Below are 286,949 nucleotides of genomic sequence, written 5' to 3' on the forward strand. Positions count from 1 at the left end.
CCTAGAATGACGTCAAAATCTGTCAACTCTAGAACCACAAGGTCGGCGGACATGCATCTCCCCTCAACAAAAACTGGACTACACTGACAGACTGACTCTGCCACTGATGGATCACACTTGGGTCCACTGACCCAGAGAGGACACTCTAACCCAGAGACCATTAATCCCAACCTCTCTACGGCCCTCGGAGCAATAAAAGAATGAGATGCACCAGGGTCCATCAATGCATACACATCAGAACACCCAATGACTAAGTTACCTGCCACCACGGTGTTAGATGCATCTGCCTCCTGCTGTGTCATGGTGAAGATCCTTGCTGGAGCTAACGGACCCTCACCTCTGAACCCTGCTGAAGAAGACGCTGACCCTCTCCCTCTACCTCTGCCACTGGCCTGTGTCATGGCTGGAGCTACTGGCTGTGCTACGCTGCCAGAAGCTGTCTGCTGAGACTGTGTCACAAAAGCGGCTCTAGGACACTCTTGTGCCATGTGTCCCTCCTGCCCACATCTGAAGCAGGCTGATGTCCCAACCAGACATACTCCTCTGTGCTGTCTCCCACATTTCTTACATATTGCATTCTCTGCACCTGAGCTCGAGCCACTTCCTAATCCCAGACCTGACTTGATCTTGTTCCAGAACTTGTTCTTCTTAAACTTCTTGGTGGTACTGCCCCACCTCTTACTGCCTGAGCTTAAGGAAGAAGGATCCACTTTTCCCTTACCTGGGGTTTTGGAACCAGAAGGCTGTGCTGCTGACTGTTTGACTTTTCCCTCGATGATAGCACTCGCCTCCATCCTCCTAGCCATATCCACTATGGCATGAAAACTCTCTCTATCTGCTGACTGTATCAAGGAGGAATACCTGGAATGAAGCTTCATGATATACCTCCTTGACTTCTTCTGATCTGTATCAAGGTTCTGCCCAGCAAATGGCAGCAACTCCATAAACCTGTCAGTATATTCATCTACACTCATGTCATCAGTTTGCCTCAACTGCTCGAATTCTATCATCTTCATTTCCCTTGAACTATCAGGGAAAGCCCATCCTGCAAATTCATTAGCAAACTCCTCCCATGATAGACTATCCACCCTCGGTTTCACATAGCTCTTGAACCACTCACGGGCCTTCTTACACTTTAGGGTAAACCCAGCCATCTGAATGGCTCTACTGTCATCAGCTCCAATTTCATCTGTTATCATCTTGACCCTCTCCAAATATACAAACGGGTCATCACCTGACTCAAACTGGGGAGCACCCAACTTCATATAATCAGTCATTCTGACCTTGCTCCCTCCAGATGAGCTAGGTTGAGGTATTTGGGTTTCTGGGACAGTAGGTGCTGCTGGTGGTGGAGGAGGTGCAACATTTTCTGTGGTAGGGTTTACTGGATTTGGATGGTAGGATGGTGGTGGATACATAGGATACTGTGGGTATGGTGGGTAATATGGTGGGTATGGCATCTGTGTGGGGTAAGGGCTAAAACTAGGGTAATCCGATGTACCTCCCATCGAATACCCGGGATTCTGTGAGAAAGGTGGGTAATGAGGTGGCTGAACATAACCCGAGGCCTGAGTGCCTCCTTGGGATTCTCCCATACCTTCCTCTGACATACTCATCCCCAAACTGCCATCCCTCCTCTGGTCCACATCCATGTCATCTCCCACATCTTCTGACATTCCTCCCTGAACTGTTCCTCGTACTGACCTGCTTCTACCCAGATCCAGAGACTTTCTAGGGTCTCTCACTGCTCTTTCTCTGTTAGACCTGCTAGACATTGCCCTAGGCAATGTTGGAGGACGGGCGCTCATGCCCTCATCCTCAGGTGGCACTCCAGTCAATCTTGCAGATCGACGGGTTCCTCTCATCCTGTTTTCTGTAAAACCACGCATAGCACAAACATCAGCATCATATGGTTCATGTGGGCACACATGAACCCTCATCACATACATCGCATACATAACATATCATTTATGCACATGCATATAATCATGGCATATCACATCATCATGTAAGACAGGACTCCGCATCCTATCCTAGTGGACATGACCTTTCCTATTGTGCTTGACCTGCTATAACATCTATGAGCCCGACACTCTAGGTCCGACCATATGAACCTAGGGCTCTGATACCACTCTGTAACGCCCCGGAAATCCGGACCCCTACCGGCGCTAGGATCCAGATCGGCATAAGGCCGCCGGGAACCGTAGCAAGCCTGACATAACCTGTAATCCTATTTAATCCCATACATGATCAACAATACTCATAAACCTGTAAACATTCTCGTATAACAACCAAGCTCAACCTGTACATAAACATAAACATAACATAAACCTCCACTGGAGCCCTCATCAAATGCTCCAATGGGGTATCTCATCATACATAAGCTTGGTTGAAACATAACCTCATATCTCATATCATAAAGACCATGTACATACAAGTGGGATTAACAATCTGTATTGGTCAAGCACAACTCTATCCTCAATATTCAAATTACATAACATAACTGTACTAGACTTTACATTACATCATAATCATTTGTCATGTCCACAATCTATCTATGACTTCATAACTCTGGCTGACCTCCTGGTCTACCCTGTACCTGCACATTTGATATTAGGGGAGGGGGTGAGCTAAAAAGCCCAGTGAGCAGAATAGAGAAAACATATATTAAAATATTTCATGCTTCCATGAAATGCAACACATCACAAACATATCACATAAGGATGGTATTGTCACCTATAGTCCTCAACATAGTCCAATCGTGCCAGGGGCGTAGAATGGGCCTCACTGGTCTTTCTCTTACATACATAGCATAACATAACATTCCAATATGCCAGGGGCGTAGAATGGGCCTCACTGGTCTTTCTCTTAACATAGTCCAGGGGCGTAGAATGGGCCTCACTGGCAATCCATACCGTATCCTCATCATATCATATCATAGGAGGACTAGAGGATCATCCAATAGCCAATCCGCATCCACATCATATTATGCAATGCAACATATTCGTGATTACTAATGCAAACACCCTATAATATCACATGGCATATATGATGCATGAACATGCTCAAAAAGTTATATTTCATTTATTTAAAAAAAAACTTAAGGTTTATTCCACTCACCTCTGGCTGAAGCTCTACAGACTCTGAAGCAGCTATCTCACTGCTGGGGTCCTCGGTTCCTCGGGTCCGAACCTACACAGGTGGACTCCAATGAGGGACCAAACATACATAAACATATCTCTAAAATATCCCCCAAAAACCCCCTAAAGCATCCTGAAAACATCATATAAAAATATGCATGAAATGGCTGAACAGGGCACTTTCGGCGGCACCTTCGGCGGCCGAAAGTCCTGGACAGATCCGAAAGTCAGGCACTTTCGGCGGCACCTTCGGCGGCCGAAAGTCCCAGACAGAGACGAAAGTCTCTTTTCGGGGGCAACTTCGGCAGCCGAATGCTGCCTCCACAAAGGGGGTTCGGCGGCCGAAAGTCACTTCGGCGGCCGAACCTGAGCTTCTCCCGAAGGGCAGAAACTCAGCTCCTCTATGCACATTTCACCTCCCAAGCTCAAATCATGCAAAAACTAGTTCTAAAACATGCATACTCATCATACATCACACCTAGGGGTCTCAAACTAGCATATACCCCAACTACAACACTTCAAACACACAAAAACCAACATACATTGTTCAAAATCATAACATAAACCCAAATATTCAAATAACCCTAATATGCATTTCTACCCCATAAATCTACTTAAAACTTGTTAAAAACATACATTGAGCTCAAGATCGGCTCTTACCTCTTGAAGATCGAGAGAGAGACGACCTAAACTCGGAGATCCAAGCAAATGGGCTCCTGAGTCTCCCAAGCTCCAAAACTTGTTTTAAAAACTCAAAACCTTCAATGCAAGCTCAAAACTTAAGAAAAATGGTGGGGATTTGGAGGAAGAACAAAAGATTTGGGAGAGGGAGGTTGGGAGCTAGCTGTGGCCGAAAATGGGAGAAAACTCACCCATTTCGGCTAAGTCCCCATTTTATAAGTGGCTGGCCAGGCCACGTTCGGGGGCCGAATGTGCCTCCGCATCCATGCAATGTTCGGCGGCCGAACTTGACTTTCGGCGGCCGAACCTGGACTTCCCTCACTCATGCTTTCGGGGGCCTAACGTGCCTCCAAAACGCATGCATGTTCGGCGGCCGAACTTGACTTTCGGCGGCCGAACCTGGGTTTTCCTCCAAAGATTATTCAAGCAAAAGCTCATTTAATTTCATGCTCAAAACATTAAAATACATGAAAACATTTTATAAAAACCTGGTTTTACCCTTCTAGAGGTTTCCGACAACCGAAATTCCACCGGACGGTTGAAATTCCGATATCGGAGTCTAGCCGGGTATTACATCTGTAACGACCCGAAAATCGGACCGCTACCGGCGCTAGGGTTCAGATCGACTTAAGGTCGCCGGAACCCGTAGCAAGACTACTATACATCTTGTGTATCTGATAAAATCTCATACATGATCAAACATTACAACAAAAACTTAAAAATTCCATGAAACTAAGCTCAACCTGTACATGCATCATACTGAAAACATAAAACCCATACTAGAGCTCTCATCAAATGCTCTAGTATGATAAACATTTCATGTCTCAAGTTTGGTTCAAATATAACTCATAATTAAAACTTTTACATAAGAATCATGTTAACAAGGATTACAATGACAAAAACTAGGGCAAAGTACACTTCTAATCCATTATACAATACATGTCCACAACTATTCTATTACATGAACTATACCAGCTACTATGCAGACTTCCCGATACTATCTTTGATCCTGCAAACCTGGGGTTAGAGGAAAGGGATAAGCTACAAAAGCCTAGTGAGCAGAACATAAAAATAATTTAATAAACATATGCTCATATGAGATGCGTCACAACACAAACAATTCACATCAAGATGGACTTGTCACCAGTAACCCTCTACATATTTCAATGTGTTCGGCCCTCGACGGAGCTCCTCAGAACTTTCGCTTAAACATAACATAACATATCCAAAATGCCAGCGGCGTAGAATGGGCCTCACCTGGATTTTTCCTTATATATTGCCAGGGGCGTAGAATGGGCCTCACCTGGACTTCCATACCGTATCATATCATATCATCTCGAGGGCTAGTGGATCATCCAATATCCATCCACATCAACAGTAAATTATGCAATGCCATCATATTCGTGAATTCTAATGCAAAACAACCTAATACATAAACATGACATTCGCGATGCATGAACATGCTTAAAAAGTTTGATTACTTTAAAACAATAAATTAGTTTAGTTCTACTCACCTTTGGCTGACGCTCGCCTAACAATGACGCAGCTAACTCACTAAAGGCCTCTACGGTCTTCCAGGTCCGATCCTACATAAATGGACTCAAATAAGGGACCAAACATAACTATTACATGACTCTAAACAACTCCCCCAAAACCCCCTAAAACATACTAGAACATGAATACAAAACAAGCTAAAAAAGGCTGGACAGGAGACTTTCGGCGGCAGGTTCGGCGGTCTAAACTCCATACAGATCCGAAAGTCAACAACCTTCGGGGGCAGGTTCGGCGGCCTAAACCTTTTCACAGATTCGAAAGTCTATGCTTTCGGGGGCAGGTTAGGCGGCCAAAAGGCTGCCTTCACCAGCAGGTTCAGCGGCCGAACCTTGCTTCGGCAGCTGAACCTGGATTCTCCAGCAAGGCAGAACCCGATTCTGCCCTATAAACTCAGCCACCAAAACTCTCAAATTCTCACACCCAACTCCTCAAAACATGCATAATCACTCATCAAGAATAAGGAGTATAAAAACTAGCCTAAACCCCAACAAACAACAAAAAAAAAATACATAAGAGTAAACATTCATTAAAAACCCAACTCAAACCCTAGAACTTTAGATCTAACCATTTCATGCATTTTTAACCCTTTACCCCTTCTTAAAACTTGATTAAAAACATAAGAAATACAAAGATCTAGACTTACCTCATGGAGATCTAAAGGGTGATAGCAACCCCAACGTGGAGATGAGGTAAAACAGTCTCCGGAGGTCTCCAAGGTTTAAAAACTTGGATTCAAGCTCAAATCTTCAAAAACAAGGCAAAACTCATGAATTTCTTAAGAGATTTGAAGGAAAAACAAAAAAAAAATCACAAAGGGAGGGCATGAACCTACCTCTGCCGGAAAATGGAGAGAAAGCTCTCTCATTTTCGGGCTGAAGGCCTTTTATAGGTGGCTGGACAAACCACTTTCAGGGGCCGAAAGAGGAGGTCCCGCGGCGGCACTACCTTCGGCGGCTGAACCTGGTTTTTCCCCTCCAAAACTATTTTCTTCAAAACTCTTTTCTTTCCTTCTTAAAACCTTAAAATCTTCAAATTCATTTTATAAAAAAACCTTATTTTACCCTTCCTAAGGAGATTCCAGCCTCGAGATTCTGGGTTCCAACGGAGATTCTGTCGAAAGATTGAAATTTCGATGTCGGAGTCTAGCCGGGTATTACATCAACCAGAGATCTGTGGCTAAAGATCTGTGAGAGATTTGGAGAGTGCAACAGACTAATGATATACAAGTTGCACAGAAAAATCTCTCTTATATCTCAAGAGAATGCTTCTGTCTTAGTCTACTTTACTAAGCTAAAGAGACTCAGGGATGAGCTTTGGCTCTATGGAGACACTCCCTGCCTGTACTTGTAGAGCTTCTAGGGCTATAGCAGAGATAACGAACAGAAACAGACTCATGCAGTTTCTGATGGGTCTGAATGAGGTTTTTGGATCTATGAGAGACCAGGTATTGGGAATGAATTCCTTGCCAACAGTAAATAAGGCCTACTCTATGGTTATGAAGTTTGAGTCTCAGAGGGAGATTCTGGGAGCCATGAGTGACAACTCAGAATCCCTTGTGATGTTGAATAAGTCCCATTCTCAAAATCAGAGCAGACCAAGAAGGTCTGACAACAAGAGGGGGCATTGTACCTTGGGCACACTCGAGAATGGTGTTTTAAACTAATTGGATACCTTGATTGGTTCAAAACCAAGAACAAAACTGGCACACAGCCAATTAAGGGATATAGAAGCACCAGAATTGTGGTTGCTGTAGAGGGAAATAAACCTGAAGAGGATAGTCCTCTGTATTATCTTGACACATCAAGTAGAATAAATGAATTGACATCCACGTTGAGCTCTTTGAAGCAAGAAGTTACTCAGCTTGTCAAGGGCAAAGGCACCCTTGCCCCAAGCACATCTCTTGAACCAGAATCACATTTCATGAATTTTGCTAGTAAGCCCAATCTCTATAAAACTTGTTATGCACAAATGAACACTGAGACTAGTGGAATCCTAGACACTGGAGCCACAAATTACATGTGCTCGGATAGCACTCTTTTCACCACCTTACAACCACTGCATAAGCTCATATCTGTATGTTTTCTAGATGGAAACACAATACAAGTTTCTCAATCTGGAAAGCAAAATCTTTTTGAAAAATTCATTCTGGATGATGTCTTATATGTCCTTCATTTTCAATACAATCTGATATCTATTAGTTAATTGTTAAGTAGCTATGGCTACTGTGTAGTAATATACAATCATTATTGCCTTATATAGGATCCACTAAATAAGAAGGTGGTGGTCATAGAAAAAAACAAAGAGGCCTTTTCAAGCTAAACTAAATGAGTTTTTTTCATATTGATATTAAACATTGCTTAGTTCAGATTATGAATTCTAATGCTGATCTTCACAGCCTTATAAATACCATACTTCCTATGATTGATTCAAATAAAGGAAACTCTATGCAATGTGAAAAGATATACAATTGTGTCGTGACCATGAATGACATGCATGATAGACTAGAGCATGCATCTGTTAGCAAATTCAAACACATGAAGGGCATAAACTTCAATAGTAATTTTATGACTTGTTGTCCTGTATGCCCACTGGCAAAACAAACCAGATTGCCCTTTCTCAGAAGCCATATCCTGGCCTCAAAACCTTTTGAATTAGTTCACATTGACATATGGGGACCCTATAAGACCAGCTCTATCACTGGAGCTAGATTCTTTCTTACCATTGTTGATGACTACAGTAGGGCTGTCTAGACTTTTATGATGTATTTGAAAGGTCAGTCCTTTGCTTTAACTAAACACTTCATTCATATGGTAGAGAATTAGTTCAATACTGCCATTAAAGTCATTAGGACTGATAATGGAAAAGAATTTCTAAGTCATGCTTATGATTCTTTGCTTACTAGCAAAAGTATCATACATCAAAGATCCTGCCCATACACTCCACAACAGAATAGAGTTGTGGAAAGAAAACACAAACACAACCTTGACACTGCAAGAGCCTTGAAAATGCAGTCACATATCCCTATTCAATTCTGGTTGGAATGCATTTTAACTGCTACTTACCTCATTAACAGAATGCCCATGGAACAATTTAATTGGGCCACCTCTTATGAAAGCCTCTATGGCACCTCACCTAACTATTCTCACCTCAGAAAATTTGGGTGCTTGTGCTTTGCTACTTGTAATACCCGGCTAGACTCTGGTATCGGAATTCCTACCGTCCGGTGGAATCTCGGATGTCGGAAACCTCTAGAAGGGTAAAACCATGTTTTTATAAAATGTTTTAATGTATTTTATGGTTTTAAGCAAGAAAGGAAATTGAGTTTTGAATAAAAATACCAAGGAGGCATTTCCAGGTTCGGCCGCCGAACATTGGATAGTTTAGGGGGGCAAGTTAGGCTTCCGAAAGTTTCAAAGGTTCGGCCGCCGAACCTCATGTTCGGCCGCCAAACTTGCACGAGTTTTGGAGGCACTTTAGGCTGCCGAAAGGTGGTCTGGCAGCCCCTATAAAAGGGCTCCATGGCCGAAACGGGTGAGTTTTCTCCCAATTTTCGGCCACGATGAGTTCCTGCTCTCCCATGGTTGATCTTTGATGTTTTTCCTCCGGTCTTTCACTTTTTAACAAGCTTTATGTTGATTTGAAGATATTTGAACAAAAGAGCAAGTTTTGAAGCTTGGAGACCAAAGAGTTGATTTCTCCCCCTCTCCGAGCTAGGATCGTCTCCCCTCTCGTTCTTCAAGAGGTAAGAGTAGATCCATAGTTCATTTCATGTTTTAAGCAAGTTTTATGAAGTTTCTTGGGGTATAAATGTATGTGTAGGTTTATGATGAGTTTTTGGTTAAATGTGTGTTTATGAACAATGTATGTTGAATATGCATGTTTGAGGTGTTGTAGTTGGGGTTTAGGATAGTTTGAAGCCCCTAGGAGCTTTTATGCTTGAGTATGCATGTTGTAGAATGGGAAAATACATGTGTGAATGAGTTGGGAGGCTTTTGTGCATGTCGGATGTAACGACCCGAAATCGGACCGCTACCGGCGCTAGGATCCAGATCGACTTAAGGTCGCCGGGACCCGTAGCAAGCCTGCTATACTCTCTGTGTACCTGTAAAACCCCATACAAGAGCAACATAACCTGTAAAACTGAAAACCTCCTGCTATCTCATACCATGGTTCAACCTGTGCATGCACTAACTCATTACACAGACTTCCCTTGCCAGAGCACTCATCAAAGCTCTAGCTGAGTCCACACAGCATATGTCAAACCTGGTTATCCATACTCATCAACTAGCCATAGACATAATAGACCATGTATACAAAGAGGGATTTCCATTATATATGGGTCAAGCACAATACTAGATACAAACTCTATACAAATCCATTACATCTCCTTACATCATTACATGTCCACACTATGCTATTACATATCTCTTACTCTTTCTCTTCCTGTACCCTGCTAGACTTCCCCTGTACACTGAACCTGCAAAACTAGGTTAGGGGAGAGGGGTGAGCTATAAAGCCCAGTGAGTAGAAACACTGAAAACAGTTCATTCATTACATGCTCTCATGAAATGTGTCACAGCACAAACATTTCACATCACGGATGGACATGACCACCAAAACTCCCTCCAGTGTCAGTATGCCTGGCCCGGCCAGGTCTTACAACATCAGTATGCCTGGCCCAGCCAGGTCTTACAACATCTCTAGGGTTATTGGGGTCGCCTTGGTCCATCCACATCCTTAACATATTATGCAATGCGTCATATTCATAATACTAGTACCCCCTTAAACCATTCTACAACAATCACATAAAACATGCAAAAGAAAGCTGGACAGGGCACTTTCGGCGGCAGGTTCGGCGGCCGAAAGTCCCTTCCAGAGACGAAACTCAAGCACCTTCGGCGGCCGAACTTTACTTTCGGCAGCCGAACCCTTTCGGGGGCAAGGTTCGGGGGCTAAAAGGCACTCCAGAGACGAAAGTCTCTAACCTTCGGCTGCCGAAACCCCGCTCTAGAGCCGAAAGTCCAAACCTTCGGGGGCAAGCTTAGGCAGTCGAAACCACCTCCTTAGCACGTTCGGCGGCCGAACCTTCCTTTGGCGGCCGAAACTGGATTTTCCAGTTAGGCAGAAACTTGTTCTGCTTCATGCAAAAATTCACCCAAACGTCACTCAAACATGCAACCGACATTCCACAACCTGCATATACTCAAGGATAGGCACAAAGGGGTCCAAAACTACCGAAAAACCCCAACAAACAACACAACACAACACCAATACATGCTTTGACCAAAAATCAACTAAAACCTCAACTTACCCTAAACATGCATCTCTACCCAAAAACTTCATCAAACCTTCATAAACCATGGAAAGAAGTTCGAAATCTTCACTTACCTCACACAAACAAGGAGATAAACGATCCCAACGTGGAGATATGGAGCAAAACACTCCTAAAGCCTCCAAACTTCAAAACTTTGGTTTAAAGCTCAAAACCTTCAAACAATCATAAAAACTCATCAAAACTTTGCAAGAGTTACAATAAATACAAAAATCACCCAAGGAAGCTCATGATCTCACCTAGGTCTGTGAAAATGGAAGAAACTTATCCATTTCACCGACCTAGGGCCTTTTATAGGTGGCTGGCCAGACCACCTTCGGCGGCCAAACGTGAAACCAAAACTCATGCATGTTCGGCGGCCGAACTTCACTTTCGGCGGCCGAACCTTGCATTTCTTCCTTGGTGCTTTTCTTTCAAAACCTCATTTCCTTTTGGGCTTAACACATGAAAACATACTAAAATCCTTTACAAAAACATAAAACGTACCCGTCTAGCGGATTCCGTCATCCGAGATTCCACCGGAAATTAGAATTCCGATGCCGGACTCTAGCCGAGTATTACATCGGAGCTGAGTTTCTGCCCTTTGGGAAGAACTCAGGTTCAGTAGCCGAAGGCTCTTTCGGCCGTCGAACCTGCCTGTGGTAGTATGTATCGGCTGCCGAACCCTGCCCCGAAAGAGGACTTTCGGCTCTGGAAGGGAGTTTCGGCCGCCGAAGGTGCCGCCGAACATGCATGAGTTTCATCTCTGGAGGAAACCTCCGGCCGCCGAAAGTGCTGCCGAAGGTGCATGACTTTCGGCTTCGAAGGCTCTTTCGGCCGCCGAACCTGCCGCCGAAAGTGCCCTGTTCAGCCCTCCTTTGCATGATTTCTATGATTATTTCAAGGTGTTTTAGGGGGTTTTTGGGGAGTATTTTAGAGTCATGTTCATGGATGTTTGGTTCCTCATTTGAGTCCACCTGTGTAGGTTCAGACCCGAGGAACCGAGGACCTCAGCAGTGAGATAGCTGCTTCAGAGTCATTAGAGCTTCAGCCAGAGGTGAGTGGAATAACTCTTCACGTTTCAAAGCAAATAAATAAATTTTGAGCATGATACATGCATCACGTATGCCATGAGATATACTAGGTTGTTTGCATTAGAATTCACGAATATGTTGCATTGCATTATTTGATGTTGATGTGGATAGATGTTGGATGATCCTTTAGTCCTCGTATGATATGATATGATGAGGATACGGTATGGAAGACCAGTGAGGCCCATTCTACGCCCCTGGCATGATTGGACTATGTAGAGGACTATTGGTGACAAGTCCATCCTTGATGTGATTTGTTTGTGATGTGTTGCATTTCATGAAAGCATGAAATATAAATTGAATGTTTTACTATTCTGCTCACTGGGCTTTATAGCTCACCCCTCTCCCTTAACCCCCAGGTTTGCAGGTACAGGGTAGACCAGGAGGTCAGCAGGAGTAGAGTTATGTTATTGTAATAGCTAGATGTGGACATGAATATGATGTAATGTAAAAGTATAGTATAGAAATGTAATGTAATGATGTGTATGGAAGTTTAGGGTTATGCTTGACCATAGTATGATTGTTAATCCCTTTCTAGTACATGATCTTAAATGTTAAATGATGATTATTGTAAACCAAGCTTAATGTATGTTATGTTACCCTATTGGAGTATTTGATGAGGACTCCAGTAAGGGGTTTTATGTTATGATTTATGCATGCACAGGTTAAGCTTGGTGAATGAAAGAATGAATGAAAGAATGAATAAAAGAATGAATGAAAGAATGAATGAATGAGTCAATGAATGACCAAATGAGAAAGTTTTAAAATTTTTATGTAATTGTTGATCATGTATGGGATTAAACAGGTTTACAGGTTGAATGTTTGGCTTGCTACGGGTCCCGGCGGCCTTAAGCCGATCTGGATCCTAGCGCCGGTAGCGGTCCGGTTTCTGGGTCGTTACACTACTTCTGTGGGTGCACAGAAAGATAAGTTTCAAGAGAGAGCTATTAAAGCTATAATGATGGGCTATGCTAACACTCACAAAGCCTATAAGTTGTATAATATCACAGATAAATCCTTTTTATAAGTAGGGATATCATTTTTCATGAAAATATTTTTCCTTTTCAAGGCACTAATGTTATTGAGAGTTCTGTGGTCCCTATACCTGTGGTTGAGAGTGATTACCTTGATTCTCTTCCCTGCCAATCTGTTCATGCCAGTAATGACCTTTAGAAATGTCCTTCACCTAAAAGGACTCAAAGGCACAAACAACCACCTCTTTGAATGCAGGACTATGTAAATCCTTTGCAAAAATCCTCTTTGTCCTTTTATCCCTCTCATAGCTCTTATGTTTGCAATGCTAATAAAATTTATGAACCTTGCACTTATTCTCAAGCATCTAAGGATGCTCACTAGGTTGAGGCAATGAAGCAAGAGCTTTAGACATTGGAAAACAATAATACCTAGGTGCTTACCACTTTGCCTAAGGATAAGAAAGCTATAGGCTGTAAGTGGATTTACAAAGTGAAATTTAAACCTAATGGGGATGTAGAAATATATAAAACCTAGTTGGTAGCCAAAGGCTACAACCAAATAGAGGGCTTGGATTATAAGGACGGGTTTTCACCTATGGCTAACCTTACAACAGTAAGAATTCTCATTGTCCTAACCACCTTTAAATAGTAGCTAATATTTTAGTTGGACATTAACAATACCTTTTTGCATGAGCATTTGAATAAAGAGGTGCACATGATATCTCCCCAGGGATATCACAAAACTCAACCTGAGCAAGTATGCTTGCTTAAAAGGTCATTAAATAGGCTTAAACAATTCTCTAGGCAATGAAACATTGAGTTTACTAGTTTCCTTAAGACTTTAGGGTTTGTGCAATCCCCTCATGATCACTGCCTTTTTACACAGCAAATTGGTACTTTGATACTGTTAGTGTATGTTGATGATTTTATTCTGATTGGAAATTCTATTGATGATATTACTAAATGTAAACTAGCTTTGCATTCAAAGTTTACTATTAAAGTGTAATACCCGGCTAGAATCCGGCATCGGGATTCCTGCCTTCCGGCGGAATCTAGGGTGTTGGATCTCTCTAGAAGGGGTAAAATGTGTTGTCTAAAATGTTTTTCACATAATTTCATGTTTTTAAAAGGAAATAAATTTAGTTTTGAAAGGAAAAAGACCAAGGAGGCAATTGCCAGGTTCGGCCGCCGAAAGTGAAGTTCGGCCGCCGAACATGGTAAGGCTTCGGGAGCGCCTTTGGCCTCCGAAAGTCTTGTTTGAACGAGCCAAGGTTCGGCCGCCGAACTTGCATGAGTTAGGGGGCACATTAGGCCGCCGAAGGTCTTCGACCAGGCCACCTATAAAGAGCCCTCAGATCGGAAATGGGAGAGTTTTCTCCCCATTCTCGAGCTCAGGTGAGTTTTTGTCCCCCTTTGGCCGTTTTCATCTTTTTCTTCATCTCCTTCATGTTTTCATGAGTTTTATTCTTGGTTTTAAAGAGTTTTAAGCTTGGATCAAGGATTTGGAGCTTGGAGACCCCGGAGCTAGTTTCCTCCACATCTCCAAGGTTCGGGTCACACCAACCCTCGATCTCCAAGAGGTTAGTGTAGATCCTTGCTTTCCCTTATGTCTACTGAAGTTTGAAGTAAGTTTTATAGAGTTTGATGGTTGAGTTTGGGTAGAAATGCATGTTTAAGGTTTATGTGGATTTTATACCCAATGTATGTTATGTAATGTTTTAGATGTTGAGTTGTGTGGAACTAATCTTGTGGCATGTGTTGTTTACCACGTTATGTTATGGATGAGGACCCTAGTGGAGGTCTTATGTTTGTGGTTTGATGCATGCACAGGTTAGGTTCTAGTTCTTTGGATGTATCCCAGCTTGATGTATGTTATGTTGACCCGGCTAGAGTTTTGAGGGCTCTAGAAAAGGGGGGGGTTTCTTTATGTTCCCAGTTATGTTGCATACAGGACAAGCTCGGTTTATACATCATATGTTTCAGTTTTTATGTTAAAGTTTTATTCATGTATGGGATTTGACCAGGTGATAGGAGGTATGTTTGGCTTGCTACGGGTCCCGGCGGCCTTAAGCCGATCTGGATCCTAGTGCCGAGCAGTTTGGGGCCGTTACAAGAGGCGTACCAGTTTCCGGGCTGTTACAGTTGGTATCAGAGCTTTGGGCCTCATAAGTACGGTGTGTTGAGCAAAGATGCTCAAGGATTAGAGATATCCCACATCGGAAAGAGGTTGGTTTAGATGTCATAGAAGGGCAAGCACAATAAGAAAGATTCAGAGTAAGATCATGTCCACTAGGATAGGATGTTGAGTCCTGTCTTGATGATAATGTGCAATGCCATGAGTTTATGCATGTGCATTAATGTTATGTATGATATGCTATGTATGTACGTATGACATGTATGTAGGTTCATGTGTTTTCGTATGAACCATATGATGCTAATGATTGATTGTATGCTTGTGTGTTGTTCTTCAGAGGAGCCAGAATGCGAGGTGCTCGTCGATCTGTGGAATCGACTGGAGTTCCATCTGAGAGGGAAGGTTTGGACACCTTTCCCCCTGCTCTGCCAAGAGCGCAGTCGTGGGGAGTCAGCAGATGGGGAACATCAAGGGACCCTGGAAGGTCTTTTGATGTAAGCAGAGAAGCAATGGCTCCAAGAAGGATGTCAGCTAGTATGAGAGAAGTAGAGTCGGATGTTCAGAGAAGGGATGTCAGTATGGGAGTCAGAGTACCTGAAGAAGGTATGGGAGATTCTCAGGAGGATGCTCAGACTCAGGATTCCAGGATCTCAGGTTCAGGAGGGATTGATCCCTCCACTCTGAGTACAGCCTCCACGAAAAGTAAGAAGTGGGGCAGAGGCCTCAGAAGGTCGAAGAAGAAGTTTTGGCAGAATCTGAAGGCTAGTTTGGGTTTTGGTGGTTCGAGCTCTGGCTCAGGCAGTTCAAGATGCTTGAGGTGCGGAAGGCCGCACAAGGGAGTCTGTCTCGCGGGGACGACAGCATGTTTCAGGTGCAGACAGGAGGGGCACATAGCACGTGAGTGTCCTACTGCGCCCTGGTTGGCTCAGCCCCAGCGGACCGATGCAGGTAGAGCAGCTCAGCCAGTAGCTCCAGCCGTGTGTCAGGTTAGTGGTCGAGGCAGAGGAAGAGGGTCAACCTTTTCTTCGGAAGGTTCCCGTGGAGAAGGTCCGTCAGCTTCAGCTCGGATCTTCACCCAAGCTCAGCAGGAGGCAGGCACAACAAACATGGTGGTGTCAGGTACGCTCACTTTTGAATGTTCTGTTGTGTGTGCTTTTGTGAACCCTGGAGTTTCTCTTTCTTTAGTTGCTCTAGGAGCCGTCGAGAGGTTGAGTTGATAGCTTCTGGGCTAGAGTGTTCTCTTTGGTCAGTAGACTCTCGTGTGATTCATCTGTGGCAGAGTCAGTCTGCCGGTCCAGTTCTATGACAGTTGAGGGTAGATGCCTTCCACCCGACATTGAGGTCCTAGACTCGACTGTCTGGACGTCAGTTTAGGGTTGGACTGGTTTTTCTACTCGCGGTGCTATCTTGGTCTGCAGAGACAAGGTAGTCAGGTTCAGAGGACAGAATGGGTCAAAGATTTTCTTCTGAGGGGACACAGTAGGGATGCCTAGAGGTTTGATGTCAGCCTGTAAGGTTCGTAGGGTGCGTAGGAGGGGTTGTCAGAGGATTCTAGCTCTTGTTTGAGAGTTCAGCAGTCAGGTCGGGGAACCAGCCTCAGTGCCAGTTGTTAGAGAAAATTCTTAGATGTCTTCCCAGGCGAGTTGTCAGGTTTACCATCTGTCAGGGAGTTAGAGTTTGGTATAGGAGTGGTGTCTGGACGCAGAACCATTTCTACCCTTCCCTATAGGATGGCGCCTGCATAGAGAGAGGTAGCAGTAGAGTAGAGGCGAGACTTGGTAGACAAGGGGTTTTGTCCGACCTAGTACCTCACTCTGGATTGCTCCAGTATGGTTGTGGGAAACGAAGGATAAATCCTTGAGACTTTGTAACGACTGTAAGCGGTTAAACAAGGTCACTACCAAGGGCAGGTATTCCCATGTAGGATGGATGATCTATTGGGACAGCTGTCAGAGGCTGTTTGTTTTCCAAGATAGGTCTGAAATCTGGGTACTACCTGTGAGAGTTAGAGTTAGTTTGGGTTAGCAGTGAGAAGAAGCCAGTTAGTAAAGATGAGAAGAGAAGAGTAAGAGCAGAGAAGGAGGAAGATAGAGAAGGATCAGAGTAGCGCAGCAGAAGCTTGTGGAGTTTAGGAACCTGGGAGTTCTTACTCCAGCGTTTGGTGTCTCTCTTTGGAGAGAAGCTTTAGGATTCGCTTGCTTGCTTGCATGCTTGTGTTGTTGTTTTAACATTCGGGGACGAATGTTTTTGTAAGGGGGGTAGAATGTAATACCCGGCTAGAATCCGGCATCGGGATTCCTGTCTTCCGGCGGAATCTAGGGTGTTGGATCTCTCTAGAAGGGGTAAAATGTGTTGTCTAAAATGTTTTTCACATGATTTCATGTTTTTAAAAGGAAATAAATTTAGTTTTGAAAGGAAAAAGACCAAGGAGGCAATTGCCAGGTTCGGCCGCCGAAAGTGAAGTTCGGCCGCCGAACATGGGAAGGCTTCGGGAGCGCCTTTGGCCTCCGAAAGTCTTATTTGAACGAGCCAAGGTTCGGCCGCCGAAAGTCAAGTTCGGCCGCCGAACTTGCATGAGTTAGGGGGCACGTTAGGCCGCCGAAGGTCTTCGACCAGGCCACCTATAAAGAGCCCTCAGATCGGAAATGGGAGAGTTTTCTCCCCATTCTCGAGCTCAGGTGAGTTTTTGTCCCCCTTTGGCCGTTTTCATCTTTTTCTTCATCTCCTTCATGTTTTCATGAGTTTTATTCTTGGTTTTAAAGAGTTTTAAGCTTGGATCAATGATTTGGAGCTTGGAGACCCCGGAGCTAGTTTCCTCCACATCTCCAAGGTTCGGGTCACACCAACCCTCGATCTCCAAGAGGTTAGTGTAGATCCTTGCTTTCCCTTATGTCTACTGAAGTTTGAAGTAAGTTTTATAGAGTTTGATGGTTGAGTTTGGGTAGAAATGCATGTTTAAGGTTTATGTGGATTTTATACCCAATGTATGTTATGTAATGTTTTAGATGTTGAGTTGTGTGGAACTAATCTTGTGGCATGTGTTGTTTACCACGTTATGTTATGGATGAGGACCCTAGTGGAGGTCTTATGTTTGTGGTTTGATGCATGCACAGGTTAGGTTCTAGTTCTTTGGATGTATCCCAGCTTGATGTATGTTATGTTGACCCGGCTAGAGTTTTGAGGGCTCTAGAAAAGGGGGGGGTTTCTTTATGTTCCCAGTTATGTTGCATACAGGACAAGCTCGGTTTATACATCATATGTTTCAGTTTTTATGTTAAAGTTTTATTCATGTATGGGATTTGACCAGGTGATAGGAGGTATGTTTGGCTTGCTACGGGTCCCGGCGGCCTTAAGCCGATCTGGATCCTAGTGCCGAGCAGTTTGGGGCCGTTACAAGAGGCGTACCGATTTCCGGGCTGTTACATAAAGATTTGGGATCTATGAAATATTTTTTGGGTCTGGAGGTTGCTAGATCTCCTTAAGCAACTATTTTTAGTCAGACAAAATACATTTCTGATGTGTTAAAAGATGTAGGCATGTTTTATTGTAAACCTGTCTATTCTCCTTTGCCTCAAGGATTGCATTTGACTCCTGATTCAGGAGAGACTCTTGATGAACATGATATGTACAGAAGACTGCTAGGCAGACTTCTTTACTTTAATCTCACAAGGCCTCATATATGTTATGTTGTTTAACATTTAAGTCAATTTATGAGTATGCCTCGAAGGCCTCATTGGGAGGCTGCTTTAAATGTGCTTCGTTACCTTAAAGGGTCCTTACACTAGGGTCTTTGCTTCCCTGTAAGCACTGATTTATCACTCAATGCATACTGTGATTCTAATTAGGCTGCTTGCACCTATTCGAGAAAGTCTCTCTCTAGGTATTGCATATACTTGGGCCCTTGCCTCATATCTTGGAAAACGAAAAAATAAACCACTATTTCTAAATCTTCAGTTGAGGCTGAGTATCGTGCAATGGCTAATATTGTATGTGGGCTTCTCTGGATTAGCTATATTCTACAGAACTTGCAGGTTATCACTTAGTTGCCTATTTCATTGCACTGTGACAGCAAAGCAGCCATGCATATTGTTGCTAACCCTGTGTTTCATGAGCGCAAGAAGCACATCTAGATAAACTGCCACCTCATCAGAGATCAACTTCAAAAGGGCTTTATACTGCCTAGTCACCTTTCTACTCAAGAGCAATTGGCGGGCATCTTCACAAAAATATTACTTGCATGTGGTCATAGCAATCTAACCTGTAACTTAAATCTTATGCCTTTACCGGCTTGAGGGGTGTTGAAACTATGTCGTATTGATTAAGAGTATAAATAAAACAGATATACTAAACCGTGTCGTTTCATTCATTATGGTTTCTGCTTCCAATGGGGCTGACATGTATTGCTGTAATTGATCGTTTCTAGTCAGTGAGTTGCACATGATGTGCATGTGGACTTGTGTATATAAGGAAGCGAAACTTCACTTTCATTTTTGAAATAAAATAGCTCTCAATGTTTTCTCTCTCCTTCCTCTCGCACAGGCAGAAGGTGATGGACGGTGAGACCATGTCCCTACTGCTTCAACCCTCGGATCCTGACAAAGGTGACATATCCTCACTTCTGGAGGCTCTCCAGAGGAACGAGGACTGGTTTGAGGATCTGATAATCAAAAACAGTGCTGTGCTTCTTCGAGGTTTCGACGTAAACAAAGCTGAAGGTTTCAACGATATAGTTGAAACTTGCGGCTGGGATGATATTCGTTACGTAGGACCTGCTCCAAGAACACACATTTATAAACGAGTTTGGACTGCCAATTTAATGAAGGACCTCTATCTGAGTTCATATACTACCATCATGAAATGGTTTTGATAAATTGATCAAGAGATTTAAGAACGGTTTCTGACAGATTATAAGTTTAATAAGCTAAAAATTAATACTTTTTGACAGATAAAATAATTTCCCAAGAAGGTGGTGCTTTTCTGCGAGATCCCACCACCAGAGGGAGGACAGACACCCTTTGTTTCTAGCTTTAAAGTATGCTAGAGGAGTTCCCTCAAGAAGTGGAAGGAATTGAGGCAAAAGGGCTTAAGTATACATTCACAGCTCTTAGCAACAGCGATACATCATCCATGAAAGGAAGAGGCTGGGAGGATGATTTTGGAACATCAGACCCTGCAGAGGCAGAGAGAAGGTATATTAATTCATATAGCTTAAGGATTAATTGAAGATGCATAAAGAACTAATAGTTCAGATGAAACAAAATGTGGCTGGTCAAAGAGAGCAATTTTTTAAATCAGGCATAAATTTAAAAAAAATTATCAATTTATACAGAATCTGAAAATATTTTTGGCAATAGCAACTAGTTCGCCACTCATAGTGTTTGGCAATTGCACTAGTTCGCCACCCATAATGTCGAACAAACATTGATTGAGCTTGTATTAGTGCCGAACAAGTTCATACGGGCACCCCTGAAAATTCTTCGACCCTCATAGTGCCGAAGAGTGCACATAGTGCCGAACAGTGCATGGTGCCGAAGAATCCATGCGCTTGCATGCACGGATGCATGCACCAATGCATGCATGGTTCACCAAAAGGAAATAAGTTATATTTTTAAATAAATATAATTAAGAACAAATTAAATTTGTTTAATATCTATTTAAAAAAATTACATTTATTAGATATTAAACATTATTTAAAATAACTTTAACATAAAATAAAATTAATACTAATCAATTTACATAATATTATAATATAAAAATAAAACTAAAATAAATTTAAAAAAAACTTAAAAAGAAAATAAATGAAGGATTTAATAATTTATTAATTTAATTTATTATATTTTTTAAAAATTATTAATGCTATTACAATTATATATTTTATTTTACAGATAAAATAATAAAAATTATAATTACATATTTTTTAAATTATATCATTATGAACGGATAAAACTTTTTATAAAAATTATCTTTTTAATCTCTTAAATTAAAATACTAATTAGTTTATTTTTAAAAATTTTCTACTTTATTTAATAAAATTTTTAAATTTACAAAAATTATATAAAAAATCATATTAACAATATTACTTAATTTAAAATATTTTTTTTTAAATTTAACATTTTAATTTATAATTTTATTTTTATATAAAATATAAAAAATATATATACATTTAAAAATAAATAAAAGTTTATCTAATGTTAGGCACTTATAGTGCCGAACATTGCCTTTGGTATGACCATGCCATCGCTTGCAGCATGCGCACTCTTTGGCACTCATAGTCCCGAAGAATTACCAGCATTCCAACTTGTTCGGCACTAAACTCGATCAAGATGAGTTCGCCATCCATAGTGTCGAACTTTAGTTTGTTCGCCACCCATTTAGTTTGTTCGACACTATGGGTGGACACTAGGGGTGGCGAACTAGCGTGTTCGGCAGTCATCCGTTGACACACAGAATCCGAAAATATTTTCGGATTCGGTATGAATTGATAATTTTTTTTAAATTTATGTATGATTTGAAAAATTGTTCGGTCAAAGACTCCTGAGATGGACGTGGAGTGGCTGCCAAATGGAGGCGTGAAGACAATTCTGGGTCTAAGACCTTTAACAAGGGTGTTTGAGGGAAGAAAAGGAAGGAGGATGTGGTTCAACACAGTAGTTGGAATGCATGGGAAGGAGCTGAGCTCAGCTTTGATGGCGGATGGAACTGAAATACCAGAAGAATTTGTGAAGAGATGTGGGGAAATCATTGAAGAGAGCATCCAATTCAAGTGGGAGGCAGGTGACGTTCTTTTTCTTGATAATTATGCTTTGCTTCATGGAAGAAGGCCTTCTTTGCCTCCCAGGAAAGTACTTGTTGCCACTTGCAAGTAGAGATTCAAGTTTGGCTGCAAGCCTGCAACTGCAGAGATAGTGCTAGCAATTCAGGAACTCTATTTGTTCACTTGTTCACGAAGAATAAAATGTGGAAATGGAGGAAAATGTATGACCAAAATAATTAAAAATAATCTACCCATTGGGTAGATGCACCTTTTAGTCAAAATTTGAATAAAACCCAAATTCTCTTCTCCGTTGCATTAAAATAAAAATTACCCAATAACAAAGAAAAAAGCTCTCAAAAACTCTTTTTTTACAAAATTTCTGAAAATAAAATGTGGATGACCCATCAATAGTTTTTGTATTGTAATATTAAAGTTATTTTTAACATTAATTATGATATTTTAATTTTTTATTTTCATCAAAATTTGAAAAGCGCTGAAAAAAAAAATTTTTTTCATCCTTCGCTATAGAGTTTTTTATGATTTTGAACAGTTCTGAATAGTTCTAAACTGATTAGAACATGTATATAAAACTTAAAAAGGATGCTGTTCAATTGCAGAGAGATTAAAAAAAGATTTAGAATTTCTTTTCAATTTCCTTCCGCGTACACAAGCAAATAAAACTCCAAAATGATATTTTCCTTCGTCCCGATTCAGAAAATAGGCATTAACATCAAAAAAATATGAATTTAATAAATAAAAAGGAAAAAGTAAGAATGTGTTACTCGTGCTCATAAAGCGATGATCACTCTCATTGGTTAAAAAAGCCATAAAATGCATGATAAAATTCAAATTTTTTAAGAGATTTTCAGTTGAAATTCTGCAAAATAAAAGAAATGAAAATGTGGAGTTTACATGTTAATTCTTATATTTTCTTGATTTGCAATAATTTAGTTATTAAAATTTAATTTCATCAGCGAAAACTAATCATTGCAACCAAATTGACTCTATTAGCTTCTTTTCAATGTAAACAATTTAATTCTTAAGCTTTATTTTATTACTGTAATAATATTTAATCAAATTTTTATATATAAATACTTGCATATTTAATAAAAATCAAATATTTTTATAATTATAACGAATATCCAGTCGCAATATTAAAAATAGTTAATAAGATTATAATTTACTTTTAGCATTATTTGTTAATAAAAAACAATATGTTTGTAACTCTTTAAAATAATTATAACAATATACCTTAATATAATATAAAATAAAATTTCAAGAATTTAGTGAAAAAAAATGTCACACCTTGCTCTTATTGATCCAAATCACGTAATTATGTAACTGGAAGGCAAAATGGGCCGATACTTCTTCATCGCGCCACCAAAACCCCATTTTCCAGCCCCTGAAATATAAAACTTCATGCTTTGTGTTAGGTTCATTACCTATTACGATTCCTGGATAAATGCCGACTTTTGCCCTAATCCTGGGTAACAAACAACTAATAGTTAAACAATCTAGAATACCAAGACAGATGAGACAAAAGATCTGACAGCTAAGTAATTCTTCAATTGAAATATAATTCTTCTCGATCAACTCCGCTAGGATTGTTACACGAAAGGGAACATGAATGCACTAAATGAAAAACACGCAAAACATCCTACCCCTTATTCTCTAGACAATCAGGAAAACACACTGCAAGCATAGCCCTGTATTAGTTTGTTGGTTCTTGGGCTATTGGGCTCTAAGTTTACCCCACTAACATCGCATATACTAACCACTGCCTAAGAACGATTAGGCATGGCCCGGCCACGGCCCCTCCCACCATAGCCGTAGCCATAGCCATAGCCATATCCCCTTCCATGATAAGATCCATAGGGACGGCCACCACGTGGAGGCCCACGGCCACCCCTACCTCCCCGATACCTTTGAAAGTCCCCAAAAGTCTGCAGAGATTAAACAAGCATCCACAATAAGTAGAGTCCACAAATTTTTCAAAGGTCAGAAACCTATGTATATAAATATGTATTACCTCTGTGTCTATTTTCAGTTGCTCAGAGAATCTGGTCCTTCCATTCTGAGAATCATGATCAAGCGCATTGCAGGAGAGTGTGTCGAAAAAGTCATCTTTGTTATAAAGAGGCTGTTTCAGCAAGATGAATATCAGAGCTCTATGAGGAAAAGCAAATAGAAAAAGTTTTCTGTTTGCAGAGATATATTTAGAATCAGAACAATGCAAAAAGAACGCCAATCACCTTAACTTCAATCTTAGTCAATTCATCATCATCTTCATATTGAGAATCATCTTCATCACTGTGTTTCCCATCTTCTCTGTCCTTTGAATGAGATTTGTTGCTCTTACCGAGATGACCCCATACTTCATCCTTCTTGAATTTCTCATTCATTGCCATAAAATCGAAATCCTCAGTAAATTTTGTCACAGGACGTGAACTCTGCACAACCAATTTCCATATTCCATCTTGTAATTAAAAGGCTCCATCTTGAAAATTCCCCGATATTTAAAAATGCAAATGACAAAATCATCATGCATATGAAAAATTTTTTTAAAAAAATAACCTACATATGCAAACCATCCATCCACTAAATGTCATACAACAAATTCAGGAACCACAAATTAGGAAAAACAGGATAGCTCTAATAACATTTGAGAGAATTAGCATGATAAGCTGCCGTAAGGGATCAGGCCAACTCGCATATTTTTTCACACAATGAAAACTAAAAATGTTATGTCCCGAAACAGAATGCATAAAAGAGTCATTAACTAGTACATGCACAATTTATCAGTACCAGTCACAAATTAGCTTAGCATAGTAAAGCTAATTAATACTCCAAATTTGGTAATATCATTGAGTAAATACCCCTTAACCAAACACTGAAACTCGTGAAACCCTCTGACAAATTAATTCAAATCTTCATGTGAGACATTCAAGTTCCTATACTATTTAAAATCACAAGTATTAGCATTGTCATGAAGAAAATGCATGAAAAACATTACCCCAGTTCCCCTTCCTCTTTCACGCCCCCTATAACCATGACGAGAATGAAAAGGAGCTCCATTTGGCTAGCAAAAATGAAGGAAAATCTGTTAGTCTTTAACGATACAGTTCAGCAAATGTATAAACAAAGGAAAGGTTGAATGCCGATCATGCAGTAAAGCAACTTAGGCCATACACTTACCAAGGAAGCACAATAGTACTGACACGCCATATACCTAGAACCCCCCCCCCCCCAACAACACACACACATGCACACAAAAAAATTATATGGATGGGGATAAAAGGATAAAAGTCTAAATCCACTAACCACATAGGTGTTGCTTAATAATCAGGTAAACATTACATAATCCAAACAGGAAAATCAAATTATCATACTATTGCATTGGGAAAAATGGTATAGAACTATGCCTTATCTTTGAAGGGTGCAGAGGAAGGATAGAGAAAAGGTAAGATGGAGCAGATAAGAAGCTATCTGCTGAAGAAATACCGAGAAAGAGTTTACAGGAGAGAGCATGACTCGTTAATTCCAGCAGTATAAAAACATGCCACCATGCATTCTTACTGAAAGCTGAACACAAACCAGAAAGACAAAAAGCAAACTCAAACAATCAAACTTATATATGGTCTAGGATTAGGAAACCAGTATGATAATGAACTAAAACTAGTTATTCTCTAATTCTCCACAAATAAACTTTCTCAAAACTTGTTAAAACAATTAAGTTAGAATACCACTTCCAATCATTACAGCTAATCCAATATTCCTCTGAAAAAGAATAATTATCTATCAAAATAATAACCGGTGCCTTCAAAGTAGAAAATCTTTAATATTACCCAAAACAAGCGTAAGTGTATATTTCCCAAAACACACATTATCAGCTGAGCCCACAAAATAGGTACAAGTCGCATGCACATGGAGAAGGCCAAACAGATAATTAACATTTACATGCCAACGCAACTTCTTGTGTTTAGAGCACACCTTGTGACTTGCCCGTACTGGAACAGGTAATGGGAGAATTGGTGGCTGAGCTTCCGTAACAGCTGGTACTGATGGTTCTGCTGATAATGTTGTTGATACTTGAACAACCTCCACATCTTTATGAGCTGTTTGGACAGGTTGTGATGAAGGGACCGTAGTCGATCCAGACTGCAACAGCTGACCAGGGGTTATCAATGAAGGTGTAGGTGTTTCTGTTCGAAGAGAACCAGAGACCACAACTGAAGATGTAGATTGAGTACCAGGTTTATAAGAGATTGGTGGTACAATGGTATTTAATTCTGGGCCTGAAGAAGTCAAAGGAGAGAGTGCCGGTAAGCTGGCACTTAAATTGGCTGCAGGAAGTGCAGAACTAGGAGACTTGTTAGGAATCAAACTAGGTAATGTTTCTGAAGCTAAACTAGCAGAAGGCCCTGGAGGTAAAGTTGAAGGCAAAGTTGATGGTGCTGAAGAAGTGGATGCTAAGTTAAGGGAACTAGTACCAACAGAAAGCAAAGGAGATTGAATATCCGATAAGGAAGTTGGCAAGTTTGAGGCTCCAGTGGGTAAAGCGGCATTAAAATTGGGATACTGCATTGGCTGCATAGGAGGCGGCATTGAAAGCCCAGGTGGCGCACGAAGCAAGGATTGCTGGTGTAAATGAGGAAGCCCGTTTGGAGGGCCATAGTAACCTTGCCAATACATTGGCATAGCAAGCCCACTCCCATTTGCATTTGGGGGAGGAGGTGAAGCTCCCCATGTTCCCAGGTTCCCTCCAGGTTGATATAAAGGCGGCCCACCTTGGAAATTAGGCCCGGGTAGTCCCATTTGAGCTGCGTGGGATCCAATCTCACTCAAAGACCCACTAACAGCAGGCGGCAAGCTTGCAGGTGTAGAAACTGGGCGAGGATAGTGAGACTGCATACGAGATTAGGATTTTTGAGGTTAACAAGTCGACTTAATTGTGCACAAAGTAATTAGGACTCTTCCTTCTAATACCTGTATAATAGCTGGATCATTGTTTATAGGTGGCGTAGGCTGAACAGGGGGAGAAGACTTAACCTGTAGGTCCTGCAAAAAGGAACAAAGAGGGAAATTCAGGGTTTAGTTGATTTAAGTATGAAAACTTCCAAGGATGGCCAATTATGCATAATGGAAGAAAAATGTTCATTAAACTGATAAGCTACAAAATTAAAATGGGCAGCAAATGTTGGATCTCTAACATGAGAAAACACTATATCTACCTTTAATTAACCCTCATAGACTTAAAAAAGGTAGTATTTGCCTCATTGCTACACATTGGACCACAACAAGTATTGGATATAGAAATATTTCGTCAATTACATTTTTCTACGGATATAAACTTCCAGTTCAGTATTCAAACTCTTGGAGTACCTACCTACTGTAAAAGTAATACAGAAACCTACATGTGGACCACACATTTGTGAGGAGTACAAAATCTCATGCCAATAAATTAATTATAATTTGTAAAAAATAAAAAATACTTGGAAAGTTTCATCCGATTAAGCTTCTAGGGAGATTAGATTAGTTCCCAACTACCTACCTTACACAACAAAACCACATCCAAAATCAGCTTATGCTCGGTTCACTAAAAGGATGGTCACATGTCACCATGTAGTAAGGTTTGTTGGGACTTAAGAAAAATAAGCATGGAGTTTTTCACTTATACACCATGGAGAAGAAAATAGGACTAAAGAACAATCAACTGAGAGATGGTTCAAATAAGTTTCCAAACTTTAATTCAATTGTTCTTGACTCATGAGCTCCTAATGATCATTGCTATTTGTCAGATGACAATTCCAGAATGGGCTATGTACAGATTTGTGTAAATGATACCTTGATGTCACTTCCACGGAACAATATGTACTCATAAACTTTGTCACTGGGAGGAATTTGCGGACCATCCTTTTTACGTCCTTCTGTTCCAAATGACCGCACTGCCAACATACAAACAACAAAATAACTAATGCATGCTACTCAGCTCAAGGCAACCATACACAACAATAATCGAATGCAAATCCAAAACATTCAACAAAAAACTATTTCCTGACGTGAAGTAGCATGGTTTCAAAAGTAAACTTTAATTAGAAATCATATAACATGAATTACTTCTTATACACACGCTTGCTTTCTAAAAGCTTATAAAATTGCAGAAAGACAATGCAATTGGCTGAAGCAGCACATTAATATATGATTGACTGAATTATCCTAATTGTACGGAAACAGCAAATTAGATTCGTGCAACAACGCAAAGCCACAAATTTCAAAACCAAGCCCTAAGTTATCTTGCACAAGAAAACTCAACCAAAAAGAAAAACTGGGCAAGAAGCTAGCGCAGTCAACGCAGGCAACAAAATTATTAGAACATCAAAAGCACACAACAAACTTTGGAGAAAAACAAATGAACTTAAGGAAATAAGAAAAATTCCCAAATTTTTTGTCAAAAACGAGTACCGTTTTTCAGTCCGATACTGGACTCTTCAGTGTTGATGTTGTAGAGAACGCCCTCGTATCTGATCTCACTCTTGGATGTCAAGCTTATCAAACTGCCAATGTAAGAATCGGCGGTCGAATTCGATCTCGAAGTCGACGCAGAATTGGTACTATTCTCCGTAGCCATAATAGATAAATCTCAAATCCAATACTGACCTAAAAATACACAGACATGCAGATATCTCTATCTATTAACAGAGATTCAGATGGAAACATCCAGAAACTGAACTCAAAGTACAGAGGGAGAAGATTAGGGTTTAGGTTATCTTTGCAATTACAGGTTCCTGTTTGTGGAAAAGCGAAGATCTAATAATATCTGCAATTTTTTTTTTCTGTTGCGGTTTTTGGTAATTTTACTGATGTATGATTATGTATCCAATGAGGGAGAGCCACGTGGGATACTTTTGGACCTGGTGGTCTTTTCGGTGGAATTTGAGGAGAAGTTGGGTCCAAAGAGTGGCGAGTTTTAATAAGCGAACGAACAGCAGAGGGGTTGCTATTATTGTAAGTAACCGGTATTCGGTTCAAATTGAAAAAATCGATCGAATCGAATTGGTTTAAAAATTTAATTTGATTTTTTATATATTTTGATTTGATTTTTAATTTTAAAAATTTCCGTTATTTCGGTTCGGCTATTAAATTATAAAAATTACATATTGAAAAAGTGATATTAATAATTAAAATTTGATATAAATTGGTTTCTAAGTTGCATACACTAAGTTATTTACTTTCAATTTTTTAATAAGCGTTCATTTTGCTAATTCCATTAAAATTAAAGTAATGATTAGAATTAATTAATAGAATTAATATTTTAACAGAATATCCTTTTTATAAAATGTTAAAAACCATACAACTAAAGTATACTTGATACTATCTTTATAAAAATATCTTAATTTCATAGATAAATACTTAAATTAAAAAATACTTAAGAATGGGCCGGAGTGAAAAATAAAAATTTATATAAAATTCAAGTCTGAATAGTTAAAATAAATTGAATAGTTTGATATGTGAGTAAGTTTAGTTTAAATGGTCTACGTATTTTTTATTTTTTTATTTATTTTTTAATAATGTATAATCCCTACCGTGCTACAGTGTCACATGTAGCTATCATAAAAAACTGTATGTTTGAATATATTGTTCAATTTCTCCATCATCAAACAGCTATTTAATTCTCTCCGATACACATGCGTGCTGACATGATTCAGGATGTAGATGGATCATTCTCGCACTGACCTATCAAGTCAGATAAGTTGAATCCCTCCTTATTGAGCCTGACCTACTTTAGCGTAGTCTGAAATCGCTTACCTAGTGGGTTCTAAGAAATTCTCCTACGAGAACTCGATTGCAGCAAAGATAATTAGACAAATTCTATGTTTAGACAAAAAATTAAATTTTTATTTTTCTTATTATACTGTAATTTGTAAGGATATTTTTATAGCGTATTTTTTATTTATAAAAAAATTATATTACAATTGTAGGAAAATCTTTTACTTATTAAAATGTATTTTTATATATTTCCATATGAACCAAAAAGAAAAAAGGAATGAGGATTTGGCTAAAATCTTTTTTTATTATTATTTATAGTTTTTTAGTAATGAAGTAAAACTGTAATTTATATAATATGAGTAAATTGATGTTTTTATTTATTTTATTTTCATTTTTTCTCATGGGAAATAATTATTTAACCATTAGAATGAAAAATAAAAAAAATAAAAATAAAATACTGTTTTTGCATAGGGTAAAAGGAAAACACTATTTCTAAAAAAATAAAATAAAAAACACATAATGGAAAAAACTTTGAGCTGAAATCACATATATATCTATAAAAAAAATTTTGGCTTGAAGTGCTGAATTTGGATATGCAGAAACATACGTTTAAGTGGGAGTAACACGGTAATACATATAAATTACTATAATTATTTAATTTATTTGAAAAAATAATAATTGTAATTTTACAAAATCCATTTAAACATAAGTGTTATTTTTTTATTTGTTTGTCATTTTACATAAATAATTTTATTTAGGGTACTGGTGTAACTAAAATAAAATTGTGTTGCGATTATCAATAGGTAAAAAAAAATGTTGAGTGATTGACATCTATAACAACTATTCCGACGCTCAAATCAGTAAATTAAAAAATAGGTAAGTATAAGAAATTATTTAGAATTAAAAAATAGTTGTATAACAATTATATACCTTTGTTTATGTGATCCTTAATTTTTATATTGTATGAAAACGGAGTTAATTATAACATTTTTTGAAAATCTGGCTAGTGCCAGCTAATTAATAGGAGATTCCATCAGTGATTGCAAACCTTGACAAAGAATCGAATGCTATGATGTTTGGGTTTTCCTTTCTATGGGTAGAACCGCGTATCGGCTTATTAAACTCTTGTCACATAACTCTGTCTTATGATGACAACTTATGACTTATTTTGGACGATTGTTGCATTATATCAGAGGTCACTCTGCTGGTCATCGATTCTTCATATTCAAATGTGACAGTTGTCTTCATGATCTGGGGCATGTGGCTAACTTAGATTGATATTTCCCTACTCATGTCGCTTCGCCTGCTCCTATCCATCAATGATGACTATCTTGTTTCTCGAGCTGCAATTAAAGCCTATTGTCGAAATCGATATATAAAAACCCTTCTTATTCTCCGAATATCACTTTTGCTCACAACTTACATTTTTGTTTTAGAAAAGACTCGATTTTTCGTTCATACTTCCTTGCTTTCAAGATAATTCAGGTTTGCTTTTTTTTTTTTAAATGAATAGGAATACTTCCTCTTCTTCTCTTTCTTCTGGTGAAGATTCTACCTCAAGCTCCTCATCCAGCGGCTCCATCCGCATTCCGGCTCCTATTATTCCACTGGGAGCGTGATATGGATCCAATAGGGCAAATTTCTAACAATGGTGTGGAGCAAACTTATGTCATTCAAATGGATCTAAAATGGGTTCAAAATCATATTTATATGATCCATATATATTTGGGGCGTGCTTCAACTCATATGAGACAGATTTGATGCAACACTTGCAATCATAGGCTTAGGGACCTAATCAAATCTATGAGCTAAAACTACACAAAGGGAAGCCTAAAGTGAAGATCAAGTAAGACTTTTGTGAAGATTCAGCTTTGTTATGATGGGATTGCTATATTTTTATTATTTAACACTTGTTTTATTTTAGCTTTGTTTGGCCTTGTATTCTGGCCATACTTTATCTTTTAAGTTTTAGAGTGTTGGGCCATATTTTGGGCTTATGTTTTAATACTTATGTGTTATTTTAGTGTGTGACTGGGTTTGGGCCTTATGTGTTTAAGTCAGGTCCAAGAAGGGTGTCTTAGGGTTTTATTTGTTTTTCTCCTTACTATATAAGGATAAGAAATAATTGTAAGAGGCAGCTTTTAATCAAAATTTCAGAATTTTTCTCATGCCTTTGGCGTGTATTGCTTTGAGTGAGAGTGAGGATTTGCTTTCATCAATTGCACCAGGAATCTTGGCTTACTTATCAACTATTTGTTGTGGCGTTTGTCAGATTCTCATCTAAATCCTTCGATCATTAGTGTTTCAGCTTCTCTAAGTTTGGGGTGCCATAGAAGGTGGGTTTATCAAATCTTTGGATTCCATATCTACTTGTGCGTGTGGGTTTGAGGCTTGTGCCATAGGGTTTCGCGTCAGTTGGTATCAGAGCCAAAGTGAGGTAAATTCTTATTTATCTTAGGATCTAGAGTTTTTTTTTTTAGTTTTTCCTTTTCTTCCTTGTTGATTTCAGTGAAAGCTTGCGTATTCATGGCTGCACATTCTTGATAAATTATCACATAATATCTTTTGGAAGAAAAATTTGAAATCCAAAAAAAAAAAAGAAAAACGAAAAAAAAATCGTCTTTGCCATATTTATCTTGATCTGGCCGAAATTGTGATATGCTTCATTTTTCATCTATATTTTCTTACCTATCTCAATTGATTGTTGTAGTTTATGGGAATCAAGTTTGAATTTTGAATTGGGTTGAATCCAGATTAGGAGATAAAAGAAATTTGTCTATTCCTTAAGGTGCACATTTAAGGCAATTGCATCTAAATCAATTTGATGTCAAATCCTTCTTTTAAAACCAGAATTTTCGTCCATGTTTCTGATCTAAGTGAAATTACATTTTTCTTTCTGATTCTATTTGTGGGGTTTTGATACTTTCCTTTTTGGGTAGATTTATATAGATCCATATTTAATTTGCTTTGAAGTGAATTAAATTCAAACTTTTATTCAGGTTCATTTTTTTTTTTTGAATTCTAAGTTTCTTTTTTGGTTTAAGCTTGCTTTTGCTTCCTTGACATTGCTGGAGTATTGTTTGCTTGGGTCTATACTCTAGGTGATATTTTTCAAGTAGCACAAAGCCTAGTTCGTGTCTTACTTTCCAAATTGTCAGTGTCTTCTTTTTAGTTTTTTGCGCGCTTCCTTCTTTCTTTAGGTTTTCTTCTTTGTTTCATTAAACGCACCTTGTGGTTGGTTGGTTGACCTTAGTTTCTGAAGTGCAATTGAAGAATCAGCAAAAGAATGGTAAGAGTGCAAACACTTGAGTACTTTTTTTTTAACACAATATTTGCTAGTTCTTTTTGTTCTTTGTTGATTTAAGGTAGGATGAATAAAGACTAGAATGTGGTGGATCGTACTGATGGAAGTGGATCGAATATGGGTAACGATTATAAGCTCTTTAAGAAGTCAGTCAATGGGGAGTTACAAAGGCTTAATAAGACTCTTGAGAGGTTGACTGAAATTATGGAGAGTTTGAATGTTTCACAAGCTTCCACTTCTACAAGAATACCTCAAAAAACTCCTAATTGCAATAATGACTGTGATGATTCGGATGTGTTGGTTAATAATGTGTTGCTTGCTGCACATTGTGAGATGCTTGTTGCTAGGCGTGCTCTGAATATGCAGGTTAAGGAAGAAAGCCTAGAACAACGGGAAAACATATTTTACACTAGGTGTTTGGTTAATGGAAAAGTGTGTACTCTCATTATTGATGGAGGTAGTTGCACAAATGTGGCTAGTGTGTATATGGTGGAAAAATTGGGCTTGGCTTCTATTAAACACCCTAAGCCATATAGATTGCAATGGTTGAATGATTGTGGAGAGGTTAGGGTTACACGCCAGGTGGTTATACTATTTTCTATTGGTAGGTACAAGGATGAGATCTTATGTGATGTGGAACCTATGCAGGCAAGCCATATGTTGTTGGGTAGACCGTGGCAACATGATAGAAAGGTGCAACATGATGGGTTCAATAACAAGTACTCATTCACTCATGAAGGACAGAAGGTTATACTCGCTCCTTTATCACCTCAAGAGGTATATGTTGATCAAATAAAGATGCTGGAGAGGGAGAGAGAGGCTTCGGGCTTGGCCACAAAGGGGAGTGAGAGCTTGAATTCTGCGGAAAAAATGAGAGAAAAGAGTGAGTTTGAGGGTAAAGAGGCTGGAAAAGAATCAAGACTAGTTCAAGGAGGGAAGGTGGAGAAAGAAAAGGAGAAAGAAGAGGCTAAAGTTCCAATCTCAACTTCCATAGAGATTGAAATTGAAGAGGAAGTTGTAATGCATGAATCTAATGTAGTTGTTGTTGAGAATTCCATCAATGAACTTATAGAAGAGGTTGTAAATGATGAGGGACATGAGGAGCACGTAATTGATGAGGTGGAGGAGGCGAATGGGACTGTTTTGGAAGTTGTAGAGGAGAATGGGTCACATCCACAGGATCTTTCTATGACTAATATTTTTATGCCCAGTTCATTTGTTCTTGATGTGCAGGTTGTTGATGAAAACATTCATGACGAAAGTTTTATCCTATTTCCACCTATTCAAAAGGAGGTCTTTGAAGATACATGGGTTCCTAAAACTTCACTTTTTGACATAAATATCAGTAAGATTCTAGGACGAATCTTTTCTAAAGAAGGAGAGAATGATATGGATCCAATAGGGCAAATTTCTAACAATGGTGTGGAGCAAACTTATGTAATTCAAATGGATCTAAAAGGGGTTCAAAATCATATTCATATGATCCATATATATTTGGGGCGTGCTTCAACTCATATGGGACAGATTTGGTGCAACACTTGCAATCATAGGCTTAGGGAGCCTAATCAAACCTATGAGCTAAAACTACACAAAGGGAAGCCTAAAGTGAAGATCAAGTAAGACTTTTGTGAAGATTCAACTTTGTTATGATGGGATTGCTATATTTTTATTATTTAACACTTGTTTTATTTTAGCTTTGTTTGGGCTTGTATTCTGGCCATACTTTATCTTTTAAGTTTTAGAGTGTTGGGCCATGTTTTGGGCTTATGTTTTAATACTTATGTGTTATTTTAGTGTGTGACTGGGCTTGGACCTTATATGTTTAAGTCAGGTCCAAGAAGGGTATCTTAGGGTTTTATTTGTTTTTCTCCTTACTATATAAAGATAAGAAATAATTGTAAGAGGCAGCTTTTAATCAAAATTTTAGAATTCTTCTCATGCCTTTGGCGTGTATTGCTTTGAGTGAGAGTGAGGATTTGCTTTCATCAATTGCACCAAGAATCTTGGCTTACTTATCAACTATTCGTTGTGGCGTTTGTCAGATTCTCATCTAAATCCTTCGATCATTGGTGTTTTAGTTTCTCTAAGTTTGGGGTTGTAACGACCCAAAAATCGGACCGCTACCGACGCTAGGATCCAGATCGACTTAAGGCCGCCGGGACCCGTAGCAAGCCAAACATTTATCCTGTAAACCTGCTTAATACCATACATGATCAACACATACATAAAACTTTTGAACTGTTCTTTCCATTCAATCACCAAACTCAACCTGTGCATGCACTATTCATAAACATAACATTAACCCCACCTTGGAGTCCTCATCAATGCTCCAATGGGGTGACATAACATAAATTAAGTTTGGTTTACAATAATCATCATTAAACATTAAGATCATGTACTAGAAAGGGATTAACATAATACTATGGTCAAGCACAACTCTAAACTTTCATAAGCATCATTACATAACATTTCTATATCATACTTTTACATTACATCATATCCATGTCCACATCTAGCTATTACATAACACATGACTCTACTCCTGCTGACCTCCTGGTCTACCCTGTACCTGCAAACCTAGGGGTTAAGGGAGAGGGGTGAGCTATAAAGCCCAGTGAGCAGAATAATTAAACATTCAATTTAAATTCCATGCTTTCATGAAATGCAACATATCACAAACAATTCACATCAAGGATGAACTTGTCACCAATAGCCCACTACTCATTCCAATAGTGCCAGGGGCGTAGACTGGGCCTCACTGGTCTTTCTCTTACATTACATTCATAACATAACATTCCAATATGCCAAGGGCGTAGAATGGGCCTCACTGGTCTTTCTCTTACATAGTGCCAGGGGCGTAGAATGGGCCTCACTGGTCTTCCATACCGTATCACATCATATCATAACGTAGTGCGGCTAAAGGATCATCCAACATTCATCCACATCAACAGCATATTATGCAATGCAACATATTCGTGAATTCTAATGCAACCACCCTAGTATATCTTATGGCATTCATGATGCGTGTATCATGCTCAGAATTTATTTATTTACTTTGAAATGAAATAAGATATTCCACTCACCTCTAGCTGAAGCTCTAACAGACTCAGAAGCAGCTGAACTCACTGCTGGGGTCCTCGGTTCCTCGGGTCCGAACCTACACAGGTGGACTCAAATGAGGGACCTAACATACATAAACATGACTCTAAAATACTCCCCAAAAACCCCCCTAAAACACCTTAAAACAATCACATAAATCATGCAAAGGAGAGCTGAACAGGGCACTTTCGGCGGCAGGTTCGGCGGCCGAAAGGCCCTCCAAAGCCGAAAGTCATGCACCTTCGGCGGCACCTTCGGTGGCCGAAACTCCCTTCCAGAGCCGAAGGTCCACTTTCGGGGGCAGGGTTCGGCAGCCGATATATGCTACCAAAGGCAGGTTCGGCGGCCGAAAGAGCCTTCGGCTGCCGAACCTGAGTTCTTCCCAAAGGGCAGAAACTCAGCTCAACATGCATAAACGCCTCCCAACACATTCAATTATGCATTTTCCTATTCTACAATATGCATACCCAAGCATACAAGCTCCTAAGGGCTTCAAACTATCCTAAACCCCATCTACAACACATCAAACATGCATATCCAACATACATTGTTCATAAACGCACAGTAAACCCATAAACTCCACATAAACCTACACATGCATTTCTACCCCAAGAAACTTCATAAAACTTACTTAAAATATTAAAGGAACTATGGATCTACTCTTACCTCTTGAAGAACGAGAGGAGAGATGATCCAACTTGGAGATGGGAGAGATCTCAACTCTTTGGTCTCCAAGCTTCCAAAACTCGCTCTTTTGTTCAAATATCTTCAAATCAACATAAATCTTGTTAAAACGTGAAAGATCGAAGGAAAAACATCTAAAATGAACCATTGGAGAGCAAGAACTCACCGTGGCCGAAAATGGGGAGAAAACTCGCTTGTTTCGGCCATGGAGCTCTTATATAGGGGCTGGCAGACCACCTTTCGGCAGCCTAAAGTGCCTCCAAAACTCATGCAAGTTCGGCGGCCGAACATGAGGTTCGGCGGCCGAACCTTTGAAACTTTCGGAAGCCTAACTTGCCCCCCAAAACCATCCCACATTCGGCGGCACCTTCAGCGGCCGAACCTGGAAATGTCTCCTTGGTCTTTTTCTTTTAAAACTCAATTTCCTTTTTTGCTTAAAACCATAAGATACATTAAAATATTTTATAAAAACATGATTTTACCCTTCTAGAGGTTTCCGACATCCGAGATTCCACCGGACGGTAGGAATTCCGATACCGGAGTCTAGTCGGGTATTACAGGGGTGCCATAAGAGGTGGGTTTATCAAATCTTTGGATGCCATATCTACTTGTGCGTGTGGGTTTGAGGCTTGTGCCATAAGGTTCCGCGTCAGAGCGGCTCATGAAAGCAAAGGTAGCCTGATCAATGACATTCCTTCCATGCTAACAGAAAAAGATATAGATTGCCTTCACGACAGATACCAAATCTCTCGAAAAACCTTCCACATTTTTGCTCCATCCTCGAGCATTCGCATAGATGACTAGATCCCTACGCAGGACGCCATCATAGTATATGAAGAGCGGCTGAATGCCGGTCTTGGATTCCCCATGAACTCCTTTTTTACTGAAGTCCTTCGATTCTATAAGCTTTCAATCGCCCAGTTGCACCCCAACAGCTGGAGAATCTTGGTGGCCTTTCAGTTTGTTTGTTTCAATAATAACATTGAGCCAAATGTGGTCCTCTTCTCTCAATTGTACCAACTGGGCACTTGAAGGAATGAAGAATTATAGTTTTTCAATGGGAGAAAATGCCAGAGTGATGGAAGAACAAGTTTTTTATCCTACACCATCGGGTGTCTGGGGGTTTTGGTCCCCTTTGAAACGAGTTGTAACATAAAGGATGGGGTCTAGCCACAGAGAATTGAGAAAGAGACTTTGAACTTTCTCTTGACAATGGCAACATCCCATAAGATAGACATCCTCAAGGCGGTGAGGAACCTCATTCTGTCCTGGTAGAGCCAAGCTCGGGGTCCTTACATGCCCGACCTTCTTTGCCTTGGGGAAAATACCTCTATAGCCAGCGAGTAGGGTATTTCTCTTTTCCAGCCTTTTTTGTATTTCAAAATTCCTTGCTTACTCTCTTTTATTATATGCAGATATGGCCGAGTCAAGAAATAAATTTGCCAAGGCGGCACGTACTGTCCTGAAAGGCAAATCCATTACTAGAGTGTCCATGCCTCCACCTAAGCGTGCCCGTTGTGCTGAGAAGATCATCATGCTTCCTCCTCCACCCCCTCTTCCTGCTACAGAGGAAACAACTCCCTCTTAGCCCGAGTCTTCTACTCAAAATACTCTTGCAGTAGTCCCCATTCAAGAGGCTGGTGTTGAAGCAGCATGGCCCCGGGGCATCCAGCATCTAGCGTTGGCTCTAACTCAGACTACCTCCTTTCTTGAAGAGCCTCGCCTATCTGTCCTTATTGTTAATAACGCTCTGAGACCTAGGGACCATCATCGCTTGAATGCTATCGAACTTGATGATCTCTATGACAACATTATCCACTCTGCGATGGAGAGTGCTCTATGTGCATACATGGCCAAGGAGCGTAATAAGACTTTGAGACGTGATTTTGGTGCACAAGAAATAGATAAAAATCTCCTTCGAAAGGAGTGCTCGAGGTTAAAGGCTCGAGTTGATGAAATGGAGGGCACCATGAAAGAGACTCTGGAGTCGGTAGACAAGCTCCAAGCAGACTTGGACTAGGTAAACACTTCAAAGTCAGCCCTTGAGAATCGGGCAAAAGCAGCCGAGGATCAAGTAGCCATACTTTAGCGCCAAGTCCAGGAGCTATAGTCTCAAGTTGAGGAGAATCGAGCCGCCTTTCACAAAATTGCTGAATTAGAGGCCGAGCTTCAGGAGACAGTGGTCTGGGGAGAGGCGATGTTCATCGAGAGCTAAGACTCAATTAAGAAGAAACTGGTGAAACGGTTTCCTTCTGAAGATTTTGTCTGGATAGACGATATCTTCCTAGAGGAGGGGAAAGATGAGAGCGAGCAAGAGGAGGAGGGACAAGCTAAGGACAATCTCCTCGTCCAAGTCTCTATAGATAATATAATAGAAGATACTAATGTAACTGAGACTCAGGAGGAGGAACCTGAAGATCCTCCTCCTATGTAATCTTTCATGATTTTTATTAAAATATTTCTATTACTTTCACTAAGTGTTTGCATGCTTTACATTCGTTCATAACTTTCATCCAACTATCGTCAAATAAGACTTTAAAAAATCTCTTTAAAATATTGTTAAGGGGTTATTACTGAACCATAACACCAGTCACTAGCCTAACTAGTGGCCATAGAATAAATAACTTGAAAAATTTGCAAAATGAGACCAACACCCAGATATATGGCTTTGACATAAAATGTCCTAAAAAAGTATAAGTGGGGCCTACACCCGGTCATTGGGTTTGACAGATACTTGCCTTGTGACTTGGACATAAAATGCATTGAAAATTTTTATATAAGACTAACACCCGATCGTTGAGTTTGGTAGATACCCACCTTGTGGCTTGAGCATAAAATGCCTTTGAAAATTTTTATAAAACAGGACTATCATCCGGTCATATAGCTTAGCGGATACCCGCCTTATGATCGTGGAATACAATGCCTTAGTGGGACTAACACGCGATTTGTGAGCCTAATGGATACTCGCCTTGTGGTCTTGGCATAGAATGCCTTTTTAGCAGGACTAACACTCGGATTATAGTCTGGCGGAATTCGCCTTCTGGCCTGAGCATAAGATGCCTTGTTTAGCAAGACTAACACCCAGATTATGGTCTGACGGAATCCACCTTGTGGCCTTGACATAAAATGCCTTGTTTAGTTGGACTAACACTCGGATTATGGCGTAGCGGAATCTACTTTGTGGCCTGGGCATAAAATACCTTGTTTAACGGGACTAACACCTAGATTATGGTCTGCCGGAACTCGTCTTGTAGCCTGGGTGTAAGATGCCTTGTTTAACGAGACTAGTACCCAAATTATGGCCTGACAGAACATGTCTTGTGGCTTTGGTATAAGATACCTTATTTAACGGGACTAACACCAGGATTATAGTCTAGCAGAATCCGCCTTGTAACTTGGGTATAAGATGTCTTATTTAGCAGGACTAACACCCGGATTTTGGCCTGGCAGAATCTGTCTTGTAGTATAAGCATAAGATGTCTTATTTAGCGAGACTAATACTCGGATTATGGCCTGACGAAACCCACATTGTAGCCTGACATTAGATACCATATTTAGCGAGACTAACACATGAATTATGACATGGCAGAACTCAACTTGTGTCATTTAATAAATGCTCTTTAAACTTTTTAAATAAAGCAATCTTATAGTTTTTTATTGTTGAAGAACATAACACATAAAATAAAATAAATATATATATTATTAACTGTTATTCATAAAAAATTTTAAATTATAAAATATAAAAAATAAAAATAACTCAGCCATCTAACTTAATTAACTTATAAAAACTTTAAACGAATAATATTCGAGACTCTAAATGGTAGTTTCCGATTTTTGCTCATCATAGCAAACCCTACATTGCGTTGTTATATCCATTCTTTTAAGAATTAAGTCTCCCTGTGAAATGTTGTTATATCAGTCCTTTTAATCATTAAATCTCCCTTATTAAAAGCACGTGGCTAATTATATGTCCCTATTAATTTCCTTCCTCCGACTTCCTGAGTTTCTCTCCTACACATTGCACGCCACCGAATCCCCCCTTGGTCCCTTGCTTACCTCCCTTGTCATTCCTTCCAACCCATCCAAACAGACTTTCAAAATTCTGAGGATTCACTTGCCCTTCATAAAACTCCGTTAACTATCTTGTTTCCGGTGTACTTCCGTTGAACCGCCTCACTCGGAAGCGACGAAATTAGGGTTGAGGTTAAGTTCTTTGCATTTGCAATAGAAGTTTGAAGTGTATCGTCTTTCGGTTCTTTTTTCGGATTGCGTTATGTTCACGCCACAGAGGAGGCCGTCATCGGCGATCACATTAACTCCTCGAAGCGAGGTGCGCAAGAGCGGTGTCGCAAATGTTGCTTCGACTAGCCTTAAGATTGGAGGGAAAGGTAAAGAGGTAGCGTTTATGGATGGATCAATGCCGCCACCGCTTCCTCCGCCGGTGGGTTCGCTGAGTGGTAATGGTGCAGAGTTGGATACCGAAGACATGGAGGATTGGAGGCGGTTTAGGGAGGCGGGTCTATTAGATGAAGTGGTCATGGAGAGAAAAGACCGTCAGGCGCTTCTTGAGAAGGCCTCGAGGCTCGAAAAGGAGGTTAGCTTTAGTTGATGCATTTTGGTATGCGGTCGTTTGGAGAACGCATGTCCTTTAATTTTGTTTTTTTTGGTTTTGTTATTTGTTAGAACTTGTGAATTATATGTAGGTTCGAAATCCTTTGTGGACTCTATTTTTGTGTTGTCTGCATGTCATTTTACGAATAAAAGGAATATAGTTTAATTCTCTTAGAACGATATTGCTTTCTCCATCATTTGTGAAGTTGGTTTTTGTTAGTAATATTATTTAGAAGATTTTGGCTCCTTGGTCTTATTGCAAAAGAATAAGGGTATGATTTAGCGATTGAATTTTGGTTTATTAGTTAGGTTGTTGCTCTAATGCAATGTTGTTGAATTCTTAAGTTTGTTGTCTTTAGATAGAGTAACTTGTAATAGAGAATTCAATAAAATTCGAGTGGAGTAGAAGAATTTATGTAATAAGGGAGTGATGAAATCTGAATACAAGCAGAAGAAAAATACTGCTTAATAATCACACCAACAACTCAAAAGCGCTAATGCCCGGGGAATCCACTGGTCAAGAATGCAACTGCTGGATATTTCTCAATGCCCTTTGTAGCCCTTGTTCCCCTTTTTATAGATTTCCCTTTGAAGTCCTGCTTCTGCAGCTCAGTATTGATTCTAGAAGTTCATTCTTGGAAGTCGCTGGTGTTTCCTTTTCTTCTGATGCTCTTCCTTTCAGCTTTCATCTGGTATAGATCTTATGTACTCCTGGGCCTTGCTTAGTCTTCTATGGGGCCTTGTCAGAATCAGGATTTATAACATATTTTCTTCATCTAGTTCACAATTTCTCTGCTGCTTTTATGGTATTAGGTAAGTCTGGATGCATGTTGGGCACATTGGGCTCCCAACATTACTTGGCTGTTTATGTGTACATATCTTATAGTTTTTAATTCATTTTTGGCAGGAGAGAAGTGATTTTTTGCCCTCGTAATTCCCTTCTTTACAGATACTAAATGTATTATTATCTAAAGAAAACAGAGCCTAAAGTGAGCATTTCAAGTGAGAAATTAATTGAAAATCTTCTGATCTCTTATCTTTTATGTTTTATAATTTTCTTAAATGTCACAATATATGGTCTCGAATATTGGTCTAAAGCTTAGAATTTGAATTTGTGAAACTCAGTTGCATTATTTATGCTTCTTTTGTTTTCTGGTACAGCTTTTTGATTACCAATATAATATGGGGCTTCTCCTTATTGAGAAGAAAGAGTGGAATTTGAAATACGAAGAACTAAGGCAAGCATTAGCAGAAGCTCAGGAGATCCTCAGGCGTGAGCAGTCAGCAAACAGAATTGCATTCTCTGAAGCTGAGAAGAGGGAGGAAAATTTAAGAAAAGCCTTGAGCATTGAGAAGCAGTGTGTGGCTGATGTATGCTTCTTGCTATACTCCCTCTGTTTTTTAAGCCTCTTGTCATTTATTATATAATCTCTCATTGATGTCCTGTTTGGTTTGTGAAAATTGGGGAGTCAAAAAGAAAAGAATGTAACAAATCCTACTCTTTTAAATTGGTTGATGTGGTAACTCCGGAGAAGAAGAGTAAAAGAAAACAAATAGAAAATTGTACCATACTACCAGCTGGGAATTTCATCTCATGTTACTGTGTTCTACTTCTGTGGTTGCTCTTGAAATCTTCATCAGCTTACATTCTCTCAAGCTATATCTTAGACGTATTTGCTTTTTTTCTTTGCATCACATATGTTTGGTGGAAGCATACCTTACTTTGAAGTCAATGTTTTATGTTTTTAATGTATTGGTCATCTGTATTCGTGCAGAAAATATTTATATATTTACACTATTTAATAATTGCCTGGTTTTTCAGTGACTGGAAAAAAATCTGAACAGTTTGTCCTGTTATATATGGCCTTCTATTTAGTGAATGACTTAGTCCTTATTTGCCTAAAAGATGGGGATTTTATTTCTGAAATTCCATTCAATGGATTGGTTTTTACTTCACCAGTTTCTGGGATCAACCTTTGTCAAATGTTGTAATTTTCTGAAAAGTCCATCTAAAGTGCTTATGCGGCAGTTGGAAAATCTTAGCATAATTGCTGGTAATGCTTGTGTATTCCTCCCAGCCTTTTGTAGTTTGCACAAGCATGTGTTCCTCACTTCCTTGTAGTGTTTGTGAAATCTTCTTTCATGATTTTTGTAGACATTTCTTAAGGCATTTCATCTCATTCCTTGTTTTGAATTCAAATTAAAAACTTGAACCAATAAGAGGAAAGCAAGGAAAAAATGTTGAGATGTTGGGTTGGCGCCCATGATCTTGGATATGAGGTGTGGTTGCTTCCTGTTTTATTGCCGTGGGTCGGGCTAAATGCCAACTTTGAGTTTCTACGGAAACCTTTTTAGCCTCTTTCTCTATGATGAAAATGTAGGTAATTTGGGAAAAAAAAATTGAGTTTGTGAACTAGGTATTTCCCCCCTTTAATCCCTTCATTGTACACTTTCTGTTGGCCATGATTGTGTCTTCTTTTGATGTTAGAAACATATCACTAGTTAGAAAAACATAGGTCTTGTTCCTCTTTTGATGCTGCTTCTTGATGTTGGTGTCCCTATCAAAGTAGAGAGAATACATATTAGCTAAAGTTTCGTGTTCCCATTGAGTTTGGTAGTTATGCATTGCTGATTTTTTGTGGTACCTCAAATCAATTGACATGAAACATTGAGCATACTGATTTACAATTACAATTATGCATCATTTATTCTTTATTTTGTAGATATTTGAAAGACGAAGAAATAAAGAGAAAGAGGTGGATGAATTGAGAAGCTTAATTATTCGGTCAAGCTTGATGGTTTTATACTCTGTAAAATCTCCACGATAACAGAAATACATGATATGTGAATACACAAATTTCTGCACAATTCTAGCGCTTGCTATAGTACATAATCAGTCCATATTCCATAATCTTTGCATATATCTCAATAAGATGCATGTAGAGTTTAAGAGGTCTGAACAATCTAAAAAAGTTTGTTTTGCTGCTTAGTTATCTTGAGGAGAATGTTAGTATTTACTTTTAATTTCCTTTGCTTACTCTCTGCAGTGGAAGTTTTTTAATTTTTTTTTTCTTTTTCGATATTGTTATGCAACATCCAAATGTAGTTTGAAAAGGCTTTGCGTGACTTGCAAGAGGAGCGTAGACAGATCAAGCATGCTTCTGAGTCAAAGTTGGCTGATGCAAAAGCTTTAGCTGTTGGGATGGAAGAAAAATCTGCTGAGGTTGAAGAAAAGTTGCGTGTTGCTGAAGCCAAGCTTGCTGAAATCAACAGAAAGAATTTAGAGTTGGATGTGAAATTGCAAGAGTTGGAAGATCGTGAAAGTGTGTTTCAGAGGGAGTGTCTCTCCTTAAATACTGAGTATTCTCTATGCTTCAAGTGTTTAATTTCTGTGGAATGATTATATTTCCTTGCAAGAGCTTGGAGCATGTCACTCATAATGCAGATATATGTGATTGATTATTCTCAGGAGAGAAGCACATGAGGCATCTCGCTGCAAGCAAAGAGAAGATTTACTTGAGTGGGAGAGGAAACTACAGAAAGGTGAAGAGAGATTGTGTGAGCTTCGAAGAACTCTCAACCACAGAGAGGAAAAGGCTAATGAAAATGAGAAGATTCTTGAGCAGAAAGAGAGGGATTTAGAGGAGGCTGAAAAGCAGATTGATCTATCTTTTGCAAAGTTGAAAGAGAGGGAAGATGATGTAAACAATCGGCTCTCAGATTTGACTGCAAAAGAGAAGGTGGAATTCTTGTCTAGCTGATTATCTTATCTAAGCTGTTTTATCAATTTTTTTAAAGCTTATTTGTTATCTTTAATATCTTTGTCTAGAAAGCTGACTCTACGAGAAGAATCATGGAGAGGCAGGAGAATGACTTAATTGCCTTGGAAGTGAAGCTTAGTGCTAGAGAAAAAGTGAGTTTCAAAACCACTTCTTGAGTTAAGTACAATGTGATATATAATACATTTGATTAGCGGATGTGTATCCCTTTATATTGTTGATTGCACTATTGATTCATGAAATGCATGAGAATGGAGTATTTATATCAATTGTTCAATATCAATCTAAAGCATTATGCTTTCTTTTTTCTCTCTCCCAAAACATTTGTTAAGGCAACTTTGCAATAAAGATTCTTGACTCTTGAGATCCTTTTGCATCTATATATGTCTTTAAGGCACATTGAAGGACAATTATATGAAGTTGTTTTTTCAAAATATCATGCTTTTACTAATTGGAATGCCCTTCTGAGAGAGATACAAATAGAGAGAGAGAAAAGAAACATTCATTCATTTGATTTAGTTAACTTGTGGACAACTAAAATTTTGTGGTTAATTGCATGCTTACACACCTGTACTTTAACACTTTTGCTCATCAGCTTATCAGATAATCAAATCTATAGTTTTAAAGTTGTGTTGAAAAGTAATGTTTTATTTTTAAGTTTAGGTGTTTAAAATTATTGTTTTTTTTTAAGTTTAGGTGTTTATTAGGTCATAATTGAAGTTGAGGTTTCTGAAAGGTAAAAATGTTAAAGTACAGGTGTGCAAGTATGCATTTAGCTAAAATTTTACATTTTAATTATGCAATCAAGTCAGAGAGGTTGGATTCTTTTTTAAAAAAATTATTGGATCATTTATGTTTCAGTAGTCTTGTATATCCCCAGTTTATCTTTTTATCTCCCTTTCTGAATTTTGAGTCTCACTAGTGGTATATTTATGATACATTCCAAGTCTACTCACCTCAACTAATCCTTGTGATGCATTCTGGCTGGCTAATGGTTAGAAAAACTGTAACCACCCCCTCAATCAATGGCTATAAGTCCTTTACACAGATATTGTCACTGAAGTGGGATTCTAGGAGAAATGAATAGAGTCCTACACTTAAAGAGAAAAAAATGGGAGAGAGTCATATATTTATGTATTTTACATAAAGTGGCCACTCTAAAGTGTTACATTTGAATCCTTGCAGTTGGAAGATTAAGATTTTTTTCTGCCAAGATTTGAATGTGGCCAAACATTCTTGTCTTGCGAATCATAGGTACAATTTATTAAGGAGAAAAGCATAAAGAGAAATGTCCATTATGTGCTAGCTCCTCAAAATTAAATATCTCTATATTGGAATCTGCAACCCCCATTACTAAGTCAAAATGTAATAAACATAATTACTAAGTCAAAATGTAATAAACATACACAATTGTTGGGGACCTTAGGGTACATGGAATGTAGAGCTATAGGTAGAACAATATAGAAGTTGTACAGTGAAATGTGTAAACTTTGAATCCCATGACAGATTTATGTAAAATCAAATGGGACATAGATCTTGAAATGGTAAAAACTTAAACTTCATACCATTATAATGTTTCTATTATGAAAAATGGATTGAATAGTGTAGACACTTGAATTTATATGAGTTGCATCTTTTAGTGATCTGCTGTAAGTTGAGAATTTAGTATCTCCTTGTGTTAATTCTAAAGCACTGATGTTCATGTGATGTTGAGAAAGATTCCAGCTCGATGTCTGTTTAAAATGATGTCAAGTGAGTGTTCTATTATGATTAGTCTGTGAACATTGTTGAAATGGAGGGATGTCAGCATCAATCTTTTGAACTGGCCTTGAGTTGATTTTAGTTTATGACTATTTAGCTTAAAGTCCTATACATTTTGTATCTTCTACAGGTGGAAGTTCAGCAGCTCCTTGATGAGCATCAGACTGCTCTGGATGCTAAAATGCATGAGGTTGAGTTAGAACTAGAGGAGAAAAGGAAAGAGCTTGATCATGAATTGAGAAGTACAGCAGAGGTATTGGGGCAACGTGAAGGTGAAATTCTTCACAGGGAAGAAAAATTGAGGAAAAGAGAACAAGCTTTGGATAAGAAGTTGGAGAGAGTGAAGGAGAAAGAAAAGGACCTTGATGTAAAATTGAAAAGTTTCAAGGATAAAGAAAAGTCTATGAAGGTTGAGCAGAAAAAGTTGGACTTTGATCAGCAAAAATTGCTTGCTGATAAACAGAGCCTGCAGGTTCTCAAAGATGACTGTGAGAAGATAAGGTCTGAAATTGCTCAGCAGGAATTGCAGATTGGTGAAAAGAGTGAAAATCTTAAAATAACTAATTATGAGAGGTTAGAACACCTTCGTATGCAGGCAGAACTGAAACAGGAATTGGAGAAGTGCAGGCGTCATGGGGAGTTCCTCTTGAAAGAAGGTGAAGACTTGAAAGAGGAGAGAGATAAGTTTGAGAAGGAGTGGGAAGTGCTGGAAGGGAAAAGAGCTCAACTTAGTAAGGAGCTTAACAAAATTACCGAAGAGAAGGAGCAATTTGTGAAGTTCCAGCGTAATGAAGAGGAAAGACTGAAGAAGGAAGAAAATGCAACGAAAGAGTACATTCAGAGGGAGTTGGAGGCTGTTAGACTTGAAAAAGAATCATTTGAAGTGAGAAAGAGGGATGAGCAAGTTCTTTTATCAAAAAATACTGATATGGAGCATGATCAAATGATGCAAGACTTTGAATCACAGAGAATAACTTTTGAGGCTGATCTGATAAGGAGGAGGGAGGCAATGGAGAAAGTCCTGCAAGAAAGGCAGCGGTTGTTTGATGAGCAGAGGGAGAGAGAACATAAGGATATGGATTACTTAAAAGAAGTTGCTCAGAAGGAATTGAAAGAAATACGCTCTGAAAAGCTTAAGATAGAAAAAGAAAAGCAAGAAGTTGCAAAAAACAAGAAGCAGCTGGAGGGACAGCAATTTGGAATGCAAAAAGACATTGATGAGCTTGTGGTGCTCAGCAATAAGCTTCGGGACCAACGTGAGCAGGTTATCAGGGACAGAAATCACTTCCTTGCATTTGTTGGGAAGCATAAGAGCTGCAAGAACTGTGTAGACATTACTAGTGAGTTTATACTTTCTGATCTCTTGCCCCCTGACATGGAAGACAGGATGATCCTTCCCCTTCGGAGGCAATCTGATGAAATTTTGAGGAATGTCGAAGATGATGTGGATGTTCCCGTTGTTATGAATGTCAACCGATCTCCTGGTGAACTAGATTTGGGGTATTCCAATTCTCAAGAACGCATGTCTTGGTTCCGTAAATGCACCTCGAAGATTTTTAGCATATCCCCTACTAAAAAGGTAGAGCATTGTTCAGTACCAATTTTGCAAGAAGAGAAGACTGATGATTTTGGTGCATTTGCCAGTAAAGCAGCCAGACGTAGCCGTGTTTCTGGGGATGAATCTGGGCAGCTTGATTATGATGGCATCAAAGGAAAGGAAGATAGATATTCTGTGTCTGTTGATGATCACAGCATTATGGACAGTAAGGTAGAGGATTCTGAACAATCAGAGCTGAAGAGTAGTCGACGTAAACCTGGGAGGAGACGCAAGGCTGGTATAAGTAGAACACGTTCAGTTAAAGCAGTTGTTGAAGATGCAAAGCTATTTCTTGAGAAAAGCTCAGAAGAACCTGAATGTCATGCAAAAGATGTGCGGTCTAATGATATTTATCATATTGTTGATGAAAGTATAGAGAAGCCAGCTGGCAACATTGCAAGGAAGCGGGAACGAGCACCAACTGAAAGTGAGCAGGATGCTGGTGATAGTGAAGGAGGTTCTGAGAGTGTCACAACAGGTGCTCGCAGGAAGAGGCGACAAGTTGTGGCTTCAGCAATTACTCCAGGGCAAAAGCGCTACAATCTTAGGCGACACAGGACGTAAGTTTGGCTATGCTTGATAGGACATTGATAATTGACATAATTCAAGCAAGATTTGATTACAAGGTTCTTGTTTTACTTGGTTATGAAAGCATGCTATGTTATCTCATTACTATATATGATCAAGTCAGTTTTAGGTTGTGTAATATCTTGTACATGAAAAACTTGTATGATCTAATAGTTCCAATCATTATGCTTATTGACTCCACTAAAATCAAAGCTGAGACCCTTCACTATCACTAACATAAGTACTATTACTGCCTCTACCAGGTTCATCTTGACCCCTCCAATGTCACTATTCTTTCACCGCAAATGCAAACTGTTTTAACGCTGCTACTCACCATCATCGCCACTACTGTGGATACAGTCATCACTTTTTGTATGCTTTCTACAAAATAAACAAACATGGGAATAGAATGTCATTGTAGTAATCTTACGTTTATGCAACTGAATGCAGGATTCCGTTCCATCTCATTTCTTATTTGTTTACAATTGTAATTCCAAGTACATTTTATCTAATTTAACCTTTAGTTTTTTGAATGAGAATGACATATTACTACTGTGAAAGCTTTTTAAACCTTTGTTTAGCCTAAGATATTTATTGTAGTATACAATATTTGCACATTAGTTTGTAATCTTTTTTTTTTGTTTGAAAACGTTAGTTTGTAATCAATAATAGCCTGATAAATGTGATTCATGTGGGATGTTGTTGGTATCATGGGAGGAAGGCATTTCTTATTTATTTATTTATTTTTTTTCAACTGTGATCAGTACAGGAGCAACCTCTGTCAACCAAGCATCGTCTGGCTTGACCAAGATGAGGGAGAGAGAAACTGATGGCTGTGAATCTGTTGAAACAACAACGAAACCTGAAACTGCAAATGCATTGCCACTTGGAGTTGCTAGTAAGACTGGCAAGTCTACAGATGCACTGAATGTCACAACAGTAAAAAATGTTGAGTCCACAGGGGATAGGGCAGTCAGGGTGACTATTCTAGTTCTTTACTGGACTTGACAAGCTATTTGGTTACAGATTTTAGTTGAATTTCCTCTCTCTAATTTCTTTCTCCCATGATTCTTGTAACACAGGTCAACCAGGCTGATGTAGCAAAATCTATTGAGATTACGGAGTTGAGTGAGGAAGTAAATGTTACAACAGAATATGTGGATGAAGATGAGAATGGCAGCACAATTCATGAGGAGGACGAAGAGGAATATGATGATGATGAGTTGGAGCACCCTGGTGAAGTTTCCATAGGAAAAAAGATCTGGACCTTTTTTACTACATGATGGATGAATTCTATTTTGTGTTTCTGTCTAATTGGATTAGATCAACTGTGATGAGTACTTCGGCTTTCACATTTTAGTTAGCACAGGTGATGGTTGCATTTTCAGATCAACTCATTCATCTATTCCTGTATCCATTCATCATTTATTTTGTCTGTACCAAACGCCAAGATGGAATCAACATAATCTTTTCTCTGTTGTATGCAACTTGGAGGGGCGGGATCAGCAATATTATCAACATTGGAAGATAAAACAGTAGGAACAAGATTAGTTTCCCACTATTTTGTTCTTTTTCCAGCATAATTAACGAAGGAATCAATTGCGTTAAATGGTAAATTACAACTAGAGAGAAGCTGGTAGCGGAGTAGCTTTGTTCCTGTTATTCTTTCTCGCAAAGCTGGGTTGATCTAACATCCAACGAAGCATGTTCGTCCTTGATGGGGGAGCATAAGCTGTTTTTTTTTTTTTTTCCCTTTCTTTTATAAGTATCAAGCACAAGGCAAGGGAAGTTGCATGTCAAATCTCTATAGCACATCTACAGAGAACTAAAGCATCACGATGATACTTGAATAACTTAGCTTCCCTCAGCAATTGGTACCTTCTAGTTTCATCATGACCGAAAAGTGAAATTGCTGATTTCTTCTTCCGGAGAGTTTCAGTTGGAGTTTCAAGGGCTAGTTGCGGGTTTCATGGACATTTTTACGTAGCCTGACCTCTCTTGAACCGCTAAAGATGCAACCTGTTGCATCTGGTGATACGTATTTGTTCTTAGCCTATTAACGTATCGTTTGGCGCCTATTCCTCATTGAATAGGTTGGCAAGATATGTTTAGTAATCTCTTGATGTAATAAGTACTATTTCTTTTTCCTACATATTTACCAACAAAAAATATTCTTTATTGGCAAAAGAAACAAAGAACAAATATCTATGGAAAGACAGTGAAACAAGGAAAAAATTTCAGGCGTCAATGTCAAAATGAGAAGATAATATCTATAAAGTGAAAAGATTTGTGTAAAAAGCTGTGCTATGGTTTTGTTGCCTTGAATGAGCATTTGCAGATTCTATCCCCAGTTACCATTTACTCCATCAACCACCCTTCAATTGACTCTTCCTCTAAACCTATTTGCAGGTTTAGAACACAGCAAGTGTACTCACTTTTTACAACAACAATGCTTTTCTTGTCTTTTTACTCTCTGTGACATGTGCTGATACGTCCGCAGAAAGAAAGAACAAAAAATCGACACGGAAAACCAAAATTTGTCTTGCATGCATTTACATGCACTCTTTCTTTTGCATGGCCACTGGATAATGGTCTCCCCTTCTTCCTCTCAACACTCAAGCCCAAACCCTAAAGTTTCTAACTAACCTTTCCTCTTTAACCACCTTCCCAACCATAAATCTTTCAACTGCCACTTACTTTTTACCATTTCAAGAAAACGATTCAATGAATCTGACAATAACTCGTTTTTTTTTTCTATTATGGAAAAACAAAAGAAACAATTTTTATCATGGGTTCATAGTAAAAACCGTATAAAGGGTCAGTCTTCCTTCCTTTCTCTTTCTATACAATACAGCTCAATCTCCTCCTACTCTGTTCCTATATTTACTGCAATTACTATTATCATACTTCCACAGTATTGAGACGTGTGCTTGGGTCTTGTGTTCTCTGCCTCTATATTGCTTTCCTTAGTTTTCATAGCCACAAGGAAGCTAGTGCAAGTTCTTGAGTTTTGCTTCCTCACTTTGCTTCTCTTTTCTCTTCACTGCTGCTACTGCTCTGCTACTAATACTTCTCTATCAGTGGTTTTGAGATGAAGCCTAGGAGAACAACCAGAAGATCCGAAAAACCGTATGTTCCCCACCAAAATCTCACACTTCCAATGTAGGATCCAAGTCACATATCTTCCAATTTAGCACATAACAGGTTTTCTCCAGGGTCTCATCTAATATTTTTGCACCAATTTGGTGGTCTTTCCTTATGCTTTTCCCTCTGGTTTCTGTTTCTTTTGGCATATAGATCTTCTGTTATTTTACATGTAAGGTCTTTTATATTGATCAGGATGTTCGCCTGGGCTCAACCCAATCCAAGCGCATTCGCTCTGATTTCCTCTGTTATCGTTCTGTTTTCTTCTAATTAGTTCTAAAGAACTTTTGACATTTTTCTAACCATGAGGCGTGTTTTCCCCCCTAAGAAAGTCATCTTGGTGTTATTATGTTTGTTGGTTTGGTGCTCTGGGGAAACAGAAAATGCTGCAGCCCCAATGGAGGAAGGGGAGCAAGCATCACTGTACTCTGCCATACAGGGATTTGTTGGTAACTGGTGGAATGGCTCAGATCTCTATCCAGATCCCTGTGGTTGGACTCCTATACAGGTACTTCTTCATTATGTGTTCATCAAATCTTTACTCACATTGCAATTTGCAATACTGTCCTAAGCACAAAAAACCACCTCATCGTCCTCTGTTACTGTTCTTTCTCTCCATCTCAGTAGATTCTTTTGATATATACTAATAATTAAAAACTATTAAGGCAACATCTCTAGTTTGCACTGCATTTGGAGAGCTGTTGGATAGAGATATCTGACAGCTAATTAAGCACTTGATGACCCATTACCTCCCATTTAAAGTAACCACTGGCTGCCATTGTCTTCTGCAGGGAGTCTCTTGTGATATCTTTGATGGGCTTTGGTATGTGACTTCCTTGAGCATTGGACCTATTAACGACAACTCTCTTGATTGTGCCTCAAATGCCGAGTTTAGGCCACAACTGTTTGAGCTTAAGCACCTCAAGTCTCTATCGTTCTTCAATTGCTTTATGTCACCCTTCAAACATCCCACCACCATTAATGGCAAAAAATGGGAAAAACTTGCAGAGAACTTGGAAATATTAGAGTTTAGATCGAACCCTGGTCTTATTGGACAAGTTCCTGATAGTTTCAGTAGCCTAGTTAAGTTGCAGTCTCTAGTGCTACTTGAAAATGGTCTGACAGGCGAATTGCCACGAAATGTAAGTAAATTAGCCAGCTTGAAGAAGCTAGTTCTTGCTGGTAACTGCTTTAATGGTAAGATTCCAGATAGTTTTGGTGGATTAAGTGAGCTGTTAATCTTGGATTTAAGCAGGAACTCACTATCTGGGTCTTTGCCTTCGAGTTTTAGAGGCCTTGTCTCCCTGTTGAAACTTGATTTGAGCAACAATCTGCTAGAAGGGAACCTGCCATTAGAGATTAGTTATCTGAAGAATTTGACACTTTTGGACCTAAGAAACAACAAATTCTCTGGTGGGTTGACAAATTCACTTCAGAAGATGGATTCCTTGGAAGAGATGGCACTGTCAAACAACCCAATTGGCGGAGACCTCCAGGCCATAGAGTGGCACAACCTACAGAAGTTAGCTATTTTGGACCTCTCTAACATGGGCTTGACAGGTGGCATCCCTCTGTCTCTTGCTAAGTTAAGAAGATTGAGATTTTTGGGTCTTAGTGACAACAATCTCACAGGCAATCTCTCACCAAAGCTAGCAACTTTACCTTGTGTCAGTGCGCTCTACATAAATGGAAACAATCTGACAGGAAAGCTCCAATTTTCTGAGTGGTTTTACAGGAAAATGGGTAGGCGTTTCAGGGCTTGGAATAATCCAAATCTGTGTTTCCCTATTGGGTTACTCTCTAAAGGCTATGTTCCTTATGGGGTTAAATCATGCCAACAAGAGGTCACGTTGCTTGAACCCAATTCAGATTCCAAGTTGTACAGTGGCAAATTGAACCAGAGTTCCCATTACATGGTCTCTTTGGGATTCTCAAGCTGTGGCATTTATGGGTTCTGGTGGATTCTGGTTCAGATATTTATGATGGTCCTACTCTTGGGTAGCTTCCAATTGGCCCTTGTTGAGTAGATAGCATAGAGACAAGAGAGCAACTCATGCAACATTAGATGACCTTCCATTCTCTTTATCTGGTTGTCAACTAACAAGAAGCTAATTGCTTGTGTCTTTTATACAAATCTCTCGTATGCAATGTAGGTTGAGATCTGTTTAATGAATTACATTCCCTCTGATCTCTCCAACCATATTTCTTCATTCCTATTCTATCATATCATTTCATTTCAAATATATATATTTATATGATCAGGACGATTGCTCTATTCACTATTCGTGGCATTCTCGACCAGCAAATGCTCGTTTGGCTTCTGGCGAGTAAAGGAAGTGGTGATTGAATTTCTTTTGTTCTTTTTTGAGTAACTGGTATTAGAATTGCAAAGCGAAGTAGTTGACATTAATATATTGAGTGTCCAGGACATTTAAAGCTTTAACAATGGGCTTTTACCCTGAGAAAGTGCTTTTATGGACATTGTTTAAAGCTGATAATGACGATGAAGCTAGCCAGGGTGCATAAAAAATAAACGAAGATAAAATGCTGTGCTAGCTGACCTAGCTAGCTATGCTTGGAGTCTCTCTCTCCCCCCACCCCTCTCTCTAGTTTTGTTCTGGAGAGAGATTCTCTCTCTATTTCTTTAGGTTTTCCCCTTTGAGGTTGAGGCCTCTTCCCTAGCGAATTTCATCGGCCAAGGAAGCTTCCACTTCCCTGGCTCGGACAATGGATTTTCTTCCCACCTCTAGGTTGACGGTGTAGATACGTTTTTATTTTCTTTTTTGTGTTTTCTGGTTTTGTGTAAGCTGACTTTCAAGGAAAATTTTCAAATCCTACGTGGTCTTGGTGATGGCTATTAAGGATAATTTTCCATGAGGTTCTGGCCCGCTTTGGAAGGAAGGTGTTTTTATATAATAAAATTTTTATAATTTTTATTAATATTTTTTTAATAATAAAAGTAATTTTTATGTAATAAATTTTAATTTTATAATTTAAAAAATTATTTACTATTTCTATGTATTTTTTAATTTTTATATTAATTAAAATATTAAATTTTTAGTATTTAAAATTACAAAAATTAATATTTTATTATTAAAAAATATTTTATCATGTGAGGTTCTCAATAAAAGTATAAGAAATTAATTGGTAAAATTATTTAAATTAAATTTATTTAATCTTTCAGTAAAAGTTTAATTAAATTTTATTTTTATTTTTATTCTATATTTAGGATAGCCATGTAATCTTCCCAAACAATGAATTTAATATATCATTTGGCAAAAAAGAAAAAAAAAGCAGTGCTTCTATTTCTTTTATTTATTTATTTTTCCTTTTTTTCTAGGTCTGTTTCTTCTATTTTTCTGTAGTTGTGGGCATTAATAAGTTAAATTGAATGTTCTTCATTACTTTAAAACTTTTCTATGATTCCCGTAATTCCATCTAAATCGGGCAGGGATTTTGATTGAATAATATATTTATCTATAGCAAATTTTTCATAATATAGTCGCATTTTTTTTCTCTATAAAACTCCTTGCATGGATGATAATCATCAAATTCACACAATACTATTTGATATTGTAAAATCTAAAATAATAAGGTATCCGGAATGAAACTATATTTTGACCGGCTAATTTTATAAAATAGAGAAAGTGAGGTGGTATATATTCACTTTGATACTCAAATCAGTAAAGTGAAGAAAGACGAGTATAATATTCAGAACTCAAAAGTAGCCGTGTGAGAGAATAATGCACCTTTATTTATGTGATCGTTCTCTTTTCATACCGTAAGAAAATAGAAAGAAATATAATATTTTTTGATAATTCGGTGATGATGTGGCTGGCTCGTTAGTCGTGGATCTTCGCTGGCTAATTTGTCGGAAATCCCGTGAATACAACTTTTACATTTGGATTGTAATTGTGTAATGATAACTTCCTTACAGAGTCTTGCCCTGAAGTTGAGAGAGCAAGTCTGTTCGTGCTGGGTCCGACTTGTCCTGAGACATACCTGAAGTGCGTGGGTCTTCGTTTTTACAGGTAGGAATATATATAGGATTATCAAATCCTTGTCATATAACCCTGTCTTATGGTGACAGTTCACTATTTACTTTGGGCGAGTCTTATATAGCACTAGAGGTCCCCGTTGATTTTCGATTCTTTAAATTCAAATGTAAAAGTTGTATTCACGATTAGGGATGTAAACGGGTAGGGTACCCGTAAAATTGAGAGTATCCAAACCCGAACCCGATTATATATAAAATTTTCGAACCCGTCCCAAATCCGTTTAGTATTTTAATTTTACTATCCGTACCCGTTCCAAATCCGTTTAACAATACCCGTACAATATCTGAACCCGACCGAACCCGATTTTTTTAAATTCAATTCAATGAAAAAAATTTAAAAATTTAGATATTATAACCCAAATATCTGAATTAGAAAATTTGCACAACTTGAATTAGAAAATTTGCACAACCTGAATATCAACCTCAATTATCTATTCAACGTAAAACTATATTGGAGAAATGCCCAGCAGTAGAAACATTGGAGAACAATAATCAAATAGCAAATATCCAAATAATCAAATTAATAGTTCATAAATTCTAAAATTCTTTAATAGCAACTAAAAATTCTTTAACAACATGCACATAAAAGATCTTGATTATCAAAAAATTTGATTACAAACCTAAAGAGAATTCCAGCCAAAGGAGATGTCACTGACGCCGATTGTGGAGAGGCAAGGGTTGTCTCCAGCAGTTGTCAGTGAAATGGGGAGAGAAGCGTCAATCGGAAAGAGTAGATGTCATCGACTGAGGAGAGAGAAGGAGATGTCGCCGATGCTGACCGGGGAGAGGGAAGAGTTGTCTCTGACTGAGAAGTGGGAGATGTGGCCACTGGAGAGAGAGAAGGAGATATCGGGAGAGAAAAGATTTATCATCGACTGGGGCGAGAAAGGAGACATCGCCGGTGTCGATTGGGCTGCCGGCACTCGTCAGTGAAGTGGGGGAGAGAGGCGTTGACTGGAAAGTGGGACTGTGGGCCGACTGGAGAGAGAAGGAGATATTGATGATTGAGGGAGAAGAAGATTTATCGTCGCTAGGGAGAGAAAGGACACGTCGCCGGTGCCGACCGGCCTGCGCCGGCAGTCGTCAGTGAAGTGGAGGAGAGAGGCTGTAACGACCCAGAAACCGGACCGCTACCGGCGCTAGGATCCAGATCGGCTTAAGGCCGCTGGGACCCGTAGCAAGCCAAACATACCTCCTATCACCTGGTCTAATCCCATACATGATCAAAACTTTAACATAAAAACTTAAAGATCTGATGTATATCCCGAACCTGACCTGTATGTGACATAACTGAAAACATAAAGAACCCCCTACTAGAGCCCTCATCAAAACTCTAGTTGGGTCAACATAACATACATCAAGCCGGAGTCACATCTAATGAACCAAAATCTAACCTGTGCATGCATCCAAACTATGAGCATAAAACCTCCACTAGAGTCCTCATCAAATACCCTAGCGTGGTAAATATCACATGCCACAAGTTTGGTTCACACACAACTCAACATTAAAACATAACATACATCATGTACTAAAAAGGGACTAACCAAGTCTTAGGGCCAAGCACAGTACTAATACATAACACAACTCTACTATACTTGCATTACATTACATTTCATTATCTTACAATCCATTATATCAATTTACATTACATGTCCATACTAAAAGTACTAATCTATTACATTAACATAACATTAACCCTTGAGACTTCCCAGTCTTCCTCAAACCTGCAAACTTGGGGTTAAGGGAGAGGGGTGAGCTAAAAAGCCCAGTGAGTAGAAACAATAAAAACAGTTCATTAATTACATGCTTTTATGAAATGCGTCACAGCACAAACAATTCACATCACGGATTGGACATGACCTCCAAAGCTCCCTCTGTCGGTGCCCGGCCCCCAAAGGAGCTCACACAGGACTTTCATTACATAGCATGGTGCCCGGCCCCCGAAGGAGCTCACACAGGACTTTCTACATGGTGCCTGGCCCTCGAAGGAGCTCCATAGGACTTCTCTTATCATGATAGATCGTGGGCCATTGGGGTCGCCTTGGTCCATCCACATCAACAGTAAATAATGCAATGCATCATATTCGTGACACTAGTGCAATCAACCTATTACATATAAACATGATGCATGAACATGCTTTAGGCATTTGATTTAATTTAAAAACATAAGGTTCAGTTCTACTCACCTCTGGCAAACGCTGGACTGACTCTGCAACAGCTAATACTGATGGCCTCCTCGGTCCCTCGGGTCCGATCCTACACAGGTGGACTCGAATAAGGTGCCAAACACACTCTAAACAACTCATAAACAACTACCCAAAAACCCCCTAAAACAACCTCAAAGCATGCATAGAAAATGCCAATGAAAGGGCTGGACAGGGCACTTTCGGCGGCCGAAGGTCCCTTCCAGAGCCGAAAGCCATGCAAGTTCGGGGGCACTTTCGGCGGCCGAACCCTCTCTCCAGATCCGAAAGTCAGGCACTTTCGGCGGCCGAACATCACCTTCGGCGGCCGAAAGTCTGCTCCAGATCCGAAACACAACTTTCGGGGACAAGGTTAGGCGGCCAATCCATGCATCCATAGGCAGGTTCGGCGGCCGAAACTACCTTCAGCGGCCGAACCTGAGTTCATCAGAACTCAGCCTCTCGTGCATACCAGCCTCCAAAACCTTACCAAACACCCCAAACAAGCACCTAACCTTTTAAAAATACGCATAAACCCTTAACCATGCACAAAGGAGCTTAAACAAGCTTAAACTCCAACAAAGAACATCATAAAGCATACATAAATAGCTTATGACCCACATAAGCCAAAACCATCAAAACTACTCAAAACCTCACTTGCTCTCTCCCAATCATGCATACACTCTCCCACATGCATAAAGGAGCATAAACTAACATAAACTCCTCAACACAAACATCACATAACATATATCGGGCATAAAACCCACATAAACCTAAACATGCATATCTACCCATACTCAAACATTAAAACTTCATAAAACTTCATTAAAACGTAAAGGAAGCAAAGATCTACACTTACCTCTTGAAGATCGAGGGGTGGTGCGATCCCTAACTTGGAGGTGTGGAGGATCCAAGCTCCAAAAGCCTCCAAGCTCCCAAAACTCCTATTTAAGCTTCAAAACTTCAAAGCAAGGGTAGAACTCATGAAAACTTGAGGGATAGGTAGAGAAATCATGAAAACGACCAAAGGAGAGTATAAACTCACCTGAGCTCGAGAATGGGGAGAAAACTCGCCCATTTCCGATCTGAGGGCTCTTTATAGGTGGCCTGGTCAACGACCTTTGGTAGCCTAACGTGCCCCCTAAACTCATGCATGTTCGGCGGCCGAACTTGAGGTTCGACGGCCGAACTTGAGGTTCGACGGTTGAACCTTGGTTCATTCAAACAAAGCTTTCGGAGGCCAAAAGTGCTCCCAAAACCTTCCCATGTTCGGCGACCGAACTTCACTTTCAGCGGCCGAACCTGGCAAATGCCTCCTTGGTCTTTTCTTTTCAAAACTCAATTCTTTTCCATTTAAAACCATAAAATCATGTGAAAACATTTTAGAAACACATTTTACCCCTCTAGAAGACTCTGGCATCATCAAAATTCCAGATTCCAATGGAGATTCCGCCGGAAGGTAGGGATTCCGATGCCGGAATCTAGCCGGGTATTACAGAGGCCGATTGGGAATTATGGGAAGGGAAGCAGGGAGAGAGGCGCCGACGGAGAGAGGGAAGCAAAAATGAAAAAAAGGAATTAAGGATTAGGGTTAGGGTTAGTTTTGTTATATACTAATCGGGTTCGGGTAACGGGTATCCGATCGTTTAATTCCGAACCCTATCCGAATTCGAGATGGGTAAAATTTTTTAAACCCGAATCTGCCCAAATCCGTTTTGTAAAAACCCAAATCCGTCCTAATAGGGTTTGAACGGATTGGGTACCCGTAAAAACCCGCCCGCCTGACATCCCTATTCACGATCTGGGGCATGTGGTTTATTTATCCGGGTTGTGCGCACGATATCCTTACTTTTTTCTTACTTGCCCTGTCGATCAGTTAGGTCTAAAATCTTATCTGACAAAAATTTATCCAAGTGATATAGTAATACTTTGATGAGTTTTCGGGCTTTCTGTAGCTTTGGAGATCATCCAGGCATCTTCTAGTCTTTACGAGTCCTTTGGCCTTTTCCAGCCTTATCGAGTTTCCAGACATTTTTCAGACCTGGCATACTTTCGAGGATTTTCTTGCCTGGACCAGCCCTAATGAGATTTTGCGCGTTCTCTAATCTTTGCGAGCTCCCTAGCTTTTTAGAGCCATGACAGACTTCTCAGCCTTTTACAGCCCTAACAGTCTTACATGTATTTTTACAGTCCTGACAAGTTTTCGAGCATTTTCTCAGCGGTAATGTGCTCATTGACTTTTTATAGCCCTGACGGGCTTCCTGGCATTTTATAGCCCTGACGAGTTTCCGAACATTTTCTTGCCTTGATCCCCCTGACGAGCTTTTGATCATTTACCTCCTTGCAAAAAGTTTTAAATTTCCAGGAATGATTGTAAGAGCAGCGACACATACCTGTGATTCTCTAGGAGGTGAGATGAGACCAATGCTCTCAATCGCGTGGCCTGACTCATATCCCGCCTTATAGCCTAACATCAAATACCTTAAAAACCTTTCGTGAAAAAGGATTAATACCCGGTTAGTCGACTTGATGTATACACACCTTATAGCCTGGCATAAAATGCATTAGAAATTTTTTATGAAGCGAGACTAACACCCAGTCTTCTGGCCTGGCGTATACTCGTCCTGTGACTTGGCATGAAATGGCTTAGAATTTTTTTATGAAACGAGATTAACACCCGATCTTCTAGTCTAGCATATACCCGCCTTGTAACCTAACATAAAATATCTTAGAAACTTTTCGTGAAACAGAATTAACACTCGGTTGTCTAGTATGACGGATACTCGCCTTGTGGCTTGGCATGAAATGTCTTAGAATATTTTTGTGGAACAGGACTAACACTCGGTCTTCTGGTCTGGCGTATACCCGCATTGTGGTCTGACATGAAATGTCTTAGAATCTTTTTGTGAAATGGAACTAACATCCGATTGGTCGGCCTGATGTATACCCGGCATATAGCCTAGTATTAAATGTCTTAGAAATTTTTTGTGAAGTGAGACTAACATCCGATTGGCCGATCTGATATATACCCACACTGCGACCTAACATCAAATACCTTAAAATTCTTTTGTAAAATGGTACTAACACCCAGTTAACCGGATGTATACTTGCCCTGTGTACTGCCATGAAATGTCTTAAAATTTATTTTAAAACAATAGCTTGGTGTATATTTATTTTGTGGCCTAACGTATATCTCTTTTAAGTTATTTTTTATAAATAAATAGAGTTTTAATATTTAATAAAATTTAATATTTTTAAATTGTATATAATTAAAAAATTAATAAAAGGAATTTTATTATTTTTAATATATGTAAAAAATTAAAATAAATAAAAATTATAAGAAAAAATGATTGATAAAAAAGCTTTTCAACTGAAATCTTAATTCAAAATTGGAAGACGGTACAAAAGAATTAAAGTCAATTAATAAAAAAGCTTTTGAAAATGATAATTTAATCAGGATTGACGTTTCTTTGTTGTCGTGTAAGTGGAAACACAATACAAACAACTTTTAGTTGTAGAGGTTGAAGATGGAAAATTAATTTAGAGTAAATTAATTTGACTTCAACATCACCGCCTGAGAAAACAAAAGATTAGAAATAAAAAAATAATAATTAATGAAGGAGCATGTGCTCTTAGAAATTCCTTAAATGCGATTAAAATGGTAATTTAATTATTGATATGAAAAGTCCACCATGGAATAGTCGTGTCGACTCACACCCATACACGGAATTTCAGGGTTTCAAACAGTTACTTCTGTTCCAATACCGGTTTATTATTTGTGATTTTAAAAATAAAAATAAAAAAAAAACTTTTTTTTTTTTTTTTGAAATGAGAATTGGGAGAAGGTTAGCCAAGTAATAGAAAAGCAGATCAACAACCAGAGAAGGAAAAAATCCGTAAGTCACTGATGCTTTTCTTGGAAGATTGAAATCGTCTAAACAATGTGCAGTCTTCCAAGGAAATTGTTTAGAGAGAAAGAGTAGGTCAATTGGAAATTGTTAATTGGTAATTCAATCGTCTTTGAGTTGAGACAGTGACTCCATCACAGAGATAAGAACTCCAACATGGCACCCACACGTCAAGAAACGGCCCACTCAGCTGGACCTTTCCCCGGCTAATTAAACCAAGTCTACCTAGCGCTATCCCAAATCAACCCGCGTCTTCTCGCCATTAATGTGCCAAAATGGACGCCCCTAGTTTATGGAAAATTACATAATAATTAAGAGGTAAAAGATTAGTAAACTAATGTTTCCTAGTCCCCAGGTTTTGCGTGCCTGCTCTTAAATGTGGGTCTCAATCGGTCAAGGTTTTTTTTTTTTTTTTTAATTTGTCGACAGTTACTTCAGAAGAAAAAGGAGAAGCGAAACTAATTATCAAAAGATTTATATATATATTTTTATTAATTTATTTAGTGGACAGTAGGCAACCGATCGAATTAGTATATTCTAATTTCACGTAATTAATATTTCAGATTTTTTTAAGGAAAAAAATCTAAATATTTAAGCTAAAAAAAAAAAAAAAAACTCTGACGGTTTAGATAAGCAAGGTTGACAATTGACATCGGGTAGCTGCCAAGTTGCCCACAGCATGCCATTTGTTCAACACGTTATGTTCTGTTCAAAGTCACCACCACTATGTTTTATTAATTTTTTAATATTAGTAAAAATAAATTATTTAAAAAAATAAGATTTCATTTTTATTAATTAAATTTTAATATAATATTTAAAATTGTGTCATAAAATTAACAAATATGGAAGGAAAAATCGTAAGAAAAAAATTGAGATTTTCCTTTTTTTTCATTGATTTCCTTTCAATTCTGTCCCTGAAAAAAAAAAAGTCTAATGTTGTCTTCTTGTAAACAGAGAATTAATTAAATTACTTAGTGAAATTCATTAACTAATGATCATACATAATTGGAGAACAAACTATATAGTATAAGAAAAAAATTAATTAAAAATGAGATTAGCAGTGAGATTTAATTCCAAATGCAGGTGTATATCAATGTCAGATTGAATTTTATGATCGGGTCTGTGGACCCGTTAAGCTTTTTTCTTAGTAAAGCTTCGCACGCAAAAGATCCGTTTATTAAAAATTCAACTATATAATTTTTTTCCAATTATAAAATAAAATAATACATATTTGTTAATTAATGCCTATAGAAATATGGGAAGATTGTGATGACAAGGATGATTTTAGAGTGTCCAAGTGGGTCTTAGATCCCTAAATATATAGATATTTGACAAATGAGTTTTTAAATAATATAAAATATTTTTGTTGATGGGAGAAATTTTATTTAATTTTTATATGAATTTCATTATATAATTTGTGCTTTAATTTACTAACAACACTAAATATTATTTATAAAATTAATAGCCAATGAAGGTTTTTTTAAAATAAAAATTAAAAATTACGAGAGTAAAATTAAGATTTTTTATATTTATTTAGATATTGAGTATGTGTAAAAAATAATTAAAAAAATAAAATAAAATTGTAAGCTGAGGATATGAAGTCTACGCCGGCACCAAATATTTAGAGAATAATAATATTAAGGCGTTGACATCCCAACCCAAAGCGATCAATGCTATTTCCTTCCCTTTACATACCCACTTTCCTTAAAACTCCTCTACTCCTTCCCATGCATAATATAAAATCATCCATCTCCTTCATTTCTTCTGTAAATAAAATTCTCACCACCCAATTTCTCTCCCCTCTAAAACCCTCACCTTCTTCCAAGCCATGGCTTCTTCTTCTGCGTTTCCATCTAGATGTCTTTCTTGCAACATCATATATCTTCTCTTCCTGTTATCTCTTGTTGCCACTTCGTCTGCCAGACCTGGTATAACTCTCACAGTGGACAAAAGGGTCTTCATTCAACGGGAAAATATGAAGCCTGCTCACCGGAGATTGTACGAGACGAGCTTCTTATATCGGAGCCAGATGTTCAACTTCTTGCCCAAGGGGGTCCCCATACCACCTTCTGGTCCATCAAAGAGGCATAACTCAGTTGAAAATTGAGTAACCAATCACCTTTTTGTTGTATTTATTAATTCATTAATTATACACCTCTTAAATTCTAGTTATAAATTTTCCAGTTTTTGAGTCCTTGAAATTTTCTTGGTCAGTGAAGGATAATTAGGTCAACTTATAAGCAACTGGATATAATTTTTCTTCTTTCTTTTAGGTAAAATAGGAGAAGTCTTTTCTTTTCTTTTCTTTTCTTTTCTTTTCCTAATACATAGTAATTATTTCATTCAACATGAAGAAATTATTGTAATTTGTATACCACTTATCATTTTTTTTCCTCCAAGAGTAATTAGATTATCTGTAAACTATAATTATCAAAGTTGAAGCAATTTCATCCGTTTGATCTTCTCCTGTATTTACTTTCTATTTATATTCAATTTGATCATCCGTCTGAAATTAGTACAATTTGTGATGCAATATTCAATTTCTGCAACCTAATACTGTTGCAGTTTTTCTTACACATGAGGCATGTTTGTCACTTTGACCATATCTTAACATAAAATTAATGTTCTAACTAATTATTATTACAATAATAATAAGATATTAACATATAATAACAATAATAATTGTACGGAATGCCACATTTGCAAAGTTGATGGCATAAAGTTTTTATTAATTAAATAAAAATATATTTTATATTTTTTTTAAGAATTTTAATTTTTTTGACTGAGTTAACCCAAATTAAAGAAGGCTTTAGTTTTTTGAAATGTTGAACAAATTGTATTAGGTGGACTTAGACTTGTTCAAGTTGATTGATCTCTTGAACTTGGGATTTTGTGCACTTTATTATGGAGTGAAATGGGGAGTTTTTGATCCTCACGTGAGGCAATAAAAAAAGGAAAGTAGTTGACATTAACCTCTAAATCATGAGCTATATGAAAAACAAAAACCAGATTGTGCGCCTACTTTGTCTTAAGATTTGAATGCTAATTGCACTTTCTACGTACCTAAAAACAGCCCATGCTCCATGTTTCACATCTCAAGTTTCTTGCTTTCCCATTCATCCATGATTTGACCCCAAAAAAAAAAAACATACAAAAATTCATGATAAAAAATAGATCGAATCTAAATAAGAACTGTTTTTAAAATTATATCAGTATGATTAATCATATTAATTTTTATATTATTGATATTTAATATTTTATATTTATAAAATTATAACTATTTAGCTTTTAAATTTTATAGAATATAATTATTAAGTTTTAATTAAGAATTGCATGTTGTACACTTAGAGGTTTATTTCTTTTAAAAATTTCATCTAAATATTTAAAATTTAATTTAAAATTTGCATTTTATAATCATCTTCCCGCTCTTCATCCTTCAAGGGCTCTGCTCTTGTAGTCGGAGCTCGCCACCTGTTAAGCCTTGCCTCGCACAATTGTCCCGACCCATTTGTATGGGCTCCCAATTCCAAGCCCAATTAATTCGCTAAGCTTATAATTATAATAATAAATAATTATAAAGATATTTTGTATTTTTAATAATTAGATTATTTATTTATTTTTAAAAAATTCTGACATTAAAACATAGTCGGTAAAATTATTAAAAATATATATATAATTTTATTTTTGTTACATTTTTCTAAAATTGTAAACTTGTAAAATAAAAAATCCCTAAATTCAAAAATTTTTTAGTTAAACATAATGGGTATAATAATTTATAAATTAAGAGTTCAACATTGAATTAACTTGAGTCTTTTTAATTTAAATTAATAATATACTATATTTTTAATAATAATCAAATTAAATCAAGCCTGGCTTATCTTGTCCATAGTAAGAGATTTCCACAGCAAGTGATGGCTCCGTTATCGGAAGACGGCTTACAAGCCCCTCCTCGGCTCAATGAGAATATAAAAATTGGGGCCCTGTCCAAGAATATGAAAAGTGGGAAAAAGAGAGAATAAAGTCCTATACATAAATATATCCCACATTGCCCCCTTCCAAAATGCAGAAAAATACAGCAAAACCCACATGGAAAAGGGGCAAAAGAGTAAAATTATGGAAACTTGGCTAAGAACTTCAGAGCTGAAGAGACAAAAAATTAAAAACATCAAAAAGCACCAAAACAGCGCAAAGGTGAAATGGATGGATTTTAGATTCTAGCCCACTGGAACTTCACGGACCATAAGCCTAAACTCTAAGCAAGTAGACACTGAGCTCAGGACCTCCAGACAACCCATCAGGATTCATCATGTAAAATGCTTCCGAGTCTTTTGACCCAACAACTCTCTCAAACCTGGCTCTCATGTACATCAGTTCCCCTTCGGACCCTGCTCCATTCCCTGGCAGCACCCCAGCGCCCATAGATATTGGCTCCACGGCCTTCAAAACCTTCCACTCTTCAGGACCACATTCACGCCTCGTTGCATATCCACATTTCTTGCCATTGCAATAAGTTCTCCATAGAGGCTCCTCCAGCAATTTCCCTGCTTTTTTCTGCGGCTTCTTTTCGCACTCCAGAGCAATTCTAACTAACCCAGAAGCCATTTCCCGGACTAATACACTAGTTGGTGTTGCAAGCTCAATCAAGAAAGCTGGATTAAGTTTGGCATCCTCTTGAAATGCAAAATGGACATGACCTCGACGATACCCAAAAAGGGTACCTATCAATTTGGTTCCCAAGCCGGAGTGATAGGTTGGCCGCCGGCTCTTGCTGAAAACAGTAACAGCTGATAGAAACTTAGAAACAGCCACAATTGGAAGCTTTTTCCTGGGTGGTCGAACTGCAGAAGGCACGGGGAGTCCTTCAGAAGGCAGTGTGATTCTAAGTTGATCATCTTTCAACACTTCCCCATAGAAGAAATGTGAGGAGGAGTTGTAAGTTAATATTTCTTCTTCATCGTCTTCATCTTCAACAACTTTCTTTCTCCAGTTGAAATATCTCCTGGAGAAAGAGAAAGAAGAGTCATGAGGGGTCTTGGCCATTATTGTCTTCATCTGGGGATGGGTTCTTGAAAAACAGTAGATTTTGGTTTTGTTTCCTTGTATATGGTGGTTAACCGGGGGGTGATTTTATTTTTTTTGCTTCTATAGGCTTTTTGTCAGCAGAGGTGGGGGGGTAGCCAGAGAATCTCTGACAAAAGGAAGGTGAACAGCCCCACCTAACTGAACAGGAAACGAAGAATTCTGGAGCGTAAAGACAATAAACAAGGAGAAAAGAAGAAGATGGAAGTAAACAATAGAGGTGATTTTGAAACAGGGATGGCGCAACTGTGGAATTTGAGAGTTGAGAGGGGACAATGGCTGTGTTATTTCTCAATCAATGCGGGGGGGGGTCTGAAGCTTGAAACAAGGAGATGACTGAGGAGAGAGAGAGAGAGAGAGAGAGACTTTACTTGACTGATTGCTGTGACGTGCATTGGAAACAGTTAAGGGCAGGTAATCTACACCAACCGTACCGACCAGGACCACCCCAAAAACACCGATACCATTAGCCACCTTAGTGGGTTTTGGGGAATGATGAATCTGATGGCTGCAGCCAATGGGAAACAAGTAGTGAATTTATGGTTTGCTAGAAGCATCTCAATTCAGAGTTGTGTTTGTTCAGACAAATATCAAATGGAACTCCTGAGAGATCACTTGATAAAATGCCAACTATAATAAGAGGCCCAACGGGAATCCACCAAGTGCTCTCACATGATGATTAGAAGTTACACCAAAAGCATTAAGTGATCTTGTCATGATGGCCATAGCCGTTGAGCCGATAAACCTCCCCCTATAATAGAGATTTAGCTAGATTGGGTGGCCACTGCCTTCCATTATTATCATTAGATATGTTGACTTTCAGTGTCATTGTAGATCCGAAGGTCCACTGTGAAGACAATATGAGAATTTTGTCTCACTGCAGGCTTTGCATATGCTCCACATGTGCCGCCGAATGTCTCACAAAATCAATTCCTGTGGAATTTTCAGGAAGCCTGATTAGTTTATGGATCCACATGGAACTAAATATAAAACCAGATGTTATAGCTTTTAAAATATTTTTCAAAGCCACAGATCAACTAACTATTAACTAATGAACTCTACAATGGCAGGTTTATGAGTTTCCTTGGTGTGAACTTAAAACAGATCAAACAGCCTTGGACAATAAACAAATTAATTGAAAGTACAGTCTGGCTGTCCAAAGATGAAGTCAAAAGCCAACAACTAAAGATAAGTACATAGTTAAACAACCAAGATATTATGTGCAAAAAGATTTATCAGTGAGACAGATGAGAAAAACTAGGCAGGTTTTTAATATGTGCTCAAATCAAAATCTTCATGAGCTGAAGGACCATTGCATCAGTATCAGACCGTGACCCTTCAGGGCCATTATATTGGAATATTGCTTTCTTGATCTACAGTATTCGCTTGCAGAATAAATAATCAAACCACTGTAGCTCTGCTACTAATCAATCAGGGTGGGCCTGGCTCTGCTGCTGTTGCCTGCTAACCCAACATCTCCATCATGTTCCTGGTCTACCATTTCCCGTGTGAGTGACCTGAGTATGAGAACAAGCTCACCCGTGATTTTTTTTTTGGGTCAGAGTTCACCTGTGGATTACTGGTTATTGCAAGCAACAAATCTTTGGTCTTTGAAGATGCTTACCAATTTTTGGAGATGAACATTTATTTCATTTGGTATATCTTGGGTTGTTTCTGCAAAAATCACATTTGCATTTGACAGATAGAGATTAAATTCAATGCACAAAAGCAGATTTTTTTATGATACAACACAGAATAATAGAAACCCACAAAATATACAGCAGCATGAAGTTCTGCAGCATTGAAGATCATATAAAACCATATACTAACCATAATTTCCTTCGGGAGATTTGTTGAAGTCACTGCAGCAATTTCGTTTTTAAACCGTTTAAGTGAAGTGAAGAAGAATATAACAGTACCATTATTTACTCCTTGAACTTTGAAGTTCATGAACAATCAATGGTGACAGTAGCAACTGAAACGGAAATGGCTAACATGTTGACACCTTGGCTTCGATGATGAGAAACCTTAGCATGATATTCATAGTAGCCATTGCTTGGCAACAGTTTGGTAGCAATGAGAATTCTGGCTACGAAGCCAGGATAAGGTCTTAATTCCGGTGACCGAAGTGCTAGTCTTGTGGTTTTCAGGCAATGGAAGGAAGTTCCGAAATAAATTAGAGATTGAATTGACATCTGGATTATATTGCAGACCTCTTGATACTAAACAATTGTATAATCATACTGTTCCATCAGATCAATTCCATGACCTCAGTTTCAGCTAACTGTTGAAAACAACTAACAAGGATCCGCCACTAAGAACAATCAAAGAATGAATCAATTTGAGTGCAGAACAAGTATAAAAATTAAAGAACTGTGTTTGCTACAGCTACTTGAGATCAAACAAACGCAAATGCAAATGCTCATGGTTTGAGGAACAAGAGCGTGCCCTTCTACCTGTGAACATGAGAGCGTTTTAAACTAACTGAAGAGGGAACTGCTTACTCTGTCAGATGCTGAATAATTTAACTAGGACTTCGTTTGGCTTTCTTTCTCCTTGTTCTATTACTATTTTTCAAGTACCTCCTTTTCAAGTACCTCTCCTTTCACTTGCACCAGGTGCCAACTGCTAGGTTGATTGGTTTTTAAAATTGCATTAACATGCTCCAAAAATAAATGAATGAAAGTGCTACGCCTTTTTCGTGATTCTTTTTTCTTTTTTTTTTTCAATCTGAAAAATATGACCTTTTTTGTGATTCAGTTGTTAACGAGGTGAAAATGATATTCCAGTCATTATACATTTTTATTGGTCGGGTAATCTTGTGGAGCTCTTACGCTTGAAGTCCTCCACAGGTGTAGTGAAGAGGAGTTGTGCCCTTGTTAAGGCGTTTGATGGCAGAATAACCTCCTGACCCTTTTTCATTCTTTGGAAACAAACTAAATTTGTAAAATACATCAGTGGCACGTGTCCTGTTTCAATTTTAAAGGAGTTGTGGACAGCTCCTTGTACAATATTCTAAATTAGAATACCAGGCTATGGAGCTTAGAGAAATTCTAAGACCATTTTTGTAACGAAAACTTCGCAGCCCCTTTCATATAATTCAACAAAAAGGTTCAGCAATAGATTCAAGATAATCTTCAGCAGATCAGGGCATAACCCAGTAGTATCTGCATATATTGAATCTGAAGAGACCCAGATTTACTCCTACTTCCCCTACTCCTATAATAAAGAGCAAAACGAAAATCTTTCTAATAAAATACAGATACCCAAAAGTACTAAATTTTATCCTCTTGATATCTATCCCATCATCAAATATTATGGTCAGTAGGGAAAGGATTGAAGCCGCTCTGTGCCATTTTTTCCAATGGACTAAACAATGGTTTTGGGAGGTTGTCCCAGTCATACCAGTCCCAACCATAACACTTGTGAGGCTCAAGATTTTGGGGCAACTGGTTGGGGTCAGCCAAGATTGCACGAAGAAAGATGGTAACATAATGTGATGGCCTTGGTTCCTCCGGCCAGACGTTGTTGGTAACAGTTAGAAATTCTATTTTGGAAATATCCAAACCTGTTTCCTCCTTCATCTCTCTTGCTCCGCATTCCTCAAAGCTCTCCCCTGAAAGCAAACAAAAGCAGAGCTTGTAATCAATTAGCAGGATTAGGTATTGTAATTACTCATATTCCATAGACAATCACTGGAGGATAATTTTTGGAAGTAGGATGTCAGAAACTTCATCTAAAATTCTGTATCTTTAATTCAACGGAACCAAATTATATCAAGACTTCCATAGAATACAGATTGAACTCTAAAATCAGTTAAATCATGTTGTAAAATCTCGTAAGAACAAAATTCTAGTATGCGATAGAAGGAGACTGACCAAACTCAAGGTGACCGCCGGGAAGGGCAAACATGGAGTCACCGAAGGAGGAGCGGCGGCGCCCCAACAGCACCGATTTCCCATTCAAAAGGAAGACTACAACAGCTACTCTAGGCACAGGTTTCTCTACCTTCTGCTCCATTTCTCTTCTGATAGTATCTTTGCAAACTTTTCAGCTTCTCTCCGTCTCTCCGTAGACAGTTTGAGAGAAAATTGGAATCTGCCTTTTTAATTAACTTGGAGCGGCGGCTATCCAGCGCTTTTTTTAAGGTTTTTTTTTTTCCCGCCTCGTATGACGGGAAGGGAAATGCTGTTGCAGATATTAGTCAGATTTCTTATTCACTATGCAATCAAAGAGAGCCACGTCATTTAAATGAACGTGAAATGACGAATTTACCTCACATTTGGCGAATTGACTGGCGGAAAATCTCAGTTGCATGATAGGATGTATAGCTAATTCTTACTATAGCTCTTGCCACTTTTTGCCGTTGTGCTTGGGCTGCAAGAGACAATAAATAATATTCTACTTTACAAAAAGGAAGGAAATGATAATATAGTAACAAGAAAATAAATTATTTAGTGACAAAAGTAGATGAAAAAATAGTTATTTTTCTTGCTGAAAAAAAAATGTGATATGATCGGGTTTATGCAAATTCTCGATTCAATTATTTGTATTTGTATTTTGAATTTTAAAAATTTATCAATTAAATTTTAATTTTTTAAATTTTATTAACATTTTAAATAATACATTAATTTTATTATTTTTTAATAAAAAATTTAATATCAAAGTTCAATTAATATAAATATAAAAGTATAAAATTTACACTCATAAAATAAATTTAGTTCGGTGATAAATATATTTGAATAAATTTGAGAGATTTCATGTTTTATTTTTTTAATTTTTAATTTTATTTTAAAAAAAATATATAAAATTTAATTACTTAAATATAAAAGGATTGGGACTAATTACAAAACTAAAAAGTTAAGAGTTTTTTTTTTTATCATCGAGTCTAATAATAATAATTAACATAGGTATATAATTATTCATTAAACTTAATACATACAGAAACATGGCTTTTTTCTTAATAAAGGTTTTTTAAAAAATTAATTTTTAAATCTTGACATGAAAAAAATTATTTTTTAAATTATATAAATTTAAAGACTATTTTATTCAAAAAGAATAAAAAAAAATATCAAATGCAATATTTAAAGAAAATTGTAAAAAGTTAATACAAATGCAGTAAGGTATTATATATATATAATATTAAAGTTAATTTACATTATAATTCTTAAAAAATAATAGAACTTATAACTTAATTTAAACTTTGCTTTAAAAAAAACTTAATTTAAACTTGTTAAATAATAAATAATTTAATTTTTAAATTTTTATTCTCTTATATTTATTGTTATTTATAAAAAAATAAATAAAATCAAGATATTTTATAGTAATTTTATATTAAATATTTTTATATTATATAAATTTTAAGAGTTAAATTATTTCAATCCAAAATTCATGTCACAATACGCATGATTAGACAGTTTGTTTCTTTATTTTTTATTTAAAATAATATTTAAACTTCCACTAATTCAATTTAAATGAATTAATTATATAAAAATTTAAATTTTTTATTTTATAAATATAAAAATTCATTCATTAATTATATTAAAATTTAAAAATTAAAATATAATTTACTTTATTTAAATTAATAATTTATGTAAAAATATTCTTTAGTAGTAATTGACATTTTAACAATGTAATAATTCAATAATTTCCGGGGAAAATAAATTTCGGGGAAAATAATTTCCGGGGAAAATAAATGTTTTAGGAGTAATTGGCCACGCATATTCTCATAAACAGAAAAGCCATTTTCGGGGAAAATAATTTCCGGAAACTCCTGCCGATCACATGCTCAGAAATCTTTTTTTTTGACCAGAAACAAAACTAACTTCCCATCTTTGCCTCGCTGATCACCGCGTGTCAACATTTCCTTGCCTTCTCCTTTTCAAAGAGAAAAATTGGGCCCTGCATTTAACAGAAGTTTTCATACAAACAAAAGTAGTCCACCTCTCCACTGCTGGCTTCGCCTTGGCCATTTCACTCACCCTGGAAGAAAGAGCTATACTTTTTCTTCACTCGGATTGCCCCAGTGGGTTTTTGTTTTTGCGTGCCTAGGTGCTCTGTTTTAGTGATATCAGTGTTTCTTTATTTTCGGGTACAATGACGGATACAACAGATGATATAGCTGAGGAAATCTCATTTCAAAGCTTTGATGATGACTGTAAGCTGCTTGGGAATCTGCTAAACGATGTGTTGCAGAGAGAAGTTGGAGGCAAATTTATGGAGAAACTTGAAAGGAACCGGATCCTCGCTCAGGTTGGATTTTTTATTTTCGACTTTGGAGGGTGGGAGGTTGTTCTTTGATTATCTGCGAGAGGAGTGACTGTGCTATTCTCTTTACCCCTCCGATGAATGTAGTTCCAGTCGGTGATAATATGCATCATTTTTCGGCTTTTTATTTTTCATTTTTTTATGTTTTATTGTCTGTTTGGATACTGAGAAAAATGAGAAGAGAAAATAACAAAACTAAATTTTCTCTTGGTTGTTTGGCTTTTTAAAGTATATTCAGCACAATGGGTTCCCTTCCCTCCCTCTTTTAACTTTGTTGCTGAGTCCCATGAGAAGGACGGCTTCATATTAGTGGTTATTTTTATAAACTACAGGAACAGCGGTATGGTCAAAATATCTATAACAGACAATAATTTCAGAGTTAAATTTAGGATTTAGAGTATTGAGTGGTATCTTGATCACAAGATATGAAATTAGTTATTCACATTGAAGCTAAAACTCATTCTTGCATTTTGATGGGTATTCTCTTTCTGCATTTTCTTGGTAGGCAAAAAGAGATAGTAAAGTATACTGATATAGAGCTTTCCTTTTTGTTCAGAGTGCGTGCAATATGAGATTGGCGGGGATAGAGGATGCCGCTGAGCTGCTAGAGAAGCAGCTGGCATTGGATATGTCAAAGATGACACTAGAGGAAGCCTTGACTCTCGCTCGGGCATTTAGTCATTATCTTAATTTGATGGGAATTGCTGAGACCCATCACAGGTTATTTCTGTTGCTATTCTTATTTATCTCTTATCATGCCTGTTTAATGGTTTATTTATTTTACATTTCAATGTATGTTGATAATTTGGAATCAGTTAGTACATCACTTGCGATGCTTTGCCCTTTTAGTGTTTTTTGAGGAAGGTGTTGTTATTTTTATGGCCTTTGTATTTATTTTCTCTGATATTAAAACAAGATGAACTAATGCTCTTTTGGTTCCTGGACGTAGAAGCAGTGGTTTGGAACCAGAACAAAAACCAAACTGGTTCAAGCAACACTAGAAAAGACTAGTCAAGACTGGATTAACAAAAACCAACATTGAATCAGACCAAAATTGTCCAGTTTGATTCCTGGCAAAGCAAGATTTATTAAGAAAAAATTGAAAAAGAATTTTCATCCATTTTATCTTGTCAAAGTGGAACTAGAACAAAACTAGAATTGGGGGACCTTGGAGGGCCGGTTCTGATCTTGAACTGAACCATTGGTTCAGGTTTAGCCCGGAACTGGCCCTTGGTCAGGTCTACTTGGATGGTAGGAGGGAAAGAAAAGAAAATTTCTGTACACAATATGCAGTTAACACTATCCTTTTTTTCCTTTATATTATATCTCTCTTCTATAAACCACTAGAGAGTTGGTCATACTGAATAGCCTTCTTACTTACATTCATTTCCTATTTCTAGTGTTCTCATTTTGAATATTTCTTTGTTCCTGTTCAGTTTTAAATATGTGAAGGTAACCTTTCTAGATAAATTGTGGAAAATGTTGCATTATGCAGGGTTCGCAGGGCTCGAAGTATGACCCATCTATCAAAATCTTGCGATGACATTTTTAGTCAGCTGTTACAGGGTGAAGTTTCTCCTGAGAAACTCTATAACACAGTTTGCAAGCAGGTTTGATTGAACTGTTACTTTTTATTTGCGCCTCCCCCCTCTTAGGCACATGGTTTGGCTGGCTACTTATATTCAATGGGACAGCAAATTACATTTCCATATTCAATTTATGTGGTTCAGGTTTCTGAAACATACAGGAATACCTCAATTCTGCTAAAATAATTGCATTGTATTTTGTTTAGTGCAACTTGTGTAGCTGAGAATCTCAAAGAATGAATGCCTAAGCTCATAATAATGAATTCCTATTCTTTTTCCCAAATTTTCTTAGCAGTTAGATGAATCATACCAGGATAATGCAATTGCAAGTTTAAGTTGAGCTTTTTGTGGGATTGTTAACTACTCAATGTTTTGTTTTACTTGACAAGTTATTGCTTTTCAGGAGGTGGAAATTGTTCTTACTGCGCATCCTACTCAAATTAATCGTCGCACCTTGCAATATAAGCACCTTCGAATTGCTGTAAATTTTTCATATAATTGCTGTCAATTAACGTCATGATAAATCTTAGATGCTTTCTTGGTATCCTACATCTGAATATGACTTGGTCTTTCTTGCAGCATCTATTAGAATATAATGATCGACCTGATCTTACTCATGAAGATCGAGAAATGCTTATAGAAGATCTGGTATAGTCCCCATCTTTTAATAATTCTTTTTCTATCACAAAAGCCATTGAAAAGTGTGATGGTTGTATGATAGAACAGAGAAAAGTCATTTCTCTTTGATCTTCTTGTGGTTTAGCATTCACTGTTGTATTTTCAGGTACGGGAGATTACTTCAATATGGCAGACAGATGAGCTTAGACGTCATAAACCTACCCCAGTTGACGAAGCTAGGGCTGGTACTATTGGATTTTAAATAAGATATAACTTGCATCTTTGGTACTTTGCAAGAATTATTCTCTCTCAGGAGCTAACTGATGTTAATCCTTAATCCTTTCAGGCTTGAACATTGTTGAGCAGTCCCTGTGGAAAGCTGTGCCTCATTATTTGCGTCGTGTCAGCAATGCCCTGAAGAAGGTTCGTTACCACTTTATGTTCTGTTGCTGGTAGATTGGTTGGACGGCGTCTAAGGACTTTTGCTGGTTTTGCTCATTCTCATACATGATTCTGACTGCAGTTTTAAATTTCTGTTTTTTCTCAATTCTTTTTCCTACCTTAGCATACGGGGAAGCCACTTCCATTAACTTGCACGCCAATAAAGTTAGGGTCATGGATGGGGGGTGATAGAGATGGAAATCCCAATGTAACAGCAAAGGTAAGGCATTTAAAGTTCTTTTCTGTGGCTTGATAGCCAAATCACAAATCTTCTGTTGGTGAAAAATTTTTAATTTTGCTGTGGGAAGGGATCTCAATAGGACTGTAAAATCATTAGGAAGGACATCTTTTTTGGTCTTAGAACAGAAAAAAAAAACAAAAGGGAAGGGTAAAAATTGTTTCAATCCTTTTTATCTATTTATTCTTTTCTGGAGAAATGTTCCGACATAACTATTTCCGAATTGTCTCTTCAGGAAGAGATTGGATAAGCATGATTAAGTTATTACTGGCCATTTTTTTCCCCAATTACAATTAATTGTACACTTTTCACCATTTTATTCCTTGTGCATGCCAAAAAGACACATGAATTTTGGGAACCATTGGCAAGGAATTGAGGAAACAACATTAAGGCTTTATTTTACTAATTACGTCTATCTAAGATGTGTTCTGAAAACAGTTCGTCCAACGTTATTTAGCTGCTAGTCATTTTTATTTTAGGTTTGCTTGAGAGTCTGCCCTTTAAATTTACAGCATCTTTTGATTTAAATAAACTGCTCACATTGAAATGTCTGGCATCCTTGATGTGTCATCAGCATGGTATGTCCATTATACTGATGAAATTGAAGAATACCTTATTTTGCACCCCAAAACAACATTGATATTGGAGTATGCTTTGCTCTCACATTTCTGTGTTTTTTGGTTACTTACTTCTGCATCCCTGTGTTTATTTCAACTACATTCTTTAACTGGTACCCTTTCTTTTATTGTTTCAGGTCACAAGAGATGTTTCTCTTTTGTCTAGGTGGATGGCGGCTGATCTGTACATTAGAGAGGTTGATAGCCTCAGATTTGAACTATCCATGAGTCAGTGCAGTGATAGGATGTTAAAAGTGGCAAATGACATTCTAGTACAAGGTTTGGCCACTGGCATGCTTAAAGCTTTTTTATAAACTGTGAAGAAATTACTTGAATTTTTTGAAAAAATGCGCTTGCCAGTAAACAAATGTGAAACTGCATGAAGAGATACCGCAAGCTTGGGCCTATGAAATCTTTTAAATTTTAATGGAAATTAAATTTTAGGTGCACTGTTTATTAGCAAACCTCAATATGCATGTTAATCCTTGAAATATTTATTTTAGACTTTAATATGTTGTGGGAACTGGGGATCAAATAAAGACGTGTCTTGGAATACAAAGTTACAGATGCAATTTTTGAGAAATTATACTGCAGAGGTACTTTCTTATTTTATAGCTAGTGTTTGTTTCCATATAGATACTAGCTTTTTGGTTTGGGTTGACTGCTATGAATTATAATATGGTATTGATGTAGTTCTAATTAAATTTGTCTATTTTTAGTGTTACCTTATGGTTAAGAAAGGATAGATAATTTGCATGTACTGCTGCTTTTTTTTTCTTTTCTTTTTAATATTTTCTTCTTTTGGGTTAAATTTTCAGCATAGATTTTTGTACCATTTGCAAAATTATGGTGTCATCTGAAACATTATCATTTATTCTAGATCATTTTCTCTTGCTAAATATTCAATGTGAAAGGCGTTGGAAATCTTTCTTCATTTTCTTGTTCTGTTTTGATTAGTCTAAGATGAATTGTACAAAGAAGTCTATTGTCTATGTGCTTTTATATTTTAATCAAAATGTTTAATTTTTAGATGTATTATCTTCTCATTAATTGGATGAAATTGTAGCCTCAATTTAAAAACAAGATCTACAATTGAAATTTGGACATATGTTAACCTTGTGTACAAAATTTCAATTTTAGATCTAGAATGGCTGCCTTGTGTACAAAATTTCAGATCTTGAATGGTATGTCATGTATAAAATTTTAAATAGCATACTGTCTACAAAATTTCAATTTCAGATTTTGACTTTAACTCAAGGTTAAAATTGCACCTAATTAAAAAAAGTTGGGAAATAAAACTAAAATCAAAACATTTGAATTAAAATGCAAAAAGCATGTAAATATTGGGCGTTCTGTCCTTTTAGACTTAGCCTATTTATATAATGTTGCAGAGAACATAATTCAGTGGTTAGTCTACATTACTTTTCTTTTTGTAGTTTGCTTAGCAATTTATTTCCTAGATTTCAGTATCTCTTCGAATTATTCTCTGCTTATATGAGGATATATATTCCTCAAAATAACTCTGTTGAAGGTTCTTCTGTGGCCTGCCTGCGAAGTTTCTCAATGTTTTTATAGAAAACCTTGAAAATAATTGTGCCTTGAAATGCATTTAATTTATGGTTATATGGTCATCATCGATAATTAGTCTGGTCCAGACTATTAAACTAAAATGAGAAAGATTAGCTGATATTATTCACCTATTGTGTCGTGTACTTTTCTGTCAAAATCCTCAAGCATCAAATAGTTTTTCTGTTAAGAAATTTATATGAAATTGTATGAAAATATTCGTACCTTACTAATATAAACTAAAAAAATGTTAATATCAAAGTTCTCCCTATAAAATTATTTATGAGACAATTGACCTTTCTTGGTTTCACGAAGTCTTCACTTCCAACTATGTTTTCCCTTAATTTCTAATGGTGAGTCGCATTTACAGAAACTTCATCAGAGGACCGGTATGAGAATTGGAATCAACCTATGACTAGAAGTCAAACAAAACTTCATGGCCAACAAACTTCATCTCTTCCAACACAACTTCCAGCTAGAGCTGATCTTCCTGCCTGTACTGGTAAAGAAAACTTTTGTTGAATTTCCTGTATAAACTATAAAGAGTCTGACTTATCAATATAATTATTGCTCGACTGAAATCTGTATCACCAGTTCATCACTCATTTATTTTAAGGATTAATATTACCGCATTTTGAGAATACCTGAATATATGAAACTAATATCATGAACCTCTTCTCTGAGATGCTTGTTCAATGCTGTTATCATCTTTTGCACCCCTGAAGGATTTGGAGGTAATAACTAGAACTTTGTCCAAGAAAATTTTGATAGTTACTTAACCAGTTGTGTAGTTGCATATTATGCCAAACCCTCCATACAATTCCATATTTACTTCCCCTTTCTATGTACATTGTCAAGTCATTGTTTTGTTTAATATGTGATGCAATTCCCTATCTTTTTTGAGCTTATTGAACTTCATGTCCTTGCATAGACTGCAATGATGGTGGATCTGGGTATCCCAAACTGGAAATGCCCTTGAGTCATCAGGTGAAACAAGCCCTTGACTCTTATTTCATGTAGCTAATTAAAAATTTCTTTTACTGATAATCATCATTACAGATCAAGGTTTATTCAAATAGTTTTCCTTCTTTTTGTTGTATTTATTATAGGATGCCCTGGGTTCCTCAAATTCAGAATCTTCGTACCGGAATTCCAGTCATGGTTCAGACAAATCATTCCCAAATGGAAGTATTGCTAAGTCTAGTACTTCTGCTCCGACTGGGACTCCACGGGGATCTTTCAATTCTAGTCAACTACTTGCACAGAGAAAGCTATTCGCAGAATCTAAGATAGGAAGATCCAGCTTCCAGAAACTTCTGGAGCCAAGTCTGCCTCAACGTCCTGGAATTGCTCCTTATAGAATCGTTCTTGGTAACGTAAAAGATAAGGTATTTTTTTCTTTCAGCTTCTTCTAAGTTGTCAATTAGTAAAAGAAAACGTAACCATATGTTAAGTTTTATTTTTTTGAGAATGTTTTAGAAATTGTAAAAATTACTATTTAGTCCCTATATTATGAAAAAACTCGTTAGTTGGTCCTTCAAAGACTAAATTTATTAGTTAGTCCCTTAGATTTGTAGAAAATCTACTAATTAATCCCTCCATACAGAGATCATTTTAGACTTCTTTGTAATATTTAACGGTGAAAATTAAAGGAGAGACCAATTTGTAAACTTTTTAAAATGTTAGGGATATTTCAATGTATTTTTCTGTTTATCAATGTATTTTTTAAAACGGAGAGACCAACTAATGAGTTTTTTCATAACATAGGGATTAAATAGTAAATTTCCCTTAGAAATTCTATGGCTTATATGCAACAAAGTCGGTACCCCTTTGAGAAATGGTTCATATGCTGTCAAACTTCTTCAAAATTTCAGTTTGATATGGAAATCTTTCAAAGGTGGTAGTGGTACTGTACTACTGTTATTCTCTCTATCATTATGTGCAATGGTGCAGATATGAAAACAAGGGCAAAATGCAAGAAAAATTAAATATACAACTCTTTGGGAAGAATTTTTTAATTCATGATAATAACTTCATAATTGGAGAAGTTAAAATTCTTCATTTATCAAAAAGTAGACCAATAAGCTTTAACTCATTGGTAGAGGAGTCATCTCCGAGGCTGTGAGTCTCGAGTTCGAGTCCCAATCAGAGCCAATTATACCTGTTAAATTTGGGTTAGACCTAACTCACCTCAAAAACTAAGTCAAGGGGGAGGAGTGCCTCTGGTCTATATAAAGGGCACATTAACCCTTTCCACAACCGATGTGGGATTTAACACACCCCTCACGCCCAGAATTTTACTAGTGCGTGACGTATTTATAGGAAGCCCAACATCAGATGAGAGACTCTGATACCATGTTAAATTTGGGTTAGGTCTAATTCACCCAAAAGCTAGATCAAGGGGAGGAGTACCTATGGTCCATATAGGGGCACATTACCCCTTTCCACGATCGATGTGGGATTCAACAATACCAAATAAAAGAAAGTCATGTGGATGAGCACAAAAAATACATGCTCTTTTAGTTTCTATTTTTTTTTAAGTAAATTGGTTTGAATAAGCCGGACTGCTCAACTAAAGTTTGAATGTTATGCAGGGGTTAAATTGTTTTTTAAATTTGGGAATGTTCCTAATTGAATGTAGAACAATATAAGAGTTGCATTTCTTTTTATTGTGTGATGGGGAGCTTTATGGTTCTAGACATTTTAATCATTCGAGACTGGCTGTTAATTGATTTCCAGGCCTGATTTGTCAGTTTCTTCTAGCATAATGGGCCTATCAGAAATGTTCATTGAGCAGCCAGCAATTTTTGGTCAGATGTTGTCAAGAATTAATGTTCATAAATGTCTATATAGGATGTAGATATTCTAGAAAGCTCATATGGAATTCAGGAGTCTGCAAGTTGATTAATTTTAAAGAATTGTTCAAAGCCTAAGATATTTCCTTATCTGTTTTCATACAGAGAAAGAGGCCAATGGTATTCTTTTCTTGAATTTATATGTTATAAATAGCTTTGGTAATCATGGCAAGAGTATTTTCGTGAAAGTCCAAGCAAAACTTAGCTAAGAAGTACGAGTCACATATTCATTATGAAGCATTATATTCCAAATTGAAAGATTGGAATTACAAGAAAGTGTTTTGTGGTTTAGCGCCATTTTCAAATAAGGACAGATTTATTTTGGGACAAAATGGTATATACGGTTTCCTGCCAAGAAAATGAGACTTTTTAATTATAATGGTAGATCCCACTTGCAAATAAAATAAATAAAGGCCTCTCTTTTCTTTCCTTTGTCCTCTCCCCTTTGCCAATCCATCTCTCTCTCTCTCTCTCTCTATCTCTCTCTCCTCTGCTCCACTTTTGCTCAACTTCGAGATCCTGGCAACCATCCCTCCCCTCTCATGCCTCTAGCACTCAATCCTTCGCAATGGCTTTTCTTTTAATCCCTCCATTTCTTGGCAATTATGAATGGATCTGAGAGGTGGGCTTGATGTGAAAAGCGAGGGAAGGAGAGGGCTAGGATTGGGCAAAAAGAGTTGGCTACTTTGGAAAGAACTTGTGGGATGTAGTTGGGGAGACTGAGGTGGGGTTTGCATATGGAGATAGAGAAAAGAGGGTGACATTTGGATTAAGAGGAAGTAATTTGGTTCTTCAAAGAAATAACTTGTTAAGGTGTTTTTCTTTTTAGACTATTGCGTTTGGATGTAGGTCATAGACCCACATAAACTTGGCAGCTATGAAGGCCCGGTTGTGATGGAGATGGTTGGGGAATTTGGTGTCAGAGAGATGCATATGAGTTATGGTGAATGAGTATTGATGCTTGAAAGCTGAACATTGTACTTAGTAGCAAAGAAGTGGGGAAGAAGGGTGGAGTAATTGGTCATAAACTCGCACCATTTTGGAAACCCAACCTACTAATCAAATTTGACCTCCTTCCTCCACTGTAATACCCACATTTGTCACCTCTCCAACAACATGTGCGATGGGTGGGCCTCAAAGCAATCAAAAACCAAAAGCTCTTAGTGAGATGCAGAGTGTTTTTAGAGATTGAGAATTTGTTAAGCATAATGAAATGATAGGATTAAAGATTATTGTTTGTATGCATGCAAATTTGTGGAGGGTTGGGGGGAGTTGTGCTTATTGGGAGATGATGAAGAAGAGAGAGAAAGGGACGGAAAGGTGCTAGAGAGAATGAGTGGTGGATGGGGATTGGTTTATTTGCATTTACTTAATTTTATTTTGAAGAGAGACACGATCATTACAATTTCAAATGCTATGTGAATCATGTACTCATATTTAATGGTATTATGGTAAAAGTCTTATTTTGCTATTAGTATGGAACTTAAATTGTCTTTAGTTAAATGTTCAATGTATGTCAATCATATATACTCATATTTAATGGTTTTAGGGTAAAGTCTCATTTTGCTAGTAGTATGAAACTAAAGATACCTCTTTGTCACATAACAAACCATAGGTCCATATTTGCAAAAGCATCTCACCAAATGATACCTTTTCATAATTTCCCCTTAAAAAATGGGAGTCTTGAAAATTTAAATGATACAGAAAATTTTGAAGATGTAGATACAGATGGGAAAGATTTTTCTTTTTCTAAGAAAAAAAAACAATTGTGCTAGTAGATTTTTAAGCGAAAAGAACTAAAGATTTTAAGTTAGGATGAACAATTATTCGCAAAGATGTTTGTGCAAAATCTTTTTTATCTTTTTGAATGGGAGGCTGAACAATTTTTGTGTCTGCTATTGTGTTTTTAATGGACAATGATGCTGGTTGAATTAATGATGCGGGGAAGGATTAATAATCTTGGTGAAGAGTTTAAAAGAAGTATAAAACAAACTGCCATACTTAAGAGATGTCATTCATTGAAGATGGCATCATCAAGGGTTAGTAATCAATAAAATAATTGATTTAGTTTCAATTTTGTGGTTCTCTTTGATTTTGCTGGTATTATTATTGCTATTTGACTAAGTTTCTTTAGTCATTAATGCCATTTTCTCTATTTATGGTGAATTTCTGTGTGCTATGATTTCTGATATCAGCTTACGAGGACAAAAAGACGGTTGGAAATTCTTCTAGAGGATCTCCCCTGTGAATATGATCCTTCTGATTACTACGAGACAACAGAGCAATTACTAGAACCATTGCTTCTGTGCTACGATTCTCTGGTAATATTTTATGCATTCTTTTGCACTCTCTCCTTCAAATACTATGAGTAATAACAATGAAGGGAAAACTCCAGCAGTTTTAGTTGAAATTGATGGTCTGTAATCCCTCTTTGTTTTCAGCAATCATGTGGAGCTGGAATTCTGGCTGATGGCCGATTGGCCGACTTGATTAGAAGAGCTGCTACCTTTGGGATGGTACTAATGAAGCTAGACTTGCGCCAGGTGGGTCATATTGGTGGTCATTTGCCATAGTTATGTGCTGAAAGTTCCTCTACTGAAGTTTTTGCAATGTAACAGGAATCTGGGAGACATGCTGATGCAATAGATGCAATAACGAAATATTTGGATATGGGAACATACAGTGAATGGGATGAAGATAAGAAACTGGAATTTCTGACGAGGGAACTGAAAGGGAAGCGACCATTGGTTCCTCCTTCTATTGAGGTAATAACATGTTTAGACGGTTTTAAAAATGTTGAACTAACAAGAATATTGTTCTTTCTTTTCTTGAGATGGTTGCAAATGCTTCTTGCATGATGTGTTATGAACTTTTAAATATTTTGTTGTTCTCTTCCAAGCATTTGTTTTAGCGGATATTTTTTCCTTTACTTGATTGGCTCTTTTCAGGTTGCTCCTGATGTTAAAGAAGTCCTGGATACTTTTCGAGTTGCTGCTGAGCTCGGAAGTGATTCACTTGGAGCTTATGTGATTTCTATGGCATCCAATGTATGATCACTTGCTGCTCCTGATTGTTATAAATCCATTCATTTTTCTGGGAAAGCGAGTACTTTCTGGTTTCTGCCTTTGAATTTAAAATTATCTGCCTGTTCTTCTTGGAGTGTTTATTGTAATATTTACTAGAACTTGCTGTTTGTCAGGCGAGTGATGTCCTTGCTGTGGAACTTCTTCAGAAGGATGCGCGGCTTGCTGTTAGTGGGGAGCTGGGGAGACCATGTCCTGGTGGAACGTGAGTATGCATTTGTTGTTGTAGTACTCCAAGCAAATCATGTCCTTAGCAATGCATTTATTTAAGTATGTGCATGTTTCTGAAAGATACTATGTATATATTTCATGACATTTAAAACAGTACTACATATGTGATTACCAATAAAAATAAAGTTATTTCCTGCTATCACTAAATGATTCCTGTTATTGACACATTTGAAATTGTGCCACGGTTTTTTTATCGGTTGGATATGTGGATTATTTACCCATAGTTGACCACAACGTAGTTAAAAATAATCTAACCCATTGCATCTGAAGAATTCTTACATTATTATTTTGCTGATACTGCATCAAATGTTGGATATGTTTCTGGACATGACATCCTATCATGAATTTTTATATATTCTCATGAGATACATATTGGAACAGACTGCGAGTAGTTCCGTTGTTTGAAACTGTGAAAGACTTGAGAGAGGCTGGTTCTGTGATCAGAAAATTGTTATCAATTGATTGGTATCGGGAACACATTATTAAGAACCATAATGGGCATCAGGAGGTACTCATTTCATAAAGCTGCTTTCTAAATTTGTTTTGGTAGGGTTTTTGTGGAAATTTCTGGAGTTTACACCAGTAGTTGTGTATAGGTGATGGTAGGATATTCTGATTCTGGTAAAGATTCTGGGCGCTTCACTGCTGCATGGGAACTTTACAAAGCACAAGAGGATGTTGTGGCGGCATGCAATGAATATGGTATCAAAGTAACTCTATTCCATGGGCGTGGAGGGAGTATTGGTCGTGGTGGTGGCCCCACATATCTTGCCATACAGTCGCAACCACCTGGCTCAGTAATGGTGAGTTTAAGCATCAACGCATCACAGAAACCTTTTGTCATTTAGTTTAGTCTTTCCCACACATCCCCATTGCTCTCTGAAATCAGTAAATGATGTTGTTTTACGGTGAACAAGATTTTTATTTGTATATTTAAGTTTACCAACTGAAACAAACTCATTAATTTTCATGAATCGAGTCAAATGGTTATGGGACAAACTTGTTCTGATGTTACTTGGAATGTGAATTTAATTGGCAGGGTACTCTTAGATCAACTGAGCAGGGAGAAATGGTGCAGGCCAAGTTTGGTCTGCCGCATACTGCTGTCAGACAGCTAGAGATATACACAACTGCTGTGCTGCTAGCAACTGTACATCCCCCAATTCCACCTAGAGAAGTAAAATGGCGCAATGTCATGGAGGAGATTTCAAAAATTAGTTGCCAAAGTTACAGGAGTACAGTCTATGAAAATCCAGAATTCCTTTCCTACTTCCATGAGGCTACTCCCCAGGCTGAGCTTGGCTTTCTTAACATAGGAAGCCGACCCACAAGAAGAAAGAGCTCTACTGGTATTGGACATCTTCGTGCCATTCCATGGGTATTTGCATGGACTCAAACCAGATTTGTTCTTCCTGCTTGGCTTGGAGTTGGAGCAGGTTTAAAGGGTGCTTGTGAGAAGGGATTTACTGAAGACTTGAAAGCAATGTACAAAGAATGGCCTTTTTTCCAGTCTACCATAGACCTGATAGAGATGGTTTTAGGGAAGGCAGACATTCCTATAGCCAAACACTACGATGAAGTGCTTGTCTCTCAGAGCAGAAGAGAGCTCGGTGTTGGGCTCAGGGGGGAACTCTTGACAACAGAGAAGTATGTGTTGGTGGTTAGTGGGCATGAGAAACTATCCGAAAACAACCGGAGCCTGAGGCGGCTTATAGAGAGCAGGCTTCCTTATCTCAATCCCATGAACATGTTGCAGGTGGAGGTTCTAAAAAGGCTTAGAAGTGATGATGACAACAATAAGCTCAGAGATGCCCTACTCATTACCATAAATGGGATTGCTGCTGGGATGAGGAACACAGGTTGAGCAAACTCCTTCAAGCTCCATGAAACATGCAACTCCTCTACTGAGAGCTATGCTTTTTTTTTCACATATAAAATCTTCTTTCAAGGGCTATCCTTTGATGGCCAAGTTTGAGAGTAAAATAACCGTTTTAGCATCGGATTTTGGTAAAAAGTTTATGCGGATAATACTTTATTGGATTTTCGTCTTTGCAATAGAAAGCAGTTCTTATCTTTGGTTATGGACTACTTTACATTTTGATAAATATGCTTCTGAACTTATATACATTAGATTCGAATTGAAAATCGAAAATTAATTAAAATTTTAAAAAATTAATTAAAAATAATATATATTTTAAAATTTATATTATAATGATATATTTTGATAAATATAAAATTATTTTTATTTAATTAAAAATATATATTGTGTTATGTAGTTTTATATTATAAATTATGAACTTTAAATGAAACCCTCATTTAAATTTGATGAAATGATTAAATAGTTAAAAAAAAAACATATTATAATTTAAATTGTCATAATTTGATAATTATAATTAAAGTAAAATGATTAGTTAAAGAAAAATAATTAAGGGTTTTGTATACACTTTTTAATAAAAAAATAAATAAAATTTTAAATTTTAAAATTATAAATTTAACAAATTTTTTATAATTGAATGGAGAGTCATAAATTCGAATAAAAAATAGTAAAATTTAGATATATTTAAAATTCACTCTATATAGAACGAATTGATTTAATAAAAAAATATATTCGAATCGATAATCGCAAGATTCTAACGATCACAAGAATAAAATTTTTTTTCATAGATAAGATTATATCATTCTAAAGTTATTATATATGAATCTTCTCTATATAATTTCTTAGATCCACTGGGTTTTCTTTCTGCTTCATCTATGTTTTTGAGCACTTTGCGATGGTTGATTTCCTTGACCTTGCTCTGCCCTTTGAGCAGGAAAAGTTAAATATTTTCTTGCTCTGATCGAGCTTTTGCTTTCGTAGCTTGTGGAACCTTCAAAATGTTAGAGCCATTTTTGCAAAATGAAGAGTCTGGACTGAGCTTATAATGTGCTTGTTGAAGTTCTCCTACTAGTTCTAGCTTTGAGCTAAAGATGTATGGCATCAACATGTTAGTATGTGGGATTGGGCTTAGATGTACTTAGTCGATCCTTTTCCTTTTTATCTTCGAGGTTTTGTTTGCAACCATTTTAAAATTGATGTTTAGTGTTTTAATCAAATTAAAATATTAAAATTTAGTAGTTAAAAAGGTGAATTATAAAAATTTCTTTTTATAACATTTAATTAACAATTCTTCTACATGTTTTTTCATTAGTTTAAGATATGAGAGAGTTTAATTAAATAAAAAATTTTAATTTAAAAGTCTTTTTAATGATTTTATAATTTAAATTTTATTTTTAATTTAAATTTTTTTATAATTTAAATAAATTTAAATTATATTAGACTTATTTATAATATAATCGAGTTCAAATTCGAGTTTTTTAAGTGGAGTTTAAGTTGGCTCGTTAATGTGATAAATGAGTTTATTATAAATCGAGTTCAAACCGAACTCAAGTTTAATATTTATTTTATGAATCAAATTCGATCTTATAAATAAAATTTGAACTCAAACTCGAACTTTTAAATTTATTTTCTAATCGAATCTGAATTTATCAAAATTCAACTCGATTCGATTCGATTACAGTCATACATTCAACTACTTTAAGTGTATACAATTATAAATTATATCATCTTTTATTTATAACAGAAACATCCATAATTAAAGTAATATAAAACTCATGTGACATTCAATAGAATGTTCTTTGAGGAAGTGCCTCCTTTCAATTTCTCCTTTTGTAGACATTGGTATTCTCTGATGAGATTCTCTCATTCTAAGACAAATAAAAAAATAAAAAAAATTTTAATCAATGATAAAATTTATTAGTTAATTTTTTTATTTTAAAAAATATATTAAAATATTTTTAATATTTTAAAAAATTTATTAATCAGTCCCTAAACTAAACAATTTATTTTTGTTGTATATATATTTATCTAATTAATAAAAATATATATTTTTAAATAATAATAAATTTTATGTCCAATAAAAATAAAGGATAAGTTATAATTATTAAATGCAATTGTGGGAGCATTCATGTGGTCCGCCAATGCATTTCAATTGTTGGGAAGAAAATAAAATCCAGTGTCCCTTCGTTAATGGCAATTCTAATTCACCTCTCTAAACGGGTTTCTATCTCTACCACTTGCACAAGAATAAGCATCCAACTAATGTCGTCTGAATTTGAAATAACAACCCTCAGCATCAGATGCATCATCTCTAATTTTATGAAATTATTGATTCCAATTCCATCTCACAAAACCACATCTATAAATATGGAGTCGGAGATGGAGCTATAGAATTGAGGCCAGGAACCTATTCACAGCTTCTAAATACACAAGCTTAGTTTTAGGGTACAAAATACCTAATGGCTTCACTCAAGCCTGAAAAACCTGCGGCTGCAACACCTCTCAAGAAAGAGCCTGCCAAATCTGCACCCAAAGCTCCGGCCTCCAATCCCGCCCCTAAAAAAGCTGAGCAGAAGCCTCGCGAGCCTAAGAAGAAGGTATGTCATAGATAATAGAATCAGACTGGAGACAGTTTTAACAGAATGAATTCCGAAGAAATTTAAAATAATGCTTGTGTTTGGTGACCTATAAGCTTAAATTTGAGGGCTAATTGAGTAATTTTTGATGATTGAACAGGGAACAGCTAGCAAGGCAGCAGCAGCAAAATGAAGAGAATAAACATCTACTAATATAATGTGCCACTCGCTTCCTACTCTCTACTTTTAGGCTTCGCCTAATAATTAAATAAAATACATATTTTCATTACAGTGTCTTGCTGTTGCTTTCTTTTTTCTTTAGTTTTTATTTTCTTTATTTTTTCATTAAATTACCATGCATCTTTATAATACTTTCACAATACTAATTATAAAAAAATATTTTTTTTAAAAAAAATTAAAAGAATAAGAAATATTTTTAAAATGTAAATTTGACTGTATTTTAGATTTTTGGATTTGTTAAAAATTTTTATTTAAATATAATATAGTTAAAAGAAATAAAAATAAATTTAAATAAATTGGATTAATTGCAAAATCTTTAAATAAATAAGGGAGATTTATAATTTAATCCCTGAATATTACTATTATTAACAAGTCAGTCCCTATATTTTTAGAAACATATTAAAACGTCCTTATCTTTTCTCTCCGTCAACAAAATAGTCTTTCTGTCTATTTTTGCCGTTAAAAATATAGTAAAAAATTAAATTACCCTCTATTATTTTTCTCCTCCTCCTCTTCCTCCTCCTCCTCCTTTCTTTTCTTCTTCATCAATTCTTCCTCCTGCTTCTGCTTCTTCTTCTTCTTTTGCTTCTGCTTCTGCTTCTGCTTCTTCTTCTCCTTCTTCTCCTCCTTCTTCTTCTTTTACTTTTTTTTCTTCTTTTTCTTCTCCTTCTTCTTCTTCTTTTTCTTTTTCTTCTTTTTTTCTTCTTTTTCTTCTTTTTCTTCTCCTTCTCCTTCTTCTTCTTCTTCTTTTTCTTCTTCTTTTTTTCTTCTTTTCTTCTTTCTCTTCTTCTTCTTATTCTCCTTCTTCTTCTTCTTCTTCTTCTTCTTCTTCTTTTTCATCTTTTTCTTCTTTTTTTTTTTCTTCTTTCTCTTCTTCTTCTTCTCCTCCTTCTTATTCTTATTTTTCTTCTTCTTCTTTTTCTTCTTTTTCTTTTTCTTCTTTTTCGGAGGAGCAGGAAGAGGAGGAGGAGGAGGAAAGAAAATATAGAGACTATTTCGTTGACAAAAAAAACGATAAGAACGTTTTAATAGATGTGAGAAAAGATAGTGACTATTTTATTGACAAAAAGAGATGATAATGACGTTTTAATAGATTTCTAAAAATATAGGGATGGACGATTTCGTTGACGGAAAGAAACGATGAGTAAGGACTATTTATTAACGGAAAGAAACGATAAGGACGTTTTAATATATATGAGAAAAGATAGGGACTATTTTATTGACGGAAAGAAACGATAATGACGTTTTAATAGATATAAAAAAAGATAAAAATGTTTTAATAGATTTTTGAAAATGTAAGAACTAACTTGTTAATAATAATAATATCGAAGGACTAAATAAAAGATTTTATTTGAGGATAAAATTGAATTTTAAAAATATTCTCTCTCCTCCTTTATATAATTTTAATAGAAAAGAGGACGGAATGACTATTTCATTGACGGAAAGAAAATATAAGAACGTTTTAATAGATTTCTAAAATTATAGAGACTCACTTATTAATAATCACAATATCTAGATATTAAATTGTAAATTTTTCAATAAATAAATATGGCAACTAAGCACGAGTTCACGTGCGAGGGAAACTCAATAATCACGCAGCCCATTGGGCTCACTGGCCTACAACCTGTCGCAGGTCGAAGTTTTCCTGATCCAACCAATGGGACACAATCTCTCTCTCTTAATTTTTTTAACTGCGCAATACAAATCGAAGTGAATTATTCAAAATCTTTCCCACCTCTAAGAAATCGTAATTCTCTAATTATAATATACGTAATTTACACTATCGATATTTTAATTAATTTTTAATTTAAATTAGATCCAATCTAAATTTAATAAATTTTCAACGGTATTATTAAATTGAAAATATAAAAAATTCATTATCGGAATATATATTATTTCTGAAGAGTTAAATTTTATTTTTTAAATAAATTAAGAATAATTTAATTTAATTTTTATATGTTGAGTATGCAAGTGTGTAAATTAGATTTGTCAGTGAGAAAGAGAGGGAGAAGTTGGCAACATCACGAGAGAGAGATGAATAAATGTTGGTGATGCATGAGATGAGATTAAGTTGGCAGGCTGAACAATTCTCCCAAGAGAATAAATTCCTTTTCCAGGAGACAGACCACTCCCATTGCGCAAATTAAAAGATGGAGAAAAAAAAAATGAGTGTGAGTGAGTAATGAGTTTCTGTGAAAATTCCAAATGTCAGGACATGTACACCAATAATATGAGTGATGAATGGTGAGAAAGCAGAGCATCTAATGCCAACTGCTGCGGGCGGGTGCATTCCAAATCATATATTCCATTCTCTTTCAGCCTTCATGTTCACATTTTAACTCACTACTCTTCCCTATAAATTAGCATTATGTTCCCAAAGCAGAGCCCAGCACAGGTTAATTAAACACAAACCATCTCTTTGCGTGGAAACAATGGCATCCTTGAAAGCTGAGAAGCCTGTTGGAACCCAAATTTCTGGGCAGGGCAAGAAGGAACCTGCAGCCAAGGCTACTGATGCTCCCTCCAAATCTGCAGCTTCCAAGTCCTCTGCTCCCAAGAAGGCTGCACCAAATCAATCCAAAAAGAAGGTAACATACAAGTATATATCACGTCACTTGTATATGTGATTGTGATGTAGTTAATTTTCTATGTGAATTTTTCTTTTCAAATTTCGTGCAGGGAAAAGGTGGTAAATCAGGGAAGAACTGATCACAGAACTTTGCATATGACGTGGGAAAGGAGAATTTAAATTGACGACAGCGAGTATTAGTTGTCTTATGCAATTATATTTTCGGCTTATTTTTAATTTTTAATTTTAAACACAAAATATGTAAAGGTAAATCATCTTCTTGGATTTACCTAATGAAATAAATCTTCTGGGTCTACGAAATAATTAATTAATAAATTTTTTAAAATATTAAAAATATTTTAATATAATTTTTTTATTTATTTTATCATCGTGTTATATTTAGATTTGTATGTTTGGACTGTTAAATTTTGTTAAGCATTTGAGATTTTTAATTTATTTTATTTGATAAAACAAATGAAAGTATGTAATTATTAATTTATTTTGATTTGGTTAATTTTCATAGCTCGATTTTATTTTATTTTATTTTAAAAAAAATACATATACAAAAGAACTTTAATTTTAACATACTCCTGTCAATAACACAGTTTCTCATAGTTATATATTTGAAAACAGCAATATAAATAATATGCTTGCAACCGCACCAAATGACCAAGTACAAAACAGTGGATCGCCTTGACTTGACTTGGTCTATTTGTTATTTCCCGTTATGGAGATTAATTTATATATATATATATATATATTAGAGTTTTTTTTTAACCGGATATTATGTAAATTTTCTTTTTAAAAAAAATTAATTAAGAAATTTTAAATAAAAAAATAATTAAATTTAATGACAGCTTTTAACTGTAACTTATCAAAATTCACTATACATAAACATGTTCATTAGCATGCAATCATTAGCATGCAATCTAAACCAAGGTCGAATAAACTGGATAAATTGAGACTTGAATTCAATAAAGAAAATTTTAATTCATCTGATTTAATGGATCAGTAAAGAAATAAATTTATTTTCGTTTAGAATTCTGTCAGTATGGACATTAGAAAAAATTAAATAATCGTCTAATTATAAAAAAAAGAATTGTATGTCCATACATACAATTCTGTATAATAGCGACACGTAACACTGTAATGGTATTAATTATATATCATTAGTGAATAAATAATAAAAAAATAAAAAAAAATATAAATTATTCAAACTAAATTTACGTACATATATTAAAATTTTACTATGTTTTTGGATGTCAGACGATGATAATTGAATTATATTAAATTTTAAGAAAATTTTTCATTCCAAAGGAAAAATCTAGAACGAAAACTTTTACATTATCCTTTCTGCAGGATCTACTTTGATAAGTCTAATAATAATTTCTTATAACCATGGTCTGCACCTAAATTTAATTATATTTCTTCTATGAAAATTAATAATATTATTTTAAATTAGTTGAATGTAAGTTAACATGATCAAGAGTTTCAGACGGTCAAATTGAGCTTTCCATGGGTTCAACAAATAATAATTTGGATGCCATGGTTTCAAGAGTTCAAAAATTTACGATTGGTTAATAATAATAATAATAATAATAATAATAATAATAATAATAATAATAATAATAATTTGAGAAATTTTATTGAGTTTAGAATGAATTAGACTTTTTTTATTTTATAAAAATATTTTTTAAGAAAATAAATTTTACATTTTTTTAAAGTTTAGATTATTTCTACAATGGAAAATTATTGTTTATAAATATTTACCAAGACCCGTTACTTCGTCCTTTTTTTGCCCGTGCTTTTCCGGTCTGCTGTGTTTTTAGGGGCGTGGCCTTCTCTGGTCTGCCGTTTAATTCGAACGTGGGAAACTCAAATTTGGACAATTTTGAAGAGTCACAAATTTGACGAGTAGACCCTTCTTATTCTCTTCACATTAATTAATATTTTCTTCCAGCGGTTTATCAAGACCTCAGCCTCTTCTTCTTCTCCTTATTATTTATATGGAAATTTACTATTCTTCCATTCCATAAGTTTTATTTTATTCTTATTATATTAAAATTATTATTTATTTTTATTATGCATGAGAATATAATTATTATACGTAAATGGTTAGATATTTACTGTAATTTACGTGAGATTTACCATAAATTAAAATTAAAAAATTGAAACGTATGTGAGAAGTACTCGTTGGACTATAAATAGAGGATTGTGATCGTCTCTTCCCCCACATCTCCATAACTACAAAAACAGAGAAGCATATTACTAGCTCAGCTGTTCATTCTACAAGCTTCCTTCCTCCATTATCCCTTGCATACATCCTTTCTTTCTTCTTCCCAAATGGATCTTGTTTATGGAAACATGCTACATGCAGTTCCCACCACTGTCGTGACTCCACAATCTTCAAAGAATATTAAAACCATGAATCCTACGTTGATCTCCCAATGGAATCCATCTCCTCGGGTTCCTAAGATTGTGCAGTCACGACAGCCACGAGGAATCTGTAATGCACTTCCCCTTGTCCATGAAGCTAAGGAAGGAGGTGAAGCAAATGCTCCACTTACCCCGCAGGACAAGTACAAAGAGATTATGTCAAGATTTCCCAGGAGGGATGATTGGGTCCTGCAGCCTCTTTACCAGTACCAAGGCTTCTGGTACTTCCAGGATTATTTAATCGGCTTGTTGGCTGCTCAAGAAAACTTCAAGCCCCAACCTTCTGATATTGTTATTTGTACTTATCCCAAAACTGGCACCACTTGGCTTAAGGCTTTAGCTTATACCATTGTTACCCGCTCTAGATTCAGCGATTCTGAGAACCCATTGCTCATCAAAGCACCACATGATTGTGTTCCCTTTTTCGAGATTGATGCTGCTAGAAACACATCCAATCGTGACCCACAAGTCCCACTTGTAGCTACTCATATTCCATATACTTCTTTGCCAACCTCCATATCAGAATCTGGTTGTAAACTTGTTTACTTGTGCAGAGACCCTAAGGACGTGCTTATATCTATGTGGCACTTTCTTAGAGGAAAGTTGCCTGAAGGAATTGACAAGGATACATACATCAATTTGAATAATTCGTTTGAGATATTTTGCGAAGGAATTGCTAGCAATGGACCCTATTGGGACCATGTGTCGGGATATTGGAAGGCAAGCGTGGAAAGCCCTGAGAAGGTGTTGTTTTTGGTCTACGAAGACTTGAAGAAGGACACTGTTTCCATCGTTAGAAAGCTGGCTGAGTTCATGGGGTATCCCTTTACCCCAGAGGAAGAGACACGAGGGGTAGTGCAAGAAATCGTGGAGTTGTGCAGTTTCGATAGTTTGAAGAACTTGAAGGCGAACACAAGCGGTGTGTATAGCCCAGATTCCCCATATACCATTCGAAACACTGAATTCTTCAGAAAAGGTACCACTGGAGATTGGAAGAATTATTTTAATGAAGAAATGGCTGCTCGTTTGGACCAAATAATAGAGGAAAAACTCAACGGCTCCGGCTTCTCTTTCCTTTCTCGTTAATTCATTACATATTACTGAAAGTTGAAATTTTTCTTGTCTATATAATAGGATGTCGGAATAAGCTTCTAAGAAGAACCTCCTGTTCTTCTTTCTTTTTTTCATATTAGTTATTGTAAAATTATTAAACAGAATAAATTGTCGTTATTTTTAATTCATCTTTGAATTAAGTATACAATAATGATCTATTTTCAAAATATAGAAAGTTAATTGCTTTTTCTAAAATGATTTTGTATAAAATAATAATTTTACTGAGCTTAAAAAGTTAAAAAATGTACATATTTATTTTTTTTAAAAAATTCGTAAAATAATACAAAGGCTTAATTTATACAAGTACATAATATATCTATGGTTGTACTCAATATTTTAAAATAAAAATTAATTAAATTATAATTTTTTAAATTTATTTAAATATATTTATTAAAAAATTAAATCCGTAAATATTTTAATTTACACTTATATTCTTAAAACTAAATTAAAATATAAACAACTATTTGTAAATAATTAAAATATTTAATATTTGTTGATATTATATACATGTGAAATTAAAATATAATATTATATATACCACCTATCGGGCCCAGGCCCAGCCCATAACAAAAAAAAAAAAAAAAAAGAAAAAGGGAAGCATTAAAAGCTGGTTTCGGGAAGGTCCCGAAACCACAGTAACCCTCCTCCTTCTCCACGACGGAACAGAGCAGCCCTCTGTTATTTTCAAAAAAAAAAAATTCCTTCTCTTTTAACCAAATCTCCTCCCTCAACCCGTAAACTTCTAAGATCCTTCAGTTAGATCCTGATTAAACCTATATTCTGCTTAAAATTTCAATAATTTCTGCCAGAGGCTCCAAAATTTGGGTAGGTGAGTTTTATCCCTTTTATTCAATTTTTACGATATAATTTATTTTCTTTACCTTGTAATAGTGATTTTTGTGATTTGAGGATAAAAATGGGTTATGTTTTAGTTAGATCCAATCAATGGGGTTTTATATTTATTTTTGAGCTTAATGATTTTTATAGGTTGATTTAAATAATATTTACAGCTTATTGAGTATTTTTATTGAGTTTGAGTATTTTTGGAAGGACTAACTATGTTGAAATACTGCCGAAATTTTTAAAATATATATATATATAAATGTATTTAAAATTTCGTATTTTACGTTTTATATTATTGTTCTAGAGCATTTTTTTATTATTTGATATATTATTTTATTTTCTTTTTAATTCTAGGAGAGGATCCAGCTTCCAGGATAGATACTAGGGGTCCTCCTGCGACCTAAGTCTTTTGTCCTAAGTATTCTGGTGAGTGGATAAATATATAACATTGATATTTTTCTTAAATATATTTATATGTGTATATGTTATTTTGTTTATTTAAAATGGGAAAGGATAAAGTTATTTTATATTTCTTGAATGAATGAAAATTTAATTTAAAGCACAGCTGAATAAATAGCCGATTACACTCTGTATATGCACCGAACAGATAACACCTTGATGACAGGTGATTTATTTTCAGCATGATATATATTTTTATACTGTCTTTGGGACAGCGCTTGATATACAGATAGCCTTTGGGGCGTATGTCAGGTGGTCACCCTTTGGGGGTAGCTCTGCACATGTGTATGACTAGTATTTTATTTGCTTTTGGGCCAAACTTGTCATTATAGAGCCTAAGATGCCAGCATTGCTCTCAGGCTGTTATTACGTTATTACACCTGAGATGCCAGCATTATCTGTAGGGAACATATTATGAGTGTATGCGGATTCTATTTTTCACAGTTTATGTTAAATTGATGGAATTAAATTATATTTATTCAGCTGACTTATTTTAGCTAAATATTTGGTACTATTAAGTACCTAAACTTATCTTTTCCCCTTTGTTATTTATTTATCCGTTCACGGAGTAGTTTGTACTCACCCCTTATATTTCTTTTAATATTTCAGTTCCTTTTGGGTGATCCGCTCAGCAGTCCTCATTTCCTAGTTTGTCATTCCTTCCACATCGTCCAATCAGAGTTTAGAGGAGGTCGGACCAATTCTAGGCCTTTTGTCGTTTCTTTTTTGTACTTTTGATAGATCATGTATAGATTGTACAGCCCAGTGAAGAATGTATTTTGTTTATTGTAAATATATTAGGGATTGACAGGTCCAACTATCAGTTTTTCTCTTATATGTTTTATAATTTGGAATTATAGCAGGTTACATGTTTTTATATGTATAAATATTAGGGGAAGTTCTGTCAGTTTTTCGGGTCATATCAGTGGATTGGGTGTGACACCACCGGATGGATTAAGAGATATATATATAGAAATTTGTTGGTGGTGATGGATTTTCCTTCTTCTTATCTGAATATTCTTCCATAGAATATAATAATAAGATAATTTTTTTGTTAAAATAAATAAAAAAATTAGATAAAATTTACTTGTAAAATTCAATCGGTTGAAATCGAAAAAATTGGTCGAATTGAATCAATTTAAAAATTTGATTCGGTTTTTTATATATTTTAGTTCGGTTCGATTTTTTATTTTAAAAATTTTAGTTATTTCGGTTCGGTTCGGTTTTGATCAGAAAAAAATCGAAAAAATCGAACCGAATCTATTAGTGATAATAATATATTTTTTCAATAATATAGAAAAATTAAATCATATTAAAATTAAAATATTTTAATTAAATTTTAAAATATTAAAAATAAAGTGTAAAAATAAAAAAATTATTAAAAATTAAAATCGATCAAATTGAATCGAATCGAACTGAATTAAACTGATTTGATTCGATTCGGTTTCTGATCAAAATCAATTTGATTCTGTTTCATAAATACTAAAATTTTAATTTTTAATTTATTCGATTTAGTTCGATTTTAAATCGAATCGACCGAATGCTCACCCCACATGATGTAGTGGCATGATAAGTATAATTTTGCCTACCATTTTATCCGTGTTTGAGACTCCACCCAATTTTGCTGCTGGAAAAGTCTAGAGAATGCAATGGTGATTATTTTATTAATCAGATTTTGTTGAATTCAGATATTTTATTTATATTTTTATTACTCGAATTTATTTATATAGTAATTTAATTTTATAATCGTTTTATAAATATATATATATATATATATATATATATATATATATATATATATATATATATATATATATATATATATATATATATATATATATATAGATTTATTGATAGAGAATAAATTATATTTGAAAAGTGTTTTTATAAAAAATTATTTTATATAATTTAAAAAATAAAATATATTAGTAAAAATTTTTATATGAAAGTTTAGATAAAATTTTTAAAAGAAAAAATGATTTGATTTTTTTATTAATTAATTTTTGAACAAAATAAATCGCAATGGAAATCTTGAAATTGGTGAAACTCGAGTTTATCTAGTTCGATCACTATTAAAATTATTTAATAAAGATGTAAATAAAAGCAAGTTTGAAATTGTATTTTTTTTTTAAATTTAATTCGAAATGTAAACAATGTATTCCTTTACTCGATTGAATTCAAGTAACGTAGGAATTGAATTTAAGTAGCTTTTGAATTTCTTACTTACCCCTTTAATTTAAAGATAATTTATAATTTAGTCCTTCTACTTTAGTGAAATACAATCTTTCGTTCCTGTATTTTAAAAAATAGTCAATTTAATCATTCATATTTAAAAAAATTATAAAATAGTTTCTACTGTCAAATTTTCAATTAACCTTCTATTTATTTTGATAAAAATAACTAAACTACCATTTTCTCCTCGTCCTTCTCCTTCTTTTTCCCGATCCTTTTTATCCTTTTCTCCTCATCTTTCTCCTCTTCCTCCTCCTCCTCCTTCTTCTTCTTCTTCTTTTTCTTCTTCTCCTTCTCTTTCTTTTCCCGATCCTTTCTCCTCCTTCTCCTCCTCCTCCTCCTCCTCCTCCTTATTCTTCTTCTTCTGTGTTGGGATGGAATAAATACTGTTTAGTTGAATTTTTTTACTTAAATGGTAATTTAGTCATTTTCATTAAAATAAACGAAAAGTTAAATTAAAAATTTAACTGTAGGAACTATTTTACAGTTTTTTTAAATGTGAATTATTAAATTGACGATTTTTAAAACAGAGGGACGAAAAATTATATTTCACTAAATCAAAGGGACTAAACTATAATATATCCTTAATTTAATTCAACTAAATATTAGAAAAAAGAAAAAGTGCAAAGGCCCCACGAAACAGATGAAGTAATCAACTTCCATTTAGTGATACTGTACATCAGTGAAGAGAATTAAGAAGCAGCTTATGGCGTTTATATGGTTAGTAGTTAGGAAGTGAAAAAGAGTGTTCGGGAACAGTTAGAAAGGGCTGACTCTACGAGCCACCTGCAGCATGAGTTCAGGAACAAGGCGTCTTCTTGGAGGAGCCACTGCATCTTTGGCCTGGGCTTCTGGATCTCCAGAATGAACTATTGCAACTAAGTCTTCAAACATCTGATCATTGCCGCCTCTCATTGGATCCTGAAAGCCATATCCATATAATTCACATATTAATATAAAAAATTAAACACCCCAGCAAACATTAAACATGTACATGCATGCCATGCATACTTAATTGGGGCAGAAAATCAGCAGGAAGAACAAATATAACAATCCCTCATTTTCAACATACTAGATATGTTCCAAGGAAATCTGACAACTAAGAGTGGAAGTGATCTATCTATAAGCCTCTTTGTCATTGAGGTTTGAAAGTGGCTTTCCAAAAAAAAGCATCATCTTAGATCCCGTTGAAAAAAGATGTTTTGTTATTTGGTACTTTTATAAGTTATGTAAAAAAAATCAATTTTTAATATTTCCTAAATATTATATTTACAAAAGTTTTTCTCAGCAGTTCTATCAACAATACCAAACAGGGCCTATGTATTGGCAAACAAGTCAGAGGCAGAAATTCCTAATCAACAAGTGCAGTATTGGCCAAACCAATAAACTAGAACAGAACCATTGTAAGAATCCCTTGCCTGAAGGAAAACATCTGTGTGAGTCTTCCCTTCATATAAAATTGATTCAGCTCTAACTCCAACTCTCTGAAGAGTTTCAGCAAAATTTTTACTGCACAAAAGGGCACGTCAACATGAGCCTGCAAAGCTTTTTATAACATGCACGGAAGTCATATTCGGCTTTCTTATGGAACTTAACAAAAAAATAAATTTGCTAATTATTAGTAGCATTCCACTGAAGATTGTTTGTTCCTTCCATCTATGTCACCAGGGCTGCAGCTTCAATGCAGCTCTGAGGATCAAAAGTGCACCTGCCTCAGACAAAATCATGGGCATGATGGCTATTCAATGTTCACTTTTCAGTTCCAAAGAGGATTATAATCAAATTGCAGTGCAGTAAATGTAAACATATATGTAACAAGCATCACTCACGACCGTGCTCTGCGTACGAAGTAAAAGTGTATACTTCTCCATAAATGTAAACACAGATGCAGTCATGTCTAAATATAATGAGAACAACATGGAGGATTTGTAGTATATTTCCTCCATGATAATATGTTAATATTACTGTAGAACTTAAACAAATACAGAAAAATTACTTATGAATCAGAAAAATTAACTCAAACAACATGCCTCGACAAGCCATAAACAATTTAGGTTCAGAAAAGAATACTGAACAGATGCAAAAGAAAAACATTTCCTTCATGGGAAAACTAACCTGGCATCACATGGAATGGAATAATCTGCAGTACCATGAAAAAGAACTATAGGGGGTAAGAGAGAAACTGCATTCTTCAAGTTGGGGTCCTGTACAATTACTTCAGGAGAAAATCTTTCTAAAGATTCTTCACCTTCCATTATGCTGCATAAAAAATTGAAGCCACGAGCATATTAAAATGATAGATAGAAAGCGGTGTTAACTAAAGAATACAAAAACTAGAGCATTTTTTCAAATCATGCAAAAATGGAGAATTATTTTCTAAAACATGCAGAATCCGAAAATATTTTCGGATTCTGTGTGTCAACACAAAGTGTTCGCCAGTCATACTGGCGAACAAGCTTGTTCGACATCCCTGCTGGCGAAGAAGGGAGAGTTCGCCACCCATGGTGGCGAACTCTATCTTCCTCAGCTTGTTCGCCACTATGAGTGGTGGCGAACAAGCTCGGCCGGGCCATGGGAGCATATTCGTGGGACGCCAGCTTGGCGGAAAGAATTGTTCGCCACTTAAAGTGGCGAACAATTTTCCTGCCTGGCATGTTCGCCACCCAAGGTGGCGAACATGCTCAAATTGTACCAAAAGAAAAGTGTTGGCCACTGTCAGTGGCCAACACTTTTCTCACATCACATGCATGCAGTTGCATGCCACTTTTCTCACATCACATGCATGCAGTTGCATGCATGTGATGCCACAGGATTTTGTTTGCCACTGACAGTGGCGAACACTTTTAGTTTGCATGCATGAAATTCTTGTAAAAATAAAATTTTTAAAATAAATATATATTTAAAAAATTTAGAAAAATTAATAAAATTTTATACTAAATTAAAATATATTTATTAATATTAATTAAAATATATTAATATTAAATTTTTTTTGTATACTTAAAATTATATATTTTTATCAATTAATCACTTATTTCTAATTTTATTATAAAATTAATTTTTTATAATATTATTATTATAATATTTAAATTTAAATTATCTAATCTATTATTTAGTAAATGTATATATTTTAAAAATAAAATATTTTATAAATTTAAATAGTGTATGAAAAAATTTTTATTATTAAAATATTATATATATATTTTTAGTTTTAAAAAATTAAAATTTATTATACTATTAAAAATAAAATTTAATATTTTTAAAATAAATATAAATTAAGAGATAATAAAATTTATATTTTTTGAAAATATTTAATATATTTTATTTATTTATTTTAATAAAATAATATTATTTTTTTATTTTGAAATAGTGCCCTATTCTTATGCCTGCTGTACCATGCACGCAGGTTTTGACTAAAACAAATTTCTACACTGCATGCATGTGACCACAGAGCGAACAAATTCTTGTAAAAATAAAATTTTTAAAATAAATATATATTTAAAACATTTAGAAAAATTAATAAAATTGTATACTAAATTGAAATATGTTTATTAATATTAATTAAAATATATTAATATTAAATTTATTTTGTAAACTTAAAATTATATATTTTTTATCAATTAATCACTTATTTCTAATTTTATTATAAAATTAATTTTTTATAATATTTAAATTTAAATTATTTAATCTATTATTTAGTAAATTTAAATATTTTAAAATTAAAATATTTTATAAATTTAAATAGTGTATGAAAAATTTTTTATTATTAAAATATTATATATATATTTTACAAGAATTTCATGCATGCAAACTAAAAGTGTTCGCCACTGTCAGTGGCGAACAAAATCCTGTGAGTTGCATGCATGTTGCATGCATGTGATGTGAGAAAAGTGTTGGCCACTGACAGTGGCCAACACTTTTCTTTTGGTACAATTTGAGCATGTTCGCCACCTTGGGTGGCGAACATGCCAGGCAGGAAAATTGTTCGCCACTTTAAGTGGCGAACAATTCTTTCCGCCAAGCTGGCGTGCCACGAATATGCTCCCGTGGCTCGGCCGAACTTGTTCGCCACTCATAGTGGCGAACAAGCTGAGGAAGATAGAGTTCGCCACCATGGGTGGCGAACTCTCCCTTCTTCGCCATCAGGGGTATCGAACAAGCTTGTTCGCCAGTATGACTGGCGAACACTTTGCGTTGACACACAGAATCCGAAAATATTTTCGGATCCTGCATGTTTTAGAAAATAATTCTCCATTTTTGCATGATTTGAAAAAATGCTCCAAAAACTACAGTTTAACAAGAAAACAAAGATGTATACCCTAGAAAGATGGAACGGTACAAACCACGGCTATGGAAGTAATCTACTAGGTTCAACAAATTGTACCTGTTTGCAAATGTTAAAGGAAAAACTCTATTTAAATGAAGAGGGTTTCTCAAAAAAAGCAGTGAGGAGAAGTCATAGAATTCAGTTCAGCATTTAACAAAAGCTAACCCTCCGGATAGACCAAAGTAAGTCATAATCTGGGAAGCCCTCCAAGTAACACTTTCTCCTTCACTGGCCTCCTTGATTGCCTGCTCCACGAGAGCACAAGCAGCAATATGTGCACCAGCCGATTGTCCCATTAAGTAAATCCTACCAAAAAGAATACAAACATTATAACACAATTATCCTTTAGCAGAAAATTAGAACGTTACTCAAGAATTCAGATATTAGAGGAAATAAGTGACGAAAGTTCAATTACCTGTTAGGATCACCTCCATATTGAGCAATGTTGTTGCAGACAAACGAGATGCCTTGAGAAGCATCCTTCACCATGTCACTCATGGTTCCCTAAGGGAAATTTCTGCACAAATGATTTACTTAGGAGAACAGGGTAACTGGTGATCATGTGATATTCACCTAGAAGGATAACCATTTACAAATAAATGGATACTAAAGTAACTTTAGGTAATGGTCAATGCATCATTATCGATTTACAAAAACCAAAAATAGGAAAAACCAGCTAAATTGTGACCTATCATTAACACTAAGTCATTTTTCAGTCAAACACTGTTTCTCCAGAGTAGAAAAATTTTAGTTAATAAGCGCAGAATATAATCTTATTGGCTCAAATAAAATGGAATCACCTGTAATCTATACAAGCCACTATGATGTCTCTTTCTGATAACTGTTTTCCTAGAAGAGAACCCCATGCTTTATAACTGCATCAACATAAAAGAGCATCTTAAAGCACATCAAGGACCAAGGATAAATGACGCAAGGAAATATGACTTGATAATAAAATTTACGGAATTAGAAAAAAACAAAAATGTGCAATGCCTAATTAGCTGCTAATTGTTGAATAAGAAAAACTCATTGAATCATTTACTTCTAGTTTTATATTGTTTCTGTTATAGATTATAGAAAGTAAATATTTTAATATAACAAGTAAATATTGATAGATGGATTAATTGCTTAATCTTAGGATTCTATAATCATAGCCTTGATTTTCCTTCCTGTTTAGATACCGTCTTTTATATATAAATAGGTTGTAATCTTTATTATGAAATATAACAACAAATATTATCTTTCTACATGGTATCAGAGCCAGAGCCTGGTTTGTAGAGATTTTTTTTTTCTCTCCCGTCAAGTTTTAAATTTTCGGAGACTCAAAACTCCTGTTCTTTTGTGTTATCCATCTAGAATAATATTTGTCTCTCACCGTTCACCTAAAGAGAATGCCAAAGTCGCCTTGCAGCTCCCTTATCAGATTTGTGGTTCGTTTGCAGTTTGGATGTTGGGTGGAGGCGTCTTTTTGATACTATTTATTTGGGTTACCCATAAAGAGTAACTTTTGGAGACTTAGGGCTCTGTTTATTTGGGTTACCCATAAAAGGGTAATATTTGGAGACTTAGGGCTCTGTTCTTTTGGGTTACTCATAAAGGGTAATGTTTGGAGACTTAGGGTTCTGTTCATTTAGGTTACTCATAAAGGGAAGCTTAGGGTTCTGTTCATTTGGGTTACTCATAAAGGTAACGTTTAGAGACATAGGGCTCTGTTCATTTGGGTTACTAATAAAGAGTAACATTTGGAGACTTAGGGCTCTGTTCATTTGGTTTACTCATAAAGAGTAATATTTGGGAAATATTTAGAGACTTAGAGCTCTGTTCATCGGTACTGTTCACGGAAATTATTCATCGAGTTACTCATGAAGGGTAACATTTGGAGACTTAGGGCTCTGTTCATTTGGGTTACTCATGAAGGGTACCATTTGGAGACTTAGGGCTCTATTCATTTGGGTTAGTCGTAAAAGGTAATATTTAGAGATAGGGTTCTGTTCATTTGGGTTATCTATAAAGGGTAACATTTGGAGATTTAGGCCTCTGTTCATCGAGTACCGTTCACGGGTGATGATCTGAGATCCAGGAAATAGGGTTTTACAAGGGTTCTGTAAAACTGGCAAAAAACTTCCCCTAGAGGAGAATATTTCTCCTTTTATATGTTTCCTTTTGTCCGCTAGTGACGTGTAACAGAATGTGTGTCATTGGGCCACTTGTCCCTGTCACTTTGATATGGACGTACGAGGAAATCAGATCGCTGCCCCCATGCGCAACGGCCCCTGATTCTCCCGGACGCGCGTACGGGTGGTCCCACCAGGCGAGTGGGCTGGTCGCCCTTCTTCCTCTGGGCTAGGCTGAAAGATGGGATTAGAGTTGAGCCTGGAGAGGACCTGATCACCGGGCCATAAAGGCTGAGCCGGCTTGATTATGGAGTCAGAATAGAGCCCGGTCTCAAGGCTGAGCGGGCTGACGTGCTGAGCCTGGATCATAAGGGAGGCCTGAGGGCCTCTAAGTAATGGAGTGATATCATGGGCTTGGCCCTAGACCGGGGTGGAGAAATCCAGCGGTCATCAATTGCCCCTTTACCTTCTCGTCAGTTATTGTCCGGCTGATGAGGGGGTAAATACCGAGAGTAATAATGACCGCGCAGCCTAAAGGACAGGTCTACTCAGAACATCTCTTCGCCTCATCACTGTTTCAAATTTCAAATTCTCTCTGTCTTCTCGAAACCTTTGCCTTCTTCTATCTTCTGCGTGATTTGCCTATATCGTCTTTCTGCCTCAGCCACTTTCAAGGTACGCTATTCTCTTTGTCCTTCCATGGATAGCCCAAAAATTCCCGACGTTCTTAGAGTAGAGTCAAATGTCACTCTGTCTGTCCTAAAAAATTTCTTCTCTAGGGAGTACTCAGATACCCCTCTCTTTCGTATTCGGGCCCCCTACACGAACGAGAGGATCGTTCTTCCTGATCCTCCTCCTTCCGACCTAATCGATCCCCAAAAGGATATTAGCCTGGTCTTTTTTGCTAAACAGAGGGAGTTTGGCTTAACCTTCCCCTTTTCTCCTTTCTTTACTGAGGTCTTCCGGTACTTCAAGATAACTCCTCGGATGCTAGTTCCCAATTTCATTCTGTTCATGTCCTCCTTTGAATCTGTATGTCTGAGCTGGGGGTTCACACCCACGGTGCATTTGTTTGTTTCTTTCTTCCGATTAGTCAGAGCAATCCAGGGTTTTTATTATTTTTCCCCTCGGGGGGGCTTTCAATCTTTTCGGGTCATAAAGACTCAATAAAGGGCTGGATGGAGGGCTTTACAGTAGTGGAGCTTAAGAAGGAGTCCGGGCTCATCTGGGACCTAGAACTCTCCTAGGAGGATGTTTCACTGAACTGCAATGACCTGCCCCAGCTGAGCCTTACTGAGCAGGTCGGATATATTCGACTGACTTCTGTTAAAAAGAAGTATGATGTCGAGAAGTGTATGTTTGTGTCTAATCTTCGTGATATTAGAGACGCGGGTACTTTACTCCACTTAGCTGTGTCGTTTTGCCTTTATAATCTGTGTGGCTTGTTACCTTACTTTGTATCGATTTTGGATTTTTGCAGCTTCCGAAGTGAAGATGGACCAGATCAAGCCCCCTAAGAACCTTATACTGTCCCGGGAGAGCATGGATGCTCTCTTGGCTGGGCAATCTGTGAAGGAGGCTACTCAAAGAGTAGCCGAGGTTATTTCTTCCAGGTCGGTTACTCGACCTCCTCCTCCCCCAGCATCTTCTCAGGCTCCCAGACTGAGTTCCCGACGTAGCAAGTCGTCTCGACCTTCCAGCCGCAGCAGATCGAGCTCGGCCCACCAGTCTTCTCAAGCCCCCCGGCCTCGACGCTCTTCTTCTGAGAGGACGAAAGAGGCTCCAAGAGTTATTTCTGAAGTGGCTGAGGAAACCGGGCTGGCGAGGACGGACCCTATCCTTCCTCCTGTGGATACTTCTGCTGTGGGACTTGAGGTCTCCATTACTGAAGAGGAAGCTCCAGGAAAAAGAAAAGAGGTTATTCTTGTAGATGAAGATGTTCAGGAGGCCCCTACTGGAGATGCCCCTGCTCCTGATGAGGTTGGATCCGGCCTTGCCAGTGATGGAAGTGTCACAGAGAAGGCCGGGGACAAGCGTCCTGCCCTCTCCGAAGTACCGGTCCCAGCTCCTGCTCGGAAGAAATCCAGGGCTTCCAAGGGATCAGCTCCAGCTCTCCCTCCTCTTGAGAAGGAGAAGGATGTTCCTGTGATACCCCTGTTGTCTGCTCCTGACAACGACATTTTGAACGCAGAGGACATCACCCACTAGTCTCCCGCAAGTATTGTCGCTGAAATTATCAAGGAGCGAATGTTTGGTGGCATCATAGAGGCTTCAGACCCACGCCTGCTTGCTCTCACTGGTCTTCTAGCTAGTTCTACCAGGGAGCAGGCAGCGTTCCGGTCTCGACCTCGGGGGGAGCTGGGAGATACGATCAGGGAGATGCTCCTGATGGTAAGTCGTTCGTTCTGGTTTCTGCTCGTATTCTAATTTTCTTTGTTTCTTTGTTATGACAGCTTTTTCTTTTTGCACTAGGTGATGGGCCTCTTCATGGAGGTGGACGCTCGTGACCACTCTCTTCGGGAGTTTATGGATCGCCAGGTTGAGGAGGCCCGTTTAGAGGAAAATCTGTCTGCCACCAGTGACGCCCGGGGTAATCTGGCCGCAGCCCATGAGCACGCCAAGTCCCTAGAGGCAGAGTTATCTCATGCCCGAAGGGTTCTTAAAGAGTCTGACGAGAGGGCAGCTGCAGCAGAGGTCCGTTGTGAGGAAGTTCTGAAGTAGCTGTCCTCCGCAGTGGATGCTCTACGTGAGAGGGACGAGACCGTGAGCCAGAAGGAGGAGGTCCAGCGCCAGTACGAGCAGCTGAAGGTAAAATTTGATGCCATTCTGGCTCAAAAGAGTGAAGCCGTAGCTCGGGTTGTGGTCCTGAAGCAGGAGCTGAGCAAGCAAGCTGATAGTGTTAAGGGTTTGACTTTGGTGGCAGAGGAGTCCAAACTTCAGAATCAGCAACTCTGCCAACAAGTCAAATCCTTGGAGACGAGGTGCTCAGCTTTGCTTGAAGAGGTCAAATTGGCTGAGGACAGGGTCCAGCTGGAGGTTGAGAAGTGTCTTAGGGAGTATAAGGAGTCCCCCGAGCTGAAGAAGGAGATTCAGCAGGCCTGTGAAGCTCACCTCCAAGATTATACAAGTTCTTCTGAATTTAAAGCCAAGATAGCTAAGGCCTGTGAGAGGCGACTTGCGGAATTTCAAGGCTCTAATGAAATGAAGACTGTCGTATGGAATAAGGGCTTCCGCATGTTCGTCTCTGGGTACAATCGGGGCCTAAGGACAGCCAAATACGCTCCCTCTACCCCATTGGCTGAACTCCGAGCTGCAGAGGAAGACTCTGATGGCAAGGCGGTGCTTTATGAGGAGGATGACAGACCTTTGCCCAAAGGGGGTCCTCGTACTGCAGCTGGGCCTTCTGAGGCAGGCGCCGAGCTAGGAGATGGAGATGCTGGGTCTCGAGGGCTGGAGGTCGTGCCTTTTGTGGGCATTGGGGAGTCCGAGCCAGAAGGTGCTGGGCCTCCCACAGACCGTAATGTAAATAATATAAATGTAGATAGTACAGAAAGTAATGTTGATGTTAATGCCCCTAGACATGTAAGTCCTTTAAGGACTGTTTTTCCTTTAGTAGAGTAGACTGCAAAGTAGGTTGTATTTACTTTTTTTTTAATGATATTTGATTTTTGTGTTTGGTATTTTGAATTATTTTAATTGTATTCATACTTGAGCTGTTTTTATCTCCTCAATGGGCTACTTATTCTGTCTAAACAGTCTAATTTGTTTAATTTTAAAGATTGACGAATAAAACACTTAGGAGGTGTTTAATGAATCTTATAAGGAATTAACTACATTACCTTTCATTTCTTGCCCCTCAGTTAATCAGGACTGAAAACTTAGCAAGAGACTTAGTCTCTGACTTATAAATTTATCTATTTTACTAAGGCATTCGTTTGTAAGCTCTTTCCGAGCTGGACTAGCCGTACCCGTGAGCTCTGTTTTCAACAGTGGGTTGAACTCTTGACTTATGAGTTTTTATGATTCATGTAAGGACATTCTCATTTTCCTTTTATTACTTCGCTACTATGAGCTCGGGCACATAGCCTTTACTTAATAACAATAAGTCAGATCATGTACCTTTAAAGGTGATGAGCAGGGCTGGCTTCTTTGCTTCTAGTTCTGGTTTGACAAAAGCTGAAGCTGGGGTCTCATCTGCTCATGCCCTTGGATTTCTCCTCGAGTTGCCCTCTTTACCTCCTCAGCCTTTATTACATGAGTGGTGAGGGGGAAAAGCCCATGACTTCATTTGGAATGGCGCTGCTTTATTTTAGACGATTTTACCTCTCTGTCTGGTAATGAGCTCGGAATATATATATATATATATATATATATATATATATATATATATATATATATATATATATATATATATATATATATATATATATATATATATATATATAATGTGAGTTAATCCGAGCTGTGGGCGGGATCATTTGCTTTTGTCGTGAGTTCATCCATTCAGCGGATTAAGGAGCTCGAATTTTTGTTCTTTGCTTGGGCTTTTGCACTACAGCTTTTGTGCTATCTGTGTGACGGGCTCAGGAGTTAGGAAATTCATCTTCCTCATTGTGAAGTCAATACTTAATTTCTTGCTTTCTTGACGAGCCTTATACGGGCTGTGTTTCAGGGATCCTGGTCATGTTTGCTTTGGAGATCTTGGAGATCCTGCCGGCCGTTTTTGCTCCAGGAGATCTGACGGGATCCTGGCCGTTTTTGCTCCAGGAGATCTCTTTGTCTCAAGGAGGTCTTCTACCTCCAGGAGGTCTCTTTGTCTCAATGAGGTCTTCTGACATCTGTTCTTTTCTTTTCCTGAGAGAGTTAATACTCACAATAATAGAGTTAATAATTGCATTTATAAGATGGTGTTATTTCATGTCTTCATAGTACAAGAATTTCTTTTCACAAATATTCTAAGGAAAATACCTCTCTAGCTTGTTCAACCTTTTGTTCCTCCAACGACCATGTTGATGGTTCCACTGGACCCATCATTCACCGGCCCTGCTCCCACTCTCCTGAATGTCTACCCTGCTGGGTTCGGCTGAGGCCTTTGTTCTTCCGGTTTCTTTATAAAGTTCTTGAGGTGTCCCCTCTTTATCAGCCTCTCGATCTCAGCAATCAACTGGAAGCAGTTATTGGTGTCATGGCCGTGCGTGCGATGGTACTGACAATATTTATCAGGATCTCGCTGGTTTGCTTCCGTTTTCATCGGCCTGGGCCATTGGAGGAACTCCTTATCCTGGATGGCCATGAGCACTTCGGCTTTAGAGGCATTGAGAGGGGTCGGTTTCTCTGGAACCCACGGAGGGAGTGACCTCTGTTCTGAGACCCGAGGAGGGAGAGGTCTTTGGTCCCTTCGATCCCAGGGTTGTCTGTAAGGCTCAGGCCTCTTGCCATGCTTTTTCTCATGCCTCTCCGGCCTCCCTTCCTCCGGTGCTTTCCCCTTATCTGTTGCTCCCCTGGCGAACCTGCTTGTCACCAAGGCGTCATCCTGCCTTATGTATTTTTCAGCCCACTTCATCAGCTCGGCCAGTGAGGTCGGAGGCTTCCTGCTCAATGAGCCAAAGAACTCAGCTGAGGTCGTTCCCTTCTGCATGGCTTCCACCGCCCTTCCCTCATCGAGCTCGGGGATCTGTAGGGCCTCCGTATTGAAACGGGCGACGTACTCCCTGAGCGATTCGTCTCTTCTCTGCCTGATCCTCTCCAGGTAGCTCGTCTTCCTATCTGCGGGAACCCCGGTGATAAACCGGCTAATGAAGCAAGTGGCCAGATCTCCAAAGCTGTTGACACTTCCAGCCTCAAGGCTGTTGAACCACGCTCGTGCTGGCCCCGAGAGCGTCGTAGGGAATACCTTGCACATCAAGGCATCTGAAAGAGTTTGCAGCTCCATGAAAGTCTTATAGTTCAAGACGTGCTCTCGGGGATTCCCCGCTCAGGCCTCTCGGCCATAGGTGGCATCATAAACTTCTTGGAAACAGTCTCCTGCTGCACCCACTTCGAGAAGGGTGAAGAGGTGGGCAAGAGAGTCTGGTTCTGATCCCTCGTTCCCAGCTCGGCCAAGAGCTGCTCTCTCATCTTTTGCAGCTTTTGGTCTACACTCTCATCTTCCTGCCTGGGCGTCTTCTCCAGACGGTATTCCTTCTCTTCCACTTCGCTTCTCGTCCACTTTGTTGTTTCCGCAGAATAACTGTCGGCCCCATCGTTCTCAATCATCTCTCTTATTCTCCTTCCATGAACCCTGGCCTCCGGTTCTTCCTCTTCCCCAGCTCTTCTCTTCCTTTCTCCGGTTTCACGGCTAACTGTTTGGGGATGGTTGTGGGTAGGTTGAGGTTCATTGGTCTGGGGCTCTTCTACCACTGGCAATACGTTTGCTGGGGTGCTAAGGCCCCGTTGCTGCATTATCTGCCCCAACCAGTGGGCGGTGTCTTGTAGTTGGAGGGCCATGGTTTGGAGGTCCTGGTTGGACAAGGTAGCGGTGGAAGCATTCCCTGCCAAGCTTGGCGAGGGGTTGAAAGGGATTGGTGTTTGGTTGTTTGGTGTTGTAGGACTAGAAAAGGAGAACTGCTGCCCCTTTTGGGCAGAGCTCAGGTCATTTGGAGTGACGTTGTTTTCATTGTGGTTAGCCATTGTGGATCTCAGTGGGTATTATAAGAGTGGAACTCCGGCAATGAAAAGATCTCCTTCGTTCCCACAGATGACGCCAATTGATGATCTGAGATCCATGAAATAGGGTTTTACAAGGGTTCTGTAAAACTGGCAAAAAACTTCCCCTAGAGGAGAATATATCTCCTTTTATATGTTTTCTTTTGTCCGCTAGTGACGTGTAACAGAATGTGTGTCATTGGGCCACCTGTCCCTATCACTTTGATATGGACGTACGAGAAAATCAGATTGCTGCCCCCATGCGCAACGGCCCCTGATTCTCCCGGACGCGCGTACGGGTGGTCCCACCAGGCGAGTGGGCTGGTCGCCCTTCTTCCTCTGGGCTAGGCTGAAAGATGGGATTAGAGCTGAGCCTGGAGAGGACCTGATCACCGGGCCATAAAGGCTGAGCCGGCCTGATTATGGAGTCAGAATAGAGCCCGGTCTCAAGGCTGAGCGGGCTGACGTGTTGGGCCTGGATCATAAGGGAGGCCTGAGGGCCTCTAAGTAATGGAGTGATATCATGGGCTTGGCCCCAGACCGGGGTGGAGAAATCCAGCGGTCATCAACGGGAATTATTCATCGGGTACTGTTCACGAGTACTGTTCATCGGATACTATTCACGAGTACTGTTCATGGATTCGAAATTCTATTCACAATAGAGTGATTAGTCTTATTAATCATTCTGAATTTGTTAAAGAATTAATGGAGTATTTGGAATTTCTATATTCTGGCAAAGGGAATATTTCTCGTATTTATGATGTGTGTAAGGCGTTTTACAAAGTTGAGAAAATGTAGTCTCCCGTTCTAATGCTGAACCTGAATGTCGAGTCATGACAAAAACCATTTGTAAAGTTTTGTGGGTACGTCGACTATTGGAAGAAATTGGGTTCACAAATTCGATATTTGCTAAGTTGTATGGGACGAGTTGATTATAAATGTAACAAGTTGGACATGATTAACCTTTATGTTCCAACTTGAGGGGGAGTGTTATAGATTATAGGAAGTAAATATATTAATATAACAAGTAAATATTGATAGATGAGTTAGTTGCTTAATCTTAAGATTCTATAATCATAGAATTGATTTTCCTTCCTGTTTAGATATCGTCTTTTATATATAAATAGGTTGTAATCTTTATTATGAAATACAACAACAAATATTATCTTTCTATAGTTTCAGAACTGGAATAAATCTTATAATCTACCTGACAGTCATGCAACTACTTATATAACACTCGCTGTTGCTTAAGATTATTAACTTCCAAACTGGCACAACGTCAGGAACAATTAGCTAGCTCTTTCAAATCCAAACATTGACCGGAAAGATCAAAAGGATACTTACCCAATAATCCAGGCGCTCCACCAGTTACAAATACAACAATTGGCTTTGGCCCATCAGTATTTCTTGGTTGATCACCATACACTATACTTCTTAGGACCTGTCTAGAGAAAAAATAGTAACATCCAACTGCAAAAGACTGGCAGACTAGTTATAATTCACTGAATCTTATAGCCCAAGACACATTTATAGATAAAACATACATATATGAGGACTATAATGTGACACTAAACTAAGTCTTAGAGATTCACATATATGCAAGACATTGTAATGTTGTGTATTTTTTTTTTTTAGTGGGAAAGGTATTAACTGTTACAGCCAATGTATAAATTCTTTTTGTAGCAGTAATAGCCATTTTGGCCATTACTTTGATATTACCAGTAAACTAATGGCCCTTACCCATACAAAAGGTATATATATTCTTCTCTACCAAAGATTGGAATTCATGTCTTTTCCTACCCTTCTAGCCACTTATTCTTCTCTGCCAAAGATTAGAATTCATGTCTTTTGCCACCCATCTAGTGGCTCAGCCCCCATTTCGAGTTTTCAACTCTAATACTTGGAAAATCTCACCATTTGAAATTAATGCTTAATTAAAGTTAGGAACAAGGAAAAATCAAATGAAGAGGAGCCTTCTACATACATTCCTTGAAAGAGTTGTATTTTTTTTTTTTTTCATTTTCTTTTGTTGCTTACTTGCACTTACAAATTTATTGTTAAAAACGAGTGATTGAATGCTATACTCATGGAGTAAAATATTATACACTAATTTGCTAGATTTACACTTTTTCCAAAAATTTACAATTACTTTCATAATTTCTTTTCATAAATCACACATATACTTGAAATTCAACTATAAACTAGAAGTTTAGCTCAAAGGCAAGAGTAGACACTCTTTTTGGTGGTAACAAGTTAGATCTTTATCCTCTATTGTGTTTTTGGGCGAGTTACTTGAGTTGATTGTTAACAATCAAAACAAATCTTGGACTCAATGTCTTTATATGATATTTATGCTTATTAGCAGTTGCATTTCTTAATTTTAGTCAACTTAGTTATCATCTATTAGGTTTACTACATTTTGAAAACTTATTCAATGTTTAGATCTTTGTGCAAGTTTAGCATTGGATTTTTGAGCAAGAATATCTCGCAAAGGGTTACTAATGCCACAGACCTTGGATAAAACCTGGCAAAAGCATCAAGGAGTAACAACCAAGGGCAAGAAATCTCATGATCCATTCGTAGCCTACCCAGAAAGAAAATCAATGATCAGGAAATTGGGAATTTGGAATAGAATCATGAAAGCAATTTGCAGATACATATGAAATTCCCAAAGCAAGAAAGCACATAGTGTCACATGAGTATATTACTTCAGTTGTTAGATATCCACATAAATTAACTGATCCTCATGTTAGTTTGATCATATAAGATAATCTCTAATATGCTACTATGAATCTCTAATAGGATTGTGGTCGTGTCTTCCCCCACATCTCCATAACTACAAAAACAGAGAAGCATATTACTAGCTCAGCTGTTCATTCTACAAGCTTCCTTCCTCCATTATCCCTTTCATACATCCTTTCTTTCTTCTTCCCAAATGGATCTTGTTTATGGAAACATGCTACATGCAGTTCCCACCACTGTCGTGACTCCACAATCTTCAAAGAATATTAAAAAGATGAATCCTACGTTGATCTCCCAATGGAATCCATCTCCTCGGGTTCCTAAGATTGTGCAGTCACGACAGCCACGAGGAATCTTTAATGCACTTCCCCTTGTCCATGAAGCTAAGGAAGGAGGTGAAGCAAATGCTCCACTTACCCCGCAGGGCAAGTACAAAGAGATTATGTCAAGATTTCCCAGAAGGGATGATTGGGTCCTGCAGCCTCTTTACCAGTACCAAGGCTTCTGGTACTTCCGGGATTATCTAATCGGCTTGTTGGCTGCTCAAGAAAACTTCAAGCCCCAACCTTCTGATATTGTTCTTTGTACTTATCCCAAAACTGGCACCACTTGGCTTAAGGCTTTAGCTTATGCCATTGTTACCCGCTCTAGATTCAGCGATTCTGAGAACCCATTGCTCGTCAAAGCACCACATGATTGTGTTCCCTTTTTCGAGATTGATGCTGCTAGAAACACATCCAATCGTGACCCACAAGTCCCACTTGTAGCTACTCATATTCCATATACTTCTTTGCCAACCTCCATATCAGAATCTGGTTGTAAACTTGTTTACTTGTGCAGAGACCCTAAGGACGTGCTGATATCTATGTGGCACTTTCTTAGAGGAAAGTTGCCTGAAGGAATTGACAAGGATACATACATCAATTTGAATAATTCGTTTGAGATATTTTGCGAAGGAATTGCTAGCAATGGACCCTATTGGGACCATGTGTTGGGATATTGGAAGGTAAGCGTGGAAAGCCCTGAGAAGGTGTTGTTTTTGGTCTACGAAGACTTGAAGAAGGACACTGTTTCCATCGTTAGAAAGCTGGCTGAGTTCATGGGGTATCCCTTTACCCCAGAGGAAGAGACACGAGGGGTAGTGCAAGAAATCGTGGAGTTGTGCAGTTTCGATAGTTTGAAGAACTTGAAGGCGAACACAAGCGGTGTGTATAGCCCAGATTCCCCATATGCCGTTCGAAACACTGAATTCTTCAGAAAAGGTACCACTGGAGATTGGAAGAATTATTTTAATGAAGAAATGGCTGCTCGTTTGGACCAAATAATAGAGGAAAAACTCAACGGCTCCGGCTTCTCTTTCCTTTCTCGTTAATTCATTACGTATTACTGAAAGTTGAAATTTTTCTTGTCTATATATAATAGGATGTCGGAATAAGCTTCTAAGAAGAACCTCCTGTTCTTCTTTCTTTTTTTTCATATTAGTTATTGCAAAATTATTAAACAGAATAAATTGTCGTTATTTTTAATTCATCTTTGAATTAAGTATACAATAATGATCTATTTTCAAAATATAGAAAGTTAATTGCTTTTTTTAAAATGATTTTTTATAAAATAGCTTAATTTTTCTCAAATATAAAAATAATAATTTTAATTAGCTTAAAAAGTTAAAAAATGTACATATTTATTTTTTTAAAAAAATTCGTAAAATAATACAAAGGCTTAATTTATACAAGTACATAATATATCTATGGTTGTACTCAATATTTTAAGATAAAATTTAATTAAATTATAATTTCTTAAATTTATTCAGCAAGTTAAATCTGTAAATGTTTGTAGTTTACCCTTATATTCTTAAAACTAAATTACAGAGACTTTGACATTTTTTAAAAAATATAAATTAATATTTGTTGTTAGAATTAAAAAATAAAGAATTATTTGTAAATAATTAAAATATTTAATATTTATTAATATTATATAGATGTGAAATTAAAATATAATATTATAAATAGTAAAATATATATGTGAAATTAAAATATAATATTATATATATCACCGGATGGATTAAGAGATACATATAGAAATTTGTTCGCGGTGATGGATTTTCCTTCTTCTTATCTGAATATTCGTCGATAGAATATAACAATAAGATAAATTTTATTAATCAGATTTTGTTGAATTCAGATATTTTATTTATATTTTTATTACTCGAATTTATTTATGTAATAATTTAATTTTATAATCGTTTTATAAATATATATATATATTTTTTTATTTTTAAAAAATGAATTTTAAATATTTTGTAGGAGTATTAAATTATATATATATATATATACACTAAGACTGATTTATTTATAGAGAATAAGTTATATTTGAAAAGTGTTTTTTATAAAAAAAAAAATTTATATAAATTAAAAAATAAAATATATTAGTAAAAATTTGTATATGAAAGTTTAGTTAAATTTTTAAAAGAAAAAATGATTTAATTTTTTTTATTAATTAATTTTTTAACAAAATAAAAGAAAATCTTGAAATTGGTGAAACTCAAGTTTATCTAGTTCGATTACTATTAAAATTATTTAATAAAAATGTAAATAAAAGCAAGTTTGAAATTGTATTTTTTTTTTAGTTTCATCCGAAATGTAAATAATGTATAATTTCACTCAGATCGAATTCAAGTAATGTAGGAATTGAATTTAAGTAGTTTTTGAATTTCTTGCTTACCCCTTTAATTTAATTCAATTAATTGAATTAAATCTGTGAAAACATAAAATAATTTTAAAACTATTATTATTATTTTAATGAATGCAGTTTTAAATCTCTTTTTTCATTACATTAATCTTAAAAACCCCAATTAAATTGGGGTTTTCAAAAGCACTAACTTAAAAAGCTTAAAAAGTAGTGCTTGTTCAAATGATCTGTTTTAAAATTTTTTTTAAAAAATATTTCATTTATTAGGGTTATTTTAATATGAATTGGATAGATTATTTTAGTTGCGAAAGTTGGATTGATATCTCATCATCTTGAGAGTTTTTTATTTTTTATTTTATTTTAATATGAATATTTAATGGTCCCAGTGGTCAGATCAATTAAGAGTCAAATAAAAAATAATTTTCAAAGTACTTAATATTCTTTGAAGTTGATGTGTTGAGCTAAGGGATGTGACGTCTTCAGTCTGTTGACCATAAAGCTGATTTTCCAAACAGATTATTCTAATAGAATTGACTATAATCTTTTGATTTTCTTTTTTTCCAACTTGCTAGGTTTGAGGTTTAAACTGAGAAAATCCAAAACCAATCAAATTGATGTATGAACTTGTAAAAGTATTATAGACTTTGACGGACGCACATTGCATTATTAGTTTAGATTTTATTTATCTTATATCCCTGTCAGATTATATGTGAAAGTTAGGGAAACAAAATAATATATTTATTTTCTAAATACATTATTTTATTAAAAAATATTTTTAAATTTAAAATTATAATTATATCTGCCATATGCTACTTGAGAAGGTAAAGAAAATCTAGTCTAAGCCAAATGATATATGTAATTTGACAATTCTCCCAGAATTGGGTTGATTGTGGTCTTCCCTTACTAAACACTTGAAGTTTATTCTCCATCTCTATGGGAAAGATATTAGAAAAAGAAAAAAAGAGAAGACTGCAAAGGCCCCACGAAACAGATGAAGTAATCAACTTCCATTTAGTGATACTGTACATCAGTGAAAAGAATTAAGAAGAAAGCTTATGGGGTTTATATGGTTAGTAGTTAGGAAGTGAAAACGAGTGTTCGGGAACAGTTAGAAAGGGTTGACTCTACGAGCCACCTGCAGCATGAGTTCAGGAACAAGGCGTCTTCTTGGAGGAGCCACTGCATCCTTGGCCTGGGCTTCTGGATCTCCAGAATGAACTATTGCAACCAAGTCTTCAAACATCTGATCATTGCCTCCTCTCATTGGATCCTGAAAGCCATATACATATAATTCACATATCAATATAAAAAATTAAACACCCCAGCAAACATTAAACATGTACATGCAAGCCATGCATACTTAATTGGGGCAGAAAACACATTAATCAGCAGGAAGAACAAATATAACAATCCCTCATTTTCAACATACTAGATATGTTCCAAGGAAATCTGACAACTAAGAGTGGAAGTGATCTATCTATAAGCCTCTTTGTCATTAAGGTTTGAAAGTGACTTTCCAAAAAAAAAGCATTATCTTAGATGCCGTTGAAAAAAGATGTTTTGCTATTTGGTACTTTTATAAATTATGTAAAAAAAATCAATTTTTAATATTTCCTAAATATTATATTTACAAAAGTTTTTCTCAGCAGTTCTATCAACAATACCAAACAGGGCCTATGTATTGGCAAACAAGTTAGAGGAAGAAATTCCTAATCAACAAGTGCAGTATTGGCCAAACCAATAAACTAGAACAGAACCATTGTAAGAATCCCTTGCCTGAAGGAAAACATCTGTGTGAGTCTTCCCTTCATATAAAATTGATTCAGCTCTAACTCCAACTCTCTGAAGAGTTTCAGCAAAATTTTTACTGCACAAAAGGGCACGTCAACATGAGCCTGCAAAGCTTTTTATAACATGCACGGAAGTCACATTCGGCTTTCTTATGGAACTTAACAAAAAAATAAATTTGCTAATTATTAGTAGCATTCCACTGAAGATTGTTTGTTCCTTCCATCTATGTCACCAGGGCTGCAGCTTCAATGCAGCTCTGAGGATCAAAAGTGCACCTGCCTCAGACAAAATCATGGGCATGATGGCTATTCAATGTTGATAATTCTGTAAGGCTAAATCTTTATTAACATAACTTGAATCTATTTATACAGAGTATACACGTGAGTGTTGTTATCTATTCTACCAGAATTACAAGTTTAAATATAACAATATCTATCTGTACAGCTATCAATATTAACAACCAACCCTTATCTCTAATATGCCCCCACAAGTTAATCTATCCTGGTGAAGAGATAGTTAACTTGTCCCGCAGCTGTAGAAAACGTCCTTTAGAAAGTGGTTTTGTTAAAATGTCGGCTATTTGATCTTTAGTGGAAAGATAACAAACAGTCAGTTTCTTTTGAGCAACTTGATCCCGAACAAAATGAACGTCAATTTGAACATGCTTCATTCGACTATGATAAACAGGATTAACAGTTAAATTAGTTGCACCCAAATTATCACACCATAATAAGGGAATCTGAACTGTAATGCCAAGCTCTGCCATCATGTTTTGAATCCAAATGACCTCAGAAGTAGTATTGGCAAGTGCCCTATATTCTGCTTCCGTCGAAGAACGAGAGACACTTTTTTGCTTGCGAGAACTCCACGAAACAAGATTACATCCAAGATAAATGGCATAACCCGTTGTTGACTTTCTATCATCAACCGATCCTGCCCAATCGGCATCACTGTAAGCATTTAACTTAGTTAAAGAGGTTGGAGAAATTGTTATTCCAAAACCAGCAGTACCTTGCAAATATCGTAAGATCCGCTTAACTTCCTGCCAATGCGAGACCATTGGAGAATGCATATATTGAGCAAGCTTATTAACGGAGTAACCAATTTCAGGACGGGTGAAAGATAGATACTGAAGGCGGCCTAGCGTACTTCTGTAGAGTGTTGTATCAGAGAAAGCCGTGGTCAATTCAGTGGACTTAGAATGAGTGACAGCAGCTGGAGTGGAGACAGCCTTAGAGCTGGTCATTTGTACTCTATGAAGTAGATCATTAATATACTTTGTTTGAGACAAAAACAAAGAATTACCCTTCCATGTGGCCTGCACTCCCAAAAAATAATTCAATTGGCCCAAATTTTTTAACAAAAAACGGTCACCCAATTTGCCTTCAACATCGGAGGCCAGTTTTAAATCATTTCCCGTCAATAACAAATCGTCAACATAAGTTAAACAATATAAAACAGAAGCACCACTTCGAAGAACAAAAAGAGAATGATCCAAGTGAGATTGAACAAAACCACAACTGATCAAAGCCTCTTTTAAGCAATTATTCCACTGCCTTGGAGCTTGCTTTAAGCCATACAACGAGCGATGTAACTTACACACATAATTCGGCTTAGAAGAATCAACAAACCCAGGAGGTTGAACCATATACACATCTTCATCCAATGTGCCATGGAGAAAAGCATTCAAGACATCATACTGTGTAACTGTCCATTTATTAGTAACAGCAATCCCAAGAACTAAACGAATAGTTGTAGGTTTTACAACCGGAGAGAATGTTTCTAAATAATCAACACCCGGTCGTTGATGAAACCCTTTAGCTACTAACCGTGCCTTGTAGCGAGCAATAGAGCCATCAGCATTCTCCTTTACCCGAAAAACCCATTTGCAACCAACAAGATTAGCATCCTTTGGTGGCACAACTAAGTCCCAAGTGCCAAGCTTAATGAGAGAATTTAACTCATCATCCATGGCCGCACGCCATTCTTTAAATTTCTTAGCTTCAGAGACACTACCTGGCTGCCTTGGAGGTGTAATGGCTGCTAAGAGTTTTGGTCTTGAATTCCCGGTTTTTGACCTGGTCTGCATTGGATGAACATTACTAACAGCAGTGGAGGATGAAACAGGAAGTGTCACCGACGGCACGAAACGGTCAGAAGCATCTGCTGGCAAAACAGTCGAACCAGCTTCCTGCAACTCTCCTCTTGGAGCCACGAAATCAACTAACTCGAGAGAAGCAGAAGTATTAGTTGGTGTCACTGGTTGGAAAGAAGGAAAACCAAGAGAAGGATCCTGCAAACTCGCATTAGTTATTGGTGGAAAAATTCGGCATGTTTTATTAAGTGGCGCCGGTGGAGGACCTAAAATCCCAGACTCCATATTTTGAACGAATCGTGATAAACCAGGTGCTGCAACCTGCTGCTTTGGAAAATAATAATTTAACTCATCAAAAACAACATCACGCGAAATATAGAGCCGATTTCTAACAACATCCAAACATTTGTATCCTTTGTGTATAGTGCTATAGCCGACAAACAAGCACATAACAGACCGATTTTCCAGTTTATTTTTATTGTAGGGTCTAGTAAAAGGATAACAAATACAACCAAAAGTCCTCAAAGCATGTAAATTTGGTTGTTTTCCAAACAACCGAGCAAATGGTGACATGTGAGGCAACAAAGGTGTGACAAGTCTATTAATCGCATATACAGCAGTCTCAAAAGCATAATCCCAAAATTGAAGAGGAACAGAAGCATGATTAAGTAAAGCAAGACCTGTCTCAACCACATGACGATGTTTACGCTCAACACACCCATTTTGTTGTGGAGTATGAGGACAAGACACTCTCAACGAAATACCATTGTCAGACAGAAAAGGAACCAACGACCTAAACTCACCACCCCAATCACATTGAAAAATTTTAATCTTTGAATCAAAAAATTTCTCAACAAAAGCTTTAAACTTAACGAAGGTCGCATAAACATCGGACTTGTGTTGTAAACAATAAATCCAGGAATATTTACTAAAATGATCGTAGAATAGAACATAATACCGATTACCATTAGAAGAAACAACTGGAGCAGGTCCCCACACATCAGAACATATTAACTCAAGAGGAGCTGAAGCGACATAATTAGAAGAAGAATAAGGTAACCGATGAGATTTAGAAACGCAACAAGCTGAACACAAAGAATTTTTATTAACGGAACAAGCAATATTATTTGATTTCAAAGTAGAAATAACAGCTTTATCATGGGCATGACCCAATCTAGAATGCCAACAACGGAAAGAAACATGATGAGCAGAAATTAAAGAACTCTTGACAGGGAAGAACTTGTATAAACCACGATCAACTGGGCCTTTGTGAAGAACTCGCCTCGTGCGGATATCCTTAACAAGAAAATAATCAGGAAATAATTCGAGTGAGACACAATTATCACGTGCAAAGGAATTCGCAGAGAGTAAACTAAACGGTGATTGAGACGAATATAAAATATTGTTCAAGCGAAACCTAGAATTGTCACACAAAACAGTGTTGCCAACATGTGAAATAGGAATAGAATTACCATTGCTCACCATAACCTCATCAGGACCAGTGTACTCGGCGTCAATCGATAAGTTAGTCAGTGCTCCTGTAAGATGATGTGTAGCACCAGAATCAACAATCCATGGCTGAGCCGCCTGTGAGCTTGGTGCAACATGATGAGCTTGAGGCGTCTTTCGCGGACTGGGACATTGACGAGACATATGGCCAGTACCGTTACAATTGTAACAAATAACAGACCCAGCAGATGTGGAGTTCTTCGAAAAAGAATCAGATTGACGGAAATCAGACATGCGACCACTACCCGAAGATCGACCACCACCATAATAGCGTCCACCTCCACCACGCCCAGACCGGCCACCTCTGCCACGATTTCCAGACTGTTGACGATATCCAGAAGTATCTCGACTGCTATAGAGAGCAGTAGCAGGAGACATGTGAACAGTAGCATCAAACTTTTGAAGTTGTTGTTCTTCAGAAAGCAATAGTCCCCGAAGCTCATTGAATGAAACAGGTTGCAGCCGAGCTTCAATCGATCTAGTAAAAGGGCGATAATCTTGTCCGAGCCCATCAAGAATAGCACCAACAAAGTCCTCATCTGCCATAGTTCCTTGAAGAGCACGAAGCTGATTCAACAATGTTCGAGCACGAAGCAAATAAGCCTCAATAGATTCAGTATTATTGCGCTGTAAGTGATGAATCGCACTCTTCAGATGTCGAGTTTGAGTTCGACAACCAGCAGCAAAAGATGCTTCTAAACACGTCCAAGCTTCCAACGCAGATGAAACTCCAACAACATCTGCCAACATAGATTCTGATAAAGAAGAATTAATCCAACCCAACACAATTTGATCTTCAAAATACCACGTAGTAAACTCTGGATTGGACTGACCATTGAGAGTAGAAGGTGGCGGCGTAAAATTCTTATCAATATGGTTCTCCAAATTATAACCCCTCAAAATCGGCAACATCTGAGTCTTCCACAAAATATAATTGGTGGAATTTAGTTTAACAGAGAGTTGATTACTAACATTAGGGACAGAAGACAAAGAAGCAAGAACCGAAGAAGAAGAAGAAGACGAAGAAGCAGAAGGGAATTTGACAGGACTCTGATCTTTTGGCGATGTATCACCCATGGTTGCTAAACCTAATTAAGGCTCTGATACCATGATAATTCTGTAAGGCTAAATCTTTATTAACATAACTTGAATCTATTTATACAGAGTATACACGTGAGTGTTGTTATCTATTCTACCAGAATTACAAGTTTAAATATAACAATATCTATCTGTACAGCTATCAATATTAACAACCAACCCTTATCTCTAATAAATGTTCACTTTTCAGTTCCAAAGAGGATTATAATCAAATTGCAGTGCAGTAAATGTAAACATATATGTAACAAGCATCACTCACGACCGTGCTCTGCGTACGAAGTAAAAGTGTATACTTCTCCATAAATGTAAACACAGATGCAGTCATGTCTAAATATAATGAGAACAACATGGAGGATTTGTAGTATATTTCCTCCATGATAATATGTTAATATTACTGTAGAACTTAAACAAATACAGAAAAATTACTTATGAATCAGAAAAATTAACTCAAACAACATGCCTCGACAAGCCATAAACAATTTAGGTTCAGAAAAGAATACTGAACAGATGCAAAAGAAAAATATTTCCTTCATGGGAAAACTAACCTGGCATCACATGGAATGGAATAATCTGCAGTACCATGAAAAAGAACTATAGGGGGTAAGAGAGAAACTGCATTCTTCAAGTTGGGGTCCTGTACAATTACTTCAGGAGAAAATCTTTCTAAAGATTCTTCACCTTCCATTATGGTGCATAAAAAATTGAAGCCACGAGCATATTAAAATGATAGATAGAAAGCGGTGTTAACTAAAGAATACAAAAACTACAGTTTAACAAGAAAACAAAGATGTATACCCTAGAAAGATGGAACGGTACAAACCACGGCTATGGAAGTAATCTACTAGGTTCAACAAATTGTACCTGTTTGCAAATGTTAAAGGAAAAACTCTATTTAAATGAAGAGGGTTTCTCAAAAAAAGCAGTGAGGAGAAGTCATAGAATTCAGTTCAGCATTTAACAAAAGCTAACCCTCCGGATAGACCAAAGTAAGTCATAATCTGGGAAGCCCTCCAAGTAACACTTTCTCCTTCACTGGCCTCCTTGATTGCCTGCTCCACGAGAGCACAAGCAGCAATATGTGCACCAGCCGATTGTCCCATTAAGTAAATCCTACCAAAAAGAATACAAACATTATAACACAATTATCCTTTAGCAGAAAATTAGAACGTTACTCAAGAATTCAGATATTAGAGGAAATAAAGTTCAATTACCTGTTAGGATCACCTCCATATTGAGCAATGTTGTTGCAGACAAACGAGATGCCTTGAGAAGCATCCTTCACCATGTCACTCATGGTTCCCTGAGGGAAATTTCTGCACAAATGATTTACTTAGGAGAACAGGGTAACTGGTGATCATGTGATATTCACCTAGAAGGATAACCATTTACAAATAAATGGATACTAAAGTAACTTTAGGTAATGGTCAATGCATCATTATCGATTTACAAAAACCAAAAATAGGAAAAACCAGCTAAATTGTGACCTATCATTAACACTAAGTCATTTTTCAGTCAAACACTGTTTCTCCAGAGTAGAAAAATTTTAGTTAATAAGCGCAGAATATAATCTTATTGGCTCAAATAAAATGGAATCACCTGTAATCTATACAAGCCACTATGATGTCTCTTTCTGATAACTGTTTTCCTAGAAGAGAACCCCATGCTTTATAACTGCATCAACATAAAAGAGCATCTTAAAGCACATCAAGGACCAAGGATAAATGACGCAAGGAAATATGACTTGATAATAAAATTTACGGAATTAGAAAAAAACAAAAATGTGCAATGCCTAATTAGCTGCTAATTGTTGAATAAGAAAAACTCATTGAATCATTTACTTCTAGTTTTATATTGTTTCTGTTATAGATTATAGAAAGTAAATATATTAATATAACAAGTAAATATTGATAGATGGATTAATTGCTTAATCTTAGGATTCTATAATCATAGCCTTGATTTTCCTTCCTGTTTAGATACCGTCTTTTATATATAAATAGGTTGTAATCTTTATTATGAAATACAACAACAAATATTATCTTTCTACATGGTATCAAAGCCAGAGCCAGGTTTGTAGAGATTTTTTTTTTCTCTCCCGTCAAGTTTTAAATTTTCGGAGACTCAAAACTCCTGTTCTTTTGTGTTATCCATCTAGAATAATATTTGTCTCTCACCGTTCACCTAAAGAGAATGCCAAAGTCGCCTTGCAGCTCCCTTATCAGATTTGTGGTTCGTTTGCAGTTTGGATGTTGGGTGGAGGCGTCTTTTTGATACTATTTATTTGGGTTACCCATAAAGAGTAACTTTTGGAGACTTAGGGCTCTGTTTATTTGGGTTACCCATAAAAGGGTAATATTTGGAGACTTAGGGCTCTGTTCTTTTGGGTTACTCATAAAGGGTAATGTTTGGAGACTTAGGGTTCTGTTCATTTAGGTTACTCATAAAGGGAGGCTTAGGGTTCTGTTCATTTGGGTTACTCATAAAGGTAACGTTTAGAGACATAGGGGTCTGTTCATTTGGGTTACTCATAAAGAGTAACATTTGGAGACTTAGGGCTCTGTTCATTTGGTTTACTCATAAAGAGTAATATTTGAGAAATATTTAGAGACTTAGAGCTCTGTTCATCGATACTGTTCACGGAAATTATTCATCGAGTTACTCATGAAGGGTAACACTTGGAGACTTAGGGCTCTGTTCATTTGGGTTACTCATGAAGGGTACCATTTGGAGACTTAGGGCTCTATTCATTTGGGTTAGTCGTAAAAGGTAATATTTAGAGATAGGGTTCTGTTCATTTGGGTTATCTATAAAGGGTAACATTTGGAGATTTAGGCCTCTGTTCATCGGGTACCGTTCACGGGTGATGATCTGAGATCCAGGAAATAGGGTTTTACAAGGGTTCTGTAAAACTGGCAAAAAACTTCACCTAGAGAAGAATATTTCTCCTTTTATATGTTTCCTTTTGTCCGCTAGTGACGTGTAACAGAATGTGTGTCATTGGGCCACCTGTCCCTGTCACTTTGATATGGACGTACGAGGAAATCAGATCGCTGCCCCCATGCGCAACGGCCCCTGATTCTCCCGGACGCGCGTACGAGTGGTCCCACCAGGCGAGTGGGCTGGTCGCCCTTCTTCCTCTGGGCTAGGCTGAAAGATGGGATTAGAGTTGAGCCTGGAGAGGACCTGATCACCGGGCCATAAAGGCTGAGCCGGCTTGATTATGGAGTCAGAATAGAGCCCGGTCTCAAGGCTGAGCGGGCTGACGTGCTGGGCCTGGATCATAAGGGAGGCCTGAGGGCCTCTAAGTAATGGAGTGATATCATGGGCTTGGCCCTAGACCGGGGTGGAGAAATCCAGCGGTCATCAATTGCCCCTTTACCTTCTCGTCAGTTATTGTCCGGCTGATGAGGGGGTAAATACCGAGAGTAATAATGACCGCGCAGCCTAAAGGACAGGTCTACTCAGAACATCTCTTCGCCTCATCACTGTTTCAAATTTCAAATTCTCTCTGTCTTCTCGAAACCTTTGCCTTCTTCTATCTTCTGCGTGATTTGCCTATATCGTCTTTCTGCCTCAGCCACTTTCAAGGTACGCTATTCTCTTTGTCCTTCCATGGATAGCCCAAAAATTCCCGACGTTCTTAGAGTAGAGTCAAATGTCACTCTGTCTGTCCTAAAAAATTTCTTCTCTAGGGAGTACTCAGATACCCCTCTCTTTCGTATTCGGGCCCCCTACACGAACGAGAGGATCGTTCTTCCTGATCCTCCTCCTTCCGACCTAATCGATCCCCAAAAGGATATTAGCCTGGTCTTTTTTGCTAAACAGAGGGAGTTTGGCTTAACCTTCCCCTTTTCTCCTTTCTTTACTGAGGTCTTCCGGTACTTCAAGATAACTCCTCGGATGCTAGTTCCCAATTTCATTCTGTTCATGTCCTCCTTAGAATCTGTATGTCTGAGCTGGGGGTTCACACCCACGGTGCATTTGTTTGTTTCTTTCTTCCGATTAGTCAGAGCAATCCAGGGTTTTTATTATTTTTCCCCTCGGGGGGGCTTTCAATCTTTTCGGGTCATAAAGACTCAATAAAGGGCTAGATGGAGGGCTTTACAGTAGTGGAGCTTAAGAAGGAGTCCGGGCTCATCTGGGACCTAGAACTCTCCTAGGAGGATGTTTCACTGAACTGCAATGACCTGCCCCAGCTGAGCCTTACTGAGCAGGTCGGATATATTCGACTGACTTCTGTTAAAAAGAAGTATGATGTCGAGAAGTGTATGTTTGTGTCTAATCTTCGTGATATTAGAGACGCGGGTACTTTACTCCACTTAGCTGTGTCGTTTTGCCTTTATAATCTGTGTGGCTTGTTACCTTACTTTGTATCGATTTTGGATTTTTGCAGCTTCCGAAGTGAAGATGGACCAGATCAAGCCCCCTAAGAACCTTATACTGTCCCGGGAGAGCATGGATGCTCTCTTGGCTGGGCAATCTGTGAAGGAGGCTACTCAAAGAGTAGCCGAGGTTATTTCTTCCAGGTCGGTTACTCGACCTCCTCCTCCCCCAGCATCTTCTCAGGCTCCCAGACTGAGTTCCCGACGTAGCAAGTCGTCTCGACCTTCCAGCCGCAGCAGATCGAGCTCGGCCCACCAGTCTTCTCAAGCCCCCCGGCCTCGACGCTCTTCTTCTGAGAGGACGAAAGAGGCTCCAAGAGTTATTTCTGAAGTGGCTGAGGAAACCGGGCTGGCGAGGACGGACCCTATCCTTCCTCCTGTGGATACTTCTGCTGTGGGACTTGAGGTCTCCATTACTGAAGAGGAAGCTCCAGGAAAAAGAAAAGAGGTTATTCTTGTAGATGAAGATGTTCAGGAGGCCCCTACTGGAGATGCCCCTGCTCCTGATGAGGTTGGATCCGGCCTTGCCAGTGATGGAAGTGTCACAGAGAAGGCCGGGGACAAGCGTCCTGCCCTCTCCGAAGTACCGGTCCCAGCTCCTGCTCGGAAGAAATCCAGGGCTTCCAAGGGATCAGCTCCAGCTCTCCCTCCTCTTGAGAAGGAGAAGGATGTTCCTGTGATACCCCTGTTGTCTGCTCCTGACAACGACATTTTGAACGCAGAGGACATCACCCACTAGTCTCCCGCAAGTATTGTCGCTGAAATTATCAAGGAGCGAATGTTTGGTGGCATCATAGAGGCTTCAGACCCACGCCTGCTTGCTCTCACTGGTCTTCTAGCTAGTTCTACCAGGGAGCAGGCAGCGTTCCGGTCTCGACCTCGGGGGGAGCTGGGAGATACGATCAGGGAGATGCTCCTGATGGTAAGTCGTTCGTTCTGGTTTCTGCTCGTATTCTAATTTTCTTTGTTTCTTTGTTATGACAGCTTTTTCTTTTTGCACTAGGTGATGGGCCTCTTCATGGAGGTGGACGCTCGTGACCACTCTCTTCGGGAGTTTATGGATCGCCAGGTTGAGGAGGCCCGTTTAGAGGAAAATCTGTCTGCCACCAGTGACGCCCGGGGTAATCTGGCCGCAGCCCATGAGCACGCCAAGTCCCTAGAGGCAGAGTTATCTCATGCCCGAAGGGTTCTTAAAGAGTCTGACGAGAGGGCAGCTGCAGCAGAGGTCCGTTGTGAGGAAGTTCTGAAGTAGCTGTCCTCCGCAGTGGATGCTCTACGTGAGAGGGACGAGACCGTGAGCCAGAAGGAGGAGGTCCAGCGCCAGTACGAGCAGCTGAAGGTAAAATTTGATGCCATTCTGGCTCAAAAGAGTGAAGCCGTAGCTCGGGTTGTGGTCCTGAAGCAGGAGCTGAGCAAGCAAGCTGATAGTGTTAAGGGTTTGACTTTGGTGGCAGAGGAGTCCAAACTTCAGAATCAGCAACTCTGCCAACAAGTCAAATCCTTGGAGACGAGGTGCTCAGCTTTGCTTGAAGAGGTCAAATTGGCTGAGGACAGGGTCCAGCTGGAGGTTGAGAAGTGTCTTAGGGAGTATAAGGAGTCCCCCGAGCTGAAGAAGGAGATTCAGCAGGCCTGTGAAGCTCACCTCCAAGATTATACAAGTTCTTCTGAATTTAAAGCCAAGATAGCTAAGGCCTGTGAGAGGCGACTTGCGGAATTTCAAGGCTCTAATGAAATGAAGACTGCCGTATGGAATAAGGGCTTCCGCATGTTCGTCTCTGGGTACAATCGGGGCCTAAGGATAGCCAGATACGCTCCCTCTACCCCATTGGCTGAACTCCGAGCTGCAGAGGAAGACTCTGATGGCAAGGCGGTGCTTTATGAGGAGGATGACAGACCTTTGCCCAAAGGGGGTCCTCGTACTGCAGCTGGGCCTTCTGAGGCAGGGGCCGAGCTAGGAGATGGAGATGCTGGGTCTCGAGGGCTGGAGGTCGTGCCTTTTGTGGGCATTGGGGAGTCCGAGCCAGAAGGTGCTGGGCCTCCCACAGACAGTAATGTAAATAATATAAATGTAGATAGTACAGAAAGTAATGTTGATGTTAATGCCCCTAGACATGTAAGTCCTTTAAGGACTGTTTTTCCTTTAGTAGAGTAGACTGCAAAGTAGGTTGTATTTACTTTTCTTTTAATGATATTTGATTTTTGTGTTTGGTATTTTGAATTATTTTAATTGTATTCATACTTGAGCTGTTTTTATCTCCTCAATGGGCTACTTATTCTGTCTAAACAGTCTAATTTGTTTAATTTTAAAGATTGACGAATAAAACACTTAGGAGGTGTTTAATGAATCTTATAAGGAATTAACTACATTACCTTTCATTTCTTGCCCCTCAGTTAATCAGGACTGAAAACTTAGCAAGAGACTTAGTCTCTGACTTATAAATTTATCTATTTTACTAAGGCATTCGTTTGTAAGCTCTTTCCGAGCTGGACTAGCCGTACCCGTGAGCTCTGTTTTCAACAGTGAGTTGAACTCTTGACTTATGAGTTTTTATGATTCATGTAAGGACATTCTCATTTTCCTTTTATTACTTCGCTACTATGAGCTCGGGCACATAGCCTTTACTTAATAACAATAAGTCAGATCATGTACCTTTAAAGGTGATGAGCAGGGCTGGCTTCTTTGCTTCTAGTTCTGGTTTGACAAAAGCTGAAGCTGGGGTCTCATCTGCTCATGCCCTTGGATTTCTCCTCGAGTTGCCCTCTTTACCTCCTCAGCCTTTATTACATGAGTGGTGAGGGGGAAAAGCCCATGACTTCATTTGGAATGGCGCTGCTTTATTTTAGACGATTTTACCTCTCTGTCTGGTAATGATCTCGAAATATATATATATATATATATATATATATATATATATATATATATATATATATATATATATATATATATATATATATATATATATATATATATATTTTAATGTGAGTTAATCCGAGCTGTGGGCGGGATCATTTGCTTTTGTCGTGAGTTCATCCATTCAGCGGATTAAGGAGCTCGAATTTTTGTTCTTTGCTTGGGCTTTTGCACTACAGCTTTTGTGCTATCTGTGTGACGGGCTCAGGAGTTAGGAAATTCATCTTCCTCATTGTGAAGTCAATACTTAATTTCTTGCTTTCTTGACGAGCCTTATACGGGCTGTGTTTCAGGGATCCTGGTCATGTTTGCTCTGGAGATCTTGGAGATCCTGCCGGCCGTTTTTGCTCCAGGAGATCTGACGGGATCCTGGCCGTTTTTGCTCCAGGAGATCTCTTTGTCTCAAGGAGGTCTTCTACCTCCAGGAGGTCTCTTTGTCTCAATGAGGTCTTCTGACATCTGTTCTTTTCTTTTCCTGAGAGAGTTAATACTCACAATAATAGAGTTAATCATTGCATTTATAAGATGGTGTTATTTCATGTCTTCATAGTACAAGAATTTCTTTTCACAAATATTCTAAGGAAAATACCTCTCTAGCTTGTTCAACCTTTTGTTCCTCCAAAGACCATGTTGATGGTTCCACTGGACCCATCATTCACCGGCCCTGCTCCCACTCTCCTGAGTGTCTACCCTGCTGGGTTCGGCTGAGGCCTTTGTTCTTCCGGTTTCTTTATAAAGTTCTTGAGGTGTCCCCTCTTTATCAGCCTCTCGATCTCAGCAATCAACTGGAAGCAGTTATTGGTGTCATGGCCGTGCGTGCGATGGTACTGACAATATTTATCAGGATCTCGCTGGTTTGCTTCCGTTTTCATCGGCCTGGGCCATTGGAGGAACTCCTTATCCTGGATGGCCATGAGCACTTCGGCTTTAGAGGCATTGAGAGGGGTCGGTTTCTCTGGAACCCACGGAGGGAGTGACCTATGTTCTGAGACCCAAGGAGGGAGAGGTCTTTGGTCCCTTCGATCCCAGGGTTGTCTGTAAGGCTCAGGCCTCTTGCCATGCTTTTTCTCATGCCTCTCCAGCCTCCCTTCCTCCGGTGCTTTCCCCTTATCTGTTGCTCCCCTGGCGAACCTGCTTGTCACCAAGGCGTCATCCTGCCTTATGTATTTTTCAGCCCGCTTCATCAGCTCGGCCAGTGAGGTCGGAGGCTTCCTGCTCAATGAGCCAAAGAACTCAGCTGAGGTCGTTCCCTTCTGCATGGCTTCCACCGCCCTTCCCTCATCGAGCTCGGGGATCTGTAGGGCCTCCGTATTGAAACGGGCGACGTACTCCCTGAGCGATTCGTCTCTTCTCTGCCTGATCCTCTCCAGGTAGCTCGTCTTCCTATCTGCGGGAACCCCGGTGATAAACCGGCTAATGAAGCAAGTGGCCAGATCTCCAAAGCTGTTGACACTTCCAGCCTCAAGGCTGTTGAACCACGCTCGTGCTGGCCCCGAGAGCGTCGTAGGGAATACCTTGCACATCAAGGCATCTGAAAGAGTTTGCAGCTCCATGAAAGTCTTATAGTTCAAGACGTGCTCTCGGGGATTCCCCGCTCAGGCCTCTCGGCCATAGGTGGCATCATAAACTTCTTGGAAACAGTCTCCTGCTGCACCCACTTCGAGAAGGGTGAAGAGGTGGGCAAGAGAGTCTGGTTCTGATCCCTCGTTCCCAGCTCGGCCAAGAGCTGCTCTCTCATCTTTTGCAGCTTTTGGTCTACACTCTCATCTTCCTGCCTGGGCGTCTTCTCCAGACGGTATTCCTTCTCTTCCACTTCGCTTCTCGTCCACTTTGTTGTTTCGGCAGAATAACTGTTGGCCCCATCGTTCTCAATCATCTCTCTTATTCTCCTTCCATGAACCCTGGCCTCCGGTTCTTCCTCTTCCCCAGCTCTTCTCTTCCTTTCTCCGGTTTCACGGCTAACTGTTTGGGGATGGTTGTGGGTAGGTTGAGGTTCATTGGTCTGGGGCTCTTCTACCACTGGCAATACGTTTGCTGGGGTGCTAAGGCCCCGTTGCTGCATTATCTGCCCCAACCAGTGGGCGGTGTCTTGTAGTTGGAGGGCCATGGTTTGGAGGTCCTGGTTGGACAAGGTAGCGGTGGAAGCATTCCCTGCCAAGCTTGGCGAGGGGTTGAAAGGGATTGGTGTTTGGTTGTTTGGTGTTGTAGGACTAGAAAAGGAGAACTGCTGCCCCTTTTGGGCAGAGCTCAGGTCATTTGGAGTGACGTTGTTTTCATTGTGGTTAGCCATTGTGGATCTCAGTGGGTATTATAAGAGTGGAACTCCGGCAATGAAAAGATCTCCTTCGTTCCCACAGATGACGCCAATTGATGATCTGAGATCCATGAAATAGGGTTTTACAAGGGTTCTGTAAAACTGGCAAAAAACTTCCCCTAGAGGAGAATATATCTCCTTTTATATGTTTTCTTTTGTCCGCTAGTGACGTGTAACAGAATGTGTGTCATTGGGCCACCTGTCCCTATCACTTTGATATGGACGTACGAGAAAATCAGATTGCTGCCCCCATGCGCAACGGCCCCTGATTCTCCCGGACGCGCGTACGGGTGGTCCCACCAGGCGAGTGGGCTGGTCGCCCTTCTTCCTCTGGGCTAGGCTGAAAGATAGGATTAGAGCTGAGCCTGGAGAGGACCTGATCACCGGGCCATAAAGGCTGAGCCGGCCTGATTATGGAGTCAGAATAGAGCCCGGTCTCAAGGCTGAGCGGCCTGACGTGTTGGGCCTGGATCATAAGGGAGGCCTGAGGGCCTCTAAGTAATGGAGTGATATCATGGGCTTGGCCCCAGACCGGGGTGGAGAAATCCAGCGGTCATCAACGGGAATTATTCATCGGGTACTGTTCACGAGTACTGTTCATCGGATACTATTCACGAGTACTGTTCATGGATTCGAAATTCTATTCACAATAGAGTGATTAGTCTTATTAATCATTCTGAATTTGTTAAAGAATTAATGGAGTATTTGGAATTTCTATATTCTGGCAAAGGGAATATTTCTCGTATTTATGATGTGTGTAAGGCGTTTTACCAAGTTGAGAAAATGTAGTCTCCCGTTCTAATGCTGAACCTGAATGTCGAGTTATGACAAAAACCATTTGTAAAGTTTTGTGGGTACGTCGACTATTGGAAGAAATTGGGTTCACAAATTCGATATTTGCTAAGTTGTATGGGACGAGTTGATTATAAATGTAATAAGTTGGACATGATTAACCTTTATGTTCCAACTTGAGGGGGAGTGTTATAGATTATAGGAAGTAAATATATTAATATAACAAGTAAATATTGATAGATGAGTTAGTTGCTTAATCTTAAGATTCTATAATCATAGAATTGATTTTCCTTCCTGTTTAGATATCGTCTTTTATATATAAATAGGTTGTAATCTTTATTATGAAATACAACAACAAATATTATCTTTCTATAGTTTCAGAACTGGAATAAATCTTATAATCTACCTGACAGTCATGCAACTACTTATATAACACTCGCTGTTGCTTAAGATTATTAACTTCCAAACTGGCACAACGTCAGGAACAATTAGCTAGCTCTTTCAAATCCAAACATTGACCGGAAAGATCAAAAGGATACTTACCCAATAATCCAGGCGCTCCACCAGTTACAAATACAACAACTGGCTTTGGCCCATCAGTATTTCTTGGTTGATCACCATACACTATACTTCTTAGGACCTGTCTAGAGAAAAAATAGTAACATCCAACTGCAAAAGACTGGCAGACTAGTTATAATTCACTGAATCTTATAGCCCAAGACACATTTATAGATAAAACATACATATATGAGGACTATAATGTGACACTAAACTAAGTCTTAGAGATTCACATATATGCAAGACATTGTAATGTCGTGTATTTTTTTTTTTAGTGGGAAAGGTATTAATTGTTACAGCCAATGTATAAATTCTTTTTGTAGCAGTAATAGCCATTTTGGCCATTACTTTGATATTACCAGTAAACTAATGGCCCTTACCCATACAAAAGGTATATATATTCTTCTCTACCAAAGATTGGAATTCATGTCTTTTCCTACCCTTCTAGCCACTTATTCTTCTCTGCCAAAGATTAGAATTCATGTCTTTTGCCACCCATCTAGTGGCTCAGCCCCCATTTCGAGTTTTCAACTCTAATACTTGGAAAATCTCACCATTTGAAATTAATGCTTAATTAAAGTTAGGAACAAGGAAAAATCAAATGAAGAGGAGCCTTCTACATACATTCCTTGAAAGAGTTGTATTTTTTTTTTTTTTTTCATTTTCTTTTGTTGCTTACTTGCACTTACAAATTTATTGTTAAAAACGAGTGATTGAATGCTATACTCATGGAGTAAAATATCATACACTAATTTGCTAGATTTACACTTTTTCCAAAAATTTACAATTACTTTCATAATTTCTTTTCATAAATCACACATATACTTGAAATTCAACTATAAACTAGAAGTTTAGCTCAAAGGCAAGAGTAGACACTCTTTTTGGTGGTAACAAGTTAGATCTTTATCCTCTATTGTGTTTTTGGGCGAGTTACTTGAGTTGATTGTTAACAATCAAAACAAATCTTGGACTCAATGTCTTTATATGATATTTATGCTTATTAGCAGTTGCATTTCTTAATTTTAGTCAACTTAGTTATCATCTATTAGGTTTACTACATTTTGAAAACTTATTCAATGTTTAGATCTTTGTGCAAGTTTAGCATTGGATTTTTGAGCAAGAATATCTCGCAAAGGGTTACTAATGCCACAGACCTTGGATAAAACCTGGCAAAAGCATCAAGGAGTAACAACCAAGGGCAAGAAATCTCATGATCCATTCGTAGCCTACCCAGAAAGAAAATCAATGATCAGGAAATTGGGAATTTGGAATAGAATCATGAAAGCAATTTGCAGATACATATGAAATTCCCAAAGCAAGAAAGCACATAGTGTCACATGAGTATATTACTTCAGTTGTTAGATATCCACATAAATTAACTGATCCTCATGTTAGTTTGATCATATAAGATAATCTCTAATATGCTACTATGAATCTCTAATAGGATTGTGGTCGTGTCTTCCCCCACATCTCCATAACTACAAAAACAGAGAAGCATATTACTAGCTCAGCTGTTCATTCTACAAGCTTCCTTCCTCCATTATCCCTTTCATACATCCTTTCTTTCTTCTTCCCAAATGGATCTTGTTTATGGAAACATGCTACATGCAGTTCCCACCACTGTCGTGACTCCACAATCTTCAAAGAATATTAAAAAGATGAATCCTACGTTGATCTCCCAATGGAATCCATCTCCTCGGGTTCCTAAGATTGTGCAGTCACGACAGCCACGAGGAATCTTTAATGCACTTCCCCTTGTCCATGAAGCTAAGGAAGGAGGTGAAGCAAATGCTCCACTTACCCCGCAGGGCAAGTACAAAGAGATTATGTCAAGATTTCCCAGAAGGGATGATTGGGTCCTGCAGCCTCTTTACCAGTACCAAGGCTTCTGGTACTTCCGGGATTATCTAATCGGCTTGTTGGCTGCTCAAGAAAACTTCAAGCCCCAACCTTCTGATATTGTTCTTTGTACTTATCCCAAAACTGGCACCACTTGGCTTAAGGCTTTAGCTTATGCCATTGTTACCCGCTCTAGATTCAGCGATTCTGAGAACCCATTGCTCGTCAAAGCACCACATGATTGTGTTCCCTTTTTCGAGATTGATGCTGCTAGAAACACATCCAATCGTGACCCACAAGTCCCACTTGTAGCTACTCATATTCCATATACTTCTTTGCCAACCTCCATATCAGAATCTGGTTGTAAACTTGTTTACTTGTGCAGAGACCCTAAGGACGTGCTGATATCTATGTGGCACTTTCTTAGAGGAAAGTTGCCTGAAGGAATTGACAAGGATACATACATCAATTTGAATAATTCGTTTGAGATATTTTGCGAAGGAATTGCTAGCAATGGACCCTATTGGGACCATGTGTTGGGATATTGGAAGGTAAGCGTGGAAAGCCCTGAGAAGGTGTTGTTTTTGGTCTACGAAGACTTGAAGAAGGACACTGTTTCCATCGTTAGAAAGCTGGCTGAGTTCATGGGGTATCCCTTTACCCCAGAGGAAGAGACACGAGGGGTAGTGCAAGAAATCGTGGAGTTGTGCAGTTTCGATAGTTTGAAGAACTTGAAGGCGAACACAAGCGGTGTGTATAGCCCAGATTCCCCATATGCCGTTCGAAACACTGAATTCTTCAGAAAAGGTACCACTGGAGATTGGAAGAATTATTTTAATGAAGAAATGGCTGCTCGTTTGGACCAAATAATAGAGGAAAAACTCAACGGCTCCGGCTTCTCTTTCCTTTCTCGTTAATTCATTACGTATTACTGAAAGTTGAAATTTTTCTTGTCTATATATAATAGGATGTCGGAATAAGCTTCTAAGAAGAACCTCCTGTTCTTCTTTCTTTTTTTTCATATTAGTTATTGCAAAATTATTAAACAGAATAAATTGTCGTTATTTTTAATTCATCTTTGAATTAAGTATACAATAATGATCTATTTTCAAAATATAGAAAGTTAATTGCTTTTTTTAAAATGATTTTTTATAAAATAGCTTAATTTTTCTCAAATATAAAAATAATAATTTTAATTAGCTTAAAAAGTTAAAAAATGTACATATTTATTTTTTTAAAAAAATTCGTAAAATAATACAAAGGCTTAATTTATACAAGTACATAATATATCTATGGTTGTACTCAATATTTTAAGATAAAATTTAATTAAATTATAATTTCTTAAATTTATTCAGCAAGTTAAATCTGTAAATGTTTGTAGTTTACCCTTATATTCTTAAAACTAAATTACAGAGACTTTGACATTTTTTAAAAAATATAAATTAATATTTGTTGTTAGAATTAAAAAATAAAGAATTATTTGTAAATAATTAAAATATTTAATATTTATTAATATTATATAGATGTGAAATTAAAATATAATATTATAAATAGTAAAATATATATGTGAAATTAAAATATAATATTATATATATCACCGGATGGATTAAGAGATACATATAGAAATTTGTTCGCGGTGATGGATTTTCCTTCTTCTTATCTGAATATTCGTCGATAGAATATAACAATAAGATAAATTTTATTAATCAGATTTTGTTGAATTCAGATATTTTATTTATATTTTTATTACTCGAATTTATTTATGTAATAATTTAATTTTATAATCGTTTTATAAATATATATATATATTTTTTTATTTTTAAAAAATGAATTTTAAATATTTTGTAGGAGTATTAAATTATATATATATATATATACACTAAGACTGATTTATTTATAGAGAATAAGTTATATTTGAAAAGTGTTTTTTATAAAAAAAAAAATTTATATAAATTAAAAAATAAAATATATTAGTAAAAATTTGTATATGAAAGTTTAGTTAAATTTTTAAAAGAAAAAATGATTTAATTTTTTTTATTAATTAATTTTTTAACAAAATAAAAGAAAATCTTGAAATTGGTGAAACTCAAGTTTATCTAGTTCGATTACTATTAAAATTATTTAATAAAAATGTAAATAAAAGCAAGTTTGAAATTGTATTTTTTTTTTAGTTTCATCCGAAATGTAAATAATGTATAATTTCACTCAGATCGAATTCAAGTAATGTAGGAATTGAATTTAAGTAGTTTTTGAATTTCTTGCTTACCCCTTTAATTTAATTCAATTAATTGAATTAAATCTGTGAAAACATAAAATAATTTTAAAACTATTATTATTATTTTAATGAATGCAGTTTTAAATCTCTTTTTTCATTACATTAATCTTAAAAACCCCAATTAAATTGGGGTTTTCAAAAGCACTAACTTAAAAAGCTTAAAAAGTAGTGCTTGTTCAAATGATCTGTTTTAAAATTTTTTTTAAAAAATATTTCATTTATTAGGGTTATTTTAATATGAATTGGATAGATTATTTTAGTTGCGAAAGTTGGATTGATATCTCATCATCTTGAGAGTTTTTTATTTTTTATTTTATTTTAATATGAATATTTAATGGTCCCAGTGGTCAGATCAATTAAGAGTCAAATAAAAAATAATTTTCAAAGTACTTAATATTCTTTGAAGTTGATGTGTTTAGGGTTGAGCAGTATTCGGTTTAAATCGAAATAACCGACCGAACCGATTAATTTTAAAATTTTGGTTCGGTTTTTTTTTCGGTTCGGTTCGATTTGAAATTTTTAAAAAATCGGTGATTTCAGTTTGATTCGGTTTTATAGGTAAAAATTTCGATTAGACCGAACCGAATCGAAGTCACCTATACTACGTCGTTTTAATAGTTCCCTATTCCCTATTTCCCTTCCCTTCCCTTCCCTTCCCTTCCCTGCCCTAAATCTAAAACAGATTTCTATCTCTTCGTGCATGCCGCCAGTGCTCCTCTCATCTCTGTGCTCTCTGCTCCATCTGCTCCATCTCTCATCTCCATCTGCTCCATCTCTCTCTCTGTGCTCTGCTCCATCTGCTCCATCTCTCATCTCCATCTGCTCCATCTCTCTCTCTGTGCTCTGCTCCATCTCTCATCTCGCCGCGAGATTCTCGCACCTGTGCCTCCACTCTCCTCTCGATTGGACTGATTCACCATCGGCGTCGGCCGTTGCTCTCTATCGGCTCTCCACGCGTCGTCGGGCAGTCGACAATCTCTCATCTCTATGCTCTGCATGGCTCTCATCTCGCCGCGACATTCTCGCACCTGTGCCTCCACTCTCCTCTCAACTGAACTGATTCATCATCGGCGTCGGTCGTTGTACTCTATCGGCTCTCCACGCGTCATCGGACAGTCGGCAAGTGCTTATTCCACAGCCCTCAGTCGGCAAGTGTTATTTTGGCAAGTGTTATTTGCTGTTGATTGTTGAATTTGTGTACGTTTGATTGTTGAATTTGTGTGTTGAATGTTTGATTGTTGAATTTGTGTGATGTGATTGTTCTTTTTACTCATTTTAGATTGAATTTTAGAACACTAAAAATCAATCTAAAAAGAGTAAAAAGAATAATGAAAAGTTTAAAAATCGGTTTAACGGATCAAACCGACCGAACCGAACCGAACCAAACCAAATCGATTTGATTCGGTTATCTCTCTTATTCGGTTCGGTTCGATTTATGTAAAATACTGCAATTCAATTTTCGGTTATTTCCGTTCGGTTCGATTTTGAACCGAACCGACCGAATGCTCACCCCTAGATGTGTTGAGCTAAGGGATGTGACGTTTTCAGTCTGTTGACCATAAACGTGTTCCATTCACTTGACTAGAGAGTCTCATTCCAATGCCCCTTTTTTTTTTTTAACTTTTTTTGGTAATACATTCAAAAGCTGTTTTTCCAAACAGATTATTCTAATAGAATTGACTATAATCTTTTGATTTTCTTTTTTTCCAACTTGCTAGGTTTGAGATTTAAACTGAGAAAATCCAAAACCAATCAAGATTCATATAACTCTGACCAAGCGTTGCATGTTAATTTTGTTAGGCCCAGCCCGTTTTAAAAGAAAAAAAAAGTGAGGCCCATAAATATATTTTATATAAAAAGAAAATTATTTAAAAAAACAAAAAATGAGCATTAAAGCTCTGGCTTCGGGAATGTCCCGAAACATTCCCGAAACCACATGCCATCTTCTTCCTCCAGAAAACAGAGCCTCTGTGTTTGTTTTTTAAAAAAAAAATCCTTCTCTTTAATCCAAATCTCCTTCTCAACCCAACCACGCATTAAACTTCTAAGATCCTTCAGCTAGATCTTGATTAAACTTACGTTCTGTTCAGAAATTCAATATTTTCTTCTTGAGGCTCCAAAATTGAGTAGGTGAGTTTTGTTCCTTTTATTTAAATTTTTACGATATAATTTATTTTCTCTACCTGTTAATAATGATTTTGGTGATTTGAGAATAAAAGGGTATATGTTTAGTTAAATTTAATTCATGAGTTTTAATATTTATTTTTGGGATATCATAGGTTGATTTAAATAATATTTACAGCTTATTGAGTATTTTTGTTGAGTTTGGGTATTTTTTTAAAGAACTAACTATGCTGAAATACTGCTGAAAATTTTCTTAAAAATATATATAAAAATATATTTAAAATTTCGTATTTTACGTTTTATATTTTTGTCCTAGAGTATTTTTTTTATTATTTTGATGTATTATTTTCTTTTCTTTTTAATTCTAGGAGACGATCCAGCGTCCAGGGTAGATAATAGGGGTCCTCCTGCGACCTAGGTCTTTTGTTCCAAGTATTCTGGTAAGTGGATAAATATATAACATTGATATTTTTCTTAAATGTATTTATATGTGTATATGTTATTTTGTTTATTTAAAATGGGAAAGGATAAAGTTATTTGATATTTCTTGAATGAATGAAAATTGAATTTAAAGCACAGCTGAATAAATAGCCGATTACACTCTGTATATGCACCGAACAGATAACACCTTGATGACAGGTGATTTATTTTTAGCATGATATATATTTATACTGTCTTTGGGACAACGCTTGATATACAGACAGCCTTTGGGGCGTATGTCAGGTGGTCACCCTTTGGAGGTAGCTCTGCACATGTGTATGACCAGCATTTCATTAGCTCTTGGGCCAAATTTGTCATTATAGAGCCTAAGATGCCAGCATTGCTCTCAGGCTGTTATTATTTTATTATACCTGAGATGCCAGCATTATCTGCAGGGAACATATTATGAGTGTATGCGGATTCTATTTTTCACAGTTTATTTTATATTGATGGAATTACATTATATTTATTCAGCTGACTTATTTTAGCTAAATATTAGGTACTATTAAGTACCTAAACTTATCTTTTCCCCTGTGTTATTTATTTATCCGCTCACTGAGTATGTTGTACTCACTCTTATTTCTTTTAATATTTCAGTTCCTTTTTGGTGATCCACTCAACAGTCCTCATCTCTTAGTTTATCCTTCTTTCCACATCATCCACTCAGAGTCTAGAGGAGGTCGGATCAATCCTAGGTCTTTTGTTATTTCTTTTTGTAATTTTGTTAGATCATGTATAGATTGTACAGCTCAATGAAAAATGTATTGTGTTGTTGTAAATATATTATGGATTGACTAGTCCAGCTATCAGTTTTCTCTCCTATAGGTTTTATAATTTGAAATTATAGTAGGTTACATGTTTTTATATGTATAAATATCAGGAGAAGTTCTGTCAGTTTTTCGGGTCATATCAGTCTCTACAGTTGGGGATTGGGTGTGACAATTTTTGGTATCAGAGCGTAGGTTTATAGATTCTGTAGACTTTCCTCGAGTCAGTATGTTTAATGATATTCTGATAATTCTTGTTATATTTTCGTTTGTAGGACAATGCCGCCCAGAGTAGGTAATAGAAGTCGGGGCCGTGGTGTTCGTACAGCTAGATTAGCTGATATTGGTCGACCTCCTAGGGATCCTACAGTTGCACCTCCGCCTCTTGAAGGGGTGGCAGATCATGAGATATCGGAGAGCCGAGAAGGACATGGAGAATCTGTTTCTCATGGTGTTGAATCAGGGGCATATCCGACTACACCATCGCCTTCCTCGACACCTGCAGTTGCACCTCCTGTTGCACCTGCAGTTCCACCTTTTGTTCCACCTGTAGCACCAGCCCACCCTTTCCAGATAAATGCAGACTTGGGTGCTTTTGTGGCACAAGTAGTTACAGCAGCTGTTACAGCCAAACCTAGAGATCTGTGGGAGATAGTGGATCGTGCTAGACGTTTGGGAGCTTATGATTTTGAGGGTTCCTCTGATGCTGACATTGCAGATAAATGGTTAAAGAAAGTGCTAAAAGTGTTTGAATTAATAAAGTTGACTGATCCAGAGAAGGTAGATAATGTACATGGTTTGCTTCAGGGTAAGGCTGATGCTTGGTTTGATGGTATTCGTCGCAGACATGGAGTCAGACTGACTTGGGATCAATTTATTCATGAATTTCGCCAGGAATATTTGTCAGAAAGTTACAGGAAAGGAAAACAGGATGCCTTTTTCAGGTTGTTTCAGGGAAGCCTCTCAATAAGAGAGTATGTTGACAAGTTTGAAGATCTTTATTGCTTTGTTTCGGATATATTGCCTTCTGAGGAAGCAAAATGTGACCGATTCAGACAGGGTCTACATGTTAATATCAGATCATCTATGACCTGGTTCAGAGGTAATAATTTCAGAGAGTTGGTGGAAGTAGATTTGAATGTTGAAAAAGTTAAGCAAGAAGAGAAAGAGTATGAACAGAAGATGAGTAGAAAGCATTTGAAGGGCTCACAAGGGTTCAGAGAAAGACCAGCGAAGAGAGGGAGCAGTTCATTTCAGTCCCAAGCTGGATACAGTGGTAGCGGTAGAGGTTCCTTTGTTAACACAGAGCAGCAGGTTGCTCGACCACAATCTAGTCAGAGTTTAGTAGCACAGCCAGTTGGTAGTTCCTTTGGGGCACAAAAACGTGGACAAGGACAAGGATATGATTCTAGGTTTGAACAAAGGAAGAGACTTTTTCCTCAATGTGTCACCTGTGGTAAACATCATGCAGGGGAGTGCAGAAAATTCGATAGGGGTTGTTTTGAATGTGGTTCTTCGGGACATTTTAAGAGAGATTGTCCATTGCTGATAGCCAGAGACAGTGGTTCTCAGCAAGGATCAGTGGCGCCTCAGAATCTAAGGTATGGTGTGACACCATCACAGGGTGTACCTACGGCACAAGTTGGGCCTGGCACAAGTAGAGCCAGTGGAGCTACTTCATCTTCTCAGTCTAGACCAACGATGCAACCTGGTAGACCTCGCACTCAAGCCCGAGTCTTTGCTATGACACAGCAAGAGGCACGAGCATCTCCAGAGGTGGTGACTGGTATGTTAACTATTTTTGGTAAAGATGATCCTGGTTCCACTCACTCTTTCGTATCTCAATCCTTCTCTAAGCATACTGATAGAGAATTAAAACCTTTAGACTGTGGATTAGCTGTGAGTACTCCAATTGGGGATTCTGTAGTATGTGAACATGTGTATAGGGATTGTGTTGTTAAGTTGGGCAACCATGAGTTGTTAGTGGATCTAGTTCCTTTGTGTCTACAAGATCTGGATGTCATCTTAGGTATGGACTGGTTATCTCGTCATCATGCCACAATAGATTGCTTTGAGAAATCAGTGGTATTTAATAGTCCAGAAGGGTCTAAGTTCACTTTCTTTGGGGAGAGGCGTTTACTTCCTTCTTATGTGATTTCCGCCATGACTACTAGGAAGATGCTTCGGAAGGGTTGTCAAGCATACTTAGCCTATGTGATGGACAATAGTCGGGAAGGACCTAAATTGGAAGATATACCAGTAGTAAGCGAGTTTCCTGATGTATTTCCTGAAGAGCTTCCTGGGTTGCCTCCAGATAGAGAGATTGAATTCTCTATTGATTTGAATCCACGTACAGCTCCTATTTCTATGGCACCATACAGAATGGCCCCAGCAGAATTGAAGGAGTTAAAAGCACAATTGCAGGAGCTACTTGATAAAGGTTTCATAAGACCCAGTGTTTCACCTTGGGGAGCCCATGTGCTATTTGTGAAGAAGAAGGATGGTTCCTTAAGGTTATGTATTGACTACAGACAATTAAATCGAGTCACAGTGCGAAATAAGTATCCTTTACCCCGCATTGATGATCTTTTTGATCAGCTTCAAGGTGCTAAGGTATTCTCTAAGATTGATTTGCGGTCTGGGTATCATCAATTGAAGATCAAGGAATCTAAAATACCTAAGACAGCCTTCAGAACTCGTTACGGGCATTATGAGTTTCTCGTTATGCCTTTCGGGTTAACTAATGCACCCGCTGCTTTTATGGATCTCATGAATAGGGTGTTCAAGCCCTACTTGGATAGCTTTGTTATTGTGTTTATTGATGACATCTTAGTATATTCCCGTAGCAAGGAAGAGCATGAGATGCATTTACGGATAGTACTGCCAATTTTGAGAGATAAACAACTATATGCTAAATTGAGCAAATGTGAGTTCTGGCTTGATCGGGTGGTTTTCTTGGGGCATGTTATCTCAGCAGATGGAGTTTTGGTTGATCCTAAGAAGATTGAAGCAGTAGTCAATTGGGATCCTCCAACGAATGTTACAGAGGTTAGAAGTTTTCTGGGCTTAGCAGGGTATTATCGTCGCTTTGTTCAGGATTTCTCCATCATTGCAGCACCATTGACTAAACTCCTTCGAAAGAATGCAAAGTTTGAATGGACAGATGAATGTCAAGAGAGTTTTGAGAAGCTTAAAATGTGTCTCACATCAGTCCCAGTTCTTACCTTACCCTCAGGTACAGATGGATTTGTGGTGTATAGTGATGCTTCTCACAAGGGTTTAGGCTGTGTACTCATGCAACATGGGAAGGTGATAGCTTATGCTTCTAGACAGCTTAGACCACATGAATTAAATTATCCCACCCATGATCTGGAATTAGCTGCAGTTGTGTTTGCATTAAAGACATGGAGGCATTATCTTTATGGCGTGACGTGCCAGATTTTTACAGATCATAAGAGTTTGAAGTATCTTCTCACACAGAAGAAGTTGAATTTAAGGCAGAGACGGTGGATTGAGTTACTTAAGGACTACGACTGTACCATTGAATATCATCCAGGTAAAGCTAATGTGGTAGCTGATGCCCTTAGTCACAAGTCCTTTAGTAATTTGGCCTATCTCAAAACAGTTCGGCTTCCTTTGTTACTAGAGATCAGATCCTTAAGAGTAGAACTAGCAGTGGATGATGCAGGAGCATTGTTAGCAACTCTCAAAGTTCGACCAGTGTTGATAGAAAGAGTCAGAGAAGCCCAAAATCAAGATGAGCAGTTGAGTAAGATCAGAAATGAAGTAAGAGATGGCACCCGTACCGACTTTTCCCTAAGGGAGGATGGGACTTTAATGTTTGGTGATAGACTATGTGTACCCAGAGTAGAAAGCTTGAAGAGAGAGATTATGGAGGAAGCCCATTGTTCTGCTTACTCTATGCATCCAGGAAGTACAAAAATATACAGAGATCTTAGAGAAAACTATTGGTGGCCAGGTATGAAGAAAGAAATAGCTGACTTTGTATCCATATGCTTAGTTTTCCAACAGATTAAAGCAGAACATCAACATCCAACAGGAAAGCTGCAACTGCTCTCTATTCCGGAATGGAAGTGGAAACACGTTACTATGGATTTTGTTTCTGGGTTACCTCGTACTTCGCATGGACATAATGCAGTATGGGTGATAGTTGATAGATTAACCAAGTCAGCACACTTTTTGCCTGTCAGGATGGATTATTCTTTAGACAAGTTAGCAGAGATCTATGTCAATGAGATTGTAAGACTTCATGGTGCTCCAGTTTCTATTGTTTCAGATAGAGATCCAAGATTCAATTCTCGTTTTTGGCCTAGTTTGCAAAATGCTTTAGGCACGAAGTTGAAGTTTAGCACTTCCTTTCACCCTCAGACTGATGGTCAATCAGAAAGAACTATCCAGACCTTGGAGGATATGCTGAGAGCTTGTGTGATGGAGTTTAAAGGAAGTTGGGATAGGTATGTGCATTTAATGGAGTTTTCTTATAATAATAGTTATCATTCGAGTATCGGCATGGCTCCTTATGAAGCTTTATATGGGAGGAGATGCAGAACACCATTGTGTTGGAATGAGGTAGGGGAAAGACAATTAGAAGGTCCAGAACTAGTACAACACGCTACAGATAAAATTCAGATGATCAGAAGTAGATTAAGAGCAGCACAAGACAGACAAAAGAGTTATGCAGATCTAAAGAGAAGGGATATTGAATATAATGTTGGCGACAAGGTATTCCTAAAGATCTCTCCTTGGAAAGGGGTTGTACGTTTTGGCAAACGTGGGAAATTGAGTCCACGATTCATAGGCCCTTATGAGATTTTAGAGAGAATTGAACCAGTTGCTTATCGTTTAGCACTACCTCCAGAGCTATCTCGGATTCATGATGTCTTCCATGTATCTATGTTAAGGAGATACAGAAATGACCCTTCCCACATCCTCCATAAACTGCCTATCGAGTTGAGGGAAGATTTAACATATAAGAAGAGCCAGTAGAGATCATTGCCAGAGAAGAGAAGGTTCTAAGGAGCAAGATAATACCCCTGGTTAAAGTTCGATGGAGTAACCATTCTGCTAAAGAAGCTACCTGGGAAAAAGAAGAGAATATGCGAATTCAATTCCCACATTTATTCCCTTCACCAGGTATGTAAAATTTCGAGGACGAAATTTCTTTTAGGAGGAGAGAATTGTTAGGCCCAGCCCGTTTTAAAAGAAAAAAAAAGTGAGGCCCATAAATATATTTTATATAAAAAGAAAATTATTTAAAAAAAAAAAGAAAAAAAAGAAAGTGAGCATTAAAGCTCTGGTTTCGGGAATGTCCCGAAACATTCCCGAAACCACATGCCATCTTCTTCCTCCAGAAAACAGAGCCTCTGTGCTTGTTTTTTAAAAAAAATCCTTCTCTTTAATCCAAATCTCCTTCTCAACCCAACCACCCATTAAACTTCTAAGATCCTTCAGCTAGATCCTGATTAAACTTACTTCCTGTTCAGAAATTCAATATTTTCTTCTTGAGGCTCCAAAATTGGGTAGGTGAGTTTTGTCCCTTTTATTCAAATTTTTACGATATAATTTATTTTCTCTACCTGTTAATAGTGATTTTGGTGATTTGAGAATAAAAGGGTATATGTTTAGTTAGATTTAATTCATGAGTTTTAATATTTATTTTTGGGATATCATAGGTTGATTTAAATAATATTTACAGCTTATTGAGTATTTTTGTTGAGTTTGGGTATTTTTGGGAGGACTAACTATGCCGAAATACTGCTGAAATTTTCTTAAAAATATATATAAAAATATATTTAAAATTTCGTATTTTACGTTTTATATTTTTGTCCTAGAGTATTTTTTTATTATTTGATATATTATTTTCTTTTCTTTTTAATTCTAGGAGAGGATCTAGCGTCCAGGGTAGATAATAGGGGTCCTCCTGCGACCTAGGTCTTTTGTTCCAAGTATTCTAGTAAGTGGATAAATATATAACATTGATATTTTTCTTAAATGTATTTATATGTGTATATGTTATTTTGTTTATTTAAAATGGGAAAGGATAAAGTTATTTGATATTTCTTGAATGAATGAAAAATGAATTTAAAGCACAGCTGAATAAATAGCCTATTACACTCTGTATATGCACCGAACAGATAACACCTTGATGACAGGTGATTTATTTTCAGCATGATATATATTTATACTGTCTTTGGGACAGCGCTTGATATACAGACAGCCTTTGGGGCGTATGTCAGGTGGTCACCCTTTGGGGGTAGCTCTACACATATGTATGACCAGCATTTCATTAGCTCTTGGGCCAAATTTGTCATTATAGAGCCTAAGATGCCAGCATTGCTCTCAGGCTGTTATTATTTTATTATACCTGAGATGCCAGCATTATCTGCGACAAGGTATTCCTAAAGATCTCTCCTTGGAAAGGGGTTGTACGTTTTGGCAAACGTGGGAAATTGAGTCCACGATTCATAGGCCCTTATGAGATTTTAGAGAGAATTGAACCAGTTGCTTATCGTTTAGCACTACCTCCAGAGCTATCTCGGATTCATGATGTCTTCCATGTATCTATGTTAAGGAGATACAGAAATGACCCTTCCCACATCCTCCATAAACTGCCTATCGAGTTGAGGGAAGATTTAACATATAAGAAGAGCCAGTAGAGATCATTGCCAGAGAAGAGAAGGTTCTAAGGAGCAAGATAATACCCCTGGTTAAAGTTCGATGGAGTAACCATTCTGCTAAAGAAGCTACCTGGGAAAAAGAAGAGAATATGCGAATTCAATTCCCACATTTATTCCCTTCACCAGGTATGTAAAATTTCGAGGACGAAATTTCTTTTAGGAGGAGAGAATTGTTAGGCCCAGCCCGTTTTAAAAGAAAAAAAAAGTGAGGCCCATAAATATATTTTATATAAAAAGAAAATTATTTAAAAAAAAAAAGAAAAAAAAGAAAGTGAGCATTAAAGCTCTGGTTTCGGGAATGTCCCGAAACATTCCCGAAACCACATGCCATCTTCTTCCTCCAGAAAACAGAGCCTCTGTGCTTGTTTTTTAAAAAAAATCCTTCTCTTTAATCCAAATCTCCTTCTCAACCCAACCACCCATTAAACTTCTAAGATCCTTCAGCTAGATCCTGATTAAACTTACTTCCTGTTCAGAAATTCAATATTTTCTTCTTGAGGCTCCAAAATTGGGTAGGTGAGTTTTGTCCCTTTTATTCAAATTTTTACGATATAATTTATTTTCTCTACCTGTTAATAGTGATTTTGGTGATTTGAGAATAAAAGGGTATATGTTTAGTTAGATTTAATTCATGAGTTTTAATATTTATTTTTGGGATATCATAGGTTGATTTAAATAATATTTACAGCTTATTGAGTATTTTTGTTGAGTTTGGGTATTTTTGGGAGGACTAACTATGCCGAAATACTGCTGAAATTTTCTTAAAAATATATATAAAAATATATTTAAAATTTCGTATTTTACGTTTTATATTTTTGTCCTAGAGTATTTTTTTATTATTTGATATATTATTTTCTTTTCTTTTTAATTCTAGGAGAGGATCTAGCGTCCAGGGTAGATAATAGGGGTCCTCCTGCGACCTAGGTCTTTTGTTCCAAGTATTCTAGTAAGTGGATAAATATATAACATTGATATTTTTCTTAAATGTATTTATATGTGTATATGTTATTTTGTTTATTTAAAATGGGAAAGGATAAAGTTATTTGATATTTCTTGAATGAATGAAAAATGAATTTAAAGCACAGCTGAATAAATAGCCTATTACACTCTGTATATGCACCGAACAGATAACACCTTGATGACAGGTGATTTATTTTCAGCATGATATATATTTATACTGTCTTTGGGACAGCGCTTGATATACAGACAGCCTTTGGGGCGTATGTCAGGTGGTCACCCTTTGGGGGTAGCTCTACACATATGTATGACCAGCATTTCATTAGCTCTTGGGCCAAATTTGTCATTATAGAGCCTAAGATGCCAGCATTGCTCTCAGGCTGTTATTATTTTATTATACCTGAGATGCCAGCATTATCTGCAGGGAACATATTATGAGTGTATGCGGATTCTATTTTTCACAGTTTATTTTATATTGATGGAATTACATTATATTTATTCAGCTGACTTATTTTAGCTAAATATTAGGTACTATTAAGTACCTAAACTTATCTTTTCCCCTGTGTTATTTATTTATCCGCTCACTGAGTATGTTGTACTCACTCTTATTTCTTTTAATATTTCAGTTCCTTTTTGGTGATCCACTCAGCAGTCCTCATCTCTTAGTTTATCCTTCTTTCCACATCATCCACTCAGAGTCTAGAGGAGGTCGGATCAATCCTAGGTCTTTTGTTATTTCTTTTTGTAATTTTGTTAGATCATGTATAGATTGTACAGTTCAATGAAGAATGTATTGTGTTGTTGTAAATATATTATGGATTGACTAGTCCAGCTATCAGTTTTCTCTCCTATAGGTTTTATAATTTGAAATTATAGCAGGTTACATGTTTTTATATGTATAAATATCAGGGGAAGTTCTGTCAGTTTTCCGGGTCATATCAGTCTCTACAGTTGGGGATTGGGTGTGACAAATTTTGTGTTGGATTACTGATTTTCCGTGCCATATGAACTTGTAAAAGTATTATAGACTTTGACGGACGCACATTGCATTATTAGTTTAGATTTTATTTATCTTATATCCCTGTCAGATTATATGTGAAAGTTAGAGAAATAAAATAATATATTTATTTTCTAAATACATTATTTTATTAAAAAATATTTTTAAATTTAAAATTATAATTATATCTGCCATATGCTACTTGAGAAGGTAAAGAAAATCTAGTCTAAGCCAAATGATATATGTAATTTCTCTTTTCTCCCAGAATTGGGTTGATTGTGGTCTTCCCTTTCTAAACACTTGAAGTTTATTCTCCATCTCTATGGGAAAGATATTAGAAAAAGAAAAAAAGAGAAGACTGCAAAGGCCCCACGAAACAGATGAAGTAATCAACTTCCATTTAGTGATACTGTACATCAGTGAAAAGAATTAAGAAGCAGCTTATGGCGTTTATATGGTTAGTAGTTAGGAAGTGAAAAAGAGTGTTCGGGAACAGTTAGAAAGGGCTGACTCTGCGAGCCACCTGCAGCATGAGTTCAGGAACAAGGCGTCTTCTTGGAGGAGCCACTGCATCCTTGGCCTGGGCTTCTGGATCTCCAGAATGAACTATTGCAACCAAGTCTTCAAACATCTGATCATTGCCTCCTCTCATTGGATCCTGAAAGCCATATACATATAATTCACATATCAATATAAAAAATTAAACACCCCAGCAAACATTAAACATGTACATGCAAGCCATGCATACTTAATTGGGGCAGAAAACACATTAATCAGCAGGAAGAACAAATATAACAATCCCTCATTTTCAACATACTAGATATGTTCCAAGGAAATCTGACAACTAAGAGTGGAAGTGATCTATCTATAAGCCTCTTTGTCATTGAGGTTTGAAAGTGGCTTTCCAAAAAAAAAGCATCATTTAGATGCCGTTGAAAAAAGATGTTTTGTTATTTGGTACTTTTATAAGTTATGTAAAAAAAAATTCAATTTTTAATATTTCCTAAATATTATATTTACAAAAGTTTTTCTCAGCAGTTCTATCAACAATACCAAACAGGGCCTATGTATTGGCAAACAAGTCAGAGGCAGAAGTTCCTAATCAACAATTGCAGTATTGGCCAAACTAATAAACTAGAACAGAACCATTGTAAGAATCCCTTGCCTGAAGGAAAACATCTGTGTGAGTCTTCCCTTCATATAAAATTGATTCAGCTCTAACTCCAACTCTCTGAAGAGTTTCAGCAAAATTTTTACTGCACAAAAGGGCACGTCAACATGAGCCTGCAAAGCTTTTTATAACATGCACGGAAGTCATATTCGGCTTTCTTATGGAACTTAACAAAAAAATAAATTTGCTAATTATTAGTAGCATTCCACTGAAGATTGTTTGTTCCTTCCATCTATGTCACCAGGGCTGCAGCTTCAATGCAGCTCTGAGGATCAAAAGTGCACCTGCCTCAGACAAAATCATGGGCATGATGGCTATTCAATGTTCACTTTTCAGTTCCAAAGAGGATTATAATCAAATTGCAGAGCAGTAAATGTAAACATATATGTAACAAGCATCACTCACGACCGTGCTCTGCGTACGAAGTAAAAGTGTATACTTCTCCATAAATGTAAACACAGATGCAGTCATGTCTAAATATAATGAGAACAACATGGAGGATTTGTAGTATATTTCCTCCATGATAATATGTTAATATTACTGTAGAACTTAAACAAATACAGAAAAATTACTTATGAATCAGAAAAATTAACCCAAACAACATGCCTCGACAAGCCATAAACAATTTAGGTTCAGAAAAGAATACTGAACAGATGCAAAAGAAAAATATTTCCTTCATGGGAAAACTAACCTGGCATCACATGGAATGGAATAATCTGCAGTACCATGAAAAAGAACTATAGGGGGTAAGAGAGAAACTGCATTCTTCAAGTTGGGGTCCTGTACAATTACTTCAGGAGAAAATCTTTCTAAAGATTCTTCACCTTCCATTATGCTGCATAAAAAATTGAAGCCACGAGCATATTAAAATGATAGATAGAAAGCGGTGTTAACTAAAGAATACAAAAACTACAGTTTAACAAGAAAACAAAGATGTATACCCTAGAAAGATGGAACGGTACAAACCACGGCTATGGAAGTAATCTACTAGGTTCAACAAATTGTACCTGTTTGCAAATGTTAAAGGAAAAACTCTATTTAAATGAAGAGGGTTTCTCAAAAAAAGCAGTGAGGAGAAGTCATAGAATTCAGTTCAGCATTTAACAAAAGCTAACCCTCCGGATAGACCAAAGTAAGTCATAATCTGGGAAGCCCTCCAAGTAACACTTTCTCCTTCACTGGCCTCCTTGATTGCCTGCTCCACGAGAGCACAAGCAGCAATATGTGCACCAGCCGATTGTCCCATTAAGTAAATCCTACCAAAAAGAATACAAACATTATAACACAATTATCCTTTAGCAGAAAATTAGAACGTTACTCAAGAATTCAGATATTAGAGGAAATAAGTGACGAAAGTTCAATTACCTGTTAGGATCACCTCCATATTGAGCAATGTTGTTGCAGACAAACGAGATGCCTTGAGAAGCATCCTTCACCATGTCACTCATGGTTCCCTGAGGGAAATTTCTGCACAAATGATTTACTTAGGAGAACAGGGTAACTGGTGATCATGTGATATTCACCTAGAAGGATAACCATTTACAAATAAATGGATACTAAAGTAACTTTAGGCAATGGTCAATGCATCATTATCGACTTACAAAAACCAAAAATAGGAAAAACCAGCTAAATTGTGACCTATCATTAACACTAAGTCATTTTTCAGTCAAACACTGTTTCTCCAGAGTAGAAAAATTTTAGTTACAAGCGCAGAATATAATCTTATTGGCTCAAATAAAATGGAATCACCTGTAATCTATACAAGCCACTATGATGTCTCTTTCTGATAACTGTTTTCCTAGAAGAGAACCCCATGCTTTATAACTGCATCAACATAAAAGAGCAACTTAAAGCACATCAAGGACCAAGGATAAATGACGCAAGGAAATATGACTTGATAATAAAATTTACGGAATTAGAAAAAAACAAAAATGTGCAATGCCTAATTAGCTGCTAATTGTTGAATAAGAAAAACTCATTGAATCATTTACTTCTAGTTTTATATTGTTTCTGTTATAGATTATAGAAAGTAAATATATTAATATAACAAGTAAATATTGATAGATGGATTAATTGCTTAATCTTAGGATTCTATAATCATAGACTTGATTTCCCTTCTTGTTTAGATACCGTCTTTTATATATAAATAGGTTGTAATCTTTATTATGAAATACAACAACAAATATTATCTTTCTACATGGTACCAGAGCCAGGTTTGTAGAGATTTATTTTTTTTCTCTCCCGTCAAGTTTTAAATTTTTGGAGACTCAAGACTCCTGTTCTTTTGTGTTATCCATCTAGAATAATATTTGTCTCTCACCGTTCACCTAAAGAGAATGCCAAAGTCGCCTTGCAGCTCCCTTATCAGATTTGTGGTTCGTTTGCCGTTTGGGTGTTGGGTGGAGGCGTCTTTTTGATACTATTTATTTGGGTTACCCATAAAGAGTAACTTTTGGAGACTTAGGGCTCTGTTTATTTGGGTTACCCATAAAAGGGTAACATTTAGAGACTTACTCATAAAGGGTAATGTTTGGAGACTTAGGGTTCCGTTCATTTAGGTTACTCATAAAGGGAGACTTAGGGTTCTGTTCATTTGGGTTACTCATAAAGGTAACGTTTGGAGACTTATGGTTCTGTTCATTTGGGTTATTCATAAAGAGTAACATTTGGAGACTTAGGGCTCTGTTCATTTGGGTTACTTATAAAGAGTAATATTTGGAAAATATTTAGAGACTTAGGGCTCTGTTCATCGGTACTTCGGTACTGTTCACGGAAATTATTCATCGAGTTACTCATAAAGGGTAACATTTGGAGACTTAGGGCTCTGTTCATTTGGGTTACTCATGAAGGGTAACATTTGGAGACTTAGGGCTCTGTTCATTTGGGTTAGTCGTAAAGGGTAATATTTAGAGACTTAGAGTTCTGTTCATTTGGGTTATCCATAAAGGGTAATATTTGGAGATTTAGGCCTCTATTCATCGGGCACCGTTCACGGGAATTATTCATCGGGTACTGTTCACGAGTACTGTTCATCGAATACTATTCACGAGTACTGTTCATGGATTCAAAATTCTATTCACAATAGAGTGATTAGTCTTATTAATCATTCTGAACTTGTTAAAGAATTAATGGAGTATTTGGAATTTCCATATTCTGGCAAAGGGAATATTTCTCGTATTTATGATGTGTGTAAGGCGTTTTACCAAGTTGAGAAAATGTAGTCTCCCGTTCTAATGCTGAACCTGAATGTCGAGTCATGACAAAAACCGTTTGTGAAGTTTTGTGGGTACATCAACTATTGGAAGAAGTTGGGTTCACAAATTCGATATCTGCTAAGTTGTATGGGACGAGTTGATTATATATGTAACAAGTTGGACATGATTAACATTTATGTTCCAACTTGAGGGGGAGTGTTATAGATTATAGGAAGTAAATATATTAATATAACAAGTAAATATTGATAGATGAGTTAGTTGCTTAATCTTAAGATTCTATAATCATAGACTTGATTTTCCTTCCTGTTTAGATACCGTCTTTTATATATAAATAGGTTGTAATCTTTATTATGAAATACAACAACAAATATTATCTTTCTACAGTTTCAGACCGGAATACATCTTATAATCTACCTGACAGTCATGCAACTACTTATATAACACTCGCTGTTGCTTAAGATTATTAACTTCCAAACTGGCACAACGTCAGGAACAATTAGCTAGCTCTTTCAAATCCAAACATTGACTGGAAAGATCAAAAGGATACTTACCCAATAATCCAGGCTCCACCAGTTACAAATGCAACAACTGGCTTTGGCCCATCAGTATTTTTTGGTAAATACAAATCAAGCCTGCAAGGAAAAGTACACCAAGGTCATGCCACAAACCATGGATTTTTACACAGGGAAAGCATACTTATTGGAGGCAATTCAAAAGAAACAAAAAAAAAAAAAACTATAAATCCTACCTATTTCTTGGTTGATCACCATACACTATACTTCTTAGGACCTGTCTAGAGAAAAAATAGTAACATCCAACTGCAAAAGACTGGCAGACTAGTTATACTTCACTGAATATTATAACACAAGGCACATTTATAGATAAAACATACATATATGAGGACTATAATGTGACACCAAACTAAGTGTTAGAGATTCACATATATGCAAGACATTGTAATGTCGTGTATTTTTTTTTAGTGGGAAAGATATTAACTGTTACAGCCAATGTATAAATTCTTTTTGTAGCAGTAACAGCCATTTTGGCCATTACTTTGATATTACCAGTAAACTAATGGCCCTTACCCATACAAAAGGCATATATATTCTTCTCTGCCAAAGATTGGAATTCATGTCTTTTCCTACCCTTCTAGCCACTTATTCTTCTCTGCCAAAGATTAGAATTCATGTCTTTTGCCACCCATCTAGTGGCTCAGCCCCCATTTCGAGTTTTCAACTCTAATACTTGGAAAATCTCACCATTTGAAATTAATGCTTAATTAAAGTTAGGAACAAGGAAAAATCAAATGAAGAGGGGCCTTCTTCATACATTCCTTGAAAGAGTTGTGTTTTTTTTTTCCTTTTTCTTTGTTGCTTACTTGCACTTACAAATTTATTGTTAAAAACGAGTGATTGAATGCTATACTCATGGAGTAAAATATCATACACTAATTTGCTAGATATTTTACACTTTTTCCAAAAATTTACAATTACTTTCATAATTTCCTTTCATAAATCACACATATACTTGAAATTCAACTATAAACTAGAAGTTTAGCTCAAAGGCAAGAGTAGACACTCTTTTTGGTGGTAACAAGTTAGATCTTTATCCTCTATTGTGTTTTGGGAGAGTTACTTGAGTTGATTGTTAACAATCAAAACAAATCATGGACTCAATGTCTTTATATGATATTTATGCTTATTAGCAGTTGCATTTCTTAATTTTAGTCAACTTAGTTATCATCTATTAGGTTTACTACATTTTGAAAACTTATTCAATGTTTAGATCTTTGTGCAAGTTTAGCATTGGATTTTTGTGCAAGAAAAAGCGTTACTAAATGCCACAGACCTTGGATAAAACCTGGCAAAAGCATCAAGGAGTAACAACCAAGGGCAAGAAATCTCATGATCCATTTGTAGCCTACCCTGAAAGAAAATCAATGATCAGGAAATTGGGAATTTGGGATAGAATCATGAAAGCAATTTGCAGATACATATGAAATTCCCAAAGCAAGAAAGCACATAGTGTCACATGAGTATAAAAGCAAATGCAATTACTTCAGTTGTTAGATATCCACATAAATTAACTGATCCTCATGTTAGTTTGATCATATAAGACAATCTCTAATATGCTACTATGAATGTCAAAGCTAGTAAAGCTTCCCAAAACAGTTACCTTTCACATTAGACAAAATGATGTTAAAGTTCTCGTTACCCAGTCAGATCAGCACAGATAAATGAAGAGGGGTTGGCTTAATTTGGATTTGAGCCAAATGAAGCGTTGGAGAGTAAAATAATGTCATCTCATCTCCAATATTATTGAAGCAAGATTTCTAATTCTGAGAGATGATTGATAAAATCATAGGTTCATAAGTCTGAACAAATGGCAACAAAAACTTTCAACTGACTGTTATCATCTCGTTCCATAAAACAAGATCTTGCACTCCAACTGAAAGAGAACTATTAAATAAGCAATCTTTATTCTATGCAAACCCTTGCAAAAAGCATCAGTACAATGACCATCTAAATGTTTTGAACAGAGCAATTATTTGTATAAGCAAACCAACCACAGAGATCAACTCTGGAGCAAATATTTATATCGAACAACCAACCCCTGAGATCAAATTCTAAATACAATTTCATTTTATGTATACCTATTAGATAATCATATTCTAGTCATCCAAATAATGAGATTTGCTTTCAAGGGTGAGTGCAATCATCCGGCTAAGTTCCATTTATCTGAATTCACCAGAAAGTCTTTCAAATCCACATTTTATCCTAACATATCTTCCAAATAGTTGAAGCCAAAACAAAAACCAAATCCAATTACACGCACAAAGAAAATGTAACATGAAGGCTCAAGTCACTGGAAATTTGGAAAAGAGTATACGGAATAATCACTCGATGAATCATGCACTAAATCAAACTGCCACACCTCTCTACGCAGAATCTAGGCATAAAAAACGAATCAAAACATAACCAAGCAGAGAACCTTGAATGTACCTCTGAATTCCAATACCAGCATCTAAATACCAACTATAAACAGAGAATCAAGTATCAAATACGCAATAATATAAAAAAATGTACCCTAGATATGTCAAGAGCTTCAGACTCAATCTAGTAAGCAGAAACGTCTCGACAGCGGCATGACCCATTTCACGACTAACGGATTGGCGTGGACTACCTGTATCAGAAAGGGAAGGGAGGGAAGTATCACTAACGATCCTTCGGCGTCTCTGTTGATAAGAATCTGCAGAAGTAAAAGCTGTGGTTGTAGTACCTACAAAACTAGAAGACCTGGACAAAAGAGGCTTAGTAGAAATAGCTGTTTCTTCATCAAAAGGAGAAGAAATCAAAATCCTGGTTTCTGGGTCATCAATGATCTCTTGCTTTAGTAACATTGCGGGATTTATGGAGGTGGGTGATGAGATGGGAGGAGTTGGGTCGAGAAAGGAGTGTTTGGGCGATTGTTTAATAGTTACTGGGAGGATTGGAGAAGGCATTTTTCAGAGAGATAGCAAATTCGAATTTGCTTTGTTGGGTATTGGAAAATATCACAGAGGGAAGGAGTTATTGCGAGGAATTAAGATTGAGAAGAACAGTTGATCATTGGTTTATTTGCAGAGAAACAATCTGCTATTTGGTTTCTGTTCTGCAGCTATGAAAAATGACAGGGATCTTAGATGACGAAAAATCTGGGTTTGGAGAACCAGTTGGATTTTGCCAGATGGATTGCTGTTATTGGCTGTTTCTTTTATTCTTCGTAAAGGATTAAAACTTGGAATTCGTCGCTTGGTTTTTGTCGCTTTCTGCTTCGACTTTTCATACTTGGAGAAAAATGGTGAGAATTTTATGTTTGATTTTTTTATTGAAAAAATAATTATTTAGGCTAAAAAAATTTATTAGTTTTATTATTTAATTTTTATGGTATGAATAAAATTTATTAATTTATTTTTTAATTTTATAAATATTAAATTAATTAATTTCTCTTTTAGATTTCATTTTCTAATCCTGTTTTAATTTTGTCAGCCTCCTTTTACTTCACCAATTATTTAATTTACTCTTTTTTTAAAAAAAACGCTGCACTTCATTGCGCTTAAGATAGAATTAAATCCCTGAGCTAAAAACTTTATTTATTTGTAAAAAATAATTTATATTTAAAAAATATTTTTTATATAAAATATTTTATACTAAAATAATTTATTTTTTATTATTTAATTTTAATTAAATAAATAGATTTTATTAATAAATTTATATATAAATTTTTTTTAAAAAAAATTCAAATGGTAAAAAATAACTGATTTGTGTAGAGATTTCGTGTACAATACCATTTTCCTTTGAATTAGACTGAAATCCGTGTACAAATTCAATACATGAATTCAATGTGATAGTTAGGTTCCACACTCGCTCAATAACCCTAAATTTATTTGCACACTAAATTTGTGTAGACATTTCGTGTACAATAGTGTATTCGTATATGAGTAATGTTATTCAAAACGAAATTTATGCATAAAATATTTTATAAAAAATATATTTTTTTAAATTAATAAAATTAGTTAATAAATAAAATATAATATTTTTTTAAAAGTGAAAATAGGGGAGGAGTAAGGAATTTTTAATTACTTTTAAATTTAATAATTACTAATTGTCATCTATTTTGATTGATTGAAAAAATATTTTTACTTGTAAATAGGTCCTTTTTAGTTTTGCTTCATTGGGCCAGATTTGATTTAGAAGAAAAAGTTATGGACTAGGCCGAATATTATACTTTTAAGGTCAATGGGTCATGGGCCTAAAAGGATGAAATTGCAAATTTTCAAAATTGCCAGTTTAAATCCTGTTGGGAGTGTGCCGGATTGGTTTCTAACATGTAATTAGAAGAATTTATAAAGCAGAGAAGTGAAACTAAATTAGCTAGCACCATTTTCCTGGAGGCAATCGAATTTTAATACATAAAACGATGTTGCATCATTCACTTTCTAGGTTGAAAATCTTTTTTTTTTTAGGGTAATGGAATAGGTCACAATACTGGACTGTACCGCTATCTCTTGTCATGTTATCGGACTAAACTTTCCTCGTATAGGCTCGTTCGCGTGGTCTATCCAGCCTGCTTCATATTACCAGACTGAAATATGCAACGTGGAGTTAGTTTGCTTGAGTAAGACCTGATGAGTTTTGGGTTTGTGTTCTTATTTAGAGTCTGATTTTGACTCCAGGTGAAAGAAACCCGGGGATCATCAGATCATATTCTAAGAAGCAGAAAGCATAGTGGATGATGCTGTAGCAAGCCAAATCCAAGGGGATCTATGGGTTAGTAAAAAGAGCTTACTCGGAGATCAATCAGCAAAGGAATGAGTCAGGCTATAGGCAAGTGACAATTGATAGGATTTCAGTATGAACCGATACGAACACAGCAGCTCAAAAAATTTGACATAATGGGGAGAGAGAGAAAAAAGAAAAAAAGACATGAAATAGTGATGAAGAGGGTATTGGGCACCGACCATATAGGCTCCATAAATCTGAAGCAAAAAGCACTTTTGGGCAGGCAGGCAGGCAGGCGATGATCGGCTTCATTTCTGAACCAAAAGGTGGAAGAAGAAGTGGGATTTTCACAAGTGCTTTTCTGATGGACCTACTCTTTGGCATCATGCATTCACATATTGGACGATAAGAAGCAAACGATTATGGTGGGAAAGCAAAAGCCTCTCAGGATTTACACACATTTTTAGCTTTTTCTCTTGTCATCTTCTTGAATTAAATGCAAGAAATTCTCCAATCACAATAAATAAATAAACAAATAAAGTAGGGTATTGCTTGCAAGCTTAAAGCTAGTTTCTTTGCATGGAGAGGAGATCATTTCGGCCTTAAAAGTTTGGTCAAAAAGCCCTAAAAAAGTTAACTTGTTATTACGTAGCAGGGAAAAGATCACTTCCCATATTTGATTTGCTTTTGTTGTGTTTTGTTTATTGTAAGAATTAAATGTACTTTGCAAAGTTTATCACTTTTAGAGTTTCGCTAATTATTTTTGGCACTGATTAATCAAATATAAGAGTTAATTTATCATTTTTAAATTTTTTAAATGATCAAGATTGAATATATTAAAAAATCAATATAATCTAATTCCTCAACTTTCATTCACTTAATAAAATTTCTTACTATAAAACAAAAAGGAAAAACGTTGGTGGAATCTGACTTCATTACAAGCCTGTTTGTCCAATAATTTTTCTAGTACTAGTTATGCATTAATTTCAATTGGGTGATGTAGGCAGCCAAAAGGAGATCAAAATCTTTCACAAAATCTTGGTAATCAAACTCAATTTGGTAGCTCATATAACAATGGGCAAGAAATACAAAGACTAGATAAGGATGAAATGATGAAGAAGAAGAAGAAGATAGCCAAAATGCATTGCTAGTGTGTAAAAACATATTGCAAAAATTAAAAAGAGCACATTTGGTAAGGGCATTTCACTCTTTTTTACCATATAAAGTATTCAAAAGAGAATTAAAGATAAGTGGGCTGAGGATGGACCCATAAATAATTATTACCCACAATGATTTCTTATTCTAATGTTTTATTTTTTAATTAATTCCCTTCCGTTTATTAAGTATAATGCGCAATTTCTTTTTTCATCCTCATTGTACGTGCATCCGAATAAATCTGAAAAATTTCAAATTCTACTCCTCCGATCTCATTTAAAAAAAAAAAATTTCTTTTTTCTTTTGAATTCATAATTGGACCTTTAAAAAATTTTATCAATATCTATTATATATATTATAATATAAATGTATTTATGTAGAGTAAATATAAAAAAAAATATTAAGAATTAAATAATAAAATTCTTTCTATACATTAATTTCATAAATAATTCAAATAAACTTACAGTCTCAACCCATGACGCTCCTAACCAATCTAATTTGAAAGAAAAGATCGCCTACTGAAACTATAAATTTTATAAAAAATTCAATTCAATTAATTTTTTACTTAATTTAAAAAATTATTTTGAAAAAAATAAAAATCATATAAAATTATATAATTATGTAACAATCCATTTGAATTTTTATTTTTTTCTAAAATGAATAACTATGAAGTTTACATGACATTCTTATTCTTAGTCTTTCTTTTTGCATGAGATAATAATAAAAAAAGACTAATAGTTTTCATCATTAAATGCATTAAGAATTAATAATCTAATCAAGAGAAGCACTTTGAGTAGTTTTTTTTAAGATAAACAGTGATGTGACCGAAAAAGAATTAGAATAAAATTTATCAATATATAAAAGAAAAACGTGAAGTGATAGACGTCCATAGACAATTATTCCGATACTCAAGTCAATAAATTTTTCAAAAAGAATGAGTATAAATAGAAAATTTGAGTCCTCATAAAAGAGTGTATTAGAATATGTATTTTAAACTCTTTATATATTTTACTTTTATACTATAATAAAATAAGATTAATTAATAATTTTTTTGAAAATCCGATAAAAAATTCTGCTATTATAAGTGTAATGGATCTATTATATAATATCATTTAGTGGTAACTAGATATCACGAGGGGCTCGTTTAGATACACGAGACGAGCCTTTTATTGTTCTGAGTACTGATCATCCAGCTCACCAAATTTTCTTTCTTGTGAATGTCACAGTTTATTAAAATTTATACCATTCGGTTTCATTATATGATGACAACGCATAATTCACTTCCACGATTATTGTACTATATCAAATAGTCTACAAAACGAGTTTTTAACCACTTGACTAATCCTATATAAATCAATGTGTTTGTATATTTTTTAATTTTTTTGGGAGATTTATTATTTAGTTTCTAGATTAATTATTAGCAAGTCATTTCCTATATTTTCATAAAACTATTAAAATATCCTTATCTTTTATCTCCATTACCGAAATACTCATTCCGTTCTTTTTTCTGTTAATAATAGATAAAGGACGAGAGATAAAATTTTTTAAATCCAATTTTGCTCTCAAATGAAATCTCTTATTTAGTTCATAGATATAAGTCAGTCTCTACATTTTCATAAATCTATTAAAATATAATTATATTTTCTTATATCTATTAAAACATATTTATTGTTTTTCGCCGTCAATGAAATAACCCATTCTCCTCAAAAAAAAAAAAAAAGAAAATGATGACAAAGAACAAGGAAAAAAAAAGAAAAAGATGACGAAAATGAAGAAAAAGAATCGCTTCCTCCTCTTTAAAGAAAAAAAGAAAGAATCAAAGATGAAGGAGGAGGAAAAAGGGGAGAGAAAAGAGGAGAATGGGGAGATGAAGGAGGGTAATTTGTTCATTTGCTATATTTTTAACGGTAAAAATAGATGAAATAATTATTTTAATGATAAAAAGAAAATATAAATGTAACGACCCGAAAATCGGACCGCTACCGGCGCTAGGATCCGGGTCGACTTAAGGCAGCCGGGACCCGTAGCAAGCCTGACATAAAACCTGTAAACCTGTATAATCCCATACATGATCAACAATATGCATAAAAATTAAAACTTTTCTTTCCATACTCATCAACCAAACTCAACCTGTGCATAACATTAACATAATATTGATCCCTCTGTGGGATCTCATCTGTGCCCCCAAATGGGTGACATACATCTGTTGAGTTGGTTTACATAAACATCATCAAAATCTCTATGATCATGTATAAAAGGGATACAACAATCTATGGTCAAGCACACACTAACATCCATAAACCTCATTACATAACTATACTGTACTTTTACATTACAATTTGATCATGTCCATTGCTAGCTATTACATAAGCATGACTTCTTTACTCTATCCGGACTCCCGCACTATACTGTACCTGCAAGCCTGGGGGTAAGGGAGAGGGGTGAGCTAAAAGCCCAGTGAGTAGAGCTAGTAAAACACGTTAACACTATGCTCTATGAAATGCATCATAACACAAACAATTCACATAAGGGTTGAGTGAACTTGTCACCAATTAGTCCAAGTTAACTTTGTGCCAGGCCGTAGCATGGGGTCCTGGTCTTCCTGTCATACATACATTACTTACCATTATCCCAGGGCCTCCTCTGGGCTCCTGGTCTTCGAGTCCACTATCGTGCCAGGCCGTAGAATGGGGTCCTGGTCTTTCCTTACTCTGTGCCAGGCCGTAGAATGGGGTCCTGGTCTTCCTGTCTTGGACTAATTGGGTCATCCAACATTCACCCACATCAACAACAATAGATGCAATGCGACATATTCGTGATACTAATGCAATCATCCTATTGCATAATCATGATGCATGAAACATGATAAAACATTTAATTTTAAAAGATTGAGTTTAGTCCTACTCATCTCTGGCTGACTCTGACAACACCGAAGCAGCTGAACTCACTGCTGGGGTCCTCGGTTCCTCGGGTCCGAACCTACACAGGTGGACTCAAATGAGGGACCAAACATACGTAATTACAACTCTAATATACTCCCCAAAAACCCCCTAAAACGTCTTGAAAATATCACATAGAGATATGCATGAAATGGCTGAACAGGGCACTTTCGGCGGCACCTTCGGCGGCCGAAAGTCCTGGACAGATCCGAAAGTCAGGCACTTTCGGCGGCACCTTCGGCGGCCGAAAGTCCCAGACAGAGACGAAAGTCTCTTTTCGGGGACAACTTCGGCAGCCGAATGCTGCCTCCACAAAGGGGGTTCGGTGGCCGAAAGTCACTTCGGCGGCCGAACCTGAGCTTCTCCCGAAGGGCAGAAACTCAGCTCCTCTATGCACATTTTGCCTCCCAAGCTCAAATCATGCAAAAACTAGTTCTAAAACATGCATACATATCATACATTACACCTAGGGGTCTCAAACTATCATATACCCCAACTACAACACTTCAAACACACAAAAATCAACATACATTGCTCAAATCATCAAAATAACCCTTAAACTCAACATATAACCTAACATGCATTTCTACCTATAGATCTTGCATAAAACTTATTTAAAACACATAAGGAGCTTAAGATCGGCTCTTACCTCTTGAAGATCGAGAGGGAGACGACCTAAACTTGGAGATCCACGAAAAAGAGCTCTTGAGTTCCCAAAGCTCCAAAACTTGTTTCAAAAGCTTAAATCTTCCAAACCAAGTGAAAACAAGTGAAAATCTTGAAAGATTTAGAGGAAGAACATCAAAAATGGGTGAGAGACGGCGGAGAGCTCACCTTGGCCGAAAATGGGAAAAAGCTCGCCCGTTTTCGGCTAAGGGACCCTTTTATAGTGGCTGGCCAGACCACGTTCGGGGGCCGAATGTGCCTCCGCATCCATGCAATGTTCGGCGGCCGAACTTGACTTTCGGCGGCCGAACATGGACTTCCCTCACTCATGCTTTCGGGGGCCTAACGTGCCTCCAAAACGCATGCATGTTCGGCGGCCGAACTTGACTTTCGGCGGCCGAACCTGGGTTTTCCTCCAAGGACTTTTCATGTAAAAACTCATTAAATTTCATACTCAAAACCATTAAAACATGAAAACATTTCATAAAAACATGATTCTACCCTTCTAGAGGTCTCCGACATCCGAGATTCCACCGGACGGTAGGAATTCCGATACCGGAGTCTAGCCGGGTATTACAATAAAAACGTTTTAATATATTTCTAAAAATATAAAAATCGACTTATTAATGACGATATATAAAGATTAAATTGTAAATCTCTTATTTATATATATATATATATATATATATATATATATAAAAGATTTTGTTAATTTTATCTGTTAAAGATGATAAAATCTTTTAACCGGAAATAATTCACCAAACAAAAATTATTAATTAACTGATATCCATAATTCAAATTAATTAATAATTGAATCACATATGTAATATAAAAAAAATCATATCAATTTATGAACTGTAAATTAAATGTTTTTTTAATTAAATTTGATTTATTTAATTTTATGTTTAAATTGTTGAAATCAAATGCAAACAGATAATATTAAGTTAAGGATTGTCAAATTGATCTTCAATTTTATAAATCATTCAAAATTAAATTTATGGCATAATATAAAATTTAAAGGGTTTAATAACTATCATTAAATTTACAGCCTTAATCTCTCCCAACTTTTTCATCTCTTCTCCTTTCGGCCAAATAAGCTTCTAAAATTTTTATTAAAGTCTAAATAAGTTGAATTTAACTTTTTTATTGAAATTATAAACGTTAATTTAAGTTTAAATAAGTCTTTCACTAATAAAATAATATATTGATTTTAAATATTAAAGATATTTTTACTATTTTAATTAAAACATAAATTAATTAAAATAAAAATTCAAAAAAACATTTTTTAATTTTTATTTTAATAACACTAATAAATAATTTTTAGTATCTAAAGTTACATAAAATTAATATTAATGAAAACTATAGTTATATATAGATTATTAATTAAAAATATAAAATTAAATGAGTTAGGAGTATTAGGTTTAAAACGAATTTAATAATTTAAAATAAATTTTAATTAAATTTATAATGAATTTAAATATTAATTAAAAATAATAATCAAATTTGAGTAATGATAATTTTCGCAGCTAATTCATTAATATTATTATATTTTATACTTGGGACTTTTCAAATCAATTAGGTTAATATTTTTATACGTGTGATTAATTTAATTATTTAGTTGGGTGATAATTCCATTAAAATTATATTAATTGATTTTGAGTTGAATTTTCTGGAGAAAAAAGTAATTTTCTTGGAAAATCCTTCTGCATGAATTAATAAGAAAAGCACATACACAAAGCCCACGATTAATCGGAGAGTGGAGAAAGATTAGGTATACGAAAAAACCATATCAGTGTGAAATCTGAAATGAGATACTGTCATCATTCTAAATATATATATAAAGATTGAGATGAAATTGAAATCATAAATCCAATTTAGCTTAAACGTTTGATTTGGTTTGGTATATACACACTAACTCTGCCACGTACAGTTTTACCAGGTAATCCTGTCTGTCTGCACTATCTGTATTATCCTCATACTTTACAAATGATCCGTACACGACACACACATTTACATGTTGCAACAAAAAGCAAAATTTATTACCTAATTTCTGTCATTTCTAAATAAAAAAATCCATAGTTTTGAGATATCCATCTTCTCAATGTCGAATATAAAAATCTTTACAAGCTTAACTATTATTAATATATTTTATAAATAAGATTATTATAATTTTTATTTAAGAAATTTAATATTTAATTTTTAAATATTATTATTATTAACAAGTTACTCTCTATATTTTTTAAAATTTATCAAAATATTTTTATTTTTTTTTTTCATTAACGAAATAATTATTATATTTTTTTCATTAAAAATGAGAGAAAAAATTTTTAAAATTTAATTTTATTCTCAAATAAAATATTTTATTTAATTTTTTAATATTTTTATTATTAACAAGTCAGTTTCTATATTTTTAGAAATTTATTAAAATATCATTATTTTTTCTCATATATATTAAAACGGACTTATCATCGTTTCTTTCCGTCAACGAAATAATCCATCTTCTTTTTCCTCCTTAGTAAATAAGGAAAAAAAAAAAGAAGAATCAGAATTGCCTCCTCCTTAAAAGAAGATGAAAAAGAATACAAAGAAGAATTAAAGAAAAAGAAAAATAAAAAGAAAAATTGATGAAAAAGAAGGATGAAAATAAAGAGATAATTTGATTTTTTGCTATATTTTTAATGGTAAAAATAGACGGAAAGACTTTTTTGTTGATAAAAATACTATTTTATTGATGGAGAGAAAAAATAAGAACGTTTTAATAGGTTTATGAAAATGCAGGAATTGACTTATTAATAATGACAATATTCAAATACTAAACTATAAATTTTCCTTTTAATTTATATAACATTTTTACGTATGAATGAAAAATTTACCCATAAAATATAATTTATTTTCATATTTAAAAATAAAATGTATTTCTTTTTAAGTGAGAATTTTTTTTAAATTAGTCAATAATTAAAAGAAAATTTTAAGATATTATAAAAAAAAAAGAAAAGTGGGATCAATGAGGATTCTTATTTAATTGCCTTATTACCAACAGATTAGGGTATGATTATCTATATATTATAGTTTAGTATTTATTAAGAAAGCATTGGGTTCATCTTTATCTTTCATGACTCACAACACCATTTTTTTAAATTAAAACAATGGATATTGCAGAATATTACTTTAATCACAAAATCATAAAAATAATATTATTATTCTGATTCATATAAACATAATTTTTTAAAAAATAAAAATAAAAATCGACATATGTTATTTAAAATTGATGCATGCTTGTCTCCCTAATAATTTACATTTGCGATTCCTCTAGACATGCATGGAAATTTTGTACACTGTAGAACGTACATGCTTTTTGGTTGGCATATATATATATATATTTGCATTAATATAAGAGTTACTTTAATAAAGAAAATTTTAATATGGAATTTCCAACTAAACCAAGTTAATAATTAATCTACAAACAATATGCTAAATTAAAAAGAACAATAGAGAAACTTAATGAAATCTTATTCCGACATTATAATATTCCTCTCCAATGCTTCAGAAAAGTATGATTCCTAACACATGTAAGAATCAGAATCCCTTACTAGCTAGGCTTGTGATCAAAACCTACCATAAGATTACAGCATATATGAAAATTAAGATGCAAAGTAGAGCATATACTTACAGACATCCTAGGTGGCTATACTGTGTATTATTGTACAAATACGACAGATATGGTACTTACACAAGTATATGCTCTAACTGAATCATCAACCCTGTGGAGAAAAGGATATATATAAAAAAAAAAAAATTAATGCATTTTTAAAGAAGACAAGATGGGTATTATAATGCAGCATATGAGGACATTCTTCTTTATTAAAATGCGTTTTTACCATCAATTTTCATGGAGTTTCTGAGAAAAAGACAATAAACCAGAGGGATCGTATATATGCTTGGAATCATCATCCATGCATTCCTTGGAAATAATCTGAACCAAACATTATTAAATTTTCAGAAAATTTTTTATGTTATTGTGTGTAAATATATATATATATAATTGTAGGCTTGAAGATTGGCATCTTATTCTACCAAGATCATGCATGCACTACTCCATACGTGAGATGATGAGGTTCAGCTCATGCAAGCATTCAATTTTTGTCGAGATTGGATTGGGAAATCACTTGTGTGGCTAGTGAATCTTTCATTTTCTTTTTCTTATTTTTTTAGGGAATATATATATATGTATACAATCACGTGGAATTGGAAGGCAGAGAGGCCTAAAATAGGTTCTATTTTATTAAAGAGAAGGAATGAAATCAGCATAATTTAGGACGAAAAATCAAATCTCACTGTAAATTACACTGATTGATTGAATATGGAAGACTAACTATATATACTCCCTGTTTCTTCTACTTTATTTATAAAATCTTTATCTAGTTGAAGGCTGAAAATTTTCGAATTCCTTCGGATCTCATTTCATCAATTTTAAATTATTTTTTAATTTGAAAAAGAAACAGAAATGATAAAAGTTTGAATAAAAACTTGTATGGGGCGCAGTACAAGATATAGAGAAAATCAAATGGTTGATGATTTTGATTAGACCCATGAATTGGACATATAATTTGTGGGGTCAAATGTTTTAAAATTAGAACAAAAATATAAATTGGTGAAGAAGAAGATGATAATATTATTAATGAGAAGAAGAAAGAGAAGAGAAGCATAGAGGTGGAATTTGCTTGGACGCACCCAAAAATGCTGTCCGAATCAGACCATCTTTATGTCTTGTAATTGGCTTCTCTCTTTTTTAACTCTTAGATTTCGTGGCTTCTTTTTTTTCACTTTAAATATACAATTATAAAATATTCCATCTCATCAATTTTAACTTTTAAAAATTAATTTTTAGTCAGATTTTCTACTCTTGCAAAGTTAAAAATTAATTTTAACTTTTAAAAATTTGAAAATTATTTTCATATATATATATAGAGCTGTGTGTGAGTCAGATACACGGTGACAATTTTTCACAATCATACAGTTTGATGTTACAACTAATCCATGTCTTCTTGCCAAAAGAGAGACACACGAGAAGCCACAATGTCATTGATGTTCTTCTTTTTATTTTGTTTATCATAAAATATAATTATTTATTTTTTTTATATATATATTTTTATAAAATTTAAGGGCGTATATTATATTTTAATGACCGCCGAGTCTTTTATTCCTAGAGGCAAGGTTAGGTCCCAATGAAAAGTCCAAAGCCCACCCAATCTTTTTTGAAGTGAACCAATTCAGATTGTGGATTCCAGCCCAATTGAGGATCAGATCAGACATGTCTCATGTGCAAACCCTTTCAAAAAAAGTCCAGTTTGGTGATATAATCAGAGGAAAAATAGCTGGTCGTTTCACAACCCTGTCTGTATGCGCGCCGAAAGGAATTAAATGGCTGTCTGGCGTGGAGAGAGACTCTGACACACCTATATGTACGGATCTGGATGACAGAGACAAGTAATAATGTAACATAGAGTCGATTAAACGTCACTAGCAGACAAAAAAATAAGAATAAAAAGAGAGAAACGTTTTTTTTCTCCAATTAATTTTACACAATCACGGTAAACTCTATTTTTTATGAATATCAGAACATTAATTTCTATTACTCTTAATTATCTCATATTCTCATTTTTGTTTTTTTTTTATTATTCTAAGTAGATATTTAAATTAATTTTAAATAAAAATTAATTCATAGTCCTGTGTATATATAGAAACCACGTATATAAAGTCATGTTTGGCATCCTATTCTCAATATGTCACACATAGATTCTAATCATGGACTATAAGTATGATTAAACGTCATAGTAAAAATAAATAATTAATTTTAATAATTTTAAATTCTGTTTAAATAATTTTGAAATACATTTACATGTTTAGTTTGATAATAAATATATCTAAGTAAATATAAGATATTTTACGTTTTAGTGCACCAATGTCAAATTCTCATTTGAAAAAAAAAATTTAAAATTTGAAAGATAAACTAATTAAATCTAATCTCATATTAAAACTTTATAAATTTTCATTTTAAACAAAAATTTTAATTCTCTATTATTATTTAAAACAAAAATTTTATAAATAGTTTGTCCCAATAGCCAAATTGACTGAAAAATCATATTGCTCCATTAAGGAATTTAATTCTTGATAAGCAATTATGATTCATATTATTCCTTTATCTACAATTTGATTGCCACAGGTTCTCCCATCAACATGCACCAGCCCAAAAACATCAAGGAAATTACCCCAAAATTTTTTATTAATTTAGAAAAAAAATTAATAATAAGTTAATTGAAATATTGCAATTAAATACATAGGAATATTAATTAAGCTCCTTATAATATGATGCTGGTGCCAACTTATGTAAGTTTTGTACACTATTGTTTCTAATTAAACTCTCTGATATTAACAATTGAATTAATTTTATTTTGTAATTTAAAAGAAAAAAATCATAGATTTTGATCCAATTTACTAATTTGATTTCAACATGTAACCATTTCAATTCATATAAAACTGGTAAAAAATAATTCAAACCTAAATATTATCAAAGAAAATTCAATTTTTTATTATATATAATATTTTATTTTATATTTAATAAAATTATAAATTTCAACTGCAATTTTTATTTATAACAAAAAAATAAACAAGATATTATTTTATATTATAGTAGCACCAACAAATGTAGCGAATTTCAAACTGTTACGGCTAATTTAAAGTTGCAAATTAAGTATATAAAATAATAATTTTTTTTATTATATTTTAAACTCATTTTTATAATATTTTGAAAATTTTAAAATTTAATCTGGATTAATTAAATTTAAATTCGAGTCTCTATTATTTTAAGAAAAATTTATAAGTAACCTAAAATTCAAAATAATCTATATACATATGTCTAATTTGACATGTTTACAATGTCTACGAAGACTCGAAGAGTGTAATTTTGAACAATCTTTAATTAATTTCTGAGGGAAAAAAAAAATAGTTTGACGCTTTTTGTCAATGGAAAGCAGAGATGTAAAATAATTGAAAACCTTTATTTATTTATTTTAAATTGTCCCAAGTAGTGGAAATTTGGTTGGTCTAATTAGAAGAGACATTTGTGCGGTTATACATAATAAGCCAATCGTTTTTTTCACTTACCCTAATCTTAGATAATTAATGAAATAATCTATGATTCAATCATTATAATATTGGAAAAATTATTATGAGTTATTTAGATTTTAACAAAATTAACTAGTTAATTTTTATAATTTTAAGAATACGATAAAAAAAAATTTTATTATCTTAAAATATATCTATTTAGTCATTCTATTAAGAATTTTACTATTCAAATAAAGAAATTATTAATAAAAAATAGATAGTAATTATAAATTTCAAAATAATCCATATACAATTCAATTGGTTCGATTTAATCTATCAAAATCAATAAAAAACTAAGAAATAGTTATGCCCAGAAAGCTAAACTTCAAAGGTTAAAGAATGTTCAATCATGCAAAAACAAAAAAAATCCAAATTAAATCAAATTCAGAAATTAAAAACTAATTATCAATACAACCAATAACTTAAGAAATTAAACATTAAATTTTATAAATAAATTAAATACAAGTAAAAAAATTCATAAATTCTTAAAAAATCAAATGTAGAAACAACAATTATCAAATCTCATCCAATTGATACATAAACCCCGACAAACAAACAATAATCCATAAATCTATTGTATATCCAAATAAAAAACATTTTAATATATAAAAATAAAAAGATTGATGAAAATATTTGGAGAATTCAATAATAATGAAAATGAAGAGATTTAAAAGAGCTGGACAAAGATAAAGAATATAAAAATAACACTTTATAGACATTTAGACGCTTCGTGACAGAAAATCAAGGGAGAAAAAAGGAATGAAAAGAACTGAACGATGAGAGCATGTTAGAGGTGATCGATGAAGATGGAGTTTTTTAAAGACCATATATATATAGCCGGTTCAATTCATTCGGTTTGATTTTTAATTTAACTATCCATCTTTAATTAAAATTTTTAATTAAAAAAGTATTTATGATTTTTTATTTAAAATTAACGGAATCGATTAACAATTATTAATATCAGCATTAAATAGTTGAAATAATTGACAACAGTTTAATTGGCTCGAAAAAATATAAAAATTAAATAGTTAATTTAACAAAAACCCCGTATCTATAATAATTTTTCTTATAATATTTTCTTAAATTTTATAAAAAATTACGTAATTATTAGTGAGGGTGGTACATGCATTTTATTTTTTAACATAATTTTCCAAAAAAAAAAAGAGATTGGTTTTGTAAGTAAAGTATAGAAATACTTTGTAAGTTGTCCTAAAATGAAATTTTTTTGGCTCTGTAAAGATGTATACTCATTAACGAAATGTACGCATGTGGACCCGCTGTCTTCTGCCTTCCCACTATAAATTCCTCACACTTTCATAACAATCTTTCATGAGGACATGTTGGCCGACGAGTCATCATATACGGTGGTGGTCAGGGTCAATTTCCGGCGAATCTTAGCCACTATAACATCCAAGTGGAGGAGCATAGGATATTTTCGAATGTGCTCTCTCTGAAGCATCTAATCTAAGTACTAGTAAAATCATATTCCCTTCTCTCATCAGCCATTCTCCATAAATATTGAGTTCATGAGTCACCATTGAAACCACATTCTCAACACTAGCTAGCTTGCTAAACTCAGCTAGAGCAGACCCCTCTCGTTTCTTTTAGCTAAGAAAAGGAAAAATGGTTAAGTTCTCTAAGCAGTTTGAAGGCCAGCTTGTGCCTGAGTGGAAAGAAGCGTTCGTTGATTACTGGCAACTCAAGAAAGACATAAAGAAATTCCACCTTCTTAATAGTAACACCACCTCCTCCCACCACCACCACCAGCGGCGTGCCTCTTTATCCAACTTCTTTTCTTCTATAATCCCATTTCCTCGTCGACGTAGAGACCATGGAGCCATTCAAGTACTTGCTTTATTTCTCTGACTAGCTCCCATTTCTTCAATAAGTACTGTTTCTTGAACTAATTAACGCGATGGTTTCTGGTGTCTAACAGGTTCATAAGAAACTTGCATCGTCGGGGAGTAAAGGCGACATGTATGAGACTGAACTTCTCGAACAATTTGAGAATATTGAAGCTGCCAAGGAATTCTTTGCATGTTTGGATCTTCAACTTAACAAAGTTAATCAGTTTTACAAAACTAAGGAGAAAGAGTTCTTGGAACGAGGAGAATCCTTGAAGAAACAAATCGACATTCTCACTGAGCTCAAAGCTGCTTTCAAGCAACAACGTGGGAAAGGGGCTTCTGCTCAGGACTCCAAAGAGGATGCATCAATATCATGCACCATCACTTGCGGTACGTTAAAATTTATAACCATTTCAAGAAACATTACTCATTTTCTTTAATCTTGTCTCAAATATAATTCTCTTACAGTAGTTTTGTAACATATAATTAAAAGATATATGTCACATTTTCTTGTCCTCGCTTAGTTGCTAAGCAATACTTGGTGCTTTTTGCTTTTTGGCAAAACATGTCTCTTTACAAATAAGAAATTTCAAGAGAGTTCGTATCAGATTGCAAGTGTAAAATTGAGTTGTAGCAGCCAAAAAAAAAAAGAAGAATTTACGTTTATACTATATAAGGACCAGCCCTCTTCCTCGTATCTTGCTTTAAGAGACACTGATTAAGTAAGTTGATGATGACTCTGGACTGTAATTTTTTTTTCCATGGCTACAGAGGAAGACTCTGTAAAAGACAGAACAGAAGAAGATCAAGTCCAGGAAAGTAGCACAGATGACGTAGAAAAAAATGAAGGGCTAGATTCTCCAAGATTAGATGAGATGGAAAAATCAATGAGAATGAAAAGAGAGGAGAACAAACTGGGGACACTTTCAGGTCGAGTTTTCAATTTCCAGGGGAAGAACTTAAAGATAAACATTCCTTTAACAACACCTTCTCGAACCTTTTCTGCAATTAGTTACCTAGTTTGGGAAGATTTGGTTAATCAATCCTCCAAGAAATGCAACCCAGAAGGAAAAAGACTGCATATCAACAAAGCAAAGTTGAATCATGCAGAGAAGATGATTAAAGGAGCTTTTGTTGAGCTCTATAAAGGATTAAGTTACCTCAAGACTTACAGGTAAAATCATGTTCAAAAGTTATTTAAAGAAATTAAAGAGAAAAAGGGGATTTCATATCATTGAGTTTTTGAGATGAAGAAGCTTACTTGTCTCTGATTAATCTCACTTTCCAGGAATTTGAACTTGCTAGCTTTTATAAAGATTCTGAAGAAGTTTGACAAGGTAAGTAAATAGGTGGCTCTCTTTTTTAGTGAAAAAGCCTCTTTGAACATTGCATTTTTGGTCTGCATGTCTAATGGGAAAAATATTTTATTGGTGTTTTCTTTTTCTTGATATTCAGGTCACCGGAAAAGAAGTTCTTCCAATCTATCTGAAAGTGGTTGAAAGCTCCTATTTTAACAGCTCCGACAAGGTAATTAACTGAATCCTGAAATCAATCTAGTAAAATCTCTGCTGGCTATTATGCATATCAACAATAAATGATAGGGTGAATTCTTAGATGTTTTCCACTATTTTTTGGTCTGATTGTCCGCCGACATTGTCAAGTGGCCAGTTGATCCTGTGATCTCTGGCAAAAAAAAAAGGTTGATCCTGTGATCCATGCCTGCATCACAACTTTATATATATTTATGTTGAAATTTAACTTAGATATGCTTGTCTGTCACATCAGATTTTTTGTGAACCTGTTATTTTTTACAGATACATTGAAAGATTTGCATATAAATGACAGGTAGTGAATTTAGCTGATGAAGTTGAGGAGCTATTTGTTAGACATTTTGCTCAAGAGGACAGAAGAAAAGCCATGAAATATCTTAAACCCCAACAACATAAGGAATCGCACAGTGTAACTTTCTTCATTGGTGAGTTTCCTCTGCAAAATTTGGCTGAAAGTAGTCAAGATTTAAAAATTACATGATAATATTTCATAAGTGGCCTCTTTTTTAATCAATCATTTTGGTGGAAAGCTTTGTTCTACTTCACTTTGCAACACATTATAGGGTTTAAAGAATAAAAAAGTATGGACCCATTAAGGCCACTAGCCTCTCAAATGCCTGGTTTACTTTATCTTGGTGGATGATAAAGCACAGGTCCCATGCCACAACAAAATCAAACCGTACAAGTCTCTAACACTAAAAACACTATTAAAGCATAAGGACAACATTAGTTTTCTTCATGTAATACCAGGCTATGTTGCTTGGACATCCTTTTTAAAAAGTGAAGTACCTGTGGCCAACATATACATTTGACATATGACTAAGGAACCTTACATTCATTGGCCAAATATATTTCTTTTTTTCCATCCAAAAATTGTGAAAAATATGTGTGATGCAGCATGAAGTTTACAGATATTGGCTTCTACTGCATAATTAACTTTTACATGTCGAATATCGCACCAAGGCTTTACAAAGATTACAAAGATCATTTCATGTTCATTGAATTTTAAAGATGAATAGTAATTTAACACGTCTCAAATTTATCAGGATTGTTCACTGGGTGCTTCATCTCTCTCCTTGCTGGATATGTCATAATGGCTCATACTACGGGGACGTACAGACGACAGCCAGACACAGTCTACATGGAAACTGTCTACCCTGTGCTTAGGCAAGTTTCCTTAATTTAACATTAACATGATGTCTGAAATTCTATAGTAAAATACAGCAGCTAACAAAAAAATGAACCTTTTCCATTTGCAGCATGTTCAGCCTGCTGTTCCTACACTTCTTTCTCTATGGTTGCAACATTTTTATGTGGAGGAAGACTAGGATAAATTATAGCTTCATTTTTGAATTGGCTCCTACCAAAGAGCTTAAGTACAGAGATGTGTTCTTGATATGTACAGTAGCTATGACTGCTGTAGTTGGAGTCATGTTTATTCATTTGTCACTTCTTACAAAAGGGTACTCATACTCCCAAGTTCAAGCCATCCCTGGTCTTATGTTATTGGTAAATTCTTTTTATCTAAAAACCTGATAAGCAAAGTTTTCGGTTCAGTGATGGAATAACATCAATTTGTTCTTTGTGAACAGATGTTTCTGTCATTGCTATTGTGCCCCTTCAACATATGCTACCGGTCTAGTCGTTACCGATTCCTTTGTGTGATAAGAAACATCATTTTGTCACCTCTATATAAGGTAAAATCCATTTTAATAATGTTTCTTATGATAGTTTCATAGGCTTAACCAAATCATCTGCTTAACTGAATATGCTATCTTGTCTCTGCAGGTTGTGATGCTTGATTTCTTCATGGCTGATCAACTCTGTAGTCAGGTAGGTTTTGGGTTCTTACTGAAATTTCTGATAGTATCAAACTCAATAGCTCAATATAGATGCATAATATTCTTGGTAATGAAACAGGTGCCAATGCTTAGGAACCTTGAGTATGTGGCATGTTACTACATAACTGGAAGCTTCAAAAACCAGGACTATGGCTACTGCATGAGGACCAAGCATTACCGCGATTTTGCCTATGCTGTGTCCTTCCTGCCCTACTACTGGAGAGCTATGCAGGTATACAATTAAGCTCTAGCCCATTATTCAACTTTTCTATTTATTTTGTAGCAATTAGAGTCCTTGAGATTAAGCAATTCGCTTAATTGGCTGTGCAGTGTGCCAGGCGATGGTTCGACGAAGGACAGACAAGCCACCTTGTGAATCTAGGCAAGTATGTATCAGCAATGTTAGCAGCAGGAGCAAAAGTGGCCTATGAAAAGGAAAGGAGTGTTGGATGGCTGTGTCTTCTTGTGATTATGTCAAGTGCTGCAACAGTGTACCAATTGTATTGGGACTTTGTAAAGGATTGGGGTTTGCTTCAAATCAATTCCAAGAACCCTTGGCTAAGGAATGATTTAATGCTTCGTCGAAAGTTCATTTACTACTTCTCCATGGTATATATTATCCTCCCTTTTTCAGCAGAACAAGATTCATAGGAATTTAATTGCCATCCTCAGCCAATCTCCCAGAAATGGCTGACCAGCTACCAACTCAGTATATTGGATTGGCACCCACCAAGTTATTCTGTTCTCTGATTTAAAAATCAACTTGCCCATTTCAATTTAGATTAATCAGGATAAGATGTCAGGATGAGGACAATGAACATATTCCTTATGAAAGGATTGATAATACCATTAACGAACAGAACAAGATTCCCAACCAATAGAGCTAGCTTATCACAGACAAACAAGAAAACAGAATTAGTGGTGTCTGAAAATAAGGACACACTGCAGATGCAGTTTCTATTTCATTACAGTTCATTTCAGTTCCGAAAGCAAACTCTAAAAACAAATTTTGTTATTTCATGCAGGGATTGAACCTTATCCTCAGGCTTGCTTGGTTACAGACAGTTCTGCATTCAAATTTTGGACATGTAGATTACAGAGTAACTGGGCTGTTTTTGGCTGCCCTTGAAGTGATTAGAAGAGGACAGTGGAATTTTTACAGGTATTTTGTCAATTCTGTCAGGCCTTCATTTTCATCAGGTGTAATAAATGTAAGTCTAATGGGGAATTGTCTGAATGGTCCAGGTTGGAGAATGAGCATCTAAATAATGCTGGAAAATTTAGAGCCGTTAAAACGGTACCACTTCCTTTTCATGAAGTGGATGGAGAAGACTGATGCCCATTAGCAGCAGTTGATTACAGAATTCGATTCAGGTCAAGGATATTTTTCAACCAAAATTTTCCAATAGGAACCTTAATGTCATTGCATGATTTGTTGTAACAACACACATCAACTTGTTCATTATTGTTCCATGGATATTGGAAAAGAAAATGGTTCATACTTGTATACAGAATTTTCTTGCAAAAAAAAAAAAAAAAGATCACAAGTCCTTGCCTTCCTGCGAATAAATTTGTTAGCTCTACTTGTTTGTATATTGATTCTTGCTCCAGAAGAGGACCTTGTTAATGAAAATGATCTGGTAAATCCAATTAATGTTGATGTTCAACTCTTTGATGCATTGAAATCCCTGCTTCTGAAAGATTTGCTCTAGCAGAATCAACAACTTCACAATCCACTTCTGCAACAAGCAACAGCAGACTGAGGCAGTGTAATTACATGATATGCACAGTTCATTGAGTTGCAGTTTGCAATTGAATCCGTTAAAAATAAATAAATAAATAATTCTGAAATTACTGCGCAAAATACCAAAGGAAACTAATAAAAATAACAATAATAAAAAACCTTTTTTTTTTGAAATGATTAGGCCCATAACAACACAAATCTCCTTGAATTTTCAATTGAAAGCATCTCTAATGGCTTCATTCAGTAATTGCAGTTTCTCACGCGGCACTTCTCTTTCCAATTTCCCACGCTAAAACCTCACCAACCCATCAATTCCCTTCCCTGCACAAACTTCTTCAAACCCTTTTCTTCCTCCAGTTGCTACCGTAGCTTCTCGCTTCCCAGGTCTCTCGTGCAAAACCCTTTCACTTTTCCTAAATTTGCCTCTTTAAAGTTTCAAACTTTGCTACTGAACTTTGAGAATAAAACTTCTCTTAATTTTTTTCCAGGCAGAAAATCTCTCTAAAAAAATTAATATTACCGAAACGCTCGTACCTGCTAGTGGAGGTTACTGGTTTGGTGGATGACAATCCTGAGACATACCCAGAAGCAGAACCCAGCGATTCGAATACGGTATATGGTTTTGAACGCATTCTTTCTGCTTAATCAGTTAAATTTCGGTTGCTTTTGGTGATGGGTATATTTTTCAAGGTTGAGCCATGGTGGCTTTTGATGGGATGAGTCATGTTTCACAATTTGGTAGTTTTGAGCAATGCCGTTCGATATAATAACAAGTAAATATTTAGTTGCAATTTGCTGCTTCTCAGCATGAATGTGAAGTCCTTGGTTTTCCAGTTCGCAATATCTGGAGAGATCGACTGTTCTGTTGCTATTTTATTTTACTGAGTATATGAAAATTCAGTTAATCCTTAATTTTGAAAACTAATTACTAATTAGTCTCTATTAATTTCATTAAGTATTTTATTATTTAACCCATATCTATTACATCTGAAAGAACTGTCCTTAATGAACTTCCTGCACAAATCATGAGCTGCTCTGATTAGCTCCCTTTCTAAAAAAGGAAAATTAAACAAGAGGAATGTCCTGTCCCATGGTCAAGATACTACCTGTGGAATTTTACCCCCTGCAGAGATACTATCCTTTTTCTCAAGATCTTCTTTCACCATACTTGCATTTCTTTGTTGCTTCTAGGTTCACAGAATCACAGATGACATCTGACACAAAACTGCCTAGAAGGAGGTTGCTTGTGCAATTTACTTGTAATGAATGTGGGGAAAGAACTTAGAGGCTCATAAACCGATTAGCCTATGAACGGGGTCTAGTTTACGTCCAGGTAGATTTTGTTGACTGTAATTGATGGAATGCTAGTAATATGTTTCTTGATGATGGCAAAGCTCTTGAACATTCTTTCTTTTCTTTTTTTATGTATTTTTTTACATAAACCAGAGATGCAACTGTTAGCTTTTGCTTGCAGATGAATATGTTACTATCCATCATTTCTGGGAAAGTCAGAACCTAAGACTTGCAATACTTAGCCTTCTGTGTTTTATCTTCATATTATCAGCCGCCAAGATTTAATATTGTATCAATTTAGGACAAGGAGAACCTTCACAGGTATATGAAGCAATGAAAAATGATGAAAAGTCCACTTTTATAAGAAAATTTTGTTAATTTTAATTGGGATTAATGTTTCTGGGAAATGATAGTTTTAAGTTCAGTATGACAATATTCTTGCTATTTGTCTGGCAATGACAATTGGACTACCATGTGACAATTTATATGCTGTGGAACTAACTGTATTTATATTTTTTTGCATCTACCCTTTTAAATAGTTCTAAATTTCTGTATCAGTGGAGACATGGTATTGAGTTTCTATTACTTGGGAATTTCAGGGAAGAAACAGTTTCTGTTCCGAAACAATCCAACTGAAACTGATAGATTATCTGTTTTACAGTTTCACTTTGTTTTATGGGTTATCTATGCCATTATTATCTAGATGAATAATTTTGTGTAACTGGAAATTCTTTTCTGCCTGCATTATGCTTCAGACCAAATTCATCAGACGATTTTGATATATATTTTACAAAGACTTTTTTTTTTGGAACAATTTCAGAACGATTTTTTTTTACTTCTTCTATTGGTTTCATTAATAGACTGACTAGCCTAATAGTGTTAAACTTCTGTATTGCAAGTGTGCTTGCAGCTGTAATAGTTTAAAATCTTGTTCAATTGACCACCAAGGTTTGCTTTTTATTAGTGTGCAGGGTGTGAAAGATATCACAAATTAGCTGATAATCTTGGTCTCATAATTGAGTATGATTTTCTGGAGGAGATAACTGAGAATCAAAAACCCATCAAGTTTGATAAGTGACAATGAATTCCAGTATCTATGCTGTTTTCCTATTTAGATAGTTTTGTCTGTGGTTGTAATTCAAACTTCATCTTTATTATATGTTCTGTAAAAACTGAAAAATAAAATACAAAAATGTGGAGAATCCATTGGCATGCCTCTTACATCATAATTTCATTTTATATGAATTTTAAATTGTTATTTATGTTGTACATATAAATTGTCTCTCTTCAATATCAAATTGCTAAAAATTGTAGCCTGTAACAAGCAGCAAAAAGCAAATTGCTATTGTCCTTGCCCACATTCCTGGTCTTCCTCCCAGCGGATACATTGCATTTCCTCCATTCTATAAGCCAAAACAAAATGCAAGAGAACTATTATTTTTAAAATGATTTAATGTTAACCAGTATTGTTATGAGAAATATTTTGAAAGTTGTTCTATCAGTAATTTAGATGCAAGTGTTTGTGTAATGTACCGTAATTGGGGAGGGTGCAGGAGCTGTATCCTCTGAATCTGTTACTGGGGTAGGTGGGGCTGGTGGGGCTGGTGGGCTGGGAGGAATTGGTGATGGAGCTGGTGAATGATGATGCTTCTTGTGCTTGTGCCTTCTTTTCTTCTTGTGGTGCTTGGGTGGAGGTGGTGCATGTGGAGGCACTAATTCTGGGGTTGGAGCCAGTGGTGGAGGAGCTGGTGCTGGTGCTGGTGTTGGTGTGGGTGCTGGTGCTGGTGCTGGTGTTGGTGTGGGTGCTGGTGCTGGTGTTGGTGTGGGTGTTGGTGCTGGTGCTGGTGTTGGTGTGGGTGTTGGTGCTGGTGCTGGTGTGGGTGTTGGTGTTGGTGCTGGTGCTGGTGCTGGTATGGGTGTTGGTGCTGGTGCTGGCTGTGGCGTTGGTGTTGGTGTTGGCCTTGGCGGTGGCATTGCTGGTGATGGTACTGGTACTTCCTTAGCTGGTGCTGGTGCTGGGGGTGCTCGTGCTGGAGCAGGAGACACATGTGGTGGTGGTAAAGCAGGTGGCAGCATAGCTGGTGGTGGTGGCAGTACAGGTGGATGAGCTGGAGCTACAATTGGAGGAATTTGTGGGGGTTCTGGTGGTGGAATATGAGGTAGGAAAGTCGGGCTGATAGCTGGTGCTACTTTAGGAGTTGGTGATGCTATAGGAGTGATTGCAGCTGGAGGTCTAGCAGCACTTACTGGTGATTTTACTGGCACAGTTGGTGTGGTCGTCGGCAGGGGCATGGTGGTAGTTGGCGGAGGTGTGATGGTAGTAGCCGGAGGTGCAGTAGGCAAAGCCACCAGTGATGCTGTGGGTGCTTGAGCATTGGAAATAACTAAAGGAAAGCAGATGCAAGCCAAGATGGAAACCAAAAACATTGAATCCATTTTTGCTGTAATGAGAACAAAAGAAATAGTGGTTATATAGAGTTGTAGGCATAAAAGGAATTGTAGCTGCTGTAAAACAAAATGTCTGGTGCAATATTGAAGGGAGAAATGTAGTGTTCATGAGAATGCCAAGTTCCTTCTAATGATTTGGAGTGAGTGAGCAAAACTTCACTAATTTCTGAGAGGCAAATGTGGCAAAATGGGGATGGAAAAGGAAATGAAAGAGAAGCTTTGCAGATGGCAATGCTGGAAACCCTTTTTGCAATAATGATTGAGCAGGATGTTAATCCTAACATAACATAAATATTGGGTAACCAGTAACTCTCAAAGTTTAAGCCAAAAGAAAACAAGGTCAGGTACCCTTTTTCTGGTGTTATTTTCATTTAGCACAGTTTTTGCAAATGATGTAATTTGGAAGCCCATAATGGCCAATATAATCATGCATACTCTAATTGCCTCTCAATAGTCACCTTATTATTAAATTTCAGTATTCACTCATCTCAATTTGTATTAGTAAAGTCTTTTATTTTTGTTTAATAAGATTAATTTTGTTTTTTTTTTTTAATTTCCATATTTTTTATGTGATAACTAAATATAACAACCTTTTTAATTTATGAAATTATGTTAAACGATTGTGTAGTATTATCATGTCCTAACAAATGGCTGAAAATTCATTCTACTGAACTCGGACAATAGAGTGACTACATTGAAAAAAAGTAAATAAATGAAGTTGAGAGTATTTGGTTATGCAAATCAATGTATTAAGTGCAATGATATGGAAGGAAATTGAGTCAGCCATCTGAAAATCCAGAACTAAAATTGAAATGATTCAAGCATTCCTTTCAGATTGTTGTGTAGATCTCAAAAATTAAACTTTGCTGCCAAAAGGGAAATGGTCCATGAACTAAGATTTTCAACAGGGTGCCTAGCTAGTTGCTGCAAAAAGGTCCATGAACTGAAAATTTCAACAGGGTGCCTAGCTAGCGTTTCTGTTTATGCTATAGTACACTGGAGACACAGAGAGGATCACAATGGTCCTGCGCCAGTACAGCAATGGTTTACAGCTGCAAATACAGGAATTAATGGTTAATCAAAGGAACCTTAAATTCATCCAATCCTTCCAATATAATATGGTCAATAACAGAGATGCGTTACCTTCAAGAAAAATTGATGGTTACAAACACAAGAACGCATGGAATATGTCATGCATCTTGGTGAGGATTTTTGATTGATGACTCGCAATAGGAAGAGAAGGCTTGGGGAGCAAATCTTCACTCTTCACCTTTTTCCTTCTCCTAAGCTGGAAGAATTGCTGCATCCTATCTGCACACTCTGATGCCATTATCCCTCGCCGGATTGTCATTTTTGGATGGAAAGGATGGACTGGAGCAGCTGGCTTATCTGTCAGTTCTGAGCCATTTTCTCCTCCAGGAAAAAGTCTGCAAAAATTTCTGTCATACATTAGAATTTAATCAAACTTAAAAACTCAGAAAATTCTTGTGTTAGGCAGAACCATATGCTACTGCTAACCATCCAAACCGTGTTATTCTATTAAATTCAATCTAAATATCAGTTTGTCAAAGGAACTTTCTTCCAGGCCTTAAATCCCATTCCAGTAGGAAGTTTACTTTTGCCTTGAAAATTAGAACAAAAGTGTATTCATGTCCTGTCAGCTGCGTCACCGAGATGTTTCCACACATGCTGAAACATTTCAGTCATCAATTAAGATTGCTTGTGTTCTCAAAGGCACTTGCTCTAGGCCTTAAATCCTATTCCAGCAGGAAATTCACTTTTTTCCTTGACAATAAGAACAAGTGGATACTCATATTTTGTCACCTGTATTGCCAAGTTGTTCCGAAACATCTTAATGATTTCAATCTTCAACTTAGATTACTCGTAGAAATTGGTTCCTTCTCTTCTAGGGAAAAAATTGCAAAAGCAAGGAGGAAAAAACTGACTAAAATAAGGAGCAAGATGAGCTGTCCTTGCATTTTGTCACTGCCAGCGGATGTCATTCTGGGGCACCTCCAACATTGCTGATATAAGTAACACAGGAGGAACCATCCAAAAAGAGGAGAACTCGAGTGTACTTCAGTTGAAAGAATAAGAACATTGCCGTGACAAGGTTCATCACACTTAGACTATGTTTGGTTCAATTCCAATTTCTAATTTTTGTGGAATTTAATTGAATTCCATATTTTACGTGTTTGGTTTGAATAAAAATTAGAATTCAATTCTAAGAATTCAATTCCATGGAATTGGTTATTAATTAAAACCAATTTCTATCAAATTTGATGGAATTTGAAATGAATTCCACAAAACTCACACATCTTTTGGACTAAAATGCCCTCCCCAAATAATTTTCTCTCAATAATTTATCCCTTATACTTTATTGGTCATAAAAGTGAAAACTATAAAAACTAGTTTTCTATTTATCTACTATTATTATATATAGACAATTATGTAATATATTTTCTTTATTTTTCTAATCTTATAATATTTAAGTTTATTTTCTCTTACTCATCAGACTGTTTATTTTATTATGTAAATTTTGTTAATATATTTTTAATGGGTTTATATTTTTGTTAGTTGTTATAAATTTATTAAATATAAAATTTTTTGATATGGTAGAATTTTTTATTTTACTCTTAAGGATAGTTTAGAAAATGAAAAAATGAGCTATGTGGAATTCAATTGAATTCTGCATTTTAAGTTGTGTTATACCAAACAATGGAATTCATTTCAAATGAATTCTATTTAGAATTCAATTGAATTCCATACAGTGAATAAATTTTATTTAGAATTCAATTGAATTCCATATAGTTTTGTAAAATTGAACCAAACACTATGTTATAAGACTTTACCAGTGGAGTAATTTAACGTACGTCTAACAATTCAACAACCAGCCTTAGCGAGAAAAGAAAAGGAGAGGGGGGGGGGGGGTGAGGGACAAAATGGGGCCCTTTAATTTGAAAGCCTAGGCTGCCCTAGTGATACCTGTTAACTAGAAATATTAGAAGTGCATGGTTGTTCTCAATCATATTTTTTTAGAAAAGAACATGCTATAAAGGTAAGAGAATTTATGATTTCAAGGTGATTCTGAGGAAGAAGTCTGTTGCTTACCTAATCCAGCTTCCATCAGCTCCAAGAAGCTTATTGGGAGCTCCCCAAACGAGAGTGTCTATTCTTGCTTGAAGTATTGCTCCAGCACACATAGGACATGGTTCAAGTGTTACATAAAGTGTGCACTCCTGAAAATGAACAAATCAAGAACATACTTAACACTTCGAATTCAACAGAAAAGGTGATATTCCTAAAAGAGTAGAAATCATTGTGATGAACAACCAATCTGGGGAAGATAAAGACTTGGTGAATTTGATGGATTATTCTCTAAATTATCCTCATAATCATGGCTAAATCCATTTAACATTTGCAAATAGAAATTGTGAAAAATGTAGAAAAGCAAGCTCTCACAAGGAACAAGGATGATATGCTGATTCATGGTTAGGGATTTTTTTTCCCCAAATATTTATGCTTCTATTACCTTGCAAATACAGTAGGCAGTACTGCCACTTACTCCTGATACACCTCTATGATTAATCCAATGTTATTGACTCCCATCACTCCATGCTTATAACAACATGCTCATATATTTGACACACTATCTAATGCAAGCACAATAAGAAGTTCCCATACCATGAACTAGTTAACCCATTACTGATTTTCCACTATTCTAAACAAAGTCAAGAAGAAAATTTCCTATGCAAGTTCTCTCAAGGGGTCAAGAACCGTTTCGTGCATGTTGTTAATATACTTAAGAGAAAGGTTCCTTTCTGGAAAGGGATACACAAATAAAAATTGAAGTAAACACCTCAGCATTTGGTTTTATATTTAAAAGATACTAAAGGGAATTCTATGATAACTATGTTTCTCAGAAAGTAAAAAATCTTACTTTGTAGATAACCGTCACTGGATAGATTAGTAATGGTTAGTCTAATGGTAAAAGCAACAAAGTGTAAACAGACGGAATAGTAAACAAAGTACTTATAGAAGGCAGCAATACTTAAACCCCCCATTATCAAAAAATTATAAAAGACTATCTCAAGGGAAATTGTCATCTCATCAAACAGCCAATCTTGAAAATACACTGGCACTGAAAAGTTGAGAATAAATCATCTAAGGCAGTATTAAGTTTTTATTGTCCATTCCATTTTTGTTCCACATAATGATTTTTATTTTGAAAAATAAACTTTCAGTTTATGTCAATATCACAGTTTGCTATCAGTTTTCTTTTCTTTTCTTTGTATACTAATTTTAATCAATTCATTAGTGAATATTGTTAAATGATGATTACTTTAGACTGAAAGAAAATTATTAGTCAGGAAGTCGATAAATATAGGTTGAAAACATAAAGATATTACCGCAAGCCTCCAGCTCCGGAGATGGTTTGAAGCCTCTCGTATACAAATCATTTCTGCATGGGCAGTGGAGTCCCGCAACTCCTCCACTCTGAAACATAAATCAAAATGTGAAAAACACAAAACAAAGTAAGCACCACAACATTCAAAATCACATAAAACTTACAGATTGTAGCCACGAGCAATAATTTTTCCATTTTGCACCAGAACAGCCCCAACGGGCACCTCCCAAGTATCAGCAGCCTTCTTGGCTTCTAGCAGTGCTTCTCTCATAAACATTTCATCAACTTTTCGCTGCTCACTTTCCCGTATATATGCTTCTTCCCATTCATCAAATCTGTCCCTTAAGACTTGCTTGTTCCTCTGAAGTCTCCTTTGCTTCAACTCTCCATCTTTTCGATCAGGGCTCAACACTTCAGTCAACTTTGCAGTAGCAGGTTGCTCCATTAGCTCCATTGAACCACTAATAGTGGCATCAGTTTTATCCCTACCATAACTTTCTTCTACCATGAGAGTATCCATGCCACTAGAAGGCACTGGTATAGATGAAGTTTCCCCAACTACTGTGCTAGGAGGGAAAACTTGAGAACTCTTTCCATCTTGTTTCCTTGTTCCTTGAGAACTCTTTCTGTCTTGTCCCCAAACAAGGTTTTCCTCTTCAGAAGGAGAGGAAATTCCTTTTGATGTGGACCCACTTTTGAATATAGTTGGAGAAGAGGATGTCTCTCCTTCAAGCAGTCCTAATTCGTCCTTTGATCCAATCATGTCAGACTCTTTTCCCTGGCCTCGACCAGACATTTGCATCAGTTGCAAGTGATGAGAAGAGGTGGCTTCTTTTGCCATGTTGCTTCTTTCCCTTTCAATAGTTTTATCACTGATTTCTTCAGGGTCATGACCAGAAAACCATGCCTCACTGTTAACAGAATCATTTGAAGAAATCTTTCCGCCAGATCTTCTAGCTGACTTAGGGGTTTCAGCATGTGAACCCCAGCGCAATCGAACTACATCTGCAATAATACCCCACAAGGACCGTCCCCTCCTCTTAACAACAGTACTCGTAGTTGCTGTGCTGCCCTCTGCTGCTTCTGTCTCTGAAGGTTCTGGAAAAGATGGGTTCGCCACATCCCACATTTCATCAGAAGGGCCCTTTACTCCAGAACGCCTAGAGTCCTGCTCTTTGAACAGTAGATCTTCAGAACCATTTTGACCTGAACTCTTTTCTTTGTCCTTCTCACCTTCATATGTTAAATTTTGGTCAGTCACTTTCTCTTCTGTGATTTTAGAGCTCAACAATTCATGCCTGGCTCTCTGCATGAATTCCCCAACAAACTGCAAGGATGACTCCTCTAGATGATGAGCTGAACCCAAAGCATCTTCAGGTATTAGAGGCTTCCCATAAATCTCACCCTTCCTATCTTTGTCATACAGCTCCTGCTGTGAAATCGGAGTTCTCTCTCCTGAATTGTTATTAAAAACGCTCAAGCTGCTTTCAGAAGTTTCTGTGTGAGCTTCATGGGTTGATATCTCACTAAATGGATCAACACTCGGCGAACCTCGAGCTACCATTTGAGGAGCTGGCGGTGTCATTACTGCCTGAGAATTTCTGTAGTTCCCCTCCACATCAATATGCTGCATTCTTCCTTGGGAAACCATATTCAAGGATGCTCGAGAACTAGAGGCCTCTTCTGAAGTTTTTTCTTGAAAACCTGATGCTTCAGAGGTCATGTGAGCCCCTTTTCTTGATTTGACCTCAGTGATTCTTTCATCAGTTTGTTCATATCTTTCTCTGGTTTCTCGAATGGGTTTCACAACTGACATCAATTCACTTCCTTGATGAGTTATTTTGTTTACTGAAGTTATCTGAGAATCATTAACTCTTTCTCTATCACTGGCATGAACAACTGAGACATTGGTGACATTCACAGATATATTAGTGACACCTTGGGATCCTTTTCTTGATTGAATTCTCCCTATAGTTTTTCCTTCAGTGGGGGACCTTTTCTCTTTTGCTTCTTCAACCGGATGATAAACAATACCCGTACTTGCTTCCTGGTTCTTTGTTCCAGTTTCTGATCTGGTACTGTCATGAATTTCTGGTCTTTCAGACAGCCATTGTGAATCTCTTCTTGACTCATTATGTCCAGTTATATACTCAGATGTTTGCTGGCGTTTCTCATTTGTCTCCCAAACTGACCTTGCAGCTCTATCTTCTTCATGGATCTTCATTCTAGACTCATACTGCCTCTGCACATTAGAAACTCTTTCCACATTCACACTTCCAATTTCTGACATTTCAGTAGTATTTTTTCTTAAATTACTGCATTCAGCACTTTCACCAACTGTACCATAATTTTCGCCCTTTCTTTCCCCGACCAAATCTGAATCTGCTGTCAGGTTTTCTTCTCTGCTATTGGACTGCCTTTGGTACTGGGAGGTTGCTTTTCCATTTTTTCCTTGGATATCCTCCCTATGAGTAATTTCCTGGTATTTTCTTCTGATTTGAGACTGTTCTGCGACTTGGTCACCTGTTTGATTATATTGCTTTCCTGTTCCTTTCTCCAAACTGACAGCCAATGTTAATTTCTCATTCTCATCACGTATTTGTTTACGAGAACTTGACACCTTCTCATGATCACTTATACTAGTCCTTGCCATTCTTGAGTGCAATTGAGAGGATTCCTCTCTGGACTGCATTTCATCAATCTCAGTAAGCTGCTTCTCAGATTTCTTTCTCAAATCCCAGGCAGCATCAGCCCTTCTCATATCAGTTCCCTGCTCCGAAACCTTTCCTTGCCCCCTATCTCCATGCCTTTTAAACTCTTCCACCACTTGCCCATCAAATGTATTTTCTTCACTCCGTAGTTCTTTCTTATGTCTACTTGATGATTCTTCCAGGGAAACAACATGCTCATTTTGAGCTTCTTTATCACTTTCAAAATCTCCCATAGAAGAAAGCGAGTAATAAGATGAAAAGCTAGAGCTAGCTTTCCTTCCCCTGCGATTCCCACCTTTTGACCTTTCTTCCTTCCCATCCCTCTCTTCTTTTCTTCTAAATTCTCCCGTCTCTTCCTTCTTTAGAAAATCATCTGTATTTTCCTTCCTTCTACATTGTTCCCTCTCTTCCTTCATTCTATACCCTTCCCTACTCAACTCAGTTGTAATCAACTCAAACTGACTCTTGGAATCACTTTCCAGTAAACTCAACCTATCATTCTTTTTCCTATGCTGCTTAAGTTCATCACCATATTTACTTTTCTTTTCCAGTTCCAATCTCTTTGACGAACTACTCTTTTGAAGTCTGTCACCTAAACACTCCCCAGTCACTTCCTCACTTAACAAGCTGATCACAGTCTCAGCATCATCAGCACTACTTAAACACCGCCTTTCACGCAAATTTAAGCGCCCAACTTTTCCCTCCGTTCTCCTCTTAATTCTTTCCCCGCCACTCTTCTTCTTAAAAGAGCAGGATACCTCATAACAATCCTCATCAAGTCCATAAGAAGGGACCCGGTAATAATACGGACCCCTGTGACCCAAGATCAGCCTTCTACAAGGTGACCATTGAATAAGAGTAGATTGCCTCAACCCATAAAATAAGCTGGGGGTTATGGGCACCCTATGCGTGGCAAGTGATGATGCACAACAAGAACAACAATTACAGCAAGCACAACATTGCGATGGTGATGATAGAAATGGGTTCTTGTCAAATCTTTCACTAAGTAAGTTAGAGAAGTCATTGAAGGAAAAGGAAAGAGACCCTTTAGTTCTAAGTGTTAACACAGCTGAGCTAATGTAAGAATTGTACATATCTCTGCGTTATAGAGAGGCAGTGAGAAAGAGGAAGAAGCTTACCTTGACGCCTCCTGTTAATTTTTTTCGAAGAGAAAAGCATGGAACTGAGTGAAACCATGTGGGTATAGATTGGAACAGATCGCTAACTGGTAAATCGCTAAAATATTTTGTACTTTTGCTGGACACGAATAGAAGATGATTGGAACGAGTTTTTTGGAATCGTCTGAGTTGAATCGCTGAGTTGGTCTCCTTTGGCTACGGTTGCCGTTGACAGAAAACGGCTTTTGTCTTTAACTGGAGGATGTCTTGGGCTTTTTTGAGTACTTGGATTGACCAAACAAACCCAACTCAGATTGGAAAATTGACGGCCTGAAATTCCCAATCTAATATTTATTTTTTTTATTATGTTCTAAATAATGTTATTTATGAATTTAATAATTTTATTTTTTTTAGTTATAACTGAAATTTAATATTTCAATTGCGCCACAAGTTCATTTTAGAGAATTCTTTCTGTTTTACACTTTGTTTAAAATTATTCATTTTGAAAAAAAAAAGATTTACTTTATTTTATATGATTTTTATTTGTTTTAAAATGAAAAAATTAATTAAAATTAAATTAATTAAAATTTTCCATTTTTCATTCTAAATTCCAGACAGCCATTCAAGGTATGAACTTGTTAGAAGAAAGAATGAAACAAAGAAACTGGAAAATCATAATGAAATTGTTAGAACGTTAAAAGTTCAATTTTCATGTCAATTAATACAAACCACCTAAGAATAATAAGCATGATACAAGTTGTGTCAAAGTGGAATGATCGATGTCTGTGTATCTAAATTTCATTACATGGTTCATCGTACAGCTCTCCTCCAATCAAATCCTACGAAAGACCAGACCTCACAATTAATACACACACATACAAATCAAACAAATGTTAGAAACCCATTGGAGATAAAAGTCTTAAGGATCATCATCCATGATCATCCTGAAACCTCCATCACCATTAATTTCAGATTCCTCCACAGCATTTCTGAAACTTATTGAGAAATAGTATTTTGATCAGAAGGAACTGACCACTTTTTTTTTGGCTATTGTTGCATGGCCAGACCAAGAAATTCAGCAGCAGATTTTGCCATGATATTTGCAAACTCATTGAAACTAATAACTCCATCTCCATTTGTATCAGCCTCCTTCATCATCTCAGCTAGCTCTTGATAACTTAAAGGTTGACCCATTTTAGCCATGGATCCTGCAAGCTCAGAGGCAGTAATATATCCATTGCCATCACGATCAAATGATTGAAAAACCTGCATTAACTGATCCTGATTGATCAACACTTGTTCGTTCATGTCAGGCAAAATGGCGCTGACCAATTCATCAAACTCCACATATCCATTGCCGTTTGAGTCCATGTTGGATAGCAGAACATGGATTTGGTCGCCGGAAGGTTTGAGGCCGAGAGAACGAAGAAGTGCGGCGAGCTCTAGCTGAGTGAGGCTGCCGTCGGAATCCATGTCGAAACGCATGAAGATGTCCTTGAGCTGCTTGACCTGGTCGGATTGGATGGTTGCCATCATGGCTGCAGGTAATAGTGATCGGTGAAGGAGAAGAGAACAAAAACGGAGGAGGAGGAAGAAAAGTAGTAATTAAGAGAAAGAGAAAAAGAGAGGAAATTTGGTTTGTTGAAGATGTGAGGCTTATGTTTTTCTTTGTTGTCTGTGATGATTTTGGAATGGTTCATATTCAATTTCAAAGCGCGTTTCCATTGAAATTTAGCCAGTTGCCAACCTTTAGGACACATGAGGCCATGTGGGGTTGCCTGCCCTTTCTATATATTTATATATAGAGAGAGTTTTTCCGAGTAGTTTCTAATTCTATAACTGCTCTATTCTCTTCTTTCATTTTCATTTTTCTCATCTATAATCATCAAATTAATTGATAATTATTTATTATTTTTATGTTGTTTTCTTATGAATAATCTTAAAGTTTTTCATTTTTGTTTTTGTAAATAAAAAAGTCATTACCAATGATAATAAAAATATGAAATACAATCAAATATTCCTTTGCCATTTGTTACAAAATAATCAACTTTACGGTTAGGACATTATAGATCATTAATAAAGTTTCTAATCCCATGATGTGGGATTCAATTTCCTCAAAGAATGAAGCGGTGGGATGTTACACTAGCAGGATCCAGAAAACAAAAAACACACATTTTTTCATAAATAGTGTGTTTTGTCTTGTCTATATTTCTCAGCTACACATTCACTGATATGGTCTCTGCAACTGCTATTGTGCTAATTTTTCTAACACTATAATTTGATATGTTGGGTACTTTCAAGATAATGACATGTTAAGACAAGAATGTTTCTCTGGGTTCCAATTGCCTACAAAAAAAAAGACAGCATTTTTGTTTTCTGGCTAAAACCCAAATCACATTTCTGATCAGATGGAGCTACCAAATAATATGTTCAAATAATTAAGTTGGCTATAAAACTTAATCATTAGATCAATTTGAGCATCTGAAAGAATCTACTATTTCAACTAATTCAAACTGTACGAGGCTTATATCAACTTCCTGTTTACCTACACATATTGATGAGCCCCCTAATCCTTGCCTACCCCAGAAGCTTCCAAATGCAAACTCTCCCTTTTGGGAGAAATCGTCTAGCACCCTCTCAACTTCCCTCATACAATCCCCAAAACCATGGCCTCCTTGTAATTCTTCTATTTGAATTCTCATAGACCCTTCATGGATTTCCACAAAGTCTTCCAAAAATCTACCTTTTACTGATTCTGGTCTCTTCTTTCTATCCCGAGTTCGAAACCTTTTCTTCGCACATTTTTTAATCTTTCGAATAAGTTTGCATGGGAGTTTGAGCAAGATGAAGATGATGACTTGCAGTATCAAGCATTGGCAGCAGCAGGATATGACTACACAATCCGCAGCAAGCACGTTCCAGTCTTCCATGGCGGTGTGGTATGGAGGGAGGAAGGGGGTAATGGTGGTTGAGGAAAATAGTATGTAGAAGTCATTCCTTAACAAGGAATAAGTTCCTTCTCCTCATAAGAGGGTTTTAGGTAGGGAGGTTGAAGCAAAGAGAAAGGTATGTGGCAAAGCTAGAAAAAAGGTGGCAAATGCAGCTTTCAATATATATATATATATATATATATATATATTCTTAGATAGATTCGGTACATCGCAGACCAAAACACATGATAACGGATATCATATGATTTTTTTTATGGAGGAACTCACTCGTCTGATTCTTTTAAGTACATGGTATATATATAGAGAGAGAGAGAATAATATTGGACGTCAAGAAAACATGCCTCCTAATTATTTCTTGAACTCTACTCTTAACGGGAATTGAGAGGTTAGTTGGATGCCTTGAAGCCTTACCTTGAAAGATTTGGGTATGTCTGCAAACTACTCCCCCACACATAAAGAATCTCACTAGAGGTTTTGGACCTGAAATCTTCAAGCCCAGCTTCAGTATTTGGCTTGTGAGAAAAGGAGATAATACAGAAAAGAAGGGGATGCATTCTGAGAGGGACGAGAACGATAGAGAGCAACTGTAAAGAAGGAAGGGGAAAGAGTTTGGGAGATGAGCTTGCAAGATCTATGAAATTCTAGATAAGCATCACATCTAAATAATCATCTACAGTAGCGAAAAAATTCTTCCAAATTTCTTGTCAAATAAATTAACTTGCTGCATATGTTTATTGGATAATGCGTCCCAAAAATGTTTAGTAAAATTATTTTTTAATTTTTATGATAACATAAAACTCAGGTCTCTTATTTGTGATGAGATTTTTAAAAATCTACAAATAAATTCCTCTATTAATTTTAATTGTTAAGTGTTTGAAAAAAAATCTAAAATCCCCTGTATGAAGACACTAATCAGCAACTAACTAATAAATTTCTCTATACCATCTAGACTAAATAGTTAACTCAATAAACACCTGATAAGTGATGACAGCAAGTCTTCAGGTACTTGTAGAAGAAAGAAACAAAATTGAATCATCATCTTACTAACTATTCGTAGGAAAAAAAAAAATTTAACATTAGCTAATTACAAGAAAAAAGAATCACAGCATTTTTTGTATGCAAAAGCTAAAGTAACCTAATTACTAGTAATAAGGGTTTACATCCAGTCCCCATACCATCTCAACTGGACAAAACCCACTGTATCTCTACTAATATTCACCATGTCCACCTAACTATCTACACTGCCTTGGGTAAAAAAATCTGTACTGTAATTTTGACTACCAAATGCCATCCTTCGAAATAATCTAATTTCTGCAGACTGTTCTGCTGAGTTGAATACCTCACTTTCCCCAACTCTCATTCCGTTGCTTAGATCTGCAGTAGCTAAACTATCGAATGCTCTAACAACCTGAGAATTACAAGCAAGTTTAGAATAATGTGTCATCATATCCACATCAAATTCAAGATATTGCATAACGAAAACACAGAAGATTCAGCTGGATGTGTAATCAAATTATAATTACCTGTCCCATCTTTGGCCTCTTGGCAGCCAAATGCCGCACACAGGCTGCTGCAGCCTCAATCATTCTGAACATTTCACTTTCATCATAGTTCCTTTCAAGCCTCGGATCAACTAAACCGTCAAATTCTTCATTGGCTATTGCATGACCAAGCAAAGGCCGAGCCTGAAAGAAAGAGGAGGATGTTTGGTGAAGATCTAAGTTTTGGATTAGTGCAATGATATGCTTGTTTGAAGGCATGTCAATTTTCCCTCTCTGCAGTTATATTTTATTATTTCCACATCTGAAATTTTATAATTTGCACTCAGCTTACTACAAGGCTTGGCAAAATTCTGCACAACTAATCACCATAAACAGAACCTTCAAGCCATTGGCATTAACATCAGCAGCAACTAATTATGTGTTCTGTTTTTTTTTTTTTTATTAACTTCTGTATCTAAGGTTCTGGAAGAAGAATTATAGCATCCACAATGAATGGCCACAGCAAACAAGACAGAGCATCAAGGAAAGAAGACATAAGACGGCTGAAAAAAAAATTGTATGGTTCAAACTCAACTCAATGGTATATGACTAAAGGAGTTTCAACTTCAACAGCAAAAAAAAAATGATCCAAGCAGAGTGTTTATGCATGGTGAAGTCAAGTTTATGAAATTCCAATGAGATTTTTCTCCACATTAGAATGGAAACAAGAAGTTTGTATCAAATTATTTACCCATTCAACAAGACTCTCATCTCCCAAGGGTTGGGATGCATCCACAGGCTTCCGTCCAGTGATTAACTCCAGAAGGACAACTCCATATGAAAATACATCAGATTTCTCAGTTAATTTGCCGCTTGATGCATATTCAGGGGCCATGTATCTGTATAACCAATCAAATATTTAGATCTATATTGGCATGGCCAATGGTATCCTGCAGTCTCAGAAGGACTTCAGTGAAGGACATCTAAACAAATAACAGACATGCTGCCTACCCGAAAGTCCCCATAACACGTGTGGTCACATGCGTATTTGCATCAAGAGCTAATTTTGCAAGCCCAAAGTCTGAAACCTACTGAGAAAAATTTAGAAATGGTTAAACCATGAAATAGATGAGATAGGCAATACATAAATCTAGTTAGGGTGTAAAACATCTCATACCTTAGCTTCAAAATTGTTATCCAAAAGAATGTTTGATGACTTAATATCCCTGTGTATAACCCGAGGATGACCTACATGCATAAAAATAAATGAAATAAATAAGATCTATCTGTAACAAGTAAAATAAAAAGCTAATGAAAGGAGGACGATTGGGGCAGTGCGATCTAGTAAAAACTCTATATATATCAATTGATAGTCTCACACACAAAACAAGTGCGCCAAGTTCCCAGCAACAATTAGTTTCATTAGTAGTAAAATGAGATGCATGTACTTCTTTTCCTTTTTATGTAAAAAAACTCGAAAAAAATAAAAAAATAAAAAAAAAAATAAAAAGATGACAAGAAACAGGGAAGGCAAGTGCCAACCCTGTAAAATAGAGATGTCCATATTAATCTTTGAATAAACTGGCATTTTGTCCATCCTTTTTTATATATTATGCAAAAGCTGAGCCAATTACTTAACTTTCTTTCAATCTTAAAGTTGCATGTAGCATTTGAAAATGAACAGAGGGGTACCTACAGAGAGGTTGACTCAGGTCAAACCAGAAGTTTTAAAAGAAAAAAAGAAGGAAGAAGAAGTAAAGGGAAGACTTGTCATTTCAAATGATCAGGATAATCTCCTTGATTGTTGAATATCTGCACTATATGGGCTTGAATCCCAAAGGTAAAAGATGCCCAGTGCACACTGCCTCACAAGCCACTCATGTTCTACCATAGATTTAAAGTTTAAAAACCAAATGGTATTATCAAACCATTTTGCCACTGTATCAGGACTGCATGTTGATAAGGAATAAAAGAAAAGAGGTGAATAATGTATTGAATTCATTTTGGAGAACATAAATGGTGATTTGAAAGTTACCTAACAATTAAAAATCCAGAAATGAAATACTTACAGTCTTCATGGAGATAAGCTATTCCACGAGCTGCACCAACAGCAATCTTAACACGCTTTGCCCAATCCAAAACTGGCCTACCTTCCCCTAGAAAAAGCAGGAATCAATATAAACAATGGTTTAACAAGTAAAATGCATTAATGAATTTGCATTTACAAGTTGAAATTTACCATGAAGATGGAAATGAAGGGTATTGTTAGGTACGTAGTCATATACAAGTAGCCTTCGGTTCTCAGAGATGCAGTAACCCACAAGTGAAACCAAATGGCGATGGTGTATTCGACTAATAATCTCAACTTCCGCCTTAAATTCTCGTTCACCTTGTCCTCCACCAACTTTAAGCTGTTTTACTGCCACCTCCCTCCCATCAGGTAGGCAGCCTTTGTACACAGAACCAAATCCACCCTCCCCCAAAAGATTTAGGGATGAAAATCCATTTGTGGCCTTGAGTAGTTCTTCATATGCAAACCATGACCTTGAATTTCCTAATCCACCAGGCTCACTTGGTGAATAAACAAAACAATCATTACTAGAACCACTTCCAATCAGGGGAGCTGTAGATTGTGTCTTCGTGAAATTTGAATCTGGACATGGAGTTAGAAACCTTCAAAATTCTCATCAATAATCTCTTTAACTGCAAATATGCACTAGAACATGGACACATTTCTATCATCAACAAACTTAATTCAAGTTATGGTTTTCATTATGAGAACTAACAACATGTTTAGACCTAAGCTTTATTTTTAAACTACAACCAGAAAATACCCTCATGAAGATTTAGCAATCTGTCAAATGCAGTTTGGCTTGCAAAAATTTATGCACATTTATGATGTATCTGACCAAAAGGAACAATATGGAAAATTCTAGATAAAACAATTACCTGATCTTGGGGAAGAGCCCAGAGGAGATGGCATAACATACCCGCCATTGAGTCCAAGTGCCTCTCTCCTCCGCTTCCTCAAGCACCAGACAGCCAACCCAACAAGGCTGAGCATTATGATACCTACTGCTAAACCAATAGCAACTACACCTCCAGTATCGATGCCTCCTCTACCTGTTGGTTTTGAATTATCTGGTGCACTAGGAACAGATGAGGGGGTAGAAGAAGATGGTGGTGAATTGAATGAGGGAGGAGGTGGACTTAATCTCTTCACTGGTGATGGGGGTGATGCTTTAGTAGAATTTGATGGTGAAGGTGGTGGGATTGGAGTTTGCCTAGGAGGTGGGGGTGCATTACTGGGAGTGGGAGCTATCGATGCTGGTGAAGGAGGTGAATCTGTAGGTGGTGTTGATGCTGATGGAGGCGGTGAACTTTTGGGAGGGGTTGAAGCTGGTGGAGGAGTCGAATTGGCAGGTGGAGGTGAACTTTTGGGAGGTGGCACAGATACTGTTGGTGGCGGTGAATTTTCAGGTGGTTTTGATGGTGGCGGTGGTGAGAGAGGAGGATTTGGTGCCGGTGGAGGTGGAGGTGAATTTGCTGATGGTGGTGGTGATGGTGGTGGCGGAGAACTTGCAGGTGGATTGGATGGTGGGGGTGAAGAAGTTGGGGGATTAGATGGAGGTGTGGGAGGGGATGAACTTGTGGGTGGACTTGCTGATTGTGATGGCGGTGGTGGAGAATTGGAGGTTGGAGGATCAGCATTGGATGAAGGTGGAGAAGGTGAAGTTCGAGGCGGTGAGGTTGACGGTGTAGGAGGTGGAGAAGAAGGTGTAGTTGGAGGTGGTGAAGTTGATGGTGTAGAAGGTGAAGTTTGAGGTGCTGAAGTTGATGGCGTAGAACGTGAAGTTGGAGGCGGTGTGGTTGATGGTGTAGAAGGCGGAGTTGCAACAAAAGGAGGAGAAGGAGATGGTGGAGGTTCTGATGGAGCTGAAGGGGTGGGAGGGTCCCCTGGATTGGCATTGGGCTGTGTGGGTGGAGAAGTCGCAGGAACAGTGTCCGGTGGAGGAGAGGATAATTGCGGTGGTGGTGAACTAGAGGTAGATGCTGGTGGTGGAGTAGTTGAAACAGGAGGAACAGCAGAACTGGATGAATTTGGGGGTGGAGATGCAGTCGCCATTCCAAGTTTCTAACTTTAGACTTCTAAGTCGTAAAATTCACATACCAAAATTTCGGGTCTTGATTAATTCCAGTGCAAAAACAAAATTTCCAAAAGAACTCGGTGATCAAATTTCCAATATAATAGACATTCAAAACTCACCAAACTTTACTAAAAAAAGCTTGATATCACCAAACGCTCATTCTTCAGAAGACAGAAACCTCTCTGAATTCCAACCACCTTCACCAGCTAAGTCAGAGCAAAAACCTAATCACTCTTCTGGTTTTTCAGCTAAACCCAGATCACCGAGCAAGTTTCTGACTAAAGCCCTGCTCGCATAATAGATTTTCAAGCTAAAATCTACACACCCCTCGTCACCAAATCACTCCAAATCCAAATACCCATATCATCAAACAAGTTGTAAGCAATACCCAGATGACTAAATCTCTTTGAACGTCTATGAATAAACTGACAAAAGAAAATTTTACCACTGTAGCAAATGAATCAGCACTTAGCCAAGAACCCAAAACCTTACCTTTCACATGTAAAACTCTGAAAGGTAAAAGGAAAAAGGAAAAAACTCAAGTCAATAATTGGATAATTTTGAATTGCAGCCAATTCTGGCTATTTCTTAAACCTCCTCTGCATAGGAAAATCAAAAAACAGCAGCAGCAACATGAACAGGGAGTATGGGGACTGAAATCCAAAGAAATATTGATAGAGACCCTTAACTCCAAAAAGAAAAAACTATTAGATACGTTTGATCTTGAATGTGAAAAGTATAAAAATGAATAGATCGTTAAAATTATGATTATGCCATCATCATTATCATAATAATCTTTATGCACAGAGCTTTGCTTGATGGTAACGTCAAGTCCATAAAAAAAAAACTAAAACCAGTATAAAATATTAAGATTTCATTAAGTCAAAGAAAAATATTAAAACTTGTTTACGTTAAATGACAGAGATTTAGCAAATTAAATTGTAATTAATCAAATAATCCAACCTCTTAAATCATGATTTTGTCATCGGGCCCGGTTTGATACTATAAATTAACTCTCTGTTTACTTAGACTTTTCTTCTGGAGGCCCGAGTCTGACTCATCAACAACAGTGATAATAATAATAATATCCAAAATTCTGCCTAATTTATTATTTTTTTAGACATTTTTTTAAAAATATTATTAGGATGTTGTTCTATTTTAAAAATGTTTTGAAAAGGAATAAATCATTTTATAAAATGTAACTAACATAATTAAATTAATGATTTTTTGACAATTATTATAAATTTTATTTGTAATTTACCTAAATGAATAAGTAAATTATTATTGAAATAAGAAAATAATATATAATTTGAAATAAATGAAAAAATAAATATGTTCACATGATAGAAGGAAAAATAACACATGTGTATTTAATGCAAGAATAATACTCTATTTTTTTAATTTAAAATTTCATATTTATGAGTTTTGGATATTTGACTTGATTTTTTGAATTATAATATATTTATGAGTTTTAGATATTTGACTTGATTTTTAAAATTTAATATTTTTATTTTTAAATTTTAATTTCATCAAAATTAAATATTTTTTTATAAAACATATTGTTAGTTACAAAAGAAATGACTGAATTATCATTTCTAGAACTTAACAATTTAATTCTTAAAATTTAATTTCTATAAATTTGTAAGTCTTTTTTTTAAATAATTGAAAAAAAAAATATTTTTATTCCTAAAATATTATATAATTAACAGATTTTTCCTTCTATTTTTCAAATTTAACACTTTAATTTTTAAAATTTAATTTTATCAAAATTTTTAAAAAAAATTCAAATTCAATCTCCATAAATAAATAAATTTAAAATTTAAATTTAGTAAATATAATAAAAATTAAAATATATAAAATTTAAATTATTAAAAATAAAAAATTAAAAATTATGGCTGGTGTGACGCCGCTGCCATTTTAAAAAATTTATTAAAACGTTTTTAATATTTTATATCTATTAATTTATTTTACTGATAATTTTAATTTTTAAATATTAAAAATAAATTAAAATATTTTAAATATGAAGACACTAATTAATAAATTTTTTAATAATTTGAGAAATTAATTTATAATTTTTTTTAAATAATAAGAATTAAATAGTAAAATGTTTAGTGATAAAATTAATAAAGAAATTAATTATTAAATTTTAAAAATTTTAAAAATATTTTAATATATTTTTTAAAATTAAAAAATTAAATAGTGAATTTTTTTTATATTATAGAAATTAAATAATATTTTTTTATTTTATTATTAATAAAAATATTTTTAATTATATTTATTTTATTTTTTAATAAATAAAAATTATTGACTTAATAAAAATTTTAAAGGGTGGAGACATTTTGGATTTTGATAGAATTAAAATTTAAAGATAATAGTGTTGAATTTTAAAAATAAAAAAAAATAAATTTATTAATTATATTATATTTTAAAAATTAAAAAATAATTTTTTTTAAAGAAATTTGATAAAAATATTAAAATTTAAAATAGAGTTAGAAAAGTTTATGATTTATTAATTAATTATATAAAATTAAAAAAAGTGTAAAAACTTTAAAGTTGAAAGGGCGTCACTTTGTCATTTTCAAAAACACAAACAAATAAAAACGTCACTTTGTCAGGCGAAACTACCAAAAACCGGCCTAGTGGTTAGCCCGGTCGGTTAATATATTTTATTCGATTTCAAGATTTTTAAATCGATTTTCATTCACAATATTTTTAATAATTTTTTTAAAAAAAAATAAACAACCATTATGAGACAGGAAATAATAAATGTCTAAACTGAGTTGATTTGATAGCAGAAAACATAATACATACCGAATTGAGTTAGATTTAAATCTTGGTTCGCTCAATTTCTCAGTCAATCATTAAAAAAAATATTGTTATGGTTAATTTTTTTTAAAAAAGTTCAAATTAAATAAATTTTATGTTTAAAATTATTGATTAAATAATATTAAAAGTAAATTTAATATTTTTAAGTTATAAAAATATTATAAAAATAATAATTTTTTTAAATTAAATTTAAAAGAAATATCTAAAATGATATTTTCTTTGTCGAAAATGCTTTGCGGTAATTGATTAGAGGAGAGAAACAGGCAGCCGTTGCAACAACGCGTCACATGCAAGGAAGTGGGGTCTCCACCAATGCAAAATTGTCTGATCGAATGGACAAAATTCTACAAGTGATAGTGGACCCTACTTGTCTGCTTATTCCGCAATTTTTATGGCAACCCGTGATTATTTCATTTTTATTTTTTTCATATTTTATTAAGGGTGAATTGAAAAATATTTTATGTACAATGTGATTATTAGTAAATTAATTTTAATGTTTTCAAAAATTTTATTAAAATATTTAGTTTGTTAATATTTAATAAAATAGTAAAATATCTTTACAGAAGAATGATTTTCTTTAATTTTAAAATGTCTTTAATATAAATAAATATACACTTTAGAAATTAAGAGTGTCGGTGGGAGCTAAAGGACGAAAAGCTAATTACAGCACCATCTTTGACTATGCGTAAACTCTTTTGATCAATGCAGAATATTTTGTATTTTACAAGGCTTATTGAATTATATACAGAAAGCATAAATAACAAAATTGAATTAAATTGGATTAAAAGCTTTATGTAAAAAGAATCATTCTCCAATTTTTTTGAGTAAAAACTGAGAGGTGTTGAGTTCTCTGTCTTGTTGACATGATGAAAGCAAACACTTTTGAAACCCAAAGAGAATTCGCTCCTTAATAGAGCTTGAGACTGTTTTGCCATAAAGAGAAGAGATGACGGGTAAAGAATCATCTTCCATCTGTATATATTGGAATAATTTTGAAATTTGGCAAGGTAAATCACTTCTCTACACGCTACTGTTTCAAATATTATTTTACACGAAATAGTGAATATTAAACTTTATGCTAGACTTAAATCAGACTTAATTTCTGGTGTCGATATTTAATGAAAACTCACGATAATTTTTCGAAAAAGAAATATCGAGACACATAATTTTCAAAAATACGACGAAAACTACATGTCTGTCATAAAGTTCGAAACGAAAATTTCACAGTTTAGAGGTAATTTTATATTTTAATAATTTTTTTAGATATTTTTATAATTTTATATATTAAGATTTTTTTTCTTATTATAAATACCATTTTTTAACTGTTTGCGGCTCACTTTTTAAATTTTAAAAAATTTTAGTAAAATTTTTTTATTTTTAATCTATCTTTTTTATATTGTTTTAATCAAACGATATTAATTAAAATTTTTGATGGGGTCTAATCAGTCGTTTATCAGTGTATGTGATAACTTCCACTCTCTTATAAATTCATTAAAAAAAAACTGTGATGATCTCTGGCCACCACTGCAAAAGAACTAATATTCTTTGTTAAGTTAATTGCTGTATCAAAGTTGATATTAATCCATCCCTAGGATCGAAGCACCCAACAAGTTGAAATTCGATGGTGGCCAGTTTGAGGATGTGACTCATAACTTATGTACCTTAATAATATTACAATACAGTCATTTTTCATCTTTATGAAACTTGTAATTATTGCGTCATAATAGTATAAGTAAAAAAAAAAAAGTTTAGGAATGTAATTAAATTAAAAAATAAAACTCAGGGGCTCAATAACAAAAAAATTAAAAGTTTAGCCTTGCATAAAAGATCAAATTGCAAAGACATACCTATCCAACACTTGTGCATATCCAATTATTAGCAATAATCCTTAAAAATGACCTAAATACGTCAATGTAAATCAAGGTAGGTAATAATTTCCCATTTTCTATTACAATTGTAAACCAACATAAGTGTATGTTAAGAGATTTAAGAGCTAGAAGTTGAAATTTGCATTGGCCCTACTTAATAATAATATAAATCAGAATTAATGAACGATGACTTTAGGCCTTGTTGAATGTTTCCAAGGTCTCACTGGTATCCGATAAGAACATTACAACGTTACGTAATCTTTGGATATAAGGTTGGTTTGATTTGATTGGACACGTAATGGTGGCTGCTTAACAATTGAAAATTTCAGCCATGATTATTTTTTTAATGAAGCTTTGCTTTCACCAAATTCTGATGGTTATGTTATCTATTTGGGTTTCTAGCACAAAGAGTGATTGATTGTGGGAAATTCTCAAGGTGTGATGCTGCCAATAAAAAAAAAAAAAAAAAAAACAAATTCCTTTTGATTCTGCAATTACTTTAAGGGTGCGGCTAGTATATGCTCCATCTCATGAAAATGAGTTTTCTAGCTTTAAACCCATTGTTTATAGATTCGTACACCTATTTGAATTTTTCGGTTCAACTATTTGCATCTAGACACCTAGTTTAGGTTATATGAAAATATATAAATTATAAAACTCATTTTCATATCAAATTGAATTTATTTAATCATACTTTATCAAAAGAAAGTGATCAGAATTTGAATATCGATATCTCTGTTTTTTATATATATTATTTAAGATTTTTGCATGGAAGAATAATAAATAGAGTAAAGATACAAAAAACACTATATTATTTTCAACTCAAATGCCTATAAAAATAATATAAACCTAAATGAGTAAGAAGGTAAATCATGAAAGGAAATAATATACTTTTTATCCATTTTTTTTCTTTAATTGTCCTAAAATTATTATTATTATTATTATTATTTACACTAATAACATATAAATTAACTATTATAATATATTTAATTATATTTTATCTTTAAATTTTTTTTTAAATATCTCTTAACATTTAATAAAATTTAATATTTTTAATGAGTATAATTAAAAGTTAATAAAAAAACATCTTTTCGTATAAAATGATACTTAGAAAAAAATATCCTAAAATGACCAATAATAAGAGGGAGTATCACCTAATCATAAAACAAATTTAAACGCAGCAACAAGAGTTAAATGTTGTGGGCCTGAAATAGTTTGTGCATTAAAGCAACATCCGGGGCTCAATTCAACACGAGTACCCAAGACGGATTGCTTGTTGACTTGTGCGTGTTCACAAGGCTCGAGGAGCCAGGGACCAGGCTGACTCAACTTGAGACTGGGTCAGTAGGGATGGTCGGTGAACCCCTAATTAATAATATCACCCAATTTATGGCATGTTGACTTTCAGATCCTTCTTCCTTAGATCAACTCTTCCATTTACAATACAAAAAGGATTAGAACAATATTGATGGATGTGCCTCCATTTCAAAACTTAATTTAAAAACCCAGTCTGCAGGTGAGTAATGTATTGAGATAAAAATATTAATACAACTGCATAGTAAAATCCAATGCACACCAGCTTCAGCACAGCTGGCATGCCAATTGGAAATAATCAAAGGCATGCATCACAGTTTACTTGCCAATCTCACCAATGAATTTCAATTTTTTATGATTATACAACTGCAAATTTTGATGTAAAGAATTCTCCTTTAGAAATTAATATGAAAAAAGAAAATAGTTCCACATGACAGTCGTAAATCAATCACAGTTGCATAGGAAGTATGTTAACTAATTTCTTGAGAAGTGAGGATTAATCTACAAATGTAGCTCCCAATGCCACACTTGTTACTAAGAGATATTAGGCATAGTTACTGTTGAAAAGAAAGTCCAAACTAGGTGAAGTGATCATAGCTGCCTTGAGGTTGATAGACCACAGAAGAACACCTGTTATTAAAATTTTCAAAGAAAAAATTTACCATTGAAAGACACTATGCTAGCACCACTGGGCAGAGTACTGGTTAGTGGTTATAGTGTGCATCTGGAATTTGAACCTTTGGCTGTTGAATTGCCAATAATCTACCCCTTGATTCTTCCACATAGAATCTAATTGGTAATCCATCCAAAATCACAGACCAATGTTATAAGACATATGTGGCGAGTGTACACAGAAGATCACTGTCGCTTGCTGGCCAACCTAGAGTTTCTTCTTGAAATGATCTCAGCTGCCCAGCTCTTTCCTATTTCAGTCTGAAATTTTCCTACAGAAGAAATGTTCTAAAATATAAATGTCTTTGCCTTAATATATAATATATATCTTATCAACATTGGTGAGAGAATCAGATACGGCTATAGTTTGCTTGTGATGAACAGAAATATACTTTACCTGCTGTTGAAAGGAAAAACTCATCCAACACCTTCCCATGTTCTGCAAAACAAAGATGATTAAATAAGGATAAAGTAGCTCACAGGCATACCATGTAGATAAATTTATCTGAAAACTTACCCAGCTCATATTCTAATGCTTGCAAAATCATCTCAACCTAAACAGTAGACAACAAACTTTTTGGTTAACATGGAAAAGAATGGAGTACAGGATACACAAATGCAATTAAGAAATAAAAAAGAAACAGAAAAAAAAACCTATTCTAGTATGCAGTCGTACATGCATGATACATCAACAAGAAATAAAGAGGACGACACTTAATGAGACTAAAGAACACATTAATGTTGCACCAAGTAGTTATAGTCTTATAGAAACACCAAAAAGTTTTCAACCTTGATAACAAGAATTCCTTAGGCCAACAAAAGGTTTTCGGTTTTTTTTTTTTAAACCTCCATTCTTAAGAACAGAGTTTTTGCTCTTTTTACCCCATTTCTAAGGACCCATGACCTTAGGTACAAATGGAGTTAAAAACATTATGTTCATATTGATTTAATAAGGATATTGCACATAAATTGTTTAAAAAGCAGTTGAAATACTTCTGACATATGTGCAGGCTCGATTAGAATATCAAATTTGATAAATTTTAACTGAAGCAGCTAGACTAAATGGTGAACTTTTTGAATCATAAACCTACTTCTTTACCACATAATTCAAGGTCTTCCATTTGAATGAAAAATATACATACTTTGTCAAAATCTTTCACAAGCCTGGCCTCCAAGGAAGCATTGTTTTCATACTCTGCCCATAATTCTTGGATCTCCTCAGCTGCAATAAGAAATTAGTCAACAACGCACCATTCAAAGATTAAACTGATCAGCAGAAGATTGGCAGGATACAAGGGTTAGTAAGTACCCCTTATTCCTCCACCAAGAACTTCACACATTTCATTTAAAGCTGCTTGCTCCCTTCTGCTCTTTTCTTGTTTAGGCACACCATCAGATGGTGTTATATCTCCGACAATAGCTATCAAAGTTCAAAATCCCAACTCAAGAACTTTCAAAACTCAACATATGTGCATATATTACAGGAAAAGAAATCAAGTCAATACGGATAAAGAAAACAAAGACGGAGTAACCCATACTGGTTCCCTTGTTGGGAGCCCCTAGAGTTTATGAAATTGAGTCTATTTAATATGTTGATTGGCCCCTAAACAAACCCATCCCATCACCACCCCACCCTACACTATACTATACACATACACACACAGGCAGATCCACACGATTTGACTAGTGGGGGCAATATGAGTAGACAAACTGTACACATGTATTCAAATAAAATTAAATACGAATAACAATAGAATTAATATTTTTTTTCGAATTATATATGTATTATATAATTTTAAGCACATCATACATATAAGTGCATTACCTAAGAAGTCTAATTAATCGTTTGAATTTTCACACGTGCTGAAATTTAATTGTAATGCATGTTTCTTTAGAGAAAGTTGTTTTGTTCAAAAGATAATTGAGAAATTATTAAATATAAAGATTAAAAAAAAATACATCATACATTATATAATAGTTCTATAATATGCACAAATTTTCTTTCTTTTTTTTTCACCTTTTGAGTTGATGGAATTGTTAATAATGAGATTGAACCTAATAAAATTATATATCACAATGAATAAATTAATGTAAATTATTGATAAACCTATTTCTTTCCAATTTGTAGTAGCATTCTGACCAAAAGTAAAATAATACTTAATATTTTGTCTCAGCACAATAAATAAGCAACATAAAAAATTAAGTGAACTTGTAGGGCGAATTGTAATTTAGTGGGGGCAACATTAAGAGTAAATTTGTCATCTTCCAACTTTATAAAGAGCCAGCTTCATCAAGTTACATGAATTTAAAATGAAATTTAGTTACATGGTTACAATTTATAATCCGCTTCCCCCACTCATGAGCCCATACATTTTGAAATCTGTATCCATTTGATCTCATTAAGTTATTGAATATATCACATCAACCATGGGAAACTAGAGGAAATCAAAATAATACCTTCTGCTATATCATGCACTATTACAATCTTTATACACCTGTCTCATTAAGTTATTGAATATATCACATCAACCATAGGAAACTACAGGAAATCAAAATAATACCTTCTGCTATATCATGCACTATTGCAATCTTTATACACCTGTTTCAATGAGGACAAAGACATCCAATAAGCAACCCCATAAAAAAGGAGGAAGCAGAAAACCATATACCACACCCAGCCATTTCCTAGTATAGAATGAGAAATGTATAGCAGGAGTACCAACTAATTTATACATCCATATCCACACATTTTAATAGTAACTAAATTAAGCAATTTCTGACTTGCAAAAAGCCTGTTAATGCATCCATAGAATACAAATATGTAAATGTGGTAGCATAAAGTTCAGAAAATAAGGTGAGAGATCAATAACTTCTAAGAAATAATAACAGTTCTCAGAAGAGGATCCCACCAGATCAACACATATGCATGGTTATTAAGGGCACTCCTCATGCTCAAGGCTCACCAGGCTTCAACCCTTAATGCTTATATGCTGGGCCTACACCTTGTTCCAGGTGCAAAGCTCTACGAAGGCCCATATTCTTTATTTAAACCTTTAGCAAGTGTTTCCATCGACAAAAAAGAATCTTAACTCGAAATTTTACCAATCTAACAAAATTCATTATAGACAAACTAGGAAGTTTTTAAAACCAGTACCACAGGGAATAAATAGTCACTAAAATCTCATCAAACCTTCCATCTTTCCATTTTCAACACTCATAGTCCTTTTAATCCCTCTCTTCTATGCTGTTTTCAATATTTTCTTATTATCTTTTTCACCTTAACTGTTTCAGTATTATTATGATATTATTTTTTTTATTTTTTGAAAGAAAGACTCTAACATGCTAGTTATGTAATTTTTTTTTCTTGATTATAATTAGCATGTTATATATATCCCTGATGTTTATGTCATCATCTCATTTTTTCTAACAATACTAATAGTGCTATTTGGATTTGTTTGTGAATACAAAAAGAAAGTGTGTTTTTAAAGATCTAACAAGTCCTAAGAAATTAATATGATGGTGAAGTCTATATTTGTTCTTTCTTTTATATACTTATTAATGCTTTATAGATTGACAATTTTGATAAGTTTAGTTAAATATATGTATCTCTACTATTATTTTAGTTTTTTTATTAATTTTATTTTTGAGCCTCGCATCATTGAAGCACATGCCTACACCGTGCACCTTGCTCCCAGGGTCCAAGACCCCCTTGCAGCCCTAATGCACATTGAGCCTTATAACTATGCGCATATCCCAACTTATTAGGATAAACATGTATTTAATACCTTGTATATCAGCATTAACATAGACAATTATACTTATGTATATGAATGAAGAAATGGTATAAGAGAAAAGTAGATGCCTACGATGAAAGTCATGTAAATAATAAAGGCCTTGACATGGTATGACCAAGTCTAACCTTTCTCGGTTTACACCAGGAAGATCGCCAGCAATGAGAGCCATCAAAGCCATGCGGTACATATGGTCAGCAATTGATTCTGCGCCCTTTATCCCGTGGTTGATCCATCCTTTCCGTTTTGTGGTCTTTTTATTTTGCGAAGCAGGGAGAGAGGGATTAGAAATCTTCGAAATGCTATGTCAGTGAAAATGTACTCAGGCATATGTACATTTCACATAAAGCTTATTGTAGTTTATAAATTATAATCATAAAAGTAGGCAGTTAGGATAACAGTTCAATTAGAGAAAGACAAAAGGATAACAGAACATTTAACCAAAACACACGCCAGCTATTAACTGTGACCTAAACAAAGAGATATGCCTGCTGAAGAACATTTCTAAAGTTTTTCTCAGGTCCTTTTCCTGTTATTTGAAAAATGAATTTCTGTAAAATAATTCCTGGTTACTAAACACCCAAAGATGGGAATGAATGTTTTATTCCAATTCTGTAGTCTCAGGATACAATGACTTTCTATCATAACTCTCTCCAACCAGCAGCAAAATTCATACTGCAATCAAATCCAACCTAACGAACGTTTTGTGAATGCTTTAATTAGAAGAGAAACTCATCCAATTTCTTTGGTTATCCAAATGTGCTTAACATTTTTCAATTTTTAGGCAAAATTACGCAGAAAAAAGATTGATAATATAAAACAAGACCAAATCCTTTCCTCCCAAAACTAGCATGGAGGAGAAATTCCATAAACCGATTGAAACGGTACTTCTAAAACTGATTTGATAGCTAAACAAATCCTCAAAACTTTCCATCTGTAGTTTGGGAAAACCAAAAAGAAAATAAAAAAGCATATTCAGTCTTTACCTTCAATCGATTACACAATGTTAGGAAATTAATCGCGGACGAAGCTGACGCACCTAAGGACCCAACATGAGAATCAGACTCCGCCACGGATCTCATGTGACCGAAATCCTCCGAACTAGGCATTTGGGAGCGAACCAAAACGATTCTCTGAATCGGAGCTTCAGTTAAGAAAGCGGGTAGTGATGAGACCCGATTGCAGAAGGCGACTGGCAACCGAGGAGATATAGAGCGACTCAGCGGAGGCGTACAGTGAATTGATGGATTAACGGCCATTGTCGTTTGATGTTGCAGCGGAGATCGGGACCGGAAGAAAGAATACGAGAAGTGTTGTTGTAGTTGCTGTTTTTTTTTTTTTTTTTTTCTAAAAATAATAATAATAATTAGCGGTCCGGTCTGCTTTGACGCGAATCCTGTTTTGTTGATCCAATATTCCAATGCGTGCGCCGTCCACTCTCCACCTCTAGGCTCTGGAGCTTGCTTCGGGTCTCGCCGTGTCACTACAAGACAAAACTCTCTCACGCGATGCACGTGCAGATTCGTAAGATTTTTCAAGATTACAAATTAGAGAAGGGAAAGGGAGAAAAACTAGAAACGGAAATGAATAATATCGTTTTGAGTTATTTGAAATTCGATACGAGACAATTTTAATTGAATTTAATTTAATTTTTAAATAAGTTAAATTTAATTTTAATTTATAAATTTATTTAATAAATAAATTGAGATTTATAATATTTATTTTACATGTTTTTAAATTTATAAACAAGTTAATAAATATTTTTATTAAATAAATTGAAATTATTATTATAAAAAATAAAATTAAATTCTACATATATTTAATTATTAATTTATAATTTAAAAAATTAATTAAATTGTTAAATATTTTAGTATTTAATTTTTATAATTTAAATAAATTTATTAATTAATCTTATAAAAAAGTTTATTAATTATTTTTTTCATATTGAAATTATTTTAATTTTTTTATAATATTTAATGATTAAAATTAATAAATAAATTAAGTAGTATATTTTTTTTAAATATAAAAAATATTTTAATATATTTTTTAAAATTAAAAAATCAATTAGTGAATTTTTTTTATGATATAGAAATTTAACTAATTTTTTTCATTAAAAATAATACTCTTTTACACAAAATACAAACAAATACAAAAGTTTACATATTTAAATTTAAATAATAATGAAGGTCTCTCAATTATGTAGAAGCTCCTTCTATCGGTGAGGAGAGCTTTTTGAGGCAATAGGCCTCGTTCAGTGTCGGATTCATGGCTGCCCTTATCCTTTTCATATGGGGAGGCTATTTTCCTTCTCTCATTCAGACGTGGGTGCACTCCTTTGCTTTTCGAGTGAGATTTATACATAATTTTAGCAGATTTTTGGAAGGAAGTGCTTATGATTGGGAGTTTTAATTTGATTGTTTGATTATAATTTGCATGTGATTTTTTCTTATTGATTTTGCAAGTTTTAGTTTCTAAAGTTTTTTCATGAGTATCATGCGGTATCGAGCTGAAAGAGTTGCAGACCGAAATCAATTAAGCTTTTGTTCTTCATTCTCTACAACTGCTATCAAGCTTCCTCAGCTTTAGATAGGGTTGGCGTAACATGATTATGAAAATTTTTTAATTTTTTAAAGTGTTTAGCACCTTATTTCCGTCTAATTCGATGTTATCGTTTCAGTCATTATTTGTTTTTGATTATCCATTCCTAAGTACTTGTTTCATCGAATTTTTTTATATTTAAAGTATAAATTTTGATATAATAAAAATACTTTTAAATAATTTAATTTTCTCATTTGGAAGAGAAAGTTATTTTTTAAGTTTTAAAAATGTTATTAATGATATAATATATACTGATGATCTGAGATCCAATAGAATAGGGTTTTACAAGGGTTTGTGTATTGAAGAATAAAACTTGGCCTATCTCTCTAAAGGGGTATCCCTTTTATCCTTTTCTTCCTGCTTGCTGGTGACGTATAACGGCTCTCCCATGATTGGACCACGCGTCTCTGCCATACAGATATGGGCGTACGAGGATATCGGGCGCCTGCTCCATGCGTAACGGCCTCTGATTCTCCCCCGTGCGTACACTCGAGCGGATCTGCCAGGCTGTACGACGAGTCTCGTTCTGGATTCTGGGCTGGGCCGAGAGCTGGGCTGGACGCTGAACCCAGGAGGAGAAGGAATCCGTGGGGAGGTTATACGGGCTGGGCCGATCTTGATGAGGAAGGATCTGGTGGAGTTCGGCCTCAGGGGTCTGATGATCCGGGCCTGTTTTTCTTGAGAGGGCGTGCGAGCCTTCCTTTCATGGGCCGTGGCCGTAATCTAGGCCCAGGATTGGGGGTAGCGAAATCCAGCGGTCATCAATTGCCCCTTCACCTTCTTGGCAGTTATTGCTCCGACTGCCGAGGGGGTGAATATCGAGAACCATTATGACCGCGCCTGTTCGCATGTAGATGCCTTCATAACTCCCTTTCATCTTTTTGTCATTCCTCATTTCTTGAATCCTATCTGCCTTTTTCCCTTTCTGGCCTTTCCTTACCCCTCGTATACTCTGCTCTTTTTACTTTCCTGTCATTATCGCCAGGACATGCCTCTTTTTTCCTTTTCCATGAATATCTTTTAAAGATCCTGACATCGTGGACTTAGAGTCTAGAGTTACTTTACTTTGTGCTAAGACTTCAGATTTTGAGTATATATCAGAGTTAACTCCTCTTCACTCTTAGGCCCTTTGTCGGAGAAAGGGAGTCTTTCCTTCCAGCCCTCTGTCTATTTCCTTCTTCCAGCGAGATTCTCCTGTTTTTTCTGCAAATGATCTATTTGACGCCTTCTTCAAACGGATTGAGGTGAGCCTGGGGCTTCATTGTTTTGTTGCCCCAGAGGTTTGCTTTAATCTTGCTTTCATTATCTTGACAAAAGATTATCCTGACTTATCTCTGTTTGGAACTTTTTGCAGTACCTGAGATAAAGATGGGTCAGTCCAAACCTCTTGAAAATCTGATTTTACCTCGAGGGAGTCTGAAGGTTGCTTCAGAGGTCCTCCTAGTAGGGCGGTTGATGGGTGGGGCCATTTGGCAGGTCGTTGAAACTGTTTTACCCAGATCGTCTGGCTGGCCTCCTCCTCTGGTTGTTGTTCGAGCTCCAAAGAGGCTATGGGCTGTTGAGGGGTCTGCTTTGACTTTACCTTCCTTCGAGAAGGAAATTTCCCCGATGCCCTTGTTGTTTGCTTTTGATATAAATGGAGGTGGCGAAAATTATCAATTTATTGTCCCCTTTGGTGTGGAATACCTGTATTATGAGAGGCTGAGATCTGCTACACTCAGTCAAGCTTCCGTCGATGCATTCGAATATATGCTCTGTGATCTTCTTGAAGCCGTAACTCGAAGACTTATGTTTTTCATGCGTGATATACGAACAGCATATAATATCTGAGCTTGTTCGTATGTACCGTGAATCACACTTGGGCAACAGAATGTTTGCCTATAGGGGAACAGTGAGAAATACTTGTGGGAATCAACTTATTCAATTCCCCTATAATAACGAAGCAGAACTCGGCCGGCCTATAGGGCTCATTTTCCGTATCCGAGAGTTCCTCTGTTTCGAAAACTAGGATAGTGTGATAGGTGATAGTGATGTAAACGTAGATGATGTATCTGGTCATGTAAATCCTCTGAGGATAGCTTTTTATTCTGTAATGTGGGTATTCGTAACGTGCTGTAATGAAACTTTTGTTTTTTCGTTCATACCCGAACTGTTCCTTCTTTATTATGAATGAGGTGTTGAGACTGCTTTCTTCGTGGTTTTTTCTGAGAAATCTGCGATATTGTTTTTTCCGTCTTGCCTTTTAATTGATCAGACCCAGAATCGATTTAGCTAGTCTGAGTTTTCAGTTTACTCTTTCCGAGCTGTACCAACCGACCTGCGAGCTCGCTTTCGGTTTACTTTATCCAAGCGAGACTAACCAACCTGCGAGCTCTGTCTTTAATCAATGGGTCGAGCTCTGAGTTCCACTAGCCAACTGAGCTTTCGGTTTACTTTTTCCGAGCTGGGCTAACTGACTTGTGAGCCCTGCTTTTAATCAATGAGTTGAGCTTCTGACCCATAACTTTGTATGATTCCGCGGCGTCCTTATCGCTTCGTTCTGGGCTCGTAGCCTCTGCTTAATGATGATGAGTCAAATCCTATACCTTTTTAAGTGATAAGCAAGTCTGACCTTTATCATGCTTCCCCCTGTTTGTCTCCTTGGATCTTTCTATGACTTGCTCTTTTTCCTTAGTTTTTGCTGCCTGAGTGGCGATGATGTGCATTTTGCATGTCAGGTCGTCCTGAGCGAGAGATTCAATTGGAGCTCGGTCTCAAGGTTTTGACAATTTGGGTTTGTTTTATGTAGATAGCGTGTGGGCCTTCGGCTGATAGGCTATTGCCGTGGGCCTGGCCCTTTGTAGGGGTGGAGAAGCCCAGCGGTCATCTCTTTGCCCCTTTACCTTCTCACCGGTTATTATCTAACCGTTGAGAGGGTAAACTTCGAGAGTAATTAGTGATCGCGCAGCTCCAAGACAAAACTGCTCAGAACAACGTTTCATCTCATTATTGCCTTTCACTTCGAATTCTCCCTGTCTTCTGAAGAAACTCGCTCTCTTCTGCTCTCTGTTTTCCTGCAACTTCTTCTGCTTTTTCCACCCTATTGTGTTTTCAGGTACGCTTCTTTGTTCTTCCATGGAGGGTCCCAAGCTCCCCGACGTTGCTAATCTTAGGTCGCATATTACTTCCTCTACCATAACTAAACACATTTCTCGGAGGTATTTAGATACTCCACTTTATCTTATTCGAGCTCCTTTTCAAAATGAAAGGATAGTTCTTCCGAACCCTCCCCCTCCTGGTTTGATGGATCCCCAAAGGGGGCGTTGTATAGTCTTTTTCCTTAAACAGAGAGATTTTGGTCTACCTTTCCCTTTTACCCCTTTCTTTATCGAGGTTTTCCGATATTTCGGAGTAACCCCCCGGATGTTGTCTCCGAATTCCATTATGTTCATGTGTTGCTTTGAGTCCATCTGCCTAAGTTGGGGTTTTACGCCCACGGCATGTCTGTTTGTCACTTTCTTCCGTCTTGTCAAGGCGGTTTAGAATTTTTATTATTTCTCCCCTCGTAGTGGGTTATCTCTCTTCACGGGCTATAAGGATTCCATAAAGGGATGGATAGAGAGTTTCCTTGTGGCGGAGCTGAAATTAGAATCCGCCTTATCGTGGGGAGTAGATCTAAGTTGGGAGGATGTTCCTCCAGGCTGCAATGACCTGCCCTGATTAAGCCTTATTGAGCAGGTGGGGTTGCTTCGATTGACTTCTGTTGAGAGGAAGTATGACGTCGAGAAGTGTATGTTCGTGTCTAATCTTAGGGATATCCGGGACACGGGTATAGTGCCTTGTCCAGCGATTCTGTTTCTTCTTTGTAAATGATATCATAAAATGCGTTAATTCTTTGTAGTTTCGTGTTTTTGCAGCTTCTGACGTTAAAATGGAAGAGATCAGGTATCCGAAGAACTTAGTCCTGTCTCGGGATAATATGCATGCCATTTTCGATGCCCTTCGGGCTGGGCGTTCTGTGCCTGAGGTTGCTGCAGAGGTGGCTCAAGTTGCTTCTTCCAAGAAAGTTAGCCGACCTCCTGCCAAGGCTTCCTCTCGAGATCCTAAGCCGAGCTCTCGCGGCATCAAATCATCTCGGCTATCCAGTCGTGGCAAGTCGGCCTTGACTATTAAGCCTATTGAAGAGCCTAAGTCCGCTCAAGCTTCTTCAGAGGGTGTGAGGGAAATTTCTCTGGCCATCGTGGAGCAGACCGAGGTCGTTGAACAAGCGCAGTTGGGTCTTGCTCATTCTTCTGAAGAGGTGTCAGGGGGAAAATTTAGGTCCCCCATTACTGAAGATAAGGAGGCTTCTGGGAAGGGGAAAGAGATCATTCTTATAGAGGACAAAGTCCCAGAGGCCCCTATCACAGATGTCTCTGCCCCTGCGGCGACCGGGTCTGGGTCTGGAGGCATCATAGAGAAGACTGGGGACAAGCGTCCAGCCCCTCCTGAGATGTCTGCCCCGCCTCCTGCTCGGAAGAAATCCAGGGCTGCCAAAGGATCTTCTCTAGCCCTTCCTTCTATTGGGAAGGAGAAGAATGTTCCTATTGTACCTCTGTTGTCTTCTCCTGACAACGACACTCTGAATGTGGCGAATATCACCTCTCAATCTCCGGCCAGTGCTATCGCCGAACTTCTTAGGGAACAAATGTTCGGTGGAACCACAGAGGCCTCGGATCCACGTCTACTTGCCCTTACTGGTCTTTTAGCCAGTTCTACCAAGGAACAAGCATCCTTCCGATCTCGATCTCGTGAAGAGCTTGGGAATTCAATCAGGGAGATGCTTCTGATGGTAAGTTATTTTTCCATTTCTCTTTTGGTTTTCTTTATTTCTTTCTTTTGACGGTTGTTCTTTTGTGTTAGGTGACGGGCCTCTTTATGGAGGTGGACGCTCGGGACCACTCTCTCCGGGAGTCTGTGGATCGCCGGATTGAAGAAGCGCGCTTGGAGGAGAATATATCTGCCACCAGCGATGCCAGAGGCAATCTCTTAGCTGCCCGAGAGCATACCCAATCCCTCCAGGCGGAGTTGCATTCTCCGTTGGAGGCCCTTAAAAGAGCTGAAGGAAAGGCAACTGAGACAGAGGAGCACACCAAGTCCCTGGAAGTAGAGTTATCTCGTACTCGCAGGGTTCTCAAGGAGTCTGATGAGAGGGTGGCTGCCGTGGAAGTTCGTTGTGAAGGAGTTTTAAAGCAGCTGTCCTCTATGACGGAGGCTCTTTGAGAAAGAGACGAGGCTATGAGTCAAAGAGATGAGGTCCAGCACCAATATGAAGCCTTAAAGGCTGATTCTGAAGGACTTCAGGTTCACCTGAATGAGGTGAATGTTCAGAAAGAGAAAGCCCTAGCTCGGGTGGGAGTCCTTGAGCAGGAGCTGAGCACGAGTTCTGAACGTATCAGAGACCTGGCTTCATCGGCGGAGGAATTCCAACTTCGCCATCAACAGCTTAACCATGAAGTCAGGACTTTGGAACGTAAATGTTCAGCCCTGCTCGAGGTAGTGAAACACGCTGAAAGCAAAGTCTAGCTAAAACGCGAGAAATGTCTAGCGGAGTATCAGGAGTCGGAGGAGCTGAAAAGAAAGATTGAGCAGGCCTGTGAAGCTTACCTTCAAGACTACAAGGATTCTCCTGAATTGAAGGCATTTATAGCTGAGGCTTGTGAATCACATCTTGATGAATATAAAGCCTCTGCAGACATGAAAGCTGCTGTTCTTCAGAAAGCCTTCCGCATGTACGTAACCGGCTACAATCGCGGCATAAGGGAAGCTAGACATGCTCCTGATACTCCTCTGGAAAAGCTTCGTATGGCCGAAGTGGACTCTGATGGCGAGCCGGTGTTATATGGGGAAGATGATTTCCCTATGCCTAGAGGTGATTGTCGCGTTGTAGGCTCGTTAGCTGTGTCTTCTGAAGAAGAATCCGAGCCAGACCCACGCTCGATGGAGGATTTACCAATAAAATTAAAATATTAAATATTAAATAATTAATACTATTGTTTCACCAAAATATTAGAAAATATTCTGAAGAAGAATAAATTAAAATATTAAATAATTAGAAAATACTATTGTTTCACCAATAAAATAATAGGTACTGTAGATATCACCAACTTTAATAAACACAAGAAAAGAGAGGAGGACAGAAAAACAAAGGGAGAAAGAAGACACACGCTCGATGGAGGATTTAGTTCATTTGCTTCAGTTTTCTGTCTGAATATTTTTATCGTTTTGGCTGTAGATTTGTAATTTCTTCTCTACGATTTTCGTGGTTTAGTTTTCTGTACCAGGAAAGATTTTTTTCCCATTCATTTATTTTTGTTTAGATTTTTTTGACCATCGTCCTTATAGTTTTCCCTCATCGAAAATTAGCTTTTATCTGTGTTGTTTTGATATTTTTTCTATTTTAAATTCCAGTGCTAGAGTTAATAAGGGACATTTTATCGGACATATAATTTATGAGCTTTAATTTTCGATCTTAATAATATAGATATGATCTTGTATGATGTCGATAATTTAAAATTACATCGCTATATTTAGTGGCTATTGCTTTCGTCGTCGTCCCTCTTTAAACAGACTTTATAACGTTTCCTTTCTTAATTCACTGGTCGTCGATAATTAACTTTTACTTTTGATCGTTTTTTCATTTTGTATGCCTATTCATTTGTGTTAACTTGAGGGTATGCTTATATATTTAATTTGCATGCTTTTACTCTCCCTCTATGATTTCAAATTTATATCTTGCTCTCATCTCTGATAATTATGATGAGTGGTGGGTGTGGTGGCATGTTTTTATTTAATTTTAATTATTTATCTTTTTTATTTAATTGTGATGCCTTGCTTATTTGGCTACTGTAACTTCGGTTAATTTTTATTATTTTAAGTTAGTTTTATCTTATTTTATGTTTTGTTGAGTTTTGTATTTTGTATTTTTGATGTTTGTGTAGCTCTTCTAAGTAATTATGACAATCGAACCTTAAAAATACAAGTTTATTGCATATTTAAAGAAAAAACAAAAGAGATTGTTAAAAAAAAAAAAACTATTTATGTCATAATTACACTATTTTAACAAAAATAAAATATTCTAGTATTAATTTTTGAAAATAAAGAAAAAAGCAAAATATGTATGACTTAATAGACTTTAATGTTTTCCGTTATTTCTGGAATGTTGACGCAACCCATAACTGGAAATAATGGGCCCAGTCAGTGATCTGTTGCATTGGTGGGTAATGTCAGTCTGGGCTCAGCTCTGGAGTATAATTGGGTTTCCAGTGTGAGCTCAGCCCAATCTTCATGCATCCATATCCCATTAATGTATTATTTGGTCGGACACCCAGACGATCCATTGTTCTGTTGTTTTGAGTTTTAGTGAAAAATGACATATATTTAATAAAATTATTGTATCACTGGCAATCCGCTTGCATCTGGTGACAGGTTCAAGACGTCATGCTGCCGTTTAACGAAGGCCCAACAGAACAGTTTGAGGAAGGGCCAGCTCCACATGCCCTAATCATGAGACAGGAGAAAAATAATTTTGGTTTAACTTTCAGTCCAAATCTTGATATTATAATAACATAGATACAATTTTATTATGGTTGGATGTGATTATCATGCATTAATTAACCACAAATTGGTTGAGATTTGTGGAAGAATACACGTTGTCTGGATGTTACCTAATAGCAACATGTCTGAATGTGAATGAGGACAAGTGTGGTGCCTAATGTGCCAACATTACTATGTAAGTTTTTGCATGAAGCTATTAATTCATTTGTGGACTTTTATATTAAACATGACATGCCCCTCGATATCGATTGGTTAGAGTCAGTCTTATAGTCGTTAATTCTGAATCACAAACTAATTAACTAATTTAATTAGTTTCGTAGAATATTGTCAGTTTGGATGATGTGATGATATTGATTTTGGAGTGCACGTATGTGTCTGCCCATCGAAACTTAAACAGCTGTGGTTCCGAAATTCCCTGGAATCTGTAATTTCTTGACAAATCCTGTTACCTAATCCAATTAATATTACCTTAATTTTTATTTTTTTTTAACACCTTTTTAAATATTTGATTTTATCGTATGCTACTCGTCCTACTTATGAAGCAGTTTTAAGAGGTTGAAGTGGATCTTTTCTTGTGGGGCTGATAGGTTGTTATGAGTCCATCCTGTCTCTATTGTGGTTTCATGACAACCACATTTCAAATGCACATATTGAATCTGATGCTAAAAGGTGTTGTTGATATTGTTTTGTCAATACATGAAAACTTAGTCCAAGTTTGGTTTTATTATTTTTGATTGTCGGAAATTTACCATTACAAGAGTTTGGTTGGACCTTATTTTAGATTAAAAGATAAATTAATTTAATTACTCATCACTCTAATGAAATAGTTATTTTCAATATTAGTCCTACTTTTTGATATGAGCCTTCGAATTTTGCATATATCCTTTTTGAGTTATAAGGAGTGATGATCTGAGATCCAATTGAGTAGGGTTTTACAAGAGTTTTTGTATTGAAAGACAAAACTTAAAACTTTCTGGGGAGGGGGTTCCCCTTTTATCCATTTCGCTATGCTTGCTGGTGACATGTAAAGGCCTCTTCATGATTGGGACACGCGTCTCTGACATACAGATTCGGGCGTACAAGGGTATCAGCAGCCTGCTCCATGCGTAACGGCCTCTGATTCTCCTTGTGCGTACGCTCGAGCGGATTTGCTAGGCTGTCTTGGTATGGCTCTGGATACTGGGCCGGGCCGAGAGTCGGGCCGGACGCTGAGCCTGAGAGGAGAGGGCCTGCTGGTCGCGGACTGGGCCGATCTGAGTGAAGAAGCTTGGTTGAGCCCGGCCTTGAAGGTTGAATGAGCCAGGCTTGTTGTGCATATCAGGTGCGTGGGCCTCTTTGTTATGGGCCTTTGGCTGTGGTCAAGCCCCTGATCCGGGGTGAAGAAATCCAGCGGTCATCAATTGCCCCTTCACCTTCTCGGTAGTTATTGCTCCCACTGCCGAAGGGGTGAATATCAAGAACCATTATGACCGCGCCTGTTCGTGTTCAGGTGCCTTAATAACATCCTTTCATCTTTCTGTCGTTGTGCAGTTTCCGAATCCTATCTGCTCTTTCCCCTTTCTGGCTTTTCTCCATTCTTCGTGTTCTTTGCTGTCTTTGCTTTCCTGTCATCATTATCTGGACATGTTCAAATCACACCTAGGGGTCTCAAAACATGCATAAACTTGTTTCTACACATGCATACACATCATACATCACACCTAGGGGTCTCAAACTATAATATACCCCAACTACAACACTTCAAACAACACATTTCCAACATACATTGTTCAAATCACAACATAAACCCATAAACCTAACAACAAGCCTAAACATGTATTCTACCCCATCAACTTGCATAAAACTTTCATAAAACATAAAAGAAGCATAGATCGAAGCTTACCTCTTGAAGATCGAGAGGAAGAACGACCCTAGCTCGGAAATGGGAGGGATTTAGCTCCAAGACTTCCAAGCTCCAAACTTGCTTAAAAACACTCAAAAACTTTTGTGGAACCTTAAAACTCAAAGAAAATGGTGGGGATTGAAGGAAAAACACAAGATTTGGGAGAGGGAGGTCGGAAGCTTGCTGTGGCTGAAAATGGGAGAAAACTCTCCCATTTCGGCTAAGTGCCCCTTTTATAGGTGGCTGGCCAGGCCACGTTCGGGGGCCGAAAGTGCCTCCGCATGCATGCAAGGTTCGGCGGCCGAAAGTGAAGTTCGGCGGCCGAACCTGCATTTCCCTCACTCAAAAACTTTCGGGCGCCTAAAGTCCCTTCGAAAGCATGCATGTTCGGCGGCCGAACCTCAAAGTTCGGCGGCCGAACCTGGTTTTTCCTCCAAAGATTTTTCATGCAAAAACTCATTTAATTTCTTACTTAAAAATATGAAATACATGAAAACATTTCATAAAATCATAGTTTTACCCTTCTAGAGGTTTCCGACATCCGAGGTCCCACCGGACGGTAGGGATTCCGATACCGGAGTCTAGCCGGGTATTACAATAATGTACTTTTCTTTTAATGAAATTCTTGTTTTTTTACTCATACTTGTTCTTTCTCTGTCATGGATGAAGTACTGATACTGCTTTTCTTCGTAGCTTTAGCCAACTAAATTTTGTTTCGTTTTTTTTTTTTCCGAGCTGAACTGACCATATTTCGTGAACTCTTGCTTTTATTCGATGAGCCGAGCTCCGGGCCTACTTAACCAACTGGACGGTCGGTTTACTTTTCCGAGCTTGACTAACCGACCCGTGAGCTCGGTCTTTACTTGATGGATTGAGCTTTGGGCCTCCTTTAGCCGACCGAGCTCTGAAGTTATGTTTTCCGAGCTGGACTAATCCGACCTGTGAGCTCGGTCTTTAATCCTTGAGTTGATTTCTGAACTCTCAGCTCTGTATGATTCCGAGGTGCCCTTATCGCCTCTTTCCGATCTCGCAGCCTTTGTTCAATAACTATAAGTCAAATCTTATAACTTTTTAAACGATGAGCAAGTCTGACCTTTATCATGCTCCCATTTGCTTGTACTTTTGAGTCTTTTCATGACTTGCCCCTCTATTTCCTTGGTATTTATCATGGAGGTGGTGAAGTGGTGGATTTTGCAGGTTGAGTTGTTCTTGCGGGCTAAGTTGTTCTGACTGGCGAGTTGGGCTTGTATTATGTAGGTGGCGAATGGGCTCTTGATTGATGGGCTGTAATCACGGATCTGGCTCTTGACGGATGTGGAGAAGCCCAGCGATCATCTTTTTGCCCCTTTACCTTCTCACCGGTTATTTATCTAACCGTTGAGAGGGTAAACTTCGAGAGTAATTAATGATCGCGCCGCTCCAAGACAAAACTGTTCAGATCAGCATTCCGTCTCATTATTGCCTTTCATCACGAATTCCTTCTGTCTTCTGAAGAAACTAGCTCTTTTCTGCTTTCTGTCTTTCTGAAACTCCTTCTGCATTTTTCACCCCATTGTGTTCTCAGGTACGCTTCCTTGTTCTTCCATGGCAAGTTCAAAGCTTCCTGATGTTGTTAACCTTGAGTCGCATATTACATCCTCCAACATAACTAAGTATATTTCCCAGAGACTTTTAGATGCCCCGTTGTATCTCATTCGAGCACCTCTGTCAAATGAAAGGATAGTCCTTCCTTACCCTCCCCCTCCGGGTTTGATAGATCCCCAAGAGGGTCGTCGTATAGTGTTTTTCTTGAAGCAGAGAGAATTCGGTCTACCGTTTCCTTTTACCCCTTTCTTTATTGAGGTCTTTGAATACTTCGGGGTAACTCCTCGGATGTTATCCCCAAATTCCATTTTGTTCATGTCCTGTTTTGAGTCTATCTGCCTGAGTTGGGGTTTTACACCCACGGCCTGTCTGTTTGTCACTTTTTTCCGTCTGGTTAGGGCGGTTCAAAAGTTCTATTATTTTTCCCCCCGTACTGGGTTATCTCTTTTTACAGGGTACAAGGACTCCATAAAGGGATGGGTGGAGAACTTCCTTGTGGCGGAGTTAAAATTAGGGTCCGCCCGAACGTGGGAGGTGGATCTAAGTTGGGGGGAGATCTTTCCGGGTTGCAACGAGTTGCCCCAATTGAGTCTTATTGAGCAGGTCGGGCTGCTTCGACTGACTTCCGTTGAGAGGAAGTATGACGTCGAGAAGTGTATGTTCGCGTCCAATCTTAGGGATATCCGGGACACGGGTATAATGCCTTGTCCGACTATTCTGTTTCTTCTTTGCTCATAATATCGGAAAGTATGCTGATTCTTTATAATTTCGTTTCTTTTGCAGCTTCTGAGGTAAAAATGGATGACATCAAGTTCCCCAAGAACTTTGTCCTGTCTCGGGATAATATGCATGCCATTTTCGACGCCTTTGGGGATGGGCGTTCAGTGACTGAGATTGCTGCGGAGATGGTTCAAGCTGCTTCCTCCAAAAAGGTTAGCCAACCTCTTGCCAAAGCTTCTTCTAGAGCTTCGAAGCCGAGCTCTCGTAGCACCAAGTCATCTCGGCTGTCTAGCCGGGGTGGATCGAGCTCAACTTCGGAGCCTGCTGAAGGGTCTAGATCTGCTCCAGCCTCCTCAGAGGTCGTGAGGGAAGCCTCCCTAGCTATTGTGGAGCAGACCCAAGGTGCTGAACAAGTGGAGCAGGGTATTGCCCATTCTCCTGGAGGGGTGTCAGGGGGAAAATCTAAATCCCCTGCTACTGAAGACAAGGAGGCCTCTGGGACAGGGATGGAGATCATCCTCCTAGATGACCAAATCTCAGAGGTTTCTGCTCAAGATGCCCCTGCCCCTGCGAGGACTGAGCCTGAGGGATCTGAGGGCATTTCATCAAAGACCGGGGACAAGCGTCCAGCCCCCTCCGGAACTTCTGCCCCGTCTCCTGCTCGGAAGAAGTCCAGGATTGCTGCAGGATCTTCTCCAGCTCTTCCTCCCATTGGGAAGGAGAAAGGTGTTTCTGCTATGCCTTCGTTATCTCTTACTGACAATGTTCTGAACGCGTCAGGCATTACCTCCGAGTCTCCGGCCAGTGCTGTTGCCGAACTTCTCCGGGAGCGAATGTTCGGCGGAATCACAGAGGCCTCGGATCCACGCCTTCTTGCCCTGACTGGTCTCTTAGCCAGCTCGACCAAGGAGCAAGCATCCTTCCGATCTCGCTCTCGCGAGGAGCTCGGATCCACGATCAGGGAAATGCTTCTGATGGTAAATTATTTTTTTCCCTTCTTTTCAGTTTGCTTTGTTTCCTTTTCTTGACAGTTGTTCTTCTGTACTAGGTGACGGGCCTCTTTATGGAGGTGGACGTCCGTGATCGCTCCCTCTAGGAGTCTGTAGACCGCCGGATTGAAGAGGCGCGTCTGGAGGAGAACTTATCTGCAACCAATGACGCGAGGGGTAATCTGGTAGCCGCTCGGGAGCAGATCCAGTCCCTCCAGGTGGAGTTGCATTCTGCGCTGGAGGCCCTTAAAAAGGCTGATGAGAAGGCGGCTGAGTCAGCAGAGCATACCAAGTCTTTAGAAGCAGAGCTGTCTCAGGCTCGCAGGGTTCTCAAAGCGTCTGATGAGAGGGCAGCTGCAGTGGAGGTTCGTTGTAAAGAAGTTTTGAAGCAGCTGTCCTCTATGACGGAGGCCCTTAGCGAAAGGGATGAGGCCGTGAGGCAAAAAGCTGAGGTCCAGCAACAATATGAGGCCTTAAAGGCTGATTTTGAAGAGCTTCATGGCTCAGCTGAAGGAAGTGAAGGCTCAGAAGGAAATGGCCCTAGCTCGGGTGAAGGTCCTTGAGCAGGAATTGAGTACGAGCTCTGATCATATCAGAGACCTGGCTTCATCGGCTGAAGAGCTCAAGCTTCGCCATCAACAGCTCAACCATGAAGTCAGGACCCTGGAAAGTAAGTGTTTAGCCCTGCTCAAGGTAGTAAAACATGGTGAGGACAAGGCTTCGCTAGTGCGCGAACAATGTATAGCGGAGTATCAGGAGTCTGACGAGCTGAAAAGGAAGATCGAGCAGGCCTGTGAGGCTCACCTTCAGGACTATAAGGACTCTTCTGAGTTTAAGGAATTTGTAGCTGAGGCCTGTGAAGCACATCTCGATGAATATAAGGCTTCTGGTGAAATGAAATCGGCTATTCTTAAGAAAGCCTTCCGTATGTATGTGACCGGCTACAATCGCGGTTTAAGAGAAGCCAGACATGCTCCTGATACTCCTTTGGCCGAGCTTCGCAAGTACGAAGTGGACTCAGATGGCGAGCCAGTGCTGTATGGGGAGGATGATTTCCCTATGCCCTGAGGAGATTGCCGGAGGGACATATGCCGGCCAGCTGGGTCTCCCTCAGAGGGATCCGAGCTAGAGGGGGAGGACGTGAAAGTCCTTGGGTCAGAGGAAGATGACCCTGACTCTGAGAAGGAGGACCTCCACCTTGGGTCAGAGGTTGCTCCTGTTGTTAATGTTGAGAGCTCTGATCCAAAGGATACCGAGCTTTCTTCAATGTGGCTGTAAATAGAAATAATGTAGGCGAGGATGTTCCTACTAATGTAAGTCCTTTAAGGACTATTTATCCTCCCACCTCGCCAGAGAGATAAATTGTAACAGCTATTTTAATGAAATATCAGTTTTCTTCTTAGACTGCTCTTATTTTTCATATATCTTGGAATTTATCTCGACTTTTCATAATGTACACTACGTGTTCTCATTCATAAGCTCCGAATTGGTCTTAAATTGCGAGCTCAGCTCTTAGCTAATAGTCTTGAGAGATCAAATCTCATACCTTTTAATGGCGACTAGTATGTCTGCCTTTTGCTTTTAGCCTTTTCTTCTTGGTTGTGAATTTGGATGTTTGTTCCAGATAAACTGATTTGGGCTTTGAGTATAGCCCCCCCCCCCTTTTTTTTTTTTTTTTTTTACAAGTTTATTCGTTTATGAGCCTTTTGAGAGAGGGAGCTCGGCCTTTTGCTTTGGCCTTCATACCTTGGGCTTTTGAGGATGCAAGTCTATCCGAGCTGGGAGCTCGACCTTGGATTTTTGGAGGATACAAGTCTATCCGAGCTGGGAGCTCGGCATTTTGCCCGATAGCCAAACTTTTAGCGTTAGCGTCTGTTTCGAGGTCGGCGCTTCTTGGCTATTGTGCCCCGAACCTCTTCAGGAGGTCGGAACCTGATTTTGCCTTTGTAGCTCTGGGCTCCTCTCCTTTTTGTGAGGTCGGAACTGTATTTTATAAGTTGTCCCTGCATATGATATGGGAAATTTTCATTTTGGGAGGCTCTTAAGTCCTTCTCCGACCATTTTTATTTTTCTGGAGATCTTTACGAGATCCTGGCTGTTTTTGTTCCGGGGTGACCTCGGGGCCCGCCGGCAGTTTTTTGTTTTGTTTTCCCGGGAGTTCTAGGGGATCCCGGTCTTCATGCTCCGGGAGGCATCTTTAAGATCCTCTCCGGCCGTTCCGGGGTGACCTCGGGGCCCGCCGGCAGTTTTTTGTGCCTTCTTGAGGTTTTTGCACAAGATTCAGGCTCATTGGCCTTACTGTTACTTCGTCATCTCAGCTGGTTTTGTGCCTAACTGAGGTCTTGTTTCAAGGGATCTTTCTGAGCTCTGTTCTTTCTTTTTCATGGAGGAATGTTATTCATAAAGATAATTCACATTGTATAAACAATTTTTATTTACTCATATTTGTCAAAATACAATGTTTTTCTTCACAAATATTTCAAGGGAAATACCTTTTTAGGTGCTGGATGTTCCAAGCGTGGGGCTCGGGGTTTCCTTGCATATCTTCGAGTCGATATACCCCTGGCTTGACCACTTTTGTCACCTTGAAAGGACCTTCCCAGGTCGGTGCTAACTTGCCCGCGGCCGCTCTTTTTCCTGTAGCTTCCAGGTTTCTTAAGGTCAGGTCTCCCACCTTTAAGCTTCTTTCTCTGACCTTTTGGTTGTAATATCTCGCTGCTCGTTGTTGATAAGCGGCAGTTCGGACTTGGGCTTCTTCCCTGACTTCCTCAAGAGCATCCAGGTTGCTTCTTAACTGATCCTCATTAGTATTCTCACTAACGAATTGGACTCGATGAGTGGGGATCTGCAATTCAACTGGGACTACGGCTTCTGTGCCATAAGCAAGTGCAAACGGTGTTTCTTTAGTGGGCGCTCTGGGAGTGGTTCGGAGTGCCCATAGTATGCTATTGAGTTCTTCTGCCCAATTCTCCTTTGTGCCATCCAGCCGTTTCTTTAATCCTTGAAGAATAGCTCTGTTAGTGACTTCTGTTTGGCCATTAGTCTGAGGATGAGCCACGGAGGAGAACTTATGCCATATGCCCATGTTCGTCGTGAAGGCTCTGAAAATGCTGCAGTCAAATTGTCTGCCGTTGTCTGAGATAAGTACTCTAGGTATGCCAAATCTGCAGATGATATGTCCCCATACGAAATCTATCATCTTGCGAGCTGTGATTGTGGCTATTGCTTCTGCCTCTGGCCATTTCGAGAAGTATTCCACAGCCACCACTACGAATTGCCTTTGCCCCGTGGTCTTGGGGAAAGGTCCCAGGATGTCGATTCCCCATTGTGAGAAAGGCCATGGACTGGATATGCTTGCTTGAGGAGTGGCAGGGGTCCTGATGGCGTTAGCAAATCTCTGACATACGTCGCACCTCCGGACAAACTCTTCTGCTTCTTTTTTAACAGTGGGCCAGTAGTACCCTTGCCTGAATATTTTGTTGGCTAATGTCCCTGCTCCCTCGTGAGCCCCACATAGGCCTCTATGTATTTCCTCCATTACCTTTGCAGCTTCTTCCGGACTCACACACCGGAGCCATGGGCTGGACTTCCCTTTTCTGTATAAGGTTCCCCTTATTGCTTGGTAGTTGGCAGCACGAGCTGCTATCTTTCTGGCTTCATCTTTATCTTCGGGGAGCTTGCCCTCCTCCAAGTATCTCAGGTATGGGGTCATCCAAGTTGGGCTCTGTTCTACCTGCAGTACCGTGTTTGTCTTTTTAAAAGCAGGTGTACGGACATGCTGTATATATACTTCATCGGGAAGCTGTTCTAACTCCTCTTTGGTCAATCGACTAAGCAGGTCTGCTTCCTCATTTTCATCCCTAGGTATTCTTTGAAATCTGACGATAACTCTCCGACCCGTGAGCTCGGCTTCTATAGTTTTTACTTTATCAAGATAGTTCTGCATGATGGGGTCCCTAGCCTGATATACTCCCGTCACCTGGTTGATCACCAACTGAGAGTCGCTATTCACCTCGAGGTCGGTTACCCCTACCTCCGAAGCTACCAACATTCCATTTACCAGGGCTTCATATTCGGCCATATTGTTAGAAGCCGTAAATTCTAGACGCAAGGCATAACATACTTTAAAACCTTCTGGCCCCTTAAGCATTATCCCAGCGCCACTACCCTCAGCACCTGATGCTCCGTCTACATACAGCTTCCAGCTAAATTCTTGGGGGGGCTCTCTCTCTTTCCCCTTTTTTGATATCTCTGAGGATGATCCTCCTTTCTCTTCATTGAATGCGCACTTCGCTATGAAGTCAGCCAGAGCTTGGGATTTTATGGCTGTTCGAGGTCGGTACTCTAGACAGTAAGGGCTAATTTCTACAGACCATGCCAACATCCGCCCTGAAGTTTCCGGCCTGTGTAGAATCTTCTTTAAGGGTTGGTCTGTCATCACGACTCCTTGGTGGCCTTCTAGATAAACTCTGAATTTCCGGACTGCTAGCAATAAGGCGTAAGCCAATTTTTCAATGTTCGAATATCTGACCTCAGTGTCTCTGAGTACCTTGCTAACGTAGAAAACAGGCTTCTGTTCTTCTTCTTCCACCCTTACTAGCACTGCGCTGACTGCTTGTTCGGAGGCCGCCAGATATATCAGAAGTTCTTCTCCTTTTATGGGACTGCTGAGCACGTGAGGCGAGCTAAGATACTTCTTAAGCTCTATGAAGGCCTTTTGGCAATCTTCTGTCCATTCGAAATTTGGTACTTTTCTCAACTTTTTGAAGAATGGCAAGCACTTTTCTGCCGACCTCGACATGAATCGGTTAAGCGCTACTACTCTCCCGGTTAGTCTCTGAACATCTCTTACACAGGTCGGTTCTGGCATATTCAGTATGGCTTCCACTTTCTCCGAATTGGGCTCAATGCCTTTACCACTCACCATGTACCCCAAAAATTTTCCTCCCCTAATGAAGAAGGCACATTTTGCTGGGTTCAACTTCATTCTGTATTGATCTAACACCCCAAATATCTCCCTTAAATCTGCTATGTGTTGTTGGAAAGTTGAACTTTTGACCACCATATCGTCCACATACACTTCCAGATTTCTACCGATCTGGTTTTTGAAGATTTTATTCATCAACCTCTGATAAGTTGCCCCGGCATTTCTCAATCCAAAGGGCATAGCCCTATAACAGTAAGTTCCATCTTCAGTTATAAATGAGGTCTTTTCCTCATCCGACCTTTCCATTGGGATTTGATGATAACCCGACATAGCATCCAAAGAAGACATATAATCAAAACCGGCCGTTGAGTCGACCATTTTATTAATATCAGGGAGGGGGTAACAATCTTTAGGGCAGGCCTTATTTAGGTCGGTAAAATCTATACACATCCTGTATTTGCCATTGGCTTTTTTGACTAACACAGGATTTGCCAACCACTGTGGGTACATGACTTCCCTAATAAAGCCTGCCTCTTCTAGCTTCTGCACTTCTTCCCGGGTGGCCTGCTGCTTCTCTCTTCCCACTACTCTCTTCTTTTGCTTCACTGGTCTGGCCTCGGGGAGGACATTCAATCGGTGTGTCATCACTTTGGGGTCAATTCCCGGCATGTCTGAAGGCTTCCATGCGAAGGTCGGCGCGTGACTTCGGATCAGGGCCATGACTTCACCTTTTTGTTCTTTGGTGAGGCTGGCATTAAGACTGAAGACCTTGTTTGCATCTGCTTCTGATAAGGGGAAGGTTTCCAACTCTCCAACTGGCTCTGTCCGGGCTTCTTTTGTTTCATCTCTGACCTCCAGAACTTCCGAGTCGAGTGCTTCTCCAGTTGAGCTCGGCTCTGTTACTGCTCTGTTACTGTGGCCAAGTATACCGCCCTTGCTTCTTCCTGGCTGCCCCGGACCATTCCCACTCCTTCTTCCGTTGGGAACTTGAGTGCCAAATACCTGATGCTAGTGACGGCTTCAAAGTCGAACAACGCCGGTCTCCCCAAAATCGCATTGTAGCTCAGTGGGAGTTTGACCACCAAAAACACCTCATGATGGGTGCGAGCTCTGGGTGCTTCTCCCAAGGTAAGAGCCAGCTTCACCTTTCCTTCTACAAGTACCGGTGCTCCTCCGATCCCCTTGATTGGTGACTGGTCCCGAACCAGCTGTTCTTCTGGGATTCTCATCTGCTGGAAAACCCGATATGGCAGCAAGTTGACCTTACTCCCGTCATCTACCAGAACCTTCTTTACTCGAAAATTGTTAATGACAGCCTCAATGACGAGCGCATCATCATGGGGCATCTAAATGCCTTGTGCATCTTCCGGAGAGAAAGCGATAGTCATGGGAGAGTGCTCAACGATCTGCATGACTTCACTATTGCTGGTCTCCCCTTCCCGGTTTCTCTTCTTTCCTCGACGGCTCATCCGTCCTCCCGTTCCTCCCACAATCATATTGATGGTTCCACTGGACCCATCATTCACTGATCCAGCTCCTGTTTTCCTAGGCGTCTGAGTTACCGGACCTGGCTGAAGCCTCTGCCCCTCCGGCCTCTTCACGAAATTCTTGAGGTGCCCTCTTTTTATCAACCTTTCAATCTCCGCAATCAACTGGAAACAGTTATTTGTATCGTGACCATGCGTCCGGTGGTACTGACAATACTTGTCAGGATTCCTTTGATCTCTCCGACTTCATGGGTTTTGGCCATTGGAGAAACTCCTTATCTTGGACTGCCATGAGCACTTCGGCCCTGGAGGCGTTGAGGGGAGTTGTCTTCTCGGGAACCCAGGGAGGGAGCACTCTTGGTTCAAGAACCCGAGGAGGAGGGGGAGGTCTTTGATCCCTTCTCTCCCAGGCCTGCTTATACGGCTCAGGTCTCTTCCCATGTTTTTTCTCGTGTCTCTCGGGCCTCCTTTCCTCCGGGGCTTTCTCTTTTCCTGCTATTTCTTTGGCAAATCGACTCGTTACCAAGGCATCATCCTGCCTTATATACTTCTCCGCTCTCTTCATCAACTCAGCTAATGAGGTTGGAGGCTTCCTGCTTAGGGAGCCAAAGAACTCGGCAGAGGTTGTCCCCTTCTGCATGGCCTCCACCGCCCTTCCTTCATCAAGCTCGGGAATCTGCAGGGCCTCCGTATTGAAGCGGGCGACATATTCTCTGAGTGATTCGCCCGTTTTCTGTCTCACTGTTTCCAGATAGCTCGTCTTCCTATCTGCTGGCACTCCGGCTATGAACCGGCTGATGAAGCGGGTGGCAAGATCTCCAAAACTTTTAATGCTTCCGGCCTCTAGGCTGTTGAACCACGCCCGTGCTGGTCCCGAGAGTGTTGTTGGAAACACCTTACACATTAAGGCATCTGACAGAGTTTGCAACTCCATGAAGGTCTTATAGTTCATGACGTGCTCCCTCGGGTTACCAGCTCCATCATAGGCCGCCATTGACGGCATCATAAACTTCTTAGGAACAGTCTCCCGCTGCACTATTTTTGAGAAAGGGGAAGAAGTGGGCAAAGAGGTTTGGCTCTGGTCTTTCTGACCTAGCTCGGCTAAGAGCTGCTCCTTCAACCTTTTCAACTTTTGGTCCATTTTCTCGTCTTCTGAACCGGATCTTCCCTCCAAGCTGCATTCCTCTTCTTCTGTTGCAGTTCCCGTTTCTTTGGTTGTTTCGGCAGAATAGTTGTCCGCCCCCTCATTTTCTATCATCTCTCTTGCCCTCCTCCCATGGATTCGGGCCTCCGGTTCTTCCTCTTCCCCGGTATCACGGCTATTAGTTTAGGGGCGGTCAAAGGTAGGTCGGGGCTCATTGGTTCTGGGTTCCTCCACCACTGGGAGTGCATTTACTGGGGTGCTAAGGCCCCTCTGTTGCATTATCTGCCCCAACCAGTGAGCGGTAGTCTGTAGCTGGAGGGCCATGGTTTGAAGGTCTTGGTTGGATAAGGTAGCGATGGGAGTATTCCCTGCCAAGCTCGGCGAGGGATTCAGGGGAACGGGTGTTTGGTTGTTTAGTGTTGTGGGGCTAGAGAAAGAAAACTGCTGCCCTTCTTGGGCAGAGTTCAGGTCATTGGGGACGTTAAGGTTACTTTCTTGGTGATTAGCCATCGTGGATCTCAGTGGGTTTTGTTAAGAGTGAAAACTCCGGTGATGATCTGAGATCCAATTGAGTAGGGTTTTACAAGGGTTTTTGTATTGAAAGACAAAACTTAAAACTTTATGGGGAGGGGGTTCCCCTTTTATCCATTTCGCTATGCTTGCCGGTGATGTGTAAAGGCCTCTCCATGATTGGGACACGCGTCTCTGACATACAGATTCGGGCGTACGAGGGTATCAGCAGCCTGCTCCATGCGTAACGGCTTCTGATTCTCCTCGTGCGTACGCTCGAGCGGATCTGCTAGGCTGTCTTGGTATGGCTCTGGATACTGGGCCGGGCCGAGAGTCAGGCCGGACGCTGAGCCTGAGAGGAGAGGGCCTGCTGGTCGCGGACTGGGCCGATCTGAGTGAAGAAGCTTGGTTGAGCCCGGCCTTGAAGGTTGAATGAGCCAGGCTTGTTGTGCATATCAGGCGCGTGGGCCTCTTCGTTATGGGCCTTTGGCTGTGGTCAAGCCCCTGATCCGGGGTGAAGAAATCCAGCGGTCATCAATTGCCCCTTCACCTTCTCGGTAGTTATTGCTCCCACTGCCGAGGGGGTGAATATCAAGAACCATTATGACCGCGCCTGTTCGTGTTCAGGTGCCTTAATAACATCCTTTCATCTTTCTGTCATTGTGCAGTTTCCGAATCCTATCTGCTCTTTCCCCTTTCTAGATTTTCTCCATTCTTCGTGTTCTTTGCTGTCTTTGCTTTCCTGTCATCATTATCTGGACATGTCCTTTCTTTCCTTTTCCATGACTATCTTTTAAAATTCTGACACCGTTAGCTTAGAGTCTAGCATAGCTCTGCCCTGTGCTAAGGCCTCAGGCTCCGGGTATATATCAACGCTAACTTTTCTTCATTCTCAAATCCTCTGCTGGAACAAGAGGTTCTTCCTTTCCGTTTCTCTGTCGGCTTCTTTCCTCCAGCGAGATTGTTCTGATTGTTCTGTTTTATCTGCAAAGGATCCATTTGACGCCTTCTTCAAACGGAATGAGGTGAGCTTGAGTTTGTATTGCTTTGTTGCCCTAGAGGTTTGTTTTAATCTTGCTTTTATCATCTTGATGGAGAATTGTTTCTGACTTGTCTCTGTTTTGAAACTTTTTGCAGTACCTGAGATAAGAATGGGTCAGTTCAAAATTCTTGAAAATTTGATGTTACCTCTAAGGAGTCTGGACGGTGCTTTGGAGATCCTTCTGGTAGGGCGGCCGATGGGTGGGACTATTCGGCAAGCTGCTGAGACTGTTTTACCCAGGTCGTCTGGCCGGCCTCCTCCTCTGTTTGTTCTCCGGGCTCCAAAGAGGTTCTGGGCTGTTGGGGAGTTTGCTCTAACTTTGCCTTCCCTCAAGAGGGAGAAAGAAATTTCTCCGATGCCCCTGTTATCTTCTTTTGATATAAACGGAAGTGGCGAGAAAGATCAGCTTATTGTTTCCTTCAGTGTGGGGTGCTTACGTTATGAGGGACTGAGATCAGCTGCACTCAGTCAAGTCTCCAGCGATTTCTTCGAATGTATGCTTTGTGATCTCTTCGGTGTCGTAACTCGAAGACTTATGTTTTTCATGTGTGGTGCACGGCCGTCATATAATATCTGAGCTTGTCCGAATGTACCGTGCATCACACTTGGGTAACCGAACGTTTGCCTAGGGGAACAGTGAGAAATGCTTATGGGATCCAACTTGTTCAGTTCCCCTATAATAACGAGACAGAGCTCAGCCGACCTATGGAGCTCGCTTTCCGTACTAGGATAGTCCCCGGAATTAAGACTAAGATAGTAGGGCAGATTTCAGTGATGTAAACGTAGATGATGATGTATGTGGTTATGTAAATCCTTTAAGGATAGTCTTTCGTCCCGTAGTGTAGGCCTTTGTAACGTGCTATAATGTACTTTTCTTTTAATGAAATTCTTGTTTTTTTACTCATACTTGTTCTTTCTCTGTCATGGATGAAGTACTGATACTGCTTTTCTTCGTAGCTTTAGCAAACTAAATTTTGTTTCGTTTTTTTTTTTCCGAGCTGAACTGACCATATTTTGTGAACTCTTGCTTTTATTCGATGAGCCGAGCTCCGGGCCTACTTAACCAACTGGACGGTCGGTTTACTTTTCCGAGCTTGACTAACCGACCCGTGAGCTCGGTCTTTACTTGATGGATTGAGCTTTGGGCTTCCTTTAGCCGACCGAGCTCTGAAGTTATGTTTTCCGAGCTGGACTAATCCGACCTGTGAGCTCGGTCTTTAATCCTTGAGTTGATTTCTGAACTCTCAGCTCTGTATGATTCCGAGGTGCCCTTATCGCCTCTTTCCGATCTCGCAGCCTTTGTTCAATAACTATAAGTCAAATCTTATAACTTTTTAAACGATGAGCAAGTCTGACCTTTATCATGCTCCCATTTGCTTGTACTTTTGAGTCTTTTCATGACTTGCCCCTCTATTTCCTTGGTATTTATCATGGAGGTGGTGAAGTGGTGGATTTTGCAGGTTGAGTTGTTCTTGCGGGCTAAGTTGTTCTGACTGGCGAGTTGGGCTTGTATTATGTAGGTGGCGAATGGGCTCTTGATTGATGGGCTGTAATCACGGATCTGGCTCTTGACGGATGTGGAGAAGACCAGCGATCATCTTTTTGCCCCTTTACCTTCTCACTGGTTATTTATCTAACCGTTGAGAGGGTAAACTTCGAGAGTAATTAATGATCGCGCCGCTCCAAGACAAAACTGTTCAGATCAGCGTTCCGTCTCATTATTGCCTTTCATCACGAATTCCTTCTGTCTTCTGAAGAAACTAGCTCTTTTCTGCTTTCTGTCTTTCTGCAACTCCTTCTGCATTTTTCACCCCATTGTGTTCTCAGGTACGCTTCCTTGTTCTTCCATGGCAAGTTCAAAGCTTCCTGATGTTGTTAACCTTGAGTCGCATATTACATCCTCCAACATAACTAAGTATATTTCCCAGAGACTTTTAGATGCCCCGTTGTATCTCATTCGAGCACCTCTGTCAAATGAAAGGATAGTCCTTCCTTACCCTCCCCCTCCGGGTTTGATAGATCCCCAAGAGGGTCGTTGTATAGTGTTTTTCTTGAAGCAGAGAGAATTCGGTCTACCGTTTCCTTTTACCCCTTTCTTTATTGAGGTCTTTGAATACTTCGGGGTAACTCCTCGGATGTTATCCCCAAATTCCATTTTGTTCATGTCCTGTTTTGAGTCTATCTGCCTGAGTTGGGGTTTTACACCCACGGCCTGTCTGTTTGTCACTTTTTTCCGTCTGGTTAGGGCGGTTCAAAAGTTCTATTATTTTTCCCCCCGTACTGGGTTATCTCTTTTTACGGGGTACAAGGACTCCATAAAGGGATGGGTGGAGAACTTCCTTGGGGCGGAGTTAAAATTAGGGTCCGCCCGAACGTGGGAGGTGGATCTAAGTTGGGGGGAAATCTTTCCGGGTTGCAACGAGCTGCCCCAATTGAGTCTTATTGAGCAGGTCGGGCTGCTTCGACTGACTTCCGTTGAGAGGAAGTATGACGTCGAGAAGTGTATGTTCGCGTCCAATCTTAGGGATATCCGGGACACGGGTATAATGCCTTGTCCGACTATTCTGTTTCTTCTTTGCTCATAATATCGGAAAGTATGCTGATTCTTTATAATTTCGTTTCTTTTGCAGCTTCTGAGGTAAAAATGGATGACATCAAGTTCCCCAAGAACTTTGTTCTGTCTCGGGATAATATGCATGCCATTTTCGACGCCTTTGGGGATGGGCGTTCAGTGACTGAGATTGCTGCGGAGATGGTTCAAGCTGCTTCCTCCAAAAAGGTTAGCCGACCTCTCGCCAAAGCTTCTTCTAGAGCTTCGAAGCCGAGCTCTCGTAGCACCAAGTCATCTCGGCTGTCTAGCCGGGGTGGATCGAGCTCAACTTCGGAGCCTGCTGAAGGGTCTAGATCTGCTCCAGCCTCCTCAGAGGTCGTGAGGGAAGCCTCCCTAGCTATTGTGGAGCAGACCCAAGGTGCTGAACAAGTGGAGCAGGGTATTGCCCATTCTCCTGGAGGGGTGTCAGGGGGAAAATCTAAATCCCCTGCTACTGAAGACAAGGAGGCCTCTGGGACAGGGATGGAGATCATCCTCCTAGATGACCAAATCTCAGAGGTTTCTGCTCCAGATGCCCCTGCCCCTGCGAGGACTGAGCCTGAGGGATCTGAGGGCATTTCATCAAAGACCGGGGACAAGCGTCCAGCCCCCTCCGGAACTTCTGCCCCGTCTCCTGCTCGGAAGAAGTCCAGGACTGCTGCAGGATCTTCTCCAGCTCTTCCTCCCATTGGGAAGGAGAAAGGTGTTTCTGCTATGCCTTCGTTATCTCTTACTGACAATGTTCTGAACGCGTCAGGCATTACCTCCGAGTCTCCGGCCAGAGCTGTTGTCGAACTTCTCCGGGAGCGAATGTTCGGCGGAATCGCAGAGGCCTCGGATCCACGCCTTCTTGCCCTGACTGGTCTCTTAGCCAGCTCGACCAAGGAGCAAGCATCCTTCCGATCTCGCTCTCTCGAGGAGCTCGGATCCACGATCAGGGAAATGCTTTTGATGGTAAATTATTTTTTCCCTTCTTTTCAGTTTGCTTTGTTTCCTTTTCTTGACAGTTGTTCTTCCGTACTAGGTGACGGGCCTCTTTATGGAGGTGGACGTCCGTGATCGCTCCCTCCAGGAGTCTGTAGACCGCCGGATTGAAGAGGCGCGTCTGGAGGAGAACTTATCTGCAACCAATGACGCGAGGGGTAATCTGGTAGCCGCTCGGGAGCAGATCCAGTCCCTCCAGGTGGAGTTGCATTCTGCGCTGGAGGCCCTTAAAAAGGCTGATGAGAAGGCGGCTGAGTCAGCAGAGCATACCAAGTCTTTAGAAGCAGAGCTGTCTCAGGCTCGCAGGGTTCTCAAAGCGTCTGATGAGAGGGCAGCTGCAGTGGAGGTTCGTTGTAAAGAAGTTTTGAAGCAGCTGTCCTCTATGACGGAGGTCCTTAGCGAAAGGGATGAGGCCGTGAGGCAAAAAGCTGAGGTCCAGCAACAATATGAGGCCTTAAAGGCTGATTTTGAAGAGCTTCAAGCTCAGCTGAAGGAAGTGAAGGCTCAGAAGGAAATGGCCTAGCTCGGGTGAAGGTCCTTGAGTAGGAATTGAGTACGAGCTCTGATCATATCAGAGACCTGGCTTCATCGGCTGAAGAGCTCAAGCTTCGCCATCAACAGCTCAACCATGAAGTCAGGACCCTGGAAAGTAAGTGTTTAGCCCTGCTCAAGGTAGTAAAACATGGTGAGGACAAGGCTTCGCTAGTGCGCGAACAATGTATAGCGGAGTATCAGGAGTCTGACGAGCTGAAAAGGAAGATCGAGCAGGCCTGTGAGGCTCACCTTCAGGACTATAAGGACTCTTCTGAGTTTAAGGAATTTGTAGCTGAGGCCTGTGAAGCACATCTCGATGAATATAAGGCTTCTGGTGAAATGAAATCGGCTATTCTTAAGAAAGCCTTCCGTATGTATGTGACCGGCTACAATCGCGGTTTAAGAGAAGCCAGACATGCTCCTGATACTCCTTTGGCCGAGCTTCGCAAGTACGAAGTGGACTCAGATGGCGAGCCAGTGCTGTATGGGGAGGATGATTTCCCTATGCCCCGAGGAGATTGCCGGAGGGACATATGCCGGCCAGCTGGGTCTCCCTCAGAGGGATCCGAGCTAGAGGGGGAGGACGTGAAAGTCCTTGGGTCAGAGGAAGATGACCCTGACTCTGAGAAGGAGGACCTCCACCTTGGGTCAGAGGTTGCCCCTGTTGTTAATGTTGAGAGCTCTGATCCAAGGGATACCGAGCTTTCTTCAGATGTGGCTGTAAATAGAAATAATGTAGGCGAGGATGTTCCTACTAATGTAAGTCCTTTGAGGACTATTTATCCTCCCACCTCGCCAGAGAGATAAATTGTAACAGCTATTTTAATGAAATATCAGTTTTCTTCTTAGACTGCTCTTATTTTTCATATATCTTGGAATTTATCTCGACTTTTCATAATGTACACTACGTGTTCTCATTCATAAGCTCCGAATTGGTCTTAAATTGCGAGCTCAGCTCTTAGCTAATAGTCTTGAGAGATCAAATCTCATACCTTTTAATGGCGACTAGTATGTCTGCCTTTTGCTTTTAGCCTTTTCTTCTTGGTTGTGAATTTGGATGTTTATTCCAGATAAACTGATTTGGGCTTTGAGTATAGCCCCCCTACAAGTTTCTTCGTTTATGAGCCTTTTGAGAGAGGGAGCTCGGCCTTTTGCTTTGGCCTTCATACCTTGGGCTTTTGAGGATGCAAGTCTATCCGAGCTGGGAGCTCGACCTTGGATTTTTGGAGGATACAAGTCTATCCGAGCTGGGAGCTCGGCATTTTGCCCGATAGCCAAACTTTTAGCGTTAGCGTCTGTTTCGAGGTCGGCGCTTCTTGGCTATTGTGCCCCGAACCTCTTCAGGAGGTCGGAACCTGATTTTGCCTTTGTAGCTCTGGGCTCCTCTCCTTTTTGTGAGGTCGGAACTGTATTTTATAAGTTGTCCCTGCATATGATATGGGAAATTTTCATTTTGGGAGGCTCTTAAGTCCTTCTCCGACCATTTTTGTTTTTCAGGAGATCTTTACGAGATCCTGGCTGTTTTTGTTCCGGGGTGACCTCGGGGCCCGCCGACAGTTTTTTGTTTTGTTTTCCCGGGAGTTCTAGGGGATCCCGGTCTTCATGCTCCGAGAGGCATCTTTAAGATCCTCTCCGGTCGTTCCGGGGTGACCTCGGGGCCTGCCGGCAGTTTTTTGTTTTGTTTTCCCAGGAGTTCTAGGGGATCCCGGTCTTCATGCTCCGGGAGGCATCTTTAAGATCCTCTCCGGCCATTCAAGGGTGACCTCGGGGCCCGCCGGCAGTTTTTTGTTTTGTTTTCCCGGGAGTTCTAGGGGATCCCGGTCTTCATGCTCCGGGAGGCATCTTTAAGATCCTCTCCGACCGTTCCGGGGTGACCTCGGGGCCCCGCCGACAGTTTTTTGTGCCTTCTTGAGGTTTTTGCACAAGATTCAGGCTCATTGGCCTTACTGTTACTTCGTCATCTCAGCTGGTTTTGTGCCTAACTGAGGTCTTGTTTCAAGGGATCTTTCTGAGCTCTGTTCTTTCTTTTTCATGGAGGAATGTTATTCATAAAGATAATTCACATTGTATAAACAATTTTTATTTACTCATATTTGTCAAAATACAATGTTTTTGTTCACAAATATTTCAAGGGAAATACCTTTTTAGGTGCTGGATGTTCCAAGCGTGGGGCTCGGGGTTTCCTTGCATATCTTCGAGTCGATATACCCCTGGCTTGACCACTTTTGTCACCTTGAAAGGACCTTCCCAGGTCGGTGCTAACTTGCCCGCGGCCGCTCTTTTTCCTGTAGCTTCCAGGTTTCTTAAGGTCAGGTCTCCCACCTTTAAGCTTCTTTCTCTGACCTTTTGGTTGTAATATCTCGCTGCTCGTTGTTGATAAGCGGCAGTTCGAACTTGGGCTTCTTCCCTGACTTCCTCAAGAGCATCCAGGTTGCTTCTTAACTTATCCTCATTAGTATTCTCACTAACGAATTGGACTCGATGAGTGGGGATCTGCAATTCAATTGGGACTACAGCTTTTGTGCCATAAGCAAGTGCAAACGGTGTTTCTTTAGTGGGCACTCTGGGAGTGGTTCGGAGTGCCCATAGTATGCTATTGAGTTCTTCTGCCCAATTCTCCTTTGCGCCATCCAGCCGTTTCTTTAATCCTTGAAGGATAGCTCTGTTAGTGACTTCTGTTTGGCCATTAGTCTGAGGATGAGCCACGGAGGAGAACTTATGCCATATGCCCATGTTCGTCGTGAAGGCTCTGAAAATGCTGCAGTTAAATTGTCTGCCGTTGTCTGAGATAAGTACTCTAGGTATGCCAAATCTGCAGATGATATGTCCCCATACGAAATCTATCATCTTGCGAGCTGTGATTGTGGCTATTGCTTCTGCCTCTGGCCATTTCGAGAAGTATTCCACAGCCACCACTACGAATTTCCTTTGCCCTGTGGTCTTGGGGAAAGGTCCCAGGATGTCGATTCCCCATTGTGAGAAAGGCCATGGACTGTGTAACAGCCCGGAAACCGAACTGCCACCGGCACTAGGATCCAGATCGACTTAAGGTCGCCGGGACCCGTAGTAAGCCTGCTATCCTGTCTGTCTACCTGTAAAATCCCATACATGATCATACATTTTCTGTAAAAGCATAAAACTTGTCTTTATTCCAAGGCTTAACCTGTGCATGCACTCTCTCTGTGCTCTACCAATCCCTACTAGAGCTCCTCATGGCTCTAGGCGGATCAATCTCATAATGTTAAGCCTGGTTTTGCTCATAAACATACAACAATAAAGAAACATACATAAACTGATCATGTGACTCCACAAAGGGATTACAATTCTTATAGTCAAGCACCATTCTATACACTGTACATATACATTATCTCTATACATTTACATGTCCACACTAGCTCTTACAAAACTCTGTACTTTTCCTGTACCCTGCTGAGTTCTCTCTGACCTCTGAACCTGCACAACTGGAGTTAGGGGAGAGGGATGAGCTACGCTAGCCCAGTGAGTAGAATAGGCAAATACAGGTGATAAAACATGCTCTCATGGAATGCAACACATAATCACATACCTCGGCCGGACGGATCAAAACTCCCTCTATCTCATCTGGGGTACCTAAGTACCATGTGCCTGGTCCCCGTAGGGCTGTTCCAGGTCTTTATGCCTGGTCCTCGTAAGGCTGTTCCAGGTCTTTCCTCTGAGGGCTAATGAATCCTCACGAAGTCCGTGCCGTCTCACATAAGCAATGTACAAGGAGCAATGCCAAGTACAAGGATAAATGCAATGCATCATCTTCGTGTACACTAATGCACTCACCCTAAAGCATATTCATGATGCATGAAGCATGATAAAATATTCAGTTCTCATATTAAAACATTAAGTTAAATTCCACTCACCTGTAGTTCTCTCTGAACTGACTCTGCAGGTTCTGACTCTGGACTCACTGCTGATGTCCCTGATTCCTCTGGTCCGTCCCTACACAGGTGGACTCAAATGAGGGACTAAACTCACTCAAGAACATCTCTAAGAAACTCCCCAAAACCCCTCTAAACAAACCTCAAACCATCACATAAAACATGCAAAAGAAAGCTGGACAGGGCACTTTCGGCGGCAGGTTCGGCGGCCGAAACCCCACTCCAGAGACGAAACTCATGCATGTTCGGCGGCACCTTCGGCGGCCGAAGGTTTCGTCCAGAGACGAAACTCACACACTTTCGGCGGCCGAACTCCCTCTTTCGGCGACCGAAAGTCCCTTTCTAAACCGAAAGCCTAGCTTTCGGGGGCAACCTTTGGCAGCCGAACTGCCTCCACAAAGGGTTCGGCGGCCGAACCTTCCTTCGGCGGCCGAACCTGGTTTTGCCCGAAGGACAGAACCCTGCTCTGTTTCATGCAAACTTTGCCCAAAAACCTACAAACATGCATAGCAACTACTCCCAACTAGCATATACACATATATGCGCACAAAGGGGTCTAAAACTACCCTAAAACCCCAAACAAACATAGCACATAACACTTAATCATGCTAGAACACCACAAATCACCAAAAACCTCACCTAAACCTAAACATGCAAACTACCCATACAAACTTCATAAAACCTTTCAAAATCAACAAAGAAGCTCAGGATCTTCACTTACCTCTTACACAACTTGAGGATGAAGGATCCTAACGTGGAGATATGAAGAAAAGCTCTTCCAAAGCTCCAAGCTTCAAAACTTACTTCTTTTGCTCAAAACCTTCATAAATCACCAAAACTCTTAAAACTCTTGAAAGATTTGATGAAAATCATGGAAAACATGAAAGTCAACGTAGGAGAGGCTGAAACTCACCTCTGGCTGCAAGTGGAGGAGAAATAACCTCCTTCCACCGACCCTTGGCCCTTTTATAGGTGGCTGGCCAGACCACCTTCGGCAGCCGAACGTGAAGCCGCAACCATGCAATGTTCGGCGGCCGAAAGTGACCTTCGGCGGCCGAACCTTTGCATTTCTCCCTTGTTGCTTTTCTTTCAACACTCAAGTCTTTTACCACTTCAAAACATGAAAACAGGTGAAAATACCTTAAAAAACATATGTATTACCCTTCTCGAGGGTTCCGACACCCGAGATTCCACCGGACTACAGGAATTCCGATGCCGGACTCGAGCCGGGTATTACATTCTCCCCCCCTTAAGAACATTCGTCCCCGAATGTCCCGAACACAACATAAACACATAAAAAAGGGGAAACACTAACCTCAAAACAAATATGGGTATTGCTGGAGCATGGACTCCCGAGTCTCCCAAGTGCACTCTTCTAGGTTGTGGTGGTTCCACAAAACTTTCACCATTGGTATCTTCTTGTTTCTCAGCTTTCTGATCTGGGTGTCTAGGATCCGCACTGGCTGCTCTATATAGGTGAGATCACTTAAGATTTCCACCTCAGGTTCACTAAGAACCTTCTCTGGATCTGACACAAACTTTCTCAACATAGAAATATGGAATACCGGGTGAATTCGTTCCATAGAAGCCGGTAAATCTAGCTTATACGATACAGGCCCGATCTTCTGCAAGATCTCAAAGGGACCAATGTACCGTGGGGCCAGTTTACCCTTCTTTCCAAACCGAACCACTCCCTTCATCGGAGACACCTTAAGCAATACCATATCCCCCTCCTGGAACTCTATCTGCTTCCTACGGATGTCTGCATAGCTTTTCTGTCTGCTTACAGCTGTTCTGATCCTCTCTCTGATGATAGGCACTAACTTGCTGGTTATCTCAACTAACTCTGGCCCTGCAAGAGTTTTCTCTCCTACTTCTTCCCAGCAAACAGGTGTTCGGCACTTCCTCCCATACAAAGCTTCATAAGGGGCCATCCCTAGGCTAGCATGATGGCTGTTGTTGTAGGCAAACTCCACCAGAGGTAGATGCTGCCTCCAAGAACCGCCAAAGTCTAACACACACATTCTCAGCATATCTTCAATGGTCTGGATGGTCCTCTCTGACTGACCGTCTGTCTGTGGATGGAAAGCAGTGCTGAAATCCAACCTTGTGCCCATTTCCGTTTGCAGACTCCGCCAAAACCTGGAGGTGAACTGAGGTCCTCGATCTGATACGATCGACACTGGAACTCCATGCAACCTTACTATCTCGTCTACATACACCTGCGCCAACTTGTCCACAGAGTAGTTACTCCTGACTGGAATGAAGTGAGCAGATTTAGTGAGTCTATCCACAATCACCCATATGGAGTCTAGTCTGTTAGACGTCGCCGGTAAGCCCACTACAAAATCCATCGCTATGTTCTCCCATTTCCATTCTGGGATCGGCAGTGGGTTAAGCATTCCAGCCGGCTTCTGGTGCTCTAGCTTCACCCTTTGACATGTCTCGCAGGCTGACACAAACTGTGCCACTTCTCTCTTCATTGCTGGCCACCAATACACCCTTCTCAGATCTTGATACATCTTGGTGGCTCCCGGGTGAATACTATACCGCGCATTATGAGCTTCCCTCATAATGTCTGCCTTCAAACTGCTATCATCTGGTACACATAACCTCTTACCGTGCCGAAGAATCCCCTCACTATCAAATCTGAACTCTGCACTGTTGCCCGACTGAACAGTCCTGGCAATCTTCACTAACTCGGGGTCTTCGTGCTGTTTCAGAGCCACTTGCTCTAGAAACACTGGTGTCACTCTCATCTGTGCGATCAAAGCACCTGTACCAGATAACTGCAACTGTAACCCTTCTTCCACGAGCTTGTAAAAATCCTTCACCACCGGTCTTCTCTCTACTGCAATGTGGGATAAACTGCCAAGTGACTTTCGGCTTAAGGCATCAGCTACAACATTAGCCTTACCCGGATGATACTGGATCTTACAATCGTAATCACTGAGCAATTCTACCCACCGTCTCTGCCTCAAGTTTAAATCTTTCTGACTTAAGATGTGCTGCAGGCTCTTATGATCCGTATAGATCTCACATTTTACCCCATAGAGGTAATGCCTCCACATCTTAAGTGCAAAGATAACAGCTGCCATCTCCAGATCGTGTGTCGGGTAATTCAGCTCGTGCTTCTTCAGCTGTCTAGAAGCATAAGCTATCACTTTGTCATTCTGCATCAACACACAACCTAATCCCACTCGGGATGCATCACAGAACACTGTGAAATCTTCATCACTGATCGGCAGAGCTAACACCGGTGCTGAAGTTAACCGTCTCTTCAACTCTGCAAAACTTTCCTCACATTCCTCTGACCACACAAACTTCTGATTCTTTCTGGTCAGTCTGGTCATAGGAGCAGCTATCTTCGAAAAGTCCTGAACAAACCTCCGATAGTAGCCTGCCAAACCCAGAAAACTCTTGATCTCAGTCACTGTAGTGGGTGTAGGCCAGTTGGCTACTGCCTCTACCTTTTTGGGATCTACTGATATACCGTCCTCTGATACAACATGTCCCAAAAAGGAAATGCTCCTTAACCAGAACTCGCACTTGGAGAACTTGGCATACAAGCCATGCTCTCTCAAGGTTTGCAACACTATCCGAAGATGCTGGGCATGGTCCTCTGCATTCCTGGAGTACACCAAGATATCATCAATAAAGACGATCACAAAACGATCCAAGTACTCCCTGAAAACCCTGTTCATGAGATCCATGAATGCTGCAGGGGCGTTAGTCAACCCGAACGGCATCACAAGGAACTCATAATGCCCATATCTGGTTCGGAAAGCAGTCTTGGATACATCTCCTTCCCTGATCTTCAACTGGTGGTATCCGGATCTCAGATCTATTTTCGAAAAACAACCTGCTCCTGCCAGCTGGTCGAATAGATCATCGATCCTGGGTAAAGGATACTTGTTTTTAATAGTGACTTTGTTCAACTGTCTGTAGTCGACACAAAGTCTAAGAGGTCCATCCTTCTTTCTGACAAACAAAACTGGAGCACCCCAGGGTGAGGTACTTGGGCGGATGAAACCCTTAGCTACCAAATCCTGTAACTGCTCTTTCAACTCTCGCAACTCTGCTGGTGCCATCCTGTAGGGAGGAATAGAGATCGGTCTAGCATTGGGCATCAACTCAATCTCGAACTCTATTTCCCTATCTGGTGGTAGCCCTGGAAGCTCTTCAGGAAACAAATCTAGGAAGTCTCTGACAACTGGTACTGAGGATGGTTCCCTAACCTGACTGTCTAGCTTTCTCACATAAGCTAGGAACCCCTGACACCCCTTCCTTAACATCCTACGAGCCTGGAGGGCTGATATCAAACCCCTAGGTGTCCCTCTCCTGTCTCCTCTGAAGACACACTCTGACCCATCCTGGTCTCTAACACTGACTACTTTGTCTCTACAGTTCAGGGTAGCATCATACGTAGATAACCAGTCCATCCCTAGAATGACATCAAAATCTGTCAACTCTAGAACCACCAGGTCAGCTGGAAGGTATCTACCCTCTATGCACACTGGACTGAACCGACAGACTGACTCTGCCAAAGATGGATCACATTTGGGTCCACTGACCCATAGAGGACACTCTAACTCAGACACTATCAGACCCAACCTCTCTGCAGCTCTAGAAGAAATGAAAGAGTGAGAAGCACCGGGGTCCATTAAAGCATACACCTCAGAACACCCAATGATGAGATTACCTGACACCACCGTGTTCGACGTGTCTGCCTCCTGCTGAGTCAGGGTGAAAATCCGTGCTGGGGCTGACGGACCTGCACCTCGGGAACCCATCCCGGATGAAGAGGCTGCCCCTCTTCCTCTTCCTCTGCCACTGCTTGGTGGTACGGCTGAAGCTACGGGCTGAACTACACTGCCCGTACTCATCTGCTGGGATGGTGCAACCAAAGTCGCCTGAGGACATTCTCGTGCATAATGTCCCTCCTGCCCACATCTATAGCAGGCTGTGGATCCCAACTGACAAGCTCCTCTATGCTGTTTGCCACACCTCTTGCACACTGGAAAATCTGCGCCAGAACTGGAGCCACTACTCATTCCTAGACCCGACTTAAGCCTATTCCAGAACTTGCCTCTCTTTCCTCTGAATTTCTCCCATCTCTTCTTACTTGCACTTGCTGTACTCTGTGAGGAGGAACCTGGTTTAGCACCAGAAGACTGTGCCTTAACTACACCTTGACTTATAGCACTGGCCTCCATCTTTCTAGCAGCATCCACAATAGAGTGGAAACTTTCCTTCTCCGCATGAAGAATCAAAGAGAAATACCTGGGATGAAGCCTTGTGGCATATCTCTTTGCCTTCTTCTGATCTGTATCATATGCCTGACCGACATATGGCAACAATTCCAGGAACTTATCTGTATAGTTATCAACGCTCATCTCCTCCGTCTGTCTCAACTGCTCAAACTCCACAACTTTTAGTTCTCTGGAACTGTCAGGAAAAGCCCATCCAGCAAATTCGTTGGCGAACTCTTCCCACGTCATACTCTCAAGTCTCGGGTCCACATAGTTCTTAAACCATTCTCTAGCTTTCTTGCACTTTAAAGTGAACCCTGCCATCTCAATGGCTCTACCGTCATCAGCTCCCAACTCACTTGTTATCATTCTGACTGCACTGAGATACTCAAAGGGATCATCTCCTGTATTGAATTTCGGAGCATCCAACTTTAAGTACTCGGTCATCTTCACCTTACTTCCCCCTGAAGAACTGGGTTGCTGTGCTTCCACAACAGGGGCTACTGGTTCAGGAGGTGGTGGTGGAGGAACTGGTTCCCTCACTTCAGGCTGTACTGGACGTGGAGGAGCAGGTGGGGGTGGATACATGTGATATGGTGGATAAAAGGAAGGATAGGGCATATATGGCATGTAGGGTGGATATGGGGCAAAACTGGAGTAATCCGACGTGCCTCCCATCGGATACTCTGGGCCCTGTGGAAAGGGTGGATAACCAAACCCAGAGGCCTGAACGCCTCCCTGGGACTCCCCCATACCTTCTTCTGACCTTCCTACACCCATGCTTGCATCTCTACTCTGATCCTCTTCCATCACACCTCTTTCTTCTCCTGACCTTCCCCCTCTGCTTACTCCTCTCCTGCTCTCGTCAGAAGACCTTCTAGGGTCTCGTGACGTTCCTTCCCTGCTTGACCTGTGAGATCTTGCCCTTGGCAAGGCAGGTGGACGAGCAGCTGTACCCTCACTTACAGGTGGGACACCTGTCAATCTCGCGGATCGACGAGTTCCTCGCATCTTCACTCTCTGGAAAACAACAAATCACATAACACATCAGCAACACAGCAAAAACATGCACATGCATAACTCAGGGCATTGCACATCAGCATATAGCGACAGGACGGACATCCTATCCTAGTGGACATGTTTTCCTATGGTGCTTGACCTGATCAACCTCTCTATGAGCCCAACTCTCTCTATAGGTCCGACCATGTGAACCTAGGGCTCTGATACCAATCTGTAACAGCCCGGAAACCGAACTGCCACCGGCACTAGGATCCAGATCGACTTAAGGTCGCCGGGACCCGTAGTAAGCCTGCTATCCTGTCTGTCTACCTGTAAAATCCCATACATGATCATACATTTTCTGTAAAAGCATAAAACTTGTCTTTATTCCAAGGCTTAACCTGTGCATGCACTCTCTCTGTGCTCTACCAATCCCTACTAGAGCTCCTCATGGCTCTAGGCGGATCAATCTCATAATGTTAAGCCTGGTTTTGCTCATAAACATACAACAATAAAGAAACATACATAAACTGATCATGTGACTCCACAAAGGGATTACAATTCTTATAGTCAAGCACCATTCTATACACTGTACATATACATTATCTCTATACATTTACATGTCCACACTAGCTCTTACAAAACTCTGTACTTTTCCTGTACCCTGCTGAGTTCTCTCTGACCTCTGAACCTGCACAACTGGAGTTAGGGGAGAGGGATGAGCTACGCTAGCCCAGTGAGTAGAATAGGCAAATACAGGTGATAAAACATGCTCTCATGGAATGCAACACATAATCACATACCTCGGCCGGACGGATCAAAACTCCCTCTATCTCATCTGGGGTACCTAAGTACCATGTGCCTGGTCCCCGTAGGGCTGTTCCAGGTCTTTATGCCTGGTCCTCGTAAGGCTGTTCCAGGTCTTTCCTCTGAGGGCTAATGAATCCTCACGAAGTCCGTGCCGTCTCACATAAGCAATGTACAAGGAGCAATGCCAAGTACAAGGATAAATGCAATGCATCATCTTCGTGTACACTAATGCACTCACCCTAAAGCATATTCATGATGCATGAAGCATGATAAAATATTCAGTTCTCATATTAAAACATTAAGTTAAATTCCACTCACCTGTAGTTCTCTCTGAACTGACTCTGCAGGTTCTGACTCTGGACTCACTGCTGATGTCCCTGATTCCTCTGGTCCGTCCCTACACAGGTGGACTCAAATGAGGGACTAAACTCACTCAAGAACATCTCTAAGAAACTCCCCAAAACCCCTCTAAACAAACCTCAAACCATCACATAAAACATGCAAAAGAAAGCTGGACAGGGCACTTTCGGCGGCAGGTTCGGCGGCCGAAACCCCACTCCAGAGACGAAACTCATGCATGTTCGGCGGCACCTTCGGCGGCCGAAGGTTTCGTCCAGAGACGAAACTCACACACTTTCGGCGGCCGAACTCCCTCTTTCGGCGACCGAAAGTCCCTTTCTAAACCGAAAGCCTAGCTTTCGGGGGCAACCTTTGGCAGCCGAACTGCCTCCACAAAGGGTTCGGCGGCCGAACCTTCCTTCGGCGGCCGAACCTGGTTTTGCCCGAAGGACAGAACCCTGCTCTGTTTCATGCAAACTTTGCCCAAAAACCTACAAACATGCATAGCAACTACTCCCAACTAGCATATACACATATATGCGCACAAAGGGGTCTAAAACTACCCTAAAACCCCAAACAAACATAGCACATAACACTTAATCATGCTAGAACACCACAAATCACCAAAAACCTCACCTAAACCTAAACATGCAAACTACCCATACAAACTTCATAAAACCTTTCAAAATCAACAAAGAAGCTCAGGATCTTCACTTACCTCTTACACAACTTGAGGATGAAGGATCCTAACGTGGAGATATGAAGAAAAGCTCTTCCAAAGCTCCAAGCTTCAAAACTTACTTCTTTTGCTCAAAACCTTCATAAATCACCAAAACTCTTAAAACTCTTGAAAGATTTGATGAAAATCATGGAAAACATGAAAGTCAACGTAGGAGAGGCTGAAACTCACCTCTGGCTGCAAGTGGAGGAGAAATAACCTCCTTCCACCGACCCTTGGCCCTTTTATAGGTGGCTGGCCAGACCACCTTCGGCAGCCGAACGTGAAGCCGCAACCATGCAATGTTCGGCGGCCGAAAGTGACCTTCGGCGGCCGAACCTTTGCATTTCTCCCTTGTTGCTTTTCTTTCAACACTCAAGTCTTTTACCACTTCAAAACATGAAAACAGGTGAAAATACCTTAAAAAACATATGTATTACCCTTCTCGAGGGTTCCGACACCCGAGATTCCACCGGACTACAGGAATTCCGATGCCGGACTCGAGCCGGGTATTACAGGATATGCTTGCTTGAGGAGTGGCAGGGGTCCTGATGGCGTTAGCAAATCTCTGACATACGTCGCACCTCCGGACAAACTCTTCTGCTTCTTTTTTAACAGTGGGCCAGTAGTACCCTTGCCTGAATATTTTGTTGGCTAATGTCCCTGCTCCCTCGTGAGCCCCACATAGGCCTCTATGTATTTCCTCCATTACCTTTGCAGCTTCTTCCGGACTCACACACCGGAGCCATGGGCTGGACTTCCCTTTTCTGTATAAGGTTCCCCTTATTGCTTGGTAGTTGGCAGCACGAGCTGCTATCTTTCTGGCTTCATCTTTATCTTCGGGGAGCTTGCCCTCCTCCAAGTATCTCAGGTATGGGGTCATCCAAGTTGGGCTCTGTTCTACCTGCAGTACCGTGTTTGTCTTTTTAAAAGCAGGTGTACGGACATGCTGTATATATACTTCATCGGGAAGCTGTTCTAACTCCTCTTTGGTCAATCGACTAAGCAGGTCTGCTTCCTCATTTTCATCCCTAGGTATTCTTTGAAATCTGACGATAACTCCCCGACCCGTGAGCTCGGCTTCTATAGTTTTTACTTTATCAAGATAGTTCTGCATGATGGGGTCCCTAGCCTGATATACTCCCGTCACCTGGTTGATCACCAACTAAGAGTCGCTATTCACCTCGAGGTCGGTTACCCCTACCTCCGAAGCTACCAACATTCCATTTACTAAGGCTTCATATTCGGCCATATTGTTAGAAGCCGTAAATTCTAGACGCAAGGCATAACATATTTTAAAACCTTCTGGCCCCTTAAGCATTATCCCAGCGCCACTACCCTCAGCACCTGATGCTCCGTCTACATATAGCTTCTAGCTAAATTCTTGGGGGGGCTCTCTCTCTTTCCCCTTTTTTGATATCTCTGAGGATGATCCTCCTTTCTCTTCATTGAATGCGCACTTCGCTATGAAGTCAGCCAGAGCTTGGGATTTTATGGCTGTTCGAGGTCGGTACTCTAGACAGTAAGGGCTAATTTCTACAGACCATGCCAACATCCGCCCTAAAGTTTCCGGCCTGTGTAGAATCTTCTTTAAGGGTTGGTCTGTCATCACGACTCCTTGGTGGCCTTCTAGATAAACTCTGAATTTCCGGACTGCTAGCAATAAGGCGTAAGCTAATTTTTCAATGTTCGAATATCTGACCTCAGTGTCTCTGAGTACCTTGCTAACGTAGAAAACAGGCTTCTGTTCTTCTTCTTCCACCCTTACTAGCACTGCGCTGACTGCTTGTTCGGAGGCCGCCAGATATATCAGAAGTTCTTCTCCTTTTATGGGACTGCTGAGCACGTGAGGCGAGCTAAGATACTTCTTAAGCTCTATGAAGGCCTTTTGGCAATCTTCTGTCCATTCGAAATTTGGTACTTTTCTCAACTTTTTGAAGAATGGCAAGCACTTTTCTGCCGACCTCGACATGAATCGGTTAAGCGCTACTACTCTCCCGGTTAGTCTCTGAACATCTCTTACACAGGTCGGTTCTGGCATATTCAGTATGGCTTCCACTTTCTCCGGATTGGGCTCAATGCCTTTACCACTCACCATGTACCCCAAAAATTTTCCTCCCCTAATGAAGAAGGCACATTTTGCTGGGTTCAACTTCATTCTGTATTGATCTAACACCCCAAATATCTCCCTTAAATCTGCTATGTGTTGTTGGAAAGTTGAACTTTTGACCACCATATCGTCCACATACACTTCCAGATTTCTACCGATCTGGTTTTTGAAGATTTTATTCATCAACCTCTGATAAGTTGCCCCGGCATTTCTCAATCCAAAGGGCATAGCCCTATAACAGTAAGTTCCATCTTCAGTTATAAATGAGGTCTTTTCCTCATCCGACCTTTCTATTGGGATTTGATGATAACCCGACATAGCATCCAAAGAAGACATATAATCAAAACCGGCCGTTGAGTCGACCATTTTATTAATATCAGGGAGGGGGTAACAATCTTTAGGGCAGGCCTTATTTAGGTCGGTAAAATCTATACACATCCTGTATTTGCCATTGGCTTTTTTGACTAACACAGGATTTGCCAACCACTGTGGGTACATGACTTCCCTAATAAAGCCTGCCTCTTCTAGCTTCTGCACTTCTTCCCGGGTGGCCTGCTGCTTCTCTCTTCCCACCACTCTCTTCTTTTGCTTCACTGGTCTGGCCTCGGGGAGGACATTCAATCGGTGTGTCATCACTTTGGGGTCAATTCCCGGCATGTCTGAAGGCTTCCATGCGAAGGTCGGCGCGTGACTTCGGATCAGGGCCATGACTTCACCTTTTTGTTCTTTGGTGAGGCTGGCATTAAGACTGAAGACCTTGTTTGCATATGCTTCTGATAAGGGGAAGGTTTCCAACTCTCCAACTGGCTCTGTCCGGGCTTCTTTTGTTTCATCTCTGACCTCCAGAACTTCCGAGTCGAGTGCTTCTCCAGTTGAGCTCGGCTCTGTTACTGTGGCCAAGTATACCGCCCTTGCTTCTTCCTGGCTGCCCCGGACCATTCCCACTCCTTCTTCCGTTGGGAACTTGAGTGCCAAATACCTGATGCTAGTGATGGCTTCAAAGTCGAACAACGCCGGTCTCCCCAAAATCGCATTGTAGCTCAGTAGGAGTTTGACCACCAAAAACACCTCATGATGGGTGCGAGCTCTGGGTGCTTCTCCCAGGGTAAGAGCCAGCTTCACCTTTCCTTCTACAAGTACCGGTGCTCCTCCGATCCCCTTGATTGGTGACTGGTCCCGAACCAGCTGTTCTTCTGGGATTCTCATCTGCTGGAAAACCCGATATGGCAGCAAGTTGACCTTACTCCCGTCATCTACCAGAACCTTCTTTACTCGAAAATTGTTAATGACAGCCTCAATGACGAGCGCATCATCATGGGGCATCTGAATGCCTTGTGCATCTTTCGGAGAGAAAGCGATAGTCATGGGAGAGTGCTCAACGATCTGCATGACTTCACTATTGCTGGTCTCCCCTTCCCGGTTTCTCTTCTTTCCTCGACGGCTCATCCGTCCTCCCGTTCCTCCCACAATCATATTGATGGTTCCACTGGACCCATCATTCACTGGTCCAGCTCCTGTTTTCCTAGGCGTCTGAGTTGCCGGACCTGGCTGAAGCCTCTGCCCCTCCGGCCTCTTCACGAAATTCTTGAGGTGCCCTCTTTTTATCAACCTTTCAATCTCCGCAATCAACTGGAAACAGTTATTTGTATCGTGACCATGCGTCCGGTGGTACTGACAATACTTGTCAGGATTCCTTTGATCTTCCTCCGACTTCATGGGTTTTGGCCATTGGAGAAACTCCTTATCCTGGACTGTCATGAGCACTTCGGCCCTGGAGGCGTTGAGGGGAGTTGGCTTCTCGGGAACCCAGGGAGGGAGCACTCTTGGTTCAAGAACCCGAGGAGGAGGGGGAGGTCTTTGATCCCTTCTCTCCCAGGCCTGCTTATACGGCTCAGGTCTCTTCCCATGTTTTTTCTTGTGTCTCTCCGGCCTCCTTTCCTCCGGGGCTTTCTCTTTTCCTGCTATTTCTTTGGCAAATCGACTCGTTACCAAGGCATCATCCTGCCTTATATACTTCTCCGCTCTCTTCATCAACTCAGCTAATGAGGTTGGAGGCTTCCTGCTTAGGGAGCCAAAGAACTCGACAGAGGTTGTCCCCTTCTACATGGCCTCCACCGCCCTTCCTTCATCAAGCTCGGGAATCTGCAGGGCCTCCGTATTGAAGCGGGCGACATATTCTCTGAGTGATTCGCCCGTTTTCTGTCTCACTGTTTCCAGATAGCTCGTCTTCCTATCTGCTGGCACTCCGGCTATGAACCGGCTGATGAAGCGGGTGGCAAGATCTCCAAAACTTTTAATGCTTCCGGCCTCTAGGCTGTTGAACCACGCCCGTGCTGGTCCCGAGAGTGTTGTTGGAAACACCTTACACATTAAGGCATCTGACAGAGTTTGCAACTCCATGAAGGTCTTATAGTTCATGACGTGCTCCCTCGGGTTACCAGCTCCGTCATAGGCCGCCATTGACGGCATCATAAACTTCTTAGGAACAGTCTCCCGCTGCACTATTTTTGAGAAAGGGGAAGAAGTGGGCAAAGAAGTTTGGCTCTGGTCTTTCTGACCTAGCTCGGCTAAGAGCTACTCCTTCAACCTTTTCAACTTTTGGTCCATTTTCTTGTCTTCTGAACCGGATCTTCCCTCCAAGCTGCATTCCTCTTCTTCTGTTGCAGTTCCCGTTTCTTTGGTTGTTTCGGCAGAATAGTTGTCCGCCCCCTCATTTTCTATCATCTCTCTTGCCCTCCTCCCATGGATTCGGGCCTCCGGTTCTTCCTCTTCCCCGGTATCACGGCTATTAGTTTGGGGGCGGTCAAAGGTAGGTCGGGGCTCATTGGTTCTGGGTTCCTCCACCACTGGGAGTGCATTTACTGGGGTGCTAAGGCCCCTCTGTTGCATTATCTGCCCCAACCAGTGAGCGGTAGTCTGTAGCTGGAGGGCCATGGTTTGAAGGTCTTGGTTGGATAAGGTAGCGATGGGAGTATTCCCTGCCAAGCTCGGCGAGGGATTCAGGGGAACGGGTGTTTGGTTGTTTAGTGTTGTGGGGCTAGAGAAAGAAAATTGCTGCCCTTCTTGGGCAGAGTTCAGGTCATTGGGGACGTTAAGGTTACTTTCTTGGTGATTAGCCATCGTGGATCTCAGTGGGTTTTGTTAAGAGTGAAAACTCCGGTGATGAAAAGATCTCCGTCGTTTCCCACAGACGGCGCCAATTGATGATCTGAGATCCAATTGAGTAGGGTTTTACAAGGGTTTTTGTATTGAAAGACAAAACTTAAAAATTTCTGGGGAGGGGGTTCCCCTTTTATCCATTTCGCTATGCTTGCTGGTGACGTGTAAAGGCCTCTCCATGATTGGGACACGCGTCTCTGACATACAGATTCGGGCGTACGAGGGTATCAGCAGCCTGCTCCATGCGTAACGGCCTCTGATTCTCCTCGTGCGTACGCTCGAGCGGATCTGCTAGGCTGTCTTGGTATGGCTCTGGATACTGGGCTGGGCCGAGAGTCGGGCCGGACGCTGAGCCTGAGAGGAGAGGGCCTGCTGGTCGCGGACTGGGTCGATCTGAGTGAAGAAGCTTGGTTGAGCCCGGCCTTGAAGGTTGAATGAGCCAGGCTTGTTGTGCATATCAGGTGCGTGGGCCTCTTCGTTATGGGCCTTTGGCTGTGGTCAAGCCCCTGATCCGGGGTGAAGAAATCCAGCGGTCATCAGCTTTAGAGCAGAAATTCAAACACTAGGCAACATCAAGCATTGAAACACCGTCAGATTGCTCGCTTTCTGCACAAACAAAGAAACCACTTTTTATGAGCTCATGAGAAATGGAAGCTTAGGAGAATCATTACATGGCAAAAAAGGTGGCTTTCTGAGCTGGAATTTGAGATTCGAGTTTCGAAGCACATGTTGCAGATTTCGGATTAGCTAAATTCCTCATTGATGGGGGAGCTTCGCAATGTATGTCAGCAATTGCAGGATCTTATGGATACGTTGCTCCTGGTAAGTACATTTTACTTAAGATTTTCCTTTTGCCAATTAAGTGATATCAGGATACCGAAATATCTCAGAGTATCATGTCTAATTATAAAGTTTAAATCTTAGAATAAAATTTCCATGAATACACAAGTATATGCCCAATAACATACTAGCCTAGCAGGAAAGTTTTTGTTGCTAGTTAAGAGTAGCATGAATATTCTAATGAAAGAGATTATGTATTTAAACATATTGCTTTTGTAAAGTAAAATTTTGAGAAATTTACGCATGCAAATATTGTTCATTGAACTTTTGAATAGCATGAGTTAATATTGTAAGTTAGAGCAAATATTTGCGTTCATCTGAAACATGAAACTAAGTGACACATGCGACATATTATTGGTGAACATTATTGAATTAACAACGAGTATCCCCATTATATACGCTCTGTGCAAACTCTTATTTTGCAGAAAAATCCTGAATCTTTCAGAAGTCCGGGATTCCCAAGATCTCCCAGATGAAGACCGAGATCCCTAAGATCTCCCGGATGAAGACCGGGATCCCTAAGATCTCCCGGATGAAGACCGGGATCCCCAAGATCTCCCAGATGAAGACCGAGATGATCCCCAAGATCTCCCGGATGAAGCCCGGGATCCCCAAGATCTCTCGAATGAAGCCCGGGATCCCTAAGATCTCCCGGATGAAGCCCGGGATCCCCAAGATCTCCCGAATGAAGCCCGGGATCCCCAAGATCTCCCGGAGGAAGCTCGGGATCCCTAAGATCTCCCGAATGAAGCCCGGGATCCCTAAGATCTCCCGGATGAAGCCCGGGATCCCTAAGATCTCCCGGATGAAGCCCGGGATCCCCAAGATCTCCCGGATGAAGCCTGGGATCCCCAAGATCTCCCGGATGAAGTAAGACCGGGATCCCCAAGATCTCCCGGATGAAGCAAGACCGGGATCCCCAAGATCTCCCGGATGAAGCTCAGGATCCCTAAGATCTCCCGGATCTACAAGTCCAGGAACTCCAAGATCTCCTGGCATCAAAAGACCTCCTTGAGACATAGAGACCTCCTGGAGGTAGAAGACCTCACTGAGATATAGAGATCTCAAAGACCTCCCGGAGCAAAAACGACCAGCGAAGATCTCAAAGATCTTCAGGAGCAAAAAACGGTCGGCGAGATCCCCAAGATCTCCCGGAGCAACAAAGACCGGGATCCCCAAAGATCTTCCGGTGTCACATGTTCACAGCGAACAGCGGTATACAATGACAACACGCAAAAACAACTCATAAGAACATAGTTCTGACCTCACAATTAGGGCATGGGGCCATAAATGAAAAGCTAAACTCCGACCTACCAAAAGAGCTCGAGTCATAAGGTAAAGAGACTTTGATCTCACACGACAGCCAAAAGCGTCAAAGCACCAAGCCGACCTCAAGGAAATGAGCTCGGTACTAGTATACTCAATAGGCAGAACGGATTAAGGCGAGGCGAATCCTAAGCAAAATGCATCTCAAAATACAGAGTCAAACAAAGAATCAGGGGCAATCGTAAGAGGCACCGACCTCGAGAATTGACTGCTAATACTAAACCCATTCAGCTGGCCCAGAGAGAGGTCCAGGCAACAAAGAGCCCGCAAAACGCTCGAGAGCAGAAAGCACATAAGCACCTGGGGGCAAAAAACCCAACTAACCGATACATACACGAGAGCCAAATGCTCAGACAAAGAATCAAGGAGACAAGAGCAATGAAAAAAGCCAAATAAACCATTCTGAACGACCGAATGGGGCAGTGGAAAGCCCTGACTCATTATGATACAAAAGAATCGAACCGCAGTATAGTCAAGTCCAAAACAGATAGACCGACCTCTCCAATCCAGGGTCGATCCCCCCAGAAGTTGGGAAAGGCCTTATATCTGGACCGGCAAGGCTATAAATCTATAGAAGAAAAGTTAAAGCCGAACAAACAAGCAATCAGATTGAAACATAGCCCGTATAAGGCTCGACCAGAAAATAAGAAATTATGTCCGACTTCACAAAAGAGCTCGGGGCACCAAAGTGAGAAAAGCGAAATTCCAAACTCCCGAGCTCGCGATACAAGAAGTGTCACAGGCTATAGGCATAAAAGCCTAAGCAAAAAGCAAAGAACCGAGCTCCCAGCTCGGATGAACGCGCAACAGGAAAACACAACTCCCTCTATGAAAAGGCCCACAAATGCGGGAACACATAAAAGGATAAACGATGACAAAGGACCGTGCTTACAGCTTGGGTTAGTTTGCAATGAACAAACATTTAGCAAGAATAACCCAAGAAGAGGGAAACGACAAAAGACCGAGCTCTCTATTCTAGTGGAGCACACAACTCAGACCGCACTAATCGCCAAAAGGTTACATCCAGAGGGACAAGGCATCTGAGCTCGTAACAGGAACAAGATTTAAAATCCTCTAAAGTGGGACACTCATACAAATAAGACATTTCTCTGGGTATTATGTATCCGAGCTCGCAACAATGACGAGATCGTGAGTCAAGAACAGGAACGCCCTCATGGGAATAAGAAAAACTCGTAAGTCAGAAGCTTAACCAGACTCCGAGCTCTCAACCCGGATCAGGCCAACTAGCAAAGTCTCAGTAGAGCCGGCCTGGACCATCAATTGAGTAAAATTGACAAAGCCAGAGGACAGTCTAAGTGAAAAATAATGATGAGGTACATGCCGAGGTGAAATATCATTCGTCATCGAACACACATCTCCATAACGCCATATATCCAAACATCAAAGCAAAGAGACAAAAATAATAAAAAGGCAAGGAAAGGATACTTTCGACACGAGCAGTTCTCAGACCACACGGTCATGAATAGAGTTTAAGGATTTACCCCCTCACTAGTCATGAAATAACTACCGAGGAGGTAAAGGGGCAATTGATAACCTCCTGGCTTTCCTAGCCCAGGAATAAGGACGGATCCAAGAGAAGGCCACAAGTCCAAAGCCCGTCAGACCATACGCTTGAAAGACGGCCCAACTTCACAAGCTCGGGACCAACAACCCGGAGCAATCTGGATCAGATACGAGCACAAGCCCCATAGGGGAGTAGGCCCAATCACTCACCAACCCTGTTCGCACATGTACCAGGGTGAATTAATTGACCCCTTGGCGTGGAGAAGGGGCCTGACATGTCCGTACGTACGGGACTGAAGGATACAGACAGGTAACACTATAAACGTGGGGGGGACAAGAAAAAAGGGGACTCTCTCTCGATCTCCTCTCCCTTCTCTTCTTCTTCTTCTTCTGGAGGGCCTCCATTATTCTTCTCTGAACTCTAACCCATCCATGAAACATTATATCACAAACCTAACTTGGGCGTCGGAGGGTCTCCACCGGGGGCACCCCGGTAGACCCCTGACCATTTTGCCATGTTTTGCAGGTCTTTTCATCAAACAGAGCATTGAGAGACCCATTTGACGGATCTATGGGATGAAGCAAGAAGGACCTCAGACCCATTAGGGAGCCCAGGAAGGAATCAGATCCATATAACAGGGGACGAGGGAGAACCAGATCTATCAAATATGGAGCCCAAGAAGATTTAGAGTTATCAATAATATTTATTTTACATGTTTTTAAATTTATAAATAGGTTAATAAATATTTTTATTAAATAAATTGAAATTATTATTATAAAAAATAAAATTAAATTCTACATATATTTAATTATTAATTTATAATTTAAAAAATTAATTAAATTGTTAAATATTTTAGTATTTAATTTTTATAATTTAAATAAATTTATTAATTAATCTTATAAAAAAGTTTATTAATTATTTTTTTTATATTGAAATTATTTTAATTTTTTTATAATATTTAATGATTAAAATTAATAAATAAATTAAGTAGTATATTTTTTTAAAATATAAAAAACATTTTAATATATTTTTTAAAATTAAAAAATCAATTAGTGAATTTTTTTTATGATATAGAAATTTAACTAATTTTTTTCATTAAAAATAATACTCTTTTACACAAAATACAAACAAATACAAAAGTTTACATATTTAAATTTAAATAATAATGAAGGTCTCTCTATTATGTAGAAGCTCCTTCTATCGGTGAGGAGAGCTTTTTGAGGCAATAGGCCTCGTTCAGTGTCGGATTCATGGCTGCCCTTATCCTTTTCATATGGGGAGGCTATTTTCCTTCTCTCATTCAGACGTGGGTGCACTCCTTTGCTTTTCGAGTGAGATTTATACATAATTTTAGCAGATTTTTGGAAGGAAGTGCTTATGATTGGGAGTTTTAATTTGATTGTTTGATTATAATTTGCATGTGATTTTTTCTTATTGATTTTGCAAGTTTTAGTTTCTGAAGTTTTTTCATGAGTATCATGCAGTATCGAGCTGAAAGAGTTGCAGACCGAAATCAATTAAGCTTTTGTTCTTCATTCTCTACAACTGCTATCAAGCTTCCTCAGCTTTAGATAGGGTTGGCGTAACATGATTATGAAAATTTTTTAATTTTTTAAAGTGTTTAGCACCTTATTTCCGTCTAATTCGATGTTATCGTTTCAGTCATTATTCGTTTTCGATTATCCATTCCTAAGTACTTGTTTCATCGAATTTTTTTTATATTTAAAGTATAAATTTTGATATAATAAAAATACTTTTAAATAATTTAATTTTCTCATTTGGAAGAGAAAGTTATTTTTTAAGTTTTAAAAATGTTATTAATGATATAATATATACTGATGATCTGAGATCCAATAGAATAGGGTTTTACAAGGGTTTGTGTATTGAAGAATAAAACTTGGCCTATCTCTCTAGAGGGGTATCCCTTTTATCCTTTTCTTCCTGCTTGCTGGTGACGTATAACGGCTCTCCCATGATTGGACCACGCGTCTCTGCCATACAGATATGGGCGTACGAGGATATCGGGCGCCTGCTCCATGCGTAACGGCCTCTGATTCTCCCCCGTGCGTACACTCGAGCGGATCTGCCAGGCTGTACGACGAGTCTCGTTCTGGATTCTGGGCTGGGCCGAGAGCTGGGCTGGACACTGAACCCAGGAGGAGAAGGAATCCGTGGGGAGGTTATACGGGCTGGGCCGATCTCGATGAGGAAGGATCTGGTGGAGTCCGGCCTCAGGGGTCTGATGATCCGGGCCTGTTTTTCTTGAGAGGGCGTGCGGGCCTTCCTTTCATGGGCCGTGGCCGTAATCTAGGCCCAGGATTGGGGGTAGCGAAATCCAGCGGTCATCAATTGCCCCTTCACCTTCTTGGCAGTTATTGCTCCGACTGCCGAGGGGGTGAATATCGAGAACCATTATGACCGCGCCTGTTCGCGTGTAGATGCCTTCATAACTCCCTTTCATCTTTTTGTCATTCCTCATTTCTTGAATCCTATCTGCCTTTTTCCCTTTCTGGCCTTTCCTTACCCCTCGTATACTCTGCTCTTTTTACTTTCCTGTCATTATCGCCTGGACATGCCTCTTTTTTCCTTTTCCATGAATATCTTTTAAAGATCCTGACATCGTGGACTTAGAGTCTAGAGTTACTTTACTTTGTGCTAAGACTTCAGATTTTGAGTATATATCAGCGTTAACTCCTCTTCACTCTTAGGCCCTTTGTCAGAGAAAGGGAGTCTTTCCTTCCAGCCCTCTGTCTATTTCCTTCTTCCAGCGAGATTCTCCTATTTTTTCTGCAAAGGATCTATTTGACGCCTTCTTCAAACGGATTGAGGTGAGCCTGGGGCTTCATTGTTTTGTTGCCCCAGAGGTTTGCTTTAATCTTGCTTTCATTATCTTGACAAAAGATTATCCTGACTTATCTCTGTTTGGAACTTTTTGCAGTACCTGAGATAAAGATGGGTCAGTCAAACCTCTTGAAAATCTGATTTTACCTCGAGGGAGTCTGAAGGTTGCTTCAGAGGTCCTCCTAGTAGGGCGGTTGATGGGTGGGGCCATTTGGCAGGTCGTTGAAACTGTTTTACCCAGATCGTCTGGCTGGCCTCCTCCTCTGGTTGTTGTTCGAGCTCCAAAGAGGCTATGGGCTGTTGAGGGGTCTGCTTTGACTTTACCTTCCTTCGAGAAGGAAATTTCCCCGATGCCCTTGTTGTCTGCTTTTGATATAAATGGAGGTGGCGAAAATGATCAATTTATTGTCCCCTTTGGTGTGGAATACCTGTATTATGAGAGGCTGAGATCTGCTGCACTCAGTCAAGCTTCCATCGATGCATTCGAATATATGCTCTGTGATCTTCTTGAAGCCGTAACTCGAAGACTTATGTTTTTCATGCGTGATATACGAACAGCATATAATATCTGAGCTTGTTCGTATGTACCGTGAATCACACTTGGGCAACAAAATGTTTGCCTATAGGGGAACAGTGAGAAATACTTGTGGGAATCAACTTATTCAATTCCCCTATAATAACGAAGCAGAACTCGGCCGGCCTACAGGGCTCATTTTCCTTATCCGAGAGTTCCTCTGTATCGAAAACTAGGATAGTGTGATAGGTGATAGTGATGTAAACGTAGATGATGTATCTGGTCATGTAAATCCTCTGAGGATAGCTTTTTATTCTGTAATGTGGGTATTCGTAACGTGCTGTAATGAAACTTTTTGTTTTTTCGTTCATACCCGAACTGTTCCTTCTTTATTATGAATGAGGTGTTGAGACTGCTTTCTTCGTGGTTTTTTCTGAGAAATCTGCGATATTGTTTTTTCCGTCTTGCCTTTTAATTGATCAGACCCAGAATCGATTTAGCTAGTCTGAGTTTTCAGTTTACTCTTTCCGAGCTGTACCAACCGACCTGCGAGCTCGCTTTCGGTTTACTTTATCCAAGCGAGACTAACCGACCTGCGAGCTCTGTCTTTAATCAATGGGTCGAGCTCTGAGTTCCACTAGCCAACTGAGCTTTCGGTTTACTTTTTCCGAGCTGGGCTAACTGACTTGTGAGCCCTGCTTTTAATCAATGAGTTGAGCTTCTGACCCATAACTTTGTATGATTCCGCGGCGTCCTTATCGCTTCGTTCTGGGCTCGTAGCCTCTGCTTAATGATGATGAGTCAAATCCTGTACCTTTTTAAGTGATAAGCAAGTCTGACCTTTATCATGCTTCCCCCTGTTTGTCTCCTTGGATCTTTCTATGACTTGCTCTTTTTCCTTAGTTTTTGCTGCCTGAGTGGCGATGATGTGCATTTTGCATGTCAGGTCGTCCTGAGCGAGAGATTCAATTGGAGCTCGGTCTCAAGGTTTTGACAATTTGGGTTTGTTTTATGTAGATAGCGTGTGGGCCTTCGGCTGATAGGCTATTGCCGTGGGCCTGGCCCTTTGTAGGGGTGGAGAAGCCCAGCGGTCATCTCTTTGCCCCTTTACCTTCTCGCCGGTTATTATCTAACCGTTGAGAGGGTAAACTTCGAGAGTAATTAGTGATCGCGCCGTTCCAAGACAAAACTGCTCAGAACAACGTTTCATCTCATTATTGCCTTTCACTTCGAATTCTCCCTGTCTTCTGAAGAAACTCGCTCTCTTCTGCTCTCTATTTTCCTGCAACTTCTTCTGCTTTTTCCACCCTATTGCGTTTTCAGGTACGCTTCTTTGTTCTTCCATGGAGGGTCCCAAGCTCCCCGACGTTGCTAATCTTAGGTCGCATATTACTTCCTCTACCATAACTAAACACATTTCTTGGAGGTATTTAGATACTCCACTTTATCTTATTCGAGCTCCTTTTCAAAATGAAAGGATAGTTCTTCCGAACCCTCCCCCTCCTGGTTTGATGGATCCCCAAAGGGGGCGTTGTATAGTCTTTTTCCTTAAACAGAGAGATTTTGATCTACCTTTCCCTTTTACCCCTTTCTTTATCGAGGTTTTTCGATATTTCGGAGTAACTCCCCGGATGTTGTCTCCGAATTCCATTCTGTTCATGTGTTGCTTTGAGTCCATCTGCCTAAGTTGGGGTTTTACGCCCACGGCATGTCTGTTTGTCACTTTCTTCCGTCTTGTCAAGGCGGTTTAGAATTTTTATTATTTCTCCCCTCGTAGTGGGTTATCTCTCTTCACGGGCTATAAGGATTCCATAAAGGGATGGGTAGAGAGTTTCCTTGTGGCGGAGCTGAAATTAGAATCCGCCTTATCGTGGGGAGTAGATCTAAGTTGGGAGGATGTTCCTCCGGGCTGCAATGACCTGCCCCGATTAAGCCTTATTGAGCAGGTGGGGTTGCTTCGATTGACTTCTGTCTAGAGGAAGTATGACGTCGAGAAGTGTATGTTCGTGTCTAATCTTAGGGATATCCGGGACACGGGTATAGTGCCTTGTCCAGCGATTCTGTTTCTTCTTTGTAAATGATATCATAAAATGCGTTAATTCTTTGTAGTTTCATGTTTTTGCAGCTTCTGACGTTAAAATGGAAGAGATCAGGTATCCGAAGAACTTAGTCTTGTCTCGGGATAATATGCATGCCATTTTCGATGCCCTTCGGGCTGGGCGTTCAGTGCCTGAGGTTGCTGCAGAGGTGGCTCAAGTTGCTTCTTCCAAGAAAGTTAGCCGACCTCCTGCTAAGGCTTCCTCTCGAGATCCTAAGCCGAGCTCTCGCGGCATCAAATCATCTCGGCTATCTAGTCGTGGCAAGTCGGCCTTGACTATTAAGCCTATTGAAGAGCCTAAGTCCGCTCAAGCTTCTTCAGAGGGTGTGAGGGAAATTTCTCTGGCCATCGTGGAGCAGACCGAGGTCGTTGAACAAGCGCAGTTGGGTCTTGCTCATTCTTCTGAAGAGGTGTCAGGGGGAAAATTTAGGCCCCCCATTACTGAAGATAAGGAGGCTTCTGGGAAGGGGAAAGAGATCATTCTTATAGAGGACAAAGTCCCAGAGGTCCCTATCACAGATGTCTCTGCCCCTGCGGCGACCGGGTCTGGGTCTGGAGGAATCATAGAGAAGACTGGGGACAAGCGTCCAGCCCCTCCTGAGATGTCTGCCCCGCCTCCTGCTCGGAAGAAATCCAGGGCTGCCAAAGGATCTTCTCTAGCCCTTCCTTCTATTGGGAAGGAGAAGAATGTTCCTATTGTACCTCTGTTGTCTTCTCCTGACAACGACACTCTGAATGTGGCGAATATCACCTCTCAATCTCCGGCCAGTGCTGTCGCCGAACTTCTTAGGGAACAAATGTTCGGTGGAACCACAGAGGCCTCGGATCCACGTCTACTTGCCCTTACTGGTCTTTTAGCCAGTTCTACCAAGGAACAAGCATCCTTCCGATCTCGATCTCGTGAAGAGCTTGGGAATTCAATCAGGGAGATGCTTCTGATGGTAAGTTATTTTTCCATTTCTCTTTTGGTTTTCTTTATTTCTTTCTTTTGACGGTTGTTCTTTTGTGTTAGGTGACGGGCCTCTTTATGGAGGTGGACGCTCGGGACCACTCTCTTCGGGAGTCTGTGGATTTCCGGATTGAAGAAGCGCGCTTGGAGGAGAATATATCTGCCACCAACGATGCCAGAGGCAATCTCTTAGCTGCCTGAGAGCATACCCAATCCCTCCAGGCGGAGTTGCATTCTCCGTTGGAGGCCCTTAAAAGAGCTGAAGGAAAGGCAACTGAGATAGAGGAGCACACCAAGTCCCTGGAAGTAGAGTTATCTCGTACTCGCAGGGTTCTCAAGGAGTCTGATGAGAGGGTGGCTGCCGTGGAAGTTCGTTGTGAAGGAGTTTTAAAGCAGCTGTCCTCTATGATGGAGGCTCTTTGAGAAAGAGACGAGGCTATGAGTCAAAGAGATGAGGTCCAGCGCCAATATGAAGCCTTAAAGGCTGATTCTGAAGGACTTCAGGTTCACCTGAATGAGGTGAATGTTCAGAAAGAGAAAGCCCTAGCTCGGGTGGGAGTCCTTGAGCAGGAGCTGAGCACGAGTTCTGAACGTATCAGAGACCTGGCTTCATCGGCGGAGGAATTCCAACTTCGCCATCAACAGCTTAACCATGAAGTCAGGACTTTGGAACGTAAATGTTCAGCCCTGCTCGAGGTAGTGAAACACGCTGAAAGCAAAGTCCAGCTAAAACGCGAGAAATGTCTAGCGGAGTATCAGGAGTCGGAGGAGCTGAAAAGAAAGATTGAGCAGGCCTGTGAAGCTTACCTTCAAGACTACAAGGATTCCCCTGAATTGAAGGCATTTATAGCTGAGGCTTGTGAATCACATCTTGATGAATATAAAGCCTCTGCAGACATGAAAGCTGCTGTTCTTCAGAAAGCCTTCCGCATGTACGTAACCGGCTACAATCGCGGCATAAGGGAAGCTAGACATGCTCCTGATACTCCTCTGGAAAAGCTTCGTATGGCCGAAGTGGACTCTGATGGCGAGCCGGTGTTATATGGGGAAGATGATTTCCCTATGCCTAGAGGTGATTGTCGCGTTGTAGGCTCGTTAGCTGTGTCTTCTGAAGAAGAATCTGAGCCGGATGGGGAGGACATGGAAGTCCCTGAATCTGAAGAAGGCGACCCTGATTCTGAAGGGGAAGACTTTAACCCAGGGTTGGAGATTGCCCCGGTTGTTGATATTGAGAAATCTGACCCAAAGGATACCGGGCTTCCTTCAAATATGATTGTAAATAAAAATAGTGTAGGCAAGGATGTTCTTAAAAATGTAAGTCCCTTAAGGACTATTTTCCCTTCAACCTCGTCAGATAAATAGATTGTAATAGCCATTTCTCTCAATGGAATTTTAATTTCTTTTTACTTGAATTACTTTTTGTTTTTCATATATCTTGGAATTTATCTCTTCTTCTCGTAATTGTAATACTTACATTGTATAAGCTTGTTCCGAACTGAACTAGCCTTTAGTTATGAGCTCGGTTCTCAGCTAATTGTCTGAGCTTATGAGAAGTCCGATCACATACCTTTTAATAGTACTTAGCTGGGCTTCCTTTTTAGTTCTGACTTGTCAGGAAATGAAGCTGAGGTCCTTTCTTCCCAAGTTGCCCCTTTGCCTCCTCAACCTTTCATTACATGAGTGTTGAGGGGGTAAATCCTTAAACTCTGTATATGTTTGTGTGGGCTTATTTTAAATAATTTTTTCCTTTTTCCTTGGTTATAAGCTCGAATTTCTATTTCCTTTTTCCTTTTTCCTTTTTCCTTTTTCCTTTTTCCTTTTTTTTTTCTTTTTTTTTTTTTTTTTTTTTTTTTAGCTGAGAGCTCGGCTCTTCACTCTTCACTTAGGCTTTTACACCTATGGCCTGTGATGCTTCTCATACCCCTGGGTGTCTTTCAGGCTATTTGCTGTCTATACCTCTTTGTAAGCTGAGCCAGCTTAGCGTTAGCGATCACTTTTTAAGTTCAGTGCCTTTTGGCTATAGTGCTCCGAGCTCCTTCAGGAGATCGGAGTTTGGCCTTTCTTTGATGCTTTTGGACTCATCTTTTTGTGAGGTCGGAACGGTATTTTTATGAATTATCCCTGCATATGATATGTGGAATTTTTGCTTAAGGATGGCCTTAAGGCCTTCATCAGCTGTTTTTGCTTTGTTTTCCCGGGAGTTCTTAGGGGATCCCGGTCTTCTTTTATTTTTTCGGGATGGCCACGGGTCCTCGCTGGCTGTTTTTTGTTTTATTTTCCCGGGAGTTCTAGGGGATCCCGGTCTTCTTTGTGTTTCCGGGATGGCCTCGGGGCCTCGCCGGTTGTTTGTGCTCCAAGAGATCTTACGAGATCCTGGCTATTTTTGTTCCGGGGTGACCTCGGGGCCCCGCCGGCTGTTTGTGCTCCAGGAGATCTCACGAGATCCTGGTCGTTTTTGTTCCGGGGTGACCTCGGGGCCCCGCCGGCTGTTTGTGCTTCAGGAGATCTCACGAGATCCTGGTCGTTTTTGTTTCGGGGTGACCTCGGGGCCCCGCCGGCTGTTTGTGCTCCAGGAGATCTTACGAGATCCTGGTCGTTTTTGTTCCGGGGTGACCTTGGGGCCCCGCCGGCTGTTTGTGCTCCAGGAGATCTCACGAGATCCTGGTCGTTTTTGTTCCGGGGTGACCTCGGGGCCCCGCCGGCTGTTTATGCTCCAGGAGATCTCACGAGATCCTGGTCGTTTTTGTTCCGGGGTGACCTCGGGGCCCCGCCGGCTGTTTGTGCTCCAGGAGATCTCACGAGATCCTGGTCATTTTTGTTCCAGGGTGACCTCGAGGCCCCGCCGGCTGTTTGTCTTCTCAGTTTGATTCATGGTGTCAGGAAATCTAGGGGATCCTGTACACCTACCTCCCTGAGGTCTTGTTCCTCTAAGGGGTCTCTCCGAGCCCTGTTCTTTCTTTGTCATGGAGGAGTATTATTCATAAAGATAATCTTATTGTGTAAACAATTTGTTTCCTTCATATTTATCAGAATACAATGTTTTTCTTTACAACTATATCAGGGGAAATACCTCTTTAGGTGTTGAATATTCCAAGCGTGGGGCTCATGGTTCCCTTGCATATCTTCAATCCGGTATACTCCTGGCCGGACTACTTTTGTTACCTTGAACGGGCCCTCCCAGGTTGGTGCTAGCTTACCAGCTGCCGCCCTTTTTCCTGTGGCTTCCAGGTTTCTTAAGGCCAGGTCTCCCACTTTCAAGCTTCTTTCTCTGACCTTTTGGTTGTAGTATCGTGCTGCCCGTTGTTGATAGGCGGCAGTTCGGATTTGAGCTTCTTCCCTGATTTCCTCAAGGGCATCCAGGTTGCTTCTTAGCTTGTCGTCGTTAGTGCTCTCACTAGCAAATTGGACTCGATGAGTAGGAATCTGCAACTCAACTGGGACTACGGCCTCTGCACCATAGGCAAGTGCAAAGGGCGTTTCTTTAGTGGGTGCTCTAGGGGTGGTTCGGAGTGCCCACAGGATGCTGTTGAGCTCTTCTACCCAATTTGCCTTTGCCCCATCTAGCCGCTTTTTTAATCCTTGTAGGATGGCTCTGTTGGTGACCTCTGTTTGGCCATTAGTTTGAGGATGAGCCACAGAGGAGAATTTATGCCAAATACCCATGTTCGTTGTGAAAGCTCTGAAGGTGCTGCAATCAAACTGTCTGCCATTATCTGAAATAAGCACTCTGGGTACACCAAATCTGCAGATGATATGTCTCCACACAAAATCTATCATCTTTCGAGCTGTAATTGTGGCTATTGCTTCCGCCTCTGGCCATTTTGAGAAGTACTCTACAGCTACCACTACAAATTTCCTCTGCCCCGTAGTCTTGGGGAAAGGTCCCAGGATGTCAATTCCCCATTGCGAGAAAGGCCATGGACTGGATATGCTGGCTTGAGGAGTGGCTGGAGTTTTGATGGCATTAGCAAATCTCTGGCATACGTCGCATCTTCGAACGAACTCTTCTGCTTCTTTTTTAACAGTGGGCCAATAATACCCTTGCCTGAATACTTTATTAGCTAATGTCCCTCCTCCCTCATGGGCTCCACACATGCCTCTATGTATTTCTTCCATCACCTTCGTAGCCTCTTCCGAGCTCACGCATCGGAGCCACGGACTGGACTTTCCTTTTCTGTATAAGGTCCCCCTTATCGCTTGGTAGTTAGCGGCACGAGCTGCTATCTTTTTGGCTTCATCTTTATCCTCGGGGAGTTTACCTTTCTCTAGGTATTCTAAGTAAGGGGTCATCCAAGTCGGGTTCTGTTCTACCTGCAATATCGTGTTAGTTTTATTAAAAGCAGGTATATGGACATGTTGTATGTACACTTCATCGGGAAGCTGTTCCAATTCTTCTTTGGATAATCGGCTAAGCAGATCTGCTTCCTCATTTTCCTCTCGGGGTATTCTTTGAAATCTGATGGTTACTCCTCGACTTGTGAGCTCGGCTTCTAAAGTTTTTACTTTAGCCAGGTAATTCTGCATAATGGGGTCTCTAGCTTGATACATCCCTGTTACTTGGTTGATCACCAGCTGAGATTCGCTGTTTATCTCGAGATCGGTTACTCCCACTTCCAGCGCCACCAACATCCCATTTATCAGGGCTTCATATTCTGCCATATTATTCGAGGCTTTGAACTCTAGACGTAAGGCGTAACATACCTTAAAATCCTCTGGCCCCTTAAGCATTATTCCAGCACCACTGCCCTCAGTACCTGATGCTCCGTCTACATACAACTTCCAGTTAAATTCTGGATGAGGCTCCCCCTCACGTTCCTTTCCTGCTATCCCTGAGGATGATCCTCTCTGCTCCCCGTTGAATATGCATTCTGCTATGAAGTCAGCTAAGGCTTGAGATTTTATAGCTGTCCTAGGTCGATACTCTAGACAGTAAGGGCTGATCTCTACGGACCAAGCCAACATCCGACCTGAAGTTTCCGGCCTGCGTAGAATCTTCTTTAAGGGTTGGTCTATCATCACAACTCCTTGGTGGCCTTCCCAATAAACTTTGAATTTTCGGACTGCTAGCAATAGGGCGTAAGCCATTTTTTCAATGTTCGAATATCTGACCTCGGTATCTCTGAGTACCTTGCTGACGTAAAAAACGGGTTTCTGCTCCCCTTCTTCCACCCTTACTAACACTGCGCTGACTGCTTGTTCTGAGGCTGCCAAGTATATCAGAAGTTCTTCTCCTTTCATAGGACTACTGAGCACGTGGGGCGAGCTGAGATATCCCTTAAGCTCTGCGAAGGCTTTTCGGCAGTCTTCTGTCCATTCAAAGTTTGGCACCTTCCTCAATTTTTTGAAAAATGGTAAGCATTTTTCTGCTGACCTTGACATGAATCGGTTGAGTGCTACTACTCTTCCGGTTAGTTGTTGGACGTCCCTTACACAGGTCGGCTCTGGCATTTTCAATATGGCTTCTACCTAGCTCGGCTAAGAGCTGTTCTCTCAATCTCTTACCTAGCTCGGCTAAGAGCTGTTCTCTCAATCTCTTCAACTTTTGGTCCACCTTCTCGTCTTCCGGGCTGGGTTTTTTCTCCAGGTGGTACTCCTCCTCCTCTGCTTCAGTTCCCGTCCACCCGGTTGTTTCGGCTGAATAGTTATACTCCTCCTCATTTTCTATCATCTCTCTCGCCCTCCTCGCATGGATTCGGGCCTCCGGTTCTTCCTCTTCCCCGGCTCTTCTCCCTCTTTCTCCAATATCGCGGCTGCTGGTTTGAAGACGGTCAGGTGCAGGTCGGGGGTCATTGGTCTGAGGTTCCTCTACAACCGGGAGTGTATTTACTGGGGTGCTGAGGCCTCTCTGTTGCATTATCTGCCCCAACCAGTGGGCGGTATTTTGTAACTGGAAAGCCATGTTTTGAAGATCCTGGTTAGACAGGGTAACAGTGGGAGTATTCCCTGCCAAACTTGGCGAGGGATTAAGGGGAACAGGCGTTTGGTTGTTTAATGTCGTAGGACTAGAAAAGGAGAATTGTTGCCCCTCTTGGGCAGAGCTTAGGTCATTTGGGACGTTAAGGTTACTCTCCTAGTGATTAGCCATCGTGGATCTCAGTGGGTTTTGTTAAGAGTGAAAACTCCGGTGATGAAAAGATCTCCGTTGTTTTCCCACAGACGGCGCCAATTGATAATCTTAGATCCAATAGAATAGGGTTTTACAAGGGTTTGTGTATTGAAGAATAAAACTTGGCCTATCTCTCTAGAGGGGTATCCCTTTTATCCTTTTCTTCCTGCTTGCTGGTGACGTATAACGGCTCTCCCATGATTGGACCACGCGTCTCTGCCATACAAATATGGGCGTACGAGGATATCGGGCGCCTGCTCCATGCGTAACGGCCTCTGATTCTCCCCCGTGCGTACACTCGAGCGGATCTGCCAGGCTGTACGATGAGTCTCATTCTGGATTTTGGGCTGGGCCGAGAGCTGGGCTGGACGCTGAACCCAGGAGGAAAAGGAATCCGTGGGGAGGTTATACGGGCTGGGCCGATCTCGATGAGGAAGGATCTGGTGGAGTCCGGCCTCAGGGGTCTGATGATCCAGGCCTGTTTTTCTTGAGAGGGCGTGCAGGCCTTCCTTTCATGGGCCGTGGCCGTAATTTAGGCCCAGGATTGGGGGTAGGAAAATCCAGCGGTCATCATATACAATAATATAATATATAAATTTATTGATATCATTTAGCATTTTATGTAAATAATAGAAAATATTTTTTAAAAAAATATCTTTCATAAAAAGTAATTTTATATGAAAAGTATTTTAAGTATAATTCTTTTACAAATAAAAGAGATTAAAATTTAATTTACTTTTCATATTATATGAGGGAATATCTGAAGTACTATTTTTTCATTTATTTATAATAAAGCTAATTACCTCTGGATAACGTTGAGTCATCTGGGTCCTGGATCCACACCAGTGAATATTGTCTGTTTTGACTCAAGGCCGCACGGTTTTGCTTAAAACGCATCCACTGGGGTTTCAAGGGCAGAGACTTATAAGACCTTCTCCCTTTCAACCTCTTTTCGATGTGGGATACCTATGATCCACCTGCGTAGGGTTCTTTCTCCCCCATACAAGCCTGAGCGTGCTCGCTCAGCGCACCGTACTCATGAGGACCACGTTATTTTTCCCATAGACGGCGCCAGCTGGCTTTTGTTCTCCTTCATCTACTCTTACCAATACTGCACTGATTGCTTGCTCAGAGACTGCTAAGTATATCAGGAGTTCTTCTCCTTCTAAGGGGCTACTGAGCACATAGGGCGAGCTAAGGTAACCTTTGAGCTCTTTGAAAGCTTCTCGGCAGTCTTCTGTCCATTCGAAATTTGGCACTTTCCTCAACTTCTTGAAGAATGGCAAGCATTTCTCTGCCGACCTTGACATAAAGCGGTTTAACGCCACTACTCTCCTAGTCAGTCTCTGGACATCCCTTACACAGGTCGGCTCTGGCATATTCAGTATAGTTTCTACTTTCTCCGGATTGGGCTCGATGTCTTTTCCACTCACCATGTATCCTAGGAACTTTCCTCCCCTGATGAAGAAGGCACACTTCGCTGGGTTTAGCCTCATTCTGTACTATTCTAACACCCCAAAAACCTCCTTTAGATCTACCATGTGCTGCTGAAAAGTTGAGCTTTTGACCACCATATCATCTACATAAACTTCTACGTTTCTGCCGATCTGATTTTTGAATATTTTATTCATCAGTCTTTGGTATATTGCCCCGGCGTTTTTCAGCTCGAAGGGCATGGCTTTATAGCAGTAGGTCCCATCTTCTGTTATGAACGAAGTCTTTTCTTCGTCCGACCTGTCCATTGGGATTTGATGATAGCCAGACATAGCATCAAAAGAAGACATGTAATCGAAATCGGCCGTAGAGTCGACCATTTTATTAATATCAGGGAGGGGATAACAATCTTTAGGACATGCCTGATTTAGGTCAGTAAAATCTATGCACATCCTATATTTGCCATTGACTTTTTTTACTAATACAGGATTTGCTAACCACTGCGGGTACATGACTTCCCTAATAAAGCCTGCCTCTTCTAACTTTCGTACTTCCTCCCAGGATGTCTAAGGCAAGTTTTTCTTTTTGAGTTCAAAAACCCATAATAAGACTCTATTTTTAGGATCTCAGATCATCAACCTCAATTTACAAGTACTAATTACTATTCAATTTATTAAATCATCATGGAATTAAATAAAATCTGATTACATAAAACAAAATATAATCAGCATCTTAAAACTTATATTTGTTTTTGAAAAAAAACAACTTATATATAATCTCAAATATAAAAAAAATGAAAAAATATATTTTTTTATAAAACATAAGAAGGCTAAGAGTTTAATAATTAATGTAAAAAATATTCTTATATAAATTTTCGGTCTTTTAAAAGCAAAATTCTACTAACTAACTAAATTTTTTTAAAATATAATAAAAAATAATTATTTAATCTCTATAATTAAGATTAAAAAAATTATTATTATCTAAATAATACTTAAATTTATTTAGTTATACTCTTTTTATTTTATAATTTTTATATTTTTATTATTTTAAAATTATCGTTTATTTTTTAAAATTTTGACATAGTAGCTGTGTTTTGATTCATTCTTTTTTTTTTAAATTCATAATTAAACGCTGCATTTTAACGTATTTCGAAAAAAATCAGCTAATTCTGAATCGGAGTAAACCTATTTTATATAATGGGAGTTTTTTTTTTTGAAAGGATTATATGATGGGAGTTACGCTCTTGCAAATGCTGGAAAAATTGCCATCATCATGGATGAGAGGCCTTCTCAATAAAGCACAGAGAAACTGTCCTCAACGGTGGTATAGTGTTCGGTGCGGGGGATTTATAGACTTTGCTTCTGTTCGACATCGTTTATCGTGTTCAGGGGCCTGACAATGAATCTGGCAATTGACTAGCAAGGGTAACTAGGTCTAAGATGGCAACGGATCGGGATATATTTTTGAGTACCCGATCCGACTGAACCCTAATAGAACGGATTTGAGTAGTTATAATCGGGTTTGGAACGGGTTCGAATTTTAAAAATAATACTCGTTGCATATTCGGATCGGATTCGGATTTTATGTATAGGGTACCCACTACCCGAATCCGTTTATATAAATAATTAATTTAATATAAAAAATATATTTTACAATAATATTTATAAATTTTTTTTATATATTTTTATTTAAAAATTTACATATAAATATTTTTTAAAAATATTAGATTTTTTAAATGAAAATTATTAATGAAAAATATTTTTTATATAAATTATTAATTAAAATATATAAAATTAAATGGGTTCGAATTTTATTCGGATAATAATAATCGGGTTTGGGACGGATTCAGATAATTTAAATTAATTTTTAATCAGGTTCGGAACGGATTCGAATATTACTAATATAAATCGGGTTTCTGGATTTGGGTGATTTAATTTTCGCGGGTACCCTACCCGTTTACATCCCTAACTGTGTCCAATTTAAGACATATATGTGAGTGATATTATTTTTTTTGTATCTATCTGTATATATCTTAAATTCATGAAAACCTAGATCCAAGTTTTTCTTGCAAAGTATTTAAATTTGTAGATTTACTGTATGTTTCTTCCGCCAAATGGCCCAACCAAAACAGACTAAAAGACCTCTAAATCCTTCAAACCAAATAAGCTAAAGTAAGCCATCTCTGTAGATCAGCAGGGGAATTTCACCACCAACTTTAATGTATTTGTACATATTGGATATTTTTCCTGGCAATTTCTTGACGTGCGACATTTGCAACGAGTAACAATTTGACGAGCTGAGATGATAAATTGTTGTTAGTAATATTAAAGTTGTCTCCATTTCTAAAAATGACCTGAACTCCATATTTTAATTTTTGACTGAAAAATAAATTTTTTATGATCACGGTTAAAAAAATAATAATTATATTTTGTCTATAAAAAATTTTTTTAACAAATTTTGAGAATATTTAATAGTAAGAACTTTAAATTTAATAATTAGCCATAGATTCAATTGTTTTTCTTGCTACATGACAAGAGAGAGAAAGTCTTATTGATAGACGGTAAGGATCCATCATCATAATATGAAATTTAGCGGAACTAAAAAAACTATTGAGATCTTTCAAGAAACGAATAATATAGTCATTCTGCTTATAAATTTTTACAGTTTTCAAAGCATCGCAATTACAAAGATTTAAACATACACATTGTGGCATAAGTTTAAAATTATCTAACTCATCCCATTGAGTTTTAAGATGAGTAAAATAATAGGTAATAGATTGATTATTTCAACATTATCAATACAGATTATACTTTGAGCAATAGACTAAGAGAGAAATCTCGTTATTTATGGAAAAAACCATACTGTTGAATTTATTCCATGCAGCAAACGTAGAATTGCCCTATTTCTGGTTTCTTTAGAGTTTCATTAATGAATATAATTTTATTTTTGAATTGTAATGCCATTTTCATTACTTCCACCTAAGAGTAATAGTTCGGACCAGAAAGGACAGAAAATACCAAAATTAATGCCAATTTTTATTTGGATGAAAAAAATATGAATTCGAAATATTAGTAAAATAATCACTATTCAAATTTGTGTTTTTGTTTGTAAATAATTTAACAGCTATGGATAAAACTTTCGGAATAGAAAGAAAAAACTCTCGGAAAATAAATATTGTGTGGAAGAAAAACTATTGGGACGAAAAAAAAAACTCTCGAGACGGATGAAAGAAAATTTGTAAGGAAAACTTTCGAAACGGAAGAAAAACACTCGGATACCAGAGATTTCACATGAAAAAGAAGACTCGGGTCAAAAGTTAAAAAGCAATTTTCTTTCTTATGGAAGAGAATATTCGGATCAAAGAATGATTTTCTTTCTCTGAAGAGAGAAGAGAAGACTCGAGACAGAAAAAATTTTCTGGAACAATAGAGGTAATTATTGCTTTAATACCATATCAATATTACTAAAAGGAAAAAAAAATAATATTTGCTCCATTATAGATATCTTAAAAAAATTATATATTTATATACAATTTAAAATATAATAATAAACTAACTATACTATTTTAAAATAATTTATAAAAATTAAATATACTATTCTAGAAATAATTATTTTTCTCTATATTCTTAATAACTAAATCTCTTAATAACTCTATTTCTATGAGTAACAGGAATTCCACCACCTGCCGCCAAAACAGATGCTACGATTTCAAGTCACCTGGTCAACCTTTTGAAATTTACCCCTTGCTTAATTTGACTTTCACTTTGACACCATTTTTTTTCCTTTTATAAAACAAATAAGTTTAATCAATCAAATGGCATTGGGATTATTTCAAAATTTAAATTATTAACTTTGATTAAAACTAAATCAATGAAGAATTAATTTTAAGTCTTTTTTCTAAAACAATGCCAAGGAAATGCTGCTTCTGGGTTCTTCTGGAATTATAAGACTTATGATGCATCAAGTTACCAAACATTCAAAATTATACTACCATTCACCAATTTTTACGTTTAAAATTTGACGTCTAATATATTTTCAGACAAACATTTTTCTTTACAAGTTAATATGCGTATGGAAAAAAGTTAAAATTGTGGAAAAATATCAATCACATTGAACAGTGATGACAGAAGATCAATGAACTACAGAAGTCGGTCTTAATAATTAAATAGCTCATTTGTCTGTGTCTTGGTCCATGATGAACACTATAAATACAAAATATATTTGCTGTTCTTACTCATGCACACATCACTTGTTTTCATAGTTAATGGCAATGGCTGCTTTTGTTACCATTCTTTTCTTGTTAATTGCCGCAGCAAATCTCAGCATCAGCTCCTGCTTCCAAAATTCCAACTATGTGGGTTGCATTGAGGAGGAGAAACAAGCTCTTTTAAGGTTCAAGCAGGATCTAATTGATCCTTCCAACCGGCTAGCCTCTTGGGTTGGCCACCGGGACTGCTGTAAATGGGCTGGAGTAGTCTGCAACAAAGAAACAGGCTATGTAAGCGAGCTCCGTCTGAATAATCCTCCCTTGAATGATTACTCATCAGATGTAAAATATAAGGCTTATGAGATGTCAAAACTAGGAGGTCAGTTAAATCCTTCGCTTCTCGGTTTGAAGAATCTTATTCATTTGGACCTGAGTGACAATAACTTTGTGGGCAACTCGATTCCTGAATTTATTGGTTCCATGGTTAGTTTAAGGTACCTTAATCTCTCTGTGTCGGGTTTCCAGGGAAAGGTTCCTCATCAACTTGGAAATCTTTCAAACCTGCAGTATCTCGATCTTCAAGCCAACCGGTTGTATGTGGAAAATCTTCAATGGCTTTCTGGCCTTTCTTTTCTGGAATTCCTGGATTTGAGTATCATAGACCTCAGCACAACGACTGATTGGCTACAGGTTGTAACCAAACTCCCTTCTCTGCTAGAGTTGCGCTTATCAAATTGTCTACTTGGTGAACTTCCTCTTTTAGAAGATGTTAATGTTTCTTCTTCTCTTACCGTCCTCGATCTTTCTTGGAACTGGTTTGACTACTCTTTGATTCATAGGTGGATCTTTCGTCTTAGCAATCTCATGTCTCTCAATCTCCAAGCAAATAATCTTCAAGGTCCAATCCCTGATAATCTTCAGAACTTGACTTCACTAAAGATTCTTGATTTATCATTTAACTATTTAAGTTCAGGTTTGCCCAATTGGTTCCACAGTTTCAGTCAGCTTGAGTACCTTAATTTTTGCTCCTGCAACCTGCAGGGTTCAATGTCTACTGCCATTTCCAACCTGAGCTCTACTTTTAATAACCTTGAAATTTCATTCAATTCTGAGTTAAGTGGGAAAATTCCAAGATCATTTGGAAAACTTTGCAACTTGGTGTCCATTTCCCTGACGGGTGTTAAACTTGGCCAAGATATATCTGAAGTTGTGGAAATTTTATCAGGCTGTGCTTCTAATACCTTAGAGTCGGTGTATATGGGGCGTTGTCAACTTTCTGGTCATTTGATTAACCAACTTGGGAGATTCAATCGTCTTAATCTTTTGTCCCTGTGGGGCAATTCAATTTCTGGTCCAATTCCAGAGTCTCTAGGTGAACTTCCATCCCTGAAAACTCTATACCTTTATGGTAACAAATTGAATGGAAGTCTTCCTACAAATTTTGGCAAGCTTGCAAAATTAGAAGACGCTGTAATCTCTCAGAATTTTCTGGAGGGTGTTGTTTCAGAAGTTCACTTCGCTAATCTCACAAGATTGAAGGCCTTCATTGCGCATGGAAACTCACTGAAGCTGAAAGTTGACGCAGACTGGGTTCCTCCTTTTCATGTTGAAGCCTTAGCACTGGGATCTTGGCAATTAGGTCCTCGATTTCCGTCTTGGCTTCAGTCTCAAGAGCATTTATTAAACTTGGATATTTCTAATTCGGGAATTTTTGATTCTGTTCCTGCTTGGTTCTGGAACTTGTCTTACCAGTTCACAGTTCTTGATCTATCCCACAATCAAATTTATGGACAAATTCCCAGCATAGATGTGTTTTCATACTCGCTGGTAATTGATTTGAGCTCAAATAAATTTATGGGTCCATTGCCACGGGTCTCCTCTCGTGTAGCTGCTTTGGATGTTTCCAACAATTCATTATCAGGATCAATATCCAATTTCCTGTGTGGCAAGTTGAATGAACTAAGCGGAACCCAAGTTCTCAATCTTGCTGATAACCATTTCTCTGATGAAATACCTGACTGCTGGGGAAATTGGCAAACCTTGGTCGCCATAAAGTTGGCTAACAACAAATTTTCAGGTAAGATTCCAGGCTCACTGGGAAGTTTGAGTTCCCTTCAGTCATTGAGCCTACGCAACAACAGCCTCTCTGGAGAGCTACCTCTGTCCCTGAGAAATTGTTCCAACTTGGTATCAATTGATTTCTCTCAGAACAACTTTGCTGGAAGTATACCGACATGGATGGGAAAATGGCTTCCAAACATAAAGATCCTCAGCCTTCATTCAAACAAGCTTCATGGTGCCATACCTGATGAGCTATGTGCTCTAAATTCTCTCCAGATCTTGGACCTGGGACAGAATGAGTTGTCAGGAACTATACCAAGGTGTATCAACAACTTTCAAGCCATGATCACAAAGAATGATTCAGCAACTACATCCATAAGCTATGCAACTTCTTCAGGGAGTTATTTTGAGGATGCACTGCTTGTCATCAAAGGCAGAGTGGTCGAATATAGCACAACGCTTAAATTAGTCAGAAGCATGGACCTATCCGACAATTTGTTATCAGGAGAGATTCCCAATAAGCAAATCACAAGCCTTCAGGGTTTACAGTCGCTGAACTTGTCACACAATCTTTTGACTGGAAGGGTTCCTGAAAACATAGGTGCTATGAGAGAATTAGAATCACTTGATCTCTCCATGAATCAACTTTCTGGAGAAATCCCACAAAGCATTTCAAGTTTGACGTTTTTGAGTCACTTGAACTTGTCCTACAACAATTTGATCGGAAAAATTCCATCAAGCACTCAATTACAAAGCGTTAGCGCGTCCAGCTTTGTGGGGAACAAACTCTGTGGGGCACCACTTGCAGAGATTTGCAATGAAGATAACACAACATCTAAGATTGAGAATGATGGAGAAGAAAGTAAAGGGCTTGAAGTAGAATGGAAGATTGTGAGTATCACAATAGGATTTGTTGTAGGTTTTTGGGGAGTATTGGGTCCTTTGATTTTAAATAGGGCTTGGAGAATAGAGTATTATCAGTTTCTTGATCGCATGTGGTATAGGATTCAGCTACTGTTCCTAGCTATTAATTAGTCTTTTCTGCAAATTTGGCTTAGTTTCCTTTGGAATGCATGCAGATTAAGGAAAGGTGGAAGCTACATTCAGTTTGTATTTTTACATGTAGAACTAATTTCACTTGAACTCACGAATATGATGGGTTTTCTCTCTTGAATAGAAATTTTAAATTTAAATTCTAATTATAAAATACTTTTAAAATTTAGAAAAATTCAAATTAATAGAACAAAAAACACAGTAAAATTAACTTACTTTACCATTTTTTTTATAAATAGTTATTAGTTTCCATTAATATTTTTAATTTAGTAATTCAGGCTATGTATTTCCTTTTTCTTAATTTGTAATTTTTTTTTTAATTTTATAGTGTTGAAATCAAATCAACTCACTGCAATCCCATCTTCCAACTTCAAAGGTAAGGCACATAGATTCATGTACTACAGAATTTAACACGAAGAAAATATAAGCAGCATCCTACTTGGATTGGAAATAAACGAGAAATTTCTATATACAAATATATAATTATTTAATGTTAAATCTACTTGGATCTAAAATAAACGAGAAATTTTTAATACACTATAAAAAAAATAATAAAAAAACAGAGATGAAATTTATTAATTAAATTATAAAAAAGTTATTAGTAATGGACTATTTAAAATACTGATAACTTGCAGATAATTTATGGTGATAGTTGATGAAAAGAAGGAAGAAGAAAACTGTTTTGCTTTTCATTCAAGATGTAATGAATCGTATAAAGAAAATGTTATCCCTGTGATCTGTTACATAATCCCACAGGTCACATGACCTGTAACACGTGAGAGCAAATAAAGAAGTAAAAATCCATCTTTACCCTTACAGATGACAATTATACCCATATGACCCAGGAACATAAACACAATAACACAATATAACAAAACATCAGTTATCTTGTATTCTCTACACGCCCCCTGCAAGTTGGAACTGGGATGGAAACTAGGGGCAACTTGGAACACAGCTGGTGATGGTGATCTGAAGATAACAGTTTAGTGAGCAGGTCTGCGAGCTGAGCCGTGGTGGAGACATAAGAAGGACAGATGAAACCGCGTTGAAATTGCTCACGGACAATGTGACAATCGATGGCAATGTGTTTAGTTCGTTCGTGAAACACCGGGTTAGCGGCAATGTGCAAGGCAGCCTTGTTGTCACAGTGGAGGGAGATTGGCAGCTGAATAGGGACCTGTAAGTCTTGAAGAATATAAGAAATCCATAATAATTCACAAACAGTACTGGCCATGGCACGATATTCCGCTTCAGCGGAGGATTTTGAAACAATGGGTTGTTTCTTGGTTTTTCAGGAAACCAATGACGAGCCAAAGAAGATGCAGAACCCAGTAAGTGACTTTCTGAAGAAATGGCAGGCGGCCCAATCAGAGTCACAGTAAGCTGTGAGAGGCATATTGGTACTAACAGGGAAGCACATGCCTTAATGAAGAGTGCCTTTCAAGTATCGAAGGACATGCATAGCAGCCTCCCAATGAGGTTTGCGGGGTTGATGCATGAATTGGCTCAGATGCTGGACCGCATAATTGAGGTCAGGCCTGGTGAGATTGACATAAAGAAGCCTCCCAATCAAGCGCCTGTAAACATGGGGATCAGGCAAAATATCTCCTGTATCCAAAGACAATTTCAAGCCTTTAGGTAAAGGGAAGGGGACTGGTTTGCATGATTGCATACCAGCATCCTTCAGGATGTCAGAGATGTACTTCGTTTGGCTTAAAAGAGTGGCAGTAGAGGATCGGGCCACTTCAAGGCCAAGAAAATATTTGAGAAATCCCAAATCTTTAATGGTGAACTTAGAGTGTAAGGCATGTTTGACCTCAGTCATAGCAACAAGAGAGGTACCAGTAAGAAGAATGTCATCCACATATATTAATAAAGCTAGAAAATAATCAGTAGTGCTTTTAACAAAGAGACAATAGTCATGAGCAGACTGAGTGAAACCGAGAGATTTTAGATAGCTTGTGAATTCAAGGTTCCATTGTCTAGAGGCCTGTTTAAGGCCATACATAGACCTTTTGAGGAGACAGACTTGCCCTCGCAAGGCCTTATTATACCCCTGGGGAGGATGCATATAAACTTCTTCATCTAAAGTGCCATGTAAGAAGGCATTGTTTATGTCAAGTTGAAACACAGCCCACTGTTTATGAGTGGCAAGGGCTATCAGAATCCGAACAGTAGCCAGTTTGGCAACAGGAGAGAAACAGTCTTTATAATCAAGACCTTCAATTTGATTGTAGCCCTTAGCCACCAGCCGAGCTTTGAATCTATCAATGTCACCATTTGGTTTACATTTGACTTTGTAGACCCATTTACAACCTATGGCTTTCTTGCCTTGAGGGAGGGTTGTAAGGGTCCAGGTGTTATTTTGTTCAAGTGCATGCAATTCATGTTGCATTGCATTAATTCAATTAATGTTTTGGGATGCCTAACTGTAGGTAGTTGGTTCAGGGATGTGGAAAACATTCAGAACATAGGTTTGGTAGGAAGGTGTAAGACAGATGGGTGAGAGGGAAGGGGAAGCAGTAGTGGTGGCTGAAGCAACAAAGTCCTCTAGCCAAGAAGAAGGTTTAATAGTTCGGGAAGACCTGCGAAGGCCAGGAGAGTTGGGAAGCTGAGAGGGAGGAGAAGGTGGAGGTGGGGCAGATTCTGGATCATGTATAGGAATAGGTATCATCACAGAGGTTTGTTCAGGTGGTGTGCTGAAAGGAAAAACATGTTCATAAAAAACAACATCACGGCTAATAAATATAGTACCAGTAGAGAGATCATATAGTTTGTAAGCCTTGTGATTGTTGGCATAACCAATGAAGGCAGCCTTGATTGACTTGCTGCCAAACTTATCTTTATGAGGAGTGGTTTTGGTTGCAAAACAGAGGCAGCCAAACTTTTTCATATGAGAATAATCAGGGGCATGCCCATAGAGGCGCTCATAAGGGGTCTGCCAACCAAATTGGGCCATAGGGAGTCTGTTTATTATGTAGGTGGCAGTAAGGATGCATTCAGACCAAAAGATCTGAGGTGCATGAGAGTGAATTTTGATGGCTCTAGCTGTGTCTAAGAGGTGTCTGTGCTTTCTTTCGACAATGCCATTTTGTTGAGGGGTATGAGGACAGGATCTTTGGTGAATGATACCTCTTTGATTTAGTAATCTGGAGCATTCATTACTAAGAAATTCGCATCCATTATCTGTTCTTATTATCTTAACAGTGGTGTTAAAGTGATTATGTACCATATTAAGAAAGGTAGATAAGATATGAACAGTTTGACTCTTAAGATGCATCAAGAAAGTCCAGGTTGCTCTAGTGTGGTCATCAACTAGAGTTAAGAAGTATTTGGCGCATGTGACACTTTCTATGTTATATGGTCCCCAAATATCTATGTGAAGTATATCAAAAGGCTTCTTAGCAATAGTGTTGCTAAGGGGAAAGGGCAGCCTGGCTTGCTTAGCCTGAGGACAGGTTTGACAGTGTAAAGGAATATTCTCAGTGTGTTGAAACATTGCAATATGTTTTAATTTCCCAAGAGATGCATGTCCTAATCTATCATACCAGTTAAGAATATGAACAGCAGACATGCAAGATTCAATTCTGAAAGTATGGCTTTCTTTATTTACTGAATGTGTAGAAAGCGTGGTATTCACAAAGGATTGCAACTCAGGCATAGTATTCACAATAACACCCAATTGTTTATCAATTTCAATAGGCAAAAAACTCATCTGATTCAATTTGTATAGCCCTGCCTCTTCCTTGCCCACAGCAACCATGCGCTTAGTCAGAGGGTCCTGAATAATGCAACAAGTAGGAAGGAAGAGACAACTCAGCTTGCAGTCTTTGATTAACTTGCTAACAGAAAGAAGATTATAATTAAACTTTGGAACAAACAATATATTTTTTAGGTGTATGTAATCTGAAAGCATAATAGAACCAGTATAGCAAACTTTCACAGCATTACCATCAGGTAAGTAAACAGAAACTGGCTTATTTAATAAGTCTAAGGATTGAAAAACTAATTGATTTGAAGACATATGGTCAGTGGCACCAGTGTCAAGGACCCAATTACAGTGCTTATGGAAAGATGCATAAGACAAATTTTTAGAGTTAGAGGTACCTGCGAAGATGACTGGACCTGAATCTGAATCATATTCATTGCTGTAATCAAATTGGTGAGTATTTGCTGTGAGTACAACCTTTCCTTTCATTAGTTTGCTGACCTCCTGTTGTAAGGAACTCAGCATGATATTGAGGTCATTTATTTGAGTAGATGTGTCAGGCATGTCAATGGGGGTGTTCTTTCTGTTTGGAGGGGCTTCAACAGCTGCCACAACTCTCTTGTCATGGCCTATGGTTCTGGTTATTTTGAAGAATTGACCATTATTTTTGGTTTTTATTTTAAACCATTCAGGATATCCTATTAGCTTGAAACAACCCTCTCTGACATGTCCATCCATGTCACAGTAGGAACAGTGTCCCTTTTTCTGGTCAGGCCTTTTCTGCCTCCCTTGATATTGTTTATGCGTCCTATTCATCAAGACTAAAGGTTCAGTGTTCCCATTTATACTTCCCAGAATGTCCTTCTGAGACTCAAATTTGAGTACCATAGAATAGGCTTTATTCACAGAGGGCAAAGGATCCATGCCTAGGATCTGGTCTCTAACTGTCCCGTAGGCATCATTCAATCCCATAAGGAATTGCATTAACCTATTTCTATTATTTAGCTCATCTATTGCCTTTGATGCACCACATGTGCATGGTGGAAGAGTTTCCATTGAGCCCAATTCATCCCAAAGCCCCTTTAATTTTGTGAAATAGACAGATGCAGAGGCATTGTAATACCCGGCTAGATTCCGGCATCGGAATCCCTACCTTCCGGCGGAATCTCCGTTGGAATCTGGAATTTTGATGATGCCAGAGTCTTCTAGAGGGTTAAAATGTGGTTTCTAAAATGTTTTTACTGATTTCGTGGTTTTAAATGAAAAAGAATTGAGTTTTGAAAAGAAAGGACCAAGGAGGCATTTGCCAGGTTCGGCCGCCGAAAGTTAAGTTCGGCCGCCGAACATGGGAAGGCTTCGGGAGCGCCTTTGGCCTCCGAAAGCCTTGTTTGAATGAACCAAGGTTCGGCCGCCGAACCTCAAGTTCGGCCCCCGAACATGCATGAGTTTAGGGGGCACGTTAGGCTGCCGAAGGTGGTTCAGCAGGCCACCTATAAAGAGCCCTCAGACCGAAAATGGGCAAGTTTTCTCCCCATTCTCGAGCTCAGGTGAGTTCTGTCCTCCTTTGGTCGTTTTCATGTTTTCTCTACCCATCCCTCAAGTTTTTTATGAGATCTACCCTTGTTTTTGAAGTTTTGAAGCTTAAAGAGAAGTTTTGGAAGTTTGGAGGCTTTTGGAGCTTG

The 286,949-nt window shown here is 38.2% G+C and overlaps 19 protein-coding genes, 4 long non-coding RNA genes and 2 pseudogenes across 37 annotated transcripts; 13 read left to right on the plus strand and 12 right to left on the minus strand.

The window, feature by feature from the left end:
- The first annotated feature begins 21,424 nt into the window (after positions 1 to 21,424).
- On the plus strand, positions 21,425 to 21,751 carry LOC110617339 (clavaminate synthase-like protein At3g21360). Its single transcript, XM_043957772.1, has one exon. The coding sequence runs from the start codon at positions 21,425 to 21,427 to the stop codon at positions 21,749 to 21,751; it is 327 nt and encodes a 108-aa protein (XP_043813707.1).
- A 1,434-nt stretch (positions 21,752 to 23,185) lies between these two features.
- LOC110617338 (protein decapping 5) lies at positions 23,186 to 28,470 on the minus strand. Of its 2 annotated transcripts, XM_021760066.2 has the most exons (8): positions 28,102 to 28,469; positions 27,484 to 27,584; positions 26,626 to 26,697; positions 25,630 to 26,544; positions 24,653 to 24,718; positions 23,892 to 24,089; positions 23,669 to 23,779; positions 23,186 to 23,582 (listed from the first exon to the last, which is right to left on the minus strand). In XM_021760066.2, exons 1-8 carry the CDS (start codon positions 28,265 to 28,267, stop codon positions 23,421 to 23,423), a joined length of 1,791 nt encoding a protein of 596 aa, XP_021615758.1. In that variant the 5' UTR covers positions 28,268 to 28,469; the 3' UTR covers positions 23,186 to 23,420. The 2 variants fall into 2 exon arrangements, with proteins under 2 accessions (XP_021615758.1, XP_021615759.1); XM_021760067.2 differs by lacking the exon at positions 24,653 to 24,718 and having other exon boundaries at positions 28,102 to 28,470.
- Positions 28,471 to 40,447: 11,977 nt separating this feature from the next.
- Positions 40,448 to 50,295, plus strand: LOC110616769 (nuclear matrix constituent protein 1). 4 transcript variants are annotated; one of them, XM_021759253.2, is made up of 9 exons: positions 40,452 to 41,087; positions 42,266 to 42,475; positions 43,828 to 43,860; positions 44,211 to 44,464; positions 44,574 to 44,844; positions 44,934 to 45,017; positions 46,775 to 48,801; positions 49,573 to 49,715; positions 49,891 to 50,295. In XM_021759253.2, the coding sequence occupies exons 1-9, from the start codon at positions 40,767 to 40,769 to the stop codon at positions 49,902 to 49,904; spliced, it is 3,357 nt and encodes a 1,118-aa protein (XP_021614945.1). In that variant the 5' UTR covers positions 40,452 to 40,766; the 3' UTR covers positions 49,905 to 50,295. The 4 variants fall into 4 exon arrangements, with proteins under 4 accessions (XP_043813359.1, XP_021614945.1, XP_021614943.1 ...); XM_021759251.2 differs by having other exon boundaries at positions 40,454 to 41,087; positions 49,573 to 49,786; XM_043957424.1 differs by lacking the exons at positions 49,573 to 49,715; positions 49,891 to 50,295 and adding an exon at positions 49,072 to 49,500 and having other exon boundaries at positions 40,448 to 41,087.
- Positions 50,296 to 50,449: 154 nt separating this feature from the next.
- LOC110618246 (piriformospora indica-insensitive protein 2) lies at positions 50,450 to 54,151 on the plus strand. Its single transcript, XM_021761379.2, has 2 exons — positions 50,450 to 52,460; positions 52,744 to 54,151. The coding sequence occupies exons 1-2, from the start codon at positions 52,257 to 52,259 to the stop codon at positions 53,977 to 53,979; spliced, it is 1,440 nt and encodes a 479-aa protein (XP_021617071.1). The 5' UTR covers positions 50,450 to 52,256; the 3' UTR covers positions 53,980 to 54,151.
- Positions 54,152 to 66,100: 11,949 nt separating this feature from the next.
- Positions 66,101 to 70,089, minus strand: LOC110616819 (protein MIZU-KUSSEI 1). Of its 2 annotated transcripts, XM_021759316.2 has the most exons (3): positions 69,010 to 70,089; positions 68,804 to 68,853; positions 66,101 to 68,696 (listed from the first exon to the last, which is right to left on the minus strand). In XM_021759316.2, the coding sequence occupies exon 3, from the start codon at positions 67,150 to 67,152 to the stop codon at positions 66,346 to 66,348; it is 807 nt and encodes a 268-aa protein (XP_021615008.1). In that variant the 5' UTR covers positions 67,153 to 68,696; positions 68,804 to 68,853; positions 69,010 to 70,089; the 3' UTR covers positions 66,101 to 66,345. The 2 variants fall into 2 exon arrangements, with proteins under 2 accessions (XP_021615008.1, XP_043813149.1); XM_043957214.1 differs by having other exon boundaries at positions 66,101 to 68,853.
- Positions 70,090 to 70,241: 152 nt separating this feature from the next.
- On the minus strand, positions 70,242 to 71,308 carry LOC110616820 (nudix hydrolase 1). Its single transcript, XM_021759317.2, has 2 exons — positions 71,058 to 71,308; positions 70,242 to 70,795 (listed from the first exon to the last, which is right to left on the minus strand). The coding sequence occupies exons 1-2, from the start codon at positions 71,197 to 71,199 to the stop codon at positions 70,488 to 70,490; spliced, it is 450 nt and encodes a 149-aa protein (XP_021615009.1). The 5' UTR covers positions 71,200 to 71,308; the 3' UTR covers positions 70,242 to 70,487.
- Positions 71,309 to 72,982: 1,674 nt separating this feature from the next.
- LOC110616611 (phosphoenolpyruvate carboxylase 4) lies at positions 72,983 to 86,762 on the plus strand. The gene is made up of 20 exons (XM_021759036.2): positions 72,983 to 73,431; positions 74,003 to 74,166; positions 74,942 to 75,056; positions 75,436 to 75,513; positions 75,612 to 75,680; positions 75,817 to 75,895; positions 75,997 to 76,073; positions 76,216 to 76,311; positions 77,084 to 77,225; positions 78,883 to 79,014; positions 79,444 to 79,499; positions 79,622 to 79,900; positions 83,563 to 83,688; positions 83,809 to 83,910; positions 83,986 to 84,132; positions 84,316 to 84,414; positions 84,567 to 84,655; positions 85,063 to 85,189; positions 85,278 to 85,484; positions 85,721 to 86,762. Exons 1-20 carry the CDS (start codon positions 73,276 to 73,278, stop codon positions 86,543 to 86,545), a joined length of 3,165 nt encoding a protein of 1,054 aa, XP_021614728.1. The 5' UTR covers positions 72,983 to 73,275; the 3' UTR covers positions 86,546 to 86,762.
- A 1,992-nt stretch (positions 86,763 to 88,754) lies between these two features.
- On the plus strand, positions 88,755 to 89,424 carry LOC110617790. The gene is made up of 2 exons (XR_002488437.2): positions 88,755 to 89,154; positions 89,294 to 89,424. It is a non-coding gene; the product is annotated as an uncharacterized LOC110617790 (long non-coding RNA).
- A 1,818-nt stretch (positions 89,425 to 91,242) lies between these two features.
- Positions 91,243 to 92,195, plus strand: LOC110618072. The gene is made up of 2 exons (XR_002488460.2): positions 91,243 to 91,961; positions 92,053 to 92,195. It is a non-coding gene; the product is annotated as an uncharacterized LOC110618072 (long non-coding RNA).
- A 1,891-nt stretch (positions 92,196 to 94,086) lies between these two features.
- Positions 94,087 to 95,598, plus strand: LOC110616501 (flavonol 3-sulfotransferase). Its single transcript, XM_021758877.2, has one exon. It carries the CDS (start codon positions 94,286 to 94,288, stop codon positions 95,462 to 95,464), a length of 1,179 nt encoding a protein of 392 aa, XP_021614569.1. The 5' UTR covers positions 94,087 to 94,285; the 3' UTR covers positions 95,465 to 95,598.
- Positions 95,599 to 96,146: 548 nt separating this feature from the next.
- On the plus strand, positions 96,147 to 97,685 carry LOC122723803. Its single transcript, XR_006350973.1, has 3 exons — positions 96,147 to 96,320; positions 96,689 to 96,760; positions 97,403 to 97,685. It is a non-coding gene; the product is annotated as an uncharacterized LOC122723803 (long non-coding RNA).
- A 1,984-nt stretch (positions 97,686 to 99,669) lies between these two features.
- On the minus strand, positions 99,670 to 114,741 carry LOC122723873 (annotated as a pseudogene).
- Positions 114,742 to 114,992: 251 nt separating this feature from the next.
- Positions 114,993 to 116,375, plus strand: LOC122723776 (flavonol 3-sulfotransferase-like). Its single transcript, XM_043957206.1, has one exon. It carries the CDS (start codon positions 115,083 to 115,085, stop codon positions 116,259 to 116,261), a length of 1,179 nt encoding a protein of 392 aa, XP_043813141.1. The 5' UTR covers positions 114,993 to 115,082; the 3' UTR covers positions 116,262 to 116,375.
- A 2,295-nt stretch (positions 116,376 to 118,670) lies between these two features.
- LOC122723874 lies at positions 118,671 to 136,565 on the minus strand (annotated as a pseudogene).
- Positions 136,512 to 137,894, plus strand: LOC110617202 (flavonol 3-sulfotransferase). Its single transcript, XM_021759844.2, has one exon. The coding sequence runs from the start codon at positions 136,602 to 136,604 to the stop codon at positions 137,778 to 137,780; it is 1,179 nt and encodes a 392-aa protein (XP_021615536.1). The 5' UTR covers positions 136,512 to 136,601; the 3' UTR covers positions 137,781 to 137,894.
- An 11,046-nt stretch (positions 137,895 to 148,940) lies between these two features.
- Positions 148,941 to 150,995, plus strand: LOC122723808. Of its 2 annotated transcripts, none has more exons than XR_006350986.1 (3): positions 148,941 to 149,723; positions 150,082 to 150,153; positions 150,791 to 150,995. It is a non-coding gene; the product is annotated as an uncharacterized LOC122723808 (long non-coding RNA). The 2 variants fall into 2 exon arrangements; XR_006350985.1 differs by having other exon boundaries at positions 148,944 to 149,333.
- A 547-nt stretch (positions 150,996 to 151,542) lies between these two features.
- LOC110617201 (probable isoprenylcysteine alpha-carbonyl methylesterase ICMEL1) lies at positions 151,543 to 159,245 on the minus strand. 5 transcript variants are annotated; one of them, XM_043957394.1, is made up of 12 exons: positions 158,827 to 159,242; positions 158,634 to 158,730; positions 157,396 to 157,472; positions 156,296 to 156,365; positions 156,099 to 156,179; positions 154,082 to 154,156; positions 153,698 to 153,799; positions 153,448 to 153,588; positions 153,274 to 153,366; positions 153,024 to 153,167; positions 152,327 to 152,417; positions 151,543 to 151,819 (listed from the first exon to the last, which is right to left on the minus strand). In XM_043957394.1, the coding sequence occupies exons 1-12, from the start codon at positions 159,047 to 159,049 to the stop codon at positions 151,658 to 151,660; spliced, it is 1,356 nt and encodes a 451-aa protein (XP_043813329.1). In that variant the 5' UTR covers positions 159,050 to 159,242; the 3' UTR covers positions 151,543 to 151,657. The 5 variants fall into 5 exon arrangements, with proteins under 5 accessions (XP_043813329.1, XP_043813330.1, XP_043813331.1 ...); XM_043957395.1 differs by having other exon boundaries at positions 153,274 to 153,339; positions 158,827 to 159,236; XM_043957396.1 differs by having other exon boundaries at positions 158,831 to 158,970.
- A 14,815-nt stretch (positions 159,246 to 174,060) lies between these two features.
- Positions 174,061 to 182,228, plus strand: LOC110617707 (phosphate transporter PHO1 homolog 1). Of its 5 annotated transcripts, none has more exons than XM_043957380.1 (16): positions 174,061 to 174,577; positions 174,669 to 174,969; positions 175,351 to 175,753; positions 175,868 to 175,916; positions 176,035 to 176,106; positions 176,425 to 176,554; positions 177,176 to 177,296; positions 177,389 to 177,638; positions 177,722 to 177,826; positions 177,918 to 177,962; positions 178,050 to 178,202; positions 178,301 to 178,579; positions 178,996 to 179,132; positions 179,216 to 180,326; positions 180,906 to 181,328; positions 181,972 to 182,228. In XM_043957380.1, the coding sequence occupies exons 1-14, from the start codon at positions 174,356 to 174,358 to the stop codon at positions 179,304 to 179,306; spliced, it is 2,358 nt and encodes a 785-aa protein (XP_043813315.1). In that variant the 5' UTR covers positions 174,061 to 174,355; the 3' UTR covers positions 179,307 to 180,326; positions 180,906 to 181,328; positions 181,972 to 182,228. The 5 variants fall into 5 exon arrangements, with proteins under 5 accessions (XP_043813315.1, XP_043813314.1, XP_043813316.1 ...); XM_043957379.1 differs by having other exon boundaries at positions 180,906 to 181,047; positions 181,189 to 182,228; XM_043957381.1 differs by having other exon boundaries at positions 180,906 to 181,047.
- LOC110617708 (lysine-rich arabinogalactan protein 19) lies at positions 182,203 to 184,089 on the minus strand. Its single transcript, XM_021760672.2, has 2 exons — positions 182,541 to 184,089; positions 182,203 to 182,410 (listed from the first exon to the last, which is right to left on the minus strand). The coding sequence occupies exons 1-2, from the start codon at positions 183,441 to 183,443 to the stop codon at positions 182,309 to 182,311; spliced, it is 1,005 nt and encodes a 334-aa protein (XP_021616364.2). The 5' UTR covers positions 183,444 to 184,089; the 3' UTR covers positions 182,203 to 182,308.
- Positions 184,090 to 184,243: 154 nt separating this feature from the next.
- Positions 184,244 to 191,928, minus strand: LOC110618070 (tRNA(adenine(34)) deaminase, chloroplastic). Its single transcript, XM_021761096.2, has 5 exons — positions 188,028 to 191,928; positions 187,865 to 187,952; positions 186,567 to 186,694; positions 184,599 to 184,882; positions 184,244 to 184,507 (listed from the first exon to the last, which is right to left on the minus strand). The coding sequence occupies exons 1-4, from the start codon at positions 191,666 to 191,668 to the stop codon at positions 184,618 to 184,620; spliced, it is 4,122 nt and encodes a 1,373-aa protein (XP_021616788.1). The 5' UTR covers positions 191,669 to 191,928; the 3' UTR covers positions 184,244 to 184,507; positions 184,599 to 184,617.
- A 415-nt stretch (positions 191,929 to 192,343) lies between these two features.
- Positions 192,344 to 193,256, minus strand: LOC110618071 (probable calcium-binding protein CML15). Its single transcript, XM_043957382.1, has one exon. It carries the CDS (start codon positions 193,226 to 193,228, stop codon positions 192,740 to 192,742), a length of 489 nt encoding a protein of 162 aa, XP_043813317.1. The 5' UTR covers positions 193,229 to 193,256; the 3' UTR covers positions 192,344 to 192,739.
- On the minus strand, positions 193,205 to 195,514 carry LOC122723804. The gene has a single exon (XM_043957383.1). It carries the CDS (start codon positions 194,620 to 194,622, stop codon positions 194,161 to 194,163), a length of 462 nt encoding a protein of 153 aa, XP_043813318.1. The 5' UTR covers positions 194,623 to 195,514; the 3' UTR covers positions 193,205 to 194,160.
- A 137-nt stretch (positions 195,515 to 195,651) lies between these two features.
- Positions 195,652 to 201,003, minus strand: LOC110617415 (proline-rich receptor-like protein kinase PERK9). The gene is made up of 8 exons (XM_021760165.2): positions 199,074 to 201,003; positions 198,364 to 198,777; positions 198,194 to 198,280; positions 197,302 to 197,372; positions 197,136 to 197,212; positions 196,876 to 197,023; positions 196,167 to 196,328; positions 195,652 to 196,051 (listed from the first exon to the last, which is right to left on the minus strand). Exons 1-8 carry the CDS (start codon positions 200,248 to 200,250, stop codon positions 195,872 to 195,874), a joined length of 2,316 nt encoding a protein of 771 aa, XP_021615857.1. The 5' UTR covers positions 200,251 to 201,003; the 3' UTR covers positions 195,652 to 195,871.
- Positions 201,004 to 206,653: 5,650 nt separating this feature from the next.
- On the minus strand, positions 206,654 to 212,290 carry LOC110618037 (5'-deoxynucleotidase hdd1; the record flags this gene model as incomplete). The annotated part of the gene is made up of 8 exons (XM_021761047.2): positions 206,654 to 207,224; positions 207,350 to 207,391; positions 207,470 to 207,506; positions 208,095 to 208,174; positions 208,262 to 208,372; positions 209,514 to 209,551; positions 210,872 to 210,996; positions 211,730 to 212,290. Coding segments are annotated over 8 exons (1,080 nt in total), but the record flags the coding sequence as incomplete, so codon positions are not given.
- Positions 212,291 to 267,135: 54,845 nt separating this feature from the next.
- Positions 267,136 to 282,893, plus strand: LOC110617894 (receptor-like protein EIX1). The gene is made up of 6 exons (XM_043957773.1): positions 267,136 to 267,216; positions 267,538 to 267,652; positions 267,788 to 268,011; positions 278,499 to 281,396; positions 282,541 to 282,737; positions 282,854 to 282,893. Exons 1-6 carry the CDS (start codon positions 267,136 to 267,138, stop codon positions 282,891 to 282,893), a joined length of 3,555 nt encoding a protein of 1,184 aa, XP_043813708.1.
- Positions 282,894 to 286,949: the final 4,056 nt, after the last annotated feature.

Source organism: Manihot esculenta, chromosome 6 (genome assembly GCF_001659605.2).
Source record: "Manihot esculenta cultivar AM560-2 chromosome 6, M.esculenta_v8, whole genome shotgun sequence".
Lineage (NCBI taxonomy): Eukaryota > Viridiplantae > Streptophyta > Magnoliopsida > Malpighiales > Euphorbiaceae > Manihot > Manihot esculenta.

Excerpts from the sequence above, each read along its gene's own strand:
- LOC110617201 (XM_043957392.1), bottom strand. The coding sequence starts at position 159,049 with ATGCCTTCTCCAATCCTCCCAGTAACTATTAAACAATCGCCCAAACAC. Across the intron at positions 156,180-156,295 it reads GGTGATCAACCAAGAAATAG|GCTTGATTTGTATTTACCAA; the intron begins GTAGGATTTATA and ends TTTTCCTTGCAG. Across the intron at positions 151,820-152,326 it reads ACACAGATGTTTTCCTTCAG|GATCCAATGAGAGGAGGCAA; the intron begins GCAAGGGATTCT and ends TATGGCTTTCAG.
- LOC110617339 (XM_043957772.1), top strand. The coding sequence starts at position 21,425 with ATGGACGTGGAGTGGCTGCCAAATGGAGGCGTGAAGACAATTCTGGGT.
- LOC110618071 (XM_043957382.1), bottom strand. The coding sequence starts at position 193,228 with ATGATGGCAACCATCCAATCCGACCAGGTCAAGCAGCTCAAGGACATC.
- LOC110617338 (XM_021760066.2), bottom strand. The coding sequence starts at position 28,267 with ATGGCTACGGAGAATAGTACCAATTCTGCGTCGACTTCGAGATCGAAT. Across the intron at positions 26,545-26,625 it reads ATGATCCAGCTATTATACAG|TCTCACTATCCTCGCCCAGT; the intron begins GTATTAGAAGGA and ends TCTCGTATGCAG. Across the intron at positions 24,719-25,629 it reads CAGTACGGGCAAGTCACAAG|CCAAATGGAGCTCCTTTTCA; the intron begins GTGTGCTCTAAA and ends CATTTTTGCTAG.
- LOC110618246 (XM_021761379.2), top strand. The coding sequence starts at position 52,257 with ATGAGGCGTGTTTTCCCCCCTAAGAAAGTCATCTTGGTGTTATTATGT. Across the intron at positions 52,461-52,743 it reads GTGGTTGGACTCCTATACAG|GGAGTCTCTTGTGATATCTT; the intron begins GTACTTCTTCAT and ends TGTCTTCTGCAG.
- LOC110617894 (XM_043957773.1), top strand. The coding sequence starts at position 267,136 with ATGAGTCAAAGAGATGAGGTCCAGCGCCAATATGAAGCCTTAAAGGCT. Across the intron at positions 281,397-282,540 it reads TTGAAGTAGAATGGAAGATT|TTTAGTGAGCAGGTCTGCGA; the intron begins GTGAGTATCACA and ends TGAAGATAACAG. Across the intron at positions 282,738-282,853 it reads TGGCAGCTGAATAGGGACCT|GAAACCAATGACGAGCCAAA; the intron begins GTAAGTCTTGAA and ends TTGGTTTTTCAG.
- LOC110616820 (XM_021759317.2), bottom strand. The coding sequence starts at position 71,199 with ATGGAGCAGAAGGTAGAGAAACCTGTGCCTAGAGTAGCTGTTGTAGTC. Across the intron at positions 70,796-71,057 it reads CGGCGGTCACCTTGAGTTTG|GGGAGAGCTTTGAGGAATGC; the intron begins GTCAGTCTCCTT and ends GTTTGCTTTCAG.
- LOC122723776 (XM_043957206.1), top strand. The coding sequence starts at position 115,083 with ATGGATCTTGTTTATGGAAACATGCTACATGCAGTTCCCACCACTGTC.
- LOC110616769 (XM_021759251.2), top strand. The coding sequence starts at position 40,767 with ATGTTCACGCCACAGAGGAGGCCGTCATCGGCGATCACATTAACTCCT. Across the intron at positions 41,088-42,265 it reads CCTCGAGGCTCGAAAAGGAG|CTTTTTGATTACCAATATAA; the intron begins GTTAGCTTTAGT and ends TTTCTGGTACAG. Across the intron at positions 44,845-44,933 it reads ATTTGACTGCAAAAGAGAAG|AAAGCTGACTCTACGAGAAG; the intron begins GTGGAATTCTTG and ends ATCTTTGTCTAG.
- LOC110617202 (XM_021759844.2), top strand. The coding sequence starts at position 136,602 with ATGGATCTTGTTTATGGAAACATGCTACATGCAGTTCCCACCACTGTC.
- LOC110616611 (XM_021759036.2), top strand. The coding sequence starts at position 73,276 with ATGACGGATACAACAGATGATATAGCTGAGGAAATCTCATTTCAAAGC. Across the intron at positions 73,432-74,002 it reads GGAACCGGATCCTCGCTCAG|AGTGCGTGCAATATGAGATT; the intron begins GTTGGATTTTTT and ends CTTTTTGTTCAG. Across the intron at positions 79,500-79,621 it reads AAATGCCCTTGAGTCATCAG|GATGCCCTGGGTTCCTCAAA; the intron begins GTGAAACAAGCC and ends TATTTATTATAG.
- LOC110617415 (XM_021760165.2), bottom strand. The coding sequence starts at position 200,250 with ATGGCGACTGCATCTCCACCCCCAAATTCATCCAGTTCTGCTGTTCCT. Across the intron at positions 198,778-199,073 it reads GGGCTCTTCCCCAAGATCAG|ATTCAAATTTCACGAAGACA; the intron begins GTAATTGTTTTA and ends CTCCATGTCCAG. Across the intron at positions 197,213-197,301 it reads ATAACAATTTTGAAGCTAAG|GTTTCAGACTTTGGGCTTGC; the intron begins GTATGAGATGTT and ends TTTTCTCAGTAG.
- LOC110616819 (XM_021759316.2), bottom strand. The coding sequence starts at position 67,152 with ATGAAGACAATAATGGCCAAGACCCCTCATGACTCTTCTTTCTCTTTC.
- LOC110617708 (XM_021760672.2), bottom strand. The coding sequence starts at position 183,443 with ATGGATTCAATGTTTTTGGTTTCCATCTTGGCTTGCATCTGCTTTCCT. Across the intron at positions 182,411-182,540 it reads CTGCACCCTCCCCAATTACG|AATGGAGGAAATGCAATGTA; the intron begins GTACATTACACA and ends TTTGGCTTATAG.
- LOC122723804 (XM_043957383.1), bottom strand. The coding sequence starts at position 194,622 with ATGGAAGACTGGAACGTGCTTGCTGCGGATTGTGTAGTCATATCCTGC.
- LOC110618070 (XM_021761096.2), bottom strand. The coding sequence starts at position 191,668 with ATGTACAATTCTTACATTAGCTCAGCTGTGTTAACACTTAGAACTAAA. Across the intron at positions 187,953-188,027 it reads ATTGCTCGTGGCTACAATCT|AGTGGAGGAGTTGCGGGACT; the intron begins GTAAGTTTTATG and ends TTTATGTTTCAG. Across the intron at positions 184,883-186,566 it reads GCTGATGGAAGCTGGATTAG|ACTTTTTCCTGGAGGAGAAA; the intron begins GTAAGCAACAGA and ends AAATTTTTGCAG.
- LOC110617707 (XM_021760671.2), top strand. The coding sequence starts at position 174,356 with ATGGTTAAGTTCTCTAAGCAGTTTGAAGGCCAGCTTGTGCCTGAGTGG. Across the intron at positions 178,580-178,995 it reads TCATTTACTACTTCTCCATG|GGATTGAACCTTATCCTCAG; the intron begins GTATATATTATC and ends TATTTCATGCAG. Across the intron at positions 179,133-179,215 it reads GGACAGTGGAATTTTTACAG|GTTGGAGAATGAGCATCTAA; the intron begins GTATTTTGTCAA and ends TGAATGGTCCAG.
- LOC110616501 (XM_021758877.2), top strand. The coding sequence starts at position 94,286 with ATGGATCTTGTTTATGGAAACATGCTACATGCAGTTCCCACCACTGTC.